Source organism: Heptranchias perlo, chromosome 2 (genome assembly GCF_035084215.1).
Source record: "Heptranchias perlo isolate sHepPer1 chromosome 2, sHepPer1.hap1, whole genome shotgun sequence".
NCBI classification, from domain to species: domain Eukaryota; kingdom Metazoa; phylum Chordata; class Chondrichthyes; order Hexanchiformes; family Hexanchidae; genus Heptranchias; species Heptranchias perlo.
Genome location: NC_090326.1, coordinates 52,824,041 through 53,112,398, shown reverse-complemented (window position 1 = coordinate 53,112,398; position 288,358 = coordinate 52,824,041). Strand labels below are relative to the sequence as shown.

Sequence of the window (288,358 nt, the reverse complement as noted above, 5' to 3'; positions counted from 1 at the left end):
CCATTGTAACTTTATTGGAAGTGGTGGGAAAATCTTTTTTATGCACGGGTTTCTGCTGTACTTCTGCTGAAGTTACAGCGGTGCAATGAAAGAAAGTCTGAGGAAATTTAAGGGCCTAGACAGTGAGTATGAGGAAGGGTGATGTACCACTTAACAGTGAAGAAGAGCAAATGGAGCCGGTTGTAGATAAATGGAAAAGAGCAAGCCAGGCAGTGAGCTCAAGGCATTTCTTTGCTGTATGGATGGATGGTTTGTAGCCTACAGGGCCTACCATCAGATGAGAGTTAATGGAAGAGCAAAATAGTTTCAGGACATCCTTTGAGGCTGCGAAAAGTAGCAGTGTGTTCCAACATCATTCCAGTAATACATGAGTGATTCACTCAAATGTAGAGCATTATGGAGCGAGTGGCATCTTTATGTCCGTTTACAGGGGGAACCCCAAAGCACATTGGAGGCACGTGCAGACCTAGTTTCACTCACTGATGCTGTGTCTGCTGTATCCTCATGGATACTCACTTACCGGAGTCTGTCAATGTGAAATTTGACAGGCTGCTGAATTTCCTGGGAATAGCATTGGTCTTTATCCACATTAGCGGTACCATACAGACTACTCTCATGCAATTCGCTGGTCATCCAATTGGGGAGCCCAGCATCTGGGTGTGGCAGAGGAAGGGGCAGTTGAGACGGCTTCTCAGGATTTTGACACATCCACCCACTCCACCCCAGCCCCCAAGGGATTGATGAAGTAACAGAAAGTGGGTAGGCACTGGCACTCACTATTGTTAGAAGTGGGTCCAGCTGTTGTAGGGCCATCTTATGACCTGGCACCCAGAAATTTAATGTCACTACTATCTCTGCAAGGCAGCAATACCCAACTGCAACCTGGGGAGCACAGTGAATCAGAACACTTCATTAATGTAAATAGCACAAAATAAATTTTGATCATTTTATTGCTCCTTAGTGTGGATGATAGGGGTGCTTTCATGGTCAGGTACTAACTCCCTTTACAAGGAGTCCTGGTTGGAAATTTGCAAGCCTGCAGTGCCCGATTTTCCATCCGTTAATTTGAGGTAGTTCTTCAAGTTTACAGAATATTTAGGATTTGTAGGATGATGCTGCAGCTTGAAGAGTGAGATTATTGAATGGTTGGTAAATGATGCAAAGTTAGGAGGTTAGCTGTGTAATGAATTTTTCTGATGTCTTGAGTTTTGTAGTTCTTGAAAAGATTGTACCTAGGTGTATGATTTTAGCAGTAAAATATATATTTTGGGGTTGTTGTAATGTGTATATCTGCAAGATTGTTCTCCTTTTTCTGATTTAACAGAAGCTGGCATTTTGGATCTGTCCTTTTTATGTTTATGAATTAATAACATTTTAATTAGTAATAATTCAAAAGAGATATATACGTGTATATCTATGTGCATACACAAATGCAATGTTTGCATAGTGTTTGATTTGGTTCACATGTTAAGTCAGTAATTAGAGAATTAGTAATGTGTGTTTTCAATCGGGTCAGTGTTTTCCCTCACATAATCAACAAGTTGAGATATTCATATTTGTCATGTACTAGCGTAGGTTATTTCAGAAAATGTGCCAGAGAATTTCTTTTACTGAGTGTCACTTATTTATTGTATCATGATATACTATGGATGTTTTGGTCCAATAATCTGTGCAATTTCCTTTGGTGGGATTTCACTGTCATTTAATTTTGTTTTTGCATGTCATTTATAGTATCATACTTTAGGTAATATATTGTTTCCCAGATACTCATGGGATGTTTAATTAAGTCAATTTTTTTCCTTTACAAAATAGCTCCATCTGCCTGATGTATATCATTATTTGTAAATTCAGCGCTGTTCTAACAACAACAAACTTCCCTTTATATAGTGCCTTTACTGTAATAAAACATCACAAGGCGCTTCACAGGAGCGTTATCAAACAGAATTTGACACAAAGCCACATAAGGAGATATTAGGACAGGTGACCAAAAACTTGGTCAAAGGGGTAGATTTTAAGGAGCATCGTAAAGGAGGAGAGATATAGAGGTGGAAAGATTTAGGGAGGGAATTCCAGAGCTTAGGGCCTTGACAGCTGAAGGCATGGCTGGCAATGGTGGAGCGATTAAAATCGGGGATGCACAAGAGGCCAGAATTTTAGGAGTACAGAGATCTCAGAGGGTTGTAAGGTTAGAGGAGGCCACAGAGCTAGGGAGGCCATGGAGGGATTTGAAAACAAGGGTGAGAATTTTAAAATCGAGGCATTGCCGGATGGGGAGCCAATGTAGGTCAGTGAGCACAGGGGCGATGGGTGAACAGAACATGGTACGAGTTATGATACGGGCAGCAGAGTTTTGAATGAGCTCAAGTTTATGGGGGATGGAAGAGGGGAAGCCGGCCAGGAGAGTATTTGAATAATCAAGTCTAGAGGTAACAAAGGCATGGATGAGGGTTTCAGCAGCAGATAAGCTGAGGCAGGGGCGGAGATGAGTGATGTCACAGAGGTTGAAGTAGGTGATCTTGGTGATGGAGCGGATATGTGGTCGGAAGCTCATCTCAGGATCAAATAGGACGCCAAGATTGCGAATGGTCTGGTTCAGCCTCAGACAGTGGCCAGTGAGAGGGATGGTATCGGTGGCTAGGGAATGGAGTTTGTGGCAGGGATTGAAGACAATGGCTTTGGTCTTCCCAATATTCAGTTGGAGGAAATTTCTGCTCAACCACTACTGGATGTCAGACAAGCAGTTTGACAAATCAGAGATAGTGGAGGGGTCGAGGGAGGTGCTGGTGAGGGAAAGATGGCTGTCGTCAGTGTACATGTGGAACCTGATGTGTTTTCAGATGATGTCGCCGAAGGGCAGCATGTAGATGAGAAATAAGAGAGGGCCAAGGAGGGGACTCTAGAGATAATGGTGCGGGAGCGGGAACAGAAGCCATTGCAGGTGATTTCCTGGCTACGACTGATAGATATGAATGGAACCAGGCAAGCGCAGTCCCATCCAGCTGGACGATGGAGGAGAAGCGTTGGAGAAGGATTGTGTGGTCAACCGTGTCAAAGGCTGCAGACAGGTCGAGAAGGATGAGGAAGGATAGTTTACCATGGTCACAGTCACATCGGATGTCAATTATGACTTTGATAAGGGCCATTTTCAGTACTGTGGCAGGTGCGGAAACCTAATTGGAGGGATTCAAACATGGCGTTGCGGGAAAGATGGGCACGGATTTGGGAGGTGACAACACGTTCAAGGACTTTGGAGAGGAAAGGGATGTTGGAGATGAGGCGGCAGTTTGCACGGACAGAGGGATCAGGGGTGGGTTTTTTGAGGAGGGGCTAATGACGGCAGATTGGAAGGGGAAGTTGACAGTACCTGAGGGGAGGGAACCATTAAAAATATCAGCTAACATGGGGGCCAGGAAGGGAAGTTAGGTTGTCAGCAGTTTGGTGGCAATCGGGTCGAGGGAGCAGAAGGTGGGTCTCACGAACAAGATGGGCTTGGAGAGGGCATGAGAGAAGATAGGAGAGAAACTAGAGAAGGTGCAAGTTCAGGGTTAAGGCAGGGGGGAACCTGAATAGAATGCAGCAACCTATGTGTGCTTCCTTATCACTTGTTCCATTACGTTGTGATTTAAGGTAAAGCTTGAATTTAAGGCACTGGTCAAATGTGGTTCCTGCTGCTAGGATCCATGAATTTGTTTGGCTTCCTGTGATACCTTTTGTTTTAAAAAGCAAAATATGCACAATGTAATTTTAACCACTTTAAAACCTGTTACTGCTACGTACCGGCAAATATGGAGACAACCTCAATCTCCAAAAATTTGGGCACAATTTTTAAATTTTTAAAAGGTGGCTGCTTTTATAAGGGAGCCACAGGAGTACCTATATGTGTCTTCCGGAGTGGGGGTAAACCCGATACCACTAGCTCAGCACTCCTCCACTGGGCTTTCAGGCTTCTTGCAAGATGTCCCAGATACACCTCTAGTGATGCAGGCGTCCGCCACGACATTCTAACTAGGGAACCGTCCCCTGACTCTGGAATGTCTTCTGGAGTCATCAGTGGTGGTTTCCAGCAGATTTGATTCTGGCATAAGTGACAGAATTGCTGGCCTATGGATTTTTTGGGGCCATTATCACTTCTGATCAAAATGGGCTTCTACATCTTGACCATTGCTAAAGCTGTTTCCAGCATCTTGGTTTTGTTTGTCATGACAAATATTTCTTTGCTGCAACTAAAAACTCTTAGATCGCTATAAAGCAGAAGTCAAACCAAGCCTCCAGTGGTACTGGCATGTCTAGAGAGGCTCCTTTAACACCTTTCAGACACTAAAATCACCCCCCTGGACAGAATACTAGAAAAGGTTTGTCATCTCTAAACTCTCACCTCTAAACTCTCTCTCTATCTTTTCTCTCTCTCTGTCCATCACAATTTTCTTGACACCTTGGAGCCGATTTTCATTTCGGGTTGACATTGGGCAGGTGACAGGCGGTGCGATTGCCCAAGTGTCCTAAACGAGAGACCGGAGACATTTTGATGGCCTGACCTCATCAGCATAATATCAGCGAGCACTGAATCAGCGGTCACAGGCAGCTTGCCGCTAAGGTGAGTGAGTGGGAGAGATGGGAAATCCTGCAGCTCCTCCATAGAGCTGACTTGAAGTTTGGACTTAATGGGGGAGAGGAGACAATTGCAGGAATAGTAGGGTGTGGATGGGCAGGCAGCGGGAGGGAACGAAGTGCACATTTTCCGAGTGGCCTAAAGCGATCATGCTCATTGACACCTGAAAATTGCAGCGAGGTCCAACAAATGGCGTAGGATCCTGATTTGCATATTACAAGTCAGCTTCTACCTAAGATAGGCGGGCTCTCTGGCCACCCTTTTACTCTATGAGTGGGAAATTACGCCGGGCAAGATCGGGAGCAACAACAGGGCAGTAAGTTCAGCACTACAATTTTCGGACCCTCCTACAAACTTCAGCTTTTTAAAACTTAAACTTGGGGTCAGCTAATCATTACTCCCCAACTGACTTCTTCTTTGCTTCCACTTTTCTCAACTTGAGTGGTGTCCTACACAATGGGCTAGAAATTGGGCCGTGTAGCGCCCGTTGTTTTGGCACTACGCAGCCTCCCGAAGTACCAAGATCGTGACTATGCACACGTTTCCAGTGTAATGTGCGCCCAGTCGCCACCTCAGTAAAGGTATTAGCGCATGTACAAATACCGAACACTGGCAGCATGTAAAGTAAGGAGAAAATGGATACATTCAGCATGCAATGCTGATTTAAGTGATAGACACCATTTTGGGACTTAACGCTCCACTCAACGCACAGTCTTAACCACAACCATCTGAACGTGTCTTAGAGTGCCAGGAGGACTCCTCACCAGTGCTATTTAAAGGGACCATGCAGGATTTACAGGTTAGTTGCTGGATTATTGTTTCTGGCTGTTAATGCATTTGTAACTGTTTCTGGAGGTCTCCTATACCTGAATACTAGGATGAGGGGACACAGCCTAATATTTAGAGCCAGGATGTGCAGGAGTGAAGTTAGGAAATGCTTCTACACGCAAAGGGTGGGAGAAGTTTGGAACGCTCTTCAGCAAACGGCAGCTGATGCTAGCTCAATTGTGAATTCTAAATCTGAGACTGACAGATTTCTGTGAACCAAGGGTATTAAGGGATACGGGGCTAAATCGGGTATATGGAGTTAGGTCACAGATCAACCATGATCTCATTGAATAGCAGAACAGGCTCGAAGGTCCAAATGCCACTTGCTGCCTCCTGTTATGCGCCACCTTCTCCTGCAAGAAAGCAGGACATGTGTCTGGGTGATGTACCTGTCATGGTTGAATAGCTGCCAGTTTGTGTAGCCTGTGAATTGTGGATGGGTAGCTTGCAACAGTGGTAATGTGTAAGGGTGAGAGGAAGCATCTGATTTTAAGAGTTGAGTACTGATGGAAAGGGTTTGTTGGTATGTGGGTGATGGGGTGTACTGCATGGAGCAGTGGATGCGGCTAGTGGTGCAGTTGGTAGGAGACGCCACTTGACAGTTGACCTCACTCACCTTGACCACTCGTGTCAAAGCATTGAACTCCTTCCTGCACTGCATCCATGTTCGTGGTGCTGTGTGCCTGGCATTAACTTTGTGCCCTACTACCTCCCACTGCTTTTTGGGCATATGTCTGGAGGGCCTCCTGCCTCCCTCCCTGCAGATATAGGATGTCCCTCCTTCTGACACCTCTTGCACCAAGGCCTCTAGTGCATCAGCAGAGAACCTTGGTGCACACACTCTCACAGGCCTGGTACCAACTCAGATCGGCAGATTGGTGAGGTCTAGCATGCAGATTGGAGGATGTGGGATTTAGTAGTGCACAACCTTTATTCAATGTTATAGCATAACTCATTCATTTGTAAACCTAAGGACGGGACTTGCGTCTGTGTGTTATGTCTGATCTCCATTCAGACTCTGTGCAAACAGCAGACTGTTATTTTTAGCAAATAACAGGTACTGGCTACCTTTGAGGTTTTAAGAGACATCCTCCCTTTAAGAGATTGGGGCTCCCCCTGCTGGTAGAAAGTGTGCATTTACTTGAATCAATGTGTCAGGCCTGGATTTCAATGCTGCTTGAAGGTGAAGTACTGAGGCTGGACGAAGTTCTCGTCCTGCCTGCGCAAGGGCCATTGGGCGCGGAGTAACAGTGGATCATGCCACCTACGCCTAATAATAGGCCTTATCCTATTTTTCCCCGATAGGCCTTGGCCCTTTACTTAGATTTTTAAAAATAAGATAGTCAATGAAAAGTGTCATATCACTCTATTTCCTTGTGGGTATTTTTGTTTGGGTGTCTTTAAGAAAGTTGCTGTAACCTCATTTATCACAACTTTGGATTTTATCCCTAAGCAATCAGGGATGACCGGCTGTTTAGTTGGTGTGATAGTGCGGGGTCCTTGTATTGTAATGCACTGACTTTTAGTAACTTGTGGTTCTTTCTAACATTTGTACGATGTTGGGGGTAATTTTGACTTTGGGCGGGGACAGAAAACTGGCAAATGGGCATGGCCTAGTGGAGGAGGTGAAGTCCATTAGGGGGGCAGGGAGGACGAAAATCCCTAAGGTGTAAATCAAGCATCCGATCGAAACCTGCCCCATTCCCGCTAGCAGCTTAGGTTAAAATTGGGGCCTTAGTGATAATTTAAACTGATGACCCCTTATCACTGACTCCCCAACCAGAGGAAATACTCACTAGTTGCTTCGTCACTCTATCAAAATCTTGTTCATTTAAAAAACATCTATTAAATCTCCTTTTAGCCTTCCCTGCTCCAGTGGAAATAGTCCCTGTATCTTATGTCTCTCCTCATAACAGTAGTTTCTCATCCCTGGTATCATCCTGTGCAATTTAAATGGTTTTAAATGGCTTCTTAATGCTGTCAACAGGCACCTGCTATGATTATTGCTCCTCATGCCCCACGTAGGCAAGTAACTTAGTGAAATCATGGTTTCACAAGTATGCTAAATGATGCTGAAACAGCATAAGCAACATTCAACTGGACCTGTAATACCACACATACAGTAATTTGTGGCCTATGTTATATAGCAAGCTGTACGAAAATTGTAAAGATAGGCACCTGGAACTTCTGAGGGGGCTCGTAGGAGTTTGGCAGAACCCTCAGAGAAACAGCGCAAACAGCTAAAAGCGGCTGTTTGCACCATTTCCCTAAGTTTTCCATCAATCTTCTGTCGAAGTTACAGTGAAAGAGTGGGAGAATCCCATCTAAATTCTCTGCCGAGGCTAGCTGCCAGAGTATATGTGATGGATCAGAACTATCCGAATGCCTTCTAAATTCTCCTTCCCAAACAAATCAACCTTAAATGGAGTGAGTTCCTTTAGGAATTTGGGGGCATCCTTCGCCACCCAAAAATGTGCTCAGGTCACCACATTATAGAAATCATTAGCGCTTGCAGAGCTCCATTGTTAATTCAGGATTTGCTCACTTGCGCTCAGCCATTTTCAACACAAACTGCAAACTGTTCAGTTGGATTCACGAACGTTTTGACATTTACACTGGTTAAGCAGCTCATTAGCTGTTTGAGTAGCATTAAAACATCATTATTGCAGGTGCATTATGATAGGCTGCTAGTTTCTCCTCACCACTAATGAAATCGCATTCTCACAAATTGTACGTTCCACAGCCATTTATTCCTGCAATTTTGTTCTGGGTTTGGTAGTTTTACTGTGAAACTCACGGTGGGTGTCTGGGGTGCAAGAAGAAGGGGGAAGGTGTAATCATGTCATTTTAAGTGTATGTTAATTCAGTTTCCTCATGTTATTGTAACTAATTATTCTTTTATGCATGATCTACTGACGGTATAATCAGTGGTCACTGTTTAAACAAAAATAGTCTAAAACAAAACTTGAAAAAAAGAGATTCTGATCATATTATTCTTATCAGCCTGGCTCAGTGATAGAACTCTTGCATCTGAGTCACAAGGTCAAGCTCTACTCCAGAGACTTGAGAACTGGAGGGAAGTATACAGTGGTGTTCCCCAGGGGTCAGTATTAGGACCACTGCTCTTTTTGATGTTTATTAATGACCTGGACTTGGGTATAGAGGGTATGATTTCAAAGTTTGCAGATAAAACAAAATTCGGAAATGTAATAAACAATGTGGAGGATAGTAACAGACTTCAGGAGGACATAGACAGACTGGTGAAATGGGCAGACACATGGCAGATGAAATTTAACGCAGAGAAGTGTGAAGTGATACATTTCGGTAGGAAGAATGAGGAGAGGCAATATAAACTAAATGGTACAATTTTAAATGGGGTGCAGGAACAGAGAGACCTGTGGGTTCACATACACAAATCCCTGAAGGTGGCAGGACAAGTTGAGAAGACTGTTAAAAAAGCATATGGGATCTTGGGCTTTATTAATAGAAGCATAGAGTACAAAGCAAGGAAGTTAGGCTAAATCTTTATAAAACACTGGTTATTGTGTTCATTTGGATTATTGTGTTCATTTCTGGACACCACACTTTAGGAAGGATGTCAAGGCCTTAGAGACGGGGCAGAAGAGATTTACTAGAATGGTGCCAGGGGTGAGGGACCTCAGTTATTTGGAGAGATTAGAGAACCTTTGGTTGTTCTCCTTAGAGATTTGATAGAGGTATTCAAATTATGAATGGTTTTGATAGAATAAATAAGGAGAAACTGTTTCCAGTGGCAGAAGGGTCAGTAACCAGAGGACACAGATTTAAGGTGATTGGCAAAAGAGCCAGAGGCGACATAAGGAAACATTTTTTTTACTAGCGAGTTGTAATGATCTGGAAAAAACTGCCTGAAAGGATGGTAGAAGCAGATTCAATAGTAACTTTCAAAAGGGAATTGGATAAATACTTGAAGGGAAAAAATTGACAAGGTTATGGGGAAAGAGCAAGGGAATGGGGCTAATTGGATAGCTCTTTCAAAGAGCCAGCACAGGCACAATGGGCCGAATGGCCTCCTCCTGTGCTGTACCTATTATGATACTATGATAATCTAGGCTGACATTTCAGTTGAGTACTGAGTCAGTGGGAAGGTGTAATCATATATTTTTAAGTGTATATTAATTCAACTTCCTCAAGTTACTGAACTCTGTTATTCCTCCATTCATGTTCCACTGTCGATATCATCAGTACTCATTGTTTGAACAAAATTATTGTTGGAGGTGCTGTCTTTTGGATGAGATGTTAAAACGAGGTAGACATAAACGATCCTACGGCATTATTCGATGAAGATCAGGGGAGACCCCCTCAGCTACTGGAACAATATTTATCCCTCAATCGGCATCTCCAAAAACAAACTAACTGGTCATTTACCTCATTGCTGTTTGGGAGGCCTTGATGTGTGCAAATTGGCTGCCACATTTGCCTACGAAACTACAGTGACTACACTTCAAAAGCTATTCATTGCCTGTGAAGTGCTTTAGAATATCCCGCGGTCATGAAGGATGATATAGTAGTTTGATTTTTGATAGGGTGCTGATAATGATACATCATCAAAGGAGTGTTTTTTAAATTTATATTTTGTTAACTGTTGTTAAATTAGTACCCTTATCACTATGTATTTACCATTGCTCTTATACATTTATAATCCAACTGATCATATCTCTCTTCAGATTAATTGGAGTGTCAGACAAAACAGGGAGCTTATAATTTGTCACTGTACCATAGGCTACCATAGAAATGGGCTCAAACTACAAATAAATAATTACAGCCTGCTCACTCCATTTGCATTTTAAATGATGACATTAGTGTGGTTGCAGGATTATTAATTTGTACGAAGTTATCATGCAAAAATAAGCAATATAATTTTAATCAGATGTTTCAGTAGTAGATTTATAAAACTTAATAATCCTACCACCAGTACCAGTAAAGAGCGTTACTCCTTTAAACGCACATACAATATAGAAGGTTATTTTTAAGCTCACTTCCTTGTTAAAACAGAGCAAATTAAAGCAATTAGTATTATCGTTACTGATTTTCAGTTCATTTTAATGCTCTTATCAATTTGGCACTTTATGATATCAGTTGATACTTTTTTCCCTAAGAAACACTCCAACCACCCGGAATTCTGCTTATAACAAATGATCCCTAATTGTAACAAATGTCCGTTTAATGCTCAGTAGACTATAATTGTTCATCTACTTTGCAGTCAAATCTTTCATCTCTTTCCACCATAAATGTTTGAAGATTTTAATAGCACCTAATGGGAACAGACATTTTCATAATTCTCTATCATGTGGAATTTGTGGCTCAGTGATATGACTCGGCCACATAATTAATCTACTGGAACTACCCGTGACACTGCCTGTCTCCAGAGATACATCAATGGCCACATTTACCCTGACTTTACCATCTTAGCTATCTGTCAGCCACTTTACTTAAACTCCTGCTGTCAGTGGCATCACTTGTGATTGTAAATGTGGAAAGAAGAGGTTGCCCTGCCTTTTACTTCAATTTTTCATCTCTCATTTGCTCTCTATTCTGCTTTTTTGTCCTCTGCTCTATTATTGCCCAACTTTATTCACCTTTCAGTCTTTTTCCCACACTCTCTGGTCCTCATTCCAATCTCTATATCTCATTAACACATAATTCTATAGATCTCTTTTCTGACACACTGAAAATGATTTGAGGCAGTTGAAGGTGTAATTAGGTACACTGAGTATGTCCACTTTTTACTTTTGGGGGCAAAAATATGCTCACTGTTTGGCAGCTTGTAGTGGACGGTCTATATGGGTATACTGCCCACTTTTCGTTTCTGAAGACTGAGGTACGAAAGAAAGAAATTCTTGCATTTCTACAGCACCTTTCATGACCTCAGGATGTCCCAAAATGTTTTACAGGCAATGAAGTACTTTTGAAGTGTAGTCACTGTTGTAATGTAGGAATGAACAATTAAACATAGTAGGGTAGATTTTCTGATTGATTATGCCCACTCAGCAGGGATATCCGTTACACTGCAATTCTGCCCATTTAGTGACCCATCCAATTTTCTGGTCAGATTTTGTAGTGGCAGGAGAAGCACTCACCGGTTTGCAGTTAATTATATTGAAATTAGGCTCCAATTATGGACCTGAAATTGCTACAATGCGGGTTTGATGGCACACGCCGTTAATTGGAGATTCTATAAAAAGTGAGCTGCCTGTTATTTACTTTGTCAATTAACCCTATCCAATAATTGTTATGTTTAAGTGCTGCTAACTATAATTCTAAGTTTAATAAGCAATTGTTAATTCATGAATTTGTTGTCTGACGTCTGCTTTGATAATTGCTAAGAAAGCCGTAATTCATTCACTCAGTAACTTGATGGGAGGTTGATAGTGTAAATAATAATATAATCCAAATTGGTTGATGAGCCAAATTTAGCCATCATTAACTCCTAGGCATGAACAGGGTGATAAACTCCAGCTGGTTCCTTGACAAGGAGTTAAAGTGAAGAGTTAAAGATTCATCTGGTGCTCTTGGTGAATATGCTTGTCAAGGTATTAAACCCAGTGTTCTTACAGGAGAGAGCAATGGCCAAGACAGCGATCAGTAGTGGACAGGACCAGACCAAGAAGGATCAAGAAGGTAATGAGGTACGGATTCTTTGTTTAATGGTAACATGGATTTTTAGAGTGTGGACGATTTGGATTTTGCACATATTGGAGCGCCTTGAACTTTTTACATATGAGGGACACAAAATTTTTGTGTATGGAAAGCTTTTACTCTTGTGTGTGGCAGAGATCACATCTTTTCATCATGGGGGCTACATTTTTTGTGAATAGAGCTTGTATTCTTGTGAATTAGGGGTTTGCACTTTTCTGTATGAGGGCTTGCATTTTGGTACAAGAGGGCTTGCATTTTGTGAATCTTCCTGTACTTATTCATTAAAATTACTGTACTCAGTTATGAAAAAAACAATTAGGGTGCCACTTTATTGATAACCTAGATGTAAAGGTCTTTTTCAAACTAAGCTACCCCAAATCTAGCTAGTCTGGTTTTCTGCTTCCAGCTTTTAAGGTTCATGTGCCCACCTAATCACCTGGATTTTCCTCCACCAACCCCCCCCCCACCACCACCCACCCAAATCAGGTGATCTTACGGCAGAAACATTGGGAAAATAGGGCAGGAAGGCCTACCACTGCCAACCTGCCCCGACCTTCATTTTCCTCCTCCCACCCCTGCTGGGACCTTTCCTGTCCGCCACATGTAAATGATGGTGCACAATTTGGCCCAGCAAGCTGCCCCATTTCCCTGCCTTCTGCCCATGTTTCCGCCGTCCCTTGGTGACTTGCATTAGTTCTTGGGGCAACAACAGAAGACCAATTTATGGGCCTTTTGGACGGAGAAGGCCTAGTCGTGGGCACCTCTCGCTGCACTCAGGCTGAAAACCTTACTTTTGTTAGGCCTCGCTCTAGTCTGACGCCCAACAATACAGTTACTGTCTGATCTTTGGGGCCCTTTTCCCCTCCACAACCTGACTTCCACTTCTACAAGAACTGCAACGGCACTGCTGGAATGTCTTTGCTTGGTGGACTCCTGCTTGCTGGCAAGGATTCCGGCGGGAGACCGTCCTGCATACATAAACAGCCAGACCCAGGAAAATAGGCCAGGGCCATTATGAGATCATGGCAATGAGCAGAAGTCCCACCCGACCCTTCTGTGGCAGGAAAAGGAAAATCCAGGTCCATGTTTCTGAGAGTGAGGGAGAAAGAAAGAGAGAGCGAACCAGCCCAACTATCAGTCACTGAGGGCTCCAAATTGGACCCACCTTTAGAACTATGGACAAACCATATATTTCTTATTATTCAATTAATACTGAATAAAAACAATCTTTGTTGTTTGCATGAGATGTTTGTTAATGGTGGGCCATTTCAACCGACTACCTGAAGTCTTTCTACTGTTTCAAAGCTTGCATAAACAAAACAGTTTCAACGTGGACAGATCTCAGCAATGACTTACTCTCAGGAACAATAATTAACACTTCAAATTACCATGGAAAACAGCTGCTTTTCATGTCTGCTGGCTTAGTGTTGTCAAAATACTGCATTTAACATTACAGAAATATAATGGTCCACAATTTGTTGTCAAAATAATGGAGACACGAATTGCGCTCATCGTTATTTATGCACAAATCGCAAAGCAACTTCGGGCAAGGGAAGATGCACGGTTAAACGCAGATATCCAAAAGTTGTTGTCCAAGTTGTGCTGCTCCGCCATTAGCTTTGTGAAAATGGCATCTCACCGTCTGCCTCGATATTGAATGGCGTGAAGTTCCTGTATTTATACGGTAGATACAAACTAAACTCACCACGAAAGTTAAGTCAAGTCATTTTACTCTAAGTACACTTTTAACGATGTGATAAGTGTTAATTACTACCAGTCAACCTCACTGGCACTGAAAATTAACTATTACAAGTGTGGAGTCTCATTCCTTCAAGTTTTAATTGGTGTTGGAGATTTTAAAAATATAAATATTTTTTACTTTTCCTTTTCTGTCTTTTTTTTCTCTCTTTCTTAATCCAACCTTTCTTTATTTCTTCTTTATTTCTCTTTCTTTACGTAATTTGACATTGAATTCACCCATTCTAATTTACACTTCCTTCTCAGTCCTTGTGTTATTAATTTCACAATCCCTCAATCTGATTGGTTAAGGAGATAGACAGTTGCTTGCCCTGTTCACTCAGGCCCCAGATGCCCTTGTAGATTGTGCTGCGTTATTTCCATCTCGCATTTCCAGCAACTTGCAGCACAAAATATTGTGGCGATTAAACGGGCAAGGGCAAGTCTAACTAATAGCGGGCACCATTCATTGACCAGCTACAGCAAATTCTGGGCCATCAAAAATCCAGTTCAGACAATGCAAAACTTTAGTTTGTTTTTGACTTACTTAAGTTTCTTTTCTTTAAGAAACTTATAAGAAAAACATCAAGTGGATCCTGGTGTAACACTATGGCCAAACAGTTTGTGCACTGTCCAGAGATACTCATAGATCGGTTGCTTGTATTATGTGGGTGTTGTTTAACCATGACGTTGGCCCAGATAATAACGCAAGGGCAGGTTCCGAGTGGGGTGGAGGGACGGGAGAATTGAGTGTGCGAAACCTGGAAGAAAATTTAGCGCGTCAAAATGTCCGATTTTAACTTGATTGCCTAATTACATTTTTCCTTCTGCGTTTCACAGCCTCTAAGCTGCGACAGCGGGTGTGATGTACACCCGCATGACGGAAACTCAAAGTAACTATTTAAAGGGCTGATATAAAAATGGAATTTGGAGGAGCTGGGAGGTTTTGGAAGGAGACGGTGAGCGTTAGTGAACATGGACACAGGACAAGCAAGGCCAGCACCCAGACTTAATGATGCTTCCCTTGACTTACTGCTGGGTGCAGTCAGGAGCAGGAGGATGATCATTTTCTCCAGCAATGGGAGGAAGTAACTGGATGCTCTCAACAAGAAGGCATGGTTGGAGGTGGCTAGGAAGGTGAGCAACAGGACCATTGTGCCCCGGTCTTGGATGCAGAGAAGGAAGTGGTTTAATGACTTCCAGGTCAGGAAAAGTGTGTATAGTTACTGATTCACATACATCCCACGGTGTACAACACCTCCAGTCCCTCTCACTCTGTCTTGACGAGCGTACTCCATCACATCACCCCTCACTCTCATTTAAGTTTCAAGAGCACCCATGGTTCACTTTCAATGCACTTTCCTCTCCTCCCCCATTTATCCATCTACCACTGCCACTCACCCCAATCCTTATGCAATGTGCTGCATCTGTCTGATAGTCACCCTCATCAAATACACTGCATCGATCCGGTAAATACGTGACTTTTAGTCACTTACAGATCTGTTCTTTTGCCCCTTGTAGGAGAAGAGAGCACAAAACGCAAGGGAGAGGGAGAGGACTGGAGGTGGCCCACCACAAATAGTGCAGCTCACAGATGCAGAGGAGGATGCCATGGAGATAAGTGGCACATCTGCGTCTCTCTCAATCAGAGATGGAGAGACTGGGAACTTGCAAATGCCTGGTGACAGAATTTAAAACATCTTTCACACACATGCTGAATTTATTTCATCAATGATTGAACTATGAGAAACCTGAGTATGATGACTGTTAAGATTGTTACTTTGCCAGGACTAATTCATATCTGTTTCCTTTGTCTTCCAGGGCCTTCATGTGTACAGCAACAGTCTGTGGAGATGACTGATGTCGATTCCTCAGAGGAGCTCATTCCTTCTGAGGGTGCACCGTCACAGGACGTACAGCCATGCACCAATGCAAATACTCTCACTTCTGTGGATCCAGTTAGACAGTTAGTTGGGTTTTCACTTGGTGATTCAAATTCACAAGTGAGCACAAGCAGACATTGATGGCAGGGGCAACTGTGGAGAGTCCGTGTCGGGGGGCGCACTCCTCTGCAAGCTCTGCTCAGCTCGACACATATGCTGAACCCCGGGGGCCATCATTGACAATGAGAATGATCAAGGTACAGCACCAACTTTGTGAGGTACTGGAAAATGTGCCACACACACTCTCCACAATAGCAGAGAGGATGGAGGAGTCCAACTCCAACAGTGGTGGACTGGTGTCATAGGTAATTGCGTGAATGTCTCCCATGGAGAGAGTGGCCGCCTCCATGGAGCTTCAAGCACAACTCTCAAATGAATTTATGCAGGCTACGACCACGGCCATGCAGGAGATGTCTGCTTCCTTAAACAGGATGACATATACCTTGTTTGTGGCCTTACAATGCATCACTAATCTGCACCAAGCTGCTCCTCAGCAGATTGGCAGGAGTGATGTGGCCCTGGCGGAGGAGAGGGATGATGGTGAAAGGAGACGTGAAAGTGGGAACTCCACTCAAAGTGCTCCCACTTCTCACCCATTGTGCCCCCCCACCCCCACCTCAGCCAGAAGATGACATGCTGCCTCCTCTCCCGATGGCCGAGTTTGCCCCTGCACAGGTACAGGTGGAGCAGTTTTTGGCGGGGCCCTCAGGGGTTCCAAAACCCAGAGGTCGTAGGTCAAGGGCACCTCAGCAGTCAGGGCAGAGATCTGAGCAGACTACCTCTGCTGAAGCCACAGTGGATGCACCACGTAGAAGTGGTAGGAAGTGTAAGAGAAAGCAATTGTAATTCACCAAGGGTATACACATGGGTGTTTGACAAAATGTTATGTTGTGAAGTTTCCTTTTTTTAACAACGGCGCATAAAATTTAACGATTTGCACCGCTTCCCTATTTTGCCCATTAGGGCATCCCTGGCATCCCTGGCATCAATGTACATAGCTGGTCTGGCAATGGGTGCCTCATCTTCATGTTGTTCATCCTTCTCCTTTTCTTCAATGTTCTCATCATCAGAAGATGATTGATGAGTGCCTTTGTCCTCCTCCATCTCTAATTCTCTCTGCTGCTCAATGTTGTGCAGGACGCAGCACACCACGATGATTCTGGAGACCCTCGCTGGCGAGTACTGAAGGGCGCCTCCAGACCTTTTCTAGGCACCTGAAGCACATCTTCAACACACTGATGGCTTGCTCAGTGATGCACCTGGTGGTCATGTGGCTCTCGTTGTAGCGCTTTTGTGCCTCATTGGTGGAGTTCCTCACAGGTATCATGAACCATGTTTGAAGGGGGTATCCCTGGTCTCCAACGTGCCAGCCCTTAAGCCTGTTTCCTTGCTAAGAAGAGGTTTAGAATGTTGGATTGCCGCAATATAAAAACATCATGGCAGCTCCCAAGGAATCTGGTGCACACCTGCATGAAACTCTTCTTGGATCACACACCGGCTGTGGAATGAAATCCTTTGCGGTTGATAAAAACTCTTGATTCATGTGGTGGGCCTCGGGTTGCCATGTGTGTATAATCGATGGCACCTTGTAGCTGTGGGAAGCCAGCCAGAGAGGCGAAACTGACTGTCCACTCATTCTGGTTATTGTCATCACAGGGGAAGTTCACGTAAGTGATGCCCTGGCAAACAACCCATCCATTACCTGCCTTATACATTTATGTGCTGCCAACTAAGAGACTCTTGAACTGTCTCTGGTGGCACACTGGAAGGAGCTAGAGGCAAAGAAATTGAATGGAGTGGTGACTTTGACAACAATGGGCAATGCGTGGCCACCAGGTCTAGCAGGGTGCAGCTCTTCTTGAAAGATGTGGAGATGCCGGTGATGGACTGGGGTGGACAAATGTAAGGAATCTTACAAGACCAGGTTATAGTCCAACGATTTTAAAATAAAATTGTTGGACTATAATCTGGTGTTGTAAGATTCCTTACTTCTTGAAAGAGGCTGCAGATGTCTGTGTCCACCTGCCGGGTCAATCTGAGCCTGCAGAAGCAATGCTCTTCAGACAGGTCATGGAAGCTGAGCCCCTGTCAGTACACCCTCTCATGTGGGTAGTGCCTCCTGCGACCTTGGCCCCTCTGTTGCGCTCCTTTCTGCTGTTCTCCACTCTGTTGCTCTCCACTTGGTTCTCCTTTCTGCTGCCCTCCACTGTGTTCTCCAGATCTATGTTATGGACCTCTCTCTTGTGGACTTCTCTCTTGTGGACCTCTCTCCTGTGCAGCTGCAGATCCTCCATGACATTGCTGCCGTGGATGGTGATTGTCTTCCTTGCCCCATGTCCTGTTGAAAACATCCATGGCATCCCACCCCCCCATCCTGATGTAGCCCATTTGAAAACCTCCAAACTTCTGAACCACATCTATGATCACAAGAATTCACTGCAAAACGTTTGCCAGAGGGAACTGAGAAAGCAGCTGTAAGCAATGAGCCTTTATTCATAATCGAGCAATCAGAACTTTAAACACCACCATGAAGTGCCGTTCAATCTCGCCTCTGTTTCTCTGGCGAGTTTCCCGAGCCTCAGGAAACCCACGCTGGAGACGTTAATTCAAATCCGTGTTGAAATCTCTTCAAATGCGCCTCATTAGTATATGATAATGATCGACCCGCCTCAGGCGAGCAGGTTACTCGCACAAAGCCAAACGCATCTCTGTTAAAACAGAAGTGAATGCGTTGGAGGAGGGTTGGTGTCAGGTTTGAGAATTTTACAATTTTAATCTTCCCACACGACCCCAACCCACCTGTCCCTGGGGTTTAAAATTCCCCCTATTATGCTCTGCTCTATTATTGATCCAAAATTAATTTAATGCAACCCTGTCCATCCATTATTCTGTGATTTTATATGTATAACTGTGCGAGGAGTTTGAAAGTAAAATAGGGAGAGAGAGAGAGAAAGCAAAACGAACTGTGAAAAAGCAATAAATAAGAAAGGAGAGTGGATGGTAACGTGTCAATTCTGGTTGTGGATTTTATGAATTTTGCTAGGTAGTTAAACAGGGCATTAGGAAGTTAACACACCACTGGTATCTTTGCTGACAGATGGCAACCTTTAAAAATACACAGTGTGTGCCTAACAAACTCCCATCTAGCTGTTTGTGTCTTTCATTTGCAATTACACAAGTTCCAACTAGTCCCTTTCTCACATTTCTCTTGCATCCAGTTTATATGCAATGCTGTCTTCCTACTAAAGAAATGAAAATTTATGCTTTCTCAGCAGCTCTGATGTAGCCAATTCATTTTGCAGCAAGCTCAAGTTAATACTCGGATGTCAGTTCTCTGATTTTTTAGTAGTAATTAATAAGAATAGACATTTTGTAATTTAAAATCATGTGGAATAATAAAGAAAATGCATATATTAGGATAATGTACTTTGACATATTGTTGACATCACAATTACAGAAGCCCAGGATCATATGATTTGATTGACAGAGGTCTTGGCCCCCTCTAGAGATTGGGCATTAGTTGATAAACAGTCATCTTATAAACTTGACTGAATGGCACAGAGCACCATGGAGGTCCAGAACGAGTTCCTAGATTCATTTATTTCCAGAGGCTGAGACAGATCAAGTTCCAGATGATTAGTTGCCCAGTCATCTTTTCACTGCTTTAGCTGCGCTCAACAAAAGCCAAGAAATGGATCATTATCAGGAAAACCTTGTAGAAAGTACTCAGAGAACCTACTCAAATCATTTATACAGTCTGTGCTAAACCTTGGTCACATCTTTCACGGTTAGGAATATATTTTCTGCTGTTTTCTACTTCTAGTAAAAAAAATGAGTATAAGATGGTGTCCGCACCTATATTCCTACATCTATTTTTTTCAATAAAAATAGCAAATGGAAAAATATTAAATTTTATAACTTGACCAGAAAATGTCTTTATTCTGTTCAAATTTCAGCAACAGACTCAGGCAAGAAATTGCACGGTGGGAGTGTAACATGGAGACACCCAACATATTCATCTAAAAAGTCCTCTCTCCAATATTTAAGCAGAAGCAATGACAGTAATTTTGACTTTGTGCGACAGTGTAAATCAGGTGATAGTGAATCAGCAGACTGTTTAACATCTCTCCCGATTTTTATTTCCACTGACTTCAGTGGAAATAAAAATTATGAGAGATTTAAAACGGACTGCCGATTCGCTATTACCCGTTTTACACTATCGCACAAAATCAAAATTACCCCTTTCGACCCAGTTATTTTAAACAGACGAATGCTTCTATTAAGATAGTGGAGAGAGGAATTTTAGAAAAACATCCTAAGAGTTCATGGCTAAATTTAACTTCCCAGCACAGTGTTCTGGGAGGGCAGGGTTCAGCCTACCCCTCTGACAACCTTAGGACCACAAACCAATTATCTTGGTTGTAATTCATCTGGTATGCATGGTGGGCTCCTGGTGCAATTCCTGCCACCCAAGACGAAACCTGCCATTGCCCAGTCATGAAATCCTGGCAATGCTTCAGTGTGCCTACTGCTGCATGACCAGAAGAGGCAACCGAACAGCTAAAGGGGCAGAAGCATCCCAAAGGTGGAAAGATTGGTAACCTTGTAAGCCTTGGCAGAGACTGAGACCTACACAAGAAGGTAAGTAAGTGCTGGAATGAAGGTGTTACAAAGCCCCCTTCCTCCATTGGGGTAACCCAGGGTCGTTATCATCACTTTTCAGAGCATACTGCCAGCTGCCCCATGGGAAGCAGCAGTAAGTAGGGTGGACGGGAAGGAAATCTGCTGGAGAACTAGGCCCTGCACCCTGCCACCATTTGCATGCAGTGGGCAGGGAAGGAGTGTCCATTAGTGGTGCCAGGAGGGGTAAGAAGAGGGAAATCCTAGTCGGGGTGGTGAGGTGACGCTATGCTCTACTACCCACATTTTCTGTCATTCTCCACCGCAATCCTACCCGATTTTGGGTGCGATTATGGAAGAGAATCCTGGCCCATAGGTTGTAATCCCATAACATAATTTTAGGGTCTTAGTGTGTTAGCACTCTGATTCTATTCAAATTCAATCCCAAACAGAAGGGGTCATTATCTCCCCATACTCTGATTACAGATGAATGTTTAGAGGGCCCAGGATTGTGCATTTCTTTCAGTGAATGTAAAGTAGATGAATGTCCTTTTCTTCAGCTCTGTCCTTTGCCTTGATCAATACGTATACATGCAAAAATTAAATTAATGCTTTAACTCCCTAAGGCCTTTCACCACCACAGTAGACCTTGCTTAAAATTAACTGTGATAAGACCTGATCCTGCTTAAGGTCAAAGCTGTTACACATAATGGCTTTCATTCACTGTAATTCAAAATATAATTTCTATGAAAATCTCTATCAAGGTTAAGATTTTAGATTAAATGATCAATTTATTCCATTGTCATTTAAGAAAAAAAAAATTGACCTTCCCTTGGTAACTGAAGAGCTTGTTTAATCAAATCATTGTCTAAACAGGGTGTCTGTGATTGCATACCAAGGGCCCTATTTTATTTAAGTGTTGATAATTTTAGCACTGATTCGGAACCATGTAAAGTGTGGTAGGCTTGAAATTCATATGTGTTTAGGTGGCTTTAACATCAAGTTGCACTTTCCAGTTTGGACAAAGAGAAAAGATGTACCCATTTTGAAGAAAGATCTGTACCTGAAATATTAATTCATCTATTCTCTCCACAGATAGTAACTGACCTGCTCTGTGTTTCCAACATTTTCTGTTCTTGTTTCAGATTTCATGCATCTGCAGCTTTTTGTTTTTTCATTGTCAAAAAATTACCGTCAATGGATCAAAGACAACAATGGAGCAAATTAGGAGGAGAATTCAGATAAATGAATCATGGCACCATTTGTGAACGTTATGATCACTGCCCATGCAGTGAAGGTGAAAATTAATCCTCCTATTTATTGATAGAAGATAAATGCGCCATTTGTTGCCTTGATGTGTGCATGGGTAAAATTTAACATTCATATCAATAATACACAATATTAACTAGTAGATACATATATGCGAAGACAGTGTACATTGTCCTGGACAATATTTATCCCTAAGTCAACGTCACTAAAACAGATTATTGGGTCATTATCACATTGCTGTTTGTGGGCACTTGCTGTGCGCAAATTGGCTGCCATGTTTTCTACATAACAACAGTGGCGACAATTCAAAAAGTACTTCATTGCCTATAAAGTGCTTTGTGAAATCCTGAGGTCGCATAAGGTGCCATATAAATACAAGTCTTTCTTTCTATTGAGCTGAAAGTTATCAGATCAGTGGTGGTGACTCCAGCATCAGACGGTGGTATACCACACTTAGAGTAATTGGACATAATTTTAGCCTACAGCAGGGAAGGGGGCGGGAGGGGTGGGGGTGGAATTGCCACCTGGAAGTGCAGGTTTCCCAGATGTCATTATGATTTTGACGTAAGGACATCTTTTTATTGACGGGCCGGCCTGATTGACAGGCTGACCTCAGTCGGACAGGAGAAGAGCAAGGAACTGGTAAGTGTTCAGGTATGTCTTAGATTGGGTGGATGTGGGTGGGGAGTGGGGGGTGATGGGGGGTGGGTGCATGGCGACATCGGGGGGGGGGGGGGGGCATGGGGGTCCCGGGGGGGGAGAGTTAGTCATCAGGAGCAGTTACTCGTCGGGAGGGAGGGGGGAGGAGTTAGTCATCGGTGAGGGGGGGGGGAAGAGTTAGTCATCGGGGGGGGGGGGTTAGTCATCGGAAGGGGGATCGGGGGTCAATCATCGGGGGGGATCAATCATCGGTGGGGTGGTCGGTCATCGGAAGGGGGATCGGGGGTCAGTCACTGGGGGGGGGGGGTCAGTCATCGAGGGGGGTGGGGATTGCAGGTCAGCATGGAGGTTGTGATCGTTGGGGAGGGGCGCGATCGTGGGAGGGGGACACGATCGTTGGGGGGGGGCATCGGCGATCATTGACGGGGGGGTGGGGGGTTGGCAATCATTGAGGGGGTCACTGCAGGTAGGCTTGATGTTCTTGGGGGAAGCAATCCTGCTCCTCCAGGCCCACAAGCTGTGCTTTAAAGGCACTTACCTGCAGTTTCAGGCCTTCTCGCCTCCTCTGACACGGCGTGAAGGAGAAGGCCCGGGAATCCCGGCCCCCAAGGGTTAAAATCACAAAACCTGAAAAAATGGAGACCCGCAGCCTCCTTGAAAGGTTTTAGTGACCAACCCACCTCATGTGAGTGGACTGTTTGCTCGCCCCTCATCCCGCCCCTATGAAAACCGGAAATGAACTGTTTGGGGGCGGGTTTGAAATTGTTACAATTTTTAATGCCCCCCCCGCCCGCAACCCATCCATTTTTCTAGGCTAAAATCATGCCCATAGAATCGTAAAATAATACAGCATAGAAAGAGGCCATTCAGCCATCCTGCCTGTGCTGGCTCTTTGAAAGAACTATCCAATTAGCCCCACTCCCCTGCTCCTTCCCCATGGCCCTGCAAATTTCTCCTTTTGAGGTATATTTAGTTTGTGTGCAATGTTTCTTTGCTGCTCTTCTTTGCAATATTAAAATGTTTTTTTAACCTCTTGCCTTGCTGAATCCGAATATAGTGATCAGACATTGAACAGCTTCCTCTCTGGTCTCCTTCTTGGTCCTGACACCATAATAAAATGTACAGTCTCTCTTGACTTCGGGTCCTACATCACCATCTGAAACCCCTGCTGACTAAACCTTGACTTTTCTGGGGAACTGGTGACAGAATGAATCAGACCAGTTCCTAGTTGGCATGGGCCTATCTTGATAGTAATTGGCAATCTCACTCAGGGAGATCAAGGTGGGCTAGTATGAGAAAAAATGTCACACTGGGGCAACGGAGAATGGGGCTGAGGGGTATGTTTGGATCAAGGTCTGGTATACCTGACCTGGGAGTGCTTGATGCTGATGTTGGAGTCCCAATTTTAACTCGGAGCTGGAATCAGGCAGTCAGGGCTGAGGTGAGTGGCAAACTCCCCCTGACCTTGGCTGCGGCAGGCCTGGCCGATTTTAACTCCCACATCTCATCTGCATGTCAATTATCCACCCGAAACCGGCAGGTAACGGCAGCCGGCCAGGACTGAAGGAATGATCCCCAGGTCTCAGGTACGTCGTGGGGTTGGGGTTTGAGAAAGTTTTGAAATCAGGCGGTGGGGTGGGGGGGGATGGGAAGCGGGGAGATGGTGGGCAGCCCGGAACCGGAGAGGCCTAAACTTTCTTTGTAGAGCCCAGAGGAGCATTCCTGCTTCTCCTGGCCGCACAAAGAAAATCAAAAGATGTTTTCAAAAATTTACCCCTTTGGTCTCTTATGGTCTTGACTCCTCTTCCTGCTAGCTTCACCAAGTGGGAAAGCCACTTCTGCTCTTTCTGGCCTCAAAAAAATAATTTAAAACGGGCGTGTCTACTGACCCCGTTTTGTGGTTATTAGCACTTCATTAACGCTGATTTAGCCAAGTTAAAATCGGCCTCAGTATCTGCGATAGCACCAGGATTCATTCTCCTTCTAAGCAACGTTATGCGATACTGAATAACAAGTTTAGGTTTTAAGCTAGTGAAAACGAGCCTCAGTAATAAATGTTTTAGATCAAAACACAGGCACGCATGACCCTTGAATACAAGGAGCAACACAGTGAAAAGGAAAATGCCTACTGAAAGATCTATTGTTGATTTAACTTCTTGTTTTCAATTTAATGCGCCAAGTCTGAAATGTTGCTTTAATTTTCTTACTTAGCAGTGCGTTGTCACAAGCTGATTCATTAGCTACTGCACATATGCTGTGACGCAACGGCCATTTTCTATCTCATGAAAAAGAAATATCAGCCCTGCATTTCCTCAGATTTTCTGCTGCTGCGCTGTCGTAACTTTGTCGGAAACCCTGTGTACGTGTGTAAATGAAATTTTCATCTCTCTTCCTATGAAGCCACAGCGGCAGAAAATCAGAGAAAATTCAGGACCATCCTCTTAATAAATGACAGCTACCTGTCTGATGCTAAGTATACAGATGAAGAGAGATCCAGGTTCTGTTCCTAGACTTTGCTGAGTTAGCTGATCTCAGCCAGGACAGCAACCAGGATGCTACAATTAGCTCAGTGTCCCTGGCCTACTGAAAGGAAAAAAGCCAAAGTTCCCATTCCTGATTGTTATCCAGTGATCCTTGATGGAAAGTACATATTTATAAATATTGGATGAAGATGGTTACGTTCACTGTGATGTTGTCTGTGATTGAATTGCCTGCTAGCAGTCAATGTTTGGGTTCACTAATATGAAGATTGAGCACTTAGGTGAAGCTGCTGGCACCTGTACAATTGTATCCTAGCAAGAAGAAATAAGAAAAAAGGATCCATAATGCTAAAACTGCATAGTGCTTTGGACAGGTTGCATCTTGGTGACTTATTTTGGTTCCAGTCACTGAGGCACAGGGAGAACATCCAAGCCTTGGAAGTGGTAGAAAAGTGCAAAGTTAGACGACAGAGTTACGATCCAAGATTTTAAAAAAGGCAAATGAGAGAGAACCTTAAGTAGAGTAGAAAAAGTCAATCTCAAGTAAAACCATGATACAGCACAAGCGAACATAGCTATAGATTGGCATAAGGCCAGTTTAGGACTGATGTCAACAAGTATGTCTTCACGCGAAGAGTTATTAATACCTGGAATGGTGTTCGAGTTAGGGTAATGGAAGCAAAAAATCTGGAATCATTCACAAAGTGGTTAGATGCTCTGATGAGAGGACCATGGATTCATATGGAAGGATAAGCAGATTGGGCCAAATGGCTTCCCTCATCCACTAAACACTTGGCTGGTGTGAAAGTCCTGGATTATCTATTAGTTGCTGTGCAGAACCAACCCTTCATTAAATCTTGGAAAAGGCTAATGGAGGTCAAGAAGCACTGGCTTGGCACCCTGGAAGAAGGCTAATATATCACTAAATATATCTTTGGGGCATGTCAGCCTTCTCTTCACTCCAGTATAATAGGGAACTACCAGAATTTTTTGTAACAGATTTACATCCTGGCATGAGAAGGACATCACCACATTAGACGAGCTCCCCCAAGAGAACCAGATAGCAATCTTTGAACAATTAACTTATCATGGGAGATTTTCCTCTTATTTAGCTTAGGCGTAAAGAATCACACAAAGGTAAATCAGGTGGGAAGGATTGAACGAATAAAACACAGATCACCCGACATTCTATGTATTTAAGTTATTAGATGGAAAATCGGGAGGTTTCTGTTACAGGCATGCAATCCTCTCTGCTCGATGTTCTCTATGTGCTTTGCCCAGGCGATCCTTAACGCCCAAGCGTAATAAAAAGAAAATCTACCCCATTATCTTTATTGAATGCCTGCATATGCAAAGTTGCCCAATGAAGATGTGCTGTGAAGGTAGATTGTGTGGAGTTACTGGATCTATCATATTAACAGCCATAGCTTACTCATGCACATAGACATCAATAGATAAGCAGCTAACAACCCACACGTTTTTTGTCATTTTTATTTTAATTTAAATCAGCAGACATATCAGAAAGAAAAAGTTAATAGAATAGCTTTTGATATCACATGTCTTTTCTGTTTATTGAAAGGGCAAATTCCATTTTTGTCATCTAATCAATAGATAAACAATATCAGTTTTCTTCTAGATTTAAGGCAGCGCATATTAAGGTTGTTATGCACCATAACATTATGCATTAGCCTGGGCTGTGCGCATTGCAAACTACACTGTCAAATTACCAGCAGTTCAGTGTTATTCAGTAGAAACAGTTGTCACTTTCATTTGTTGTACATGAACAAATATGATGTGTTCCAATGAGTTATTTATTTATATACCCAATTATTTTGAGGAATTGTTAAAAAAAAAATGAAGTATGTTGCCACATGAATTCGAGAGCCACTTTACATAAGTACACCATTCAGTATGTAGTAAATCAGCCCTACAAAACCCCAGGGATATTTTCACATGCATCTCTGGACTGCTGTCCCCCAGGAGTAATATAAAAGACTATTATTCATTCCAAAGTGAAATAAATCCCAGGCATTTTCTCATAATTTTCTTTGCACAGTGCGTGTGTGTGTGTGTGTGTGTGTGTGAGAGAGACATGGTCCGTTTTTATAATATTTAATCCCTTACTACAGCTATTAGATGAAGCTTCTTGTTTGTATAACTTAATAGCGCATCAACTAACCCGCTTGCATATCCTTCTTCCAAAAATTGCAAAGCTCACTACAATCAATCCTGAACCATGCTTTCCATTTCAAACTTTACTAGTTGGCTCGTATTACAAACTGTATCAGTAAACAATTCTTTGGAAATTTAACTGACTACAGAATCAGCATAATGTGAAAAAAACAGCAAGATAATTTTGCATGCTGCAAAATTTCAAGGGACTACACTGGCATAATTCTATTAGTCTGCATCATTCACAGGAAACTCATTTTTATTCACCCATTTGTACAATATTGATGTGACTTAGTTTAATCTGAATGGTGGCAGCTACCCCAACCTTCTGCAGTAGGTGCACAATTTTACCTTTTTTTTGAAAGTATGCATTATGAAGCAGTATGCTAATACACTACAGAACAAAACCCTTGAGAAACGTGGTGGGAATGGTGAATTCAGTGAGGGAATCCTATGGGGAATTCAAGGAAAGTCAAACTACTTGCGTGACATTATTGTATATCAATGTATTTTAAAGTTTCCATGTTATAGGATTATCTACCTACTCTTCTGTGTACATTTATCGAGCTTTTTAAAAGCAAAATATGCCCAATATTTGGGATTGTCACACATAACACATTTTCATTAAAAATGGATGTATAGTGCTCCTCTGAAGCCTTTGTGGGGGTTTATTTCCACACAGGTTCTCCTGATCATCCACTGTAACTCCGACAGAAGAGTCACGGAGAGCCCGGAAAAAAAGTGTAATCACCGTTTTCCGGGGTGTCTGTGGCTCTTCTGCCAAAGAGAGGAGGACCCCCCGCAGTCAGATGGGAAAAAAATCAATAAGTAAACTAAATTTTTTAAAAAATAACATTTCTTCCAATGCCTTTTTGGGTAATAAGTCATGGAACAGATATTCTGCCTTAATTACACTGTTTTAGCCTAGTTAATGGAATGGGCCGGAAAAGAAAATCGCACAGACAGCCATTGCACCAGAAGTCCGCCAAATCCTGTGGCCTCTGGGATTTTCTGCTGTAAGTGATGGCGGATGTCAAATATGCCCAACTGTCTGTGGGAGTATTCAAAGAAGGTGGTGATGACAGAGTAACATCTTGCCCCAGAATTTCCTGCCAAAATAATGGTGAGGCTAATGACGCTCAGCGTTATTTATGCGCAAATGGTGCAGCAACTTCAGGTGAGGGGCAGATGCGCAGTTAAACGTGGATATCCAAAAGTTGCTGTCCGAGTTGCGCAGCTCCACCATTAGCTTCGCAAAACAGCATTTCACTGTCTGCCTCACCATTGAAATGCATTGAACAGTGTGAAGTTGCTGTATTTGCGTGGTAGATACGAACTAAACACGCCACAGAAAGTTAAGTCAAGTAATTTCAAGTCTAACTACCCTTTCAACGACATGATCAGTGTTAATTACTGCCAATCAACCTCTCCAGCACTAAAAATTAACTATTACAAGTGTGGAGTCTCATTCCTTCAGATTTTAATTGTTGTTGGAGATTTTAAAATGTAAAATTTTTAATTTTTATTTACTTTTCCTTTCTCTCTCTTAATCCAATCTTTCTTTCCCTCTTTTTATTTCTCTTTCTGTACCTGATTTGACATTTAATTCACCCACTCTAATTTGCACTTCCTTCTCAGTCCTTGCACTGTTTATTTCACAATCCTTCAATCTGATTAGTTAAGGAGATAGACAGTTGCTTGCCCTGGTCACTCAGGTCCCAGATGCCCTGTTAACCTCGCTGCGACCTTATCACCTCGCACTTTCAGCAACTTTGTGGGCAAAAGTCTTTTGAGCTGAAGGAAGCAGGGGCAATTCTAATTAATAGCAGACGCCATTTGATTCCCTACTACAACAAAATCTGGCCCGATATAAATAAAAACAACTGGCTTAAGCATAATTAAATTACTGACAGGTAGCAGCTCCTCGTAACTTGGAGCTCCACTTGGAAGCAGCCCCGGTTGTCAAGATAAGTAGAAACCAGCAGAAAATGACTGTCTTTCCTTCATTCTTATTATCTTTTTTCATAACAATTGCTCAGTTGTAATTTGTTTCTATTTTATGAATATATTGGAAACTGATTAGGTCAACTATGGCATCCACTTTGCATGAGCATCACTTTCAAATGTGACAATATGACACTTTGAGGTGTAATGAATATGCTAGTTGCAAAACTTTTGATATGTTTAGTTAAATATACCAAAGTATTATTAAAACATGTCAATGTATTATTTAATCGTCTACCCTCTGCCTCAGAATTGTACCTCAATGTTCCTTTAACATATTTCAGTAATCTGTTTATATGCTTAGGGAAATTAAACATAAAACCAAAATTACATGATGTGAACAGGTTTTAGTACAATATACTTGAGTATTATGCTCTACAAAAATCAGCATCTTACAAAAATGTGACTATGAACTGAAAAAAAAACAAGAAAAGTCTCTTAATCCGAACTGACTATATTTCCAACCACAGTGGTGGTGTAGCCCTTATCACCAAGTCACACTTCAGCCCCTACACCTTTAGTGCCATCTCCTCCTTCAATCACCTCACCCTGTTCCACCCCTCTTCCTTTAAAATCCTCATTGTCTACTGTCCCCTAAGCCCCAACCCAAGTTTCTCCCCAAATTATCTTTCCTTATTTCCTCACTCCGCTTCTGCATCAAGCAACTCCTCAACCATGGTGATTTCAATCTCCAGCACAACTCCCCTGGCCTCCTCTTCTTCAATTAATTGTTATCTTGTCTTCTCTAAACCCCTCCCTACATATAAATGCTCTTACCCATGTTCATAGCTATCCCCTCAAGCCTCACCATCTCCCATGGTCCCTCTTCTCCTGTGTCCAACCACTTCCTTGTAACCCTCAGCACTCACAACCCCCTACTGTCTTTCAACCCAACCTCCTTCTGCATCCATCCCTGGGAAAAAAAAACTTACCTAAGATTCTGACAGTTGCATTCACTAACTCCTAACTGTCTAGCCCTTGGTTCTCCATTCACATCTGCAGCTCCTGATTTGCTCAACCGGTCCTTTACATCCACCTTTGTTGACCTTGTCTCCAGAAAAACATTCATTGTCTCCCATTCTGGTTGCTCTTCTAGTGCAGCACCCACCCACTTCACTCCCTTAAATCCAAGGTGAACAAACTTGAGCATATCTGGAGCACAACTCGCGTAGCCGCCATCACCAGATCTGCCTCAACCACATCAAGCACTACGGGTCCTCACTCTCCTCTGCCAAAACTGCCTACTATTATAGGATTATCCTGGAGGGCATCAATGATTCCAGGGTCCTTTCTCTGCTACCAATCGCTTCCTTAAGGCCCTCTCCCCTGTTCCTTCCACTCACACATCTAACAAGTGTGAGAAGCTCATCGATTTCTTTAAGACCAAAATAAAGACCATCCACTCAGCTGTCTCTGCTGCTTCCCCCTCCTAGATGCTCACCAATGTAAATAGTTCCCTTTTCTCGTGTACTGATCCTCTCCCTTTCAAAACCATCATCACCCCTCTCCTCAAAAACACACTCTCGACTCCTCTGGCTTCACTAAATATTGTCCTGTCTCCAACCTCCCTTTTTTCTCTGAGGTACTTGAATGCGAACGTGGCCAGCTCTCCCCCAACTCCCTGTTTAAATCCATTTAATCAGGTTTCCACCCTTCCTATAGCACCAAAATGGCCTTAAGCAAAGTTAGAAACAGCACCTTCTGTGACTGACTGTTGTGCATTATCTCTCCTCATCCTCTTTGAACTCTCTGCCGTCTTTAATGCAATCAAACCATCCTCCTCCAATGCCTCTCCTTTGTTGTGCAGCTTAATGTGACTGTCTTTGCTTGGTTCCACTCTTACCTATCCAATCTAGCAAAGGCATCTTTTCCCACTGCTGCACTGTCACCATGGGGGTCCCCCAAAGATCTATCCTGAGCCCCATCCTCTTCTGCATCAACATGCTGCCCCTTGGTAACATCATGCACAGACATGGGGTCAGCTTCCACATATATGCTGATCACACCCACCTCTACCTGTCCATCACCTCTCTCGAACTCACCACTGGATCTGTTCTTTCAGACTGTTTGTCTGACATTGAGGTTTGAGTGAGCTGTAATTTCATTCAATTAAACATTGGGAAGGCCAAAATCTATCATCTTTGGGCCCTGGCAAAAACTCTGCACTCTCACCATGGATTCCATCTCTCTTCCTGGCCACCGTCTCAGTCTGAACCACACTGTTTGCAACCTTAGCATCCTATTGACTACAAGATGAGCTTCTGACCTCATATTCTCTCTATCATATCTCTTATTTCCACCTCAGTAACATCAATTGCCTTCACCTCTACCTCGGCCCACTTACCAATGAAACCCTCTTCCATGCCTTGTCACCTCCTGGCCCAACTATTCCAATACTCTCCTCCCTGGCCTCCAATCCTTCAAAACTGTAATGTCTATATCCTATCTCGCACCAAGTAATGCTCACCCATTGCCCTATTCTCTTAGACCTATGCATATTCCTGGTCCCACGATGCCTTGAATTTAAAATTCTCATTCTTATGTTTAAATCTGTCCCTGGTCTCACCCTCCCTAACTCTGTAATCTCTTCCAGTACTACAAATACCACCCCCCCCCCCCCCATACCCCTCAAACTCTCTGATCCTCTGACTTTGGAGTCTTGCACAAATCCCTCTCCCTTTACCCCACCACTGGTGGCCATGCCTTCAGCTGCCTAGGCACATCGCTCTGAAATTGAAATTCACTCCCGAAACCCCTCCATTGCACCACCTCCCTCTCTTCCTCTAAAACCATCCTTAAAACCCACCTCTTTGACCAATCTTTTGCTCACCCCTCCCAATCTTTCCTTCTTTGGATCAGTGTCTGTTTTTCCTTACACATCTATGAAGTACCTTGTGATATTTTTCTACATTAAAGGCACTATATAAATACAAGCTGTTGTTGTTATTAATGCACCAATATGGTGTCATGTTGCCTTCATCGGGACAAAATTTTTTCCATTGAATTAAATGATTGAAAAATATCTTTTATGAGTTCAGTGAGTTAATCATCGCTGCAGCATTTTCTTTCTCTGTTGTTTTCTCTATTCTGAAGAACACCAATGTAGCCTGCACAAATTCAAGAGCCTTTTGTCTATATTGTAACAAAGATCAATTTGTACCATATTTCACAATAATCGACATGGGAAACTCACTTCAGATCTTATTACCAGCTATTTTTGAATTAGAGAAGATCATTACTCATCTTCCATCCAAGCAGTTTATAGCTACGAGTTTCTTAAAGATGGTAATTTAGTCTCAGTGCAGGAGTAGCAGCTAAATGGCCCAACTATTTCCGCTTTGGGGGAAATGAAGAAAGTAGATCCTAATTTTTGTTGGCAATGAAAAATGTGGGACTGCATATAATAGACAATGTAAGGCATTGAATATAAGGGAAGAGACTCATTAGATCTTCACACTTAAAGGTCATAAGTATTATTTCTTAGCCTTGATCCTACTTTCAAGCTAAACTTCAATTGGGTATTTCTAATTTGAGCATAGGAGAAGCTGCATGTTTCAAGCATTCAATTAGCTATGTTCAGAAATGATCAACAAAGTAAGAGTTTGAACATAAACCTGAAACCTGGTGGACAATTTACCATGTTCAAGATCCTGATATCGGGTAATTTTATATTCACAATATTTATCTGTATCAATCTATCTGTGTTTTCACATATTATATTACATATTACAGATATTCTATCACATATATTACAGATATTCTATCACATAAATAACCATTGACTGCTGTATTTTTGGTTTGTTTGTAAATGACATAGTGCTATTTCTCAGTACTTTATTCATATTCAATGTACATAAATGTTAACCACTTCACTTCTGAAGTTAATTGTGTTTGATACATACCTTACAGAGATACAATGGAAAAGATTGGGAGGGATATAAAAATACCCTATGGGGATGAGTGGAATCACAAGTTTATTCCCTGAGTAAAAAAGGCTGCATTATTCATGGTCATGAGTGAATTATGGGGGCCCTTCTCATAAGTGAAGAAATCGAGTTTACCATGAATTTATGACTACTTAAACATTTAAAATCTTAAGTATAATAACAGCTTAATATTTAAATAAATATATGTTTAAATTTGGATCTGTGACACATTTACATCTGATCCATGTGACAGTAATTAACCAATTCAAATTGCTCTGAGATTTAATATAAAAATAGCCTTGCCGATCATCACATTGCCAACCATCGGTGCTTTCACTTTGTCAAGGTGGAACTAAGGTGAGATCAATGACAAAGAAATGCTGTTAGTGGAGGCTGCAACTTGTGGATAACTGAATCTCCTTAGGATGTGGGAACTTGTGGAAAGAATGGAAACCTCGTCATATATATTAAAGCAAACATTTTAAATATTGCCATGATTGTTTATTTGCAATTACAAAGGGCAGCAAACATTATTAGATCACTTATCAAATCAAGCAGCTGATTCTTAGGCTTCACCATTGATGCAAAATGATTTTAGATATTAGTTGATGTTAAAGTGCTAGTTTAATTCTGAATTACAGTCCCAATCGGATGCCAGGACACACAAAAGCCACATGGTGTGAGACACCCTCTCAAGGATTATTTGGCAGTAATTTTGGCTTGAGAAAATAATTCAGTCTGGTGTGAAACCAGCTTTGAAAAGTTAGATTCCTTGTCACTTTATAAACATAATACTGAGTCTTTCAAATGTAATGAGAAAGTGGCCATTCTCACCCATTCTCCTAAAATTAAAAAATAAGTACACTAGACTTTTATTAGCTCAAGAAAAACTCAATACAAGGCTTGGATATAAACAGAGTGTGAGGAGTGCCTCGGATAAAATGCCGCTCCCCTGTGCAACAGTGTCTATTGTGTTACTCATGATGATCCAGGCGTTGCGTCCTTTGCTTTCTAAAATCCCTCCCAATTTCTATAACTGTGCCCCAATCTCTTTTACACATGGTTATCCACCCACTGTATTTCCTTTTAAAGTTTTTGTCAGTTCAAGAATTTAAGAAGAGATTTGTAAAGAAACAGAATGTAAGGAAAGCCATATATATATATATATATATATACTTGCCTATCTAATAAACCAGCAAATGATGATCAACAGCTTCAGCAAAAGGTGAAATAGCCTCAGAAAACTTGACTCAAAAACAGCCCTGGATGAAGGCCTATAGCATGTAGTTTATCTGAATGAACAATTGATAACTTAATCTGCGAGTTTGCCCAACAATCATTCCCAACACCCCATTCTTTCCAAATTCCACTGGCTCTCCTGGCCCCAGCATATTGATTTCAAAATTCTCATCCTTTTTTATTCAGATCTCTCGATGACTTTACAGACTGCTCCTTGCCCTTCTCCCTTTGAAACCTTCTACCCAGTTCCCTTTGCATACCCGGCTCCTTCCCTGCTTTCTAAATCTTCCTCAAAGTTATTTTCTTTAACCATGCCTTCAGTTTCCCATCCTAACCTCTCCATTCCCCTCTTCTTTTCCTACGCTCAGTATGCAAAGAATCCTTTCCTGCTTATTGTAAAATGCTCAGAGATGCCTTCATGGATAGCAGAAGATTGTGACATAAATTGTGGGATATTTCATTTATTTTTTGCAGAGAAACTTTGGGCTATTGCGGATCTATATTGATACAATCTGTTGGTAAAAAAGGAAATGGTGGACATGTTAAATAATTACTTTGCATCAGTATTTACAGTGGAGGGAGAGGATAGCATATTGGACATCACAAGGAAACTAATTTTGAATCAGGGTTGGGGTCTCACCATAATTAATATAAGCAAATTAACAGTATTGAAGAAAATAATGGCACTAAAAAGTGACAAATCCCCAGGACCAGATGGTTTCCATTCCGGGGTTCTAAAGGAAGTAGGTGAGCACATTGCAGATGTCCTAACTATAATCTTCCAAAGTTCTCTCGATTCAGGAACCGTTCCTTTAGATTGGAAAATTGCACATGTCACTCTGCTATTTAAGAAAGGTGAGAGAGGGAAACCAGGGAATTATAGACCAGTTAGCCTAACATCTGTTGTAGGGAAATTACTAGCTTCTATAATTAAGGATAGAGTGACTGAACACCTTGAAATTTTTCAGCTGATCAGAGAGAGCCAGCATGGATTTGTGAAGTGTAGATCATGCCTGACAAACTTGATTGAATTTTTTGACGAGGTGATTACAGTAGCGGACAGGGGAATGTCTATGGATATTGTTTATATGGACTTCCAGAAGGCATTCGATAAAGTCGCTCGCTTGAGACTGTTAGCTAAAGTTGAAGCTCATGGAATTGAGGGCAAATTATTGACCTGGTTAGGAAATTGGCTGAGTGGCAGGAGCCAGAGAGTAGGGATAATGGGTAGGTACTCAAATTGGCAGGATGTGACCAGTGGTGTCCCAGGGAGATCTGCATTGGGGTCTCAATTATTCACTGTATTTATTAATGACTTAGATGACAGGATAAAGAGCCACATATCCAAGTTTGCCAATGTCACAAAGATAGGCAGCACTGTAAGCAGTGTAGATGGAAGCATAAAATTACAGAGACACATTAATAGACTAAGTGAATGGGCAAAACTGTGGCAAATGGATTTCAATGCAGGCAAGTGTGAGGTCATCCACTTTGAACCTAAAAAGGATAGATCAGAGTATTTCTAAATGGTGAAAAGTTCAAAACAGTGGAGATCCAAAGAGAATTAGGAGTCCATGTACACAGATCATTAAAATGCCATGGACAGGTACAGAAAATAATCAAAAAGGCTAATAGAATGCAAGGCTTTATATCTAGAGGACTAGAATACAAGGAGGTAGAAGTTATGCTACAGCTAAACAAAGCCCTGGTTAGACCACACCTGGAGTACTATGTTCAGTTCTGGCAACTGCACCTTAGGAAGGATATATTGGCCTTTACTAGATGATACCTGGACTCCAAGAGTTAAATTACGAGGAGAGATTACACAAATTAGGGTTGTATTCCCTCGAATTTAGAAGATTAAGGGGTGATTTTATCAAAGGTTTCAAGATATTAAGGGGAACTGATAGGATAGATAGAAACTATTTTTGCTGGTTGGGGAGTCTAGGACTAGGGGACATAGTCTAAAAATTACAGCCAGGACTTCCAGGAGTGAAGTTAGGAAACATTTCTACAAGCAAAGGGTGGTAGAAGTTTGGAACTCTCTTCTGCAAACAGCAGTTGATGCTAGCTCAATTGTTGGTTTTAAATCCGAGATTGATAGACATTTGATAATCAAAGTATTAAGGGATACGGGGCTAAGGCTAAGCATATGGAGTTAGGTCACAGACCAACCATGATCTCATTGAATGGTGGAACAGGCTCGAGGGGCTAAATGACCTACTCCTGTTCCTATGTTCCTATACCTATGTGATTGCCAAATTATGCTGACATTCTTCAACCTCCCCAGTTCGCATTGGTACTTTTCACCCACCCCCACCCCCATTCAGATTGGTGCACTTCGCCTCCCCCCGTTCACTTTGATGTTCTTCAACCCCCAGTTCACATTGGCACTCTTCTCCCACTCTCCCTCAATTCACATTAGCACTTTTCTTCCCTCTTCAATTCAATCTGAGACCCTTGTACCCCCTCCCCTCAGATCACTCTGGTACTTTTCTCTCTCCCTCCACTTCATGCTGCCTGTCTCTTCCCCGAGTTCATGCTGGCACTCTCCTTCCCCCTTTCCTAGTTTACACTGCCATCCTCCTCCCCTCCCCCATCATTGCGTTCCTAGCTCCTACCTGATGTTACAAGTCCCAAAGATGGAGCTCTGCTACATCCTGTGTGCGGAATATCCTGAAGTTGCTCAATTATTGCAGGAATTCTCATGTATAGCATGCAGCAGAGCACCATCCTTCTCAGTAGCAATATTAAGTAGGAGCTGGGAATGGTGGTGAAGGGCAGAGCTGGAGGCAGTGATAAGGAGCGGAGCAGAGAGTGAACTGATTTTAATCTGCAAATGTAGACAAACACTGACGCTATATGCTGACTGTCTCTCTGAAACCCAGTCGGCGTGTAAGAGACTCCTCAACTTCCCTGAACAGTTGACTAACAAGCTCCTTGTTACAATGTAACTTTAATTATGTGGCAATTTTGATTATCCACCGAGTCTGTAACTTTATTATGGTGCTTAATTGAGGTTCCTCCGTAAGATTTGGTAGCCTGTATTGGACCAATTCATTGAACCAATACTGTAAGAACTTAGACTGTCTTCTTTAGATGTTCCCTTTTCATTTTTGAAATAGGTCAACTCTAAATGCTTGACAAACATTCTTGAAATATGTTAAAGTTCATACCGATCTACTTGTGCAGTATATAATGGTGCTTATGACATATGCATGCAGAAAAACAAATACAATGCAAATTTATCTTCTTTGATAACGTGCATTGGAAAGCAAAGTTTATGCTTGATTTACCAACCAAATCTACCACTATTCTCTTTTTCCTTAATTGCTTTCCAGACTCTGATTGGAAGTGCTGTCATATTGCAAACTGAATGGGGGTTGCAGGGGCAATTTAAATATCAAGGCAACTTGGCAAGCAATCTACACTTTGCTTCATCAGTAATCCTGTTCTTAGCTCAATTTCAGGTTCAGTTTGCAGAACTTAATAATTACAATCCACAGTGGTAAGGCTTCTGTACTTTACAAAAAATAGGTGCGAAAGCACATTTAGAATTCAGGACGAGTGATGATTTTTTTGTGTGTTCCAAGAATTTGAAAGAAAAATATGCATTGCCGAATAAAAACAAATTACTTGCTAATAAAATATTATTTAAATCGTGTTGCAGGTTCAGATGTTTCTCATCCAGTTATTATTTGTTTGCAATCTATGGTGGGTGACACTAGGTAATAAAAGGAAAGGCAATGGGCATGATATATATGTATACAAATGGGAGCATTTCATGGGTGATTTCTTTGTGATTGTTCCTGAAATTTCTTTTTCATCACCTTTGCACTGATTTCTGAAAGCTTTGTGAGGATATGCTTGACTATTATGCAAATGCATGTATGTTTAGGTGTTGCATAACATTTACACTATTCCCATTATCATCAAGACAATGTATGAATTGGAAATAACACAAGTATTTTTACCACAAGAGAAAAAAAGACATTTGACAGCAACAGCAAATGGGCACTAAACCATTGGGAAGTGAAAGTGAGAAATTTTAATGTCTTTTAATTAAAATTTTTTTCTTTCTCCTGCACTATTTCCTACATTCTGATGTCAGTAAAATGGTGCAAAGTAAACTTGTTCATAAAAATATAATTATTGCACTATATAGTATTTATGAACAGTTTGTAACTTTATTGGTGCACTGGGACAGACAATTTTGTGTCTCAGTCTCCCCTGTTGATTCAGCTGCTGAGTCACTGAGCTGTATAGACCAGGAAGGTCTCACGTTTGGTCACCAGTCTGAGCTGAAATACTTGCGGTGTAATTTTAACCTAACCCACCCGGGGGGAAATTGACAGCATCAGATTGCCACCCATTTTACACCCCGTCCAATTTTACTTTCCATTGAAGTCAATGCCGCGATGTAAAATGTACGACCAATCGGATCCTGTTGGAATCCCGCCTGGCTGTTAAAGTTAAAATTATCCCCTTGATCTCAGGTGAGACGACTACAACTGGACTCAGCACTCTTGGGTTAGTGACAGGAAAATCAGCCAGGGCTACCATCTTCTGATTACCATCTAGCAACTTCACTGGAGGTATGAATGTGTGTACGTTGCATGAGGACAGGATCAGGCTCAGTTGTAATGTCGCCACACGGTGGAATTGTCTGCTGAATTTATCTGTCTAGGCTCACCATGAAGAGTGACTACTTGGGTGAGATACCAGGAGGCAACTGGTCCTCCAGGATTCGAATCCAAGCAAAGAGTCAATGGGGCCGATTTTCATGTTGGTGGACATCGAGCGGACAGTGGAATCGCACCGCCCACCTAATGTCCTCGGCAAGAAGCTCAAACCATTTTGATGGCTGGACCTCAGCTGCATATTATTATGCGAGCTGTGAGTCACAGGCAAGTCGCCAATCAGGTGAGCATGGTGGGAAATATGTCAGGTCCTCCGCAGAGCTGAGCCAGAAGTTGTGACTTAAAGGGGGGAGAGGAGACAATTAGAGTGGGAGGGCATGAATGGACCAGGAGGAAAAGTCAGGCTTCTCCTGGCCCCACAAATAACAGGTGCTTTTCTGGGTTATCTGGAGCAGTCCCTTTATGGGTTGCTGTTTAGGCTGCTCAGTGTCTAGAAGGTGTGTAATGCATGCTCTACCTATTTATACCTGAAAATTACATCGAGGCTCAACAAATGGTGTAAGAACTTGAGTTTCATGTTATAAGTATGCTCCTGCATGAAGGAGGTGAGTGCTTTCTCTGCCCATTTCTATGGTGACAGGCAGATCAGGAGTGGGAATGTGGCGGTAAGATCACCACTGCAATTTTTGGGGCGCGACTGCTCTGTTCCCGCCCGGTGGAGGCCATGAAAATCGGCAGTAATGTCTTCATGAAAAAGAAGCAGGGAGGCAAAGAAATTGGCAGGAAAAGGAGAAAAATAATGAAGACGCTAGAGATAAACACACGGATGATTTTCAGACTTAATGTTCTTGAAGAAAGGCTGAGCGTCTTCTCCTGGGAGTAAAAAAAAGAGGGAGATATGATTCATAGCCCCAAAAATCCTGGGGACCCACTGCACCGCAGAAGGGCAGCGAGCGGAACCCCTGCCCATTCTAGCTGTTGGCAAGAGACCCCTTCCCAAATCCTAGGGATGGAGTCATTTGCACAGCCTGGATGGGTCATCAGTGCCCACCTCGGTCTATCCTGATTAACACTTGTATAGTGGAATATACCTGAAGTCCACCTGAGGCCCAATTGGGCTGAAAAAAAATGTTTTTCGCAAGTCCTCGGCTCCCGCTGGATCAACTCTGCTACTGGAAAAGGTAATTAATCCACTCTGAGATCAATTACTTTAACCTAGTAAAGGTTTGGGGGGCCCAGAAGGCCTCAGACAGACACATACCAGCTCTCAAGTGGCATGAGTTCCGCTGAGGCCTTCTAAGTTTGTAAAGGGAGACATTTCCCAGCTGAATTCCCTTCCCCAAATTTACCCCCTTGTTTCTCAGCATAATTTTATGTGAAATAGACCCCCAGTGAGAGCAAAAAATGTTGCTTATCTCCTGACCTTACAAAGAAGCTGGTGGTCAATAAATCCTTTCTCATTTGTTTGACTGCTTTCATTTAAACAAAAAAGTTTCTGACAAAAGTCTACAGATTCATTACTGCAGAAGATAACTTTTCTGTTTGTCAAAACCAATCCTGTGTGCCAGTGCAGCTATTAACATAAACTGACACTTTCCAAATACATTGTAGGAGACTGAATAGGTCAGAATTATCCTGGGGAAACTAATAGGTCAACTATTCTTTTACTTGTTCATATAATGTACATCATTATAAAGACACGCGTAGTATAACTGGCAAAAATAAGATGTAATTTGCCAAAAATGATGGTGATATATCTATTGAAAGATATTAAGAGAGAACATCTCATACATCTAATCATAAAACAATATTCTGCTGTCTGTACTGTTGTCGTTTGTGCTATTCTATTTGTCACGTGCACATGCATTGCTCTGTCCTTAGCAAGTCTTTTATTCAGTTCCTCTCACCGTCCTATAATTCCTTGTATTTGAGCTGCTTTATGTGCTGTACTGCAGAAGGACAGGTAAAATGAATGTCCTTACATAAGTTTAATAGTGTTCTGCAATAGCAACTAAATACACAAAGGAAATCAACTCCCAGGACTAAATTCGCTGGAGCTAGCTAGTAATGTATCCTTGAAACATGATCCAGCTTGATAAGCCTTATTAAGGTCAGTTGCTTGTTGCAGGGGATGAAAAAAAGAACCCAAAAGGAAATCTTTATTTAAGCAATATACACACTACTTATAATGTGTATAGCAAACAGAACCTCATTAAATATTGCTTGCATGTAAATTTCAGCTTACTATCAGAAATTTTATCAAGATTTAGAGTGGCTTGAACAAATTGATTATTTATATTTTGAGTGTAGGCATAAAAGATGTAAAAATATATCTATTTTTATGCTTGGGATGAGGGCTGTACAAGCAAGGAAGCATTAATAGCCCATCCCTTGCTGTCCTGAGGACATTAAGAGTTAACCACACAGTATGGGACTGGAGTCATATGCAGTCTTAACTGTGTAAGAGTAACAGGCTCATTTCCCTGAAGGACATTAATGAACCAGTTGGGTTTTTATGACAATCTGGCCTACTCGCACCCATTTTTCCCTAGTACTAGCCAACATTACATCAGATTTATTAAATCCAATTATATAACATGCATGGCAGGATTGTGGACTCATAACCTTTGGGTTACTATCATACCATACCACACCATAACTACTAGACTACCATATGCTTCTTTAATGGGCCAGATTTTGCTGTCAAAATAAAGGTGAGGCTAATGGCGCTTGCTGTTATTTGTGCGCAAATTCTACAGCAATTTCAGAAGAGGGGTAGATGCGCGGTTAAACTCAAATATCCAAAAGTTGCTGTCCAAGTTACGCGGCTCCGCCATTAACTGCGCGAAAACAGCATCTCACTCTCTGCCTCACCATTGACATGCATTGAATGGCATGAATAATAGAAAGTCTAATTTACAACTTCAAAAGGAGGCTATTCAGCCCATCGTGTCCATGCTGCTCGAAAAAGAGCTATCCAGCTTAATCCCACTTTCCAGCACTTGGTCCGTGAAGTCGCTGTCTTTGCACAGCAGATACAAACTAAACTTGCCACAGAAAATTAAGCCTTGTCATTTCTAGTCTAAGTATCCTTTCAACGAGTACCTGTTTCCCCTAGTGGAGAGTTCAAGAACTAGAGGACATAGATTTAAGCTGATTGGCAGAAGGATTAGAGGGGACATGAGGAAAAACTTTTTTACCCAGAGGGTGGTGGGTATATGGCATTCGCTGCCCGAATTGGTGGTAGAGGCAGGGACCCTCAACTCTTTTAAAAAGTACCTGGACCTGCACCTAAAGTGCTGTAAGCTGCAGGGCTACAGACTGGGTGCTGGAAGGTGGGATTAGAATGGGCACCTAGTTGTTCTTCGGGCCGGCGCGGACACGATGGGCCGAATGGCCCCCTTCTGTGCTGTATCTTTTCTATGGTTCTAACAACGTGATAAGTGTTAATTACTGCCAGTCAACCTCTCTGGCACTGAAAATTAACTATTCTAAGTGTGGAGTCTCATTCCTTCAGGCTTTAATTGTTCTTGGAGATTTAAAAAATTTAAAATTTAATTTTTTTTTTACTTTGCCTTTCTGTCTCTTTTTTTCTCTCTCTTAATCCAATCTTTCTGTACCTGATTTGACATTAAATTCACCCAGTCTAATTTACACTTCCTTCTCAGTCCTTATGCTGCTAATTTCACAATCCTTCAATCTGATTATTTAAGGAGATAGCCAGTTGCTTTTCCTGTTCACTCAGGTCCCAGATGCCCTGTTTCCCTCACTGCCCCATTATCACTTTGCACTTTCAGCAACTTGTCACACAAAAAATTAAAAAACCCAAACGTGCAAGGGCATGTCTAACTAAGGGCAGATGCCATTAGATGCCCTGCTACAGCAAATTATGGCCCATTATGTTATTCTTATGTTACCCTTGTTATTTATGTTATTCCACAATTACTTATATTTGCATAGTTTATTCAGTCTTTACAACTGCAATAATAATGGTCCTGAAAATCCATCAGGATTCCACCGGGCTCCTGCCATAACTCCACCAGGAGACCATATGGAATTACGGCACAAATCAGCCATGATCTCATTGAATGGCAGAACAGGCTTGAGAGGCTAAATGGCCTACTCCTGTTCCTATGACCAGAGAAACCAATGGACATCAGCAAGGACTGATTGCACCATGTGTCCACCATTTCCACCATATTTGGCTTGCCTAGTAAGGGGTGGAAGTTCTGCCTGCCCCTTACAAGGCAAATGTTGTCTGGAGGGTAAGGTCAGGCAGCAGGAGCTTCCTATGTTGGGGATTCCCTGGCTCTTTCAGAACCCGGCGAAGTACTGGAGGCCAGTACGCCCAGTGAGATGAGGCACACTGACTCCCATATAGGAGTGTAAGTAAACCTCACTGGGTGAGGGGAGGGGTGTCAGGCCAGGCAAGGCAAAGGGGACATGGTTGGAGTCTAGAAGGGGGCTCCAGTGGTGGACAGATGCCAGATTTTCCAGCTTCAGGGGGTAAATGAGCAGTGGAGATGCACCAGGTACACGAGGAAAATTAGGTACACTCCCCCTGACCCCACAAACTGTGGTGATTCAGCGCTGGAGGCCGCCGGTGGCCATGATCCAAGTGTAACTGCCATAATAGCATCCCAAACATTTCCAGGCTATTATCTTTAAGTTGCACCTATATGGGTGATTCCATGTTCCTGCACACCCAGTGGGCAGCCCTGCTCGTAAGGAATGTGGTCTAGAGAATCAGGGCTACAGTGTTATGGCTCTATCTGCCTGCAATCTCAGCTCCCCACTTGTAATGAAGGATTGCTAAATCACTCTATGTATAATGAAAAAAATAGTAGTTTAGTGCACATTTCCTGTCGGTTCCTTCTCTCTCATGCTCGCTTTGATACATTTCAAATAAAAGTATAAGCAAACAAATGAACTACAAAGGAACTCTTCATAAACACAACATTTCACAGCCAGTAAGTCTACAGTCTCTTAATTTGCAGCTGTATGCACTCACCCATTATCCACTCAACAGCAGCAACCTCTTAATGGACATTCGTATTAACCCAATGTCTACTTAACAGGAATTAGACTTTGTTGCCTTAAAAGGTACACACACTTATATTTTATATGGTAGAATATTTCTGACTTGTAAAAGAATGGTAATTTTCAAAAGGGAATTGGATCTCTACTTGAAAAGGAAAAAATTGCAGTTATGAGGAATGAGCAAGGAAATGGGACTAATTGGTACCTTTCAGAGAGCCGGCATTGGCACGTTGGGCTGAATGGCCTCCATCTGTGCTGTATGATTTTATGATTCGATGAATGCATCCCCTCAGCATCTGTGAACAGCACCATAGGATATTTGCTTTCAGATAGCATACTTCAAAATTTCAAAAGTATGAAAAATAGAAGGCGGCGGACAATCATTTCCTGTGTTTTTTTTTTACTTTGATGATCTGGCCTCTTCCTAAGGGCAGGAGCAGCTGCCAATGTACAGAAACTTGTCTCAACAATTAGCCTCTAATTGACCTCAGGATCTGCTTATTTATACCACCTCACATGGGAAGTACCTGGAGCAGTGGCCTTAAAGGCATAGGCCAGGATAAACACAGTTCAATCTTAGCAGCTAAACATCACAATTGTGCTCCAGTCCCTAGACTACCCAATAACAATGCCACAGAACATTAACTAGTATCTCAGAAGGAATGCAAGTATTATAAAATGTTGATCAACATTTATTTTCCTCTCTCTGCTTCTAAAATTCTCACGATGGCTGGACAAAGATAAAATTCATGTTGCAGGAAACAATGGGACTATGAAACACCTTGTGTATTCCTGAAGGCCCATATTGAAATTCAACACAAAAATAGATTCACCGAGAAATGTTATGCCTTTGTGGGGGGGGGCAGAAATCCAGTGCAATGGAAACAGAGGGGCAGGGGTTTGGGACAGAATTCATTTCTGCCTCTTTCTGGGTCTGAAAAAAACTTCCAAAGAAGGAGAGGCCTGAGCTCTTTCTGCCTGTGCCCTCCATCGTGATGTCACCAGGGGATGGGGCTGGTGGAATCCCAGTTCACCCTGGGAAATCCCGCTAGTTGTGCCTCCTGTGTGGCCAGTGGTGAATCCTACTATACGAACCAGACGTACTTACTGTACGAGACTGCACATGAGCTCCACAATGCCAGATTCAAAGAGCAATCGATCCAAGGAAGATTGATTGCCATTTGGATATGGTCAGACTAGCAAGAGACTGCCTTTGGAAGAGCTTACTGACTCAGGCAAGACCAGCCTATAGTATCCCCCATCCTCCAACAGAGTGGCAAGATGCAGCTCCGATACCCCACCACGTTCATGGTCTGGGTGTCCCAGTCGTGCTGGCACTGGTATGGGTGCCTGTCCCAAATTTTAAATTAACCCATCTCTGCGATTTGGGATAGAATCAAGGTGAGGGCAAATGTGTGGGTAGAAGCCCAGCACTGCAGCACTTCAGCTGGTACAGACCGTTCTGCAATTTCTAGTACTTAATATTTTTTTATATATACAATAATAGTGATATATAAGTCAATTCTTCCCATTGACAGGATGGAACTGATCTTATATGTGAGAGAAACCAACACCGTTCACTTGTACCTGTAGGACTTGTGACTTGCTGTTTACAGGTGAGGTGCATTTTGGATTCACTGAGCATAGTCTATATGAAGTCAAAATAGTTCAGTACTCTTGTGACTGACCTGTTATAATTTCTGCTTTGCACCAAGTCATTTCTTCACAATTGACAGGAATATTTTTTTCCTATCATGGCAATGTAACCTAAAGTCATTGCCCTTAGAGGTGCAATATTAGTCTCCTTTTGTAGGCCTTTAATAGGTTTAAGCTGAAACTGTTCAGAAAAGTGCAAGAACACTTTTGAATTATTTCCACAAAAAGCTTTTAAGTGCTGTCGTCAATATTGAAGTAATCTGTTTACAAACGGTCCCACTCTCAAGTTATTAAACTGACAAGTTCAATTTGGAAAAACAAAAACTTGCTTATTTTAGGAATCCAACTTCCAACATTGTTAACTAATTTCAGGCTTGATGTATTGGGACAAATTGTTTCTGAGCCACATGATTTTATGTGGAGAAACTAATAAAGCACAGCAGAGCAATTTTCAAAAAGTTACAGCAAAATGTATTACTCAAGAATTGCTTATAAGAGAATATCAGGAGGTAATCTCGTTGGGTGACGATTTCCTTCGTTTGCTATTAATATGAAAATCTTAAACACGAGTACAAAGAACATTTTTACAATTTTGTGACAAATGGGAAACAGAAGAAATCTACTTTATTGAGTGGAAGGAAAGAAAAAGCATACAGGTTCTTCTTTATTGGACTTATTGGACTTGCTTTTAAGGGAAGCAAACTCTAAATAGTCACATATGAAATTGAGGAATTGTTACTCAATGCTTCCACGGCAGTGGCGAATTAACTTACGTAAATAATTGTGCTTCTGTGCTCATTTATAACCTACATATTGCCAAATGTGGCTAGTCAGCAGACTAAGGGCTACTATTACATTTTCTCTAATTCTTATGCCGCCAGGCATCATTTTTCCAGGTGATAGAGTGATAAGTATTCAACTCCTGAGCCTTTGCCAATGCCAATCTTGATTCATTTGCTAAAAGGTACACAAGAGCAACTATCAGATGTACCTACTGATTTTTTTTCCCCCTTCTTATTTATAAATAGTACCTAACTCATGCCTGGAACCCTGGTGGCGTACTCAGTGATTTTTTTTTTGCCTCCTGTCTCATAAGGAATACCTGTCCTATGCTTGGCATGTCAACTAATGGCATGGACTAAAATCAGAAATACACCATGGGATACAAATTCACAAAAGACAAATGAGGAACTCATGAAGTAAGCACAGAATAAGAATTCCTCAGGTCACAAAGCTAGTGGATGGAAAATCCTGTGGGTCCCAGTGATCCCAGTGATGCTGGTTATGTAGATGTGGGAAAAACTAAGTTGTGACATGATCACAGCAGGTTTTTTCGCTAATGCGATGCATTAATTCTGTTCCCATATGGCTATGTTATAGTGTGACACTAAGGAAGAATAGTTGCTTTACAGTTTTAATAGGTTGAATTTGATAGTGTTACCATTCCTCCATTTCATTAAAAGATGTCCATTTGTGTAAAAAAACTATTATTGTCCAGTAATGTGTGAGACAGTCTGCTTTTCCAGTAAGGATATTCCCCTGTTCTCTGAACATCAGCATGTGGTCTCAACTTTATTAATTCACATATAAGTAATTTTCTCAAAGTTTAATGGTCAACTGCAGCATTAAAGTCAACCTCACAAAGGAAAATATAAAAGCATAGCTGAATAAAGAGATAAAGGTAAAATTGAAACTAAAGAAAAAGGCATACACTATGTAAATAGGCAATAAAGGAGAGGGTGACAAAAGGGAATATGAAGAGGTTACAAAAGAAGTCAAAAAAACAATTAGGAAAGCAAAGAGGAACTACAAAATTAAATTATCAAGGAATATAAAAAGAAATAGTAAAATATTCTACAGACACATAAATAACAAATAAAATCAGAAAAGGGACAGGGCCACTAATGGATGCAAAAAATAAATGTACATGTAATGAAAGCAAAATAGCAGAAATATTGAATAGTAACTTTGCCTCACTATTTACCAGGGAGACTAACAAGGTGGACAAGACATTAGAAGAAGAGATCAAAAAAGATATAAGGACATTTAATATAGAAAGTGGGGCGATAATTGATAAAATAATCAAACTCAGAGAGGATAAAACCCCTGGTCCAGGTGGATTGCATCTGCGCATACTAAAAGAAGTTAGGGATCAGCTAGCAGAGGCACTATTACATATATATAAACATTCATTAGTAAAGGGAATAGAGTCAGAGGACTGACGGACAGCTAATGTTATACCTAAATTTAAAAAGGGAACAATTTGACCAGTTAGCTTAACATCGGAGTTAGGAAAGATAATGGAATCCTTATTCAAAGATGTAATTAAAAAAATCTAGAAACTGAAAATATAATAAAGAATAGTCATTCGGATTTCAAAAAGGAAGGTCATGCTTGACCAACCTTAGTGAATTCTCTGAAGAAGTAACAGAAAGAGTAAACAAGGGTAATGTAGTAGATGTAATATATTTGGATTTTTAAAAGGCCTTCGATAAGGTACCGCATTGTAGACTCATGATTAAGGTCAGTGCATGTGGAGTCAGGGGACAGGTAGCAGAATGGAAAGCAAGCTGGTTACAAAACAGAAAACAGAGATTAGGGGTTAAGGGTGGCGACTCAGACTGGAAACAGGTGGGAAATGGTGTTCCACAGGGATCGGTGCTGGGACCACTGTTGTTCACAATTTACATAAATGATTTGGACTCGGGAATCGGAAGTACAATTTCAAAATTTGAGGACAATACCAAATTGAAGGGTGTAGTTAATACAAAAGAAGAATGCGACAAATTACAAGAAGACATTAATAAACTTGCAGAATGGTCGAGTAATTGGCAAATGAATTTCATTATAGATAAGCGTGAGGTGATGCATTTTGGTAGGAAGAATAAAGAGGCCAATACTGCTTGGATAATAAGGGGTAAATTTTAACCCGGAGCCATGAAGAGGGCTGGGGGTCGGGGGGGGGGGACACGAATTCTGGGGCATCCTTACAATTTTGACGTCTTTTATTTTTTTTGTCAGTTTCCCGCCCAACAGGCCAGCCTGATTGACATCGGGGGGATTTGGGAGCCATCGGGGGTCAGGAGTCATCAGGGGTCGGTCATCGGGGGGGGGGGGGGGTCGGGAGTCCTCGGGGGTCAGTCATTGGAGAGGATTGGAGTCCTCGGGGGTTGGTCTTGGAGGGTCGTGAGTCATCAAGGGTTGGTCATTGGGGGTTGGAATCATAAGGGGGGTCGGGGGTCATCCAGGGGGTTGGAGATCATGGCGGGGGAGGAGTTTGCTACAGGTAGGCTTGTTGAGCTTGGGTGAAGCACTCCCAGGGCTTCTGAGCCCACGAGCAATGCGATAAAGGCACTTACCTGTTGTTTTGGGCCCTCTCACCTTCTCTCAGTGGCCTGAAGCAGAAGGCCCGGGAATCACAGCCCCTAGGAGTTAAAAATAAAAAAAGCTGTAAAAATGGAGGTCCACAGCCTCCTTGAAAACTTTCACTGACCTTCTAAGAGTGGGTTGGTTGCCTGCTCCTCGACCCACCTCCATTAAAACCGGAAGTGGGTGGGTTGGAGGTGAGTTGGGGTCGGGTTTCAGTTTTGTACAATTTTTACCTTCCCACCTGCCCCAACCCACCCGTTCGTGGTATTAAAATTTAGGCCTAAGAGTCTAAATGGGATAGAGGAGCAAAAGGACCTCGGGGTACAAATACACAAATCATTAAAAGTAGCGACGCAGGTTAATAAGGCCATTAAAAAAGCAAACAAAGTACTGGGGTTCATTTCTTGAGGGATAGAATTGAAAAACAGAGAAGTTATGTTTAACGTGTACGGAACCTTGGTAAGACCACACTTGGAGCACTGTGCACGGTTCTGGCCTCCATATTATAAAAAGGTTACAGAGGCATTGGAGAAGGTGCAAAAAAGATTCACAAGGATTATACCAAAACTGAGATATACATTTATCAGGAAAGGTTGAACAGAGAAAAGAGAAGGCTGAGGGGTGACCTGATAAAAGTCATTAAGATAATGAAAGGTTTTGATAGGGTAGACGTAGACGTAGAGAAAATGTTTTCACTTGTGGGAGAGTCCAAAACTAGAGGTCATAAATATAAGATAGCCACTAATAAATCCAACAGGGAATTCAGGAGAAACTTCTTTATCCAAAGAGTGATAAGAATGTGGAACGCGCTACCGCAAGGAGTAGTTGAGGCAAATATCTTAGATGCATTTAAAGGGAAACTAGATAAGCTCATGAGGGAGAAAGGAATAGAAGGGTATGCTGATAGGGTTAGATGAAGTAGGGTTGGAGGAGGCTAATGTGGAGCATAAATGCTGGTATAGACCAGTTGGGACAAATAGCCTGTTTCTGTGCCGTAGACTCTATGTAATATATCAACTGAAATTTCACATTGATTGTATCGGGGTGGTCTTCTGAGGTTAAAGTATATTTGCAGGTCAGGCTAGAGGGAATGCTAAACTGTATCTAACCTGTATTGCATCTGACCTAAATATGAATGGTGCTGACAGTGGGAACATACTAAAAAATAAATTATTTTCACAGAATTATCATTTTTTGCTTTGGTAAGTAATAACTATCTAAACAATAATAATAATGCAATGCAACTAAATGGCTAAAATGTTTCAAAAATCCCTGGCTTCTAGATCATACGTTGAAGATATAAGCCAATTACAGCAATAAATATTTCCCCAATGTAAACGAATAACTGATTATAAAAAACATTACTTGGTTCCCCCAATGGAATAAGTTATACGAACCAAAAAAGGTCTATGCTGAGTTGACTGTGCTCAGCTGTGTGTGGCAGTATGACATCTGGTTTAGCAAGGGGAAAATCAGTCAAAGTTCTCAGTTCTGATGCTGGAAGTGCACAGGTGTGTCTTGGAGCAGAGAGGCTATAATGCCAATACAGGTCAAACAGCCTGCTGATACTCACGTTTAAGGCTCACACATAAAGACTGGCCACTTGGATGAGGTACTCTAGGACAATTGACACTCATGGCAAATCCCCCAGCAAAGAGCCAACGCCTTCAGGATAAGTGGGGGGGGGGGGGCAGGAGAAAATTGGTGGGGCAAAAAAGAGTAAGAAACAAAAAGAAAAACTGTTATGTATATAAAATGAAAACAACTTCATTAATGTGAAATCAAGTAAAGCCCAATGACTAAAGAAAGAAAGAATTTGCCTTTTTGTAGCTCCTTCCACATCTTTAGGTCACTCCAAAGTGTTTACAGTCAATGAACTACTTTTGAAATGTGGCCACTGTGTTCTTTTGTAGGCAATCATAGCACAAAAGGTCTCACAAACAACAAATGAGATAAATGATCTGATAATCTGTTTGTGTAATGTTGGTTGAAGCGTAATGTTGCCAGAACACCGGGAGACCTCTCTGCTCTTCTTTGAATAGTGTCATAGGATCTTTTGCATCCACCTGAACAGGCAGCTGGCACCTCAGTTCAATGTCTCATCCAAAAGATTAGGCAAATTCTTTGAAAGAGAAACGATAAATCAAGTAACCAGTTAAGAAATAAAGCACCGTGAATAGATGAAGACAAGCACAGAGATGCATGATAAAGGACCATTCAGCGTATTCATCTTGCTCCATCATTTAGGTCTTATTACAAGGCTCAGACTTAACATTTTTCATTTCTTTCTTGCTTTACACTGAGCCCATACAACTAATGCTGCAAATAATGTAGGGGGAAAGGGAGAGAGATGAGCTGCAATTGAATGTTGTGAAAGCGTTGGAAATGATTCTGCATTAATAGGCAGAGTGATCAATCACACTGGCCACATGAAATAGCAATTTAATTGATCCTAATTGGTTGAAAGTGACTGGGTGTGGTAGTATAATATTATGTTACTGGACTAGTAACCTAGAGTATGTGAGTTCAAATCCTACCATGGAAGTTTGAGAACTTAATTTGAAATCAGTTTTTTAAAATCTGGCAATAAAAAGCTGGCGTTCTTTAGAAGTGACCATGAAGCTGTCAGATTGCTGTAAAAGCTAACGTTCTTTAGGGAAGCAAACCTGCTGTTCTTACCAGGTCTGGCTTGTATGTGACTCCAGTCCCACACCAATGCAGTTGACTCTTAACTGCACTCTGAAATGGCCGAGGAAGCCACTCAGTTGTACAAAGGAACTGGGGGTGGGCAATAAATGCCGGCCTTGCCAGCGACGCCCACATCCTGGAAATGAATAAAAATATTGGAAATACATTAATATTGTGCCTAGTTGAACAACAAAAATTTATGTTTAATAAGCAGTCCTACTTCTATGTTACCTTTTAACTAAAATATGAAATGATTGGGTAAATTTTCATCTTCACTGCATGGGTGGTAAACTGGTTGAACACAAGAAAATTGGATTAGTTCTATAATGGGCGGGCAATCTGCTCCACCCGATTACTGCCCATGTGGTGAACATGAAAATTTGCCCTGCTATTTCTTCATTACTTAAAATGTGATTATCCTGGGTTTATTACAACACCCGAGGCAACATTTAAAATGCTAAGTTCAAGAGAAACTCATATACTGCCTGAATGTTGTGTATTAATCAATTGATTGACATATAATTCATTTTTGATCTCTGTAAATGACTACTTGACTGGATTTAGAGAATTCTTACTGGATCTTCCATCTTTGTTGCTTATCATAAATTTTCCCCCTTTATTAAGGAGTTATGTTTCCATTTTCACACCATTGTGCTTTAGTGCGAGACTATGTGTACTGGTATTGATTTGTGTTTCCATGCCTCTTTTGTTGCAGAACTTCATGGCAATGCACAGTTTACAAATAAATTCTTAGTATGTATCTACCTGTAGATGAAATATTGATTAACTACCAAAACTATCGACAAAGTGCCTGAGACATCAAAGTAGCTAAGTTCATGGCTCAGTCTAACATTGAGTTCAATTGCAGTTCAATTAATTATAAATAGTGATTCATATCAGTCTTTCCTTTTGAACTTTACAATAGTTGACAAAGTTATCGTATTCATGACAAGTGCACATTTGTTAATCAAGTGGTCACTTACCTAATCTGATTTTCACAATGCCAACACATTTAAGGTGTCAGCCTTAGATCAGTGGTAGCAGTCTCGCCTCTGAATCAGAAGGATTCAAGTCCCACTCCAAAGACTTGAGTGCATAATCCCAGCTGAAACTTCAGTGCAGTCCTGAGGAAGCGCTGCACTGTCAGAGGTGCTGTCCTACGGATGAGATGTAAAATGGAGGCCCAGACTGTCTTCTAACGTCTAATGGCATTATTCAAAGAAGAGCTGGGGAGTTTTCCCTGGTGTCCTAGCCAATATTTTCCCCTTAACCAACATCACTAAAAGAGATAATCTGCTCATTATCTCATTTCTGTTTGTGGGATCTTGTGCAAAGTGGCTGCCGCATTTCTTACATTACAACAGTGGCTACACTTCCAAAAGTACTTCATTGGCTGGAAAGTGCTTTGGGACATTCTGAGATAGTAAAAGGTACTAATATAAATGGAATTTTTTCCTTTCTTATCATCAACACATTTATCCCTCATCAGGGAGTGAAAACTCACATTATACTTAAAGAGGACAAGCAGTTAATTTCCCAGACAACCTCCAGTATCTGGCTTTGTTTTTTATTCGTTCATGGGATGTGGGCGTCGCTGGTGAGGCCTGCATTTATTGCCCATCCCTAATTGCCCTTGAGAAGGTGGTGGTGAGCTGCCTTCTTCAACCGCTGCAGTCCGTGTGGTGACGGTTCTCCCACAGTGCTGTTAGGAAGGGAGTTCCAGGATTTTGACCCAGCGACGATGAAGGAACGGCGATATATTTCCAAGTCGGGATGGTGTGTGACTTGGAGGGGAACATGCAGGTGGTGTTGTTCCCATGTGCCTGCTGCTCTTGTCCTTCTAGGTGGTAGAGGTCGCGGGTTTGGGAGGTGCTGTCGAAGAAGCCTTGGCGAGTTGCTGCAGTGCAGACTGTGGATGGTACACACTGCAGCCATGGTGCGCCAGTGGTGAAGGGCGTGAATGTTTAGGGTGGTGGATGGGGTGCCAATCAAGCGGGCTGCTTTATCTTGGATGGTGTCGAGCTTCTTGAGTGTTGTTGGAGCTGCACTCATCCAAGCAAGTGGAGAGTATTCCATCATACTCCTGACTTGTGCCTTGTGGATGGTGGAAAAGCTTTGGGGAGTTAGGAGGTGAGTCACTCGCCGCAGAACACCCAGCCTCTGACCTGCTCTCGTAGCCACAGTATTTATATGGCTGGTCCAATTAAGTTTCTGGTCAATGGTGACCCCCAGGATGTTGATGGTGGGGGATTCAGCTATGGTAATGCCATTGAATGTCAAGGGGAGGAGGTTAGATTCTCTCTTGTTGGAGATGGTCATTGCCTGGCACTTATCTGGCACGAATGTTACTTGCCACTTATGAGCCCAAGCCTGGATGTTGTCCAGGTCTGGCTGCATGCGGGCTCGGACTGCTTCATTATCTGAAGGGTTGTGAATGGAACTGAACACTGTGCAATCATCAGCGAACATCCCCATTTCTGACCTTATGATGGAGGGAAGGTCATTGATGAAGCAGCTGAAGATGGTTGGGCCTAGGACACTGCCCTGAGGAAATCCTGCAGCAATGTCCTGGGGCTGAGATGATTGGCCTCCAACAACCACTACCATCTTCCTTTGTGCTAGGTATGACTCCAGCCACTGAAGAGTTTTCCCCCTGATTCCCATTGACTTCAATTTTACTAGGGCTCCTTGGTGCCACACTCGGTCAAATGCTGCCTTGATGTCAAGGGCAGTCACTCTCACCTCACCTCTGGAATTCAGCTCTTTTGTCCATGTTTGGACCAAGGCTGTAATGAGGTCTGGAGCTGAGTGGTCCTGGCGGAACCCAAACTGTGCATCGGTGAGCAGGTTATTGGTGAGTAAGTGCCGCTTGATAGCACTGTCGATGACACCTTCCATCACTTTGCTGATGATTGAGAGTAGACTGATGGGGCGGTAATTGGCCAGATTGGATTTGTCCTCCTTTTTGTGGACAGGACATACCTGGGCAATTTTCCATATTGTCGGGTAGATGTCAGTGTTGTAGCTGTACTGGAACAGCTTCGCCAGAGGCACAGCTAGTTCTGGAGCACAAGTCTTCAGCACTACAGCTGGAATGTTGTCGGGGCCCATAGCCTTTGCTGTATCCAGTGCACTCAGCCATTTCTTGATATCACGTGGAGTGAATCGAATTGGCTGAAGACTTGCTTCTGTGATGGTGGGGATATCGGGAGGAGGCCGAGATGGATCATCCACTCGGCACTTCTGGCTGAAGATGGTTGCAAACGCTTCATCCTTGTCTTTTGCACTCACGTGCTGGACTCCGCCATCATTGAGGATGGGGATGTTTGCAGAGCCTCCTCCTCCCGTTAGTTGTTTAATTGTCCACCACCATTCATGGCTGGATGTGGCAGGACTGCAGAGCTTCGATCTGATCCGTTGGTTGTGGAATCGCTTAGCTCTGTCTATAGCATGTTGCTTCCGCTGTTTAGCATGCATGTAGTCCTGAGTTGTAGCTTCACCAGGTTGGCACCTCATTTTTAGATACGCCTGGTGCTGCTCCTGGCATGCTCTTCTACACTCCTCATTGAACCAGGGTTGATCCCCTGTTTTGTTGGTAATGGTGGAGTGAGGAATATGCCAGGCCATGAGGTTACAGATTGTGCTGGAATACAATTCTACTGCTGCTGATGGCCCACAGCGCCTCATGGATGCCCAGTTTTGAGCTGCTAGATCTGTTCTGAATCTATCCCATTTAGCACGGTGGTAATGCCACACAACACGTTGGATGCTGTCCTCAGTGCGATGACGGGACTTCGTCTCCACGAGGACTGTGCGGTGGTCACTCCTACCAATACTGTCATGGACAGATGCATTTGCAACAGGTAGATTGGTGAGGACGAGGTCAAGTAAATTTTTCCCTCGTGTTGGTTCGCTCACCACCTGCTGCAGGCCCAGTCTGGCAGCTATGTCCTTCAGGACTCGGCTTACCACACCCTCAGCTGCAGGAGGTAGTGTTGAGGTGAACAAAGTTTTGCAAAGAGACAAAATAATTGAGGAACAACATACAATATTAATTTTAAAAATTCTTCACTGGCCGCAAAATAGTTTTAGCAATAGTGCATTGAATATCTCATCAAAGGGCTCACTTTTTGTATCTAGCTCACACTACTCTCAATTTTAAGCTTGACAGAGGCTGCAAGTCCGGAGAGGAAAAACTGCCAGATTTGATTTCATTCAATAATGGCAAATTCCTTGTCAGTCAATCACATAACAATATTGAAAGGATGTGTGGATAAATCTGTTATGTTAACCATCATGGACTTCCAACTGAATGAACAAGATTGGCAGTGTGAAACACATTGGGGACCTAGAGGAGAAAATGGCAGAGGGCTAATTGTACGTTCATTAGTCACCAAACTATTTCTTAGTTGCAGAGGTTGCTTCCAAATCAGTAATCCATATTATCAATACAAAGACCTATGTATATGCTGTTGCTTCTTTTATTGAAGTAAATGTCATTTAACTCAAGTAAAGAACACCTTTTTGTTGTATAATAAAAACTGACACTCTTACTGGAGAGCATAAACATCTGCAGTGTTCAAAGTTCTTTGAGGCACTTCAGTGGAGATTACAGAAAAACCTGCAGCTTTTTCATTTTTTTTCTTATCAGTTACAATTGTATGGCCAATACATTTCAAAGAAACTGCTTGAGTCTGCCTCTCTCCAATTTAACAATGTCACAATAATCTTACAAGTCATATCTTTGTGGTACCTAATAAAACTATTTCACAGTAAAACAATAGTTGACATAGCAAGTAACGATGGCAGCCATAAAAGAAAGATGAAACTCATCTTGTCCTTAAATCTACCAAACCTCAAATTTACTGTTGCTTGGTAATATTTTGTTGGCTGTTAGTTTTCTCTGTTCCATAAAGGTCTGCCAATTTTTTGAACCGAGGTCCCCAGTTAGTGAGGTAATCGTAATCTTGATCCGTGTCTGCGGTAACTGATTCCAAGGAGCTGAGTGACTCAGCTATGGAGCCATTTCCTTCATAAGCATACGTCACCAGGGAATCATAAGGAGGTGCACTGGGATCTGCATCATTCTCCTGCAATCTCTGATCGATGAAGTCTTTGATATCAGTGTTGTTTTGTATTATTATGGTCTGTCGCTGTGGATGGCGGGTCTCTGGCTTTACATCTCTGCGTAACTGCATGTCTTCTATCAAATCAGGTTTCCTCAGTGTGCTAATGTCAAAAGCCTGGGTGTCCTCCTCTCCACCTCCTTCATCATCATAACTGATTACGTTGTCTCTGATATCTTCTTTAGAGGTCATACAGATTTCTTTCTTCCTTTGTCTTCTTAGTGCCACAAAAAGCACCACAATAACTAAGAAAATTGGAACACGTTTAAAAATACATTTCTTCTGAACTGTAAATGTAAAAAATCTGGCTTTATGGCAAAAAGTGCCAAATTTTGTAACTGCTCCATACATTTGTAACCCATCAATCCTTAACATTTAACAAAGTAGAATTACATTTTAAATCCATCTTAAAAAATTGAAAGAACCAGGGTTAAAAGTACATAGAATTTCACTAGGATTGAAACCCACAGAAAAAATTTTGATAAACAGGGTCTACTTAGCTGAGTATTGGGCAGATTTTTCTGTTAGTGTACTTGGCCGTAATAGATCGCCTGAGCGCAGAGCGCAGAGGAAAATCAGGTGGGGAGGATCGCACACCCGTCACAGAGCCCGAACAACCTTTTGCCCATTAATTGAATTGGACAGAAAATCGGTTGGGGACCGTTATAGGTGTTCAATCTTCCCCAACCAATTTTCCGCTTTGTGCTGTGCCCAACTGATCCATTACGCCCAGTACACTAACAGGAATATCTGCCCCATAAGTCTCATCGATTTGAAGAATTCCCACAAAGGAAGCTTTGATGCGTTCTTGTCAGAAATTTCAATCCTCACAATTCACCAATAAACATTGGCAGTTTGCTCCCGATGATTTAAGGTGGGACTCTCCCTGCAGAATCATTTTATGTCCTCTCCAGTTTCCCCATTGTTTATCACCATTTTGAGATGTTCTAATTGCGACATTTCACCATATTAAAGATTATATATAAAATATTGTACAAGTGTAAGTTATTGTTGTTATGAGGCCTGCAACTACACTTTATCTTCTTAAAAAATATTGGGGTGCATTTCTTTGGGGTTTCTCCCGTTCTACCGCCATGAGTTGGTCGGAAACCCCAGGAGTAACTTTCAACTTTGGCGGGTGCAGAAAGCTGGAGGTATCGGATCAACTGCCTGTTATACACCGCCCGATTTTCCTTTCCGCCGAAAATTACCCCCGGAGTTTCCACTAAACTTACAGAGGCAGAACAGGGGAAGCCCTAATGATTTTCCTGGTGATTGTTTTTCTTAAAGAGCAATCTTATCGGGGTTTTCTGGGTTGTAAGACTATAAAATCTGTACAAAACTGAATTCAACTCAGTGCATCAAAGACTGTCGCAAAATTCCCTGTTATTACTTTTACAATAAAAATATTCCTGGTTGGTTTCAAAGATGGACTTTCCATTAAAAATCACTGGTATGAAGATTGGCACCTTTTAAATTATCTAAAAGGTTTGAATGACAAAAATTACTGCAGCCTTCTAGTTCCACTGTAATCGTTAATATTTTGAACTGGCCATTGTTTTCCCCTTTTCCTATGACTAATTGTTTCTAAGCAACCTCTTCTTTCAGGCTAGAAGGTGAAGCAACAAGCTTGCAGAATTCTCTACGTTGAACACTCATGTTGTTCCTTGATTAGAGACAGAAGTTGGCATTGATGTTTTCTTTCCCTCCACCTCAGTTGACATACAGTGGTAAGTAGGTAGATTTTCCACCCATTCATAAGTCAATCGGCTACAAATATATGTGTAAACATTAAAGCATGCCTGTCTCATATTAAATTAAAGGGAAAAACTATTGTTGAATTTTAAATTTAGCTTACCTTAAATTTGAGATCTAAAAGCCAAGCAAAATTCTTAACTTGTTGTGGGCCTGCCTTGATCGCATGAATATCTGTTCTAACTGCACAATTAGAAATGTTGTTCCCATTCCCCCTTTGGTTCTGTGTGTACACATGACTAAACTGCATATAAAGAATCCTTATAAAGATATAACCAACTAAATCTAGGAAGAAATCAACAACCATAATGTCCAATGGCATGTTACTTTTAATTCACTAAATTTTATTGGTAATTGAGTGTCCCTTTAACTTTCCTACACAGGGTATTGATGAATTATTAGGCATTCAATATATTACCAAGGTCCAGGATTAGACTCACCAAGGAGTATAATGATGCAAAGCAAGATTGCTATCAGTGCCTCTGTGCTCAAGCCCACTGGAAGAAAGATTGCTTCCACATTGCAAGACAGGATCGTGCCATCCACATCACATCCGCAGACTTGAATAGTCAATGTATTTGTGCTGCTTTGTACAGGGTAACCACTATCTGAGATCACAACAGGAAGAAAATATAGCTCCGGATGCCTGCGACTGTAGCCATTCCTCTTGGTTAGGATTCCAGCTGTGCTGTCTGTGACACAAAAAAAATCGAGGTTAAAAACATGAAACAAATGAAAAAAAATCATTTATAAATGGAACTATTGAAACAAAGCAGCATGGCAAATGGCTTTCTCCTTAGCAACAAGTAACTGGAATAGTGCAATGCTGTGCTGAGGCTCTGTGGACATCTCCAGCAGAAGTAAGAAAATCCTATTCTATTACTGTATGCTTATAGTAATCACTGACCATTAGGAGCCTGCAATAAAGAAAATAGGCCTGTGCAAGGTACTTTTACACCAGCTCGAGATAACTGGAAAACAGGGAATTGAGAAATAGCATGTAGGTATAGATAAGGTATTACACGATTTTTGAGCCCACTACTACATGCTAGTCCTCTGTAAGGAATATCCCTTCATTATACATTTGTAAGTGTAATGGTTTCAAACAGTCACTCTGTAAAGAAGCAGAACGTTAGCAAAGCATGAATGTAATTAAATATGATTATTTATTTCTGGCGATTATAATAAGACAATCTCATCTAAGTTTTTTTTGATACATTAATCCTTTCACAAGCACAAACCAGGTCTGAGAGAGATGAGGTACAATTATATTTTATTGAAGAATGCTTTTATTCTATTGGAGTACACTGTTGCCCACAATAAGTTATGTCCCACAGGCATTATTTTGTTTACTTTATTGGAAAACAAGAAGTGTCATTTCTCATTGCTCAGTAGATATTAATTATTCTATTTAAGCATCATGTCTAGTTTTTAGAGAAACAATGAGAAGGAACTGGCAACTTATAACACAAGTAAGTCATTTCCTTCTAAGTTAAAATAAACACTTTAATCTTATCTGCTTTGAGTACTTGACCCCTGAAGCACTGGGCAACATAGGTGCAACACCTAAAATGTAATAAAATTATTGGTGATAGCTCCTCAGGCACTGCACAGATACAATTTGCCCTTCCTTCATGGTACACTGCAAATGAAATGTGCCTGAACAAATGGAGACTGAATAAGACACTATTCAATTGCAGCAAAATGTATTTACATAACAAATGCAAAGCAGACATGCTTTTAGTTCTGAATACTTTTTCCTTATAATATTTTAACTCTGAATATTTTTTCCCATATATATTTCCTTAATAAATTAATTTCTGTGAAGAGCTACAGCAGTGGAAAGGTCAGGAAAAATACAAGTAATTACTCCACTGTGATTTTTGAGAGGAAGTTGCCTGATTCCCAGTTGCACTGTATAAGCCCATATACTATATTACTTTGCACTTCTATCTTGCTGCTTTTATGTTACAATAAAATCTCTTTCAATTTAACTGAACTGTTTATGAAACAGATGACATTTGATAAAAATATTAATAATAATCACTCGTCACTGCTGATCTGTAATAGCCTTTCCAGTGAGTCTAGACTGAAGTCATTATCGGACATATTTTCCTCTCGCTGCTAATTCAATGAGTACACTTACTCATTCCCCTGCCACATCACCGCCCCCACCCCACATCTCCTTCGGCACTGCCAACACTACTCTGTCACATCACCCCTCACACCCACTCAAACCTCATCCTCATCTTACCTGCACTTACTCACCTCGCCAGTACTCATCCCGCCACTACCACTCAACCCAATCATCATACAATCTCATGGCTCTATCTCATACTCACCCTCTCATGCATCTCTTTCACAGTCAGCCTCACTCAACCTGCCACTACCTGTGCTGCAGCCACAGGGCATGCATCACATATGTGCAGTAGGCAGCGTAAGGCAAATGTGTCGTGAGCATGAAGGGGATGCACAAGGGTGTTTGAGGGTTTGTCATGGTTTTTACTTATATTTAATTTCTGACCAACTTACATTACATATTATATTGGCACCACTACTGCCACGTCTTTGCGAATCTTGTCTGGTTTATGCAATAATGCCCTTTCCTGAGGATCACAATGAAGACCCACAACTGATGCCACCCATTGTGTCAATGCAGAGTGGGTGTAGGTGTATTTGCAGGGCTCGTTTGTGCAGACGACTGAGAGACGTGGCGATGTCCCCAGTGGAACCGTGGAAGGATGCGGAGGAGAAGTTGTTGAGGGCAGTGGTGACTTTGACAGGTAAGAAGATGGTGCTCGGGCCAGCCGGGAGCAGCTCGGCATGAAGGAGGCTGCAGATGTCCACGACTACATTTCGAGTGACTCTGAGCCTCCGTGTGCACTGCTGCTCAGAGAGATCCAGGAAGCTGAGCCTCGGTCTGTGGACCCTGTGGCGAGGGTAGTGCCCTCTGCGACGCATCTCTCCCTGCAGTTGCCCTCCCTCCTGCTGTACAGGTGGATGTGTCACAGCACTGTGTTGTGGAGCTCCACGTGTCAGAGGTGGATGGCGTGGCCGGCGAGGCTGGTGATGCTGTTCGCCCTCCGAGGAGGTCATGACTGCAGCTATGGCGGCCCCCATCCGGCAGACGTACATCTGAGGGGGTCCGCAAGGTAGGTACATGTGTCTGGACACCGGGGTAAGTGTGCAAGTTGGTGAATTTTCTTGTCAGGAGGAGGGTGGTGGAGACCAAACTTTGTCCAAAGTGACAGAGTGGCCTCCTGCAATGAGTGAGGGTCTCCCCCCACCACCTGTCAAATGGACCTTTGCAGCTGCCACAGGCTGATGGCTGCAACACGTCCATTTCAACTGGGAGTGTTTCCCCCAGTACGGGAAACAGTCCCAGTTGTTTGTAAAATCCCAACCCTCCTGAAATATCTCATTAATCAGGTCTCTAAACGACCTGAAATACCTAAATAAATACTTTAAGTGGCACCCCGCTGGCTTTAATTGCCTGCGGGAGTCCCACATGCGGGGGCTGCGTGCGCATGTCGGCGCATCTGTGGGAAACCCGGAAGTGGGCAGGTTGGAGCCGGGCTCCCGACCCGCCCCGGGAATCCCCGATTTTCGGAGCCCCCCCCGCCAGGAACGCACCCGATCACGGGTGCTAAAATTGACCCCAAAGAGTTTGTTGGTATGTGGGGGATGGGGGGGTGTAGTGTTTGGTGCAGTTGGTAGGAGATGCCACTTGACAGTTGACCTCACTCACCTTGACCACTCATGTCAAAGCATTGAACTTCTTCCTGCACTGCATCCATGTTCATGATGCTGTGCACCTGGCATTGACTTTGTCCCCCGCTGCCTCCCACTGCCTTTTGGATATATGTCTGGAGGTCCTCTTGCCCCCTCCTGCACTGCAGATATAGGATGTCCCTCCTTCTGTCCACCTCTTGCACCAAGGTCTCTAGTGCATCAGCAGAGAGCCTTGGTGCATGTACTCTCGCAGGCCTGGTACCAACTCAGATCGGTAGATTGGTGAGATCTGGTGTGCAGATTGGAGGATGTGGAATTTAGTAGAGAACAACCTTTATTCAATGTTTTAACATAACTCATCAGTGTGTAAACATAGGGATGGGACCTGCATCTGTGTTTTACGTGTGCGATGTCTGATCTCTGTTCAGACTCCGTGAAGACAGTAGACTGTTATTTTCAACAGGGTACCAGCTACCATTAAGAGATTTCTAAGAAACATCCTCCCTTTAAGAGACTGAGCTCTCTCTGGTGGTGAAAAGTGCAAATTGCAGTGATTCCACGTGCAAGGCCTGGAATGGAACACTGATTGCAGGTAAGTGCTCCCTTTGGTCCAGTCTTGTGACCTACCTGCGCAGGGGCCATTGGGCGTGGGGTAATAGCACATCACATTACCTGCGCCCAAAAATGGCCCCTATCCAATTTTTCCCCCAGAATCTAGGCTGACATTTCACTGCAGTACTGAGGGAGTGCGACATTTCTGGTCCAGGATGGCTTTGCGGCATCAGTACGGGCACTAGACAAAGGAGTAGTGGAGGAACCGAGATGCTGTCATTCTGAAAGACGACATCATGTGCTTTTCCCATGGAGCCACTGCCACTCACATGACTCTGCACCTCAGAACGTCCACTGATCTGAGGAAGAGCAGACTGTAGGAGTTCTGTGACATCTTGGAAGCCCCTGTCCATGCTTTCCTTCAAGCTTAGTGTATTGAAGGAAGTGGTGGAGCCCAGAGCCTGCATAGCCTCAGTATGTGCATCCCCGAGAGATGCTACCGCTGGTGCCAGAGACTCTTGTATAGTGAGCCCAACTGCAGCCTGTATAGAGGTCATCATGTGCTCTGTGGTAGACTGCCGTGACCTGATGCCATGCATGAGTGCCACACACAAGTTGAAAGTAGAATCCTCCATTCTGCGACATGTTGCATAGCCCTCCAACAGGTGGCCCACTGCATTTGACAATTCCTACTATGCAGCTATTATTCGTCTTTTGAAAGCTGGGGCCTTGGAAGTCATCACCTCTGCCCTCCACAGCAGGGCTAGGTCATGAACTCGCCCTCAGGTGAGCTGCGTCTGATCCGTCCTCTCCTCCTGCTCTTGCATCATCCAGTGCTGACCCTTCTAAGTCATTATCTAAAGGGTGCGAGGTGAGCTTGTGCTTGAGCTTGTGCTTGCAAGAGTAACAGTGAGTGACGGTCCATCTTTAGTTGGAGTGTCCTCCTCCTGCTTTACTGTCAATGGGCCTGGGACTTCCTCAGGACGTGGTAAGGGGGTGGGGGGGAGGAGAAAATGATAAGTAGCTAAAGTCATTGACAAATCCTCGCAAAAGAGTGGCTGCTCAATGCAGCTCCAGGCTGTGATGTATATTGAGTGAGCGGGATAGCTAAGTGATAAGAGGAAAGGATGGTTAAATTGCCAAGCACTGTGTGGCACGCTTCCTCCTGCATCGCCATCTGCAACTGCTCTGGCTCTCTGTCTGCCCAGGCTATCCGTTGCTACTCCTTTTGATGTGAGGACTTGAAAGGATGGCGTCCCTCCTCCGGTTGGGTCCTCTCCCTGGAATTGTGTGCGAGATTGTCCTGCCAAAGGAAAGTGAATGTGTTAGTGAGTGGCATGCTGAAGAGTTCAGAACTTCTGTGTGTGAGGGTAGAATAATTTGGGTGGTGAGTTGAAGAAACACCAGATGTGTGCAAGAGAGGACATTAATAGTGAGAGCAGTAGCAGGTGCAGAGTGTAAAAGTAGGAGGAGGGGCACTGAAGAGTGTTGCTATGATTGGATGAGAGGAATATAAAGTAAGGGAAGCCAAACCTTTCAGTGCTGCCGTTACAGTAAAGTGGTGCAGGGCTGTTCTGACAATAACAAAAAACTGTGAATGGGTTTCTTACCTTAATAGCCCGGGTCTGGTCATTCAAATTCTTTCTGCACTCCTTCGAGGTCTGAAGGGCTAAATTTCTGGCATGTTCTCCCACCTCAGACCCTCCCTGTCTGGCAATATGGCAGGCTATCTTGGAAGAGAACATCATTCCTCCTGATGACCTCATGGACCAAAGCCTCCATGTGAAAATCGGGCTGTTCTCCCAGTGGACATTTTGTTGCAGCCAATGCAGAAGGATCACTTTTAGTTGAGCTCCATAATGAACTCTGCACCTCCCCTTTAAGAGGTGGAGGCCAGCTAGAATTGATGTCGGGTCTGCTCAAATTCCCTCCCCCTCAATGGGCCAGCTGTCCAATTACCAGTGTGTCTCGCGCTGACAGCTCGCCCATCATATTTAAATGAGGCATGAACATGAAAAGGGTTTGTACCTCCCATTGACCTCATCAGGTGAGCGACTCGGTTGCCCCGCCCACTTTGTGCCAATTTTGAACGCAACTTGAAAATCTCCCCACAGTGTTATTAATCCTTTCTTTAAAAAGAAAATATTTTCCATATCCTCTCTGTGTTCAAACAGTTTTTCCAACATACATGGCCCAACTAAGTCAAAATATAAATAATTGATTTCAATGGTTATTATATCAGCTCTGCCAAACTATCCAACTCCACCGTCCTCTTCAAAAATCCAGACTATCACATGGTGCCGCATAAATTAATGGTACACTCCATCACCGCTATTGCTATGAACAAAAACTTTGATATACAGCTGCTTTTAGTAATTTTCTGTGACTTTGTTCCCCAATTGTCTGAATCGTATTAACAATTGCAAAATGTTGGGGGAAATTCTAAGGCCTCTCGCCCAGTGCCAACAAGGCAGTAGCACCCCAAATATTTTGGAGGATGACTTACTGTCCTGTTTCCACTAACCCTGTGGCTGCCACAAACTTCCCTAGGCAGGTGGAATGCCTGCCTGAGACGAGCGGTAGTTCCTTTTAATATGCAAATGGGGGTCCTACGATGTACATAAGAGCCCGTTTGCCATTTTCTGACAGTACTGGGCGGAGTGGTTTCAGTGGGCGGTCCAGCCAAAGAGTTGCCCACAAGTAAGTTCCAGTCTCCACCTAACCTCCCACGATCGGACATTCCCCCCTCCCCCCCCCCGGACCAATAGTCTCTTCCAGCCCAATGGACAGCCAAGTCATAGCAATACTGGTTGGGCTGCTCTGAGGCGCTTGTTTTCAGCCAACGGCCTGCAGGTCGTTGGCCAAATACTAATGAGGTTTGGCCTTTAAAATAGACCTGGCCTCCTGCCGGGCATATCAGGCTGTCTGGCCGCCTGACATCTACACGGGGGGCAAAATCTACCCTGTTAAATTCTTACAACAGAAAAATAAATCAGTAATGTATTCTCAACTTTTAGAATGCAACTTTAAATCCTATTTCTTAGATAATGGACAAACTGAGTAATGTGTACTACATAACCTCAGGAAACTGTCCCAAATTACTTCAAATCTATGAATATAATGTAAACAATTTTACAACACCAAGTTATAGTCCAGCAATTTTATTTTAAATTCACAAGCTTTCGGAGGCTTCCCCCTTCGTCAGGTGAACGAATGGTCTAAAATTGCTGGACTATAACTTGGTGTTGTAAAATTGTTTACAATTGTCAACCCCAGTCCATCACCGGCATCTCCACATCATGAATATAATGATGAGAGTGAAATGAAAAAGACGGGAAAACAATATTTTCTATGGAAACGTTAGCTTAAAATGAAGGAAACAAAGTAGAAATTTTGCATGGATCTGAATCTTCAAAATACAACATGGGAATCAAATTGTAGTGAGGCTGATTATTCAAATAAAGGTTGTCACTGATTTGAAAGCATCGTCATTTGTGTTGCTTTCACCAGTCAAATACACGACACACAACGGATTTAAAAATATCTGCAACAAAGATTGCGCATGAAAAAAACTAGTTTGAAGAAAATTCTGTGGGAAATAGCCCGTCATTTTTGAGGAGAGAAAAAAAAGTGCAACAGCTCTTACTTCCATTGTCATGAATTGTGAAATTTGGGTTTGCGGCAGCCTCAGGTGACAGTCTGAAGTGAAATTGTGGCTCAGTGGGTGGCTTGTCTTTGTCCTCAGCGCTGATAGTCATAATTATCTGAAAAGATCACAGCAAGGAGAAATGAAGGGAAAATGACTATTAACACATTATGTTAATTCTGTATAAACTTCAAAAAAACATCTTTCACTCTCAAGCAACAAATAGAAGCTGCACCCTACTGTTTCCGTGCACATAAGAACAGGCACCTGATTGAATAGTCAAAACTTTCTGAACGCCTCTGCAATGTTGTCAAGGTTTTGAAGGTTTATCTGTCTGAAGACTCTAAACTGAAGGGTTTTGACACCAAGAAAGCTGAAATAAAGAGAAGCTTAAACATAAAAATGTCAGAACGCAATAAAATGTAAATATGATAGCATATTTATACAAACCATTAACAGCCTGCTTACAACATTTTGGTGCATTGCATTTTGTGCAGTTTGAACTAATCTTATCTCATCAGAGTGGAGCGTTAACCCTTAATCTGCTTTTACGTTGCTGCGTCACTGACTCCTGATGCACGGGTCTCCCCCAGCTGGTAACAACCACAAGCTAAACTTGCTGGATTTTTTTTTAAGACTGAGGACTCTTTTTTTTCTGGATCTTGGCAATTGCCACCAGTCTTCTTCAGTCCAGTAAATGCTCTGTTCTGATGGCAACAAATTTCTGAGAATATTTTAGCACTCTTTTTCACAGATAATTTTGCGTTGCTGGCAGAAGGAATCTAGTGCACTGCACTTGCCATCTTGAACAATGGTCTACCCTGCGTGATATGGTAGTGGATACCCCCAATTGTAATATTTTTTTCGTTCACGGGATGTGGGCGTCACTGGTGAGGCCGGCATTTATTGCCCATCCCTAATTGCCCTTGAGAAGGTAGTGGTGAGCCGCCTTCTTAAACCGCTGCAGTCCGTGTGGTGAAGGTTCTCCCACAGTGCTGTTAGGAAGGGAGTTCCAGGATTTTGACCCAGCGACGATGAAGGAACGGCGATATATTTCCAAGTCGGGATGGTGTGTGACTTGGAGGGGAACGTGCAGGTGGTGTTCCCATGTGCCTGCTGCTCTTGTTCTTCTAGGTGGTAGAGGTCGCGGGTTTGGGAGGTGCTGTCGAAGAAGCCTTTGCGAGTTGCTGCAGTGCATCCTGTGGATGGTACACACTGCAGCCACAGTGCGTCGGTGGTGAAGGGAATGAATGTTTAGGGTGGTGGATGGGGTGCCAATCAAGCGGGCTGCTTTGTCCTGGATGGTGTCGAGCTTCTTGAGTGTTGTTGGAGCTGCACTCATCCAGGCAAGTGGAGAGTATTCCAACACACTCCTGACTTGTGCCTTGTAGATGGTGGAAAGGCTTTGGGGAGTCAGGAGGTGAGTCACTCGCCGCAGAACACCCAGCCTCCGACCTGCTCTTGTAGCCACAGTACTTATGTGGCTGGTCCAGTTAAATTTCTGGTCAATGGTGACCCCCGGAATGTTGATGGTGGGGGATTCGGCGATGGTAATGCCGTTGAATGTCAAGGGGAGGTGGTTAGACTCTCTCTTGTTGGAGATGGTCATTGCCTGGCACTTGTCTGGCGCAAATGTTACTTGCCACTTATCAGCCCAAGCCTGGATGTTGTCCAGGTCTTGCTGCATGCGGGCTCGGACTGCTTCATTATCTGAGGAGTTGCGAATGGAACTGAACACTGTGCAATCATCAGCGAACATCCCCATTTCTGACCTTATGATGGAGGGAAGGTCATTGAAGAAGCAGCTGAAGATGGTTGGGCCTATGACATTGCCCTGAGGAACTCCTGCAGCAATGCCCTGGGGCTGAGATGATTGGCCTCCAACAACCACAACCATCTTCCTTTGTGCTAGGTATGACTCCAGCCACTGAAGAGTTTTCCCCCTGATTCCCATTGACTTCAATTTTACTCGGGCTCCTTGGTGCCACACTCGGTCAAATGCTGCCTTGATGTCAAGGGCAGTCACTCTCACCTCACCTCTGGAATTCAGCTCTTTTGTCCATGTTTGGACCAAGGCTGTAATGAGGTCTGGCGCCGAGTGGTCCTGGCGGAACCCAAACTGAGCATCAGTGAGCAGGTTAATGGTGAGTAAGTGCCGCTTGATAGCACTGTCGACGACACCTTCCATCACTTTGCTGATGATTGAGAGTAGACTGATGGGGCGATAATTGGTCGGATTGGATTTGTCCTGCTTTTTGTGGACAGGACATACCTGGGCAATTTTCCACATTGTCTGGTAGATGCCAGTGTTGTAGCTGTACTGGAACAGCTTGGCTAGAGGCGCAGCTAGCACTACAGCACTACAGCCGGGATGTTGTCGGGGCCCATAGCCTTTGCTGTATTATGGCCTTACACAACTTAAGAGGAGACCTTGAAGGTATTTTTTGGAAGCTATTCCGATTGTCGATTCATATTAGTACCTGAGGATACTGGGGGATTGCAAACTTCATTTGGACACAGTACTGTGAGATTGTACTTGGGGAGAGATGATGGCCATTTTGTTTTTCTCATCTTTCTTCAGAGACCACAAAATCCGATACAGGTTAAGCTCGTAGCTTATAAAACAGTTCTTTTTCATGGTTCAGAATGTCTGGCAAGTAGCAGCAGGGCTTCCTCCTGCTCATATGCAAGATTCACGACCAAGCTGTGAGGAGAATTGGTAGCAAAATAAAAAGGATTTGACTGTAGGGAGGGAGGGCTCTATCTTACCTGTCACTGAGTGCCCTGGAGGGATAGTCAGCCTCAAGGCAGGTACCCCTCACATAAAGACCTGGATTAAGCAGTTGGTGATGAGTAAGCTTGGTATTTGGCATCGGACTTGGACGCCGAGAAAACCAAGCTGGCATGGCACAAGCTGCCCTATTAAGCAACATCCATAATGCTGAAAGCAGGCACAACGGGCCAAATGACCTCTTTCTGTGCTGTATCACTCTATAATTCTATCTCATATTGCCAATGAGGAAACTCTGAGATCAGGATGACATCTGCCGACTGGCAGTACATGGATGCCAAGTATGAGAACGTCCAGTCATATATTCAGCGCTCAGTGTTTGTCATGATTTGGTTGCAGGGAGCAAACAACTGCTTCTGAGGCACTACACCTCCAACTGATGGAACCACTGCTCAAAGTGATATGTTGTCTATCAATATATTGGTGAAGGGGATAGCAACAAAGTACCAGTTCATCTTATAGTGAGTTGTGCTGTACGCTATGCTGCTCATGAAGAGCTCCAGGTACCTGCTGTGCAGCTAGTGTGGGCTCAAACTCGCACATGTCAGTTGCCTGACAACCAACTAGTGACTATCCTCCTGGCTCCACATTAACGCAAGTGAAAATAAATGGCCGTTTCTCTAGGATTTCTGCAAATCTCTCACTGAAGTTACAGCAGGAGATCAGGAGAAGCACCAGGAAAGTTCCAGATGCATACTTTTTAATTAAAGGCACTGCAATAGAAGCCTTTCTGGTGATGAAGATCTGTCTACTGTAGTTCTTCGTTAATATTCTGAATCTATTAACCTATTAATATACTTGATATAAACCTACATCACAATTTCTCAACCTTTTCACACTTGTCCATCATTCAAAATTAATACTTTTTGCAGAACATCCAACCTTTAAGTTTCAAAATGGCCAGATAACCTTCACAAGTGAGGATGACACCATCAATCAAGGCATTAACTAAGTTCTTGATATTTCTTTCAGTGTGAATGCCTAGTTTATTTTTTGTCCCAATTAGTTTTTTATCCTCATAGTTTTTATTCCTCATGAGTCAATCTCTCCCTCCCAAAAATACCCATTGTACTGTTCTATCATTCAGACGCTTTTCAAGCCTGAAAGAAAGACATTTGTAAATGTCAATGCCACTGAAATCACTGCAGATGCATTAGTGAATGACCTCTTAAAAGTAGTTACCATCTGTGGTTTGCAGGAGACTTAGAAAAAATACATTGAGTAACTAATTATAGGATCATAGAATCATAGAAATTTAAAGCACAAAAGGAGACCATTCGGCCCATCGTGTCTATGCCAGCCAAAAAAGAGCTATCCAGCCTAATCCCACTTTCCAGCACTTGGTCCATAGCTCTGTAGCTCGCAGCACTTCAAGTGCACATCCAAGTACTTTTTAAATGTGATGAGGGTTTCTGCCCCTTTCAGGCAGTGAGTTCCAGACCCCTACCACTCTCTGGGTGAAAAAAATTCTCCTCAGCTCCCCTCCAATCCTTCTACCAATCACTTTAAATCTATGCCCCCTGATTATTGACCTCCCTACTAAGGGACATAGGTCCTTCCTATCCACTGTATCTAGGCCCCTCATAATTTTATACACCTCAATTAAATCTCCCCTCAGCCTCCTCTGTTCCAAAGAAAACAACCCCAGCCTATCCAATCTTTCCTCATAGCTAAAATTCTCCAGTCCTGGGAACATCCTTGTAAATCTCCTCTGTACCCTCTCTAGTGCAATCACATCTTTCCTGTAATGTGATGACCAGAGGCTGTATGCAATACTCCAGCTGTGGCCTAACTAGTGTTTTATACAGTTCTAGCATAACCTCCCTTCTCTTATATTCTAAGCCTTTGCTAATAAAGGAAAGTATCCCATATGCCACCTTAACCACCTTATCTACATGTCATGCTACCTTCAGGGATCTGTGGACATGCACTCCAAGGTCCCTCTGTTCCTCTCCAACTTTCAGTATCTCCCATTTATTTTGTATTCCCTTGCCTTGTTTGCCCTCCCTAAATGAACTACCTCACACTTCTCCAGATTGAATTCCATTTACCACTTTCTGCTCACCTGACCAGTCCATTGATATCTTCCTGCAGTCTTTAGCTTTCCTCCTCACTATCAACCACACGGCCAGTTTTTGAATCATCTGCAAACTTCTTAATCGTGCCTCCTACATTTAAGTCTAAATCATTGATATATACCACAAAAACCAAGGGACCTAGTACTGAGCCCTGCAGAATCCCACTAGAAACAGCCTTCCAGTCACAAAAACACCCGTCGACCATTAATTACCCTTTGCTTCTGCTACTGAACTAATTTTGGATCCAACTTGCCACTTTCCCTTGGATTCCATGGGCTTTTACTTTTCTGACCAGTCTGCCATGTGGGACCTTGTCAAAAGCCTTGCTAAAATCCATGTAGATGACATCAAACACGCTACCGTTATTGACCCTCCTTGTTACCTCCTCAAAAAATTCAATCAAGGTGTCAGACATGACCTTCCCTTAACAAATCCATGCTGACTGTCCTTGATTAATCTGTGCCTTTCCAAATGACGACTAATACTGTCCCTCAGAATTGTTTCCAATAATTTGCCCACCACCGAGGTCAGGCTGACTGGCCTATAATTACTCGGTCTATCCCTTTGTCCCTAAGGGGGTAAAATTCCTCCTGTCGATAACTGCACATAGGCTCATACCAATTTACTTGGTGGAATTACTAACAGGAGGAATTTCACTGTTGACACGGCCAAATGATGTCCGGATATTCTAGTCAATTTTTGTTTCTATGGGGTTCCCTAGCCAAGAACGGGGCAATGTCATTCCCTAATGACTCAAGTGACCATGAACATTCAAGAGGTCAAATTCCTACTACTGATAATTTTTCAGAGTTTCCTGTAAGTATTCAATAGTGCACAGAGCTTACTCTTTATAACAGATTTTCTGAAACCAATTTTATCTGCTTGCTGCCAATTACTTTGGTGCATATCCAGGTGAACTAAAATATAAAGCTATGCATGGCATCAGTAACAAGGACTTTAGGGAAAATTGGGGCAAACTATCATGAGCACTGGCAAGGTTAGTTTCTCCTTAGTCATGGTCAAAAAATGGCAGCTAAGTATTGAAAGCTAAAAAAAATTAAACGAGCTATATCTATGGCACAGAATTTTGACGTACAGAAAATGCGCTGACACAAAACCATTGGTAAAGCTAGCAAGTCCCGAGGAAAAACATTTTGATAAAAAAAATTTAGAGTGACTGCACATCTTCCAGACTTTAGGCAGCCACAGGATTTGGTTTAGACAATGACTGTGATCATCACTAGCCTCGGCCATCGCAGTTGTCACACAATTTATAATCTCAAAAGAACAATACCCTTGTTTATGACCAAACACAACTCCAAAAATAGATCCTTATCAGCCCAGAGCACCATCTAGTGGCAGGATTCACAATATGTTTCGAAGTCCTCTTCGTACTTCTCACTTGATATGACAGTGGTAGTTGTCGGTCTAGTGTTTCAAAACTGGAAATATAATTTTGAGGTGCATTTCTGTTTATTTTCCACATCCATGAAAAATCAGACATACTGTGCTATAGACATACTGTACACTCCATGTTTGTTGTAACTCAATACTTGGAGACTACCCACTTTTGTCAATAATAGTGAGGTGCATATCACAATATGAAATATGACACAGTCTGGATTTTCAATATGGTAGTCTCACCACAACAAGTTATAGTGAGGGTCCATAATGGTTTTAGGATGTTAGCTGGACAGAAGTATCAGAGATGGAGTCTACTGTGATCAGTTGGGATTGCAACTATGTATCAGATCATAAGTTGTTGTTGTCTAACATTAATATTAAATATTTATATGAAGAAATATCAAAGTGACCGAAAACAGATTCCATTGAAGAGTTTTGAAGTGAAATTGAGCTGTGTGATAGTAGCATACCAATGTGATAATACACTTGTATGAATTACCACCTTTTAATGACGGTATTAACCCATTTTAAATTTTAAATTGTTTATATATTTATTCAAATATCAGGCAGAGGAACTTCATACATACACAATAGTTCATTTTCATGATACTTTCCACACAGTACAACTTCACCATGTTAGTGACATCAGGATTTTAACTGATACTTTGAGGAAAATCGCAATGTACTGTCATAGTCACTCTCACAAAATGGTAGATAATTCAAGAAAAAGTGAAAATTTCTTAAAACATATGTAATGTCACATATGGATAATGAAAAAGACCTTCGGAATTGTACCAAAGTTTAATGAATAAGCATTTAATTTGGCAGTTGATTTAATTTGGCAGTTTCCATGGTAAGTCGGACATGTGAGGAGGAATTCTCTTTGGGGCAGAGTTTGGGCAGGCGGGACTTCTGTCTACCCCTCCATATTCATCCCAGTCCTGACCCATACAAGGCCTTGACCCTCCATCAGGAATCTACTCCCACCCTCACATTGACATTTGTGTGCAGGGAAGGAGTGGTTAGTGGAACAGCAGAGAAAAGTACCTCCCGTGGTCTCTTTCTTACCTGTCTCTGCTGTGTTCATTTGCTCTTTTTCCTCCCCTGTTTCTGTTTCTCACTTTCTCTTCTCTTCTGCTCCTTTCCCATTAACTCTTCTATTAGATCCTCTCCCTCTCCTCTTCTGCTTCTCTTTCTGCCTTGTTCTTTTCTTTTGGGCAGGAGGTGCTGGGAGGTATGGCATGGTGCGGTTGGAAGAGGAGCTACCAGCAGCTGCAGGCTGCATTTGGGAGCAAGAGGTGCGAGGAATATGTGACCCTAAATGACACCCTTCCCTTTTCCTCCCTCAACTATTCATGTTTTCCCCCACTCTGTCACTGCCATTATGTCACCTACCCCTTCATCTTCCCACTACTCATTCCCCTTCTGACCAAACCCTCATTCCCATCATTACTCATACTTCTTCCCCTTTGAACTACCCACTTAATCTCTATTCTCCACTGCCCTTTGCTTTGCTGTCACTCCCCTCACCCTTAACCCTCCATCTCCCTCACCCTTAACCCTCCATCTATTTCCTCACTCCCACAAGTGGCAGGTGATGAGAGGTCAGAGGTCCCCACATCCTCAACTAGCTTCCATCTTCTGCTCCCCCTCGTACCATACCTTCCTACTTTCCCCCAAAGATGCTTTGTTTGTTTTCAAAATTCAACTTTAAAAATTAATCAGATTAGAATGAGGAAGAAAACTGCCTTTCTCTCTACCTGTGTCTCTCTGTCTCTCTCCCTCTGTCTCATATGTGTCAGAAATCAGAATATTTAGGGCTGATTTTAACTTTCTGTGGTGGTGGAAAACGGACAATAACACATCGACTATTGCCTTCACTGGAAAGGAAAATCAGGCAGGGTGAATAACGGGAGGTCAATCTGCCACCGCCCGCTTTCCACCACAGCCAAAAGTTAAAATCATCCAGAGTTCACCTTTTCTGTCAACAAAACACTGGTGAGGTAATTAGTCGGCTTCAAAATTCAGCTGCTGTTTTGTTTGTAAAGAGAAGTAACACTACATGAAGAAGGGTGTACCCCTTCTCCCTTCAAATCACCTCTTTCTGACACTAGGAGGGAATTTTAGCTCCCCCATGATGGGCGGGTTAAATCGGCAAATATACAAAACCTGACCCCAACCCACAGCGAATGCACCTATTTTCATTTTAACCGAGGCAGGTTTGGAGGCGTCCAATTAAGCTGTTCTGGAGAGGCGGGTCCGTCATTAGAATATGTTAATGAGGCCCCGTTCCTCAGATTTTTCAGCCATTTGAATTTAACGCTGGCTGGCCAGGTTTTAAAGCTGCTGCCTTCTACCACTGGCTTTCCCTCTCTATCTGGCCGGCTGCAGGGCGGGAAACGGAGTCAAAAAAATGAAAATAAGGTCCTGCCATTAAATTCGGCAGCACCTCTGCGTTCCCAGCATTTCCAGGTTTCCCCTGGAAACACGTGCCCCTGCTCCCTCCCCGCCTCCCCGTAAATGTCAGGGCTTAAGTCCTTCTCTCTCCCTGCTCCTAGTCTTTTGCTCCATTTCTCTCTCCCTGGCCCCAATCTCTCATTCTCTCTCTTGCTCCAGCTCTCTCTCTCCCTGACTCTTGCCTCTTGCTTTCAGTCTCTCACCTTTTCCTTCACTTTTTCAAGTTTATAGACACAAAACAAAGTTGTGTGTTCAGAACATTCTCATTTTCTTTCTCTTTCTCTCTCTCATACACATATAGCACCTCTCTGTCCAAAAGAAACTCAATATAAATTATCCCTTAATAAAGCTTTTCAAATTTGTCCTTTAGTTTTTCTTCAAATAATTTTGAAAAACATTTGAGCAAAAACTGCTAGAGGCTAATGAAAAAATATTCCTCAATAGACCTGACTGAACAGTATTGATGCACCCTGGAAAATTAAGTACATTGCAGCCGCTCAAATTGCATAATCCAAATTCAGTTCACAGAGTCACACGTGTGATGAAAAAGTATCAACCTCAAGCCCAGACTTCTGGGAGAGGCTTAAACCATCAAGTAAAATTTAAATGAAACCATTCAAAGACACAAAAGACAATTCAATGGACAAATTTAGTCATGTTATTGTGAAATATGTATTTTTAAAATTTTGATTAAACCCTTATTTTAGACATTAGAAATTATTTTGAATTGTAGGAACCCAGTGGCCGGATGGTGCAATCAAAAAGATTAATTAATTTCCCATTATAAATGTAGTGGACATACGAGTTTATAATGGAAAAGTTAACACAAAAAGTTTGACAAAAACGTGACATCAGGAAGCCAAATTATGCAGAGAAGAAATGTATGGAGGGCAGAAGTCAGATTTTTACTATATCATAGATGGACGCAGCCTTATGTGGTGCTACTTATTAACATCATGGCCTGGAACGTCCTTGAAGCTGCTGCCATTCCACCATCATAACTTCACCGGAAGTGTGGCGGAAATCCTGTTTACGCATGAAAGCAAGGTTTCCCCCACACTTCTGGTGAAGTTATGGCAGTGGAGAGGCAGCTGCTCCGAGGAAATTTCCAACCCATGTCTCATTTATAACCGGTACATCTAAGCAAAATAACAAAAACAGTATATGGTCTCTTAACAATTTTTTAATACAATTGATACTGTACCTGGCCAGTCTTGGCATTTTCACACATCATGGTCTCGTAAGGCACTGAGAATTCTGGTGCATATTCATTAACGTCTAAAACCTGAATGGTCACAGGGACTTTGTTAACTAGGTCAGGGTTGCCTGTAAAACAATGAAATATAATTTCATAGAAAGACAGTGGCATCAATAACAATAAATGAATGCACAGCTATAATGAGGAAAGAGAATATTCCGTGATTGCCTAATCAACTTTGAATGAATCAGTTGCCAGTTAGGATTCTATATAGGACTTTCTAACTTCCCTGCTTTACTTGACTTCACAATCAGGTACAGCATTAATAATGAAAAGATGTAGGGACCATATTTTCCTGTTATTGTACTTTAGTGCTTTGGATCGCCTGGATGCACTATATAGAGGAAAATTGGACAGTTTGCCTCTATACACTGCACTCAAGTTATCTAATACGCCCAGGTGCAGGGGCATGAAATTCTACGTCAAGTTCCTTTAATTTAACAAAGTTTTTGAAACGATAAGCCAATAAATTCCAAGTATTAGAATTGGCTTATCTGGTGATCAAAGAATGATTTTATTCATTTTCTTTTTAAATTTACATTTCTGGGGGAATGAAAATTTTTGTGTTGAGCAAGATGATGGATGCCAATGCTAGAAATCAGAATTCTTTTCCACATTTGGGATCCTTTGCAAATATTGAGCAGATTAGGTCTCATGTGAAGTAGATGCAAAGTAAAGCTTCCTCTTCAATGTCTTAACAAAGTGCCTTACAATCTAACTACAACTTCAGTGGAGCAACCCCATTGAACAATAAGATGACTAATTTCCCACCAAATGATGTCAAATAATAAACAGTGCATGTATTATATATCACGGCCCTGTAAATCTGCAGAGGCGGCGCACCTCAGTACATGTGGTAAGATGAGCCTGCCATGGACCTCTGCCACGGACCCCACCAAAGTTCATGAGATGAGGGGTGGTTCCACCTGTTTGTACGGCCAGTATGAAATCCTTTTTTTATTTTAAGCACCTCAATTAGATCACCCCTCAATCTTCTCTACTCATGAGAATACAAGCCAAGTTTATGCAACATGGCCTCATAATTTAACTCTTTAATCCCCGGTATCATTTTGATGAATCTGCGCTGCACCCCTTCAAAGGTCAATATATCCTTCCTGAGGTGCGGTGCCCAGAACTGAATGTAATACTCCAGATGGGGTCTGACCAAGGCACTAACCAGGAAATTGCCATTATAATTGCCGCTATAGTGTACAGATGTTCAGGGAATTTAATTCACACATCAATCATGAATGTTCTGCTTACATCACTTGAGGTATTGCCTCCGAGGAGTGGAGGAACCTCTTAAGAGTTTTTTTTTCCCTGCTCCTCCAGAGGTAGAACTGCCATTCCACAGTTTTCTGAAATTACACGACCACTGAGCCCACATCTCCACTCTTCTCATTGTGCAATGGCTCTTGTTCTTCAATGGGCAAAGAAACTCTTGTTCCTTTGATTTCTCCAAAGGACATAGTTTCTTCATGTCTTTTGAAAGTCAAACCAACAGTTACTACCAGATACTGTCAATAACTGGTAATTCAACAACAATAACAAAGTCAACTTGCATTTATATAGCACCTTTAACATAGGAAAACATGCAAAGGCACTTCACAGGAATGTGATCAGGTCAAAATTGACACCAAGCCAAAGAAGGTGCTATTAAGAGGGGCGACTAAATGCTTGGTCCAAGAGTTAAGTTTTAAGGAAGGTGTTAAGGGGGGAGAGAGAGCTGGAGGGAATTCCAGTGATTAAGGCCTAAACAGCTGAAGGCATGGCCACCAATGGTAGGACAAAGTAAGAGAGTAGGAGTTGCATAAGAGGCTAGAGTTAGAGAATGCAAAGTTCTTGAGGTTTGTAGTGCAGGAGGGTGTTACAGAGATAGGCATGGGCGAGGCCATGGAGGAGTTTCAACACGAAGATGAGAATTTTAAATTTGAGGCATTGGTGGTTCGGGAGACAATGTAGGTCAGCGAACACAGAGGTGATTAATGAGCGGGACTTGACATGGCTTAGGGTATGGGCAGCAGAGTTTTGAGTTCTTCATCTATTCACATTTTTGAACTCACTACCTGCTTTGACCTCAATTGGAACTCCCACATCTCCATTGTTAAAGTTGTCTCCAAGAATTTTGCATTCCTCTAATTATATCAAAACATGTATTTTCCGGTCAACAACTCGTAGCTCTTAAGTACAAGTGTTATGCAAGACTTGATTACTACTCCCATTTCTGGAGATGCTCTTTCATTCCTGATAATAAAAGGACTGTCTGATAGGCAATTGCTATTCCATCTTTAGTCGCCAACTTCTCTCTCTACCACAACTTTTCTTGTCGTTTTCAATTTTATTGATGATCATCTATGGTGAATCTTCCTTTAAAATTTTCTCTCTTGTTCTTCTAAACACCAGATCCTATATTCACAAAAGCAGTCCATAAAAAGCAGGACAAATCCAATCCGGACAATTCCAGCCCCATCAGTTTACTCTCAATCATCAGCAAAGTGATGGAAGGTGTCGTCGACAGTGCTATCAAGCGGCACTTACTCACCAATAACTGCTCACCGATGCTCAGTTTGGGTTCTGCCAGGACCACTCAGCTCCAGACCTCATTATAGCCTTGGTCCAAACATGGACAAAAAGCTGAATTCCAGAGGTGAGGTGAGAGTGACTGCCCTTGACATCAAGGCAGCATTTGACCGAGTGTGGCACCAAGGAGCCCGAGTAAAATTGAAGTCAATGGGAATCAGGGGGAAAACTCTCCAGTGGCTGGAATCATACCTAGCACAAAGGAAGATGGTAGTGGTTGTTGGAGGTCAATCATCTCAGCCCCAGGACATTGCTTCAGGAGTTCCTCAGGGCAGTGTCCTAGGCCAAACCATCTTCAGCTGCTTCATCAATGACCTTCCCTCCATCATAAAGTCAGAAATGGGGATGTTTGCTGATGTGCCCGCATGCAGCAAGACCTGGACAACATCCAGGCTTGAGCTGACAAGTGGCAAGTAACATTGGCGCCAGACAAATGCCAGGCAATGACCATCTCCAACAAGAGAGTCTAACCACCTCCCCTTGACATTCAATGGCATTACCATCACCAAATTCCCCTCCATCAACATCCTGGGTGTCACCATTGACCAGAAACTTAACTGGACCAACCCATAAATATTGTGGCTACAAGAGCAGGTCAGAGGCTGGGTATTCTGCGGTGAATGACTCACCTCCTGACTCCCCAAAGCCTTTCCACCATCTACAAGGCACAAGTCAGGAGTGTGATGGAATACTCTCCACTTGCCTGGATGAGTGCAGCTCCAACAACACTCAAGAAGCTCGACACTAACCAGGACAAAGCAGCCAGCTTGATTGGCAACCCATCCACCACCCTAAACATTCACTCCCTTCACCCCCGGCCCACAGTGGTTGCAGTGTGTACCATCCACAGGATGCACTGCAGTAACTCGCCAAGGCTTCTTCGACAGCACCTCCCAAACCCGCGACCTTTACCGCCTAGAAGGACAAGAGCAGCAGGTACATGGGAACAACACCACCTGCACGTTTCCCTCCAAGTCACACATCATCCTCACTTGGAAATGTATCGCTGTTCCTTCATCATCGCTGGGTCAAAATCCTGGAACTCCCTACCTATTAGCACTGTGGGAGAACCTTAACCACACGGACTGCAGCGGTTCAAGAAGGCGGCTCACCACCACCTTCTCAAGGGCAATTAGGGATGGGCAATAAATGGTGGCCTTGCCAGCGACGCACACATCCCAAGAACAAATATAAAAAAAATCCTCAGACCTACCTCCCCACTGATCCCGTATTGAAACCAAGGATCATCACTCAGTCTTATACTTTATAACACATTCTTTCCCAGGACCCTAAAACTCCTTACCTCCCTCAATCTTTATTTCTTCATACAATTTTCAGGCTTTTAAAAACCAAGCTTTACATCCCCTAATCAATATTTTCTGATTGACCACATCTTTTATTTGTCTCTTTTCAACTGTGGGATATGGCCCTTCACCTTGGTTTCAGAATTTGAAAACAAAAAACACTGGCACCAATCACCATTTTTTTTTGTTGTACAGGTATATGCAGTGCACTTTCACAATGCTGACCTGTTCAGACCTTGCCAGGTCATGTGGGAAGTTTCTAGCACAAAGTAATGAAAGTCCTGATTTGTGACTTTTGAACAGCCGTGCACACAAAATTGTTGGACTTTTGCCATTGGTGCTGTGGAAAGTGGCTCACAATATAAATGGGGCAGTCTCCACAGCAGCAATATATTAAAGAAGTGCTTCTACTTGAATCGGATCTTTAATGTAAAGGGGTTGTTAAATACATTCATGCACACTAAAGCAGAGGCAGCAGTAGGGATAATCTGTACTTCATTGATTAATTGAAAACAATGGCGAGGCTTTTTTCACCCATAGACAGATTTGTATGATTTTCTCCCTGCCAATGTGCACCAGCATTAACCTTATGGAATTTATTTTTAAAAATATGAAGCAATATCGGCCTTGTGGAATCTATCAAAAAAAAGTATAAGATGAAGCAGTACTGAAATAAGGAATCGCAGATGTTGATGATTGTGCCCTGTTGATCTGTCTTATTTCTTCAGTGCTTGGTTTTTGTCTCTATTGCCACCCTTGGAGAGATTCCCACTGTGAACAAGCTTTCAAGCATAACTAGAACAGCTTCAATAAATACAGCAGCACACAGTATGAGACCAACAAGGGAAAAAACAGGAAGTTGTAACTTTGAACCACTGAGGAATGTGTTTTCAATTCAGATTTAAGATTGTGTGGATTTTTTGTAAAATCAATGCCCTACCAGACCTTTTAAAGAAAGGTATCCTGTAAAGTTGATTAATTGAAAGAGCATACCAAAGGGCAATGATGGCCATTTTTGCCATCTAAAAGGTTATAATTGTACTTCTTCCTTGGCCTGAAGGACAAAATGAAATGGTTAGCTTGACTTCTGAAAGGAGAGTTTACCAAATAAAATTTGTTTCTAATTTATTTTACTCTGATAAAAAGGTTGCCTTGCTTGATGTGTGGGCACGTGTTAATGTGTATACTTTGTGGGGAGGGGAGAAACAAACACGGATCAATATTCAGACATAACTATGTATGAAGCTCCATAGTATGAAAGCCCTTCAAATGGGGAGAGCAATTTTGTGTTGTTTAAAACATATCTGTTAATAAATAAAAATTAAACACGTTACTTTGCTTGTTTGAAAATGTACTAAGTATCTCATATCCATTCTTCAATGGAAAAGTCGCAGGGCAGGTCGCAACAGTGGTTCACACATTATTACACATCCTTCCGTTGCTGGACCCGAGTGCTGTCAGTTATCACACCTACCACTAGATGGAGCACTGCACAATGGTGTCAAAAAAGTACGCTGAACTAAAACAGAAAATGCTGCAGTCAGCCGATCAGATAGCATCTACGGACAGATCAGATAAGTGACATTTCTGGGTATGTGGGACCTTCTTTACACTGGAACATTCATTGGAAGGAAAAAATACTTGAAGGGGATAAATTTGCAGCACTATGGGGAAAGAGCAGGGTGTGGGACTAACTGGATAGTGACCGTGGTAAACTATCCCACCTCGTCCTTCTTGTCCTGTTTGCAGCCTTTGACATGGTTGACCACACCATCCTCCTCCTACGCCTCTCCTCTGTCGTCCGGCTGGATGAGACTGCGCTCGCCTGGTTCCATTCCTATCTATCCAGTCGTAGCCAGAGAATAACTTGCAATGGCTTCTCTTCCCACTCCCGCACCATTACCTCTGGAGTCCCCTAAGATCTATCCTTGGTCCCTTCCTATTTCTCATCTACGTACTGCCTCTCGGCTACATCATCTGAAAACACAATGTCAGATTCCACATGTACGCTGACAACACCCAGCTCTCCCACACCACTACCTCTCTCGACCCCTCCACTGTCTCTCATTTGTCACACTGCTCATCCGACATCCAGTACTGGATGAGCAAAAATTTCCTCCAACTAAATATTGGGAAGGCTGAAGCCATTTTCCTCGGTCCCCGCTACAGACTCCATTCCTCTTCCTGGCCACTGATGCTGAAACAGACCGTTCACAACCTTGGCATCCTATATGACCCTGAGATGAGCTTCCGACCACATATCCGCTCCATCACCAAGACCGCCTACTTCCACCTCCATGACATCGCCCATCTCTGCCCCCGATTCAGCTCATCTGCTCATGAAACCCTAATCCATGCCTTTGTTACCTCTAGACTTGACTATTCCAATGCTCTCCTGGCCGGCATCCCATCTTCCACCCTCCATAAACTTGAGTTCATCTAAAACTCTGCTGCCTGCACCCTAACTCGCATCAAGTCCCGTTCTCCCATCACCCCTGTGCTCACTGACCTACATTGGCTCCCAGTCCAGGAACGCCTCGATTTTAAAATTCTCATCCTTGTTTTCAATTCCCTCCATGGCCTTGCCCTTCCCCATCTCTTTAACATCCTCCTGCCCAACAGCCCTCCGAGATCTCTGCGCTCCTCCAATTCTGGCCTCTTGCGCATCCCCGATTTTAATCGCTCCACCATTGGCGGCCATGCCTTCAGCTGCCTAGGCCCTAAGCTCTGGTATTCTTTCCCTAAACCTCTATGCCTTGCTACCTCTCCTCCTTTAAGATGCTCCTTAAAACCTACCTCTTTAACCAAGCTTTTGGTCACCTGTCCTAATATCTACTTGCGTGGCTCGGTGTCAAATGTTGTTTGATAACGCTCCTGTGAAGCGCCTCGGGACGTTTTATTACGTTAAAGATGCTATATAAATGTGAGTTGTTGTTGTTGATTGCTCTTCTAAATAGCTGGCACAGGTACGATCGGCCGAATGGCCTCCTTCTGTGCTGTATCATTCTATGATTCTAGGATCTTCCATCAAGCAATGCAATCACAAGACCAGCCTTACATTATCATCTTGTAAAGCCCTCTTCTCCTATGATACACAACTTGCACCATAATGGCTGAGCCACCGTTGCTGATATCACATGTTTGCTCACATCACGTAGGAATCTTCATTGCCATTCCCTCATATCAGGCCACTGTAGCGGTCATAAACCGCAGGCACTCAAAGACGGTTTGTGTTAAAGAGGCACTGTTTTTCTTGGAAAGTGTTTGACAAATCTCTGTTCTGCATTTGCTCAATGATGCAATTCATATCAAAATATATTACTGCACTGTAAAAATGTCATTACGCCATCCGTATGGATCTCCACAATGCCAACGATGACAAGCGAGTAGGTCAGCTGTTCCCTTTATGTTCTCACATACAAATCAAACCATACAGACATGGGGCTGAAATTCCTCAGCCCTCCTGGTGTGCTCCCATTGTAACTGCAGCAAGAGCTCAGTAGAAGGGTCAGGAAATATTCCATGACCTGGATACATCAGTTCTCAGCATGAGCTTGGAGCTCCCGCTGGGCCTTGTGAGGGTGATGCAGAAGGGGCAAGGCTATATGCCAGCATTCCTTATGTTGGAAGTCCCCGAACCTGGTCTTGCAGAGGTCTGGTGGATCCTCGGAGGCCAGAATGTCGAGACGAAAGATTCACACTTGCTTTGTCAATGGTACATGCGGAACCCACCAGGGGGTCCAGGCCAAAGTGGTAGCATGGACCCTCAAAGAGTCCAGATTTGTGAATTATTTTCCCATTTAATGTGAAAGTGGGTCATGGGGGACCAAATCTGGTTTTGTTGGTGGGGCAGGCAACAGTACTGCATTTTGCAGCATTCCAGGGAAGGTGGCATCTGTCACCCATATTTGACTGGGTACCTCAGCAGGGTAAGTGGCAGAGATCACTGGAAGACACAATCCCGGTGTACATGCCGGGATCATGCCCCCACCCCCAGGAATTTCTGGGCCATTATATAAGTAACAATAGCCGGCAAGGATAGTGAGTTACACAAAAATAACACAATTTCAGGGTTCAGCTGACTTGGTAAGTCAGTCAAGCCATTTAATTGTGTTACAACCTAATAACATTTATATTCGTTCTCTCTCAGTCTCTCACTCAATCTCTCTCCTAAACACATTATGCTCTTATTTCCCTTATAATTCCTTTTTGGAAATAGAATCAATTCCTTTAATAAACTCTCCTGTGATTCATTTGCTATTATGTTGTATTATTCTGTGGTTATGATTTTGCAACAGCCTCTCAATCTTCATTTTATGTAATTTCAGCACAACTTTAAATATTATTAACATTGTTTTACTGAGATCATATTATCACATTACAGATAGTAGAGAGGAAATTTAAAAGAAGGATTTATTCTTAAGGTGCATTTGAGCTGTGTTCTTGTAATTTGTGATGACACTTAAACCACTAGAATAAATAAGCACCCAATGACTTGCTCTCAACTTTGTATAATATATTACCTTTACAGAACATGTATTTCATTCCTGACTAACATAACAAGCAAGTAGTGCTATAATATCTTCTATAGTAATATGGTGCATGTTGATAGAGTCTATTGATAATTCAAAATCACTTTGCACTAAAAAATTGAATTATCCAATAATATGAAATAGGCATTGTAAATAACACAGCAAAGTGGGAATGTAGTATTACATTTTTTTGAATTATATAAATAACTTAATGAAGTAACTTTGAATGGAGAAGAATAAGCTGCATACTATATGTGAAATTCCAAGTTGACCTCATCTGTAGTTGACACATTCTGTGCCACAGGTAAGATAAGTTTTTTTTTATTGATTTTTAAATTTTGCACCAACTAAAAACAAGAGCCACAGTTTAGGAAAACAACTGGGATGTGTCTTGGGAATTACAAAGCTGCAGCTGATACCATCAGCAACTGCTTCTCGACCCCGAGGATACGTTCTACCTACACTGGATGGTGAATCCCTAACATTTCATTTCTACTGATACCTCAGAGTTTCATATTAGTGCACTACTCGTCCAGATTTATTTGGTATTCAGTTCAGCAGCACACAAAAGCTCCATCACTCCAAAGGTGCACGACACCATTGTGTTCTGAATTTTGTTGGATTATTAGGGAGAAGCAATATGTACAGACTGCCAATGCACTGTGTATCGTTGACCTGTGTAGGCGTTCAGACTTGGAGATTAATGATTGCAACATATTTACTGCAGATTTACTGAGAAATAGTTTGTAGTCCATCACTGGCACATTCTTGGCCATTAAACAACAGGATCATCTGTTTACTTTTCAAAGAAAAACATTCAACTTCAGCTATTAGAAACAAACCTAGAATCACAATTCTTCTCTTTTTGCAAAGCATATGCAGTAGATTTGGGTCAGGTTAGCAGCCTAAATAAGAGCATTAGCTTCTCTGGATTAGAATGTTTGAACTACTCTTTGACTCAGTGCCACTAAAAAGGTGTGTATCAAGTAACTGAACTTGTTCTTAATTAAAAACGGAAAATGCTGGGAATACGCAATAGCTCCATCACCATCTATAAAGAAAAAAACACGAGCCTACATTTTGGATGTTAGACTAAAACCACTAGGATAAATTTTCTGAGCGCACAGGCACCTTGCCTGTGATTTTCCAATACATGCTGTCAGCAGGAGAGATTGCTCACCATTGGTGCTTAGAAAATTTACCCCATTAACCCCATTTACTGATGAAGGGTCTACATCTGAAATTTGAACTTATCTTTTCTCATTCAGATACCAATGGACCTGCTGTGTATTTTCAGTATTTTTTTTTCTATTTCAGATTTCTAGCATCTGCAGTTTTTTTTTAATCTCTTGCTTCTCTCTATATTTTAGGAAAGTCCCATTCATTAATACTTAACCAGCTGACTCTTGGTAAATTGACCTTCACCATATATTAAAGTTATATATGAAAATAATCTACATATCACAACTGACTGTAGGAATTTTTTTATAAATAATACTTGTCATTCATGATATAAATAGTGGGGATAAACTTTGGAAAAACAACACATTTAAACCTTTCATGTTCAAATCTAAAGGACAAGAAGAAACTTCTTGAAATAATGCTGTATGAATATAAACATGCAAGTGCTTAAAGTGATTGTATTCATTTCCTTTGTCTGCTATTTCTAAATCACTACTGTCAAAAATAAATTCCTTATCTGCTTTAGTATACACACCAGTAAAAATATAAGCACTGCTTAAGTGTGAAATATCGTTTGTTACAATATATTCAGGAAAAATTGAAATCTTAGCCAAATAATAGGCGCAGAATATTTAGGAATTCATTCTAATGACGATGCAGGAATTTTTTTCAGAGATGTGCGAGACCTATATGTCACAAATGTCACAACCATGTGTAAGTTTATAATGGTCTTCACTTTCACATGAAATGAAAATTGGTTGGGTGCTATAAAGGGTGGACAATCTGCTCTGTCAGTTTGCCGCCTAGGCAGTGAAGACCTAAATTTATCCATGATATACACACTCACATATTAGAGGTAATTTATGACTTTGCATTCACAGTTGTAAAAGTGTGCCCTTCATTGTTGCTCTCAAGATCTTCCTGCATGTATGATTTTCCTCCCTCCATCTTTATCCCAGTGCAACTTTTCACTTGTTTTTCCATGCATGCCCTCACTCTCCAACACGCACTTTGACAGACAAGATGGCTACTTCACTTCATGACGGTCCAATTTATTAACTTCATCTACTCATCCAACCCAGTAACAGTCTTCACTAACAATTTTCCATCCTTTCATACAGCCATCCATATTAAAGTTTTCCCTCAATCTTCAGTGCCCATTAGCCACTCCAATGAAGATCATCCAGTGCACTTTAATTATTATTGTTTTTTAAGTTACATTTTTCTCTAATGTGTAGATAGCACATACTGGGAGCTGATCGCAAAAAAAAAATACTAACTCAAATTTGCTTGTGAATTATTAGACAGCATCAATCGATTGTGAACCTTCCACAAAACCACTGTCAAAACTGTTCTATGACTACCTCGCAGAAGTGGCAGTTCAATTTGGATTAGGTAAATAATATTAGTGTTTCCTCCTTCTCCATCCCCTCTGAGATTGAATGTTACAATTCTACAGCACCACCATTCTAGATTCCCAGTTCAGAAATGACCAGGCACTTTAGAACACATGGTCCCTTTAGAAAGTCTCACAGTACATCCAACCAAGGCATCTGCCCAGAAATTCGAATTCATAACATTCTGGTTGGGAGTTAAGCATTCAACTGGTTGCACAACAAGGCTTTTGAGCATTAACTCTGTTAAAAAGTCATGCATTTTTAAAATAACTGCTTTTTTTTAACCCATTCAATATTAAGGAGTATTGGTTTGCCATTTTGATAAAAGGAACAAGGTTGAGATTGGGCAGTATGCTGTTTGAAATTTTCTTTTTCTGCCAAAGTGGTACCAAAGAAACAGGTGGGAGCCATTTCCATCAGATGGTCAACTGATATGCCTGATCTCACCATAAGCCAAATCTTTAAGTAGGCCCAGGGCGAGGGACCTCTCGCACTCGGAATTCCTACACCGACATCATCGCTCTTATATTAGTGGCCATGTTTGGGAACGGACAATGGCTCCACTCTTAACCGGCCATTCATCCCGCCAGCCAACTGTCCACCCAAAACTGGTGTCCGGAGGTAGGTTGCCGGCTTTTGGCCCGCGAAAATCGGGTGGCCCGTAGGCTGCTAGACCAGCAGTCAGATAAGTCAAGAGGAGAGTTCAGGAGAGTGGGATGGTGTGGAGGGTGGGGGAATACTGTGGTGGCAGTGGCTCGAACTTTCTGTGTGGGACCAGGAGCACCAGAGGCCCCACAAAGAAAACTTTACTTTAATGGACCATTGCTTCTGACAGGCACCCCATTTAGAAGGCAGTTAAAATTACATTGGGGTCCGATTTAAGTGATAGGACCCTGATTTGCATGAATTTATGAGGCTTCCACCTGAATCAAGCAAGCGCCTCAGCTGCCCAAAAAGAAAATGGCGTTAAAATGGCTGTTGGGCAGAAGGAGTTAAAAATGCTCCCTTCAGGATTGAGTGATTTCAGGACAGGTGAAGCATGGCCAGGTATGGAGTAAACGGCAATTGATACTAGCTCAATTGCTAAATTTAAATCTGAGATAGATAGCTTTTTGGCAACCAAAGGTATTAAGGGATATGGGCCAAAGACAGGTATATGGAGTTAGATTACAGATCAGCCATGATCTTATCAAATGGCGGAGCAGGCACGAGGGGCTGAATGGCCTACTCCTGTTCCTATGTTCTTATGTTCCTAAAGTTTCTTCATGCTGCCTAAAAGTACCTCCAGCCTCAGAAAAGAATCCCTTATTGCACCAGTATGATTGCTGCTATTCCCCACATTAACTTTCTTTTTGGTCTCTCTCAGCAAGATTCCCAAGTTAGTGTCAAATTATGACTAATTTTGTCCTTTCTACCTCCTCTCCTCCTTTAAGACCCTTCTGTAAAACCCACCACTTTGAACAAGCTTTTGGTCACTGCTCCCAATATCTCCCTCTTTGGCTCGGGATCCATTCTTCTGGTTTACACCTTTGTCTTGGGACATTTTTCTACACTAAAGGCGCCATATAAATGCAAGTTATTGGTGTTGTTGTTATTGTTTAGGACTGTGTCCAGTAGGAACTGGTTTGAGATTGCTTAAACTCATTTCATATAAGAGCCTTATAACTAATAGCAAAGGAAATTGTCACCAATCAGTCTAGCCAAGATTCAACATTGGGTTCTAAAGGCAATAGACTAAATCAACATGCCATCCAGTCCCATTTATGTATCCTCATTAATATATTGACATTCAGCTACCAAATTCTTTTTCATATCCCTCTTATTCTCTCAAACTCCATCTTATTTGACAACAAATCCTTTTGTGTTTCCTCTTATTCCAAAACATCATCTTCCGATATATGCTCTTATTCAGTAACAAGGTCCATTTAAAAACCCTCTTAATATTCAGCTATATTGTTCAAATTGCTGATAGCTGAGGAACAGCTTTGTGTCTTCAAGGATGTCAAAGAAATGGTGTACTCAGAGATCTAGTCATCATTATCTCTGTAGGTGGAGGAACCAATGAGAGCTGGAAATGTTATCCTTTGAAACATAATTTATTTCAATTTTGCCAATTTTCCCCCCATTTTTATAGCATGCACTTAGAGAAAAAAGAAAGTTAAGCAGATGTTATTGACTTTAAGATATATACATTTTTTCATAGATAATAACATCAGAAGCTATATTAGATATTGGTATATTGAATTTTTTTTAAAGGACGGTGAGATTGAGCTGAAAAACATCAGGTGATTTCATTAGAAAGTGCGCAATTTGAATAAATAAGAACTTTCATACCAATTTCTTTTGTGTCATTGATATTAAAATGTTGCTGGAGCAGAAGAAACACATCTAAACAATTTCTGTTTTAAATGGTTCAATAAAACTCAGATTTTAAAGAACAGATAATTTCTTATTTTCCCTTTCTTTTTCACAAAAGCCAGATAACTTGCCATGGCTAATTATATTCTAGAAATTTGTCAAGACCTAATCCCCAGATCTCACACGTAACTTGTCAGCTCATTAAATGCAGCCAGTACATGAATATCACAGCTTCATTTCTGTTCCAAGTGTGTGCACAGTCTGCACTTAACATAGTCTCAGATGGTCTCTTGTGTCTGCTGGAGCTTTACATCTCCTACTGTGATAAGAGTAGAGAAACACAGAAAATGTCTGGAAGATTCAACTCTGGGACATAAAGAAATGCACTTTGAAACTTGAATAGTGTCTGCAGCCTCAATTTTAACTCAGAGTGTAAATTGAGATTGTGGGGAATGGAGAGAGTGGCAAGCTCCCAATGACCTCTTTGGCATGAGGTCCGGGCCATTTCAATTCCCGGAGCTCATTTTAATATGATTAATGGGCTGCCCTCCTGAATGTAGTGCGAATCGGGCAGCCCGCCCACATCAGGCGTGCAATTTCCAGCTCGACTCCAGAGGCCTCTAAAAGCAAGGATGCACCTCTTAAAGTGAGGTTGCATCCCCTCCTGCATTTATCATTGAAGAACTGTGGAAAACTTTTTGAAGACACAAATGGGCTTTTCTGGTGGCCTCCTTGGAGGCCCTTTTGGAAGAAGTGAGGACAAGGAGGGAGCAGTTGTTTCCCAAAATCCGCAAGTGCGTCCCCCAGGGCCAGGATGAAGTGGGCCTGGACACAGGTGTTGGCAAGGGCCAATGCCACCAGCATCAACCCACAAAATCTGGCTGCAAAGCAGGAAAAGTATCAATGACAAGGGCACACTGCACCACCTCTCGTTCTCATTCCAAATACACTCAGCTCTTCCTTGCCTCTCTTCACACCACACGTTACCACCATTCTCTTAAATTCTACCACTTGCACCACCAGCAAATACTCCCACCACTCCCTCCTCATCTCACATCTCACACACTTCCCTTTACATTCATCCCCTCCCCATCATCATTCCATCTTCCTTCTTCTTCACATTTCACCACATCCATTACATGCACAAGCCCTAAATATCTTCACTTACCTTTTCAACAGCAACTCACTAAGTCTCACCCTCTCTTTCTGCAGGACAAGGAAAATTAAAAATAAATCAAGGGGAGAAACTAACTAGATTCAATATAAGTCTAAAAATGGTGATGGAAAAACTAATGGGATTAAAGATAAACAAATCTCAGGGACCCGATGGTTTCCATCCCAGGGTATTAAAAGTAGTTGATGCTGTAGTCATGATCTTCCAAAACTCTCTCAATTCAGGACTTGTTCCCTTGGGTTGGAAAATTGCCAATGTTACTCCATTATTTAAGAAGAGTAGGAGAGATGAACTAGGACATTATAGGCCTATTAGTGTAAAGTCAGTTGTGGGGAAGTTACTAGAATCTATTAGGGACAGTGACTGACCATTTGGACAACTATGAGCTGATCAGAGAGAGCCAGCATGGATTTGTAAAGGGTAAGTCATGTCTAACAAACCTAGTTGAATTTTTTTGAGGAGGTAACAAATGTGATAGATAACGGAGTGTCTATGGATGTTATTTATATGGACTTCCAGAAGGCATTCGATAAGGTTCCACATAAGAGGCTGTAAACAAAAATGAGAGCGCATGGAATTGGAGGCAACCTATTGACATGGGTAGATAATTGGTTAGGAGGTAGGAGACAGAGAGTAGGAATAATGGGTATGTACTTTAATTGGCAGGATGTGACTAGTGGTGTCACCCATGGATCTGTACTGGAGCCTCAGCTTTTCATTACATTTATAAACGACTTAGATGAAGGAATAGAGAGCCATATATCTAAGTTCGCTAACGACACTAAGTTAGGTGGCACAGCAAATTGTGTAGACGGGAGCAGAAATTTGCAAAGGGACATTGATAGATTAGGTGAGTGGGCAAAAGTGTGGCAGATAGAGTTCAATGGGGAAAGTGTGAGGTCATCCACTTCGAACCCTAAGAAAGATAGATCAGAGTATTTTCTAAATGGTGAGAAGCTAGGAACTATGGATGAGCAGAGAGATTATCGGGTCCAAGTACAGAAATCACTAAAAGCTTGTGGAAATGGTATATAAAAAATAATTTAAAAGGCTAATGGAATGTTGGCCTTTATCTCAGGGGCTGGAATACAAAGGGGTGGAAGTTATGTTATAGCTGTACAGAGTTCTGATTAGACCCATTTAGAGTACTGTGTTCAGTTCTGGGCACCGCACCTCAGGAAGGATATATTGGCCTTGGAAGGGGTGCAACACAGATTCACCAAAATGAAACCGGGTCTAAAAGGGTTACGTTATGAGGACAGATTGCATAGACTAGGTTTAAATTCCCTTGAATGTAGAAGATTAAGGGGTGATCTAATTGAGGTGTTTAAGATGATCAAAGGATTTGATAGGGTAGGTAGAGAGAAACTATTTCCTCTGCTAGGGGAGTTCAGAACTAAGGGGGCATTGCCTTAAAATTAGAGCTAGGCCGTTCAGGGGTGATGTCAGGAAGCAGTTCTTCACACAAAGGGTAGTGAAAATCTGGAACTCTTCCCCCCGCCAAAAAAAAAAGCTTTTGAGGCTAGGTCAATTGAAAATTTTAAAACTTAGATTGATAGATTTTTTTAGGCAAGGGTATTAAGGGTTACAGAATCAAGGCCAATAGATTGAGTTAAGATACAGATCAGCCAGGATCTAAATGAATGGCGGAATAGACTTGAGGGGCTGAATGGACTATTCCTATTCCTATGTTCCTATAATATTGCGCATAATGCTAGGGAGAGGACCAAGAGCGGCGAACGAGTACAGGGCATCATGGCACTCACCCAAATGGAGCATGGAGCCCTGGAGATTACTGGCCCAGGCAGAGTCATGAGTATCGGGGAAGGAGAAGCTGGCAGCACACCTAGCAGGGTGTCTGCATATTATTGGTATTCATTCATTCAAATCAACAAAAATGCCGGAACCTTCACAACTTGAAATTGCATTCTTAAGACTGTCACCTGCAATTGTTCAGCTTCTAGCTGCCATCCCAACTCTTGTCCCTCTTCTCTTTCTTCTAGGTTCCTTCTCAGCAGCAGGAGGCTCCTGCACAAGACACACCGGAGGAGGACAATTCTCCTGAGAATGCACCGTTATATGCTCAATCCTTCCCAGGCACCAGCTGAGACATTGGCACTCCATGTGGGGTACATAGTGAGCTGGAGGGATTTGTAAGTGGGCAGTAGCAGGTACTGGTGACAGGGACAGCACAGGAGAGACCTCGCCAGAGGGCAAGGCCCTGTCCCAGCTCTACTGAGCGACAGAGATGAGGACTTCAGAGGCCCAGCCTCACTCAAGCAGTTATACGAGGTATTGGAAAGCCTGCCAAGGAGTTTCAGCACTCTGACTGAGAGTGTGGAGGAGTTCGCTTCCAGCCTGTGTCGTGTCATCTTACATGGCATCACCGCTCTGCAGTTGTCCCTGGAGAGTGTGGTCACCTCTAGGGACACTGCAGCTGGGCCCTTACAACAATGTTCGTACGCTTTGCAGCTTTGATGGAAGCTCAAATGGCTGCCATGACAGACTCTCGGCTCTACAACAGGGAGAATGATCCATCAAATAGACAGGGGCTTTGAAGGGGCTGGTTATCTGCAATCAGCTTTCCCGTAGATCAGTGGAAGTGCTGAGGCCCAGCCGCACAGAAGTGCAGTGGCACAAAGGTAGGAGTGCGTGCCGGCCTCTCTCAGGAGGTTAGCACGTCTCTTTCTTCATCAACCCTCAACCAATGCCTGCCATGGTGCCAGCAAGTCAGCTGGACAAGACAACTGGGCCTTCATATACTTGAGCAGACAGACGTCACCGGCCACGAGCGTCTCAAGGGCCCCAACATGAGGTATGGTAGCCTTGTACCAGCTTTGTGGTGGCCACTAGGGGAGCATCTCGTAGGGGTAGTCGATTTAATAGAACTTCCTTAAAGAAAAGAACAGTGGGCTAGAAATTGGGCCGTGTAGTGCCCGTTGTTTCGCTGCTACGCAGCCTCCCGAAGTGCCAAGATGGTGGCTTGGCTGCGCACCTACGTTTCCAGCGTGACGTGCGTCGGACGACATCTTGGTATAGGTATTAGCGCATACACAAATACTGAACCGGCAGCATGTAAAAGAGAAAATGGATACAATCATTGTGCAACGCTGATTTAAAGTGATAGACACCATTTTGGGACATAACGCTCAACTCAACGCACTGTCTTAACCCCGACCATCTGAATATGTCTTAGAGTGCCTGGGGAACCCACCACCGGCACTATTCAAAAGGACCAGGCAGGATTTACAAGTTAGTGGCTGGATTATTGCTTTTGGCTGCTGATGCATTTGCAACTGTTTTTGGAGGTCCCCTAGATTTGAATATTAGGATGAGGGGACATAGCCTAACATCTAGAGCCGGGAGGTGCAGAAGTGAAGTTAGGAAACGTTTCTACACGCAAAGGGTGGGAGACGTTTGGAATGCTCTTCTACAAACGGCAGTTGATGCTAGCTCAATTGTGAATTTTAAATCTGAGATTGATAGATTTGTGAATCATGAGTATTAAGGGATATTACGCTAAGGCGGGTATATGGAGTTAGGTCACAGATCAACCATGATCTCACTGAATGGCGGAACAGGCTCGAGGTGCTAAATGCCACTGCCACTTGATGCCTCCTGTTATGCGCCACCTTCTCCTGCGAGAAAATGGGACGTGTGCCTAGGTGATGTGCCTGTTATGGATGAATAGCTGCCAGTTTGTGTGGCTTGTGAGTTGTGGGGGGAGGCTTGCGACAGTGGTAATGTGTAAGGGTGAGAGTACTTGGCAGAGTCAAGTGCTGATGGAAAGAATTTGTTGGTATGTGGGTGATAGCGGGTGTAGTGCGTGGAGCAGTGGATGCAGCCAGTGGTGCAGTTGGTAGGAGACGCCACTTGACAGTTGACCTCACTCACCTTCACCTTTCAGGTCAAAGCATTGAACTTCTTCCTGCACTGCATCCATGTTCATGATGCTGTGCGCCTGGAATTGACTTTGTCCCCCGCTGCCTCCCACTGCCTTTTGGGCATATATCTGATAGACCTCTTGCCCCCCCCCCCTCCCCTGCGGATATAGGATGTCCCTCCTTCTGTCCACCTCTTGCACAAGGTCTCTAATGCATCAGCAGAGAACCTTGGTGCATGCTCTCATGCAGGCCTGGTACCAACTCAGATCGGCAGATTGGTGAGGTCTGGCATGCAGATTGGAGGATGTGGGACTTAGTAGTATGTGTCCTTTGTTCAATATGTTAACATAAGTCATCAGTTTGTGAACATAGGGATGGGACCTGCATCTGTGTTTTATATGTGCAATGTCTGATCTCCGTTCAGACAGTAGACTGTTATTTTCAGCAAATAACATGTACCAGCTACCTTTAAGAGATTTTAAGAGACAGCCTGCCTTTAAGAGATTGGGGCTCCCCCTGCTGGTGGGAAATGCGAATTGCATTGAATCCTCATGACAACATTGATTTCCAACGCTGCTTGAAGGGAAGTATTCAGGCTGGACAAAAGTCTCATCCTGCCTGCGCAGGGGTCACTGGGCACGGGTTAATAGCGGATCATGCTACCCGCACCCAATAATAGGCCTCATCCAATTTATTTTTTTTATCCCCCTATGTGTTGATCACTTGGGTGAGAAACGAATGAAAGGCAATTATTATGTTCGCAGTTAAATTCATTATATTTATCACATTTGGCACTTTGGTCTGCAGTTTAGTTCAACAGCAGCTTCTGAGTCTGCATTGTTAGCCTGTCGTTGATGTAGAAATCAGCTGAACGTTTGACTGTTCTTTAATGCAGGATGAAGGAAGTGGTGAAGGATACATCAAGGAATGTAGAGCAGAGTTCTCACGGCAGGGGTATGAGCAGCTCTGCAGAATTGACGAGTCATTAACTTAGCTCCCACATCTCTGACTGCAAAGCGCTGATGTGGCCCTTCTTCTGCTGCTTCCTCTCCTTCCCCCGATCTTTCTTGTCCAATGAGGACTGCTGCTGCTCTACCTCCTCTAAATGCAGGCCTCTCTGTAATGCGAGGTTATACTTTGTGCAGCACACCGCAACGATGCAGGAGACTCTCTCTGGAGCATAATATAGGGAGCTCTCTGACTGGTCGAGACACCTGAACCTCAGCTTCTGCATCCCTGTAATAGGTGTTCTATAATGATCCTGGTGGTCCCCTGGCTTTGGTTATATCTGTGCTGCTCAGGCGAGGTGGGGTTGTGGAGAGGTGTCATTGGAACATAAGAACATAACATAAGAAATAGGAGCAGGAGTAGGCCATACGACCCCTCGAGCCTGCTCCACGATTCAATCAGATCATGGCTGATCTTCGACCTCAACTCTACTTTCCTGCCCAATCCCCATATCCCTTCATTCCCTTAGAGCCCAAAAATCTATCCATCTCAGCCTTGAATATATTCAATGTCTCAGCATCCACAGTCCTCTGGGGTAGAGAATTCCAAAGATTCACAACCCTCTGCATGAAGAAATTCCTCCTCATCTCAGAATTGAATGGCCGACTCCTTATCCTGTAACTATGCCCCCGAGTTCTAGACTCTCCAGCCAGGGGAAACAATCTCTCAGCATCTACCCTGTCAAGCCCCCTAATAATCTTATGTTTCAGTGAGATCACCTCTCATTCTTCTAAACTACAGAGAGAATAGGCCCATTCTACTTAACCTTTCCTTATAGGACAAACCTCTCAACCCAGGAATTAATCTAGTGAACCTGTGTTGTACCACCTCCAAGGCAAGTATATCCTTCCTTAGATAAGGAGACCAAAACTGTATGCAGTACTCCAGGAGAGGTCTCACTAAAGCACTGTACAACTGTAGTAAGACTTCCTTACTTTTGTACTCCAACCTCCTTGTAATAAAGGCCAACATGCCATTTTCCTTCCTAATTGCCTGCTGTACCTGCATACTAACTTTTTGTGTTTCTTGTACCAAGACACCCAAATCTCTCTGGACACCAACATTTAATAGTTTCTATCCATTTAAAAAATATTCTGTTTTTCTATTCATCCTACCAAAGTGAATAACCTCACATTTCCCACATTATACTCCATCTGCCACTTTCTTGCCCATTCACTTAACCTGTCTATATCCCTTTGCAGACTCCTTGTGTCCTCCTCATAGCTTACTTTCCCACCTAGCATTGTATCGTCAGCAAACTTGGATACATTACACTCGGTCCCTTCATCCAAGTCATTAATATAGATTGTAAATAGCTGAGGCCCAAGCACTGATCCTTGCAGCACCCCACCAGTTACAGCCTGTCAACCTGAGAATGACCCGTTTATCACTATCTGTTTTCTGTCCTTTAACCAATCCTCTATCCTTGCTTATATGCTATCCCCAACCCCATGAGCCCTTATCTTGTGTAACAATCTTTTATGTGGCACCTTATCGTGTCTGTAGGGGTATTCCTCATCCCCCAGCAGCCATCCTGTCACGTTCCTCACAGGGTCAAATATTGGGGGGATAATAGACTGTCTCAGGGTAAATGCATTGCCCCAGCTCCCTGGGTACCTTGCACAGATCTGCACAATGATGTTTTTGTGATCGCCCAATACCCGTACATGGGTGAAGTGGTAATCTTTTCTCTTTACTTCTGTTGCTGGCTCATGTTCCAGTGCCCTCATGGCTATACATGTATAGTCAATAACCCCCTGCACGCGACGGAAGCCAGCCACTGCTGCAAAGCCCCGAGCTCTCTCCTGTTGACTGCTGAGGTCAATAGGAAAGGTGATGTACTGCTCCACCACAACAACAACTTGCATTTATATAGCACCTTTAATGTAGTAAAACATCCCAAGGAGCTTCACAGGAGTGCTGACAGGTGACCAACGCCTTGCCCACCTGCTTAATGGAGATATGAATTGCAGACTTGGAGGTGTGACTGAGATGATCCAATGGTGAAAAAAATTAAAGGCTGTGGTGACTTTGAGAGCCACTGGCATGTCCCCCCACCCCCAACCCACCCCTGGTCCAGAAGGCAGCAGATCCTGTTGCAGGAAGTTTCAGAAGTCTACAACAGCAAGCCTGGAGAAGTGCCAGCTTCTCAGATATGTTCAAAAAGGTGACTCTTGGCGTGTACGTCCTGTTTACTGGGTATGGGCCTCCTACGGGCAGCCCCCCTCACGGGCTGTCTTCTGAGGGGCCCAGCTGCTGGTAGTGGTTGCTAAATCTGCTGCTTGCTCCAAATCTTCCTCCATCCAGAATAGAGTCGCAATAACTGCACCCATAAGAACAGAAAGCTTACTAAGGGTGGGAAGGTCCAAAAAGTGTGAAAGTAGCGATCTGGAACCTGGAAACTTTCCTGGCAAACCAGACAGAAAAATTATTCTGAGATTCAGTGAGCTGCAGCCTCTTTTTATGCAGCTTCAATAGCTCTCCTACACCAATCCCACCAAGTTTTACAGGTAGGCCGGGACTAGGTGGGGCTTCCACAATTTGCAGTTAAATTTGCCTCGGGTGCGGATGAGGTTATCGGAGCGCGACATTTACATTTTAATTAGGCCCCAGCTTGCCAAAAAAATTGGCAGTTAAAATGTGGTGGGTGGGAACAGTGTCAGTCAGTATCGAAACATGATTTTAACACCCCACCTCCCTCCCCAACACCCAAGCATCGTTCCCACTGGGCGGGCAGGGTTAAAATCGGGACTTGCATTTGTCAGGTACATTTCAGAAATTTCAAACACATGGACGGATTGATCAGGGTTAGTACAACTGCAAATTTCTCAGCTCTTCAATTCTAGCACAGTAATTTGAATATTTAAATGACTATAATGTGGCTTGTACACTCAGACATTGAGGCCACCATTATCTACTGCCGTACTGAGGAGATATGGCTACATGCAGTGCTGGAAAATCAGCAAGTCACTGTTGATGACATTCTCCCCTTTTTGTTTGGTACTTTTAAATCTCCCTCTTTTAGTCTTCCTGTGCTATGCAACATTTCCTGACCTTGAGGGTGGAAGGATGACCTGTTCTCAAGCTGCTGGTCATGGGACATGTAGGAAAGGGGCAAAGAATACCAGGGGTAAGAGTTTTATGTCTGGGCTGGTCCATCCTCTTGATTTTTCTCTTCCTCCCCTTATGGAAATAACTGGTCTCAACTCACCATCTCCCCAGCTGAAATCAAACATTAACTGTTCTGTCCCACATTGAGAGAGAAGGAATTCCTCGATTAGTTATCCTGAACTGTTCTGGCATACTTCCCAACGAGAGACAGAACTAAATCCCCCTTGGTCATAGAAAGTGTGTATGCCATAGGGTAGGAAAGAACCTGAAATAGGAGGGCAAAATAAAATTTGAAAATATTCAAACATCTTGAATTTTCAGATGCCGCATATGCAAGAAAATACATAGGATGTTGTTTCTCTTCGAATTAGCTATGCGTGGGCTAACTGCGGGGAGGTAGCATCACGTTGCACTCTATTCTGTATAAAGGAGATAGATTAACTTTATATTTCTGTGGCTAAACGACTGCACAAGAAATTTCCATCCCACTGCTCCTGACAAACATGATGCATAATAGTAAATGCTGATCCACACTGGCAGTAACTGAACTGCTAAGGGACAATAAAGTTTATATGAGCAGATTATCTCTGGTGAAATTAGAAGCTTTATGATTCCCAGAACATTAACTCTGGCCAATGAGTTGAGAGCATGCTATATTGTTAGAAGCAGGGGATAAACCAATGCGCATTATACTCTCAGGGAAGTGATAAACAGTCTTGTTCATCTTCCACAAGTTATACGTCCTCATATTCATGAATATTTAAATAGATATTTTAAAATACAACAACAGCAAACATTTTGTTCGCATTCTATAGATATCATTATGTTAAGGGCTTGAAAAAAAGACTGAAAAAATATTATATATAATATAAAAATATTTTAAAATGTTGGAAAAATTACTTTTGCATGTGCTCAACGCTGCCCTCTATTGGTCATATCATGCAATCTCTTATTAACGTGCCTATATATAAATTTAGGTCCATAAATTGCTTAGAAAAGAACGGTGAGCTCAACCGTGTCACCGTTGTTAGTGGCAAAACCGAAGTACAAGTTCCAGCGTTCGCACTTGCGCCGTGAAACGCGGAAATTTGGAACTTGCTCCTTCTGGTTCGCTGTCGATACGACAGCTTTGAATTAAAGGGATATCACTGGCTGGAATCAATAGAAACAAGGAACCAGCGCCAACTTGCTCATTTGCCCAGCTGGAGAGTAACTAATATAACCACAAAACAGGTATGCTTAAAAATGCCAGGTCTAAACTAAGTTTTAACTGCGCGTTAAGTCTTAATGACTGCCAAACAACTAAAAATTAACTTTTAAAAATGTGGAGCCTCATTATTCCTTATTTTAATAGTTTTTGGTCATTACATTTTTTTAAATTAAAAAATGTAATTTTTTTTCCTTTTTCCTTTTTCCTTCTGTCTCTTATTTATTACCCTCTTTTCTCGCTGTTTGTAACTGTTATTACAAACGATTATAATGTTGTACCATTCACTTCCTGGATTTTACGTTCCAGGTTGCAGAAATTGTTCGCAGCTGGTCAAAAATGCTGCAGTCTAATTGGTCGAGGGGAGAGAATGATCCTCTCGCTTCTCCCATGGGTCCTAGCTTCCCTGGAGTTAACGCTGGGCTCTTTCCCGCTTCCTATTAGAGGAAGTGCACCCAGTAAAGGCCGCGGTAAGTTAGTGGGTTAGTATAAATCGATGGAGTGGCGAGCACTGTTGGTTTGCTGCTTCGAGCAATTTCTGGGCCAATATCTCATTAAAAATCTTGGCCTAGAAATTCAGTTGCGCCCAAAAACGGGAGTCCAAGAGGCAAGGCACACGTTGCACACACCTGTTCACCAAGTCCCAGGGACCACGTGAACTTGATGCTGGCACCTCATCAGGCCGCAGGGTCCTGTTTAATGTAAGCCTATGGTTCACCTGGATACTTTTCCCCAGAACAGCTGGAGGGAATTACCAACCACATCTGTGGATTGTGAGCATGTGCAGAATGCTTCAGTAAGTTTCTCTGAGTTGAAGAACATAGATGTGTCCACTCATCCTGAGGATCTGTGATTTTATTTGCTTTTTCCAAAAGACTATGAAACAAACTGGAGATTGAATTCTCAAACGTTTATTCCATGCAAATTTCACATTTAAAATATTAACAACTGCTCTTCTATTACAAAATTGCTCAATTTTTACCTCATGCATAGTTTAACAGTACCTGTGATTAACAGTACCTAGCATTTCTTCCGTTGACATTTAGAACGCAAGACAAGATTATTTATCGAGAATGGATGGGACCAATTTTCCTCCCTCCTGCGTGCTAGGCATAGAGCGTGCTCCCAAAGTTTGTTTCAACTTCCTGTATTTCGAGGTTCAGCTCATTATCATGCCCCCAATGTGCACTTGTCACAGGTTTTATCCCTAGCAGGGGCCTCTGACCAAAATTGAGGCAAAAAGGTCCAATTTTGTGGGGCTATGTCCTGCGCTCCAAGGGCGCCAGAAACACGTCTGACCCCATATTGGGTTGGGCGATATTCAGGCATCTTTGGTAGCCACCTGAAATAGGCATTAGGTCCTTGAATATGTTAATGTAGGTCCTAACCTTTGCTTAAAGATCTTTCCCGGAAATTCTTTAGGTGCTTCTGGCCTGCAGTTTTTGTTTTGCTCCTAATGCAACCTAACCAACGGTGCTTAAAGGGACCGCTGGAGGCTACCACCAAAATGGTCATTATATTTTTTATGCTTATTAAAGATTGTACCTTTTGGCAAATTCAATAAAACTTACCTAAGTGCTTTACGGTGGGAACTTAAGGGTAGGACCCAGCCTACAATTATGAAAGTGGCAGGGGATTCCCTGATGGCCCACAAGATGCTGTGGATCGCTCAGGGGAAGGCCCCACTAGGCCAAAACAATTATGGGGGGGTTATGATGGTCTGAAAGGGGCCTAGGGCAGTTTGACCTCATTCTACTGGGTAGCCCAGATTCGGAACAAAAACAAATCAATTCCAAACGCCAGCAACCTCCTAAATACTCCAGGCCTTGAATCACCCCACTGCTCTCAGATCACCCTCCCCACTCCTCCAGGATCATTATTTCAGGACTTCTCCTTGCTCGTAGATCTTGGAATCCCACTCTCCATGCATCTCCCTCCCTGGACAGCGCCCAATTGTTCCAGACCCTGTGGCCCTCCCCCCTCAATACTCCCAGACCCCAGAACCTCTCACCAAGTGAACCACAACTTAGGACCTGCCCCAATGCTTTTAAAATCCCTCTCTACTGTGTTCCTAGACACCGCCCCCCACCCTTGGTGTTTCAAAACTCTAGAACTTTCCTGTCCAACTAATGCCAGATCTTGAAATCCTATCCCAGTAATGCCAAATTCTGGGGCCCTTCTCTGTGAGCCGAGAGCAACCCCCAATGCTGAGAAATCAATTTCTCTGATTATACCAAACCCCATAACTTCCGTATTCTAATAAAACCTCTGAGTCACCATGTGCACCCTCATGGCACTTCAGCTAATGTTTTAAAAAATGCTTAAAGGGGCAAAAGATGAATATTTAGCAACAGGAAAGACCATTAGGCCCAAGTAATCTGTCCTGTTCCCAAAGATCAACCACATCAATCTACCTTAAATCCATCTATCTAATTACCTCTTGAACCTATTTGCACTGTTTGTTTCAGTGGCCTCCAGTGGTATTTTTTCCATAACTCAATTACTTTTAGGGTGAAAATGTTATGCTTGACTCGTGAGGCAGATGTTCCTCTCATTACATTTGGGTATAAAAAAATCTCATGCTTGCCGTACAAAGAGGAAAATTGAGATGGGAGAATTGAACTCCCGAAATAGAGTTCACATGATTTTCTAGCCATTAATTTAAATGGATGGAAAATCAGATGGGTTCCATTACACACATGGGACATAATTTTGACCCCATGCCGAGAAGGGGGCTGGGTGTCAAATTGCAGATGGCAAACCCGGAAGTACGTGTTTCCTGGACATCCTTACGAGTTTGACGTAAGGATGTCTTTCATTTTTTTTGTCGGTTTGCCATCCGACTAGCCAGCCTGATTGACAGCCTGGCCTCAGTCGGATGGGAGAGCAGCCAGGGAGAGGACATCTTCAGGTAAGTCTTTGGGTAAGTCTTTGATTGTATGGATGGGGGGCACGGGGGCCATGGGTGGACACGGGGGCATGGGTGGGCATGGGACACTGATGGGCACCGGTGGGCATGGGGGCCATGGGGGGGGGGGGGGTTCGGCAGTGATTGTTGGGAGGAGGTCAGAGATTGGGGGGTGGGCCGTGATCGTTGGAGGGTAGTTACAGGTAGGCTTGTTGGGCCTGAGGGAAGCACTCCTGCTCCTCCGTGCCCACAAGCTGTGCCAGAAAAGGCACTTACCTGACAGTTTCGGGCCTTCATGCCTCCTTTCACGTGGCATGAAGAAGGCCCGGGAATCCTGGCCCCAAGGGGTTGAAATTGCAAAATCTGCAAAAATGGAGGCTCGCAGCCTCCTTGAAAGGTTTTAATCATCAACTCACCTCCTGGGAGTGGGTTGGTTGCCCGCTCCTCGATCCGCCCTGGTGAAAACCGGAAATGGGCAGGTTGGAGGTGGTTTGGGGCAGGTTGGGGGGGGGGTCTGAAATGGTTGCGATTTTGAATGCCCCCACCCACCCGTTTTTCAATGTTAAAATTGTGCCCTGAGGTCCTCTTCACCTGATTTTCCTCTAAATTTATGCCCAAGCCAAATATAAGGACTATCTCCCGCCTTACTTTTAACTTACTCATTTTTAGCTCATTCTCCCATTTATGTTTTTTTTAAATAGTTGAAAGGAGCAATGACTAAAGTTGACATTCGACTTATGTTGAATTATAATTTTTCTAAACAAAAGGAGGGTGCTGATAATGTTATTCAAGGAAGTCCCTTGGAGGGGGGGCTGTGTCCAACAATGCAAGGGAGTTGAATTAAAGTACAATTAAAATGACAAGCTTGCTTAAGTACCCTGAATTAATGACTGTTTATGCAGCAACATTAATCGAGCTCCCTAGCATTGCCAGACCCAGTGTAACTCCTCCTAGTTAGTTCATCTGATAATGACTTCAGCACTTTCAGTTTAACCAAAAAAACTACAGTCAAAATAAACAGACAGAAAAGGATATTTTCATGAATCAAAATATGTTCTAACAGTATGATTTTAGAAAAGAAGTTCCAGTGCTAATGTCTTTCTTAATGAATAATGACTAAACAACATTGACCCAGAAATTGCTTTTAAATTAATGGTAAGCCTAACAGCGCTCGCCGTTATTAAGGGCGAAATCGAAGAGCAAGTTCTGGCGACCGCACATGCGCAATTAAACACGGAAATCCAGAACTTGCTCTTCATGATTCGCTGGTGATGCGGCAGCTTCACCTTAAAGGGATATCGCCAGCTGCAATCAATGGAATGAACGGACCAATGCCAACTTGCTATCTTGCCCAGCTGGAAATGAACTAATCTTGCCACAAAACAGGTACGCTCAGCTTTGTAAGTCCAAATTATGTTTTAACAGTGTGGTAAGTCATAATGACTGCCAAACAACCTCTCCGGCACTAAAAATTAATTAAAAAAATGTGGAGTCTCATTACTTCTGATTTGAATAGTTTTTGGACATTTAAAAAAAAAGTTTTAAATTAAAAAATTAAAAACATTTTTTTAAACCTTTTCTGTCTGTCTCTTTTAATCTTATCCTCTCTTTATTTCGCTTTCTCTATGCCATTTTATGATACCTTATCAGGCACTTTCTGGTTGTTAGTTTTCATGTTTTGTGAATGAACTGCACTTCCTGGATCTCACAGCGTGGTTTGCTTCAAGCTGATTGGTTGAGAGGCCTTAGCGATCCTTTCACCACTCACACGGCCCGGGAAGGAACGCTGATGTTATTTGAAATCGCAGCTCAAGGAAGTTGGCGGCAAAAAGAACGCGGTAACTTAGTGGGTGAATTTAAATCTAATGAGAGGCGAGCACTGTTGGTTCACAGCTCGGAGCAATTTCCGGCCCCATTAAGAAAAAAAATCACTTTTTAACAGATCGCACTTTAACCCTATTAGTTTAACCAGTGTGCTTACTTGTTACTCATGCTGGCTTGACTCATGATGAGGCATCAAAGTTTGACTTGGCTGCAACTTCCAAGCCTGTGCTCTGAATAGTGGAAAAATTGATTTGTGAAGGTAGTTTTCATTCAATCAAAACCCAATTTTTCACCCATTTCCAACGTGGTCAGTGGGAGCCCAAAAGAAAATAACTAAGAACAGCTAAACCTAGAATTCAGCATTGGCGAGCAAGGGGGAAGCAGTAAAGATGGCTAATGAGAGGTCAGCTATTACAAAATGGAGATCCAAAATGCTATTTGCCTCTGCTGAATTGTATGGGAATGTATACCTTAGTGGGTCTGCTTTCATACAAAGACTGTTCCCCGAGCTCTGTGTTGAGCAGTCACTTGCTTTGATACATGCAGTACTGGATAGCAGTATGTATTAGTGTGAACCAATGGTTGTCTGCAAGGTGGTCTGCCACTGATCCTGAGGCAATGCCAGTACCATCACTTATGCCGGCTCCAGGCAAAGTAGGAGCATCTCTCATGAATGCTCCCATCGCTGCTATAGAAACTTTAGAGCCTAAATAATGGCCAACGTGAACTCACTTGGAAAATGATTACAGGTAAATATAAGGGATGGATTCTGAAACCTCGTTCTTACCCATTGTTATATGCTAATGTAGCTCAATGGGCATGGTGTAGCAGTGGTATGCATGTTGTACCATAGGAGCATCTCACTGGGTCACATTTTGGCAGCAGTTCTGGCTTCATGTAGTCTAAACAAGTGACAATGGCTGTCTCTGAAAGCAGACCCACAGCAAGTACAAAAAGCAGATCCCTGGCACTGATGCAGGTGCATCAGGGTAAGATTAAAGCCTTCTGCATCCCATTTAGCTTAGCAATTAAATGTGCAGGCATTCATTCCCAGATAATGTATCACTTAGTAGTTGGGCATATCCAGAACCAGCAATGAAAATTTCACCACACACAAGAGGTAAACAACAAAAGGAACTATCAAGTGACCAAAATCCAGGGGGGGAGGAAGGAGGGGTGGGGTAGCTGTGCTAATTATAGACAACATAATGGCAATAAAAAAAGGGACATAAAGTAACATTAAGATAGAAACAGAACCCATCTGGATTGAGACAAAAGATAAGAAGGGACCGATCACGTTAATTGGTATATTCTACAGACCACCTAATAGTGGAAGGGAAGTGGAGAATGAAATATGTAAACAAATCTATGAAATGAGTTAAAAAAAATATTGAATAATAATCATGGGAGATTTCAACTAGCCCCAAATAAACTGGCAAGAAGAGGTAGGGAAAGGAGAAACAGGAATGTAGTGTTTACAGTGTGTACAGGACTCCTTTCTTACCCAGTATGTGAGAAGCCCAACAAGAGAGGAATCACTGCTGGATCTGGTAATGGGAAATGAACCAGAGCAGATAAGAAAAGTAGGCACTGGTGAACATCTAGGCAAAAGCAATTACAACATAAGGTTTAAAATAATGATTGATAAAGACATAAGTAAGACAAAGACCAAAATAATAGATTGGAAAAAAGCTAATTTTGAGGGGATGAGAATGGAACTCGGGCAGGTAAACTGGAAAAACATTTTGACAGACAAAGATATAGAACAGCAGTGGGACATATTTAAAAAGGTGATCAATACAGTTCAGGAGAAATCTATTCTTCTAAAAAGCAAGAACAAACTAGCCAATAATGAAACACCATAAATGAATAAAGAAATAAGGGTATTATTGAAACTAAAGAAAAAGGCTTACTCTAAGTACACACACAATAAAGGAGAGGATGACAAAAGGGAATACAAAGGGGTGAGAAAATCAATCAAAAAAACAATTAGGAAAGGAAAGGGAACTACGAGATTAAATTATCAAGGAATATAAAAATAGTATTCTACAGACACATAAATAACAAAAGAAAAATCAGGATAGGGACAGGGCCACTCAGGGATGCACAAGATAAACTCATAGGTAATGACAATGAAATGGCAGAAATATTGAATAGTTACTTTGCCTCCGTATTTACCAGGGAGACTAACAAGGAGGCAGGAAATTTGAAGAAGAGAGCGAGAAAGATATTAAAACATTTAAGATAGAAAGGGGGAGATAATTGATAAACTAAATCAAACTTAGGGAGGATAAGACCCCCTCGTCCAGGTGGATTGCATCCGCGAATGTTAAAAGTTAGGAAGGAGAAAGCGGAGGCACTATTACATACATATAAAAATTCATTAGAAAAGGGAATAGTGCCAGAGGACTGGCGGAGAGCTAATATTATTACCATATTTAAATAGGGAGACAGAACAAGTCCAGGGAACTATAGACCAGTTAGCTTAATGTCAGTGGTTGGAAAGATAATGGAATCTTTACTCAAAGATGTAATAGAAAGACATCTAGAGAATGAAAATATAACAAAGAATAGTCAGCACAGATTTCAAAAGGGAAGGTCATGCTTGACCAACCTTATTGAATTCTTTGAAGAAGTAACAGAAAGAATAGACAAGGGTAATGTAATAGATGTAGTATATTTGGATTTTCAAAAGGCCTTGTCGACTCATGACTAAGATCAGAGCATAAGGAGTCAGGGGACAGATAGCAGAATGGATAGCAAATTTGCTACAAAACAGAAAACAGAGAGTAGGGGTTAAGGGTAGCTACTCAGACTGGCAAAAGGTGGGAAGTGGTGTTCCACAGGGATCGGTGCTGGGACCACTGTTGTTCACAGTTTACATTAACGATTTGGATTCGGAAGTAAAATTTCAAAATTTACAGAGGACAACAAATTGGGGGGTGTAGTTAATACAAAGGAAGAATGCATCAAAATACAAGAGGACATTAATAAACTTGCAGAATGGGCGTGTAATTGACAAATGAATTTCAATATAGATAAGTGTGAGGTGGTGCATTTTGGTTGGAAGAATAAGGAGACCTCGTACTGCTTGGATAATAAGAGTCTAAATGGGATAGAGGAGCAAAGGGATTAAGGAGTACAGATACACAAATCACTAAAGTAGCGAAGCAGGTTAATAAGACCATAAAAAAGGCAAATCAAGCCTTAGGGTTCATTTCTAGAAGGATAGAATTGAAAAGTAAAGAAGTTATGTTAAACTTGTATAGAACCTTGATTAGACCACACTTGGAATATTGTGTGCAGTTCTGGTCTCCATATTATAGAAAGGATATAGACGCATTGGAGAGGGTGCAAAAAAGATTCACAAGGATGATACCAGAACTGAAAGTATATCCTTATCAGGAAAGGCTGAACAGGCTGGGCCTCTTTTCTCTAGAAAAGAGAAGGCTGAGGGGTGACCTCATAGAGGTCTTTAAGAAAATGTTTCCACTTGTGGGGGAATCCAAAACTAGAGGTCATAAATATAAAATACTAACTAATAAATCCAATAGGGAATTCAGGAGAAACTTCTTACCCAAAGAGTGATAAGAATGCAGAATGAGCTACCACAAGGAGTAGTTGAAGCAAATAGCATAGATGCATTTAAGGAGAAGCTTGACAAGCACATGAGGGAGAAAGGAACAGAAGGATATGCTGATAGGGTTAGATGAAGTAGGGAGTGAGGAGGCTCATGTGGAACATAAAAGCCGGCATAGACGAGTTGGGCCAAATGGCCCGTTTCTGTGCTGTAGTTTTGATGTAACTTGATGTAAAATATTTGACTTCTGTGATGTCCCTTGTAGATGCCTGAACATCCCTGCGGTATAAAGGTTGAAGACAGTGGCACTGTTAATTCACTGCCACTGCCAATACATTGCAGATGGTTTACTATTTCTGCAGGTGGCATACTGAATCACAGCCTCCATGGTGAGCTTGAACCTTATCCTGCACTGTTCTTGCACCAACCCCCGTAGTTGATTCTGTTTTGGCACATCCACTACCTGAAGTAGTGCCTGCTGTACTACCAGGCTACTCTCTCCTTCTCCTCCTGCTCCACTGGAATATGCACATGCCATGCCCAAGCTCTTAGGAATAAAACTCCATTGTACTATTCAGTTCTTACAATGTTATGACACTTTGATATTTTTCCATTCATTAAAATCGCTAATGTAAGATTTAGCCTAGAGTATGAGCTCACTTTTCAATTGCAGCTCAGAAAAGCTGCATGAGCCCCTCATTATGAACCATTAAAAGACATTTAGCAACATTTAGCTTTTTTTTCTTACTTTTCATTAATGTTTGTTAGTCCATTTTTGGATACTCATCCTGATGATTATGCATGTTCAAGGGTCCCAGAGAGGTGGTAGCAGGGAGTTAAAAGCAGAGCAGAGCTGCTTGTGCAATGGAATGTTCTCATTCTTGTGTTATTAAAATTCGCTTGTTGTTGTTCCACATGGCTGAACATGATTAGAAGAAGCCACATCACCACAAATGTGTTAACTCCTATCTTGGAAGAGCAGTCTGTTATTACACCAGTGCAACTTTTTTCCTTTTCTTATATCAGATATCCTTGTGGCCTCTCCCCATTAAGTTGCTACTTTAGTACAAAATTTATGGTAATACTGCAAAAAAAGCATTATAGAAGTTTTCTGTATAATATTGTAAACCTTGTTAGGGAAAAGCATTATGTCAGTTTTCCCTGTGAACAAAGGCTTTCTGTTTATCCAAAACAAGCTTTTTATGACCTTGTGCAAGAGAGGGTCTCTTTGAGTAATGAGCATCTGATGTCATGCTTATCTCCTGTTCATAACTTGGGTAAAGGGAGTTATCCATACTTTGGTAGTAGTGTGAGATGCTTTAGACAAGGATAAGAGTTATTGATAACTCAGAGGCAACTAATCATGAGGGAGGTGGTAAAGCTAGATGTTTGCATAAGGGAGTAGGACTGACGGCAGCCCCATGAAATAGAGAGGATGATTGATGGGAGGCCCATATACAGCTGATTGTGTCTAAAAGTATATAAAGTTGGGAGCTTCTTCGCATTGATTAGAATGTTCTCGGAGTGAGGTTGGACCATTCAACTAATCAAAGACCTTCGAGAGGTGCACCTCGAATGTTTGTACAGTGATAGACTTTGTCAGGTTGTATTCATCTTACTAGTATGTTTAATTGTACTCTTGTATTTTAACATCTTTGTTACTTATTGTAGCTTCTTAATAAAGCTATTATACTTTGGAACAAAACACCTAGCAGCCTTTTTGCTTAAAATCTAGAACCGTAAAATAGATTACTTACAAATACCTATGCTGTGAACTGATGATGCTGAGAACATTTAAATACTTAAGATGAGAGTCTGGTTGTGAGAGTTCTATGAATCAAAGCTCAATTCAAGGTTAAAGTTCAGCAGTAAAAAAAACTCTATGTACCACACAATCATTTAAAATATGAATCAGTCCAAGTTATAAAATGAGATTCTAAACAAATATCAGCAAACACAAATGTAGATCCTCTTGTTATTGAGTCCTCTTCGAGTTTATAATGTTCATGTTGACTGCAGAGCTCGTGGATTAACAGCAGAGGTCCCAACTGCTCTGCTTTCCAAACCAGCCCAGTTTTTTTCTCTGACTGAACCTCACTGTGAAACATAGAATAGCAACTAATGCATTAAAGCAAATGTTTGACACTCTCTGCGAGATACCAACCCATAGAAAATGTACCACCCGTGTGCACAAAACAGACCTTGAATGTGCATACACTTAGACAGTGAGTTATGTCTAGTTCTAGTGGAAAGATTGATGGCTGTGACAGTATGTTCCCAAAAGGGCTACGACCAGGGCCTACTGATTCATGGTGATTGAATAAGGGAAATTCTGTTTTTATTACATAGGATTCCAGAACTTTAAAAAAAAACATAAATCAGTGGCTCCGACTATGACACCTTTATAAGGACTGATCACTCCTCCACCTGCTCCCTACTGTTAACTATTACTAAATCATTAGATTGAAAATCTACTAAGTGGGCACTGAGGCTTTTAATCAGGCTGTATAACAACAAAACTCACTCCTGAAACATTCTATAATCCCTAAAATAAACCACACAACCATTATTTCAGTGATAAATAATAGCAGATAAAATAATTTTGTGTTGTCGTTGTGAAATTCACTGTCGCAGTGGGGCATAGGCTAGACTGTTTAAAATAACTATATGATTTGTGCTAGCACTGGTGCACCCTTTAGTTAGGCTCCTGTAACAATGCTGTCATTGAAAATTCAGGGGGAAAATCCAAAGGAAGAATTGTCTCTTATTGGTAAGTGAGAATATTCAACAAAAGCTCTCTGTGGCCGCAGGCAATAACTGCAATAATTTCTATTTTAAAGATCAGGTCCTTTGTTTCCTGGATCAACAAAATGTTATTCTTTCCACTCTGCCCGAGTTCATTTTCTCTGCCCATCCTGCTACTGTACTTCATTGCAGAAGATGCTATGGTCATATTTCATTTATGTGTCTGACTACACCCTAAAGGCAAATGATTACACATTATCAAGAGATGACTACAAAAAGATTAAAGTTTACACTTTATGATAAATAAATGCTACAGCCCTGCTCCTCTTTCCTCCTCATGAGGGAAAAAAGCTTGCTCTAGTGTTTCTTGCTTTAAAAACTCTGGTTCCATCGTATTGAAAATCTGATTGGCAGAGACGTTTTGGAATCCATGCTCTTTATCAACACAGAATATAGAAAGTATGAAACACCTCTTGTATAATCTCCACTTATATTATCAGTAAAGTGTTTTATCCCACATTTCAAAACTCACTCATATTTTATCACTTGTAATTGTTGTCATCTCCGCTGACTATCCGTGAACTTAAAAGTTCCTTACATAGGAAACATTCCTCGCTCTTTTTTGTTATTCCATCCTTATTGCTAAATTATGAAAACACTTGCATTTGTTTTGAATCATGTTTTTTTTTAAATTACTGTTTTCATTTTATAAGCAAGTCAGCATTTAGCCTGGTTTGAAAAATATACTATTTTACCCAGTTATACTGCTCGGGAATTTCTTGCAGCGGCGATATTGTCATAAATATTAGAGGGTTGTGCGCCCCGATCCTCCAGTGGCGAATTTACACTAAAATTTGCAGCAGAACGAATTAGATTACGCTGCAGCGAGCACAGCGGCGAAGCCAATGCTCAGTGCTCATCAGACTTTATTACTTGCAAGTTATATCGGTCTTCGATGCGCTTTACCGCGAAAGTAATTGTTTTATTTATTTACGTGTATTTTTTTTTATTTACTCATTTTCTCTTGTGGGGGGGGGGGGACCTCCCTAAAACATAGTTGCAGGGAATAAACTTTTTTATTTATCAATTGAGGTGGTGGTATCAGGCATCCTACATGTATAAAAGTAGAACCGCAGCATCAGTGCACAGAACTGAAGTGCTGGGACCCAGGGGTCCCTTTTAACCCTTAAAGAGGCGATTATATTTTTCCTTCGTGTGTTTTTTTTTAAGTGGCGTCAATCGTTAAAAGCATAACTACTTCTTAAGTAATGTTCACTGATCAATAATGCAACGTAATTTACGCGGTGTTTTCTATAAAACAGGTACAGGTGTACAAATAAGGAACGCGGTTCTAATAGACAAGCTTTCAACATGTTACAAGTAATAATTAACCTTTTGTTTTGGAAAACTGGAACTTAATTATACAGTGAAAATCTGATCATTTACTCTTTCACAATGTAGTTTAAGAAAAAGAAGTGATCATAATAGCTGATTATTTGTGGTGAATGGAATGAGGGAGAGTCGAGAAAATTTATACTGAGGAAAAGAAATATTGGAATTCAGCAATCTTAAACTCTTAAATCTTTCCCCTTTTCCTGGTGTATCTATTTAAGGATTACTATATAAAGAATTGCAAATCTTCCCCCCCCCCCCATTGCAAGTAGCTTGATTTGGAAATACCAGCCATGGGATCATTAATTCATTACAGATAATTTCTGATAACCACAATCCATATTTTTCTTTCTAGAGCTGGAAATAGCCGGCACCGTTATTTAAAAGCCTAAGTGGCTGTTGCGAGAAAACTGGCGTAAGTCCAGAAATTTGTGAACGCCACTAACTTGACTGGTGGGTGCAGCTGTGAAGATCAGCGTGCCAGCCTTTCAGTGAGGGGTATCGGTGGAGCGATCCAGAAATCCCAGGAAATTATGATGGGGCGTGAATAATGGGAAGCTCACATACGCCATAGTTTCCTGCAACTTCTCGTTTAGATTAGTGGTGTGTGCCATTATTACGATGCTGTTTTCCAGGAAATTCCAGGCCATTCTTTTATCTGTAGTATCTTAACTTTTATTTGCCAAATACCACCTTCTTAGACTATCCCAGATCTTGTAAATCAGTGATTAAAAAAAGACAATAACCATAAAAATAAAATTCATTTTCACCGGAGGAGAATTTTCGTAATGACGCGTGCTCTACAAACAACGTAGGCACTTAGAACAACTATAATTATTTGAAACTAATTACTCAGTAAAATAGTGACTGCTTTCGTTTTAAGGTTGTCTTTTCAAACACACATCTAACTACACTGCCTCATTGGATATGCCATTTTGACTAAGGTAGTTTGGGGTGGGTTCTTGCAAGAAGTCATTACACTGGCCACCCTATTAAGAATTGTCTCCAGTTATTCTTTGAATTGATTAGCTGCACAATAGAACACACGATTAAATGGAGGGAAGAAATGTTGATTAATATGCCATCTGCTCAATTCCGCAGTGCGTGGTTCTTTGATTGACAGAATACACAAATAAAATTGTTTGATTTCAGTAAAACAACTTTAGTGCCTCACCATCTGCTCCACAAATGAGAAGTAAGTGACACTGTAAAGCACAGATATCTAGCAAACACAGAAACTAAGCACAGGAATAGCAAATCGACCAGCAGTAATTGCAGAAGTTCCCAGTTGTAAAATCAGACTCAATCGCTCAAACCAGGCGAAGGTACAGAGGGACCATTTTAGTGGTGGTGTTAATCCACCAGGGTTGGAAATAGGCTGTCTGTCAGTAAGTCTCCAGATAAAAGGAGTTTCTAGACTCATAATCATAATATTGGGATGGTACATCTGAGATTGCAATGTTCTGCAGTCTGTCTCCAGTGGCCTCATCCAGTTGCTCCTATTTACATCCAATAATGGCACACAGCACATTTGGGAACAAGGTGGATGCTAAAGTCTTCCTCTGTATGCAAACAGCATTCCAGCAGCTTTATTTTTCTTCATTATGCCAATCGCATGAGAGTCAATGCTGTATTTTTGCCAATAGTTGAGGGCAGTTAATAACTAAACCTGGCAAACTTACGTTCCCGACATAATGTAGTGAATTGTTTGTCTCTGGCACTACTTATCAGCAACAAATACACAAGGTTCTACCTATTTAATTAATACTATCTGATGCCCTGTGATGTTGCACATGGTGAGTTGGAAGTTTTATTAAAAAAAGGCAGTTATTCCATGTATTATTATCAGGGACACTGTTTTATCATGCACTGGGGGTGACACTGGGATTTGGGAGCACTGGGATGGGATCTCAGGTTCAGAGTGTAGTAGTACTTTGGTGGGGGTGGGGGAGGTGGGCAAGGCACTGAAGACTGTGAAGAGGGGTTCTGGGAACAATGAAGCAAATCTTTGGATCTGGGATCACTGGGAGAGGAGTTGTGTGAACTGAGTGCAGACAAAAAGGAGGTCCCTGGGATTAGAAGCAATAAGGCCCCACTCTGGGATCAGGGAGGACTGGAACAGGACTGGGACTGGGAGTTCTGTGCTGGAGATGGACAAGTGAAATGGTTGTGGGAGAATTGGTGGAGGCCAGTGTCTGGCAATTTTTGGAGAGGGGGGATTGGCAGGATCTGACAGTATTGGGAGTCTGGCTCGAACAGCCATGTAAAATGTAGCCTTGAATTAAACTTTGATTAATGGGATGAAAGTTTTAGGGTCTTACAACCCTTATCAGGCACTACCTTCCCCCCGCCCCCCCCGCCCATGTTACTGCCTTTCAACCTCCTTCCAACCAATCAATAGGCCTTTTTGGGGTATCAAGCAACCCCACCACTTTCCTCATCATCAGTCAGTCCCTCGTTTTTATACAAAATACTTGAGGCTCCAAAAATAGTTTGCCATCTTTCTCAGAAGAGAAAGATTTTTAACAGAATTTGAAGCGAGAACGAAGAGAGTTTTGATGTGTTTAATATGGACAGCAGCAAATCAGAAAAATCTCAATAAAAAAACAAACTGAAATTCTCTTGAATTCACATCAGCCAGTTCCTGGCCTTTAAATGAATTCCTTAAAGCACTAAGTATATTATTAGTGAAGATGTCAACTTATAAGTTTTTAATAAACATAATTTTTTCTTAAAAACATCATCTCGTAAAATGCCTCAACTCACTGGGCTTACTGTCCTCCATTAAAACGTTGGTTCCCAACTGAGCGTGAGGAGCAGGACCAAATGAACAGACAAATTTACATTTACACAGTGCCTTACATGTTCTCAGGACGTCCCAAAGCGCTTCACAACCATTGAAGTCCAATGAAATACTCCCGCTGAAGGGAGTCCCTGCCCCTGGTTATGTCCTTGCCTGTCATTTGCCTAGTGAGGGATCAACAGAAATTCCATATTTTACAATGCAAAGAGAAAACTCCCGGAAACGGCGGAGAACTGGTCTCTGCCCTTTTCCTCGGGGTTCCTCCAATCTCCCGCTGGAGTTACGACAGGAAACTGGAGGAACCCCAGGAGGAATTTTTGCGTCCCTTGTTTTGTTTTATGACTGTCCAACAAATAATGTTACTGTTAATCACAGGGGCCATCTGTCTCTGAGCAGCTCATAATAGTAAAGGAGCAGTTGCTAATATTTTAAATGTGAACCTTGTTGAATAAGTCTTTGGGAAATCAATCTCCATTTGGCTTTGAAGTCGTTTGGAAAAAGTAACAAAACTCACGAATCCTCACAGGATGAGGGGATACACCTTTGTGCTTCAACTCAGATAAACTGCTGGGAAATTCTGCAACTGCATAGGCTCAGAATCCATAGATGTGGCTGATAACTTCTTTCATCTGTTCTGGAAAAAATGTCAGGTCAAAACGTAAGCTTTTGAGACAAGATGAAGCTTTCAAGTAAAAATTTTAATAAAGACAAGTCAATGGGTAAATTTAATAATGACACTTTGAAATATGTAATTGTTGATTTTTTAAATTTAGTTTAAAATCTTATTTTGGACATTAGGGGGGTTGAATTGGTTAACCCCCGAAAACGGGCGCTGGGATCGCAGTGCGCGATTAACTGCGCCCTTTCGTTGTGATGCAGGCAGCACGTAACATTCATGCTGCCTGATGATTTAAATGATTGCTGCGTGCAGCCAGAGCAACCTGCGCTGTTGATTGGCTGCATACACCAGCAGGGGGCCCCAATATTGGGAGTGGCTAGCACTACTTAAAGCCAGCCTGCACCTCTTAAAGGCGATGTGCAGTCTGGCTGCAGGAAGAGTTGGAATTTATTTGGCAACTAGCTCTGTGCTGCGGGATAGTGAGGAGTGACTGCGCCTGCGAGAGAACGTGCACCAAGGTTCTCAGACTGTGCATTAGAGGCCTTGGTGGAGGAGGTGGAGGCATGGAGGGGCATCCTATATCCACAGGGGGGCAGGAGGCTCTCCAGACATATGCTGAAGAGGGAGTAGGAAGAAGTCGCGCACAAGGTAAATGCCAGGAGTATTGCACCACTCACATGGATGCAGTGTAGGAAGAAGTTCAATGATTTGACACAAGTGGTCAAGGTGAGTGAGTTCAACTGTCGAGTGACATCTCCTACCAACTGCACCACTCATCCACTGCTCCACGGACTACACCCCCCATCACCCATCTAACAACAAACTCTTTCAATCGGTACTCAACTCTTCAAATCAGATGCTTCATCTCACCCTCACACATTACCACTCTTGCAAGTCACACACACACTGGCAGCTATTCAACTATGACAGCCACATCACCCAAACATCTTGCAGGACACTCATTGATACACTTCTCTCTTTTTTACAGGAAAAGATGGGGCACAAAAGTAGGCAGCAGGAAAGATCTGGGGGAGGACAGGCATGCCTACACATCCTCACCGCTATAGAGGAGACAGTGTTGTCTACCATTGAATGGGCTGTCGCTGCTGGAGGTATCGATGATGAGGGTCTCTGAATACCCAATCTTCCTTCTTGCTCCCCACCTCTCCCTCATCCCACAATCTTTTCTGACTCATGTGCTGCAGATGGTGTAAGCACGCACATCTTACTTTCTCTTCTCCCCTCACCTCAACTCAACACGTGTCCCTTTGTCATTTCAGATATCCAAGAACTGGACCTGCCCAGTCAGAGGAGGCAGAGGAAGACCATAGTAATGATGCAGACACACCGTCACGCGATCTTATACTCGCAGCTACCAGCTCAGATACTGACACTGTACGTACTTTAGAGGCTAGGATGGAGGAGGGATCTGCATGTGGTGAGACACCGGGCACAAGTGCGCAGGTGCCAGGTGAGGGGAACAGATACCGCAGGTGCCAGCTCGCTGGAGGGCGAGGTCACTCACTAGTTCAGCTGCAGAGGAGTCAGATGATGACTTTGATGGGCCAGGCTACAGAAGTAGGCTGATGGGAGTACACAACCAAATGCTTGGTGCACTGGAAAGCCTGCCAGAAAGCCTGCGCACAATGTCAAGGGGCATGGAGGAGTCCAGCTCCATGCCCCTTGGCACAGGGCTTTGTGCAGAGATTGGAGCCCATCCTTTCCCACATGGAACGGGTGGTCACCTTCATCAGCACACCTGTGGAACCCACCATGATGCGCCATCTGATGACTGATGTCTCAGCTTCCATTGCAGCACAAACATCTGCAATCCAAGGTCTGCATTTGGAGCTCAGAATGTTGCTCTGGAAGCTCAGACTGCTGTGTTACAGGCTCAGACTGCTGCTATCATGGCTCTGGGTACCACTGTGGAATGGGGCTTCCAGGGCATCACAGCAGTCCGGCAATCTGTTCTCCAGCAGATCACCAGGATTGCTGAAGCGCCGCCCCAGAGAGTGGCAGTGGTGCCATGGAAGACGAACCTGCTGTCCTCTCTCAGGATGACAGCATTCCTGCTCCCACCTCTGCCACTCCGCCAGTGCCCTTGACATTGCCTGTCAGCCAGACAGTCCAGACTGCTGCAGCCCATGCTGAGATGGTGCAGTCTGAAGCCAGGCCCTCCCAGCCCAGAGCTGCTCGAGGTCGTCCTCCAAGGCCTTCTGCATGCTCCTCCATTGAAGGTCAGCATCCACCCAGCCACTGGGGATGCACCTCGTAGAAGCACTAGGAAAGGTAAAGACACACAAACAACAGGCACTAAGGGAATGCACAAGGGTGAATAGTCTCAGTTTGTTTGAATCATTTGATGTGTAAATTTATAAATGTGGTTATGAATTTGTATTTGGTGTTGGTTTTCATTTCTGCGATGAGCTGAGGGAGGAAGCAATTTGTAATCATAAGGAGGGTGATTTGATGGTCACGTGGGAGAGGAAAGGTAAGGAGTGTGGGACTGTTGGTGAATGGGGAGGTGTCATTGAGATTACTGATATCGCTCATTAATCACCTGATCACGCAGAGCCCTGGCAGACAGGGCCTGTCCACCTTGTTTCCTCCCTTCCTCTTCCTCCAATTCCTCCTCTACTTCCTCCTCCATCTCTTCCTCTGGCTCAGGTTCTTGCCGGATAGGTGATGGCAAGGGCTGTTCCCTCATGATGGCGAGGTTGTGCAGCATGCAACGACAAATCTTGATACCAGCTCAGCTGAGTACTGCAGGGCTCCACCAGAACAGTCCAAGCAACAGAATCGTTGCTTGAGGAAGTCTATGGTGTACTCGATGATGTTCCATGTGGCAGCATGGCTCTCATTGTCGGCCTGCTGTGCACGTGTGCATGCATTCCGGACCGGAGTCATGAGCCATTTCATGAGGGGATAACCCTTGTCAACCAGTAACCAGCCTTTGAAATGTAGGTGACACGTTGGACTGCCACAGAATGAAGGAATCATAACTGCTGCCAGGATAGAGAGCACTGACCTGCATGATGCACTACATGCGGTCGCACACCAGCTGCATATTGAGGGAGTGGAATCCCTTTCTGTTCATCAATATGGCTGAGTTCAGATGAGGAGCACACAAGGCAATTAGCGTGCAGTCAATGGCACCCTGCACCACGGGGAAGCCTGCAATGCGAACAAACCCTCGTGCTCGCCCATGCTGCTTGTCAAGAGGGAACATGATCAATCTGTTTCTGAGTGTGTACAGATCCTCCACAACCTCCCTTATACAGCAGTGCACTGCAAACTGCGAGATGTTGCTTGCATTTGCAGCAGCAGCCTGAAAGGAGCCAGGGCCGCAAAAATTAAGCACCACGGTTCCCTTGACAGCCACAGGCAATGATATCCTTGCCCTGCTCTGAGGCTACAGTTGTGACTGCAGCAGTTGACAAATCTCAGTCATGACCTCTTTACTGAACTGCAGCTGTCGGATGCACTGGTGTTTGCTGAAGTTGAGGTAATAGAATTGATCTCTGAAGGCCCTCGTTTAATATGGCCTCCTGCTGAATAACCTGCGCCGCCTCCTCCTCCTCCCTCTTCTGGCAGCTTGTTCTGCTCTGTGTGGCCTCTCTGCATGCTCCCAGTCATGTTCAATGCCCAGAGAAAGCCCTAGAAAGCCACCCATGTCTTGAAGCAGTGTACTATTTTAAATGCCATTAACAGTACTGCAGGACGACCCAGACCACTCTCTATATAATATTGCAACTTTCTCTAATAGGAAACTTCCACAAACACCCACAATTGTACCAGCAGCCAGAATAACTAATCCAGCAACTAACCTATAACTCCTGCATGATCCCTTTATATAGTGCTGGTGGGGGTAGGGGGGGGGCCTTTAACTCCTGTTCAGTTGTGCGAGGCTAGGACAGTGCGTAGGCTGATGCGAGGAGATCGAAAATGCTGCCGGCTGCTTCAAATCAGCGTCGCACACTGATTAACGTCATAATCTCCCTACTCTACATGCTTCTGGCATTTCAACCTCCTTTACCAAGATGGTGCCCTGCGCACGTCATGCTGGAAGCGTGTGTGCGCATCTCAGACGCTATTTTCGGTGCATAGGAGTCCGCGTAGTCCCTACAAATCGGGCCCTACACAGCCCAATTTAGGCTCCTAGAAGTTTTGGTCACAGAAAAATGGTGGTGAACATTTTTTTTTTGATTGATCCATTTTCTTTTTCTTTTTTTCAAATATTGGTTTTTCTAACTGTTAATTCAGCATTGATTATTTACATCAGCCATTAGTAGTTTCTCACCAGCAGTTTCCCAGTGGCTTTCCTCACTTTTGATTTGTATGTTGTCTATTTCAGTTCTGATTTGCTGCTGTTTTATTTGGAACCAATCAATGAAGTGTGGCTTTACAGGAAGTGTTACACAACAGGCAGTTTGTGCTCAGTGGAAGACTGCAGTATCTTATAGAGGGAATGATATAGGGCCTATCGAAACATTATGAAATTTAAGCCAAACTCGGTAACACTATTAAAACTGTGAGCTCAAAACACTTTAAAAGAATGAATACAAATCCGATCTCTTAATAATCTAAAGAAAACCTTGCTTAATTAGATTACGTTACAGACATAACCAGGCGAGTTTTCAGGTGTCATGATTTGATTTCTTAACAAAATAATTGTTCTTGTAAATCACCTATTCAAAAACCCAGGGGATGTAGCAGTTTCCAGTTTGGAATTTGAACTACTGATTCAGAGTTGAGCCACAGTACTCACAGGTTAAATTAACAAATAAAGAAATGAGCCGAATGACCTAATAAGAAATAGATCACCCAATAATCCATAGGTACTGATTCGAAATTTGGGAGCTACGGCCCACAGAGACAGAGATAAAGTTTGTTTTAATTCACAAATATTGGGGTGCCCTTCATTATGCAAGAAGTCTAGCCCAGGATGGCGACAATTTTCATCTGAGGACATAATGCCCCAGTTTATTTGGCTATGCACTTGAAATGTCGTAACTTACAAGGTTACGGACCAAGAGCTGGAAAGTGGGATTAGGCTGGAAAGCTCTTTTTCGGCCGGAACAGACACGCTGGGCCGAATGGCCTCCTTCTGTGCTGTAAATTTCTATGATTCTATGATTTACACACTAGGAAGCAATCCCAGGCGCAGAAAAACAGGTAAATGCTATCCCCATCATTCCCTCTGAACAAAATGAAAGGCCCTGACAATTACAGGGTGGTGGGGATGGAGCGGGGACGCATGTCAGTGGCCAAGAAACCCAGAAATACCAGGAAGGCGGAGGTTCGGCAGGACCTCCATATTCCTGGTATTTCTGGTTTGCAGGCTGGCCAACTGCTGAGCGGGAAAGCCTGTGGTAGCAAGCCGCAGCCTGGGACCATTCCATAAAGCACTCCTGCTCCTTCTAGCCCACAAGCAGTGCTGGATAAGTTCTGGCAGCTCCTGCCTCCCAAGCCCTGGGAAACCTGGCATGTAGCCATTAAATTCAAATGGCTCACAAAATCTGAGGAGCGGAGCCTTATTTAAATATTATAATGACGGAACCGCCTCTCCAGAGCGGGTTACTTGAACCCCAAACCTGCCACGGTTAAACAAGAAGTAGGCACGTTCGCAGTGGGTTGGGGTCGGGTTTTGCACTTTTGTTAATTTAACGGCCACGCCCCCCCCCCCCCCCCACCACCAATGTGAGGGGGTTAAAATATGCCCCAAAGTCTCCAGCTGGACAAGCCAACTTCCATAAGTAATAACAGCTACCAGATGGGGACCAAAGGGTGAACTTTCACACGTACATAGTCTCAGGGAGAGATGGAGTACACAGTCTTCACAATGGAACATTATAATAAGCACATCTATATACATTTAAGGGACACAATAGTCCATTTTTTGCCTCAGTTTCCCTTCTCACAGGTACTTTTGAGCAGGTACAGAGGCAGCGGTTAGTCAGGAACGGGAATGTTTTTTGGCGTAACAATAGGAGAAAGACAAGCTGTCTTATGGAACATCAATTATTTTATCCTTCAATCACTACATAAAAGTATGTACAATGTTTCATGTGGCTGCAAGTTAGATCCGTATATGTGTCTCATACCAGCCAGACTGGTTTATGATCTTCTCATCCTGGCACAGTAGATTACTTTAACTGAAATGGGTAGCAGTCAAATTGTTCGAAAATGCTCTCTATTCGTCTGCTGGTGCAGATGGTTAGAATTTCTTTTTCATCCGTAGCCAAAGCATATGTATTCTTCAATAATACAATCATTCTACTTACTTTGCCTGGCTCATATTATAAAGCCCCCCCCCACCAGACAATAAGTGATCAAAGCAGCAAAATCACTGAGGACCTCGAACACTTGCTTTATGAATGGAATACACTGAATTGTTTGTTTGGTTGTCCCTATGCTCAGCTTCCATCTGCATGAGCCACATTATCAGGCTGGAGCCTAATCCTCCAACAACCAGCTTTACAGCTAATCATCACATTCAATCAAAGACTGGCTGAGGAGGAAAGAGTCACAAGTTGAACCTGAGTATTGTTTATTAACATATGAGATGCTTTGTGGTGGATTGTAGATCTAAAGATGGATGAATGGAAGGGTTTGGAGTTAACCTATGTTATTGGATTGACTGTAGGGAACATTATTTTCTCATGAGTGGAAGCAATCAGGGACTCAGGGCTTCAGGGAAGACAGTAACAGGCATTGAATTGTTGCTGTCTTTCTAGTTGATCCTCCTTTCTTCCATGGATATGCATGAGCCAATGATAGTCTGGAATAACACATTTGTTACATTTTGAATGCAGGCGGACATAATTCAGTGGAGATTCCAGAAATCTCCCCAGGTAATTCGAATGATCTAGTGGCAAAAATATATATCAAACTGCTATGATATTAGAGAGTCATGGTAGGTACAGCAATTCTACTCACAAAAGACATAAGGGCCGGTAAGCTATTCCGGCACACAGCACTGGGACTACTGCTCCAGCGGTGCTTCATGCACCTGCACCCAAATGAGCTGAATTCATCCCATAGTTCAAGGTCAGCTAATAATAACATTGAAATGTTGCACCCAGGGCATAACCCATGATGCGCTGAGAGTGTGCTAAGCTTGGAGGAAGGAGGGGGGGGGGGGTGGATTTTGGACACCATTAATACACAAATGGCTGCTACAGCTGCAGCACCAGAGGAAAAGCAGCCTTGTGAAGCCCAAAAGATGAGCAAGAGTTAGGCTGTGTGGTCCTAGTGCAAGGTCAGGGCCATTCAGGAAAAAAATAAATACAATTTTTCCTTTAGCGCCTGTTAACAATACTTCTTTAGGTGCTTCAGCCACATTATGGAGGGGTGAGGAGCCCGAATTTGAAAAGGTTTTGGTGCCAATGTCCATGCTAGCTGCTGGCTGACAGCATTGGGGTATGTTAGGAATATATTAGGGGTATCGAGTGCTGCATCCAATAATATGAAAAGTTGGCATCTGATATGTTTGAGCACAACGTGAAACATCCTTTGTACTTCCACCCTCATCAGTCATTTGCAACCATTTTACAAACTTCACCAATAATCTTTTTGGAGAAGCTGAACCTCTTTAAACACTGCTCTCTTGTTAGAATGAAGAAAGTTACATTTATATAGCATCCTTTGCAGACACAGGTGCCTGGATATTAACTCAGAGTCGGGAAGTGAGTGGCGGGGGGTGCATGGGGGAAAAATGTTCAGGTGGGAAGCCCGGAAGTAAGGGTTTCCCGCACCTCGTGACGATTCAGATGGTAGGACGTCTTTAAAATTTTTTCAACAGGTTTCGCGCTCAACAGCCAGATTGACAGGCTGATGCCTGTAGGGCGGGAAAACAGCCAGGGGGGAGATCGAGGACTTCGGGATTTGGATTGGGGGGGGGGCAATATCTTGGGGGGGGGTAGGGAAAGTCAGACATCGTGGGGGGTGTTGAAGCGCATTGGACATTGTGGTGGGAATCGACCGATTGCGGGGTGTTTAAAAGGTAAGCTTGGTGAGCTGCGGGGAAGCTCTCTTGCTCCTCCTGGCCCACAAGCAGTGCAATAAAGGCACTTACCTCATCGATCCAGCCCTGCTCGCCTCCTTTTACCTGCCGTGATTCCCATGGCCCGGGAAACCCGTGCTGGAGGCGTTAAATTCTAATGCCTGTTAAATTCAATATAAAATCACCTCATTAACATGTGATAATGAGGTAAACTGCTCTATAAGGACCCACCCACCTATACTAATTATCGACCCGCCTCCGGCGAGTAGGTTACTCGCTTTCAGCCAAGCGGGCCTCCGTTAAACTCGGATGTGGCGCATTGGAGCCGGGTTGTGGTTGCGCTGGAAAATTCTATTATTTTAACTTCCCACCCGCCCCCAACCCACCCATTCTTGGGGGTTAAAATTCCCCCCAGGATGCCCCAAAGCAATTCACAACAAAGGAGTTACTTTTTGAAGTGTAATTACTGTTGCAAACACTGCCAATTGTGCACAACAACAACAACTTACATTTATATAGCGCCTTTAACACAGTAAAATGTCCCAAGGCGTTTCACGGGAGAGTTATCTAACCAAAGGCACAGCCGCCAATGGTGGAGCAAAGAGAATCGGGGACACGCAAGAAGCCAGAATTGGAGGAGCTCAGAGATTTTGGAAGGTTGTAGGGTTGGAGGAGATTGCAGAGATAGGGAGGGGCGGGGCCTTGGAGGAATTTGAAAAGAAGGATGAGAATTTTAAAATCGAGGCGTTGCCGGACCGGGAGTCAATGTAGGTCATTGAGGACAGGGGTGCTGGGTGAATGGGACTTGGTGCGAGTTAGGATACGGGCAGCAGAGTTTTGGATGAGCTCAAGTTTATGGAGGGTGCAAGGCGGAAGGCCGGCCAAGAGAGCTTTGGAATAGTCGAGCCTAGAGGTAACAAAAGCTTGGATGCAGTTTTCTACAGCAGATGAGCTGAGGCAGGGGCAGAGACGGGTGATGTTACGGAGGTGGATGTAGGCGGTCTTGGTGATGGAGAGGATATGGGGTTGGAAGTTCATCTCAGGGTTAAATAGGATGCCAAGGTTGCGAACCGTCTGGTTCAGCCTCAGACAGTGGCCAGGGGAAGGGATGGAGTCCGCGACTGGGGAACAGAGATTGTGGCGGGACTGGAAACAACATCTTTGATCTTCCCAATATTTAATTGGAGGAAATTTCTGCTCATCCAATAATGGATGTCGAACAAGCAGCATGACAGTGGAGGGGTCAAGAGAGAAGGTGGTGAGGTAGAGCTGGGTGTTGTCAATGTACATGTGGAACCTGACGTGTTTTCGGATGATTTCGCCGAGGGGCAGCATGCAGATGAAATATAGGAGGGAGCTAAGGATAGATCCTTGGAGGACATCAGAGGTGATGGTGCGGGAGCGGGAAGAGAAGCCATTGCAGTTGATTCTCTGGCAATGACTGGATTGATAGGAATGGAACCAGACAAGAGCAGTCTCACCCAATTGGACAATGGAGGAGAGGCATTGGAGGAAGATGATGTGATGAACCCTATCAAAGGCTGCAGACAGTTCGAGAAAGATGAGGAGGGATAGTTTACCATGGTCACAGTCACACAGGATGTCACTTGTGACTTTGATAAGGGCTGTTTCAATTCTGTGGCACGGGCAGAAAACTGATTGGATGGGTTATAACATGGAGTTGCAGGAAAGATGCACAGTATGTTCTCACAAAGAACAAATGAGATAAATACCCAGACAATCTACCTTAGTGCTGTTGGTTAAGGAATAAATATTGGACAAGGGGCCAGGAGAACTCCTTCCTCTTCTTTGAATTTGTCATGGGATCTTTTACATGCATCTCAACTGGGGTCTTGGTTTAGCATCTTAAAGATGGAACCGTTGGCAATGCAGAACTCCCGCAGTGCTGCACTGAAGTGCCTAGAACCAACTCTCCATGATATCCGAAGTCAGTGTCGAACACTATTGTAAAGTAAAGGATAAGCAAACATTCTTTGGAATTTAGTCGTTCCTACTCTCTTGACTGAAACTGGTCAGAGTTTGATTTGCAAGTAAATTTTTTTTTATTCGTTCATGGGATGTTGGCGTCGCTGGCGAGGCCAGCATTTATTGCCCATCCTTAATTGCCCTTGAGAAGGTGGTGGTGAGCCGCCTTCTTGAACCGCTGCAGTCCGTGTGGTGAAGGTTCTCCCACAGTGTTGTTAGGAAGGGAGTTCCAGGATTTTGACCCAGAGACGATGAAGGAACGGTGATATATTTCAAAGTCGGGATGGTGTGTGACTTGGAGGGGAACGTGCAGGTGGTGTTGTTCCCATGTGCCTGCTGCCCTTGTCCTTCTAGTTGGTAAATCTCAATTAGTAGTCTGGAATTTAATTTGATTACTCTTGGGGGTGGTATTCAAATATTATATTCAAATAATGCCACGGGAGCTTTGATATATTCAAATAATGCCACGGGAGCTTTGATATCAACATTTTACGTGCTCCCAGCATGTGCATGACACTAACAAAGCTGCATTTATTGCCCATCCCTAACTGCCTAGTGGTGAGGGGCTTTCTCCTTGAATTGCTACAGTGGTGATCCTACAATGGTGTTAGGTGGAGAATTCCAAGGTTTGATCCAGCAGTGATGATGGAATGGCGATATGGGTCCAACATAGGATGGTGTGTGATTTGGAGGGGAACTTGGAGGTGATGGTGTTCACACAATTGCTGCTTTTGTCCTTCTCGGTGGTAGAGGTCGGGGAGCTGGGAAATGCTGTTGAAGTAAGCATTACTTAATGAATGGTTTTAAATTGGTGTCGGCAGAAATTCAGATTAATGTTAAACACCTGTCCGTTCTGAATCAGAGACCTTTAGAAGGCTTGTTAAGTCAAGGATTTAATGATATTCTCATTTAATTTTGTCATATTTTTAAGGGAGCTACAAATTCATTTGAACAATAAATAATTTTTGGAAGTTTCTTTTCATTTTACTGCTGCATCAGGAGTCCATTGCTCTGTAGCTGCTGGAAATGTTTTGCTTTTCAGGGCCCACTGGAAACATACAAAACATTTTCTACCCACTTGTCTTCTCAAATGCATGTCCTCCATTGAAAAGGTTAAGAATTGATTCCACACCATGATAGGGAAGAGATAGCTGGTTGTGATTAGATATCTCATTGCGCTGCGTGTCAAGTTATGAAATTAAAAACTACTGATATGATAGCATATCATATGTGTCACTGCTCAGAACTATGGAAAATGAACAAGTCATTACAGTGGTAATTTAAATTCCAAGTAAGGTAATATAAGGCATAGGGAAACTGTTAATGTGAGGATTAGGGCCAGAGACCTAAAACCAGATGAATTTTAGGACCAGGACCCAAAACAGGACCAGATCAGCAGCAAAGATTTTCTCATTATGTTCACTGACAGCAATGATGTATTATTTCCCACTTTGCCTCTTTCCTTCCCCATTTCAAAAGATATTTTGTTAATCATTCATTGACCGAAAGGGTAGGCAAATAAGTTGAACTTAGACTATATATTAGAAGGAGAATAAAAGGAGCACAGGCTGACTCACCCTCAGATTTTCTTTCACTTATCTTGCAGGGAAACACCTAAGGGGTGAAATTGGTCTTTGGCAGAAGGGCAAAATGGACAAAAAGGACAAAAAGGAATCGGTAGCCCATTTTACTCCAGTGGATTTTCTGTTCCATTGACTTCATTGGAAAAGATAATCGGGCGGGGTGTAAAGAAAGCTGCTGATTCGTTATCGCCTGATTTGCGCTGGAAATTTCACCGCCCCCAACTCTTAGAATTTATTTCATCAAATTGTGCTGGAATGGCACAGATCATGCAAACTTACTGGCAAATGACTTCTATGTGTCAGCTTGAACTCTCACTTCACGAGTCAGAAGGTTATGAGTTTGAGCCCACTCCAGGCACTTGTACACATAATCCAAGCCTGACACTTTACTGCAGTTCTGTGGGAGTGCTGTATTGTCAAAGGCACTGATATAATTCAAATGAAATATTAAGCCAAGGCCCTGCTTGCCTGTCCCACTGGTTCAGATGGATGTCAGAAATCTTATGGCACAATTCGAAGAAGCTCTGCTGATGTTCTGCTCAACTAACACCACCAAAAAACTGGTTACAGTATCCAGTGTGCTCTGTGCAAACTAGCTGCTATTTTTAACCTATGTAGCACCAGTGACCGTGCTTTAAAAAAGTAATGCATACTTTGTGAAGTGGCTTAGAGTGTCCTCAGAAATGCGCTAAGGCGCTAAATGAATGAGAGTTCTTTCTTTCTAAATTCCTTGATGAATTCCTTAATGAACGAATCATTAGAGCAGACTGCCATGAATCAGTTTGCTCCTTTTGTAAAAAAAAACACCCACATTTGTCTTGTTGCTTCCACCTCCACATCCTCCACATATACAAACATGGATTTTTTTTTTTGCAGTAATATAATTAGTTGATTAAAAAAAACATATAAATAAAGCAAAATCTACATAATTATTTTATTTTTTATAGAATTAGCAATTTAATTTAATTTAGCTGAGTTATATAATTATTTTTATTGTCTAGTATACTGATTAAATGGGAATGCTACTCAGTTAGCACAACAAATCAAAATTAAATGACCCAAATGTCAGCCAGACTCTCGCACTCCAAGATCCTCATTTAAATATCAAATCAGTAATGTAGCAATTCTTAAAACAACGTTCTGCAGATCTAATTACGAATGGAACATGCGGGATATGTGCAAAAATCAACTTCAAGCTAATTAACCCTACAGATAATATAGAGAACCCACATTCACCCAATTTGCAAAACATGAGAAAGGCTATGAGCTTCTTGGAGGCAAAATTGGACCCCGTAGAGTCCGTTTTTTAGGCATGCACTACTCAGTTTTTCAGTTTCTTCTGCAGCCTAATCAGTGGACCTTAAAGGGACTACTGGAGGTCACCAACAAAACAGTAAGCTTTTTGTTTTTAAACTTACCTCAATGTTCTGCCAGCCTGCCATCTCCCAGGACCTACTGGAGGACTACTGCCAGCGTTGCAACTGGCCCAAATTGGTCTGGAGTTCACTGGCAAGCCGTCTCTGGATGCCTAATTGGCATCCACAGCTCTCCAGAATTATGGCAATGAGGTTTAAGGCCCAATTTGGGATGAGCCTTGGGCCTCCAGCTTCCGGTGCGCGTATCAAATGCGTCGCGGATGTCGCACTAAAAAACGGGCCTAAACTAATGTCTTTCCCCTTGTTTCCCCATTGGGGATCTCACAACTTTTAGAATCTTGTGACTACCCTATATTGCTACTTTAAATTCTTTCAAATGATGCATGGAAACCAGAGGTATGACATGTACTGTATCATCACATCAGTCACTGACTTTTACCCGACAATTATATGTCACACAATTATATTTAGATTACTGGGATCTAAAGGAATAAATTGCCTTCCTTTCTCTAATTTATTCCCCTACTCCAGCATGGAGTTTGCACTTTACACATTTAGATTCTGCATTCACCCACGTAACCATAGTAATTGCACTTCATAAAGCAATTCATAATTGTAAAGCGTGTTGGGATGTCCTGTGAGATATAATAAGAGATAATATACATGTGATCCTTTCTTTCTTCCTCGATTTCTTGCTGAACTGTGCAATAGGTAGTGCTGCCTACACTTGTCTTTGTTTCGAAATCCCTCCATGGCTTCACTCTACCCTATTTGTGGAATATTCTCCAGCTATGTGTTTAAGTCCGCATCCTCTGTTTATCTGACTGTGGTTTACTGCTTGTTCTCTTCCCACTCCACTCTTATCAACTTTTCAGGCATATTCTCCTGTCCTCTGAATTATTTTTTATAAAAGCACCGCACCTTGCTATATTTGTCGATGCCTTCGTTAGCCTCCAAAAAATCTATCTTTTCAACTACATGTTCAGTATCTGCTGCATCCTCACTCACTTTCTACTAGGTGTTTACCTCACTCCTTTTATACTATTCTGCAATATTTGTATTGGAAGAATACTATATAGGCAAGTTGTTGGTGTTTGGCTCTATTAATACATATCTATATGAAGCCTGTGCTAGATAAGAGATGTGATCAAGTTACTCGATATGAGTCTCATTTAAAATAACTTTACAAAGTAAGAACACTGCACCAATCAAATAAGGTTGCATTTATTACTATTCAAATAAAAGTATCAATGGGCAATTGGTGACACTATTCTTCCAAACTTTGCCTACAGAATTTTCTTCTTAATCGTAAGCCTTAGTACTGTGTGTGTATATATATATATATATATATATATATGAAATCCTATTCAATGGAATCAATCATCCTAAGAAATGTTTCATTTTGAAGCTGGGTGTTCAATCTACTATATACACTATTTTTATAGGGCCCTTATTTCCCATGAAATCTGTTGTCAGTTTGCTTAACCACTTGTGTCTGACTGTATACAGTACTTACTGGTTTTCACTGCTAGAACAGAGATGTTGTACTGGGAAGTATCCTCTCTGTCCAGAATGTCATTGGTAGCAATTGTTCCGTCAACTTCATCGATGGTAAAGTATCTCTCCTGGTCAGTGCTCTCATCAATTGAGTACCTGTGATGTCAACAAAATAACAGTTGTTGCATGAATATTTTTGTATACACCTTACGGTTACATACAACCTAGGTACACTGTGATAATATGATCTTGTCTCAGGTGGGTCCAATGATTTTATTCAAATGAATGGAAGGGGGGAAATAGTTCAATTTGCTTTATGTGTTTGATAAAGAAAACCAAACATCACAGAACTCAACTTTATTTTTCACTCTATATAAATACTAATGCAAATCAAAACAGTAGAATTAGAGATGAAGAAAAAAAACTCACAAGTGTGCATCAGCCAAATGGTTTTAACCCTTGTCAAAAAATTATCAATGAAAAACAATCAGTCTTTGATTTGATGCACTGAATGATAGCAGTAGAATTGGCTGGTGTACTAATTTGCCAAATGCACACTTATAACATCATTTACATAAACGGCAACCTAGAAAACTAGCAAAAGCTGAGTAGCAGTTTAAAAAAAACATAACAGTACAAGAACGGCTCTAATTATAAGCCTGTGACATGTCAAAACAAGTTAAAAAAAGACATTGGTACTTGAAAGCCTGAAGGGGAAAATAGAAATTTTGAAAGGACAAAATTATTGGCTGATATCTGAAAGGTCAGGGGCATGGTCCCCAAATGATTTAAAATTCTTACATTACAAATTATACATTGCGATTATTTTTAAGAACTTTCATACTTTACAATTGAGAGAATTTTTAACCTGAAAAAAGGGTGACATTTGGACCTCTACAGATATTGACACACTGTTGGAGGTCCTGGTCCTAATTTCTATAAGACAGTAGGGGTAATTACATGTTCGAGCTTTGCCAAAGGAGAGCCACACTTTCAGGGAAAACAGCTCCGATACTCTAACCCATGCTCCAAGTGATTTGGTGCCCCCTGGAAGTGCGCGATTTCAGAATTACTACTCCAATCTTTTCGAAGTCAGGACTGGAGTGCACCAATACTTGCAGGTGATTGTCCACCAAAGTTTTAAAAAAAATCACATTTACCCACCCGCCAGCTTTTCCTATTTGTCAAATAAAAAACAATTTTTGAAACATGTGCATTCTAATTGCTACAGTCATATATCAAACTATATGTAGGGGCAGATTTCTCTGCTCCTGGGCCTGGGCACACTGAATTGCCTTGGCGCATGAATAGAGGAATATTGGGCAGAGAAGAGTGTAAGCCTGTAAGGGAGCCTGCCAATTTCTTGCTGGTTCATTTTAATGGCTGGTAAATCAACTGGCTCCTTTATGGCTGTCCACTCCTCCCAACCTGATTTTTCTCGAAGTGTTGAGCCCAGGCACAGGAAAAGAAAACCCTACCCAGCCAACGTAACAATAATGCAGTACGCCAAAAACTATAAGTGGCGCCCACCTGAGGAGAAAAGAAAATTCGGGCGGAGTGTAAAACAGGCTGCTCATTTGCTATCGCCCATTTTCACTGCTGCTCAAGACCAATTTAATTCTACGAATATCAACCAAAAGTCTTAATGCAGTGAATTGCTGATTGTATTAAAGGACTAGAGTATCAAGCAATACAATGTCAAAGTTGAAAATATGACTAAGTACATAACTATATAATATTAATCTGAGGTAAACAAATGATAGTTTATAGAATATTAGATTGCAATAATAATCCATTTTTTTTCAGTATTTATCTAAGTAGCTTCAGGAGAATAATTGTACGTTGTTACACATTGGAAGAAAAAAAAATGGGTGTAACATTTTAGGACTTTTACCGATATAGCCTGGAAGGGATTTTGTTTTCATTCATATTCTGATGTTGCTATAAAGGTTAGATTCAGCTTATAAAGGATTAACTCTCAGAGGTACAACAATTTTTAACTTTTTTTTGAACTATTTAGGATCTTAATTCAGAAACAACGGGAAGTCATTGCATGGATTCCATAGGAATTCATACCCTCATGATAGAGTGGTGCTGAGGATGGTATAGCAGATAAGCCAACCATCAGAGACTGTCTGCTGTCTCGACTTAGGTATTTCTTGCTATTATAATATAATGGTTTTCATTTAATATGCACAGCAAGGAACTTAGCTGAACAAAGCATACAGGTGCCAAAAGTCCCTACATCAAGGGGGCAGCATTTTATTAATGGTGGTGACTTTGATTGAGAGCTTGGCGGGCCAATCCCTGACACACAGAGTTTAAGGATGGGTTTATCTCTCTCCTATTTTCCTATTTTGAAAAAGAGAGACAGCACTAACCAGGTAATTACAAAAAGGTTGGTTTAATAACTAGGTAGGAAAAGTTTTGGAATCTTTCATATAAGATGAAATTACTAAATATTTGGAATAAGAGAAAATAATTAGAAGCTGCCAACATGGATTTCAGAAAGGAAGACTATTCTTGACAAACCTGATAGAGTTCTTTGAGGAGGTGACAGATATGGTGGATGGGGGAAATACAGTGGATGTGGTATGTATGGACTTTTAGAGAGCATTTTGGCAGGTACCACATAGGAGACTTAGAGAAGATTAAGGAATATGGAATAAGGATAACACATTGGATTAAAAACTAGTTAGAAGAGAGGAAACAGAGAGTAGGTGTTAAGAATAGTTTCTCAATGTGGTTGGAAATGGACAACATGTCTGGGGCTGCTTCTGTTCATTGTGTACATTAATGATTTGGATATAGGGCTAGGTGAAGTGGTGTGCAAATTTGCAGATCATTCTAAAATAGGAGGCATAGTAATTAATTCTGAGGATCAAAGGAAGCTGCAAGGGGGCATTGATAACGTGGTGGAATGGGTAAAAAAGTGGAAGATGGAATTCAATGTCTGTAAGGTGCTATATTTTGTTTTTAAAAAAAAATAATGATACTCTGAATGGAGGAAGGCTGGGTGATGTGGAAAAGTAAAAGGGATTGGGGCTTTAGCTTCACGAGACACTAAAAACAGCACCTCAAGTGGATAAGGCCATAAGGTTTTATTGCAAGAGGTAGAGAATATAAAGTCATGATGTTGTGGTGAATCTATATAAAACCTTAGAAAGTCCACAGTTGGAGTACTGTGCAGTTTTGAGTTCCACATCATGGAAAGAATGTTGAGGCAACAAAGGTCAAGCTCAAATTCACTAGGATTTTGCCTGGTATGAGGATATACAAATATGAAGAAAGACTTGAAAAATTGAGGCAGTTTTTGTTAGAATAAAGGAGATTAAGGAGTGGTTTGATTGAAGTCTTCTAAAAAATGAAAAGATGGACAAGAGTAGATCGAAACAGACCGTTTCCAGTGATTAAGTGAACGAGGGAACGTAGACACAAGATTAGGTGTCAGAGATTTAGGACAGAGAGCAGGAGAAATTTTGTTTTACACACAGGGTTGTAAGCCTATGGATGCATTACTGGAATTAGTGATTGAAACAGAATGATTTAAGGAAAGGGAAATGAAGGTATATCAGAACGGATGCACATTGGATTCGGCCTACTGCTCTTGTGAAGGACATACATCAACATGGACTGGTTCGGCTGAAGAACCAGTTTCTGTAATTATTGTATAATTCTATATAACTCTCCTTCTACAGAGACGGAGAAGTCAGTCAGGGAGACTGAGAGGCTCCAGCCTATATGCAAATGATTACAGCTTGTAACAGACAAAGGTGGGGCCAATTAGCTTAAGGACAGCTAACTTGTAAGTGGATTTTGTTTACAATAGTGACAAAGTCCTGGATTTTTAGTACTTTTATTGGAACGAATAGTAAGAAATGGATATAACACACTGGAAATTGTATTGTGTTCATCTATGTAGTCTTTGTAAAGTAAACCAGTTTTTTGGTTTATAATTGTACCTCTTCCCAACTGGAATGGTTTTCAGTCCACCTTCCATAAAGACAGGAGTTTGGTTAATGAGATGCCATGATAACATTTGGTTAATTCATTGCCACAAATGAGTTTGGTTAATGAGTGGCATGTGTGTGACTACATCCAGTACATGTAACAAGAGGTATAGATTGAATGACTTTCCTCATTCATACTTATCTTGTGATCCTGTGAAATCTTTAGTGGATTGACAAGTTGCCTGCAGGATTGAATTCATCCTAACCAGAATGCCAATGTATAATACCCTAATCTTACCCTAAAGGTGGCTTTCAGTGGGCAAGTTGATGTAAAGAGAGGATTGGAGGAGCACTGCATCGGTGAGGAAGATGGCAGTCTGTGATGACTGGGCCCTGTGGTATTGCAGAATAATATACTGTTTTACTGCTATATTGCAGAACAATATACTGTCGTTCTGCATGTAGTTGCCCCCACGTTGCATAATGTTCACAAGTGTATATAGCCTCTGCCTTACTGAGCTAAGTTCTCCATCCTGCACATCTTGGAGATGAAAGGAAAGCTTCTGTGCACCTTCTCTGATCCTTTTTATCTGAGTTGTCCCTGTAAAGGATTCCTCCACATAAAAGATTATGATCCTTTTATTTGACACTGAGCCTGACTTTTGATGATAACGGATGTCATCACGTAAGGCTTTGATTTTTTTTGAAATGGAGAACCAACAGAAGTGATTAATTGATATGCTGGTGACACTATTTGATGTGGGCATTTAAGCCCTGTGCCTGACTCGGATTGCTGGAAGTTAAGGTGTTGCATTGAGCATACTTAACCCCAAGACACCAGCAAACATCAGGTTTAAAGATCATTGACTACTGGATGTGCAATACAGAGGGAGCAAATATGATCCATATGTTATGGTGATTCCACCTATTCTGGCAGGAAGTGGTAAGAATCCTGGAATTAATATTGATCATTCAGACTGTTAACATCCCACAAATGGTTATTCAGAGACTGTTCCCTAAGGATGCTTTAATTGCTAAGGAGAAGATAGATAATTATGCTGATTTGCTTCTTGGAGAATAGGACAACACAGAAGAGCTTCAAAACCCAGTAGCCTTCTAAGCACCCAGCACTGGATTATCCCACTGTTGGATACAGCTAACCTGGAAAGACCAACACAGAGCAATAGAGGCCATAAAGAAAACAATATTTTTTTCTAAAATATAAGGAAACTGGGGTGGGTGAGAGTAGGAGCAGGAAAATTGTAACATGAGAAAGACACACAAAAGATTTTTTGTGGAAAATCAAAACGGATACTTGTGAGTACACTTAGAGATAAGTGAAGGAAAAAAATTAAAAAGGAGAATCTATATAATGGAAAGGGCTAATGTGTAGATGGTGGTATGCTAAAGGATATTTGCATGTCACTAAATGTTTTCTGAAAAAAAAACCTTAAACCAACTTGAAGTGACAAAATAAAGGTTGGTGTTAATATTTCAAAATTGAAATTAGGAAAGCACTATAGATAACTTAATTTATAAGAAGTACCAGATGAAATTCAAAACCAGTGCAATTGAATCAAAAACAATACACATTGGCTCAGTAGACACAAAGAAGCACTAAATGCCAAAACTGTTGACTAGAATAGCTCTGGTCGATTAAATTGAATGATTCACTTAATTATTCCATTTGTATGTATCACCTACCCAGCCTGACTGTTGTTAACTAATTCTTATAATCACAATCTGTCAACTTGTCTCAGAATGTGATCTGCTTCCAGAACAAACAACATTCAATGTATAAGTGAAGCCATAATCCGAATGTATAATTCAACCCCAAGCCAGGTGACTACTGTGTAGTTAACTTCTGATGCTACACTGTGCTGATTATACTAATTATATTAATCAGTTTGCAATAATGTCAGATTCAGATCTGAAATCTTGAATAGTAAATATTCATCACATTCAAAGTGGGAATTAGAAAGGAAAGTCTCACTTAAAACCTGACAATCAAAGCTCTTAAACTAAAAGGGAAATTTAGGAGCCATCGATCACACCTCCAATTCGAAGAGGGCCCTCTGTAGGCCTGGATTTTAAAGGACAATGAAAATTAGGTTATGGGGGTAATTTCATATGCTCACGCTGCTGGTGAGGAGCCTTGCCGGCAACAGCACAAATGATAAACTCTGATACACGCTGCCCACAGTTTTCCGACCATTAACATAAATGGTCCGAAAATTGTGGGGAGCGCACTCCTGGATTTCTGATTTGCAATGCCAGAAGGCAAGGCTCCCTGGTGACAATGCAAACTTGTAAAATTACCATTTCGTGACTCACAGGGTATAAAAATATTCACAAACAAGTCAACAAGACAGTTAACTGAACAAAAGAACTAATATCTAAAAGTGGTGAATTTCCGTGGAGGTTCCCTTGCTTGACCACTGTAACTTTGGCCGAAAAGCCACAGAATCCTTGAAAAAACCTAATTTTTTGACATTTTTCTGAGGTCGCTGCGACTCTTCTGCTGAGGTTACAGCGAACGATCAAGAGAACCCCCGTGGCAACTCTTCCTATAATAAACCTTGTTGGCCAGTATGTCGCCTCATTCTTTGATTATTTCTGTAAGGTATATTTTTAACCCACATTTTACTTTAAGAAACCAAACAGTACGATCAGATAAGGAAATTGGCAAAAGAACCAGAGGGGAGATGAGGAGAACTTTTTTTATGCAGCGAGCTGTTATGATCTGGAATGCATTGCCTGAAAGGGTGGTGGAAGCAGATTCGATAATAACTTTCAAATGGAATTGGATATACACCAGAGAGGAGTTATGAGGAGAGAGCAGGAGAGTGGAACTAATTGGATAGCTCTTTCAAAGAGCCAGCAAAAGCATAATGGGCTGAATGGCCTCATTCTATGCTGTAGGATTCTTTGATTCTAACAGTTTACAAGTTGAAACAGGAAAACTGCTGAACATTTAGCATTCATACTTTCAAACTGGGGAAATATCAAGGAGTACTCGTGATATTACAGAGGTGATTCTGTTTCTGGATGAAAAATCATGGGCTGCATGCCCGTGATTTCACAAGATGTGAGTGGTGCTCCCCAATGGAAGTGTTGAATCATGGAATCATCCATTTTATCTTATACCACCATCTCAGCATTTTATTTTTGTTATGTTTAGTTCTGAGTTATACCAAACTCAAGTCTTAGTCAAAATTACATGAAGATGCTGTGTATTAGCAAAATGGCAACAGAATAGGGCAACACAGTTAATTGCAAACAAAGGTAGGAGACAACTAACACCAGAAAATACAATTGTAGAGTTATATTGATAAGCTCCAGTGTGAAATTAATCAAAGTCCAATATGCATGCAAAGTTCAAACGTCCATGCAGCATCACAGAGGGATAAATCCATCTATCTGCCACAACGTTATATATCTTGCCCCAGTTTTTTACATAGGATTATTCAGATTTTTAAGTATAGACACTCTCATTACCTTGTATAATGTAAGAACTGAATATTATGAGGGGCAATTTTATGAAATTGTGCTCCAGCAATATCAGGAATTCAGATGCATGCCTGTTGGATGTAAAATTATGGGAAGTGCTTGCCAAAATTTCCAATGTGCACTCCTGATGGTTGAGGCTCTTTGTTGAAAGTGTAATTTTATAAAATTAACCTTATGTTGTATTAACCATGCGCTATACTAAGGTACTTTCCTACAGGCATTGGTAGCTGTTCAATTCTGAAACTCAGGTGAACTTTCTTCATGTATAATTTTGGTGAATGAAGTACAATCAAGCCGAATCTTCTTGTCCCTTGATGTTCACACATGTATACTTCCCATCAGTGGTTCCTGGTTAGCGATCAAGAGCAGGAACCCTGATTCACTTTTCCCCTCCTCAGCCCAGAGGTTAGCAAGAGGAAAAATGGCAGAGGGTTCTTGTTTCTAACCAATTAGTATGTTTCCACTGCCAACCTGACATAGATTAGCTAAATCTGCACAAGCCAGGGATTAAATTTAGGAATTTGCTGGTGTGTATGGTGCAGTGTCATGCTATGTGATGCGTTTATCCGATGAGCTATCGGAGAAGGATTATCAATGTGGTAATATGCCTGTGCATTTTGGATATATGCTGGCAGTGGACGAGGTATCTTGAAATTGACCTGAATTCATAAAATTGAACCCAATCATGGAATCATAGAATCATAGAATGGTTACAGCACAGAAGGAGGTCATTCAGCCCATCGAGCCCATGCCGGCTCTTAAGAGCAATCCAGTTAGTCCCATTCCCCCACTCTTTCCGCATAGCTGTGCCAATTTTTTCCCTTCAAGTATTTAGCCACTTCCTTTTTGAAAGCCACGATTGAATCTGCTTCCACCACCCTATCAGACAGCGCATTCCAGATCATAACTACTCCCTGAATAAAAATGTTTTTCCTCATGTCGCCCTTGGTTCCTTTGCCAATCATTTTAATCCTGTGTCCTCTGGTTCTCGACCTTCCATCAAAGGGAACAGTTTCTCTTTATTTACTTTATCCAAACCCATCATGACTTTGAACACTTCTTTCAAATCTCAACTTAACCTTCTCTGCTCTAAGGAGAACAACCCCAGCTTCTCCAGTCTATCCACGTAACTGAAGTTCCTCATCCCTGGAACTATTCTAGTAAATCTTTTCTGCACCCTCTCTAAGGCCTTCACATCCTTCCTAAAGTGGACACAGTACTCCAGTTGTGGCTGAATCAGTGTTTTATAAAGGTTCAAAATAACTTCCTTGCTTTTGTACTCTATGCCTCTATAAAGCCTAGGATCCCAGATACTTTTTTAACCGCTTTCTCAACCTGTCCTGCCACCTACAAAGATTTGTGCACATATACCCCAAGGTCTCTCTGTTCCTGCACTCCTTTTAGAATTGTACCATTTAGTTTATATTGCCTCTCCTCATTCTTCCTGCCAAAATGTATCACTTTGCACTTCTCTGCATTAAATTTCATCTGTCATGTGTCTGCCTATTCCACCAGCCTGATAATGTCCTCTTGAAGTCTATCACTATCCTCCTCACTGTTCACTACACTTCCAAGTTTTGTGTCATTTGCAAATTTTGAAATTGTGTTCTATACACCCAAGTCCAAGTCATAATATATATCAAAAAAAGCAGCGGTCCTAGTACCAACCCCTGGAGAACACCACTGTATACCTTCCTCCAGTCTGAAAAATAGCCGTTCACCACTACCCTTTGTTTCCTGTCACTTAGCCACTTTTGTATCCATGCTGCCACTGTCCCTTTTATTCCATGGGCTTCAATTTTGCTGACAAGCCTATTATGTGGCACTTTATCAAACACCTTTTGAAAGTCCACGTACACAATATCAACCTTTTCTGTTACCTCATCAAAAAACTCAATCAAGTTAGTTAAACACGATTTGCCTTTAACAAATTCATGCTGACTTTCCTTTATTAATCCATACTTGTCCAAGTGACTATTAATTTTGTCCCAGATTATCGTTTCTAAAAGCTTCCCCACCACCGAGGTTAAACTGACTGGCCTGTAGTTGCCGGGCTTATCCTTACACCTTTTTTTGAACAAGTTTGTAAAAGTTGCAATTCTCCAGTACTCTGGCACCACCGCCATATCGACGTTTGGAAGATTACGGCCAGCACATCTGCAATTTCCATCTTTACTTCCCTCATCAACCTAGGATGCATCCCATCTGGGCCTGGTGACTTATCTACTTTAAGTACAGCCAACCTTTCTAGTACCTCCTCTTTATCAGCAGCTCATCTTTTTTGATAATTTAGTAATTACATTATATGACACCAGAATAGCTTTATTTTTCAGTTTCTTTAGCAATTGTTTTGTGAATGATTAGGATTTTATGGTGGAATTTTTTAAGTGGCGAAGGAACAGAGTTTGTAGCAGGGACCATAGACAATATCTTCAGTCTTCCCAATGTGTATTTGGAGGAAATTGCAACTCATCCAGGACTATTTGTCGGGCGAGCAGTTCGACCACACAGCGGAATTGGATGGGTCGAGAGGGGTGATGGTGAGGTTGAGCTGGGTGTCATCAGTGTACATGTTGAACGTCATGTCTTCAGATGATGTCTCCGAGGGGCAGCATGCAGATGAGAAATAGGAGGAGGCCAAGGATATATCCTTAGGGGACTCTAGAAGTAACGATGTGGGGGCAGGAAGAGAAACCATTGCAGGAGATTTTCTGGCTATGACTGGATAAGTAAGAATGGAACCAGGAGAGCGCAGTCCCACTCAGATGGTCAAGGAAGGAGAAATGTTAGAGGAGGATGGTGTAGTCAATCGTGTCAAGGGCCATCATCTATAATCATAGGGCTAGCTTCCACATTCAAGTTAGTGTCATCCAGCTCTACCTCTCATATCTACTTTCACCTCTAGCTTACCTTCCACTGCTACCAAAACTCTGATCTACACCATGTCACCTCTGGATTTGACTTCTCCAATGCCCTCCTTTCTGTCCTCCCAAATGCCACCCTCGAAAAACTCTAAAACTTGTTACACATTAAAGCCCGCTCACCCACCACCCTCATCCTCATCAACCTACATTGGTTCCTGCACCCAACGGTTCAAATTTTACATCTTCATCCTCGTCTACAAATCCTTTTATGGTGTCATACCCACCTTACCTCTGCAACCTTCTCCAGCTCTACATCCTCTACCATCTATCTTCAGCAGAGCCTCCAGCCATCATCTGTACTTTCTGTAACCTTCTCCCGAAAATGCTCAACCTCTTTACTTCCATACCTGCATTTAAGACCATTCTCAAAAGATATTTCTTTGATTGAGCTTTCAGTCACCTCTCAATACTCCCACAAAGGCTCAATGTCACTTCTGTTTCGTCTGTGGATTCCTTAGGGTGTTTTCTACATGAAAAATATTATATGAATGTAACTAAAATTGAAACAGAAAATGCTGGAAACTCTCAGCACTCATTACCAACCCCACCCCCCTTTTGCCTTGCATCATCATCCCTTTTGTCATTTAATCACTCCTGCCCCTCCACCCTATCACAGGCTTTCCCTTTTGTTCTTCCCTTCCCTCCCTCTCTCCTTTTACCCTGGCTCTGTACTTGCTTATAAACTGTTAAATCTCTAACTTCTTCCAGTTCTGATGAAAGGTCATCGACCTGAAACATGGGCCTAAATTTTAGCCCGGAACCCGGAAGACAGCAGGGGTTTGGGGGGGGGGGGTGGGAATTCCTGATGGCAAACCTGAAAGTACGGGTTTCCCGGACGTCCTTACGATTTTGACGTAAGGATTCTGGCCCCTCAGTCGAGCTGTCAGTCGGACAGGAGAAGAGCCAGGAAGCTGATGCGAGAAGGTAAGTCTTAGATGGGGGGGGGGGCGAGGTCAGTGATCATCGGGGTGGGGGGGGGGGGGGGGGGGGAGTCGGGGTCGGAGATCATTGGGGGGGGGGGTCGGAGATCATGGAGGAGTGGTGGTCACTGCAGGTAGGCTTGTTGGGCCTGGGGGAAGCATTCCTGCTCCTCCGTGCCCACAAGCTGCACAATAAAGGTACTTGCCTGCAGTTTCGGGTCTTCTCGCCTCCTTTCATGTGGCGTGAAGTAGAAGGCCCTAGAATCCCAGCCCCCAGGAGTTAAAAACAAAAAAGCTGTAAAAATGGAGGCCCTAGGCCTCCTAAGAGCAGTTTGGTCATCCGCCTCTCGTCGCCTCCGTTAAAACCGGAAATGGGTGGGTTGGAGGTGGGTTTTAGATTTTTAAAATTTTTACTGTCACCCCGCCCCAACCCACCCATTTTTCAGAGATAAAATTTAGGCCATTAACTCTGTTTCTCGCCACACAGATGCTGCCTTACCTGATGAGTGTTTCCTGCAGTTTCTGTTTTTATTTCAGATTTACAGCATCTGCAGTGTTTTGCTTTTGTTTATATGAATGTAACTTGTCATTCGAAAACTTCGTGATAACACATGGGACTTTATAAACTATTTTCAGACCGTAGTCAATTTTTCATAAACAGACCATCAACATCCACTCCCTCCACCACCGGCGCACTGTGGCTGCAGTGTGTACTATCTACAGGATGCACTGCAGCAACTCGCCAAGGCTTCTTCAACATCACCTCCCACACCCATGACCTCTACCACCTAGAAGGACAAGGGTAGCAGGCAAATGGGAACACCACCGCCTGGAAGTCACACACCACGCTGACTTGGACATATATCGGCGTTCATCGTCCCTGGTTCAAAATTCTGGAACTCCCTACCTAAGTGTACTGTGGGAGTACCTTCACCGCATGGACTGCAGCGGTTGGAGAAGGCAGCTCACCACCACCTTCTCAAGGGCAACTAGGGATGGGCAATAAATGCTGGCCTTGCTAGCAACGCCCATATCCCAAGATTGAATAAGAAAAGCATACTTATATTAACTTTATAAACAATGATATATGAATACACTGATTCTTTTTAAATAGTTTGAGTATTTCAAATACTGTAACACATTCACTATAAGAGGACACTGGGTAAAGCCAATAATTCATTCAAATTTAATTCTACAGAGTATGACTTCTGAAAATGCATGCTCTAAATTGTAAATCTTCAAAGCAGAGACATCAATATTTAAGAACAGAACAAACTGTGCATTTGATGCAGGAGTTAGTATTCATTTACCTCGCATCTCAGGTAAGCACATGTTTTGTATAAGTATCACAAATCTCCTAGATAAACTCCTAATACACATAACATTTGTTTTGATCTTGTTATGTTATTATTCAATGAACCATTATCATATTCATGGCTTAAAAGACTGCAGTTTACTATAAAAAATTAGATCTCCTGAATTTGTTACCAAATTACTGCAATCTTCAAAGACCCTTTCATGATGTGATTTCAAAAATTCAATTTGACTTCTCGGTGTCATTTCTGTATCGACCAATAAAGATGCCAATGGCCAGTATGACATAACTGTGGCTGCCCACTCGTACTGCCTTCAGAAATGTTGGGTAGTGTATAAATGGAGCATTAACTATCTTTTGCCTTTATAGAACTCAAGATCAATAAAGAAAAATCTCACACATTAAACGGTGATCAGGGTTCCATTAAAATGCAATATAATTCACTAGATCAGTATGCTTAGTCTGTCACTATAAACCCAAAATGGTCATGTAGATTAATTCAGTAACATTTGAACAGATCGGGATGGGGGGCTGGGGAAGGAACTCTTAACTGCGGAGGGTAGTAGATCAGAGACTAACAGTGCTATAAAAGTTTACACAAACATTCTAAAGTTTTGCTTAGTTACCCTTGGGAATCAGGAAGAATTTATGCAGAAGCCTCTTTTAGGAGATGAAATTGGTGTGGCAGAATGCATGAGATTGTACATGGTCTGTTCAAGGAGCAGGCTTGATGGCTAAATGATCTTTTCTCTTTGAGGCTTTTTTATGCACTTATCCCAGATTATCCAATTTGATTCCTTCACTCATGGATTATAACCTTGCTCTAAATCCAAAATGAGATCACACTTTGAAATAACTATAGTATATTTTATGGATTTTAATAAATACCGTGCCATTCACGTGTATACTTTTATACAGGCTTATTCTATTTTGAGTCAGGTCTTTGCAGGCAGTAGATCTCATCTACTGTTTGTGGGTCCTTGCTGTGCATAATTTGACTGCCTATATAACATCAGTGACTGTAGTTCAAAAAGTAATTTATTAGATGAAGGAATAGAGAGCCGTATATCCAAGTTTGCTGACGACACGAAGTTAGGTAGCACATTAAGGAGTGTAGATGGGAGCAAAAAGTTGCAAAGGGACATTGATAGATAAGTGAGTGGGAAAAACGGTGGAGTTTAATGTGGGCAAGTGTGAAGTCATCCACTTTGGACCTAAGAAAGATAGATCAGAGTATGTTCTAAATGGTAAAAAGCTAGGATCTGTGGAAGAGCAGAGAGATTTAGGGGTCCATGTACAGTGATCACTATAAACTAGTGGACAGGTACAAAAAATAATTAAAAAGGTTACCGGAATTTAAGCCTTTATCTCAAAGGGGGTGAAATACAAAGCAGTGAAAGTTATGCTCCAGTTGTATAAAGCCCTGGTTAGACCGTATCTGGAGAACTCCGTTCAGTTCTGGGCACCACACATCAGGAAGGATATATTGGCCTTGGAAGGGGTGCAATGCAGATTCACCAGAATTATATCAGGGCTAAAAGGGTTAAATTATGAGAACAGGTTGCATAGACTAGGCTTGTATTCCCTTGAGTATAGAAGATTAAAGGGTGATCTAATTAAGGTGTTTAAGATGATTAAAGGATTTGATAGGGTAGATGCAGAGAAACTATTTCCTCTGGTGGAGGAGTCCTGAACAAAGGGGCATAACCTTAAAATTAGAGCCAGGCCATTCCGAATGATGTCAGGAGGCACTTCTTCACACAAAGGGTAGTGGAAATCTGGAACTCTCTCACACAAAAAGCTGTTGAGGCGTGGTCAAGTGAAAAATTCAAAACTAAGATCGATAGATTTTTGTTAGGTAATGGTATTAAGAGATATGGAGCAAAGGCAGGTAAATAAAGTTGAGGTACAGATCAGCCATGATCTAATTGAATGATGGAACAGGCTTGAGGGGTTGAACGGCTTATTTCTTTCCCTATGTTGCTAGATGTGAAGTGCTTTAGGATGTTCTGAGAATTTGATAAAGCAATATATAAATGCAAGTTCTTTCTTTTTAGAAGCAATCATGATGAACACTTTCAGCGAATGTGCCAAATATAATTGATACATAATAACTTTAAGGAGTAATTTTATGAGTTTTTGCTACGGACAAGGTTCCCCGCCAGCAGCAAGATCTCTCCTACTGTCAAGAATTAACAACTGAAACATAATCACCACATACTCATACAGTGATAATCAACAGCTCATTATTGACAAATAAAACAGTCAGTGTATATTACCAAAACAGATTGGTTTGATCTCAAACTTTTTTTGTGTAGTCAAATATTATTTTTCCCGAGTCTTCTCCTCTTACCCCTTCTCCTCTGAAGGCAGTGATTTGTTACTGGAGTACAGTTTCACTGACACAGGGAAACCTTTGGTACCTCACTCAAATGGCCATTATTCAATGGTGAGCCTTGGCAGTACAACAGTGTGCACATCTTTGATTGTTTCAAAAATATACTTATCCAATCAAATGGCCTGAAATTGCATGGACTGCTTCAAGATAATTTTCTTGGCATTCACATAGACAGACTGGTGGAATTGGCAGATACATGGCAGATGAAATTTAATGCAGAGAAGTGATGCATTTTGGAAGGTGGAATATACTTGAGAAATTCTGCAGTATTTTGATTATACGGAAAAGAAAAGGAACTTGTATTTATGTCGCCCTTATCAGTGCTTAGGACACTTTAAACTAATGAATTCATAGAATCATAGAGCACAGAAGGAGGACATTTGGCCCATCATGCCTGTGCCGGCTCTTTCAAAAGAGCGATCCAATTAGACCCATTATCCTGCTCTTTTCCCATAGCCCTGCAAAATTTTCCTTTTCAAGTATAGGTCTTATTCCTTTTTGAAAGTTACTATTGAATCTGCTTCACCACCCTTTCAGGCAGTGCATTCCAGATCCTAACAACACATTGCTGAAAAAAAATTCTCCTCATCTCCCCCTTGGTTCTTTTGCCAATTACCTTAAATCTGTGTCCTCTGGTTACCGACCCTCCTGCCAGTGGAAACAGTTTCTCCCTATCTACTCCATCAAAACTCCTCATAATTTTGAACACCTCTATTAAATCTCCCCTAAACCTTCTTTGTTCTAAAGAGAACAATACCAGCTTCTTTAGTCTCTCTACATACCTGAAGTCCCTCATCCCTAGTACCATCTCTACCCTTTCAAAGGCCTTGCCATCCTTCCTAAAGGTAGTTCCTAGAATTGGTCACAATACTCCAGCTGAGGCCTAACTAGTGATTTATAAAGGTTTACCATAACTTTCTTGCTTTTGCCACTCTATGCTTTTATTTATAAATCTAAGGAGCCTGTATGCTTTTTTAACAGCATTATCAACATGTCCTGCCTCCTTCAAAGATTTGTGTATGTGAACCCACAGGTCTCTCTGTTCCTGCACCACCTTTAAAATTGTACCATTTAGTTTATATTTCCTCTCCTCATTCTACCTTCCAAAATGCATCACTTCTCTGCATTAAATTTCATCTGTGATGTGTCTGCCCATTCCAACAGTCTGTCTATTTCCTCTTGAAGTCTGCTACTATCGTCCAAACTATTTACTACACTTCCAAGTTTTATGTCATCTGCAGAATTAGAAATTATGCCCCCTATACCCAAGTTCAGGTCACTAATAGATATAAAAAAAAGTGGTACTAATACCAACCCCTGGGAGGGATTGCCACTGTATACGTCCCTTCAGTCTGATAAACAACCATTCACCGCTACTCTCTGCTTTCTGTCCCTTAGCCAATTTTGTATCCATGCTGCCCCTGCCCTTTTAATCCCGTGAGCTTCAATTTTGCTAACAATTCTATTATATGACACTTGACCTTTTGAAAGTTTATATACACAACATCAACTGCACTATCTTCAACGACCCTCTCCGTTATTTATTCGAAGAACAAAATTACTTTTGAAGTGTAGTCACTTTTGTTATGTAAATAAATGTAGCAGCAAATTTGTTACAACAAAGTTCCACAAACAGCAAATGATATGATCAACCAGTTCTGTTATTTTTGGTGGTGTTAGTTGTGGAGGAATGTTGGCCATGACAATGGGAAATATCCCTGCCCTTAATCTAAGACTACCATGTGATCTTTTACATCCCTCTAAACCACCAGAACATGTAGATGGGGCCTTGGTTTAACATCTCATCTGAAAGGCAGATTTTTCTAAAATAATCCATGTAATGTATTATATATTATCATTTCTGTATTTGATGTGAAAAATGATTGTTACAAAATGCAATCCATCTTATTGTAATATTGCATGTTATTTATAATCTTAGTTCTGTCCACATTTAGATAATGCACCATTTCAGACTTCCACAAACCATAGTATATGCCATTCGTTGAACCTGTGGGATGTTGGTTTTACAGATAAGAAGGACTGCTGAATCAAACTAAGAATCTAAAGTTGGGCCAATTCAAATGAATTATTTATTTGTTCACTTTGGACCACTTCACCCCATCCATTTGAAAACAAGTGGCAAAGAGAAACAATGTCCATCTGCCCAACTGAGATCAAATTCACAACCAATCTAGGCTTATTTATATTCCTTGACATGATTTCCCTTTACATGCCTTAAACTGTTTCTACCTTTTGTCGAAACTGTCTACTATTTTAATAGGAATCACTAGATCTTTGGAAGTTACTTCAAGTGAAAGTGGACCAAGTCCCTGGTTTCACTGAGTGATAGGGTGTCTGAGAACTTTAACAATAAGACTGTAGAGACCAGCCTGTGACCAAAGTAGCGCGAGGGATGCATTTTACGACCATGTGGTTGAGCCTAAAAGCAATTCCAGAGGGTTTTTAATATAAGTAAGGCTGTTACCAAGCAGCTTAAGAACCTTGTCAAACACCCATCTCACATATGGTAGCACACTAAACCTTTAGAGGGTGGATAATCAGCCCCGAAGCCATCCCACTGTAGTCAATTAGTAATTAAGTATTCTGTCACTGCAACGCTAGTATATCATTAATGACTCAGTCGGTATTTCAACATGATTCCTAAAGTATTGTGTAGGCAGAGTTATCAATCTGTGCACAGTGGGAACTAGAATCAAGATTTTCAAAATTTAATGAAATATTTTTGCCCTACCTGACAGGACTGTTGCTAACATCAGAATCCTGTGCTGTCACTGCACCTATAATACTGCCCACATTGGTATCTTCATAGACATCCATTACATAAAAAGGCCTGCTGAATATAGGAGGTTCATCCACATCAAGAATGGTGATCTTCACAGTAGCTGTATCTTTAAAAGGACCCAGGGATTGGAAGCGATCATCTGGATGGGGATCAATGGCATCTACTTTGAAGATGTATGATTTTTTATTTTCATAGTCCAGTGGCTTTGAGAAAGAAGATATACATTGTCAAATAAACCATGGTGGACATGTATTAAATATATAAAAATAAATTGACTTACAAGGCAATCAATATTGCAAATAAGATCATACGAAAATGTCGCTGAGGTATGGAGTATCTTAAATAATTTAATACTCATTTAAAGTTTTCATTTTCAAACTTCTATCAAATGCTGAATAAAACAAAAAAAATCACAGTAGCATCATAGTACGGTACAGCACAGAAGGAGGCCATTCAGCCCATCTTGCCTGTGCTGGCTTTTTAAAAGAGCTAGCAAATTAGTCCCACTCCCCTGCTCTTTCTCCAGAGCCTTGTAAATTTTTCCCTTCAAGTATTTATCCAATTCCCTTTTGAAAGTTACTTTTGAATCTGCTTCCACCACCCTTTCAGGCAATGCATTCCAGATCAAAACAACTCGCTGCTTAAAAAAATGTTTCCTCATGTTGCCTCTGATTCTTTTGCCAATCACCTTAAATCTGTGTCTTCTGGTTACTGACCCTTCTGCCACTGGAAACAGTTTTTCTTTATTTACTCCATCAAAACCGTTCATGATTTTGAACACTTCTTTCAAATCTCCTCTTAATCTTCTCTGCTCCAACGAGGACAACCCCAGCTTCTCCAGTCTCTTCACAGAACTACAGTCCCTCATTCCCGGTACCATTCTAGTAAATCTCTTCTGCACCCTCTCTAAGGCCTTGACATCCTTCCTAAAGTGTGGTGCCCAGAATTAAACACAATACTCCAGCTGAGGCCTAAACATTTTTGACATAACTTCCTTGCTTTTGTATTCTATGCCTCTGTTAATAAAGCCCAGGATCCCGCATGCTTTTTTTAACAGCCTTCTCAACTTGTCCTGTCATCTTCAAAGATTTGTGTACATATACCCCAGCATCCCCTTTAAAATTGTACCATTTAGTTTATATTGCCTCTCCTCATTTTTCCTACCAAAATGTTTTACTTCACACTTCCCTGCATTGAATTTCAACTGCCATGTGTCTGCCCATTTCATCAGTCTGCCTATGTCCTCCTGAAGTCTGCCACTATCCTCCACATTGTTTATTACATTTCTGAGTTTCATGTCATCTGCAAACTTTGAAAATATGCCCTGTATACCCAAGTCAAGGTCATTAATATAAATTTTAAAAAGCAGTGGTTCTAATACTGACCTCTGGGGAACACTACTGTACGCTTCCCTCCAGTCTGAAAAACAACCGTTCACCGCTACTCTCTTTTCTGTCCCTTAGCCAGTTCTGTATCCACACTGCCACTATTACTTCAATCCCATGGGTTTCAATTTTGCTAACAAGTCTATTAAGTGGAGGAATTAAATACATTGTACTTCAAAGTGCCAAGAAATAAATTGACCATAATGCAGTGAAATACATTGTACATCAAAGGGACGAAAAATAAATTGACCACAATGCAATGAAATATAGTGTACATCAAAGGGAAGAAAAATAAATTGACCACATTAAATGGGGCTGAACTGTTAATGGTAAACCTATAGTCAAACAATGGGAAATATTCAAATAAGTATTTGGTACAATTGGTTACCCCTAAAAGGCAAAAGCTCCACTTATGTAATTAAGTAACCATGGTCAACAAATTAGGTAAGAGACAATTTCAAGCTAATAGAAAAAATGTACACAAAAGCAAGAGAAAGTAGAAATTCAGTGGACTGGGAGAGCAATAAAAAGTAATAAAAGGTGCAAAAATAGAATATGAAAAAAAACTTGCAAGGGACATTAAAGCCAACAGTAAAAGTTTTTATAAATATCTTAATAAAAATATAGTGGTTAAGGGGAATGTGGACCCAGTAAAGACAGATGCAGGTGTGACCATAATGAACAATGACGAAATGGCAGACTGTTAAATAAATACTTTGTATCTATCTTCACATAAGAACAAGAGGATAAAATACCAATGGTACAAGAGAATCTAAAATAAGTCAAGAGGAGGAACTTATTGGATTTATTATAGGTCAAAAGAATGGTAATGGATAAAATAATGGGACTTAAGAAAGGCAAAACTCCAGGATTTGATGGTTTCCAACTAAGGGTATTAAAAGAAATAAGTGAGTTAAAAAGGCATACAGGTTACTTTCTTTTTTTGGCGAGGCATAGAATATAAGAGCAAGAAGGTTATGCTAGAACTGTATAAAACAATAGTTGGACTACAGCTAGAGTACTGCATACAGTTCTGGTCACCACATTACAGGAAAGATGTGATTGCACTCGGGAGGGTACAGTGGAGATTTACAAAAATATTGCCAGGACTGGAGAATTTTAGCTATGAGAAAAGATTGGATAGGCTGGGATTATTTTCTTTGGAACAAAAGAGGGTGATAGGTTAGTCATCATTTTCCAAAGCTCTCTAGATTTGGGAATTGTGCCTTTGGATTGGAAGATTGTGAATGCCATTCCATTAGTTAAGAAGGGAGGGATGGAAAACCAGAAAACTGCAGACCTATCAATTTAACATCAGTTGTAGGGAAGTTACTGGAATCTATCATCAGAGACAGATTGACTGAGCATTTGGACAAGTATGAGCTGATTAAAGAGAGTCAGCAAGTATTTGTGAAGGGTAGGTCATGTCTGACTAACATAGTTGATTTTTTTGAGGAGGTCACTAATATGGTAGAAAAGGGTGTGGCTATAGATGTTGTCTATATCGACTTCCAGAAGGCATTTGATAAGGTTCCGCACAAGAGATTATCAAAAATAAAAGCATGTGGAATTTAAAGGTAACCCTGTGACATGGGTTGGTAATAGGTTGAGAGGTAGGGGACAGAAAGTAGGAACGAAAGGAGCATACTCTGATTGGCGGGATGTGACAAGTGGTGTTCCCCAGGATCTGTGCTGGGGCCTCAGCTTTTTACCATATATATCAATGATTTAGATGAAGGTATAGAGAGTTGTATATCCAATCTTCAGATGACACCAAGTTAGAAGGCACAGCAAGTTGTGCAGATGGGATCAGGAAGCTACAAAGGGATATAGATAAAGTTAGTGGACAAAGCTGGCAGATGGAGTTCAATGTGGGGAAGTGTGAGGTCATCCACATTGGATCCAAGAAAGACAAATCAGAATATTTTGTTAATGGTGAGAGATTTGGAACTGTAGAGGAGCAAAGGGATTTGGGTGTCCATGTATACAAATCATTAAAAACTAGTGCACAGGTACAAAATGTAGCCAAAAAAGCTAATTGAATCTCGAGGGGGCTGGAATACAAAAGGGAGGAAGTCATGCCTTGGTCAGACCCCATCTGGAGTACTGCCTTCAGTTCTGGGCACCAGACCTCAGGAAGGATAAATTGGCCTTAGAGAGGGTACAGTGCAGACTCACCGGAATTATGCGGGGGGCTTAAAGGGTTCAATTATGAGGACAAGTTGCATAATCTTACTTTGTATTCCCTTGAGTTTAGAAGGTTGAGGGGAAATCTGGTTGAGGTCTTTAAAATGATAATGGGGTTCGATTGGATAGATGCAGAGAAACAATTTCCTCTGGTGGGGGAATCCAGAACAAGGGGGCACAATTTTAATATTAGTGCTAGGCCATTTAGGAGTGAAACCAGGAAGCACTTTTTCACACAAACAGTAGTGGAAATCTGGAACTCGCTCCCCCAAGCGGCTGTGGACGCTGGGCCAATTTAAATTTGCAAGATTGAGATCGATAGATTTTTTTTTAAGGTAAAGGTTTCAAGGATAATGGAGCAATGGCTGGTAAAAGAAGTTGAGGTACAGATTAGCCGTGATCCAATAGAATGGCGAAACAGACTAAAGGGGCTGAATGGCTTACTCCTGTTCCTATATTCCTACTCCAGGTCAGAAATGACTTTATTGAATTGTTTATAAATTGTAGTTTACAATTGAGGTGCTTGGTGTTACATAATTTATAAGGCAGGTGGGTAGCAGGCTGATATCATGAACTGGTTTATGTTCCTCTAAATCATAGCTCACAAGCTGTTTATGTTTATAGCACACATTGAGATAACCGTTCTCACACATAAAACAGATGTATTTTTGTGTAAAAACTTTACCAATTTTAGACACAATTGTAATGGCAGAAGAAGTATTGAGCATTGGTAGAAATTAAGAAGTTGTTCATATTGTGCTTGATGTCAAGCTTTAGTTAGTTCTGAGCATTTGTGAAAGTTAAATTGGGAGGTTATGTAAATTAAGATACAGATTAGGAGAATTTTATCCTGAAAGAGAGAAAGAGAGCAGTGATAGTCAGAAGGACAAGCAGAGAGCACAACAGAAATGTGAAGATGGACAGATTTGGGGAAGGGAGGGTAGTGGGGAAGAGAAATATTGAATAGTGATTAGGAGAGAAAGAATAAAAAGAAAAAAAAATGATCGAAAACAAAGGAAGATCACAATCATGAGATTTTGCAGCTAAGATATTTTCTGCAGTTTCTGAAAGGAATTGTCAGAACCATGGTACAAGCAGGAGTCATTTATTGTGGCACAAGCGGCAACTTAAGCCACATGAGTGATAGCTACTTACATGACTTCTGTTTTATTTTATTTTAAACACTAAACAATCCTGACCTTTTTCAAATTTATAATTCCTTCTTGTGTAGTCTTGTCAGAGGTAATGTCAAATACATTCAGTCCATCTCCAGGAACGACGTTGTATTCTACATCAGCATTCTTCCCAATATCAGCATCATTGGCCTTTATTCTGCCAATGGCTGAACCGACTGGGGTTGATTCAGGAACCTTCAGATGAAAGATGTCTGAAAGAAGAGTTCAGAGTCATATAAAATAATGTCAAAATGTATTCTTAAGAGATAAAAGTGTTATTTTCTTTGCAAATTCTCAAACATACCAACAGCACTGAAGAAAATAGATACTAAGAAGCAGCTGACAGCTGCATGGAGGACCACATATAAAGTAAGGTCCTGAAGAAGCCTGTACCGGGTGATTATTGCAATATGTGTTTTTAATGTTGCTGGTAAAAGTTATGTTTTATTCTTAGAGACTAAATCAAATGAAATTTGTCATCATATGTTGTGGATTTTAATGGCTGAAACATTTATGTCTCATAGAACTATATCTCCATTTACTGCTATACAGTGGAGGCATTTGATAAGAAGTAAAGGCTTTTTCCAGCAATATTTGCATATTCTAAGCTGGTGGTTTCTAGTAATACCATTTTTTCCTCATTAGTATTACCATAAATATTTAATGGAGACATATAGGATTACAATCATAACACAAGAATAGGACATTTGTTTACATTGAATGCAATGAACAATTCACATGGCAATATTAATAAGATGTCAACACATGCAATAATTCTTATTAATTCCAAAGAACAAGTATATTGAACAAACTTATTTTGAACAAAACCATCCCTGTTCTTACTGTGGAAACGGAATATATCAAGAAGAATATGAGTTCATCACTGGTGAGCTATTAGTTTTTCCTTCATCATGAAGTAAACTGTAGATGCTATTTTTCTCTATTATGCAACATCTTTACCTTCTCTTGACTAATTTAGCCCTTCATCTTTCTCACTTATCCTGTTAATTTAAATGTATTCAGCATGAATGACCTGGAGTTTCAGTAAAGCATGTACCATTCTATCTGGCCCTAATAATAAAGGATGACATAAGGACAGTGGTGAGAAAGGATCTTGGTTCGGAAGATCAGGTCGTAGAATTTTAGATCTTGTACTGTGTTATGAGACAGGGTTAATTAGTAATCTCACAGTAAAGGATCCTCTGGGTAAGAGTGATCATAATATGATAGAATTTCCCATTGAATTTGAGAGTGACGTACTTAAATCCGAAACTAGAGTCCTAAATTTAAATAAAACCAATTACATAGGTATGAGGGTGAGCTGGCTGAGGTAGATTGGGAAATCAAATTAAAGGGTATGACAGTTGAAAAGCAAAAGCAAACATTTAAAGAAATATTTCAATATTCTCAACAAATATACATTCCATTGAGAAATAAAAACTCCACAGGAAAAGTGATACACCCCTGGCCAACTAAAGAAGGTAAGGATAGTGTTACATTTAAAGAGGCCTATAATGTTGCCAAGAAGAGTAGTAAGCTTGAGGATAGAGAAAGTTTTAGAAACCAGCAAAGGATGACCAAAAAATTGATAACAGGGGAGAAAATAGAATATAAAAGTAAACTAGCAAGAAATATAAAAACAGATTGTAAGAGCTTCTACAAGTATGCAAAAAGGAAGAGAGTAAGAAAATCAAAAAGTTAGTATGCAGGTGCAGCAGGTGATCAAGAAGGCCAACGGAATGTTGGCTTTTATTGCTAGGGGGATAGAATATAAAAACAGGGAGGTATTGCTGCAGTTATATAAGGGATTGGTGAGACCGCACCTGGAATACTGCATACAGTTTTGGTGTCCATACTTAAGAAAACACATACTTGCTCTCGAGGCAGTACAAAGAAGGTTCACTCGGTTAATCCCAGGGATGAGGGGGTGGACATATGAGGAGAGGTTGAGTAGATTGGGACTCGACTCATTGGAGTTCAGAAGAATGAGAGGCGATCTTATTGAAACATATAAGATTGTGAAGGGGCTTGATCGGGTGGATGCAGTAAGGATGTTCCCAAGGATGGGTGAAACTAGAACTAGGGGGCATACTCTTAGAATAAGGGGCTGCTCTTTCAAAACTGAGATGAGGAGAAACTTCTTCACTCAGAGGGTAGTAGGTCTGTGGAATTTGCTGCCCCAGGAAGCTGTGGAAGCTACATCATTAAATAAATTTAAAACAGAAATAGACAGTTTCCTAGAAGTAAAGGGAATTAGGGGTTACGGGGAGCGGGCAGGAAATTGGACATGAATTTAGATTTGAGGTTAGGATCAGATCAGCAATAATCTTATCGAGGGGCCGATTGGCCTACTCCTGCTCCTATTTCTTATGTTCTTATGTTCTTATGAGTAGCAAAAGTAAATATTGGTCCCCAGAGGCTGAGACAGGAGAAATTATAACGGGGAATCAGGAAATGGCAGATGCATTAAACAAATATTTTGAATCTGTCTTCACAATAGAAGACACAAAAAGCATACCAGAATTAATGGGGAAGCACAGGTCTAATGAGAGTGAGGAACTTAAAGTAATTATTATCAGTAGAGAAAAAGTACTTGGGAAACTAATGGGACTAAAAGCCAATAAATCCCCTGATGGCCAACAATCGAGGGCTCTAAAAGAGGTGGCTGCAGAGATAGTGGATGCATTGGTTGTGAGCTTCCAAAATTCCATAGATTCTAGAATGGTCTCAGCGGATTGGAAGACGGCAAATGTAGCCCTACTATTTAGGAAAGGAGGGAGAGAGAAAACAAGGAACTACAGGCCAGTTAACCTGATATCAGTTGTCGGGAAAATGCTGGAATCTATTATTAAGGAAGTGGTAAACAGGACATTTAGAACATCATAATATGATCGTGTTTGACAAATTTATTGGAGTTTTTTGAGGATGTAACTAGCAGAGTAGATAACGGGGATGTAATATATTTGGATTTTCAAAAGGCATTCGATTAGGCGCCACATAAAAGGTTATTACGCAAGTTAAGAGCTCATGAGGTTGGGGGTAGCATAATAGCATGGATAGAGGATTGGTTAACAGACAGAAAACAGAGAATAAGAATAAACGGGTCATTTTCAGGTTGGCAGGCTGTAACTAGTGGGGTACCGCAAGGATCAGTGCTTGGGCCTCAGCTAGTTATGATCTATATTAATGACTTGGATGAAGGCACCGAGTGTAATGTATCCAATTTTGCCGACAATACAAAGCTAGGTGGGAAAGTAAGCAGTGAGGAGGACACATATAGTCTGCAAAGGGATAGAGACAGGTTAAGTGAATAGGCAAGAAAGCAGATTGAGTATAATGTGGGGAAATGTGAGATTATTCACTTTGGTAGGAAGAATAGAAAAACAGAATATTTTTTAAATGGTGAGAAACTGTTAAATATTGGGACCAGAGAGACTTGGGTCTCCTGGTACAAGAAACACAAAAAGTTAGCATGCAGGTACGGCGAGCAATTAGGAAAGCAAATAACATGTTGGCCTTTATTGCAAGTGGGTTGGAGTACAAGAGTAAGGAAGTCTTACTACAATTGTACAAGGCTTTGGTGAGACCGCACCTGGAGTACTGCGTACAGTTTTGGTTTCCTTATCTAAGAAAGGATATACTTGCCTTAGAGGCGATGCAATGAAGGTTCATTAGATTAATACCTGGGATGAGAGGGTTGTCCTATGAGGAGAGTTTGAGTAGAATGGGCCTATACTTTCTGGAGTTTAGAAGAATAAGAGGTGATCTCATTGAAACATATAAGATTCTGAGGGGCTTGACAGGGTAGATGCTGAGAGGTTGTTTCCCTTGCCTGGAGAGTCTAGAACTAGAGGCATAGTCGCAGGATAAGGCATCGGCCATTTAAGACTGAGATGAGGAGGAATTTCTTCACTCAGAGGGTTGTGATTCTTTGGAATTCTCTACTCTAGAGGGCTGTGGATGCTGAGTCATTGAGTATATTCAAGGCTGAGATAGATAGATTTTTGGACTCTAGGGGAATCAAGGGATATGGGGATCAGGCAGGAAAGTGGAGTTGAGGTTGAACATTAGCCATGATATAAATGAATGGCGGAGCAGGCTCGAGGGGCTGTATGGCCTACTCCTGGTCCTATTTCTTATGTTCTTATGTTCTTACCATGCTCCTTAACATAGATGAAACTGCTCTGTAACCTTGCAGAGTTGTTTCACCAATGCTAAGGAGCTTAGCTAAGAGTGACTATCATTCTTAAGTGCATAGCACTGTTTAAAACTGTGTACTTCACACTGGGAAGATCTGAAACTTGTCCTGTTCAAAATGGAAATCAAAGCTAAAGTCTAATTTTGTCATCCATAATAAGCACTATAAAATGAGATAAACTGCTTAGGGGATTTTCAAGATAATATCAGTTTTATCTTCAAAATCCTCTAAGCAAGCTTGAATTATTAGGATGCTTTTACTTTACAAATCTGATTTCAGGAGAGCAGCTTTATACCAGCCTCCTGCTGCTGGCCTACCTCGTATACAATCTCACCTGGCACTATAATCCATCAGACACTGCACAGACGAGGAACTGGCAAATCTGGTGGCAGTCCAAAAGGCACCAAAAATGTATATCTTTGCTACAGCTGTCACAAGAGAAATCAGCATAAGTGCAGCTGGGAGCACACCCGCCGCTTTTTTATTGTCAACTGCACTTTTATAGTGTAAAATTAGCATAAAACATAGCTATGGGCATTGGTCCAAACACTACCAAATGGTAAGTCATAAAGCAAATGTGTCTATTTAGCTCCATGATTTCCAAAAAAATAAATCTGAAGCTAAAACTTCTGTGAGCTGCTGTACAGGAAGAGACGCTAGTCTTGATGTTTCAAATTCGTACCATAAGCTGCAAACCATCCTTCCATAGTAAAACCCCTCAATATGGCTTAATACAGCAGGAATCAACAGAACAGCATCAGATGCAACATTATCAAACTTCATGTTAAATGTCATTATAGCATGTGATGACATGGATTTATCTCAATACCAGTTGCATGAATAATCTTCATAACTAGTAGATGACAGAAGCTCTTTGGAATATGAATCAGGATCATTAGAGCCTTTTACTACTTAATGCATAGGGCCTTTCACTACCCACCAGTCAGATACAATCTTTGCATAAACAGAATTAACTATTGACAACTTTATCGTGAATTTTAAGAAAAACTGCATCGACCATGAGTTTATATTTGAGGAAAATTTCTTTTAGATGCAATGGTGAATCAACCATTTTAGGAATGATAAATGCCAAATTTGGGCATTGCCTGCACATGTATATGTAAGGATCACCTGAGAAAGATAGACAACAGCTTACACAATTAAATAGTGCCTTTAACAAAGTCAATTTACCAAGCCTCCTCACACAGAAGAGATGGGCCTCAAGAGGTAGAAGAAGAATTAGAGAGCATGCTGAAAGCATGGCTGAAGAACATAGGTTTGGAGAAAGATTTTGAAAGTGGGGAGAGATGTAGCAAGGTGGGGAAGTGAGAGTTCCAGATAACAGAGCTGAGACGCCTTGTGGTTCTGTCAAAGTTAAAGCAGAGAGAAGGTGGGATGGAAAGGAGGCCAGAATGGGAAGACCAGAGAGCACGAGCCCAATAAAAGCAATGTATCAATTTTAAAAAATACATAATATAAGGTAATATATAAAGAGGATGTGCCTCCAGCTGTTGGTGGGTAAGTGGGGGAGAAATGAGGTTTGTGAGAAATAAAGAAATAAGATCAAGATGAAAACTTTGCCAAAGACTAAGGTTAAAGAAACTTAAGTAACATTCATAAAAGTTTAAATGAAACAATGAACATTGATAGATTGTAAAATGTTGACAGAAACATTTTGAGTCATTGGCATATTAAATTAGATTTTGGGGAGCTATTTTTTGCATGAGCATTAAGTTTATCATTTCAGTAGAACCAATCAGTAAATAACTGCCAGCCAAGTGCCATTTTTTGCTGTGCACCCAGAGGGTTTAATGTTCCTGTGAGCATTCTATGTAAATCAGAGGTGAGTCAGTGATAATCACCACCTGCTTACAATTTAAATCAGAAGCGATGTTAAGATCAACTCTAAGCAGCACTTAATAATACTACTAACGTTTACAGATCTTTAAAAAAAAACGCATAAATGGCAACATTAGAGGAGGAGAAGGTAAATGGCTGGAGTTTTATCCTTGGTAGGCAGGAGTCCAATCATCTGCATTCGGAGAGGTTAGGCTTGATTTTCTAAGTTGTCATACATGGTGGCCTACTTTGCCCACCATGAATGCAGGTTGGAAGTTGATGCAGCAGATCAGCAATTTTCCCATGTGCACTTATGATGTGTGAGTTACCTCGCTGGGTGCAAACGCTCAGCACAGGTTAAAATGTAAAACAGCCACTTCTTTCCGGCAGTTAATTTAGAAGTTGAAATGTTTACCATTAGCTAACAGGAAATAACTTGGGCACAAAACCTAACTATTCCCACTGGTAATAATGCTTGGTGGGAATTAGGCCCCAGAGATTCCAGGATATTAATGTTTAGAATGTCTGGATGCGGTTTCCTGATCTAATTCTCTTGATAATCAAGGAGCTTTTATATACATGAACCCAGAACATGTCTGTCTGGAGAATGATGCGGCCCAGACGCAATAGTGTTAAATATGTGTGCTTCCCTAAAGACTTGATTTTGGGGAAATGGTCATCCTACCTAAGTACACCTTATGGCATTCTCATCATCCGCTCTGGAGTAGTTACGAGTGCAATATTACAATTGGTCTATTGCAGGAGATATCATTAGCGATGATTACTTAAGCAAGTTCAGCGACAGTGATGGAACAGAATAACTTTTCAGTTTGTGTAATTGCTGTTTGATTGGCACCATGGAGCCAATTGTCCATTGAAAGGATACACAGGCCTAGAGAGGGAAATATTGGCAGCTAACTACCATGACTGCTGTCCACTTCGGAATGACTGTTCCCAGTGGGGTTGGTGTCAAAGATTATTCATTGAATTGCAGTTAGTCTCAGGAGCCCAGTCATAAATTTGATAAGGAACATAAATAAATGGGGGTGGGAGGAAACTAGCCAAATAGGAAAAACAGTAAATGTGTACCCTCCACTCCACCATTAGTGATCGAACCTTTAGAAATTACAGCCCTGCACTCTTGCGCTTTCGTACTAAACTCTTCAGCCTTGTTACATCTCTCCCCATCTTCAAATGCTACCTCAAAATCTAACTTTTCAACTTTGCCTTCATTCATCTCCACTAACTCTTCTACTCATGCTTGGTGTCTGTTTCCCACTCCGTTTCAGTGAATTGCCTTGGGACATTTTGGTATGTTAAAGACCCTTTATGTTAATGTAAGCATCTGTTGTCTGTGTTTTGATTTGGAGAAAATACTGGCAGAGGACCAATTGCCTACCTTATTCTAAGCCCACTCAGCTGTTTTGTCTCACATGCTTAGCTCCTGAGAAAAAATAATTATGCTTTGATTCATATAGTTGTTAGGCTGAGTGTTAAGATCATGACTAAGATGATTTCTCATTTTGGAGACCCATGTCACAGATTCTCCGGGCTGTTGAATAATCTCTGCTAAATTCCCTACTATGGATGAAAGATTATGCACCACCTTTTTACATTTTTCTGAAGTAAATCTCAAAAGCAAAGTCACTTTTTCCAGGAAAAGACAATGAGCTAAATGGTGTACCAAAAGGTATTAACAGTTGTGGCCCTTGTAGCTGCACTTTTCTGTGGAGCTGAAGCAATATGCATTTCCATCGCCCTGTTTGTGAAATAATCTTTACAAGTTTGTTGCCTTGTTCAAGTTCTTACAGTTTCCCGTTCTCCGCTACTGAAACTACAGCCTTGGCTATTTTTTGACGAGTTAAGTGCCTGCATAGCCATTTCAGAAGTGAAAATGAGCTTATTGCAAGACAATCCTACCATTTCTGCCATTGAGAATGGTGAAACTCTGGTAAATACATTCATGCAGCAGAAAGTGGAGGACAACAGCATTTCAATTTGTTGCCATTAAAAAAAATGTTAAATCAAAAAATTATCACCCCCATTTCTAAAAATGGAGAATTTGTGAGTCCATATCGAGAATTCCATCGTAGAAGTCAACCATATCCTGTATATTTTTTGGTCCATTAATAAACCATAGAAGTTTACAGCACAGAAGGAGGCAATTTAGCACATTGAATCTGTGCCTACTCTTTGCTAGAGCAATCTAAAACCAATCCCACTACCCTGTCTTCTTCCTGTTGCCTGTTTTCCCTCTATTCCAAATATTTATCTGCGTTTCCCTTTAAAAAGTGGAATGATCACTGCCTCAACTATTCCCTGTGGCAAAGCAGTCCAAGCTCTAACAACTTTAAAGAAATTTCTCCTGATCTATCTCCTCACTCTTTTAGTCACAATTCTCAGGCCCCTCATGACTGACTCCCCAACTAGAGGAAATAATTTTTCCTTATTCATTCGATCATCATTTAAAAAACCTCTTTAGACAGTCTTCTCTGTCCCAATGGAAATAATCCCAGTATCTCAGGCTTCTCATAACTATAATTTATCATGCAAGGTATCATCCCTGGAATTAAAGTTTGTACTTTGTTGCTTGCCGAACAGTTCATTTATCTGTTGCTGCAGGACTGTATACCAAACCAATAACTTTATGTACCAGCAATAAGATTATTGCAAGTAACTGGCAGCCACATACTCTAGGTTTAATTTGCTAATTGGTACAGTAGTGTTTTTAAATCCATTACAATATTATAGAGTGCCACTGAAAGCACTTGAGATAGGAGAACATGAAACATTTTTTTTAACATGATAAATTATTAGAATGAAGACAAAGGAATTAATTCTCCCTTTCTTTCTTTTAAATAAAGGTAAATTGAACAATAAAGCTACCAAGGCTAAGTTTAAAATGTCAGTACTTTCATCACAATGCACCCAATCCTATTTTATGTTAATATGCTGGGAGGGGGATGGGACTCAGTTCTGTATGAAAAATGGACATTACATGTGTGGTAGCATCTTTGTTTCTGAGAGTGAAGGTCAGATCAGAAAATGCTATCTCTTATTGTACATGTTTGATGTTTCCCTGAGGACCTTTCTAATGCGTCCGAAATGCTAATGATGTCAAAATTAAAATACCAAGTACAAGGTCAAGTCAAATAAATAACTACAGACTGGCTGTAGGTAGGAATGCATAACAAGCCAGATTAGAACTGGCGGAGTTCTGATTTGAATTAAAAGATTCTAAAATGTGGGTTTTGCAAAGTTATATTTCAAATCTTAACTAATGCTGCTTCAATGCCAGGGTAATACTGGCCATGTGGAATTAGGTGTATTGGCTTTTTCAAAACTCAGAGCACCAAAGAATGCATGCGTGCTTCATATATATGGAAGAGGTCCCTTCTTGTTCTTTCTGTTCCTCTGCTTCTTCATGGTTTGCCCTCTCTCTGGTACCTGTTACTGGGTTTCTTTGCTCCTGCACTTTTTTTTTTCCATTTTGCCTTTTCACCCTCGTTTCACTTTCAGATCTGGACATCTCTGTGCTACTGTACTCCCTGTATTGTTTGTTAGTACATCACTCAGTATCAAGCGATGAAGTCCTCAGAACTGAAAACATGCTAGGGTAGATTTTTCTGTTCCTGCACCTGGGCATGTTGGATCGCCTGGATGCAGCGCATAAAAGAAAATCAAACAGGGAGAAGCACATATCATAAAGAAGCCCACCTTGCACAGAAAATAGAGCAGGCTCTCTCACGGATGTGTACACTTCCCCGTCCGATTTTCACCGACAACTTCACCCAAGTGATCCAATGCAACCAAGTACAGGAACAGGAAAATCTGCCATGTGTTCTTTTACTCTTCAGCCATTTTAACTCCACATGCTGATGTCGATCATACAAACAACTTCCAGGTCAGAGAGAACTTCCTATACTATACGACTGAGTTACAGTTATATATATGTCTTCTTAAAAATACATTTTTATGCAAGAATATTTAATCAACAACAAACTATAAGGTCTCAGCAGTCCAACAATTCCAGTATGAACATTTCAAACAAAGTCACTGATACAAAATAGTTATGTTGTTTTTGCACAACTCTGCCATTAGTGTAGTGAGTTGGATCTTTGCAGTATTGAGATGAGTTTTGCTCATCTGGGCTTCCTGTTGTTGTGCTAGTTTTACTTCCACCACATTGCTTTGCTGATTGCTGGCCATGATCGTTTCTTCAGCTGTGCTCTGTTGTGGCTGTGGTTTCTGACAGTGCATTGCCTTTGTATCTCCACTTGTACTTTTGAATTTGTAACTGGATTCTTAGATCACTCCAAAAATTATTATTCTATTTTCCAAAAATGTCTTTTCACTTCGGTTCTTAAACTAACAGGCCTCGTTCTACAATAATGGTGCCAGAGAACTTGATAACAGAGGAGAAGCTGTCAGAATTCAGCCAACAAGAGAAGGGAAATGAATATCAACGCTAAATGGATGTCAGATCCTAAGACGTAAGAACCAAAGATGGAAAGACCTTTAGGAGGAACTGGATACATCTATGGAAAACAGAGAGACTGAGAACTTAGTTATAAATTCTGAACTACAAGTGGAGTTACCCAGACAGTCCACAGTCAAGAAATCACAACCACAACAGGAGAGCGTAGAAGAAAACTCATGGCCAGGAATCATGGCGAGCTGATGACATGACTGAATTCATAATATTGTGCAAATTCTTGAAATTTCTTGAAATGGTGATCCAATGTCTGATATAATCTCATTTGAAATGTCATGGTGTGCACAATAAACTTCCATCTTAGCTATGACTTCTGTTCCTTTTTCATCAATCAGCCTGTCAATGTCAAATAAATCAAAGTAATAGCCTGAACATATGAGTTAGTTTCTTCCATCCACTTCTAACAGAACATACGTTATTTACTCCCAAGGCCTTTCTGATGATTGAAGGCTAATAATCAGTTCGTGTGTTAAAATACACAGCAATCCGAGATGGTGCTTCTCTTGTGTCAGGACACCATTTGCTTATTGTCAGTCTCAACAGCTTCAGATCAGTGTCTACTCCAGTAGCCTGCTGAATGTAAGAGGGGAAATTTTAACTTCCAGCTCAGAAGGAAGGTGGGAAGGGGGTTGGGGGGTAGATTTCCAGGTGCAAAACCCAAAAGGTCAGTGATTGGCAGGCTGGCTGGCTGTCGGGCAGGAAGGCAGGCCGCAGCCAGGGATTGGGGAAGGGACGGAGGGAGGGATCATAGGCCGGGGAGAAAATCGGGGTGGGGGGGGGGGGGCCGGGAGAAGATCCGGGGGGGGAGAAGATTGGGGGTGGGGGTGCCCTGGGTGAAGATTGGGAGGGGTCTGTGGAAGATATCGGGAGGCTGAGAAGAAGATCGGAGGTCGTTGGAGATTGGTTGAAGAGTCAGAATTAGGTGGGGGGCCACCTTAGTGGGGGGGTGGTGGGGACATCATTGGGGGGTGGGGGGTCGGCTGGTGGGGACATCATTGGTGGGTGGGGGGTCGGCTGATTGCGGGGGTCCAGTTAGCCAGGTGAGCTTATTGGGCCTGGATGAAGCACTGCTGCTCCTCTGGGCCCACAAGCAGTGCAATAAAGCAATAAAGGCATTCACCTCATGGATTATGGCTCTTTCCTCCTGCTTTCACCTGATGTGAATCGGAAGCAATGGGAAACCTGAACAGGGAAGGTTAAATTCATTTCAGTTTTCCAATACACAAAATATTAAGTACCTATCTCAATGAGGGACATTGCCCCTTTAAGTATCGACCCGCTGGCTTTAAGTGGGGGCTGGACTTCCTGGTGTTTGGTCTCCACACACAAGACAAACCTGCCTGGGTTAAACCCAGAAGCAGGTGTGTTTGAGCCAAGATGCAGTCCCGCTCTGAAAACAAAGGATTTTTGCTCCTCACCTGCCCCAACCCACCCGTTCTTGGGGGTTAAAATTTACCCCTAGGACTTTCCATCTGATGACATTTTTTATTTCTTATTCTGTTTCTGAGCATGCATCAATTGGCAAGACTTCCTCATTGTCATTCTTTCTGGTCATGTGAGCTAGGTTCATATGCTCAGCATGTCAGCCTCTTTTGTAGACAACATCAAATTTCTATTTTGAAGACATGACTTTAATCACTGGAGACGTTTTGTGCACACTAATCAGACTTTTATTCAAAATGGTTGCGACTTTCATGTGATCGCTTTTCATAGTAACTTTCTTCCCAAAGGTATACCATTACAATTTCTCAAAATCAGAAACAAAACCAAAAAGCATTTTTATTTAAATGTGGGCAGAATTTGTCTCCCCTTCAGTTATGGATTTTGAGGTGTAAACCACAGGCTGACTTTCTTGCATAAAATATGCAGCGTGAATTTCCTCAGGGGTTCTGCTGATTGGCCGTCGTAACTTCAATGGAAGATTGGCAGAAGCCCCGGCTATGCGGTTTATTCAGGGTCTCCACAGATCTTCAGTCAAACTTAAGACAGCTGATCAGCAGAACCCCCTGAGGAAATTTCCTGTAATACTCTCAATTGTCTTTCAGAAACGTCACACTTTCATAATGTACAACCAGATCATTATTGCTATTGAGGTATTTTAGTACTGTGCATGGGAGATGGCTTCTTCACCTCATGCAGGCACTTCACATGGTGACAATTCCATGTAAAGCCACATCTTTTCTTCAATAAATTACAAAGAAGAGTGGCTACTGTTGACAGCTTTGAAACAAATGGATGCAAATAATTAGCCACTCCAAAAATTCTCTGGATACTTTTGTCACTGGAGTATGCATCTTAAGCCCTGATCTGGTGTTAGTTTATCTTTAGAGAGTCAGTGACATTTCACTTCTTTTTTCTTGCACTTTATTTTATCTTGCTCAGTTTGAAATCAACTTGTTGACATCATTTCATCAGGGCTTCTATTTTACATTCCTGATCCTGCTCATCTGCACTACAGACTAAAATATCACCTGCAACAACAGCGACTCCCTCCAGATTTTCAAGTACCACATGAGGCCTTCTCTGAAATTTCCCAAGAACTGGAAGTAGTCCAAAAAGCACAACCATCTGTATTTTCCAAATGGTATTGAAAGGTAGTCAGCAGGTTTGATTCTTCATAGAATGCAAGATGCCAAAATCCACTGGTCACGTTTGCAACAAATAGTTTTCAATGTGTTAGTTCAGGTAGAACTTCACTTATCATGTGAAATGGATATGACAAAAATGAAGCATTTTTGTCTAGTTTTAATTAATGGTTTCTTTATTTCAGTCACAATATATAAAGAGTTAAAGATAACCTGCATTCAGAATTATGTCCCCAGCTTAACTCAATAAGGAATATCAGTCAGTTTGGACTTTGAGCAGATAGCTTGAGAGAGGAGCCAAACCATACAAACAACAATTCCATTTGTTCAGTTCTGTATATGACTGGCCGCTCCTTTTGAATTTAGTCAATAGTTATTCAAATCCACAAAGCCCAAGGTAACTGTGGACACTTAATTAACTGGTAAGATTAGTCAGTTGGGAAGAATATAAGTTAAAGAAAATTATTCTTTCTATAAAAAAAATTATAAAATATATAGGTGAATTTCCCCGGGGGTTCTCCCAATCGTCTGCTGTAGCTTCAGCAGAAGAGCCACAGAAATTCTGGAGAAACACCATTTAGAATCATAGTATGATGCAGCGCAGAAGACCATTCGGCCCATTGTGCCTGTGCCGGCTCTTTGAAAGAGCTGTCCAATTAGTTCCATTCCCTTGCCCTTTCCCCATAACCCTGCAAATTTTTCCCTTCATATATTTATCCAATTGCCTTTTGAAAGTTATAATTGAAACTGTTTCCACCACCCTTTCAGGCAGTGGATTCCAGATCATAACTCGTTGTGTAAAACATTTCTCCTCATCTCGCCTCTGGTTCTTTTGCCAATTACCTTAAATCTGTGTCCTCTGGTTACCGACTCTTCTGCCACTGGAAACAGTTTCTCCTTATTTACTCCATCTACTCCCTGCATGATTTTGAACACTTCTATTAAATCTACCCTTAACCTTCTCTGCTCTAAGGAGAACAACTCCAGCTTCTCCACTCTCTTCACTTAACTGAAGTCCCGCATCCCTGGCACCATTCTAGTAAATCTCCTCTGCACCCTTTCTAAGGCCTTGCCAACCTTCCTAAAGTGTGGTGCCCAGAATTGGGCACAATACTGCAGCTGGGGCCTAATCAGTGATTTATAAAGATTTAGCATAACTTCCTTGATTTTGTACTCAATGCCTCTGTTGTAAAGCCACGTATCCTGTGTGCTTTTTAACAACCTTCTCAACTTGATCTGCCACCTTCGAGAATTTGTGTACATACACCCCAAGGTCTCTCTGTTCCTGTACCCCCTTTAAAATTGTACCATTTAGTTTATATTGCCTCTCCTTATTCTCCCTACCAAAATGCATCACTTCACACTTCTCTGCATTAAATCACATCTGCCATGTGTCTGCCCATTTCACCAGTCTGTCTATGTCCTCCTGAAATCTGTTACTATCCTCCTCACCGTTTACTAAATTTCCACGTTTCGTGTCATCTGCAAACTTTGAAAAAAAGCCCTGTACCCGGTCATTAATATATATCAAAAAGGGCACTGGTCCTAATGCCGATCCCTGGGGGATACCATTGTATACTTCCCTCCAATCTGAAAAACAACCATCCGCCACTACTCTCTGTTATTTGTCTCTTAGCCAATTTCTTATCCACGCTGCCATGACTCCTTTATGCCATTTTTCCAGGGTTTTCCACTGAAGATACAGTGGACATGCGGGAGATGTCCTGTGGCAATTTACCTTCAAAGTTTAGCATAGAAATTGAAAATGACTTATTAAGTTCCATTTTTCACGGAGTTAAGATATGTAGACCCCAAATTTCTAATTGGCGAGTTGTGCCGCATTGGCACCAATGTGCGATGAGTTGCGCCTGTCAATGATCTGCAGAACTATTTGCACCAGACATTCATGGATCATCTCATTTGCATGTCCATTGGAAATCATTGGCATATACGATAGAGGCAACATGCTGCGATGCTTTAAAATTAGAGTGTTGCCTTTGAAAAACAAAATTAGGTGAAGGCTAGCAACCAAGGATTGTATGCCAGGTGGCATGGGAGTTAAAGTAAGAGATGTGGCCTGTTGAAATGGAGGAATGGGTTTTAGGATTGAGCATGGAAGTACTGCAGCAGCAGGCTGGGGGAGCAGCAGGCTAGTACCAAAGTGCTTGACTCACTCAGCTTGACCGGATGTCCTATGAATGCTTTTATGCCACTTTTCAAGAATGTCTACCATGGGAGCAGTTAGCAGAGACAGCCAAAGAAGGGACAAGGGCATGGCACAGAGGCGAAGAAGATATCACAAAGATGGACCTGCAAACCCTCCTCGGTGAAACAGACCAGAGGAGAGATAGACTGGATGAGTGTCAGTGGAAGGACACCTCCAAAAATTGTCATTCGTGCCATATTGCGGGAGCTGGCACTGGCACTTTTACCCTCAGGATTGCAAATCAGTGCCACAAGAAATTCAATGACATGACCAGGGCAGGCGAGGTAACACATCAAACACTCTCTCTTTTCTTTCTATCACTATGAAGTACCACATAGCCACAAGCTTTCACCACTTCTCTGTCTCCTTAATCTCAATTGGATAATGCTCACCCATTCTTAGCTTGGACCCTCCTTTCCTGCAGATCCACCTCAGCAATGGGGGACACAGGAGGAGGAAGGTGATAATGATGATGAGGAAGAGGAGGAAGGGAGAAGGAAATACTTGTTTGTGGATTATAAGGATGATAAAGTTGTGGAGGATGATAATGAAGTGAGAGAGGATATCAAACTTAATCACACTCATGAGTTCCAGGAACGACCTCCTGCCCCATGCTCTTCTGCCACAACGTTCTTGATCTCCTTCCCCGTGTCACTTGTCTTTCCCTACCATGTACCAGCTCAGATACTTTCACACGGGGGTAATTAAATCGAGTTAGTGAGGATGTGGCACTCGGTGATTCATAGGATACAAGGCAGCTTGAGGAGTGGAGAATGGTTGAGGATATGCCTCTTCCCCAGTGGAGGTCAAGAAGTCGGCTGTCCATGGCTTTGGAGTCATGGGACCCAGAATTCATTGGTATTCACCTGAAAAGAACGATGTTTATGAAACATCACACCTATGTGCAGACTCTGAGGTCAGTCTCAAAGGATATGGGTCACTGACAGGTGTGACTATTGAGTCCACAGTTCACATTTATTGAAACATCAAGGAAGTTTTTCTTCATTGCAGGCATCACTGGGGTGTGTGGCAACTGCATTGGAATGTCCACCTAAGAACCGGCCCATGACTAATTGGGGCCTCCATCTCCATAGGGGAATAGACTATTGCCCTGGTGGCAGTGCCCTGCATTGCAGCTTCTGGACCCCGGTAGCTTTGATGCATGCTGCTGTCTCTTAGGGCTTTCAGGAATGGATAGCTGCCATTAGACCAACTGGCCAACTGGGCCCAGTGGAATGGTGACTGCTGGAGGTGACCACCCTGAGTCTTTCAGGATAGAAGCACATGCACTTCCCTTCAGAGCACAATGGAAGTGGCATTAGGAGGTGACACCAGACTGCCCATGAACAAGTTCCAGAGATGTAGCCAGCAGTGGCTCCCTTCCAGGAGCAAGCTGCTGTGAGAGAGGGGCTACCCTCAGTCCCATGTCCTTTTTATAAAATATTAGCAGCCAACTAATATTTTGTGGTGATACTGACCTGCAGGTTATACCTTGAAGAACCACTGGAATAGGAGAAAGAAAGGGATGTTTAGCCACCCAGGGGAAGCATGGGCCAGGACTTTCCTTGGAGCTGCTCCCACTCTGCCGCTGTAACTGCCGGAACTGAAGTGGAAACCCCGTTTATGCGCATAAAGCAAGAGTCACTCCAAGAGAATTCCTAGCCATGGTGTTAGGAAATACAAGATTAGCTTGTGTTCATTTTGGAGTTTATTATTTTAAAATAGAATGTGCACTTATGACCCTTTGTTATTCATGGAGGTTAGAGTCATACAGAAAAGCATGCAGTTATTTGGTGCTGACTTATTCAATCAGGTGATGGTTATTAACATGATCATTTAGAGGCAAAGAGGGCTGTTTCACATTTTAGGATGGGTTCTGGATTGAAGGATTGGTCCTTTATTTGCAGGTAGAGTTAAAATAGTGGTGACTAAAATAACTGTGTTAAACCAAAGAAAAGATATCAGTGATCAGTTGTGATCTGATGCCTTGTAGCTGTCTCTGAGGAGTTCTCTGAGTGACGGTCACCGCGATGCTCCAGGTATTTATGCCTGCTTGGGTAACCTCTCAAGGAACATCCAAATCAAGTCGTCTTGAATGGCAAAGTTGTGTAGGGCACATAAGGCTGCAACTATTTGTGACACATGAATTGAGCATATTGCAGATTCCCTCCCTGACCTATTCTGAGCTGACAGTGAAAGTGCCCCTTTAAGACCACAATGGTCCACTCAATGACCTATATTGTAGAGGTATGTGCCTCATTGTAGCACTCCTCTGCTATTGATCAGGTCACTCTGAGTGGGGTCATTTGCCATGGGAGCAAGGGGTAGGCTTTGTCACCACATGCCATCTGGTGACATGAAAGAGGTCAGGAAGATTTGAATTCCAAGTAATGTACGCATCATGACGATTTCCAGTATATCTCGCATTGACATGGAGGATCCTATGCATGCTGTCTTGCACAATCTGTAGATTCAGTGACTGGAAGCCCTCCTGTTGAGGAAGTTGTGGAGGCAGGGGTGGTGGGGCGGAGAGCAGTCTGTAGAAGCTCGCAAAGCAACAAGGGTGCTGTCTATTCCACCCTAAACCCTGGGAAAACGAGCAACCCTGTAAAACTGAATGACCCTAGCTCGCTCCTGCCCTGCCGTGGTGTCAAATTGATTGAATTGTCCAGCTCTACTGTAAAGTGCGTCGGTCAGCTGATGAACGCATGCCCACACTGCAGCCTAACTGAAATTGCACAGATCCTCCATGGCTACCTGAAATTACCCAGTAACATAAAAGTTGAATGTGGCCATCATCTCCACAGCCACAGTCAGGACAGATGAGCGTGGCTTCAGGTCCTCGTGCAGTAGGCAGCAGAACTCCCCTATAGCAACTTTGGTGAAATAACCTCTTCTAATACATATCTCCACGTGTGTTGCCTGTATATTATTTTTTTGAGGGGGGGGTTAATATTTGGTGGGATGCATCCTCCTCGCTCTCCTTTTCACCTTCCTCTGTTGTTGATCTTCCCCCACCATAGAATGGTGTTCCCACAGGGAATGCGATACCTGCTCCTGAGAATCTCTCGCTCTGATTAGGGGTGGAGGGGTTCGAACCTCCAGGTGGTCTCAGACTGTCACAAGTGGTGAGAAGCAAGCCCAAGGCGGTGTAGGCAGAATACCAAAAATAAATTGCTCCAAACAGTCATTCCCAGCTGCAGCAATCATTAGTCAAACTCTCCACACTCTTCAGGTTCAAAAACTCCTCATTTCATGCCGTAGCTGATCCTAGCGACACATGGACCTTATATCTCTCATTCTAACTTACCCCTGGTGCATTGTGGATGTAAAACCAGGGAATATGGGGCTGCAGCACCACTGGCCCACATTTACACGTATTGTAATGAAATCACTCAGCAGCAGTTAATTTGCAGGAATGGCCAAAAAGCACAAGGGAATTCGGGGAATAGATTTTGGGGTGGAAAACTGGTGCACTCAGCTTCTTCCTGAAATTGCTGACAAAAAAAAAGCTAATGCCCCAATTCTACGATGAAAGTTGACCGAAAACGGCATAGAAATTCAAGGCCATTGCATATATTATTGTGATTTATTCACTTGTACATCTATTGTTCATTAAATTTGTTTGGCAGTTAAAGCCTAAAATGAGGTCGGGTGTTGCAATATTTTGCCACTTCTCAGAACATGTGGGAATTCAATGGAGGCTCACAGGAGATCCACTAGCTAAAAAAATCATAAATTTGTTATCAAAATCTACCTAGATATCAGGGCCAGTGAAAATACTCTCAAGGCCATAGGGAGCTAAAACCCATCTATGACAGTAATCTAAGATATAGAAGCTGAAATATGTAAATTAAGAAGGGCAGAAAAAAACCTAAAATCATAACAGTGGTTAATAATTATGCTTGGAGGCTTTCTTAAGTAGCTTTGGATCACTGCTTTGGATTCACAGTTGCACTCTGTTATTTCTTTTCATCATCATTATTGAAGAGACCCAGTCAGTTGAGACATTTTCATATCAAGAAGCTTGTTAATGTGCTTTGTGACAACTTGCTTCTTGGCTAGATGTAGTTTCCAGGTTGGCAACTGTGTAGTTGGGACTAGGGATCAACTTGAAACTGCAGAGTGCCTTCTAACATCCCTTGTCCTTTGAATACAGTCTGGTGATTGGCCATTACATCTTGTGTGAGCTTTGATGAACCATCTATCATCATACCGTTCTTGTAATTTTCCATCACAAGTTGCATATATTAAATGACTGTAGTATCTCGATCAGGTCTACATCCATTTGACACCATTTGAAACACTTCATGTTGTTTTGGGGATTTGAAGCATCGAGCTTTCCCCAGTGGTTTCATTTCTGTGAAGTATTAGAATTCTGAAGCTCTCTGCCACTTGGATCATCTTACAGCCTGTAATATTCATATATTCATTCTCAGATAAAAATTGATTGTAGCACCACAGTCTGGCTGAAATTTGATATACTTGTTGTTTATGAGATCACAGGCATTTCATTTGCTGGCACACAGGTCTTCAACAGATCCAGGATCTTTAAGTGAGAGAACATAATGTTTGTTTGAGTCACCAGCAGCTTCATCTACAGTACGTAACTTTGTTGTGATTTCTGGATTTTGGCCATTTGGTTGAGAAATGGTTCTGCTCTCTACATACATTACATTTCTCATCCCAAGCAGTACTGATTTCTTTCTTTCTGATGTGGAGATGCCAGTGATCGACTGGGGTGGATAAAATGTAAGGAATCTTACAACACCAGGTTATAGTCCAACAGTTTTATTTGAAAGCTTGTGATTTTCAATAAAACTGTTGGACTATAACCTGGTGTTGTAAGATTCCTTACATTCTTTCTTTCCACAATGCTTACAATCAATATCAGGAACTTTCAACCTCTTGGACTTCATTTTTAGTTACTGGGGCCGAAAGTCTGTGACCACTTCGGCAGATCCCATCTTTTTGCTGGGTGTACATTGGAAAGGTCGCAACCCAAATCCATTGACATTTCTGGGTTGGGCATCGGATGGGGGTGGGGGTGGGGGTGGGTGGGGTTGAACCACCACTTGCCCCTACAAGACCATTCACATCAAGAGCAGGACAGGAAAAGGGGTACAAGCTCTCTAAGTTGGGAATTCCTGCACCTTGGCCCTCAATCGGCATCCAGCGTAGTGCTGGCAGAGATATGCCTGTTAAGACCAAGCCTAAAACTACTTGACATCTGACAAAGTGGAACGCACCTTGGAGACTAAGCCAGGATCAGGATTGGACCCTAAAGATCAGGAGAGACTTAACAAAAAAATCACACAGAGAGCCCATGGGGATGGCTCTTTTCCTTTGTGGTGGGGTGAAACTTGGCAACCGTCCCCTTGGGCTGGCAAACTTCAATCAGCATGTCTGACATACTTAGTGTCGGTGCCTCAGGTGGCCCTCCCAACCCAGCAAATGCCCGCTCCTCATGGCCCCTCCCACTGACCTTGTGATTTTTGGAGGGGTTAGCAGAGAGGCCGCAGCAGGTATATCCAGCAGATAATGCCCTTGTGCATTCAATGGATTTTCAAGGCCATTTTTTTCCATGTTCCTGGCAAAATATTGCAGCCCTGAATCCACAGAGTTTCTGATGTTTCTGGGACCTAAAATTGGGGCTTTCTTTTTCTGGACAGCAAATTGGGGCAGAAGCCATTTTGATCTGTTTCTTGTCCTAAAATCGATGGCCTGAATTCTTGATCATGTCTTGGACTTTCTCACACTCCCCCTGCTGAATTTGTGCAGAGCTAATTTAAATATAACGAGGGTCAGTGGCACTCGTGCTTCAAATTTCTGGAAGTTATGTTTGCAATGCATTAGGAGTAACTCAGAATGAGATACACAGGTGCCCCTGTTGCCAGGCTGAGACTGATGGAAGCGAGGGACCTTTGGACCTCAAGACTGTTCAAAACTATGGTCCGGAATTTCCTGAAAACTAGTGCTGAAACAAAGTAGGCCATAATGCTGATTTTCAGCACAAAAGATTGAGGAAATTTGTGCAGAAGTGATATTCACCAATTTTTATGCCAAGCCCAAATTTTCTCGATCTTATACGCCAATTCAGCAAAACCTCCACCAAAATCCTCTGTGCTCATTAACATATCCCAATTCTGTACGGGCTGCAAATTTACACCGACATTTTTAGGTGCAACAGGACCCAAAGACCACATGGACTGCAGCGGTTCAAGAAGGCGGCTCACCATCACCTTCTCAAGGGCAATTAGGGATGGGCAATAAATGCCGGCCTTGCCAGCGACGCCCACATCCCATGAACAAATAAAAAAATGTCATACTTCTGAGGCGTACTTATGTCAGTCAAAAGCAAGTTGAGGGATTGTAATCCTTTTCAGTTAATGAAATTTAATGTGTTAATAATAGAAGCCTGCAAGGCAAAATAGGTCCCATCTTTTGTCTACTGAACTGTGGTAAAAAGAACACTAATGTCAGTCTTGTCTTCAGCCATCTCAAACTGACAACCATCAAGTATTTTCCTCTCTGCCAACATCTGCAAACAGTGTAGCACTTCTGCCATCTTCTAGCTGCTTAATCAAATATGACGCAATCTCATTGTTGTCCCATATTCTTCTAAAGCTTTTCCAATTGCTTGCTAGATTACCTGCCATTTGTAGTTTTGCTGGGAACAGCAGATTTTGAAATATAAAATTGCAAGCTTTTGGGGTGGCTGCTTTCTCATTGCTTAACATGTTAACTTTTTTTGACTTTACACAGAACAAGTCATTGTCAGGTTACAGTCAGATAAAAGCAATGCAGGATCAATACTAAGTCAATTGCATACAAAGCAAATACAGTATCAAATCAACTGAAAAGCACAAGGCATTAAAAAAAAACAAATTGCACTGCAGGGAGTTAAAAAAAGACTTAAATTTGTATAGTGCCTTTCAAGACCTCAGGACACCCCAAAGCGCTTTACAGCCAATGAAGTACTTTTAAAGTGTAAACACTTTTGTAATGTAGGGAAACGTAGCAGCCAATTTGCGCACAGCAAGGTCCCACATACAGTAACGAATTAATGACCAGATAATCTGTTTTAGTGATGTTGGTTGAGGGATAAATGTTGGCCAGGGCACTGGGGAGAACTCCCCTGTTCTTCTTCAAAATAGTGCCATGGTGTCTCCACCTGAGAGGGCAGACAGAGCCTCGGTTTAATGTCTCATCCAAAAGACGGCACCTCCGACAGTGCAGCACTCCCTCAGTACTGCACTGAAGTGTCAGTCTAAATTATGTGCTTAAGTGCTTAAGCCTACAACCTCTGACTCAGAAGGAAGTGTGTTACCAACTGAGCCAAAGCTGACCAGGTTGGACTGTCTGGCTTCAAATGTTCCTTGCTTTCATCTGTATTACCTTCTTAATATTTCTGGTAGATTCAGAGTGAGCTATTTCTAATACCATGTCAGTTGGTAACAAATGACAAAGACTTCAGAGCTGACAACATATGCTCTTTTGCTGTTCAGCCACATCAGCTTCACATGTTGACATCAAACACCTTCTAGGTCAGAGGAAATTTCACGTACTACACTACTGATACAAAATGATAATCAATATCAATATATTCCCTCACTACTTCATCTTTCTTTTCTTATAGGGGTGATTCTACGATCCAGAACTCCCAGAAGGGAGCAGCATCTGAGGAAATCCTGGGCACACAGCCATGATTTTCTGTCCATTAAAGTTAATGGGTGAAAAATGACAGGCTGTGTGCCCGTGATTTCCTGAGATATGCTGTAAAGGGTTAAAAACTGACTTTTACTATTATCAGCTCTAACCTGCTCAGCAAGTTGATGATGTTAAGTCAGCGTGCCACATGATCCTCAGCTAAAATGACGACTTACTGTCACGCCGCCAAGCGCGGGCAGGACTCTTGAGGGTGTATAAATATACAGCTCGAACAAGGGTTCAGAGTAGATGGGAACTCTGAGCAACAACCAAGTTAGGATCCCTACCCAGAGGACAACCAGGTAATATAATTCCTTATTCTTTGGAAAATTACTGCTTATATACTTTTATGTGTTAATCCTTGCTTGTGCTCAAAATAAAAGAACAGTCACTGTAACCAATTGGTGTTAGGCCTGAATTTGTCTTACAGTGTTTCCTGAGAGCACCAGTCCCTGCTGAAAGCAGCCGATCATTAAATCATATCTTATATACATTCATTCATCTCTATTCACTGCCATTTGCCAACTTTTATTTTCTTACCTCACTTTTTCCACTGATTCTGATCTTTTGGACATTTCTCATTCTATATTTTTTTTCTCTCATTTCCCTTGCCTCACATCTTCATCTATTCTTGATATTTTACTTTCAGTGTTGATTTCTTCAATTTTGGTCAATATTATTTATTTTTATTGGTCTCCTGTTACTTGCCTCGAGCTCCAAAAATCTTTATTCTTTCCCACTCTACGCTCGTGGCCATAGCAAAGGTTTTACCATTATCACTTAATGTCATCTCTTCTATCTTTTCCCTTTACAAATTTCCTGCTTCCCTTACCTAACATTATAGCCACTCTCAACATACTCTTCCCTAACTTGTTATTATTGATCCACTTTGCTGCCAGAAAGCAGCTAAATTTCTTCTTTATCATCTCCCAAGATCCGGTAATAGGTGAGACAGCATTTATTTTTTCTGCAGCAGGAACTCCAAAACTCATCCTAGAAGGGTAGCTGTTTGTCGTCCCCATCTTGCTGCAGCCATTTTTAGCCCTCAGCATCAGTACAGGTTTAAGGTGACCGGAAGCCGTTTAAGACTTGTTGGCACCAGATGATGTGCCCCTTGCTTCGCCTACTGTGCCCTGGGAGCGCAAATAATTATTTAAATGAGCTGACCTCACGTTATTGCATGAGGTTAGCTCAACGATCTACAGGCACACACATCACCCAGTGTTCATGCTCCCAGGACACTGGGCCCACATTATCGGCCATAGGACTCACTTAAAGACTGCGCTATCGGCAGGCAAAAAAAAGAATTGCACTTCATTATATTTCAGCACATTCTCAATTTTTGATAAGAAAATGTTTCTTACAGGCATTTATACTAGGAGTGTCCAAGCTAGAGGTTTTCTAGATCAGCCTGTATATAAGCAGACCATAATTATTTAAATGGATAAAGGTATACTACGCTTCAAATAATCCCAGTTATTTCTGAAGAAATCCAAAATTGTTCATCTCTCCACTCAGCTCTCACCGTTAAACATTTTGTAAGTGAACTGGAGAACAATACACTTAACTGAATCTAGCTTCCACAATATAGATTTAGCAAAAAAGGTTTCCATGATGTGCAAATTCTGGGGGTGAAATGGAATTGGTTTTGGGCGATAAACCAAAACAGGCGATAGCGAATCGGCAGCCCATTTTACACTTCCCCCCCCCCCGCCCCCCCGATTCTCTTTTTCACTGATGCCTGTTTTGCATTACCGCCCCAGACCAGTTTAACCTCTCTATTTTTTTTAGATTCCACAGGTATTTATTTTTCTTCTTTCTCTTTATGGTCTATATCCCATACCATATATTCCCAAAGAACAGGGGAGGGAGAGACAGGAACAGAGAGCGAGATGAAGAAACATAAGCAGGGATAAAATAGAAAAAAGTGAGGGAGAAATTTTAAAAAATAGAACAAGAAAAAATAGCTTCTCTCAAAGCTACTTTTTTGACTGGTGACTGGAAGTTGTGTGTGATTAATTTGGTGAGATTGGAATTGATTTTGACTTTTTGCGAATGACTGATCACTTGCACTCGAAGCTAAGAGATGGCTGCAATTTTGAGGCCCCGGCCTCATTTACATTGGGATGGAGAGCTGCAGGATGCCTAACGAGCATCCCAATGCAGCTTGCATAATTGTGGCCTACCAATATCGGGCTAACCTGGCCGCCAACAAGATAGATTTTGGGGGGGGGTGGGGTGCGGGGAGGATGCTACGATCATGGAGGAGGAGGAGGGGGTTCCCAGGGCAGCCCAGATTATTTTTTGTGGGGTCTAGAAGAGCATTACTACTTCTCCAGGCCCCACAAAAATAATTCCAAACTTACCATTGCTGAGCCTCTTTAGGCTTCATCACCCATGGAACTGATTGGAGCCTGCATGGTGCACTCCCCAACCAGTTCCAACCTTGAATAGCAGTCAGTGTCCTGTTTATGTCATAAGATCCTGATTTGAATATTAAATGGGGCCTACCATCTGAAACAGGCAGACACTTTGGATGCCCAGCAGTAGGCCCTTTTCAAAATGGAGCCAGCCGCATCGTCAGGGTTAACGGGGCGATAAGTCTGACGACTCCATTTTGAAGCTGTTAACATCCCTTAATGCCAGACAGAGCAATTGTAGATCAATCCCACTGTCCTTCTGATGTTTTTTTCTCTGTAGAGAAGTATTTGACCTCAGACTGTCCTTAGCTCTGAATCTCTTCATGACGCTGAGGTCAGGTCTGCTAGTGTACAGGAAATCACAGATGCCATCATGCTGCCAACATATTTGGATTTTAAAATTCAGGCATTTAACATATCTTTTGGAATTTATTATTAAAACACACACTTATTTTACACCAAAAATAATTAGAATTTAGGAAAAAAACAATGATTTTACAATATTTGGTGTTCAAAACTCATGGAGTTTTTGAATAAAAAACAATATTAATTCAAGTATCAAATTCAAACCTTCTGCTCATTAATTGTAGTAGTAATCACATCATATGCCAAGTCTCATTTTACTGTCATATCAAATTATTGATACTGACCTTGCAATGCCACACACGGAATAAAATATGTATTAGAAGGGATCATAGTTATAAATTTTTGTGCTAATTTAATGGTGTATGTACGACTCTAATATTCTAGCTACAGATATAAATCAGCTCATTTTCAGAAGACTAATGGTTTAAAGTACTGATTCGGTTGATTAGAAGGATTCCTAACATCTGAGCCCACAAATTTTATGCCTACCTGTCAACAAGAACTATTATCGGATGCCCAGAAGCTGTCACTATGAAATTTACATAGTAACCTCACTGCAAAAGGCCTAATAGATAATCTGAAAACGATCAAGTAATTTCATTTCCAGTGTGGGCTGTCATTTGTACTACTAACACAGCAATCTGTGATGCCATTGCTACTTTGCAGTATGTAAATCATACAATGCATTTGAATCCCTTCCCTCTGACTGATAGTGTGGATTTTGTTCTGAGTTGCTATGGACAGATCTGGGACATGGAAATACCCATGTGTACAGCATGAGAAGTACTGCTGACATAATTTGAAAGATTATGTAGTAGAGCACTTGTGTCGGCCCTTGCTTACTGAATCTGCCCTATAGCACTGTTTCAGAGGGGACATAGGATTGCAGCTAAAGCACTAATCATGGAACTAAAATGGCAGACCCAAGAACAGTGGTATCCCACGCTCTTCTAAGGCTTTTTTTTTGTCCATTAATTGAAGAAAGAAGGGGTGAAGATACAGGAATGGGCTCTAAAACATTCTGTGATACCTGAACTATTGCTCCTCACTGCTTCAGAACAATTCTAGCATCACCAATTATTAAAAGGGTAAATGAGACTTCCAAGTCTCAAAGCCCGGGTAATCTATACTCTAAAATACTGAGGGAGGTTTATAATGAAATTGAGGAGATAGTTTGGAAACAAGAATTGTACCAAAAAATTGGAAGGTGGCAAATGTTACATTGCAAAAAAGGGATAATGCAGGTAACTATAAACCCATTATCCCCACCTCAGTAGGAAAATTGCTGGAGATTATAATAAAGGATAATATTAGTGAACATTTAGAAAGTTGTGGGTTAATGAAAGACAGTCAACATGATTAACTCTAATTAAATTCTTCAGTGAAATGACTGAACTTTAGAGACCATGGAGTATAATTTCCATGGAGTTTTTCCCATCTGCTACCATAACTCTGGTGGAATCCTACAGAAATGGCATAATTGACTGCTTATGGAGTTTCTCCGGGGTTTCTGCCATTTCAGGAGAAGCCCCATGGAAATTTCAGGAGCATGACAATGCAGTGAAGACTGAAGTTCATTATCTTCAGCTACCGCCAACTAACATTGCTTCCTTGCCATCGACTCCATTCCCCTAGCCAGCCATTCCCTCAGGCTGAACCAGACCATACTCAATTTTGCTGCCTTATTTGGTCCCGAGCTTTAGCCCCATATTCTATCCATCACTCTGATAGAATCAATCAGACTCCATTCACGCTTCCACATTGGGTTTCCTTTCATTTCAATTTTGCCTGGCATTTCTTTTCACTCTTTTCTCCCTTTAGTCTCAATAAAGATTGCCAATAAGTTGATATGCTTTTCTAAAGCTTTGAACATTTTTATCCTCTTTTGCAGCCACTTATCATTAATTGGTTGCATCTCTTCAAATTTCACCGAAAGTATAATTTTCTAGTTCCCTTGCCACATTAAACTGGTTCTTTGTGCAAGGGTGAAGCTGAACAGGGACCTCTGAATAAGTACATAAATAAAGCGATGCCCAAAGAAATGTATGGAGTAAGGTCACTGCACTTTGGTTAGATTTACACCAACCTACCCATTTCCAACTAAACTTCATGATGACCAGAAAATCTATCCTGCAAACTTCTGATCTGGATTTGGAGGCTCTCAATTCAATCCATCTGAAGTTGAATCTATACTTGAAGTCCAAAGTTACCTCAGCACTTATCACTACATGTCAGAATTCTAATTAAAATGTTCAACTGTCTTCTCAACTAACTATTGCAAGTTAAGAGCATAACTTGGGAAATTAAGAGATACATAGATACAGAACACAAGAGCAGTAGTCACACAGTAAAATGACATACAAATTTACAATGGAGTACAGATGAGTGAGCAAACCAACCCTGCCGAGTGGGCGGCACAAAAATCCCTGGGAGAAATGCACCAAATTTAAACAGTCTGCTCAAGATATAAATGATCCATCACTCAACCTACCCAGTAGATGATAAAGACATGGGGGTAGATTAAATCAGCTGTTTGGTCTACAAGACCCTAAATGTTGCAACTAGGGGAAAGATCAAGATTAAATGGTCCAAAAGGAATCAATTAACAAATCAATGTGATCAATCATTTAAACTGAGAATTAACTAAAATGCAACTGTTCAATTTAGAATTGATAACAGCTCCAAGTTTAAAAACATCAAATTGAGTCAAATATATTTTGCATTTGTATTGCATTAGTTCCTGTCATTATATACCAGAAAGCATCTGTTATTGAATTTTCCTTTCTATGAACCATTCCACATAGAGAGCTGTAATATTCTTCCTTCAGTGAGGTATTGCCTTCAGATCTGCCAAGCCACAGAAATATCAGCTAAAAACAGTGACAGCTACGCTGCTGGAGATCCCTGGAAGACCACCCTTCTGAATCAAACTCCATGACAATAAAGTACAAATGAGAGATGCGCTGTCATGAAGTAATCAACATGACATTTTAAGGAATGCCATAGTCAAAGTAATTTTAGTGATTGGTTTTATTAAGGGAAGACAGCACCATATTTTAATAAGTAGTAGTACTAGTAGTATGTTATATGTATATAGTTTGCAAAGTTCATTTGATAAGGCACATATTTGTAAGGCCTAAACAATTCGTAATCTGCAATGTAGACTTTTCCATATAGAGAAATAAGTTGGGTGATCATTACATGAAGATTCTCTCCATGTATCTTTAACAGTTCATGTATTAAATAAAGGTTAAAAACATGCACCTGAATTAAAACAAGAGTTTATGTGGGGAAGCAAATACTGGATTTCCTCTCCCAGCAATGTTCATTATTTATAATGATATTTTAAACAGAATTAGAGATTTTTATTCACATTAGTGGACACTTGATATTCATGCCAGTGAGAGATTGAGTGCAAAGGCTTTGCTAAATAAGACATCCTCTTGTCTATAGAACACTTTTAAAAATTGTCCACTTAAAGCAGGACAAACCTAACCCTGCTAATTGCTGTCACACCAGTCTACTCCCAATCATCAGCAAAATGATGGAAGGAGTCATCAACACTGCTAACAAGTTTCACTTGCTCACTAATAACCTGCTCAATGATGCTTAGTTTGGGTTCCGCCAGAATCACTCAGCTCCAAACCTCATTACAGTCTTGTTCCAAACATGGACACAAGAGCTGAATTCCAGAGGTGAGGTGAGAGTCACTGACCTTGACATCAAAGCAGCATTCAGCCGAGTGTGGCACCTGGAAGTCCTAGTAAAACTGAAGTTAATGGGGATTAGGAAGAAAACTCTTCAGTGGTTGGAGTCATAATTAGCACAAAAGAAGATAGCTGTGGTTGTTGGAAGCCAATCATCTCAGCCCCAGGACATTACTACAGGAGTCCCTCAAGGCAGCATCCTAGACCCAACTATCTTCAGCTGCTTCATCAATGACCTTTCCTCCATCATATGGTCAGAAGTGGGGCTATTCGCTGATGATTGCACAGTGTTTAGCTCCATTCACATTTCCACAGATATTGAAGCAGTTCCAGCAAGACCGAGACAACATCCAGACTTGGGCTAATAAGTGGCAAGCAACATTCACACCACACAATTGCCAGGCAATGACCAACTCCAACAAAAGACAGCCTAACCATTTTCCCTTGACATTCAATGGCATTACCATCACTGGGTCCCCCACCATCCACATCCTGGGAGTCACCATTGACTGGAAACTCAACTGGAACAGCCACATAAATGCCATGGGTACTAGAGCAGGTCAGAAACTGGGTATTCTGCAGCAAGTGGCTCACCTCCTGACTCCCCAAAACCACCGACAAGGCATAAGTCAGGAGTGTGGTGGAATACTCTCCACTTGACTGGATGGGTGCAGATGCAACAACACTCAAGAAGCTCAACACCATCCAGGACAAAGCAGTCTTTTTGATTAGCACCCCATCCACTAGCTTAAATACCCATTCCCTCCACCACTGGCATACTGTGCCTGCAGTGTCTACTATCTACAGGATGCACTGGAACTCCCTACATAACAGCATTGTGGGAGTACTTTCACCATATGGACTTCACGTTTCAATCACCACCTTGTCAGGGGCAACTAAGGATGAACAATAATTGCTGACCTTGCCAGCGACACACACATCCCAAAGAATTATTTTTTAAAAAAATTCAGTTATTCGATATGTTTGTAAGAGACGTAATAAGTTACTATATAAATGCAGGTCCATCTTTCTTTTTTCTTCTTTTATGTCTCGTTTGAGCTAGATTGGACCAATTTTCATGGAGAGCGTTCAGTTCTCAAATGCAAAAGGAAAGGAAAATGTGGCCGATATTTGTGATGCTGGGTCTCTGCCCCCTTTAAATTTCCCAGGGATCTCTGATGTTTCCACCAAGGAATGACAGACTGCTTCCTCCCCAAGTAAGATAGTGGTTAGGGGATAGAGGCAGTGCAGCAGTTATGGTATTGGACAAGCAACCCAAAGGTCATGAGTTCCAATTCCAGCATGGCAAGTTTTTAAATTGAAGTCAATAAATCTCATAATTTTTGTGCGGCACCAGGAGAAAATGATTGTGAAAGTTGCTAGATTGTTATAAAACCCAACTGGTTCAGTGATGTTGCTCAGATAATGGAACCTGCCACCCTGCTTAGCTTGGCTTACACATAACTCCAGTCGAAACTATGGGGTTTACTCTTAATGCCCTCAGGACAACTTGAGGTGGTCAACAAATGCTGTCTTGCCAGTGCCATAGACTTCCTCAGGATGTATTTTTAAAAACACCAGAAGGGTGGCCATTTTGAGAGGTGCCCAGAAGTCATCCCCATGCACAGGCCCCCTCCAATTGGGGAGGGGCAGGCAGCATATACTACAGAGCCAAAAAACGTAAGCTCCTTTTCTTCCTTTCAGGATTAGCATGCCAGAGATCAGAGGTGGAAGCTGTTGTTTTTAGGCTGCAGCCAGAAGGTCCTGAAGCTGGTGTTCATTTCCATACCCATTATCTGGTGCATGGCCTTGACAAGGGGAAGGCCTTTGGGTGCACTCTGCCCAACTAGCATGCAGGTGTAATCTTAGGGAGGAATATCAGCCCTGGAGGTATATTTTTCAAAAGATGTTTCAAATGAGTAACAAGGTTCAGATTGTCACAAAATAGCCCTTTCCATAGGTTGTACATTTCTTCTTCTGTGATGGAAAGTAAAGACAACAAAAAGAGCTTATCCAACTTTCTTTCAAACATCTTGACCTTTCTGCATTACTGAAACAATAATTTCTTTGCATTGTCACTGAGGAAGTACTTCCTCTACTTATGTTGCAGCTGGTCATCCATCTGAACTTGCACCTTGGTGAGTGTTAGGACCCTGAGAAATCATTATTGCATTTTTTATAATTCCTTATAAAACCAAAGGCCGTTTTTTTTATCTTGTACTGTGCAACAGAGGCCAAATGTAATTAAATTGCAGTCCAAGCATGGAAAAATAAATCAGCGATCTAATAGTCAGATGGATGAAAGGTATCCATTAACTGCAGCTTGTGTATGATGTCCATGCCTGTTCATCTTTGCAACTATTTATTTACTTATCTGGTGTATTTATATATGAGGAATTAATCTTGAAATATTACTGAGAATATTCTATTGCATAATTTCTCGCATTCATTTAATTGTAGTGAAAGATTTACTGAAATGTGACCTTCTTACCGTTCTTACTTTTTGACTTGCTGTAATTTGGTAGATTTTTAAAATAATATCATACAGTACAGTTTCTCCTGGCTGCAGAATATCACATTTATTGCTAGGCTCAATGACAGTAAATTCACTTCCTCATACAATCTGAACTTTCCATGTAGCAGAAGAGTTTTTTACCCCCAATTTTCTGTCTATTTTTCTCTTTCCTCCTCTTAAAGCACTCACTCATGGCATTGTATGGTTCCACAGACGTTGGCAAATCTCTAACACCATGTCCAGGTGGCCATTCCCCTCATGTGTGAGCCTAGACTTTGATTATGAGTGGGTTATTGAACCTTAGTGCTTCATTACCAAACTTGATCCTGTCTGACAATCAAACATATGCATTTTGGGCAGGGCCCACTGGCTAGTGAAGCCATTGTTTTCAGTCCCCACCACAAATTCCGTACCCTTTCCACAGACTCCATTCCACTCACCATTGACTCTCTAGGGCATAGGAACATAGGAACAGGAGTAGGCCATTCAGCCCCTTGTGCCTGCTCCGCCATTTGATAAGATCATAGCTGATCAGGGCAGAAACAGGATGTTCAACAACTTTGACATCCTATTTTACCCCAAACTAAGCTTCCAACCCCATATCCTCTTCATCACAAAGACCACTTTTTTGTACCTCTGTAACGTCACTCACTTCCCACCTCTTTCTCATCTCATCTTCTACTGAAACCCTCGTCCGTGACTTTGTCACCTCCAGTCTCAACTATTCCAATACTATCCCGGCCAACGTCCCATCATCCACCCTCCATAACTTCAGCTCGTCCAAAATTCTGTTACACGTACCCTATCCCACACCAAATCACACTTACTTATTACCCTTGTCCTCACAGACCTACATTGGCTCTGGATCTCCCAACACCTCAAATTTGTAATTATCACTTTATCACTCTCGATGGCTTTGATCCCACCCTACCTCTGTAACCTCTTCACCTCTACAACCCCAGTCTCTTGTGTATCATTCCTCTCTTTGGCTCATTATTGTCAACGATGCTTTCAACCTCGCATGCTCTGAAATTCTCTTTCTAAAGCTCTACACTTCTTCACTTCACTGTCCTCTTTTATGACTGTCCTTAAAACCTACTTCTTTTGCTAAGTTTTAGCCACCCCCTCCCCCGATTCCTCTTTCTCTGGTTTGATAACCATTTTTTCCTTACGCTTCTGTGAAGCACCTTGTGATGTTTTTCTATGTTACAGACGCTATATAAATGCAAGTTGCTGTTGATCAGGAGCAGGTAGCTTGGCTGATTTTTTATCCCCCACAACAGTTGAGAGATGTTGGGCCAGTTGTAGTGCCTCCACTGCTTTCCCTGATGTACTCGGTTAACTCAGCACAAATAAAGGACCAAACTTGGAATCTTCCTGAACTGTAAAGATCAGTAATACACCAGAAACTACATGCACAAACTAAGCCATTTGGGAGCAATGATAATAGCCAGTGTGCAAATTTCCCATCATTTGTAGAATCCAAAGGCTCCTTGGATGGTAACTTGGGCCCCAATATTACCAGGGAGGCGGGATTGCAGCAGGGGGGGCAACTGAGCGCATGGGTAATAAGGTGGAGTAGTCTTTGGAGGGGCCCTCATGGGCACCGAAACCCAGAGGGCGTAGGCCCAAAGCATCTAATCGGTCAGGGCATGAACAAGAGCAACCTGCCACTACCTCTACAGCAGCCACAGGGGAAGCACCACGATGAAGTACTCGTAAGCGTAAGGCAAAGGTTTTGTGAGCATAAAGGGGATGCACAAGGGTGTTTGACGGTTTGTCGTGTTTTTTATTTATATTTGATTTTTGTTAATGGCACATTAAATATTATTATTGTCACCACTATTGCCACGTCTTGGCCATTTTTGACTGGCTTGTGTAATAAGTCCCTTTCATGAGGTTCACCATGAACACCCACACTTGATGCTACCCATTGGGTCACCCTACAGTGGGTGTATATGAATATTTGGTGTAGATGCCTGTGGTGCAGCACTGTGTTGTGGAGCTCCACATGGCGAAGGTGGATGGCGTGCCTGGTGAGGCTGGTGATGTTGCTCATCCTCGGATGAAGTGATGAATGCAGTTCTGGCGCCACCCCCATCCTGACGTTGTGAGTTTGAGGGTGTCCGCAAAGTAGGTAAATGTGTTTGCACAGCAGAGTTTAGGGTATAAATTAATAATTTTGAGTGGAAAACGAAAGGTGTTGCAGCCAAAACTTTGTCTGAAGTGACAGAGTGCCCTGCTGTAATAAATGAGGTATTCCCCCCAAATATTCCTTTGCATCTCCCACTGACTTCTGGTTGAAACACGTCTGCTCCAACAGGGAGTGTTTCCCGCAGCATGGGAAACATGCTGAGGATCCTTCAAAATTACACCCCTGCCAAAATCTCCAGTCAATGAGGTCTGTCAAGTGCCTCAACTACCTAAATAACAATGTAAATTGTCATCCCGCGGCTTTAATTGCCGGTGGGAGTCACGCATGCAGGAGCTGCACGCGCAGCCGAACGCGTCATTGGGGAACCCGGAAATACAGCGGGTTGGAGCCGGGCTCCAAACCTGCTCCGGGATTCCGCTATTTTAGGACCCCCCCCCACCGCTCCCAATGCACCCGTTCGGCCATCCAAAAATTGGCCCCTTTGTTTACTTTGATCCTTTAAAAGGTTTTCTTTAATGCCTGGCCTGCCCTTCCTATCTGAAAACAAGGGTCTAGACTTTGATAATGACACCAGTCACTCAGGCGGCAGAGGTTTCTTTGGATCACCTTCTATCAAACTTTACCTATGGCAGCAGTACGCCAAAAATAAATGAAGGTCAGATTGAGTGGTGGGCGGTCAGCCTCTGATCTAACATACTGCTAACTTCCTATTACCAGTGCACAGACAAAATAACATCACAGATTCCAGTAGTCTTGGCCTATTTTTGTTCAGCACTGAAAGATACAATGTACAATAGTACTCCTTATTACCAGTGCAGATAATCTGCAAGATCATTCCCCCCAAAATGATTCATTCAACAGGTATCAGTAACTAAAAATATTCAGGTAACAGGAGTGAACACTGCAATAAGTGTGACTTAAAATTGTTTGGGGTTTTTTATATCTAATCAAGTTATATGGACAGCTTTTCAGTCATGTTCATATACATGTAATATGCTACCGTTTGTGTCAAACCAATTGTACCACTGCAAAAAATAAATTGCAGTGACAATTCCATGACAAGTGTATTTAAAAATCTACAAACCACAGCCCAAACATTTCCAGAATATTCAGAGCAGATTCATCCAATAAAGGCTAACAATACCTCTTAAATAGAAATACTCGTTTAACTAAAATCGACTCAAGTGGTACTAATTTCACCTTAGACAACAGACCCCAACTAATGAACTTTTGGAAATGAAATGAAAAGATGATGCCACTGAAAATATATTTGATAACAAGCTTCACAGAAAACAAACTGTTTCCACATTATCCCCAAATTTACACAGATTTGGAAAGGCTTCCATTGTCAACTGTATAACTTTTATGTTTGATTATTTCTTTCTATGTTCTATAAATAACATGCGAAAAAGTGTACATCACATGTCAAACATTTTGGTGTGTCTTGTGAAGTAATGAAAGGAAGCATAAGGAGAGCTTACTCTTGGCAAACCTTGGCGGATTGTCATTAACGTCAGTGAGAGTGATATTTATCGTTGTCGTCCCTGCTAATCCTCCCATTTGTCCACCCATGTCTTTGGCCTGAATGATAACTTGGTATTCATCTTTAACTTCTCTGTCCATGTTTGATAAAGCTGTTCTGATGATACCTAAACATGAAATACAGAGGGAAAAAAAGTGTTTTATCATCATCAAGGAAATTCACTTTTACAACAAATGATGCAATCAGTACCCATACCCTCAGAACTTGCTTTTCAATGCAAAATATCACTGACACCGCACTATGGATATTCAATTCAAAACTATTCAGATAGTAGGGTTCGAGATGGTGAATCGGTGGTAGTGGAATAAACGATCAGTTTTCAATTGTAAATTACAAGGAGGTTATGATTTCAGTGCTGCAGTTGGAACATTGTTTTAGTTTTGTCTTACTGACGTTGAAAAGGCCAGAGTACTATAAGTATAATGGGCCAGAATTTGCTGTAGCCGGTCACAAACAGTGTTGGCCATTCTTTAGACTTGTCCTTGCCCGTTTAATTTCCATGAGATCTTGCACTGTAAGTTGCTGTAAGTGGGAGATGGGAATAATGCGGAATCTGTCTGAACAGGGCAAACAACTGTGTATCTCCTTAACCAATCAGATTGAAGGATTGTGAAATGAACAGTGCAGAGTCTGGGCCAGGAAGTGTAAGTTGAAAGAGTGAATTTGATGTCAAATTACGTACAGAAAGAGAAAAAAAGAGTGGGAAATAAAAGATTGGATTAAGAGAGAGAAAAAAAGAGACAGAAAGAAAAAGTAAAAAAAATGTAATTACATTTTTGAAAAAATCTCCAACAACAATTAAAAACTGAAGGAATGAGACTCCACACTTGTAATAGTTAATTTTCAGTGATGGAGAGGTTGTTTGACAGTAATCATCATGCCATTAAAAAGGGTATTTAGACTGAAATGGACAAGTCCTAACTTTCTGCGGCGAGTTTAGGTCGTATCTACCATGTAAGTAGAGGAACTTCATGCCATTCAATGCATTTCAACGATGAGTCAGACAGCGAGATGCCATTTTCACGAAGCTGATGGCAGAATGGTGCATCCTGGACAGCAACTTCAAGATTTTCACAATTAACCGTGCATCTGCCCTCGCTTGAAGTTACTGTGCAATTTGCACATAAATAACGGTGAGCGCTGTTAGGTTCACCGTTATTTTCACAGCAAATTCTGGGCCAATGTGATATAAATCATATCATGTGATCTAAGTCACAGTAAAAGGGGAGGTAGTTGAAATACTGGATGGGGTGAAAATTGATAATGATGAGGTGCTAGAAAGGCTGGCTATGCTTTTTTTTAATTCATTCATGGGGTGTGGGCTTCGCTGGCAAGGCCAGCATTTATTGCCCATCCCTAATTACACTTAAGAAGGTGGTAGTGAGCTGCTTTCTTGAACCGCTGCAGTCCATGTGATGAAGGTTCTCCCAAGGTGCTGTTAGGAAGGGAGTTCCAGGATCTTGACCCAGTGACGATGAAGGAACGGCAATATATTTCCAAGTCAGGATAGTGTGTGACATGGAGGTGAATGTGCAGGTGGTGTTGTCCCCATGTGCCTGCTGCCCTTGTCCTTCTAGGTGGTAGAGGTCACGGGTTTGGGAGGTGCTGTTGAAGAAATAAATAAGTCACCCGGTCTGGATGGGATGCATCCTATGTTGCTGCGGGAAGTAAGGGTGGAAATTGCAGAGGTGCTGGCCATAATCTTTCAATCCTCCTTAGATACAGGGGTGGTGCCAGAGTACTGGAGAATTGCAAATATTACACCCTTGTTCAAAAAAGGGTGTAAGGATAAACCCGGCAACTACAGGCCAGTCAGTTTAACCTTGGTGGTGGGGAAGCTTTTAGAAAAGATAATCTGGGACAAAATTAACAGTCACTTGGACAAGTGTGGATTAATAAAGGAAAGCCAGCATAGATTTGTTAAAGGCAAATCATGTTTAACTAACTTGATCAAGTTTTTGATGAGGTAATAGAGAGGGTATATGAGGGCAATGCAGTTGATGTGGTGTATATGGACTTTCAAAAGGTGTTTGATAAAGTCCCGCATGGTAGGCTTATCATCAAGATTGAAGCCCATGGAACAAATGGGGCAGTAGCAGCATGGATACGAAATTGGCTAAGTGACAGGAAACTGAGAGCGATGGTGAACAGTTTTTTTCTGACTGGAGGAAGGTATACAGTGGTGTTCCTTAGGGATCGGTACTCGGACCACTGCTTTCCTAAAACTGCTTACATCGGCGTGGCAAATTCTGCAGCAGCTCCGACAAATAAAATAAATGAATTAACATACTTCGGATCCGTGGCATAGAAATGCTTGAATTAAAATGCTGGAAAGAAATCGCAACATCAGCCCAGCCTTGAACAGCGTGGGTTGATGTGCAAGGGAAATGGCTGTGAGAATGGAAGCCCCGCCCACAAGTAGGCAAGTAAAACTCATTCATTTAAAGTGAACCTCTTAATGATAGTGTAAATAAAAATTTAACATATTATAAAAAGCCAATGAAACGATTTAATCTAATGAAACTGACAGAAATTTAAAGTAAGAAAAATGTTTTAAATTTTTGATTTTTAAATTTTCTTTAATGATCAAAAAATATTAAAATGAATAATTTGACATTTCACATTTTTAAAATTTAATTTTTTGTTGTTTCGCTGTCAATAATAGTCACCGCGCTTTTAAAAAGTCGTGCAGGGCTGGTATTTTCCAGCGTACCTTTTGGTGGCGTAAGTAGTTATGTTCCAGCTGGACAGATGGGTAAGTTTACGAATGTTTCCTGATTGTGTTTGATTGTAATGTAGGTGGCCCTTTAATTTGGAACTGTCAAACTGCCGGCGAACCGTTGGCAAGTTCGCGATTTTGGGGTTTTACTGCGCATGTGCGTGTTGGCGAACTTACTCCATTGATTTGCGATGGTTGGAGAGAACGCCATTGCAATACGGTCTCCTCGGGTGAGTAATTTTTGGCCCAATGACTTGGACTTGGGTGTACAGGGCACAATTTCAAAATTTGCAGATGACACAAAACTTGGGAGCATAGTAAACAGTGAGAAGGAAAATAATAGACGTCAAGAGGACATAGACAGGCTGGTGGAATGGGCAGACACATGGCAGATGAAATTTAATGCAGAGAAGTGTGAAGTGATACATTTTGGCAGGAAGAACGAGGAAAGGCAATATAAACTAAATGGTACAATTCTAAAAGGGGTGCAGGAACAGAGAGACCTGGGGGTATAAGTGCACAAATCTTTGAAGGTGGCAGGACAGGTTGAGAAAGCGGTTAAGAAAGCAATAGAGGCATAGAGTACAAGAGCAAGGAAGTTATGTTGAACCTTTATAAAACACTGGTTTGGCCACAACTGGAGTATTGTGTCCAATTCTGGGCACCACACTTTAGGAAGAATGTAAAGGCCTAAGAGAGGGCGCAGAAAAGATTTACTAGAATGGTTCCAGGGATGAGGGACTTCAGTTATGTGGATAGACGGGGGTTGTTGTCCTTAAAGCAGAGAAGGTTAAGAGGAGATTTGATAGAAGTGTTCAAAATCATGAAGGGTTTAGATAAAGTAAATAAAGAGAAACTGTTCCCATTGGCGGAAGGGTCGAGAATCAGAGGACACAGATTTAAGGTGACTGGCAAAAGAACCAAAGGCGACATGAGGAAAACATTTTTACTCAGCGAGTAGTTATGATCTGGAATGCATTGCCTGAAAGGATGGTGGAAGCAGATTCAATCGTGGCTTTCAAAAAGGAATTGGATAAATAGGGAAAAAATTTGCAGGGTTAGGGGGAATGGAACTAAATGGATTGCTCTTACAAAGAGCTGACACAGGCTCAATGGTTCGTACGGCCTCCTTCTGTGCTGTAACGATTCTATGATTCTAAATCTACTTACTGGAATAGGTATACTACTCATATTTTACTTAAGTTTCTCCATCCACTATCTATTTTTCATTTAACAACTTAATTTTACTAACAGACAAATGGTTTAGCATAGGCTGAGCCATAATCTTATGATGGCATATATCAATGGTCATTCACCCTAATGACTCAAAATACTTCCAGAGTTGTTAATTAGCATCAGAATCAAACCCATGAGGAGAAGGTGAGCAGGTATCCAAGTTCCCTTTGTCCAATATACTATCAGGTGGTTCAATAGAATTCTCAGTCGAAGCTTAAGATAGCTCAAATGCATCTGCTAATAGAGGATATGTCCCAGTCAGTTGTGAAATGTACTAAATATCACCCCTTGTGAATTGGGATCGCATATTTGCTTGACATATTTAGCTGCAGGCTTACTACTTTCCCATTTTCTCCGTGAGATACCTCAGGCATAACGCTGAAAACATGTTATTTTATCAATATGCCACAAACCTAGTTTCAATTTTTAGCTCAATGACTCATTGACATTGCAATTATTGCAAATACAATAGTTTATTTTTTTTTAACATCACCAACAGGAAGAGGGTAGTTACTACTGCTTTCCTCAGTTTAGTATTTTTTCAGGCTTGACCACCTTGCTGAATGAGGAACTGAAGAGGCCGCTGCAACCTATTTCTTGGCACAGGAAGTGGTGGAGGGGAACAGGTGTGATGTGAAAAATATTTTCATGAAGGACTTGGGCTAATAAGTCATAAAAGAAAAAGTTTTAAGTGAATACCAAGCAATGCCCCAAGGAATTATATTTTAATATTAATCCCAAAGATAGAATTCTGTTTCTACTGCAATTTTAACATTATTTTAAAACCAATGGGATTTTTTATTTTATATTTATCTTTAATTACAATGTGAGCTATTATGATGGTGGGGTGAATATTTAACACGTTCCATTAAATTGTGTGTGCTGCCTCTTCCCCTCCAGAGCTGATTTAAAACTTGGATTGAAAATTGGATGTTCTTTGACTCAGTGAGAGAGAGTGTGTGTGTGTGTGTGTGTGTGTGTGTGTACTTTTCATCAGCTTCAGTCAGCTGCTAAGATACAGACCTGGCAATTGTTACCAGGAAGAAGGCAATGCCAAGATATTCAAATTTTGGTTGCATAAGATTTTCTCTGGTCGCAGTGTGTTAGCAACATTGTAAACGTGGCACAGTTTCCTGTGATTGCTGTTTCCAGCAAGATGGTTAAAGCAGTCTTAAAGAACAAATTCAGGGGGTCAATTTTAAAACAGAAGTCCGGGTGCATTGGGGGAGGGGGGGGGCAAAGAAAATCGGAATCTTCTGCAGCGGGCAGGAATCCCGACTCTAACACGCCGAAGAACGCGCCGTTCCCGAACCCGGAAGTTCCACCGGCAATTAAAGCCGGTGGGATGATATTTAAACCAATAATTCAAGCACTTAAAGTACTTGAAATGTGCATGAATTTAATTAATTATGCTGGCAAGCGATTTCAACGCTGCCTCAACGTGTTTCCCGTGCTGTCTGAAACACGCCACGGTGAAGGAGTTGTGTTTTCGCCGGCAGCCATTTGGCCATTTAAATGCCTGTTTCACAGATGGGGATAAAAGGTGAGTTATTGCAGCAGGGCACTCAGTTCTCTCAGACAAACTTTTGGCTGGGAGATCTTTGTGTTTAGACTGAGAATTCTTGGTTTCCACTCAGAATTGTTACGTTTACACATATTTACCAACTTTTCGGACCCCCTCAAACTGACACCATCAGGATGGGCAGGGGGGGGCACGATGGCTGTATTCACCAGTACATCCGAGGACAAGGAACATCACCAGCCTCACCAGGCACGGCGTGCACTTCTGCCACTTGGAGCTCCACAACACAATGCTGCACCACAGGCACCTGCACAAGAGCACAGAGGGGAACAACAGAGGAACCGACATTGCAGGAGGCACTACCCTCGCCAAAGGGTCTATAGACCGAGGCTCAGCTTTCTGGACCTCTCTGAGGAGCAGTGCATATGGAGGCTGAGAGTGAGTTGCCAGGTGGTCGCAGACATCTGCAGCCTCCTTCATGCTGAGCTGCTCGCGGCTGGGCCTGGCGGCATCTCCTTACCCATCGCTGTTAAAGTCACCATTGGCCTCAACTTCTTCACCTCCGGATCATTCCAGGGTGCAACCGCCGGGGTCTCTCAGTCATCTGCAAACAAGTGCATGAGGCTTGTTTCGCAGAGCCAAGCAATACATCAACTTCCCCATGGACGACCTCAGCCAGACGGAGAGGGCAGTTGGATTCCACTCTGTGGCTGGCTTCCCAAGTGCACAGGATGCAATCAATTGCACCCATATGGCAATATGAGCACCTCCACTTGAGCCAGGACTGTTCATCAACAGGAAGGGGTATCACTCCATCAACGGTCAGCTCGTTTGTGACCACCGCAAAAGATTTCTTCACGTGTGCACCAGATTCCCTGGCAGCTGCCACGATGCCATCATTCTGAGAGAATTCAACATCGAGGGCCTCTTCCATGAACTGAACACCCATAAGGGCTGGCTCCTCGGGGACAAGGGATACCTCCTGTACAAGTGGCTAATGACAACTCTGAGGAACCACATCAGTGAGCTACAGCGTCGATACAATGACAGCCACATCGCCACCAGATCAATAATGGACCATGCGATAGGGCTGCTTAAGATGAGATTTTGGTGCCTTGATTGATCTGGGAGACGACTTCAATATGCACCAGACAGAGTGGGACGCATTGTAATAGAAGCATAGAAACATAGAAAATAAGAGCAAGAGTAGGCCATTCGGCCCTTTGGGCCTGCTCCACCATTCAAAATAATCATGGCTGACCGTCTAACTCAGTACCCTGTTCCTGCTTTTTCCCCATATCCCTTGATCCCTTTAGCATTAAGAAATATATCTAACTCCTTATTGAATACATTTAATAACTTGGCCTCCACTGCCTTCTGTGGTAGAGAATTCCACAGGTTCACCACCCTCTGAGTGAAGAAATTTCTCCTCGTCTCGGTTCTAAATGGCATACCCCGTATCCTGAGACTGTGACCCCTCGTTCTGGACTCCCCAGCCATCGGGAACATTCTTCCTGCATCTGGTCTGTCTAGTCCTGTTAGAATTTTATATGTTTCGATGAGATCACCTCTCATTCTTCTAAACTCTAGTGAATATAGGCCTAGTTAACCCATTAGTATGTTGTGTCCTGCAAAACATGGCGTAACAGAGAGGGGTACGGTTGAGGAAGGCCCATCTCCTCATCCACTATCCACATTGAAGAGGAGGAGGACAAACCCATGGGCAGATCAGCGGCTCACCTGGCTGCTTGTGAGGCCAGGGAGTCACTCATATGTGAACGGTTATCATAAGATCAGAAAGTGAGAATAGTCCAGTCCTCACACCACCTGGAAAGAGCAGCGCCAACACCAGCCCCCTCCCCCCACTCCCTGCACAAAACAGTCCTGCAACTACACATACACCCACTGTAAAGTGACCCTCTGGGTGGCATCAAATGTCGCTGTTCATGGTGAAGCACATGAAAGGGTGCTATCACAAAAGGCAGTCAAGAATGGGCAAGATGTGGCAGTAGTGGTGAGAATGATAACATTTAAAGTGACTTTAACAGAAACCAAATATAAATGAGAAACATGACAGTCTGTCAGACACCCTTGTGCATACCCTTCATGGTCACAAATCCTTGGACTATAACTCGGTGTTGTAAAATTGTTTACATTTGTCAACCCCAGTCCATCACCGGCATCTCCACATCACAAATCCTTAGCCTTTCTCTTTTTACCACTCCTAAGTGGTGCATCCCTTGTGACTGCAGCAGAGGCAGTGGCAGATTGCTCATGTCCATGGCCGGATTGCTTAGATGCTTTCAGCCTACGCCCTCTGTGTTTCGTGAGGGCTCCTCCGAAGACTGCTCCACCTGCACCTATGCAGGGGCAGACTCGACCACCTGAAGAGGAGGCAGCAATGCGGGTACTGGTTGAGAGGGTGGCAACGGGTGAGACGTGGGAGTGCTTCGAGTGGTGTCCCCACTTCCACGTCCCCTTTCGCCATCATCCCTCTCCTGCGCCAGGCCCACATCACTCCTACCACTCTGCTGGACAACAGTTTGGAGGACATATGTGATGCCTTGGAAGGCCACTTCTAAAGTACTGTAAGCCTGTGTAAGGTGTTCCCTGAGTTCGCACGGCCATTGTCAGGGCCTGAATGGACTCATTTGTGAGCCCGGCTTGAAGCTCAATGGAGGCTAGCCTTCTCTCCATCGCAGATATTTCTGCACTTATCTGCGACACTATGTTAGTCATTCCCACAGTTACCTGCGACACTATCTCAAACAGTTGCTCACGTCCCTGAGACACTATCCCAGAGATTCCCTCACTTACCTGTGCCGCCACTCCACTAAAGCAGGAGTTGGACTCCTCCATCCTCTGGGCTATTGTGGAGAGTGCGCGTGGCACCTGTTTCAGTACCTTGCAAATGTGCTGCTATCCCTCGATCATTCTCCTTTAAAGGACGGCCCTCGGGGTTCAGCATCTGTGTCTAGCTGAGTAGAGCCTAGAGAGGAGTGCGTCCACCGACGCGGACTCTCCACAGCTGCCCCTGCCACCAGCGTCTGCTCGTGCTCACTTGTGTGTGGTGACTCACCAGGTGCCAATCCAACTAACTTACTACTAGGACCCACCACTGCGCTGGTGGATGGCTCGCTAAGATGTGACGGTGCCCCCTCAGAGGCTGGGAGCTCCTCTGAGGAATTGCCCTCTGCCATCACTGCGGTCATTGAAGGGCCTATAAGAGAACAGAAGGCAATATTATGCTTCATCACAGATGTGTCATGTTATAATGAGCGTACTGAGGTGTTCAACATGCCAAGCATTGTTAACATCAATTCATGTTGTACGTGATGAATGTTAAAGTTGTGTCACCAGATGTTTGAGGGGTACCAGTCTCAGCGTCCCCGACAGACAACAATTGAGGGTGCGGCTGATCTCCAGGGCCTCCTCCTTCGTGTCTGTGAGGATCACTATTTGTTGCGGCCCCCATCCAGTCCTCGCCCTCTCCCGTGCATTTTGCGTTCTCTTCTCCTAGAAGGGGAGAAAGTACAGACGTGTGAGTGAGTGATGATGAAGTGACCAGCCGATGAATGCACTGCTTTGAGTGAGGCTGACCGTGAAAGAGATGCATCAGAGGGTGAGTATCAGACAGAGACATCACATTGGTTGAGGATTGGGGTGTGTGGTAGTGGTGGGGTGACTAATGGGGAGGTGCAGAAGTGCTCAGGAAGTGCAGGTAAGTTGAGGATGAGCCTTAAGTGAGTGTGAGGAGTGATGTGATGGAGTAGTCTTGGCAGTGCAGAATGAATTGCAGTTGGGGGGGTGGTGTGGGGGACGATGTGCACCACGGAATGTAGGAGAATCAGTAAGTGTACTCACTTTTGCTGACCTAGTCAGGTCATTGAAATGCTTCCTGCACTGGATCCAGGTACGGGAGACGTTGCTGCTGCTGGTGACCTCCTCTGCCACCTTGAACCAGGCCTTCTTGGTGGCAGAGGCAGGGCACTTCCTCATGTCAGCGGGGTAAAATAGTTCTCTCCTCCTCCTCACCCCGGCCAGAAGCAGCTGAAGTGAGACATCGTTGAATCTTGGAGCAGCCTTGTCCCTGTGCTGCTCCATTGGGTCTTCTTTGTCTTTGCTGCAGCAAAAATCATTGGAGTAATGGCCCTTTAAATCCAGACGCTCCAGTCTGGCAACTGCGCAGCTTTCGGACGGCAAACCTGGAAACAAGATTAATGGCCACCAATTGAGTCAGGATCGCGTGGGGAAGGGTAAGTTTTTATTAGTCGGTTTGGCGCACGTTCATTGACCCAACCCCCCGCTGCCATCCGCTCGCCCCTTTAAAATTGAGCCCATGATTTTGCTCGAGGTAGCGATCAGATGAAATCTTCCTGCTATATTTATGAAGTACACACAGAGACCAGAGAAATCTATCTCCATTATGCTTTAGGAAATAATGGGGCAGAAATTGGTATGCATTATGCCCGTTTTTCAGGTGCAAAATGGGCACAACCTGCACGTGCTTTCGGGCCACAGCTAAATTTGCTGGGGCTATTTTTTAGGCGTCCCTAGAGACCATCTATAACAGGCGTTAGGCCCCATATATATATATAAATAAGGAGCCTAATGCCTGTTTTAGATCCTCTTGCTGACATTGGTTGGCGATGAGCGAAGCTGGAGCCAGGCCTGCTCTGCTTAAGATTCTTCAGCAGCCCCCAATGAAAAGTAAGTTTATCTTTTATTAAAATAATTCAGAAATCATTTCCGTGGAGCCAGGAGGAACAAGAGTGGTTATCTGACTCCACAGCACTCTCAGTCGCTACCCCAGCCCCCGTCCCCCCGCCACTCCCCAGTAATCATAATGAGGCCTGAGGACCAATTTTGGGCCGGCCTCGGGCCTCCTGTTTGGGGCGTGCGCTGATGGTGTGCCGCTGATTATGGACCTGAACATAAGCCATCAATCATTTCTACCCCAGAGAATCATGGAGTTGGCAATTTTAAACAGCTCCATATCAAATAAGGAAAACTGGCACTGAGGGACTAATAAAGAAGTAATTGCAGTCCCTTCTGTGATCTCCACAGAAATATGGAAACTATTTGCATGAGTTATGCTCACAATCTGGCAGGATGTTAAAAAAAAAATCCATAACGTGCAGCTTAATTAAATCATTGTGCTCATTTTTACATAGCATTACGTAGAATTCACAGCACAGAAAAAGACCATTCGGCCCAACTGGTCCATTCTGGTGTTTATGCTCCATACGAGCCTCCTCCCACCCTTTTCCATCTAACCCCATCAACATATTCTTCTATTCCTTTCTCCCTCATGGGTTTATCTTGCTTCCCCTAAAATGCATCTGTGCTATTCACCTCAACTACTCCTTGTGGTAGCGAGTTCCACATTCTAACCACTCTCTGGGTAAAGAAGTGTCTCCTGAATTCCCTACTGGATTTATTAGTGACTATCTTATATTTATGGCCCCTGGTTTTGGTCTCCCCCGCAAGTGGAAACATCTTCTTTACGTCTACACTTTCAAACCCCTTCATAATTTTAAAGATTTCTATTGAGTCACCCCTCAGCCTTCTCTTTTCTAGAGAAAACAGCCTCAGCCTGTTCAGTCTTTCCTAATAAATCTAACCTCTCAGTTCTGGTATCATCCTTGTAAATCTTTTTTACACCTTCTCCAATGCCGCTATATCCTTTCTATAATATGGAGACCAGAACTGCGCACAGTACTCCATGTGTGGTCTAATCAAGATCCAATACAAGTTTAGCTTCTCTGCTTTTTAATTCTATTCCTCTAGAAGTGAACCCCAGTGCTTTGATATTTTTATGGCCTTATTATCCTGCTTCGCTACTTTTAATGATTTGTGTAACTGTGTCTCTAAATCCTTTTGCTCCTCTACCCCATTTAGACTCTTAGTTTCCAAGCAGTATGTAACCTCTTTATTTTTCCTACCAAAATGTAACACCTCACACTTATTTGTATTGAAATTAATTTGTCAATTACACGCCCATGCTACAAGTTTATTAATGTCCTCTTGTATTTTGTCGCAATCTTTCTTTGTATTAACTATACCCCCAATTTAGTGTCATCTGCAAATTTTGAATTTGTACTTCCAACTCCTGAGTCCAAATCATTTATGTAAATTGTGAACAACAGTGGTCCCAGCACCGATCCCTGTGGAACACCACTTCCCACCTTTTGCCCAGTCTGAGTAGCTGCCCTTAACCCCTACTCTCTGTTTTCTGTTCTGTTTTGAACTTAAAAATTGAATTTGAAAACTTATTCACTTTATCATTGAGAAATAAGTGCTCAAATAATTTTGTAAAATGATATGCATAAATTAGTAATAGCTTTACCTCAACATCCGTTAAATACTGATGGATCTCTTACTGAATTGGTTGAGGGAGGGGCAAGACTGGCAGCTCAATATTCCGGGGTACAGAATCTTCAGGCGAGACAGAGGGGGAGGTATAAGAGGAGGGGGGGTCGCAATATTAATTAAAGAATCAATTACTGCCATAAGGAGGGATGATATATTAGCAGGTTCCTCTAATGAGGCCATATGGGTGGAGCTTAAAAACAAAAAGGGGGCAAGCACTTTGATGGGAGTGTACTATAGACCCTCAAACAGTCAGGGGGAGATAGAGGAACAGATATGTAGGCAAATCTCAGAAAATTGTGCAAATAATAGGGTAATAATAGTGGGGGATTTCAACTTCCCCAATATTAACTGGGATACTCAGAGTGTAAAATGCTTAGAGGGTACAAAATTCTTAACGTGCATCCAGGAGAGCTTTTTGAGCCAGCATGTAGAAAGTCCTACAAGAGAGGGGGCGGTACTGGACCTAATTCTAGGGAATGTGGCCGGCCAAGTGGAAGAAGTGCTAGTAGGTGAGCACTTTGGTGACAGTGACCATAATTTGGTGAGATTTAAGGTGGTCATGGAAAAGGACAGGGAGGGGCCGGAAATAAAGGTTCTAAATTGGGGGAAGGCCGATTTTAATAGGATAAGGCAGGATCTGGCCAAAATGGACTGGGATCAGCTGCTTGTAGGAAAATCCGCATCGGAGCAATGGGAGTCTTTCAGAAGGGAGATTGAGACCATACAATGGCAACATGTTCCCGTAAAGGTCAAGGGTGGTTACAAGAACTCCAGGGAACCTTGGATGTCAGGGGATATACGAGAATGGATTAGGAAAAAAAGGAGGGCTTTTGGCAGATAGAAAAGGCTAAGGACGGAGGAAGCCCTAGAGGAGTACAAAAAGTGCAGGGGGATACTTAAAAAGGAAATTAGGAGATCAAGGAGGGGCCATGAAAAAACAATGGCGAGCAAAATAAAGGAAAATCCTAAGATGTTTTATAAGTATATTAAGGGTAAGAGGATAACTAGGGAAGAAATAGGGCCCATTAGGGACAAAAATGGCAATCTGTGTGTGGAGCCGGAAGATGTAGGAGGGGTTCTAAATGAATTTTTTGCATCTGTTTTCACTATGGAGAAGGACGACGTAGACATAGAAATACGACAGGGGGACTGTGATATACTCGAACATATTAACATCGAGCGGGAGGAGGTATTGGCGGTTTTAGCAGGCCTAAAAATGGATAAATCCCCAGGCCCGGACGAAATGTATCCCAGGCTACTGTGTGAGGCAAAGGAGGAGATTGCGGGGGCTCTAACACATATATTCAGAACTTCTCTGGCCACAGGGGATGTGCCAGAGGACTGGAGAACCGCTAATGTAGTACCATTATTCAAGAAGGGGAGTAGGGAAAAACCGGGGAACTACAGGCCAGTGAGCCTAACATCAGTGGTAGGAAAATTATTGGAAAAAATTCTGAAGGACAAAATTAGTCTCCACTTGGAGAAGCAAGGATTAATCAGGGATAGTCAACATGGCTTTGTCAAGGGAAGATCATGTCTGACTAATTTGATTGAATTTTTTGAGGGGGTGAATAGGCGTGTGGATGAGGGTAACGCAGTGGATGTGGCATACATGGATTTCAGTAAGGCCTTCGATAAAGTCCCGCACAGGAGACTGGTCAAGAAGGTACGAGCCCATGGAGTCCAGGGTGCCTTGGCACTTTGGATACAAAACTGGCTTAGTGGTAGAAGGCAGAGGGTGATGGTCGAAGGTTGTTTTTGTGACTGGAAGCCTGTGGCCAGTGGGGTACCACAGGGATCGGTGCTGGGGCCCTTGCTGTTTGTGGTCTACATTAACGACTTGGATATGAATGTAAAAGGTATGATCAGTAAGTTCGCTGATGATACAAAAATTGGTAGGGTGGTAAATAGCGAGGAGGATAGCCTCAGTCTGCAGGACGATATAGATGGGTTGGTCAGATGGGCGGAACAGTGGCAAATGGAATTTAACCCGGAAAAGTGCAAGGTGATGCACTTTGGAGGGACTAACAAGGCAAGGGAATACACAATGAATGGGAAGACCCTAGGCAAGACAGAGGGTCAGAGAGATCTTGGTGTGCAAGTTCACAGATCCCTGAAGGCGGCGGAACAGGTAGATAAGGTGGTAAAGAAGGCATATGGGATACATGCCTTTATTAGCCGAGGCATAGAATATAAGAGCAAGGAGGTTATGATGGAGCTGTATAAAACACTGGTTAGGCCACAGCTGGAGTACTGTGTGCAGTTCTGGTCGCCGCAATACAGGAAGGATGTGATCGCTTTGGAGAGGGTGCAGAGGAGATTCACCAGGATGTTACCAGGGCTGGAGCGCTTCAGCTATGAAGAGAGACTGGGAAGATTGGGTTTGTTTTCCTTGGAGCAGAGGAGGCTGAGGGGGGACATGATTGAGGTGTACAAAATTATGAGGGGCATAGATAGGATGGATACTAAGGAGCTTTTTCCCTTCGTTGAGGGTTCTATAACAAGGGGGCATAGATTCAAGGTAAAAGGCGGGAGGTTTAGAGGGGATTTGAGAAAGAACTTTTTCACCCAGAGGGTGGTTGGAGTCTGGAACTCACTGCCTGAGAGGGTTGTGGAGGCAGGAACCCTCACAACATTCAAGAAGCATTTGGATGAGCACTTGAAATGCCATAGCATACAAGGCTACGGACCAAATGCTGGAATATGGGATTAGATTAGACTGGGCTTGATGGCCGGCGCGGACACGATGGGCCGAAGGGCCTCTATCCGTGCTGTATAACTCTATGACTCTATGAATGACCTGCTTATATTGATAGTCAATAGTCCATAAACCTTTTTTCTTTCTATTCACTGTAAGGCAACAACTATTAAATGAAACAACCCAGGACAATGAAGTTTAGAATGTGGTTATAAATTTGCTTCAACAAACAAGGATCCTTTGAGCCATCATTGCAGACCATTGTGTAAGTAGAATACCACCTGCAGATTGCAAAGCTTCCCATATGGAAGAAACAAAACATCTGACCAGACCAATATTTAAAGCGTATCAAAAATCTAGACTACATTGGCCATGCAGTTAATTTGATAAATATGAAACTATTAAACTAATATTTCTGAAGGGAATGTAGTGAAGGCTTTGAATGCTCCAGATATGCTGTTCCACATGCTCTTCCTCCTTTTTGTACCCCACTGTACTGAAATCAAGGTGTAAAAATGGGTATGCATTGCACCCATTTTTAGAGGGTAAAACGGACACAACACGGACCAATTTAGCATCCAATCTGAGTGAATGTTCGGCCCACTACTAAATTCTTTGGGCCCTTTTTTTTAGGCATTCCAGGCGGCTGCATAATACAAGCGTTAGGCTCCTTGCATATGTCAGGAGTGTGATGGAATACTCTCCACTTGCCTGGATGAGTGCAGCTCCAACAATACTCAAGAAGCTTGACATCATCCAGGACAAAGCAGCCCGCTTGATTGACACCCCATCCACCACCCTAAACATTCACTCCCTTCACCACCGGCGCACTGTGGCTGCAGTGTGTACCATCTACAGGATGCACTGCAGCAACTCACCAAGGCTTCTTCGACAGCAACTCCCAAACCCGCGACCTCTACCACCTAGAAGGACAAGAGCAGCAGGCACATGGGAACAACACCACCTGCACGTTCCCCAAGTCACACACCATCCCGACTTGGAAATATATCACCATTCCTTCATCGTCGCTGGGTCAAAATCCTGGAACTCCCTTCCTAACAGCACTGTGGGAGAACCTTCACCACACAGACTGCAGCAGTTCAAGAAGACGGCTCACCACCACCCTCTCAAGGGCAATTAGGGATGGGCAATAAATGCTGGCCTTGCTGGCGATGCCCACATCCCATGAACGAATAAAAAAAATGTTAATTCGAGGCCTAATACCTGTGGAAGGGCTCCTCTGCCAAATTGGACTGCCCTGAATGGAGGAGGCATCGGGTCTGACGTTCCAAGCGTCCAGGCAGCCACCACCGAAAAGGTAAGTAATATTTTGTTTTCTTTTAAATGTGACGATCGTCCACTCCAGCTTCCCTGCTGGGACTTTCCTGAGGGCCGCTGCTGGCGAGGTAGGCAGCTCAATATTGATTTCTTCCCTCGGACAAGTTGCCTGTGGAGGCGCAGCAGATGCCAGCAGCTCGTCCCGAATATGTAGATGAGGCCCGTGGACCAATGTCTAGCGATCCAGATGAAAATCTACCCATTGTTTAGTCTCTTACTCAAACTAATTTTTCTCATAATCGTGGCATGCCTTATCTTCCTCAGTCATCCCTTTCTCCGACTATCTACAGGCTTTTAAAACCCAAGCTGGATGTCACCTAATCTCTTCCGTCTGAATTATCTCGTGTGTTCATTTTACTCTTTCAGCCTTAGCGGTGACCTGCATTAAGGGATTTGGCCTTTCATTTTACTCTCACCATAAGAAAAATGAACAATTAAAAAACAAACAGAATCTCTTACACCCTTGCAAGTGTGTGTTAGACGTCAAGAAAGCAGCACTGTTATTCACTTAAAAGGTATAATAGCAAAGTTAGAGCTAGAAACAAGGCCAAAACAATAGGCACAATAAATCATTCCACTACTAAACTCCAAATTTAAATCCTTTGTTATAAAACGCATTTAAAATCTAAAGGTAATGGTGTAAATAGAGCCAAATAAATCACTACACATGCAAACACTTCCACAGCCCGTGTCCAAGCACTGGTCTGACAGGATCTAACCTGTGGCCTCAGAAGGATAGACAGCAAAGTGATCTGAAACATACCAATTCCAAAATGTTGAGACCACAATAACAATCAGGAGATTGTCCTCGGCATATCTATCAGCTCTCTTCTTCACACTCTGACAATTGTGAAACATAATTGTCTCCTAGACAACATTACAGCTAAAAGAATCGAAGAATAAGCTGCCAGCATCAATGGGTTTAAAATCTCAATATACATGTCACATTGTGCATTCACTGAATATATATACATATTTTTCAATTCTCATGGATGACATTGTTTGTCAGAACATTACTTTTACTTATCAGGAATTCAGAAAGAAACAACAACAACAATTTTCTGTCTCAGTTTCTTGAACACTTTCAATTATACAGTAAACTGGATAATTCTTTTGCCAATTTTCTACTTCCCCATCCACCTTTCAGGTGAAGACTTGCTTGGGTAAGGTCCCTTAGGTGCTGGGGTGGGGTAGTATGTCCTCCATGCAGGCACTATTCATGTGTGAACCTTGAGATTCTACCCTTCAATAATGATCGGGAGCTTTGGCCAATTTTCTCCTCCCTAACCTAGAGAATAGTTAGAAGTTAATTGTAATGACTCTAATACTGCCCAACTAGGCAGTACTCTTATCCCGATTTTTTGACTTTTGACTCTGGTGGGGAGTCTCACCCACCTGAAGTGCATATCAGAAAATCTGATGCTTTCACGCTCATTGCCATTTTAGCCATGCAGTTTCGGCTTGCAGGGATGATGGTGATCACCACTTGCAGGTTAGGGCCTAGTTAATATTTAAAAGTCGGGGTCCAATGACATTAATCAGGCCCCAATGCGACGTTTACTCTGGATCGTGCAAGTAACGCATAGTGCTGGACCCACCAGTGAAACCTGGCGTCAAGCAGTAGGGTGAACAAAAGAGGCCCAGGTAAGTTTTAATGTTTTTATGATTTATTTTTTGGCCAGGAGGAGCAGAAGAGCTCCTCTAGGCCCCACAAGGAAAGCTTGGACTCCCTTACCTGATTCCCTCCCCCTCCCCCTCGATTGCTCCCAGAAACCACCCCCCCACCCAATCATTTAAGTTATGTCAGGACCGTTCCCTTGGGCCTTGGCGACGACCTGCTGCCTCCCAAAATCACGCTCCCACACGTTGGCCAGGTAACAATTCTCACCGGATTCACATGGGATTCTGATGCCCACAAAGAAATGACGTCCAGGAGTTAAAGTGGCGTGGGCCTCACTTCCTGCCCAGCCCGGCCCCGGCTCACTGCACTCATGCCCCGAGTTAAAATCAGGGCTTCTGCATTTCCTTTTTCTTCTGTTTTTCTTTGTCTCTTTCCCCCATTCTTTTCCCCTCTCTCTCTTCCCTTTTCTAGTTGCCCAGGCTGAACTAGCAGAACTGTTGTGTAAGTAATTATTCAAGGTAAGAATATATGTGAGAGCTTTGTTTTGTTGCTGCAGACAGAGTACGGTCATTGTTTGTTATCTATTGCTTTACTGTAACAAATCATTTCTTTAACTGTTATGGCTCACACTCCATACAAAACTGAGTAATGATCAAAGGGATCTGTCTATGTCTTGGGAGAGACAGCACTTTAAGATTTAAATTATCTTTCCTAGTTATACAAAAGGAGACGTACTTCTTTCGTTTTTTTTTATTTGTTCTTGGGATGTGAGCAAAGCAGGGAAGGCCACATTCATTGCGCATCTCTTGTTGCCCTCAGAAATGGTGGGCCTTCTCCTTGAACCTGCGGTAATAGTGCTCGCACAATGGTGTTGATCGAGAATTCTATGATTCTGACTCAGTGACAATGAAGGAGCAGCAATATATGTTCCAGTCAGGAATGTGAGACTTGGGAAGGGAACTTGGGAATGAAAGGGTTCCCACTACATTGTTGTTCCTGTTCTTCTCAGTGGTAGAGGTCACGGGGGAGGGAGATGCTGTCGAATTAATCTAGGTAAGTTGCTGCCGAGCGCCCTGTAAATCGTATATTATGCAGCCACAGTGCACCAGCGGTCGAGGGGATGGATATTGAGTCCAGTAGCAGACAGCAGAAACTGCTCTGTCCTCGATGATGTCGGGCTTCTTGAGAGTTGTTGTGGCTGCACCCCATCCAGGTGAGTGGTGAGTATCCATCACATTCCTAGCTTGAGCCTTGTAGATGATGGAGAGACTTTAAGGGATCAGGAGGTAAGTGACTCATCGCAAAGCACCCAGTCTCTGTCCTGTTCTGTAGCCATGATGCTGGTCCAATTAATGCTGATGCTGGTCCAATTAATTTTCTGGTCAATGGTGACCCCCAGCATGTTGGTTACTGGTCACTTATGTGGAGTGAATGTTACCTGAATGTCAGCTCAAATCTGAATGTTGTCCAGATCCTGCTGTAGGCTTGCACATGCTGCTTCATTGTCAGAGGAGTTGTGAATGTAGTGGCACACTGTGAAATTACCAGCGAACAATCCCACTCCTGATATTAGGCTGAGTAGAATCATCTATTTGGCACCTTAGGCTGAAGATACTGCAGCCTTGTCTCTTGCACTCATGTGCTGGGATTCATTGTGGTTTAGAAGGGGAATGTTCATGTTAGTTGCTAATCCGTTGGTCATGGGCTTGCTTCGTTTTGTCTACCGACTGTTGTTTTTGGTGTTTAGCATGCAGGTAGCCCTGTGTAGCAGCCTCACTAGGTCCGTGCCTCATTCTAAGGTCTGCCTGGTGCTGCTCCTGGCACACTTTTCTACGCTCCACATTGAACTAGCGGTGGTTTCCTGGCTTGATGGTGATCAAAGAGTGGGGGATGCACTGAGACATGAAATTCCTGATTCTGCTAATGATGACCAGTAGTGCCTCATGGATGCCCAGCTTTGGGCTGCTAAATCTGTCCTTATTCTGTCCCACTTAGTACGCTAGTATTGCCGTACTACATGATGGAAGATACCCTCATGATGGAGATGAGATTTTGTCACAAGGACTGTGCAGTGGTCCCATCTGCCAATGCCATTATTTTATTTTGCCATTTTCTTAGCATGAAGGAGATCCACTAAATAGTCAGAAGTAGTTTTAAAATGTTATTTTTATTTGATGCATAGGGTCTGAAGTGACTCTCCTTAGAATTCCTGAAAGGCTCATGGTGGATAGATCTGTATAATCTGGCAGTCGAACAATATGTATGCTTGGACTTCTTAGTGACCTAATAGTGAGTAATTATCTGCAGTCCCAGTTACACAGTGAAGGGATGGACCTGTGCTCCTTACTGCTCGACAAGGATTGCAACCTAGCCTTGATGTTCAGTTGCTAACCTCTGTTTTTAGGACTACCCACATTTTCATGCTTCCATAAAGAAGTCTAAATGTTAGACCTGAAATTCTTTTTATACCCGTTGCAGTTTGGAAACTTATACAGTTAAAGTTGTTTAGCATGTAAATTACACAGAAATCCAACTAATACAAAGTGAAATAGTATCTCTTATGAAAACTTTGCTCTTGTGGTCCAAACACCCTGGAGGTGACATCTAAAAGTGCGATTGGTGCCTTTTGGGCAATGCCAGTAAAATAGCCACCTTTTCATAAATTAACACTTACATTTTAAATACCTTCAGTGAAAGTGAAAATTGAGATGACATAATCGTGAACATTTATGGAAAAAATCAGTCATTGAATAAAAATAGCACTTTGAAAACTTGGGTTACGGATAAAAATTCTCCTATGTGTTCTCTTTAACTCAATTTTGCTCTTTCAGCACTTGTGCAATGAGTATCAGTAGACTCCCTTCTTCCTTCTTCTCATCAATGCATTCCCAGCAATATTCTGGGATTATGCCCACTGGTGCACTCCAACACCGACCCTGTCAGAATATATAGGGTCAGGGGGAGGACATCTAAGTTGCAAGGAACTGCAAACTTGTGAACACCCAGACAAAACAGATGTCTATGCTGTTGGGAAATCTGGTGTCTGTGCTGGATTGGGAGGTGTGGGGTTTGGAGTGGGGGTTGTCTGCCCCTCACCCCCAGAAACAAAATCTAGCTTCAAATCTAGGGGCTACGTTACAAAAAAAAAATGTACTTACAATCTTTAGGGGTATGAGGCCGAGGGAGTGGGACCTCCCAGTATAGAAAGTCCCTGTCTCCTCTGGGAGGACAGGACAGGGCTCCCCAGAAACCAACATTTTTAATCTTATATTTTATTTTCAAAATATCATAGAAATCACAGCACAAAAGGCAGCTACTCATTGTACCAATGCTAGTGCCAGTTCAACAACTGGAGCTATTGACTCTAATCCCATTTCCCTGCTTTATCGCCATACCTTTTTTATATTCTTCTTCATAGAACCATAGAAGTTAGAGCTGATAAAGAGGCCATTTGGTGTATTTGTTTACCTCTTTTCTAAAGGTTACGTTCACCTATCATCCATGGTATCCTTTTCGGTCCTAATAATGGGACAATCCAGCCCAGAAAAATATCAGCAAACATTGCCTTGATCAGGAAGTACATTTCAGCAGTTACAGGAAGAGAAACACATGACCCATTTTTGCTCTCCTGGAAAATGCAGCTGAAAATGATACAGTTTCCCCAAGAGACTATGAGCATCGTTGGCGAGTGGGATTCAAATGCGTTACATATTAACATAGGCACAGCAGTAGGTCATTCAGCCCCTCAAGTCTGTGCCTCAACTATATTTACATAACTTTTCTCCATATCCCTTGATACCCTTACCCAACAAAAATCTGTTGATCTCAGTCTTGAAAGTTTCAATTGACCCAGCATCCACTGACTCTTGGGGGAGAGAATTCCAAATTTCTACCGCCCTTTGTGTGAAGAAGTGCTTCCTGATTTCACTCCTGAATGGCCGAGCTCTAATTTTAAGATTATGTCCCCTTGTTCTGGGCTCCCCCAGCATAAGAAATAGTTTCTCTGTATCTATCAGATCGAATCCTTTTATCATTTAAAACATTCTGATTAGGTCACCCCTCAGTCTTCTATACTCCAGGGAATACAAGCCAGGTGTATGAAACCTGTCCTCGTGTCTTGTGCTTACTGGACCATCAACTATGTGCTACATCTCTTGCACCATTTATAGGTTCGTCCAATGTGATCAGGGAACTATCCTAACTTTTTTTTGTCTTCATTCTTCTTTAACTGACAATTTGTTCTCTTCCCCCTCTCCTAGAGATGTTGAGAACAAATTTGTACAGGGCGCATTCCCAGCAATTATTCTGGGATGACGCCCACTGATGCACTCCAGCACCAATCCTGTCAGAATATATAGCGTCAGGGGGAGGGCATCTAAGTTGCAAGGAACTGCGAACAGACAAAACAGATGCATCTTGGGCATCCGCCTAGCCCATGCTGTTGGGAAATCTGGTGTGTGAGCTCAATTGAGTGGGTGGGGGGGGGGGGGGGGTTGTCTGCCCCTCACCCCCAGAAACAAAACTTAGCTTCAAATCTAGAGGCCACATTACAAAAAAAAATTGTACTTATAATCTTTAGGGGTACGAGGCCGAGGGAGTGGGAACTCCCAGCATAGAAAGTCCCTGCCTCCACTGGTGTGGGAGAGTATGTTTGGGACCCAGGACAGGACTCCCCAGAAACCGTAAGCAAAGGCTGGGACCCAGCATATCGAATCCCAACCTATTTTCTGGGCTTTTTGCTGCACACTCACTCTCTTAACTAGATCAGCCAGCAAAGTGCCTTGGAATGTCTTATTTTCTGAAAAATTACAAGTTGTTGCTGCAATATAAAAATTAAGTGGTGTTAGCCTTTTACATAGAACTAATTACCTGTTTTGGGATCCACAGAAAAGTATGGCTGTCCCTGCAGGATACTGTACACCACCCTGGCACTGTTTCCATACGTAGGATCATCAGCGTCTGTAGCCGTTATCTGTCGCACAAAGGTACCTACACAAAACAAGAGAATATTCCCACAGATTAATTCCTTATGTTCTCCCAACATATTTGCAAGGCACGGACGAATATATGAACAATACCTCCACTACTTGAAAACAGAATAAATCTAAAAGATAGACTTTCTGAAATAGAAAAGATTTCACACCGCACCCCAATTTTCCTTTCTTTACCATGTTATATTATGAAGTATTGGCAAGGAGATAGCTCTTAGTAGCGAAATACTGGAGACCCAAACAGAGACTCACGAACACTAATCTCAAACTTAGAAGACTATCAAACTGATCTGCCTTCATTGGAGGACTGTTTCACGAGTTGTTATACAGCAAGATAGATACAAGAGCACAGAAACAGGCAGTTCCCTCAAGGGAGAGAAAAGGCAATCAGAAATAGAGAAATAGTCCTTCCCAGCAGAAGCTTATGTCCTGTTAGGCATTAATAGAGCTTCTACAGAGAAAACTACAGGCCCAAACTGTTTCCCCACTTAAGCTGAAGGAGAAGGCCTGGTGTTGCTTGTGGTGAGAAGCAACAGTTGGGCCCCTAAGGGCAAAACTAGATTGAGACAATAGCCCGGAAACTTCTGTGAAATTGGTACTGCCTGATGAATTCTTAACTCACTTGTGTCAAATTCCACTCTCCATTATTTAATGGAGGTCTTAACCCTCTGTTGAAGTAGTAGGAAAAGGAATTTGATATAAGTGGGTAAAGCTTGTATTTGATAGAGTGAAAAATATCTACAAATAGATAAAAATGCATACATATGAATACTGAATAATGGATGATCATCGGTATGCTACAATTGGATATATTCTTAAACTGGTTTACACAGGGCACTCAGGCACATACTGGACCAACACAAAGCTGCACACATATCTACACTGCATGACTTGTTTATTGTAGGAAAAGGTATTTTTACAACCCATTTCAATTCATAAAAAATAGGTAGTGTTTATTGTGACAAATGAACTATACCAAATGTCAAAGATTCAGATTTGACATTAAGGCAGCATTTGACTGAGTGTGGCACCAAGGAGCCCTAGTAAAATTGAAGTCAATGGGAATCAGGGGGAAAACTCTCCAGTGGCTGGAGTCATACATAGCAAAAAGGAAGATGGTAGCGGTTGTTGGAGGCCAATCATCTCAGCCCCAGGGCATTGCTGCAGGAGTTCCTCAGGGCAGTGTCCTAGGCCCAACCATCTTCAGCTGCTTCATCAATGACCTTCCCTTCATCATAAGGTCAGAAATGGGGATGTTCGCTGATGATTGCACAGTGTTCAGTTCCATTCGCAACCCCTCAAATAATGAAGCAGTCCGAGCCGGCATGCAGCAAGACCTGGACAACATCCAGGGTTGGGCTCATAAGTGGCAAGTAACATTCGCGCCAGATAAGTGCCAGGCAATGACCATCTCCAACAAGAGAGAGTTTAACCACCTCCCCTTCACATTCAACAGCATTGCCATCGCCAAATCCCCCACCATCAACATCCTGGGGGTCACCATTGACCAGAAACTTAACTGGACCAGCCATATAAATACTGTGGCTACGAGAGCAGGTCAGAGGCTGGGTATTCTGTGGTGAGTGACTCACCTCCTGACTCCCCAAAAGCCTTTCCACCATCTACAAGGCACAAGTCAGGAGTGTGATGGAATACTCTCCACTTGCTTGGATGAGTGCAGCTCCAGCAACACTCAAGAAGCTCAACACCATCCAGGACAAAGCAGCCCGCTTGATTGGCACCCCATTCACCACCCTAAACATTCACTCCCTTCACCACCGGCGCACTGTGGCTGCAGTGTGTTCCATCCACAGGATGCACTGCAGCAACTCACCAAGGCTTCTTCAACAGCAACTCCCAAACCCGTGACCTCTACCACCTAGAAGGACAAGAGCAGCAGGCACATGGGAACACCACCTGCACGTTCCCCTTCACGTCACACACCATCCCGACTTGGAAATATATCGCCGTTCCTTCATCGTCGCTGGGTCAAAATCCTGGAACTCCCTTCCTAACAGTGGGAGAACCGTCACCACACGGACTGCAGCGGTTCAAGAAGGCGGCTCACCACCACCTTTTCAAGGGCAATTAGGGATGGGCAATAAATGCCGGCCTCGCCAGCGATGCCCACATCCCATGAACGAATAAAAAAAAAATTAAAGAAATAAAGGCTTAGCCCCCCCCCACCACCACTCCCCTTGATTAGGGTGTATTTCCAGTGGAGTAGGACTTCCACCCACTCCAGAGATGCCCCTCTGACCCTGGCTGTATTTCTGTCCCACACTAGAAGCAAACAACAGAATAGGGGAGGATACTTGGAAGGAAGAAGTGGTCAATGAACTAGCTGTTACATTTTTTGCCGAAAAAGTTCTCATTTCGCTGATGGGGTCTGAGCACAGTTGCGCTCTGAGAGTGCCGGTACAGGCCCTGCTTCAAATTTTGCCCTGGGTGCCTACTCTGTGGGCCTCTATATACTGGATGCTGAAGCCTAGCAGGTGACTTATGAATCTAGCATTTGAAAAGTGCAGATGGTAGGAAACAGGCTGGAGGCCGTTTTCCTCGCTTGCATGGATTTACCACTCGTTCACCCACATATGGAGTGGTGTAGTTTGCCCTAATGGGCCTAGCCTCGGAAAACAGTGGGGAAGCAGAGCATCTTCTCAAACTGCCTCCTACCTATACTTTCCCAAGGTTAGCCAAAAAATCAACAGAGGGAAGAGAAAAAGTTGGACCAATATCTGTATGTGATAAACTAAAAAAGAAACTTTACAGCAATTTGATTGAGAAAATATAGAAAGTTAAAACACCTTGTAGATAATATAATGTTTCTGGTATTAGGTTTAAACCAATAGCCACCTCTGCCCCACCCAAATGGAAAAAAAATCTAAGTATTACATCGAATTATACAGAAATTATAACTCAGCAACAGAATGCTGGGCCCAACCAGTCCCTGTTGGTGTTTATCTTCCACATGAGCAGTAGTCTTAATCCCATGTACCCAACCGTGTTCCCTGATCCCTTTATTCCCTTTTCCTTCAAGCACCTATCTAACTAATTCTTAAATTCTTAAATATTGCCATGGTCTCTGTTTCAATCATTAACTCCTGCATAAAAAAGTTTCTCCTGCTTTCTGTCCTAAATCTTACATTTAATCTTATATCTTTGTCCCCTCATTCTAGACGTCCAATCATTAGAAACTCCTTGGGCCCGATATTTGGAGGGAGGCGGGTTGGCAGCGGTGGGTCGAAGGGCCGAAGGGCCTCTATCCGTGCTGTATAACTCTATAACTCTATGACTGGGCCCGTGGGTAACGTGCCCAGTGAAATCGGGGTGCTCTGCATGCGATCGCAGCCAAGTTGAAAGCACTTATGCATGCTTCCGGGTTTCCCGTTCCAGACCGGCACAGCGGGCGGACTGCGCACCCGCATCACAGGCTGTCAGCAGGAGGAGCCCTATTTAAAGGGGCAGTTCTCCAATGCTCCTCCTGCAGCAAAGAACCAATTTTGGATCATGGAACAGCCCAGAGGCAAGGCTGCTGCAAGGTTCTCTGACTCCTCACTTCAGGTGTTGCTCGATGGGGTGAGGAGGAGGAGGGAATTTTTTTTTCCATCTGATGGGAGGAGGTGGCCTCCCTCTGTCACCAAGAAGGCCTGGCTCGAGGTGGCCGAGGAGGTCACCAGCAGCAGCAATGTCGCCCGAACCTGGGTCCAGTGCAGGAAGTGCTTTAATGACCTAACCAGGTCAGTCAAAGTTAGTATACTTACGCATTCTCCCACACTCCATCTTCCACATCACCTCCACCACCACACAACTCCTTCTGCACTGCCACCACAACGCTCTTGCATCACTCCTCACATCCACTCAACCATCATCCTCACCTTGCCTGCACTTACTCACCGCCCCAGTTCCCATTCGAACACTACCACGCAACCCAATCCTCATACAATCTCATGGCTACGTCTCACACGCACCCTCCCATGCATCTCCCTCACGCTTACCCCCACCCACACCAATGCATGCAGCGGGTCACAATGCAACCATCACTCAATCACACCTCTCTGTGTTTTGCCTGGTTAGGAGAAGAGATGCCAGAATGCCCGGGAGAGGGCAAGGACCGGAGGGGGCCCACCACACCAGGTGGTCTTAACGGACGCGGAGCAGCAGGCATTGGAAGTAAGCCGGACGCTGGAGTGCCTGTCCGTGGTGGACGCCGGGACTGGGAGTGCACAAGCAGCTGGTGACTGAAACCTAACACTCAGCTTTGTGATGGCGAATGATCTGAGCATCACTTGGCATCTGCAGCACCTCAACATCTGTCCACATGCTTAATATTGCTTTCTGTTCTCTTGCAGGGCCACCTGCAACCGCCGTGACTGCGGAGGGCAATGCCTCAGAGGACCTGATGGCCTCTAAGGTGCATCATCGCATCTGAGCCAGCCGTCCACCAGCGCAGATGCACACTCCTCGGTGGGTCCCCGTCTTCACTTAGTTGGGCTTGCACATGGTGAGTCACCACGCACAAGTGAGCACGAGCAGGCCCTGGTGGCAGGGGCAGTCGTGGAGAGTCCGCGTCAGTGGGAGCACTCTTCTCCAGGATCTGCTCAGCTGGACCCAGATGCTGAACCCTGGGGGCCAGCCAAGAAAAGGAGAGTTATCGAGGCCCAGCAGCACATTGCTGAGGTACTGGAACAGTTACCACGCGCACTCTCCACAATCCGCTGAGGATGGAGGAGTCCAACTCCTGCATGAGTGGAATACTGTCACAGGGATGTGAAGGCATCTCTGAGATAGTGTCTAGGGTAGGTGCGGGAATGTTTGCGATGGAGGAAAGGCTAGCCTCCATCGAGCTTCAAGCACGGCTCAACAATGAGTCCATTCAGGCCCTGACAACGGCCGTTCAGATTCAGGGTGAGCAACATTCCGCCGCCTTAAACAGGCTGACAGATACTTTACAACTGGTCTTCCAAGGCTTCACACAAGTCCTCCAAACTGTCGTCCAGCAGGGTGGAAGGAGTGATGTGGTCCTGGGTCAGGAGAGGGATGATGGAAAAAGAGGACATGGAAGTGGGGACACCACTCAAAGCGCTCCCACGTCTCACCCGTTGCCCCCCCTCTCAACCAGTACCGCAAAGCTGCCTCCTCTCCAGGTGGCCGAGTCTGCCCCTGCACAGGTGCAGGGGGAGCAGTCTTTGGAGGGGCCCTCACGGGCACCAAAACCCAGAGGGTGTCCGAGCAAAGCATCTCATCGGTCAGGGCATGGACAAGAGCAACCTGCCATTGCCTCTGCTGAAGCCACAGGGGTAGCACCATGTAAGGGTTCCCATAAATGAAAGGCTAAGGTTTTGGGAGCACAAAGGGGATGCAGAAGGTTGTATGACAGAATGTCATGTATTTGTTTTACATTCATTTGTTTTGCAAAGCACATTAAAAATTTGTTATCACCACTACTGCCACATCTTTGCAAATCTTGTCTGGTTTGTGCAATAATTCCCTTTCCTGAGGATCACCATGAAGACCTACACCTGATGCCACCCATTGTGTCACTGCAGAGTGGGTGTAGGTGTATTTGCAGGGCTTTTTTGTGCAGACAAATGAGAGACGTCGGCGATGTCCCAGGTGGCACCCTGAAAGCATGCGGAGGAGAAGTTGTTGAGGGCAGTGGTGACTTTGACAGCGACAGGTAAGAAGATGGTGCTCGGGCCAGCCGGGAGCAGCTCGGCATGAAGGAGGCTGCAGATGACCACGACTACATGTCGAGTGACTCTGAGCCTCCATGTGCACTGCTCCTCAGAGAGGTCCAGGAAGCTGAGCCTCGGTCTGTAGACCCTGTGGCGAGGGTAGTACCTTCTGCGATGCATCTCTCTCTGCGGTTGCCCTCCCTCCTGCTGTGCAGGTGGAAGTGTCACAGCACTGTGTTGTGAATGGCGTGGCCAGCGAGGCTGGTGATGCTGTTCGTCCTCTGAGGAGGTCATGACTGTAGCTATGGCGGTCCCCATCCACAAGATGCACGTTTGAGGGGGCCCGCAAGGTAGGTAAATGTGTCTGCACACTGGGGTTGAGGTTGCAAGTTGGTGAATTTTTGTGTTAGGAGGAGGGTGGTGCAGGCCAAACTTTGTCCAAAGTGACAGAGTGGCCTCCTGCAATGCGTGAGGGTCTCTTTCCCCCTCCCCCCACCTGGCAAATGGACCTTTGCAGCTCCCACAGGCTGGTGGCTGCAACACGTCTGTTTCAACTGGGAATGTTTCCCCCAGTACGGGAAACACGCTCAGTTGACCTGAAAATCCCACCCCTCCTAAAATATCCTCCCAATCAGGTCTGCAAACGACCTGAACTATCAAAATAATTGCCTTAAGTGGGATCCCGCCGGCTTTAATTGCCGGTGAGAGTCCCGCATGCAGGGGCTGCGTGCGCATTTAAGCGCATCATTGGGGAACCCGGAAGTAGGCAGGTTATAGCCAGGCTCCGGACCCGCCCCGGAATCCCCAATTTCGGAATCCCCCCTGCCACGAACGCACCTGCTCGGCCATCCTAAAATCGACCCCCTTCGTATCCTCTGCTGTAATGAAAACACACCCAATTTTTCAAGCCTTTCTTCATATTTCCTCATACCAAGAACCATCCTAGGAAATGGAGGTGGGGTGGCATTGTTAGTAAAGGATGAAATCAGAGCAATAGTGAGAAAGGATATTAGCTCAGAAAATCAAGATGTGGAATCAGTCTGGGTGGAGTTAAGAAGCACCAAGGGGCAGAAAACACTGGTGGGAGTTGTCTATAGGCCTCCAAACAGTAGTAGTAATGTAGGGGACAGCATCAAATAGGAAATTAGAGATGCATATAACAAGGGTACAACAGTAATCATGGGTGACTTTAATCTACATATAGACTGGCCGAACCAAATTAGCAACAGTACTGTGGAGGATGAATTCCTGGAATGTGTACAAGATGTTTTTTTAGACCAGTATGTTGAAGAGCCAACCAGGGAACAGGCTGTCCTAGATTGGATATTGTGCAATGAGAAGGGGTTAATTAATAATCTTGTTGTGCGGGGTCCTTTCGGAAAGAGTGACCATAACATGATAGAATTCTTCATTAAGATGGAAAGTGAAGTAGTCCAATCCAAAACTAGGGTCCGAAATCTAAACAAAGGAAACTACGAAGGAGTGAGTTGGCTACGATAGATTGGGAAGCTTCATTAAAAGGCAGGAAGGTGGATAGGCAATGGCTAACATTTAAGGAACAAATGCAGGAATTGCAACAATTATACATTCCTTTCTGGTGCAAAAACACAAAAGAAAAAGTGGCCTAACCATGGATAACAAAAGAAATTAAGGATAGTATTAGATCCAAAGAGGAGTCATATAAAGTTGCCAGAAAAAGTAGCAAGCCTGAGGATTGGGAGCAGTTTAGAATTCAGCAAAAAAGGACCAAGAGATTGATTAAGAGGGGAAAAATAGAGTGTGAGAGTAAACTTGCAAGGAACATAAAAGTGGACTGTGATAGCTTCTACAAGTATGTAAAAAAAAAAGATTAGTGAAGACAAATGTAGGTCCCCTACAGTCAGAAATGGGAGAATTTATAATGGGGAACAAGGAAATGGCAGAGCAATTAAACAAATACTTTGGTTCTGTCTTTACGGAAGAGGACACAAATAACTTCCCTGAAATGCTAGGGGACCAAGGGACTAGTGAAAAGGAGGAATTAAAGTAAATTAGTATGAGTAAAAAAAATAGTGCTGGAGAAATTAATGGGACTCAAAGCCGATAAATCCCCAGGGCCTGATAATCTGCATCCCAGAGTACGAAAAGAGGTAGCCATGGAAATAATGGATGCATTAGTTATCATCTTCCAAAATTCTGTAGATTATGGAACAGTTCCTGCAGATTGGAGGGTGGCAAATGTAACCCCACTATTTAAAAAAGGAGGGAGAGAGAAAACAGGGAGCTACAGACCAGTTAGCCTAACATCAGTGGCAGGGAAAATGCTCGAGTCTATTATAAAGGATGTGATAACAGGCCACTTAGAAAATATCAACGGGATTAGACAAAGTCAACATGGATTTATGAAAGGGAAATCATGTTTGGCAAACCTTCTGGAGTTTTTTGAGGATGTAACTGATAGAATAGATAAGGGAGAACCAGTGGATGTGGTTTATTTGGATTTTCAGAAGGCCTTTGATAAAGTCCCACTTAAGAGGTTAGTGTGCAAAATTAAAGCACATGGGATTGGTGGTAATATAAAGGCATGGATTGAAAATTGGTTAACAGACAGGAAAATGAGAGCAGGAATAAATGGGTCTTTATCGGGGTGGCAGGCAGTGACTAGTGGGGTACCGCAGGGATCAGTGCTTGGGCCCCAGCTATTCACAATATATATCAATGATTTGGATGAGGGAACCAAATGTAATATTTCCAAGTTTGCTGACGACACAAAACTAGGGTGGGATCGTGAGTTGTGAGGAGGATGCAAAGAGGCTTCAAGGCAAGTTAGACAAGTTGAGTGAGTGGGCAAATACATGGCAGATGCAGTATAATGTGGATAAATGTGAAGTTATCCACTTTGGAAGGAAAAACAGAAAGGCAGAGTATTATTTAAATGGTGATAGATTGGGAAATGTTGATGTACAAAGGGACCTGGGTGTCCTTGTACACCAGTCATTGAAATTAAACATGCAGGTGAAGCAAGAAGTTAGGAAGGCAAATGGTATGTTGGCCTTCATTGCAAGAGGATTTGAGTATAGGAACAAGGATGTCTTACTGTAGTTATAAAGGGCATTGGTGAGCCCACACCTGGAGTATTGTGTGCAGTTTTAGTCTCCTTACCTAAGAAAGGATATACTTGCCATAGAGGGAGTGCAGTGAAGGTTCACCAGACTGATTCCTGGAATGGCAGGACTGTCATATGAGGAGAGATTGGGTTGACTCAGCCTATATTCACTCAAGTTTAGAAGAGTGAGAGACGATCTCATTGAAACATATAAAATTCTGACAGGGCTTGACAGTTTGAATGCAGAGAGCGTGTTTCCCCTGGCTGCAGGGTCCAGAATGAGGGGTCACAGTCTCAGGATACTGGGTAGGACATTTAGGACTGAGATGAGGAGAAATTTCTTCACTCAGAGGGTGGTAAACTGTGGAATTTTCTACCACAGAAGGCTGTGGAGGCCAAGTCACTGAATGTATTTAAGAAGGAGCTAGATAGATTTCTAGATACAAAAGGCATCAAGGGGTATGGGGAAAGAGCAGGAATATGGTATTGAGATAGAGGATCAGCCATGATCATATTGAATGGCGGAGCAGGCTCGAAGGGCCAAATGGCTTACACCTGCTCCTATTTTCTATGTTTCTCTGAATCTGGGCTGTACCCTCTCTATTACCTCAACATCCTTCCTAAAGTGTGGAACTCAAAACTGCAAGTAATATTCCAACTGTGGTCTTACTAAGGTTTTATATAAATTCACCATTATGTTGTGACTTTATATTCTATACCTCTTGCCATAAAACACAATATTCCATTCGTTGTTTTGTAATGGCCTTTTCCACTTGAGGTACTGCTTTTAATGTCTTGTGAACATAAATCCCCAAATCCATTTGTTCTTCCACCTCACCAAACTTACTTTCATTCAAAATATAATTATAGTTTTATTTTACCAAATTGTACTAACTCACATTTACTGACATTGAATTCCATCTGGCACTTTATTGACCATTCCACCATCTTATCAATGCCTCCTTGCAGCTGCCTTTGGTCCTCAGAATCATTTATTATGTATCCCATTTTAGTATCATCTGCAAACTTGGATATCACTCCCTCTAACCCTATATCCAAATTATTGATGTGCACAGTGAATAGAAGTAGCCCCAGAATAGAACCCTGTGGGACACCGCTACCCATTTCAAACCACTCTGAGAAACTCCCAATCTGTTTCATCCCTTTTCACCAGCTTTTAATCCAATTTGTTATCCTCCCCCTAATTCCAAACCCCTTATTCTTCTCCAATAGTCTTATGTGTGGTGCCTTGTCAAAAGCTTGCTGAAAGTCCATGTACATCACATCGGCTGCAATTCCCCTATCCACCATATCTGTCACCTTTTCGAAGAGCTCTATCAGATTTGTCAAGCACAATATTCCTCTTTGAAGTCTGTGTTGGCTGCTTCTAATTATATTTTCTTCATCTCGATATTTAGTAATTTCATCTTTTATTGAAGAGTCCAAAATTTTCCCTACCATCAGTGTTAATCTATCTGCAGGGACTGCAGCAGTTCAAGAAGAAGACCCACCACCACCTTCTCAAGGTCAACTAGGGACGGGCAATAAATGTCGGTCTTGCCAATGTTGCCCACATCCTGAGAATTAATTTTTAAAAACTGACCTGTAATTACTAGGGGTAGCTCTGCCTCCCTTTTTGAAAATAGGTATTACATTGGCCACTTTTCAATCTTTTGGCACACGTAGAAAGAAAGAAGAACAAACATGCATTTACATAGCACCTTTCATAACCTCAGAACATCCCAAAATGCTTCACAACCAATTAATTATTTTTGAAGGGTAGTCACTGTTGTAATTAATGTGTCAATTTGCATACAGCAAGGTCCCACAAACACTAATAAGATAAATAAACAAATGGGGTAGAAATTGGTCCTCGATGTATCCGCTTTCCAGGTGGAAAACGGGGACACAAGAGACCAATTTCGGAGTGCAACATCCCGCACTCGATCTGCTCCTATGTTACGAGTGCTTCTATATTGGTAAAGGTGGCTTTGCAGGCATTCTGGGTAGTTGCCTAAAACAGGCGCCTAATATATCCCAAAATACAGAGCCTCATGCTTGTTTTAGGCACTGTCGCCAAAATTCGTTGGTGATCAACGGCTGGTGCCGAGCAAGGTTGAGTCAAGAATGACACCTTGCAACCTGTAATATAATTTCTGGGTCCACCGCTATTTCTTCCTCCATTTCCTTGATGATGTATCCCATCAAATCCTGACACTTTGTCCTCATTTAGCTTAACTAACTTCTGGAATACTTTCCTTTTATTTATTATAATATCTCTCTTCCCACTTTGAACCAATTCAGGATGTATCTCCTCAATATCCTCCCCTTCTGTAAACACTGAAGTAAACTACTTTTTAAGTAACCCCACCAATTCCTGATTATCCTCTACAGACTGACTATCCTCTCTTCCCCTCTCAGGGGTCCTATCTCACGTTTAACAATTATATTTCTACTGATATATCTGTAGAATACTTTATTGTCCTTTTTTATATTCTCTCCTCATACTCCATCCTTATTTTCATTATAATTTCTTAACCTTGTTCCTTATTTTCTTGTATTCACTCTTATTTTGATCATAACTATAGAGTCCACAAGCCTTCTTCTTCAATTTTAGTTTGTTCCTAACCTCTTTATTTATCCACAACACTGCAAAATTTGATGTAGCTTCCTTTTGTAAATGGTACATATTTATTCTGTAACTTTGCAAACTCCTTTTTAAAAATATTGCATTTTTGATCTACAGCCCTGTGTGAAAATTTCTCTTTCCTCCTCACTTCAGCTAGTTCACTCATCTTTCTAAAACTTGCCCTATTCCAATCGGGTGCCCATGTTTTTGTACTGACTTTTTCCCTTTCTGTCTGGACCTTAAACCTGAACGTAATATCGTCGCATGATCCTGAGATGCTCAGTCAGATTTAACTCACCTACCTGACCTATTTCAATACTCATACTCAATAACATAAATACTACATAAGGAAAAAAGAGAAAAATCCCATCCGAATAATTGCCTGGTGTGCTTTATTTACAATAAGAGTGCTTTCTCTAAAATAAAAATGTTATTTTCCTCAACAGCAATACAGAGGGAACGTTTCCGGTATGTGGCATTAATGCTGCAATGCACGTTGGAGTTAAATGCTCAAAACAAATTATAGAACTGTTATAACACTTGCCATGTGTGCCATTAGTTTAAATTAATGGAGCAGAAGGTCATCTATATCACTAAGGTTTCCCGTATATTTATAACCATTTTTTTTCAGTTGCGTCCAATCGAGGTTTACTTACTGTTTCCTAATTTTTCTTTTATTAGAAAAGATAAAATTGAAGTCAAATCAGGCACATAAACAATGTAGAGCACTGCTGTTTCATCCCTGAATGGGCGATTTCAGGGGCGTTTATTTGGAACATTGGCGTTGCAGTGCACTGAAGCTGAAGTTATAGTGTAAAGGGGAATACTGGTTCCAGCCAGGCATTATTCCCTTTTAGGATGCCCAGCTGGAATTGTAATTCTTTGGTCTAGGAGAAAACTCTGAGTAGGCAGCTCTTTCCTCAATAGTTCAAATTTAAATATTTAATTGTAGTTGTACTCCACACAACTTTAAACCCATGTGACCTGACTCAGGATATACTGTAACATCAGCTTCAGTTCACTGCAACGCCAACCAATATAAATGCGCCTGAAATCGCCCAGTCAGGGATGAAACAGCACCGCTCCACATTATTTATGTATCTGATTTGACTCCAATTTTATCTTTTCTAATGAAAGGAAAATTGGGAAGCAGCAAGTAAATCTGGATTGGGTGCAACTGAAAAAAAATGGTTCCAAATATACGGGAAACATTAGTGATATAGATGACATTCAACTCCATTAATTTAAACTAATGACACGCATGGCAAGTGTTATAACAGTTCTATAATTTGTTTTGAGCATTTAGCTCCAACGTGCACTACAGAGTAGTTCATGCAAAATATGATGTAGCACCACTTACATCAGATGTAGTTCTAAACTACTAATATCTATAATTTAAGTGGCCGGATTGTTGGACTGAAGATGAACGAGAATAAAATTGAGATAATGAGATATGGTTCCTGCAAATGACAAATATGAGCAGCACTTGAACACCACTCATCCATTAGAGCAGAATCATATGTTCACATATCTGCAAAGCATAATTGCAGAGGATTGAATAGTTGACAGAAACATTAATATTCAAATTGCAAAAGTGGGAAAGAGATTCAACTGAATGATGGAGTCACAGGAGTCAAGGAGGTTTTTCATCGGGACGAATATGAAATTCTATGGTGCAGTTATGCTGCTAACACTTTAGTAAGGAGCTAAAACTTAGGTGGCAAAATGGCATCGGAACAATGGTATTTAGAGGCAGGTCACAGATCCAGAAAAAGAGAAACTGCGGACGATTCTTATTTTTGGCGATTATGCCTTCTGCCCGATGTCCTCAGCAAAAGGTTGGGGGCATTTCACAGTCATCTGCATACTATTGGTGAACTGCGAGCACTGAAGAAATACTCACTGGCAGCTCGGCGATTGAGAGATGTCAAGGGGGGCAGGAAATCCAGCAGCTCTTTCGTGGAGCCTAGGCAGATGTTTGGAATTGAAGATGGAAGGAGGCAATCGTGGAAGCAGCACAGAGGGTGGGAACCTTTTTGCAGGGCCAAGGCAAGCATTCATGAATGCTCCTCAAAAGAAGGCTCCATAAAAATCAGTGGCACAGAAGTTCTGCTGTATTTTCTGAGCAGCCGTAAGGACCACTGGTCAGGCTGCTTTTTGCCTAGTACCAATGTGTGGATTGTGCACAGTACCTAAACATTGCATCTGGGTCCTACAAATGGTATAGGATCCTGATTTGCTTATTATAAGCTGGTCCCCACCTGATACAAGTGGTGCTCTGGCCGTCCATTTCCTCAATGAGTCAGGAATGGCAGCGAGTGGATCAGCTGTTGGAGCCGTGCGGTAAGTTCAGTGCTGCAATTTTCGGAGCTCAAATACCCCTTCCAGCCCAATGGAGGTGATGAATATTGCCCCCATTATCAATACAAATTGGAATAGTTTAATCGCAATTGAAGAATTGCATGAAGGGTAGAGATGATGATAATAATGATAGAGGAGAAAGTGAGATGGCTCAAGTATGCTAATAGCATCGTAAATTAATGGAGTGGGGCAATGAACGTGGAATCAATTGGTGTAAGAAACAAAACACAGAAGACATAGCAGGGTAAATGTTCGACTTCACCGTTTGGGTGGTAAACTGGCAGAGAGGTCTTAAATGGAAATAAAAACCAGGCTGGCGATTCGCTCCACCATTGTACCGCAAAGCAGCGAAGGTGAAAATTTTCTCTGGGTGGCACAAGTTAGGGCAGAGAGAGTTTGACTGAATAAAACTATGGGCGGAATATATGAAAAGTGGAGTTTGACTACCAATGACCAAGGGTGATTTCTCTTTCTTTCTGCCTGACTGAATTTGCAATGAAAAAAATAGTACCAGATGGAACATATGATTTGAAGTATCTGATTGCAGCAGTATTTTTCAACCCATTACCCTTGACAACCTATTTCACCAGATATTATTTTTACTAGAAAACCTGTCTTTAATGAAGCCAAGATCCAAAAAGCAGGTTAAATATCAATTATATAAAACATAAATGTATCAATGTTATATGGGATTAATAACTTACTGTTATAAACAGCATTGGTTTATCAAGAGCAACTTTTCCTAACCTGCAGCGATTATTTAATTATTTTATGTTTCTTTAATATTTACCACCTCACAGCTTCTTCAAAGTGACACAATTAGTCCAATTGAAAAAGCAACTAAATATTGGATCACCAGCTTTTTATTCATGACTATATTTTCACTAGAATTTGGAATTATAAGTGTTATCATCATCAGATCATCTTTAATTTAACCATGTACAATTGAAGTCACTATTTTCATTTACCAGATTGGAATTTAATTAAATCTATTTATAGGTAGATATGAAACAAACAAATCTTTACCGCATTCAATTATTTCTGACCGAATCCATTCTGTCATTTGCACATCCTGACCCATTACTTTGTTCTTATACATAATACCATAATTAATCATAGATTGTACGTAGATTTTAACTATAACTCCTCCCCATGATCTGCGGCTGTCCTTGACTAGTTGCTCCAGCCACTAGGAAATGCACCAGAATATTTCAGGTAGATTTTGGTATTGCAGATCCCTTTAACCAGTAGCTAGGCTGGGGGTTGGGGTTGGGGTGGGGCGGAGGAGTTGCTATTGAGCCCCAGTCTGAGAAAGGAAAACCACACTGCACTTTCTATTCAATACTTAGTCAACTCGGAGCCTGCCTGGGCAGAGGCAGGTGATTTAGGGTCCGCTTTATCCTCTAAAGGCAAGTTAATAATATAGACATAGGAAACATAGAAAATAGGAGCAAGACTAGGACATTCGGCCCTTCGGGCCTGCTCCACCATTCAAAATGATCATGGCTGATTGTCTAACTCAGTACCCTGTTCCTGCTTTTTCCCCATATCCCTTGATCCCTTTAGCATTAAAAAATGTATCTATCTCCTTCTTGAATATATCTAATGACTTGGCCTCCACTGCCTTCTGTGGTAGAGAATTCCACAGGTTCACCACCCTCTGAGTGAAGAAATTTCTCCTCATCTCGGTTCTAAATGGCATAACCTGTATCTTGAGACTGTGACCCCTGGACCCAGCCATCGGGAACATCCTCCCTGCATCTAGTCTGTCTTGTCCTGTTAGAATTTTATATGTTTCAATGAGATCACCTCTCGTTCTTCTAAACTCCAGTGAATATAGGCCTAGTCGACCCAATCTCTCCTCATACATCAGTCCTACCATCCCAGGAATCAGTCTGGTAAACCTTCGTTGCACTCCTTCCATGGCAAGGACATCCTTCCTCAGATAAGGAGACCAAAACTGCACACAATCCTCCAGATGTGGTCTCACCAAGGCCCTGTACAACTGCAGTAAGACATCTCTGTTCCTGTACTCAAATCCTCTTGCAATGAAGGCCAATATACCTTTCGCCTACCTAACTGCTTGCTGCACCTGAATGCTCGCTTTCAGTGATTGGTGTACAAGGACACCCAGGTCTCGTTGCACCTCCCCTTTTCCCAATCTAGTTCACTAAATGAGCGAGGCTCTCGGTAAGGAGCAATCTCTTTGTGGCCAAAACCTGGCCGACATAGAAAAATGCAGCTTATTGTAAAATCCATTCCCCCCCTCCCCCCACTACATAGTTTTTGTTTGCCTAAGAACTCTAGTAGGGTGGGCAGAGGCTTGTGTGGAGCATAAATACTGGTATGGACCAGTTGGGCTGAATGGCCTGTTTCTGTGCTGTAAATTCTATATAATACTGTTACAGTGAATGGTCTACTTTACCTTGAGGAGAAACCTGCCCTGATTTTAACTGCCCCCATCCCCAGGTGGAAACTGGGCGAGGGGGGCAGTTAAAATAACAAGTGTCAGACATTCACCCACCCCCGATCACGGCCCAGAGCTTTCCCCTCCACTAACTGCGAGGGAACGCAATAACAGATCCCGGCTGCAGCATTTTATTTAAATGAAGCCATGCAATTGAGATCGGCAGGGCCTCCACGTCCCCGGCCAATTACGGCCTCCCCGAGCCCTCCCCATTAATATCGGGGCCTTTGTTTCTATTCCAATGCTGTCCTGGCCAGCTTCCCATCTTCCATCCAACGTAAACTTTAACTCATCCAATCTGTATCCTAACTTGCACCAAGTCCCATTCACCCATCACCCGTGCTTGCTGACCTACATTGGCTCCCGGTCCGGCAATGCTTCAAATTTAAAATTCTCATCCTTGTGTTCAAATCCCTCCCTATCTCTAATCTCCTCCAGCTCTACAACCCACCGCAATCTCTGTGCTCCTCCAATTCTGGCCTCTTGCGTATCCCCGACTTCCTTCACCCCACCATTGGCAGCCGGGCCCTCAGCTGCCTAGGCCCTAAGCTCTGGAATTCCCTCCTTAAACCTCTACTCCTCTCTACCTCTCTCTCCTCCTTTAAGTCACTCCTTAAAACCTACCTCTTTGACTAAGCTTTTAGTCACCTGTCCTGATATCTCTTCATGTGGCACGGTGTCAATTTTGTCTGATAACATTCCTGTGAAGCGCCTTGGGACCTTTTACTACGTTAAAGGCACTAAATAACTGCAAGTTGTTGTTGTAACCTCCTTCTATCTGTCATGTGATTAGGAACTAATAATTGCTTAAATAAACAATTGCAACTTGGTCATAATATTCTTTTATCCTAGCGAGTGCGCAACAACATGACTCCAAAAATGTGCTGGATGCGATACCAGCAGTTACACGATGCCCTCCAAAAATGACCCCACTTCAGATCAGTGGGTGGGCACCTGATTTGCATGGGGCCGCTGTCACCTGCGCCTCTACTATATTTCGGGTGCTCATGCTGCTATAGACTCCACGTCCGCCTTCTATCCGGGGAGAAGGAGGTGCCTGGGCCCATCCCCCAAGCTATAAAGAAACAGGGGGCCAGTACAAAAACGTTTTACTCCTCCTCCGGGTGTCCATTTCCCTGGCCTGGACCCATTCCGCCTCAAGCGGGGCCCACTTGCATTGTTCTGAAGGCCAGAACTGGGCGTACCGGGCCTCTAGACATACACCAGGTTCCATATAAACCAAGCGAGCGGGATCTCCAGGCATAGGGAGTCCTAGCCTCAGATCCCTCCCTCTCCGTGTCACTGGCCTTGTAAGCGGTAAGCCGAGGCTCTGCCTGATACAAGGCCCAGTGGTGAATTTCAGTGAGAGCCCAATGGAATGACTGCGTCAACTCAGCACTGAATACATTTTGGAATTAAAAATTAATTTACCTGCATAAATTATCTAAAAGAAGAAGTGTCAGGAGATTAGTTAATCTCAGGGTACAGAGTGTTATACTCCGATCTACACTCTCATGCAGGTTAGTTGTTTGGGCTGAATGTATAACTTGGAAGGTGAGGGGTGCTGGCATTTGAAATAAAACGTCTTTTCACTTTTCAGATCCAGGATTTAGCACTTCCATAAATTTTGGCATAAATTAAATCCAAAGAGAAGCTCCCTCTCTTCCAACGACATGCTTCAAATTTAACATCAGGAAAGCAGTTTCTGCTGTGCGTTATTTATTGTGTAACTGAAAAGCACATCCTGTTCTATGACAAGCCAATTTACAGCTGAAATAGTTTTATGCTGTGAATTTACAACCACTAGGATTGGATTGAGACTGCCCAAAACTAATCTTGCTGAGTACATTTATAGCCAGCAGAAAAAGAGGAGCCTTTTATCAATCCAGAATAAATTTGAACCCTGGCCTTGGAGATCAAAGGACAGTATCAACCTACTGTACCGCCCAATCATTCTGCAGCCATAATATATAATGGTTACTCTCAATTGCTCTGCAATTCAATCACCCATTATTGCTTTACTTTATTAAATATTAAAGATGCTCTTAGCAGGTGGCAGTCACGATGCTTACAAAGCATCTTGATGACTGTTGCTCAAATGTAGGTATTAACAGTTGATTTTCTCGTGACATCGCTGGCTGTCAAAATTGGTCGAAAATTTGGCAGTGAGCAATAAAACAGAAGCGATCATTGAAAAGGTGTAATCTGCTCCTGTTCTTTCCTTGACAAATTGTTTCACCTTTAACCTCAGTAGAAATAAAAATCATTGACGGCGAAATTGGGCTTCGGCCGTAGGGTCAAATGCGTTCATAGCGAATTGTCCGCCCGTTTTATATGGCACCCGATTGAAGTCAATGGGAAAGAAAATGGAGCATGGTGTAGAACAGGCTGCCGATTCACTACGAGCACGTATCACGCTACCGGCAAAGACGAATTTCACCCCCATTGTATTTTTACCAACTAATTTGCATTTTCTATGCAAACAAAAATTAACATTCAAGATTAAAAACATGAGATTAAAACTACAATTAGGGAATCCCCAGCTGTCTTATGGATTTGCAAAACAGCCCCTTATTTCGAGTATTAAAATAATTTGGTCAGTGGAGCACAACTTTTAGAACAAATGTTGAAAATTGAAACAGGTAAGTTCCTAAGCAGACAGAAACTAATGCCATTAGTTTACACCGGGGAGGGAGGTTCACCCAATCCTCTGCTGTAACGTTGGCAGAAGTGCCGCAAAAAGCCTAGAGAAAGGCTTTGACAGAGTCCACATTATTTCTCCGGGGGCTTCTGTGGATCTTCTGCCTACGTTATGGCAGACAATTGGGAGAACCCTCCCGGAAATTCAACCCTATATTTTTTTCCCAAACTAAAATGTGACTAACATCAGGAACTTCCGCCACTTCCCGGAGCTTGTGCTGCTGTCAGGGAGGCTCACTGCTGCTCGCACATTCTCGAAAATCATGGGTTACGTGCCCACAATCTTCTGATATGCACAACCAGCAAGCAAGCTCCCAGCGCACACTCAGAAAATTACCCCCTGAAACAAGAACTACAATTTTTCCAAACACTATGGGGGGAATTTTAATCCTCCCTCATGATGGGCAGGTGGGCATCGGGTGGAGGGAGTTAAATTTGTAAATATGTAAAACCCAACATCAATCCGCCACAACCGTGCCTACTTCTGATTTAACTGGCTTGGGTACGTCTAAGTAACCTGCTCTGGAGAGGCAAGTTTGTGATTATAATATTTAAAATGAGGTTACGTTCCTCAGATTTTGGGAAACATTTGAATTTAAGGGCCGTGGGCCAGGTTTCGCAAGGCTCGGGAAACCCGGCTCTAAAGAGAGGCGGGAGATGCCAGATCCAGCCGGTAAGTGTGTTTCCAACACTACTTGTGGGCCTGGGGTGCAAGAATGCTTCCTCCCGGCCCCTCAAACTAACCTTCTGCCACGATCTCTCCATCCCCGTGATCTCTTCCTCCCCACGATCCAACGAACCCCCTCTTTTCCCCCCACTCCCCTCCGGCGATCTCTCCCTCCCTCCCTCCTCGCTGCCACACTCCAAGCTCTCCCCCCGCAACCAACCCCCGATTTTCTCCGTCCCCAGTGGTCCTCGGCTGTTGCCTTCTGCCTCAGGCTTCCCCTGCAAAAAATGCTAATGAGGTCCTGCCGTTAAATTCGGCACGACCCCTGCCTTCTCAGGATTTCTGGGTTTCCCGGCTGCAGACATGCCCCCCGCCCCCCCCACCACAATCCATCCTCACCTCCCCGTAAATATTGGGAGTCTCTAAATGAAATGAAAGTCTAAAGCTGGAAATCCAGGGTTGAGACTAATATCAAAATTATTTTTAGAATTAAAATGATGCTGGTATTTTCCCGTTGATCATGGCTGGTACAGCATTGCTGGCCATTGCAATCATTATTATGACCCAGGGTTGAAATTTAACTTGGGCGGCAATGGATTGGTCAATGGAGAGGAAAATCAGACCAGGTGTATATTGGGCAGTCGATCTGTTACCACCTGTTTTGCGCCACCTCCCAAGTTGGATTTCAACCCCGCTATGTGCACACCACCCAATCTAACTACTCACTGTAAGAAACACATGAAACATGGTTAGAAACCAACTATCTATTTTATGTCTCTGTCTCCTGTTTGTTTAAAGTGTTTTTTTTTACTGTTTTCTGTTGCATTTTTTCCTCCTTGATTTGACAGGGTGTTGGGGTCTGGGCCAAGGTTGCTTCTGAGACTACTGCCAGCCCCATTATGACAGTCAGTCAGAGGTACAGTACTTGGGAGATCCTAGTCCTGGTGACTTTTACCTCTTCTTTTGCTTTGAAGGTCTTGCCGAGGGAAATAGCTGAGCAGGAACAACAGTGAAGAATGGGATTGCATAGTTCTCCCTTTATGAGTCAAGTAGTGTTGCTAGATTATACACTTCAGGCATTTCAAACCTTTTAGCTTTACTCACAACTACAAGATCATGATTGGAGGTAATTTAATGTGGAGAAGGGGGATAAAAACCAGTAGTAAATTGAGACAACATCTAAATATTGTGCCCATAACCAAGCTCTATTCTACTTACCAGCGGGAGACATTTCCGGGACATGAGCAACATAAGGTCCATCCAGAAACTTCGGCTCATTGTCGTTAATATCTTGAACCTTAATGATAAACTCAGATTCAGGCTCCACAGGTCTTCTGGTTTCTGTATCAACAGCTTGTGCACGTAGAACATAGTAAGACTTTTCTTCACGATCCAGGCTTTTTATCGCATGAATGTCCCCTGTTATCTCATCGATGGTGAAAATCGAGCCAGCTCCTTGGCCTAAGAGGGTGTACTTTACAGAACCATCGCCGTTGTCCAGGTCAGAATGCAGCTAGGCCAACAGATAGAAATCAAAGATCATTAAAAGGGAACTGGTAAAGGTCAAACATAGACTCTGTCTGATCAGCTGCATGTTTTTCAGGAAGGTGCACTTAACAGTTAGACATTCTCAAATTGAGACATAAAGTAGATTTTCTGCCCATTGGCTTATAAACGTGTGACGATCGGCAAATATCTTCTCTTCGTTTGATCTATCTGAAATGAACAAGTTCTAAGGAGAATTTCCATGATTCCCATGTTCTAAAACAAGCATTAGAGACTAATATCAATTTAAAAATATAATTAGCTCAAAGTTCAAATGAAAAAATGATTCATAATATTAAGAGTTCATTATGAGGTGAACTGGCCCACTTTCAAGTTTTGGTATTGCATTGGAGCAATATATTATTGAGAAACTTAGTCTGACAGCCAGCCCGACAATCTCCTGCATTTTAAAACAATTGGTTCTTGCAGGAGTGTGGCTGTCATACTGTTGCTTATTCCAATCAAAGTAATAAATAGCCACAGTGTTTGTTTAATCCAAGAAGCAGAAAAGTGGTACAACAGGACCAGCAAACAGAAAGTCCAAATACCAAAGCCATGAGTTGACTGGGAGGTGAGATTTAAGTGTGGAATAATTTTATGGCTTCCTGATTGCTTATAATATTCAATTAACACTTTAACCACATTGTTGAACAAAATGCTGGGCAAATTTACCTCTTATTGCCCTTGGGTGTGAAGAATTGCCTGGAGGAAAATCTGGCAGGGAGGATCGCATGCCTGTGATGGAGCCTACCCAATTTTCCATCCATTAATTTTAAATGGAAAGAAAATGGGCCAGTTTCCATTATGAGTGCCTGATTTTCTTCTACGCACTCTGCCCAGATGATCTTTTATGCCCAATTGCAATAAGGGGAAGATCAGCCCACTCAGTCACGCAGTTAACAAAACACAAAACTTTAAATTACACAGAAAGGATACTAATGTATAAATGCTTAATGCATTTGAATGAAATTCTTTCCTCGATTAATATAACAGAAAGTGATTTAATTTGCTATTAAAAGCTGAAGGAATGAGACCTCACACTTGTAAAATTTAATTTTCAGTGCTAGAGAGATTGTTTGGCAGTAATTAAGACTTACCACACTGTTAAACGATACTTAGGCTGGAATGGACATGTCCTAACTTTATGAGGTGAGTTTAGTCCATATCTACGATGTCGGTACAGGAACTTCACGGTGTTCAATACATTTAAATGGGGAGTCAGACGGCGAGATGCCGTTTTCATGCAGCTTATGAAGGGGCAGCGCATTGCAGACAGCAACCTCCAGATTTTCGTGTTTAACTGCGCATCTCCACTCAACGAAGTTGTTGTCCGATTTGTGCATAAATAACGATGGGCGTCATGAGCCTCAACATTATTTTCACAGCAAAATCCGGCCCTTTAAGACTAATAAAACACATGGAACTCTGAATAGCAAAGATGAGATATAAACCCTGGAATCATTTAAGAAACAATTGGATGCCACAATAGCAGTAGGGGGAGGAACTGAAGGTCTTTCTCGATAGATGAGCAAAAATGGGCCAAATCGTCTTCCTCATTCATAATTATTTTGTGATCTTATAACCAGCAAGGTTTATTGGAGAGGGTGTTGCATTTTTGAGTCTGTGTTGGAAATCAGAATACTTTTCTAGTTTTTAATACCACTGCTTGTATCTTGGTCAGATCAGTACAAGTTTAATCAGTATAGTGCTCCAACTACTCTACCACAGTATGTGCCTTGACTCTAAGCCCAGAACACCCTCTATCACACACTGGGTCAAATCTTGCTGGAATGAGGCATCATACAGCATGCCCCGTTAGTTAGACTTTTTCCTGCACCCGTCAGCTCAAGATTTTTTTGCGCCATAGCTTGCTGGAAGTGCGAGCTGATAACGGCATGGCGAGGGCAATGGGGCATCTGGGACCTTAGTGAACGATGGTGCAACTTTATGCACTGCCATCCCCAACCGCCAGTGTATCTCCTTAACCAATAAGACGTAAGGTTTGAGAAAGAAACAGAGGAATGATGAAGAAGGAGGATGAATTAAAATCAAATCAGGTACAGAAAGAGAAACCATTCTATGATTCTAAAACCTCTAAGAAAAATTTACTACATACAGGAATGAAATTGAACAATTTAAATTGTTCCTTTTTTGGGCCAGAGAGGGCCAGAGGCGTTGATAACAATTATCACATCGTTAAAAGGATACTTATGCTTTTAATAACCAGCCCTAGCTTTCTGAGGTGAGTTTAATGGGCAATTAATGTGCAAATTCAGCAAGTTCTTAAAAATAACGGGGAGGCTAAAGGTGAGATGCCCTTTGTGCGAAGCAAACGGAGGAGCGGCGTAAATCGACCAGCAAGTTCTGGGGATTCTCAACTCATGGCATATTTATTAATCCACTGAATTTGCTGACCGATTTGGGCATTAATATCGGCGTGCATCGTTAGCACAACATTATTTTTCCAACAAGATTCCGCCCAATATTTTTTTTAAATCGATAAATGAAGGTTCATAGTGCAGGACACCATCAACATTGAAAAGAGTGATAAGAAATGAAGTGAATCAGGAAATAGTGAATAGTTGATGTCCAGCTTGGGCTTTAAACTCTAAAGGTTGTAAGATGTGGAAAGATTGAGCGAAGTTAGGAGCTTCACTGTTTTGAGGTGCTGGGAAAAAGTGTGTTCGAACAGGAGGCAGGGTGCAATGAGTCTCAATTTCAATGTGACGTTTCTCTTCAATCACCAGCCAGTCTGTGATCTTACTGAACAAGATTGCTAATAATCAACTCTACCTTTTTATATCTACCATTAACCCCAAGGCTGTTACTATATAATATAACTGTTTGTCCAAGCTCTGGAGTTGTAACTACCTATAGCTCAATCTATTTACAAAACTGATGTCTTTGCAAGCACAGGTCCTCTGGCTTTAACTCCATCAACCCTCCTGTCTGTTTACACAGGCTGAGCCTGATGTGATGGCAACTCAACATTTCGTTTTTAGCTGAGCTTTCTCTCCCATATCCAGTCCATCGTCAAGACTCCCTTCTTCCACCTTGAAATATTGCCCAATTGGCTCACTCTCTACTTCGCACCTTATAAAAAGAAAGATGAGAAAAGATCCTCAGGGCCTCCAATGTCCACCCTGTTCAAAAGATGGTGCAACTTTATGCACTGCCCTCCCCAACCATTAGTTAAATAAACCACTGGGGGAAGCAAAAGAAAAAGAAACTAGCTAATTGCAAGAAAACTGTGCGGAATACCTCCCAAAACCCCAAGCAAGCTCCAGGTGTAATAAAAACAACTTGCATTTATATAGCGCCTTTAACGTGGTAAACCGTCCCAAGGCACTTCACAGTAGTGTTATCAAATAAAATTTGACAATGAGCCATATAAGATCATAAGAAATAGGAGCAGGAGTAGGCCATACGGCCCCTCGAGCCTGTTCCACCATTCAATCAGATCATGGCTGATCTTCAACCTCAACTCCACTTTCCCACCCTATCCCCATATCCCTTGATTCCCCTAGACCCCAAAAATCCATCTATCTCAGCCTTGAATATACTCAACGACTGAGCATCCACATCCCTCTGGAGTAGAGAATTCCAAAGATTCACAACCCTCTGAGTGAAGAAATTTTTCCTCATCTCAGTCCAAAATGACCAACCACTTTTCTTGAGACTATGACCCCTACTTCTAGACTGTCCAGTCCAGGGGAAACAGCCTCTCAGCATCTATCCTGTCAAGCCCTCTCAGAATCTTATATGTTTCAATGATATCACCTCTCATTCTTCCAAACTCCAGAGAGTTATTAGGACAGGTGATGAAAAGCTTGGTCAAAGAGGTAGGTTTTAAGGAGAATCTTAAAAGACAAGAGAGACGTAGAGTGGCAGAAATTTTGAAAGGGCAATTTTATAATTGTAGGAATAATTTAATTTCTTCCTTATCCCTTTAAAATCTACCTTCCTTGAAGCTAATATTCTTAATTGATCTCCTTTCTTTTTGTATTATAACTCTTACTTTAAACTCCACTACTTATGAGGGTTGTTAGTGAGTTGCTCTTTGACTTTGACTATATCCACTATTCCTTGACCATTACATAATAGCAACACTAGTTTTGCTCATTCCCTTGTACATTCCATGATGATTTGCATCCTACAACAAATGGTCCATAGTCATGTACAGAAATAACAATTCACTTTTTTTATTCCCATTATTAACTTCCTAATTAATTCCTGGCAAATTAAAATCTCCTATCACAATAGCATTACCTTCCTAACACTTCTCACTGATTTGAGCATAATGTGTCCCAATGATATCCTCTGCCCAGCTTGATAGCCTCCAACTGACATCATCAGGACTCCCAGTCATACAACAACAACTACTTGCATTCATATAGTGCCTTTAGCAGAGTTAAAATGTCCCAAGGTGCTTCACAAGAGTGTTATCAAACAAAATTTGACACCGAGCCACATAAGGAGATATTAGGACAGGTGTCCAAAAGTTTGGTCAAAGAGATAGGTGCTGAGGAGCATCTTAAAGGAGGAGAAAGAGGTAGAGAGGCAAAGAGGTTTAGGGAGGGAATTCCAGAGCTTAGGGTCTAGGCAGCTGAAGGCACGGCCACCAATGGTAGGAGCGATTAAATTTGGGGATGCGCAAGAGGCAAGAATTAGAGGAGTGCAGAAATCTCAGAGAGTTGTAGAGCTGGAGGAGGTTACAGAGATAGGAAGGGACAAGGTCATGGGGGGATTTGAAAACAAGGATGAGAATTTTAAAATCGAGGCATTCCCAGGCTGAGAGCCAATGTAGGTTAGCGAGCAGAGGGTTGAAGGGAGAACGGAACTTGGTGCAAGTTAGGATACAGGCAGCAGAGTTTTGGATGAGCTCAAGTTCATGGAGGGTGGAAGATGGGAGGCCAGCCAGGAGAGCATTGGAATAGTCAAGTCTAGAGGTAACAAAATCATGGGTGAGAGTTTCAGCTGCAGATGAACTGAGGCAGGAGTGGAAACAAGGCGATGTTATGGAGGTGGAAGTAGACGGTCTTGGTGATGGAGCGGATATGTGGGCGGAAGCTCATCTCAGGGTTAAATAGAATGCCAAGGTTGTGAATGGTCTGGTTTAGTCTCAGATAGTGACCAGGGAGAGGGATGGAGACGGTGGCTAGTGAACGGAGTTTGTGGCGGGGACCAAAGACAATGATTTCGGTCTTCCCAATATTTAGTTGGAGGAAATTTTTGCTTATCCAATGCTGGATGTTGGACAAGCAGTGTGACAAATGAGAGACAATGGAGGTGTCAAGAGAGGTGATGGTGAGGTAGAGCTGGATGTCATCAGCGTACGTGTGGAATCTGACATCGTGTTTTTGGATGATTTTGCTGAGTGGCAGTATATAGATGAGAAATAGGAGGAGGCCAAGGATAAATCCTTGGGGGACTCTAGAGGTAATGGTGTGGGAGTGGGAACAGAAGCCAATGCAGGTGATTCTCTGGCTACAATGGGATATATAAGAATGGAGCCAGGCGATCACAGTCCCATCCAGCTGGATCCTGGAGGAGAGGCGCTGGAGGAGGATGGTGTGTTCAATCATGTCAAAGGCTGCAGACAGGTCAAGAAGGAAGAGGGGGGATAGTTTACCACGGTCACAGTCACATAGGGTGTCACTTGTGACTTTGATAAGGGCTGTTTCAGTACTGTGGCAGGGGCGGAAACCTGATTGGAGGGATTCAAACATGGAGTTGTGGGCAAGATGGGCATGGATTTGGGAGGTGACAACACGTTCAAGGACTTGAGAGGAAAGGGAGGTTGAAGATGGGGCAGTAGTTTGCAAGGATAGAGGGGTCAAGGGTAGTTTTTTTTGAGGAGGGGGATGATGACGGCAGATTTGAAAGGGAGTGGGACAGTACCTGAGGAGAGGGAACCGTTAACAATATCAGCTAACATGGGGGTCAGGGAGGGAAGTTGGATGATCAGCAGTTCGGTGGGAATAGGGCCGAAGGTGCAGGAGGTGGGTCTCATGGTCAAGATGAGCTCGGAGAGGGCATGAGGGGAGATAGGAAAGAAACTAGAGAAAGAGGTCAGTTCAGAGCTAGGGCAGGGGGGAACCTTAGAGGAAGTTTGGAAGCTTGGTGGGCTAGGAGAAGGGGGAGAGCAGCAGAGGCAGCTGAATGGATGGTCTCAATCTTAGTGACAAGGAAGTCCATGAGCTCCTCGCACTTTCCTTTGGAGGTGAGGGTGGGAGGGGCAGGGGAGAGGGGTTTAAGAAGATGGTTTGTAGTGGAGAAGACAAGCTGGAGGTTATCTTCGCATTCCAGGATGATCCTGGAATATGAAGTTTTGGCAGAGGAGAGCAGGACCTGATAGTGCTTTATGTGATCCAGCCAGATCTGGCGATGAATGGTTAAGCCAGTAATCTGCCATAAATGTTCAAGTCTGCGTCCTTTGGACTTAGAGATGAGGGCCTTACCAGGGGAATGACCAGGGTGAGAGGGAGTAATAGTTTTAATGGGGACAAGGGCATCAAAGGTGGAGGTGAGGGTGTGATTGAGCAGATCAGCTCATAGCTGCATAAATGTTGTGGTGAATGGAGGGCCAAAGGCTAGACAGTTGGGAATTTGAAAGTACAATTGTAAGTGACATGGGGGAGAGTTTTTTCCAGGGGCGGACACAGAAGAAAGTGGGGTTGGGAGGGGAAAGGGGGATGTGGGTGGAGAGGGATAAAAGCAAGTGATCAGAGATGGCCTTATCCGTGATTGACACTATGGGAGTAGAGAGGCCATGTGAGATGGCAAGGTTGAGGGAGTGGCCACGAATATGGGTAGGGGAGTTTATATGGAGAGAGAGATTAAGGGAGGATAGGTAGGCAGTGAACTCAGAGGAGAGACAGCATGAGGAGTTGAGATGGAGGTTGATATCACCTCTAAAACAGACTACCTATTGATCAAATAACATAATCATAGAATCATAGCATCATAGAATGGTTACAGCACAGAAGAACGCCATTCGGCCCATCAAGCCCGCTCTAGGCAAGAGCAATCCAGATAGTCCCACTCCCCCACCTTTTCCCCATAGCCCTGCACATTTTTTCCCTTCAAGTACTTATCTAATTCCCTTTTGAATGCCACAATTGAATCTGCTTCCACCACCCTTTCAGGTAGTGCATTCCAGATCATAACTACATGCTGCGTAAAAAAATTTTTCCTCATGTCACCTTTGGTTCTTTTGCCAATCACCTTAAATCTGTGTCCTCTGGTTCTCGACCCTTCCGCCAATGGGAAGAGTTTCTCTTTATCTAGAACCCTCATGATTTTAAACACCTCTATCAAATCTCCTCTCAACATTCTCTGCTCTAACAAGAACAACCCCAGCTTCTCCAATCTACCTACGTAACTGAAGTCCCTGGAAACATTCTAGTAAATCTTTTCTGTACCCTCTCTAAGGCCTTCATATCCTTTCTAAAGTGCGGTGCCCTGAATTGAACACAGTACTCCAATTGTGGCCGAAGCAGTGTTTTATAAAAGTTCATCATAACCTCCTTGCTTTTGTACTCTATGCCTTCATTTATAAAGCCCAGGATCCCATATGCCTTTTTAACCGCTTTCTCAAGCGGCCCTGCCACCTTCAATGACCTGTGCACAAACCCCCTGAGGTCTCTCTGCTCCTGCACCCCGTTTAAAATTGTACCCTTTAGCTTATACTGCCTCTCCTTGTTCTTCCTACCAAAATATATGACTTTGCACTTCTCTGCATTAAATTTCATTGGCCACGTGTCCACCCATTCCACCAGCCTGTCTATGTCCTCCTGAAGTCTATCACTATCCTCCTCACTGTTTGCTACACTTCCAAGTTTTATGTCATCTGCAAATTTGGAAATTGTGCCCTGTACACCCAAGTCCAAGTCATTAATATATATCAAGAAAAGCAGTGGTCCCAGCACCGACCTCCGGGGAACACCACTGTACACCTCCCTCCAGTCGGAAAAACAACCATTCACCACTACTCTGTTTCCTGTCTCTTAGCCAATTTCACATCCATGCTGCCACCGTCCCTTTTATTCCATGGGCTTCAACTTTGCTGATAAACCTATTATGTGGCACTTTATCAAAACACCTTTTGGAAGTCCATATACACCACATCATTTGCCCCGTAACTACCACTTTTTTTTTAATCAATACTTATTTCCTCCCCTATCCTAAGTAACCACTTGCTCTGAGGCGCCATGATATTGGTGGTGATTTCTCTCAACTGTGTCAACATCTTTGTCTGCATCTTATTTATCTGATCTGTCAGCTTTAGACCCCCCAAAAGGTTTCCTCCACTGCCTATACCTGAGTTCTTTGTCCATCCCAGCAGAATATCACCCATTTCTCTTTCTCCACCTTATTAATATTATTCTCCTTAATTACAGGTTGGCCATCTCTCCAATGTGCACTGCAAAATCTTCCTCCTCCCATATAGTACAGAACGTCTTCAACTGTTTCTCAGGCTCAGTGACTTTGAGCTTGTGCTAGTTTATCCAGAGAACCTATAGTTGTCGTTGGACATTGATGCTTTCTAGAAAATACCACATCATACAGGTTCCACTCAATACTGGTTTCTGCTGTCCAGTCTTACCAAATGGACTGAGCAACTATGATAAATAACAAATAGCTTTAGTGGTGATCTCCAGTTCAGGCCAAACTCTCTTCATTCACTCTGCAGCTTTCCCATTCTGTTGGCTTCGTGCAGTTCAGAAATCTTCTTGTTTGCACATTCTTACTTAAACCCACTCGAGCAACATTCCCTCTGCGACCAACTTTTCACAAACATCAACTAATCCAGAACTCAATTCCTCAAGTTCACTTTGATGTAAAGTCCAGCATAACCCCTCACCATCCTCATGTTCCTCCATGGGTTTCTTGTGCCCAATTGAATCAATGTCAAGACTCTCATCCTTGTTTTCAAATACCTCCATAGCCTCACTCCATCCTATCTAGATAATCTTCTTTAGCCATAGATCATAGGCCCCTCCCCCAACCCCATTTCTCTGATTCTAGATCACAACTTCTTCACCAATATTGGAAGCCAATCTTTCATGTATTCCATCTCTGATCTCTGAAATTCTCTTCCAAAACCACTTTACATTGTTATCTCTCTACGTGCCTTCAAAAGCCTCCTAAAAACATAGCTTTTCAACCATGCCTTTGGTCTATTCCCTAACTTCTTATATTTTCTACCCCCTAATTTATTTTATTGTCTATCTCTTGCTCCTTTTCTCTGTACAGTGCTCCAAGACAGTCTCTTATGTGAGAAGAACTATCTAAATGTAAATTGTTTTTGTAGTGCTGCATTGTCAGCAGTGTGTGCTGTAGACTTCCATCTACCATGAATTGGATTGAACCTGCCCAAATTATTCTCATTTAGGACAGCCATCAGACAGAAAGACTTTCACGATACAGTAGAGAATCAAGCAGAATACAGAAAATGCAGAGGAGAACTGAAAAAGGAAATAAGAACGGCAAAGAGATTGTATGAGAATAGATTAGTGGGTAAAATAAAAGTAACATTAAAATCTTTTATAAACATATAAATAGTAAAAGGATAGTCAAAGGAAGGGTTGGGCCAATTAGGGACCAAAAAGGACATGATCTTGTGGATGCTGAGGTACTAAATGAGCACATTGGATCTATCAATACAAAACAAGAGGATGCTGCCACTGTCACAATAAAAGAGGAAGTAATAGAAAAATTGGATAGGATAAAAATAGATAAAGAGGAGGCACTCAAAGCAAAAAAGTCACCCGGTCCAGATGGGATGCATCCTAAATTACTGACGGAAGTAAGGGTGGAAATTGTGGAGGCTCTGGCCACAGTCTTCCAATCCTCCTTAGATATGGGATGGTGCAAATGTTACATCCCTGTTCAAAAAAGGGGAGAGGGATAAATCTGGTAACTGCAGGCCAGTCAGCCTAATGTCGGTGGGGAAACTTTAATCGACAATGGTCTGGGACAAAATTAATTGTCACTTGGAAAGACGTGAGTTGATAAATGACAGCCAGCATGGATTTGTTAAAGGAAAATTGTGTCTGACAAAATTGATTGAGTTCTTTGATGAGATAACGGAGAGGACTGATGAAGTAGTGCGGTTGATGTTGTGAATATGGACTTTCAAAAGACGTTTAATGAAGTACCACATAATAGACTTGTTCGCAAAATTGAAGCCAATGGGATTAAAGGGGCAGTGGCAGCATGGATACAAAATTAGCTAAGTGACAGAAAGCAGAGAGTAGTAGTGAACAGTTGTTTTTCAGACTGGAGTGTAGTATACAGCGGTGTCCCCCAGGAGTCACTATTAGGACCACTGCTCTTTTTGATATATATTAATGACCTGGACTTGGGTATAATTTCAAAGTTTGCAGATGGCAGGGAACTCGGAAATGTAATAAACAGTGAGGAGAATAGTGACAGACTTCAGGAGGACTTAAACAGGCTGGTTAAATGGGCAGACACATGGCAGAGGAAATTTAATGCAGAGAAGTTTGAAGTGACGCATTTTGGTAGGAAGAATGAGGAGAGGCAATATAAATGAAAGGTTAAATTTTAAAGGTGGTTCAGGAACAGAGACCTCGGGGTGTACGTACACACATTTCTGAAAGTGGCAGGACAAGTTGATAAGGCTGTTAAAAAAGTACATGGGATCCTTAGCTTTATAAATAGAGGCAAAAAGTACAAAAGCAAGGAAGTTATACTAAACCTTTCTAAATCACTAGTTAGGCCTCAGTTGAAGTATTGTACACAATTCTGGGAACAACACTTTAGAAAGGATGCCAAGGCCTTGGAGAGGGTGCAGAGGAGATTTACTACAATGGTACCAGGGATGAGGGACTTCAGTTATGTGGAGAGATTAGAGAAGCTGGGATTGTTCTCTTTAGAGCAAAGAATGTTAAAAGGAGATTTAATAGAGGTATTCAAAATTTTGAGTGGTTTTGGTAGAGTAGATAGGGAGAAACCATTTCCACTGGCAGGAGGGTCGGTAACCAGAGCACACAGATTGGCAAAAGGGGAGATGAGGAGAAATTTTTTTTACACAGCGAGTTGTTACGATCTGGAATGCACTGCCTGAAAGACAGATTCAATTGTAACTTTCAAAAGGAAATTGGATAAGTCCTTGAAAAGGAAACATTTGCAGGGCTATGGTGAAAGAGCAGGGGGGTGGCACTAATTGGATAGCTCTTTCAAAGAGCCGACATAGGCACGATGGACCGAATGGCCTCCTTCTGTGCTGTATGATTTCTATGATTCTATGACACCATTCTCAAAGAGACATAAACATAGGTCCCAATGGTGAAAACACAGTGTTCTAAACTACTGCAACATTCTACCCATGCTGATAAATGGTTATATTTTCTTATTTAAGCAAGAACATACCGTCCACAAATTGTCTGTCATTTCTTCTCAACTTGGAGCAGAAACACTTTTTTTTGCGAAGGCTAAAAGCTAGGTTCCTGGCTACTTTAAATCAAACCTTGGGAGTCCATGAAGCTGAATGCACTTACATACACCACAACACAAAAATGTAAGGCTCTATAACAATTGAATGCTCAATGTTCAGTCTATTTGATAACAAAAAGCGTGCTTATATATTATTAATCAGACCTGATAGAAGAAACAGTAAAAGAAATGAATGTTGGTATTTTAATAACGGTAACCAGATAATGTACTTGTCAGTTGCTGCAAACAACAGCAACATATATTCATGAATTGAAATATTGGCACAAATAAGTTAACAAGGCAGATCTGTATGTCCTGCCTAGAGATTTCCAAGTCTCACATTAAAAGTCTTCTAACGTTATGCCGGAGTACATAATAAACAGAATTCAAAATCTGGCATCAAATCTTGAGTTTTTGCATTGTTCATCTCTGTAGTTTAGACTGTGAAAAAGGCAGTAACGGCTCCTAAATTTCCTGGATCGCACCTACGTAGAAATTATGCACAAATTTATGCCGATTTCTGAGCCGATCTTCCTGACAGGAACTTATGCTGAAATTTCCTGCGGAGCTCATTTGCCCACTGCGGAACGTAAAAACCGGCATAAAACAAATACAGATGCTACGGTACCAATAGAGATAATAAATAGCAAGTGGACTGCTGTCTTCTGCCATAGTGTCTCACTCTCAGATCCTCTAGCCTCTGCTGCTCCTATTCCTCTTCAATTATTATGCAGAACCAGGGTGTGCCCATTGGGAAGGACATTTCAGCTGTTTAGTCCTTCTGAATGTGTGGGAGGGGGGTCTGTAAAATTCTGGTGCACTGCAACTCACTGCACTTTGGTTAAGTATAGTGCAGGTTTCAGTAAGGAATACATTTTAAAAATCACAAAGAAATCCACTATCAATCTCCAGAAATCGCACTTGAAATAATGTGACTTTGAGCCTAACTTTTTGGGTGCAAATCTATTCCAGTGCATTACCCAGGAAACTCACTTAATCCTTCAATCTGATTGGTTAAGGAGATACACAGTTGCTTGGCCTGTTCACTCAGGTCCCAGATGCCAGATTTTGGCATCCAACCAGCTGTGTATCTTCTTACCCAATGAGATTGAAGGATTGTGAAATTAACAGCACAAGGACTGAGAAGGAAGTGTAAATTAGAGTGGGTGAATTCAATGTCAAATCAGGGACAGAAAGAGAAATAAAGAGAGGGAAAGAAAGATTGGATTAAGAGAGAGAGAAAAAAGGAAAATTAAATAACAATTTAATTTGCTCATTTTAAAAATCTCCAACAATTAAAACCTGAAGGAATGAGACTCCACACTTGTAATAGCTCATTTTTAGTGCCAGAGAGGTTGACTGGCAGTAATTAACACTTATCACATCGTTAAAAGGGTACTTAGACTGAAATGGATAAGACATAAATTTCTGTGGCGAGTTTAGTTTATACATACTGCGCAAATACAGCAACTTCATGCCATCCAATGCATTTCAATGGTGAGGCAGAGAGCAAGATGCCTTTTTTGTGAAGCTAACGGCGGAGCGGTGCAACTTGGATGGCAACTTTTGGATATCCGCATTTAACTGCGCATCTGGCCCTCGTCTGAAGTTGCTGTAGAATTTGTGTATAAATAACGGCGAGCGCCATTAGCCTCATTGTTATTTTGTCATCAAATTATGGCTAAATTGCTCATTCAGAGCACAGGTATGATGCATACATATTATTATTCTCATTGTATTTTTAGGACATTTTTATCATTTATTTGATTTTCTCTTTGAATTTATGGAATCTTCCTGCATCATACACCACTTGCAGGGAATAAATTCTGCTCGAGATTTGAACCCAATGATCTGCTAATGCTGCTCTATTGACAAGTGCCAGGAGATGTATGACAAATTGAAGTTACTGGCCCTTTGATTTTCTCCCCCTTCCCTTCCAAAGGGAAGTGCCTTTGAATGCTGGTATAGGACTCACAGTGAGCAAATTCCTGAATACAATCTTGCATCACACAGCAAACCCATACTGCACCACTCAGTCTTTGATTAAGTGGGCAACTGTTACAGTAATGTGATTCATAACACAGATACTAAGGAAAACATTTTTCATTACAATCAGAACTGAATGCTGAATCCTCATTTTGTTTTGGATGTTAATACCTTCTGCTTTCCTGATTAGTATGATAAGATTATTACTGAAGATTCTTTTCTTCAATTATGGTTCAGTTATACATAATTAATTGCAATCTAATACCATCAGAATGCAAAATGAATTCCAATACCAACATCCTAAAATACAACAATAAAACGGACTGGGAACATTAACTTTCCAGAAATGCCTTCTGTTGCTGATGTACCATTTGATCTTGGCACCGCATTTGATAAATTTTGCACTTATCTTTAATGTGCACATTATCACGCTTTTCCAGAATATAGTTCTCCTGATGTAGATCAGCCATATCATGAGATTTGAATTATTTAGCTAGACTTTGCGGAGGGAGTGAGAACTGTTGATGTCACAATGGTTGCTAGAGTAATTGCTTTTGAATAGGTGCACATTATTATAATGCTAAAAAAGTCTCCAAAACTGATTGCAAGTTTATATGATTGTATGACCAGAAAGCAGATGTAAAATCCAAGAAATCTTAAAATTTATTTCCCAAGTTTTATGCCCTGGTTTGTGAATTACAATATGAATAAACGGTTGCATTTTTAATGGTTCAGCGGTGTTTCAGGTTTGGTAAAGTTATGTTGCAGATTACTATCAACTGCTGGTAAAAGAAAGTCAAAGCAGAAAGTTAAAACCTTGATTTTTTTTTATTATTCGTTAATGGGATGTAGGCGTCGCTGGCAAGGCCAGCATTTATTGCCCATCCCTAATTGCCCTTGAGAAGGTGGTGGTGAGCCGCCTTCTTGAACCGCTGCAGTCCAATGATTTGCAGTCACAGTAAGGATAATCTCAAATTATTTGTATTTCTTAAAAGAAGTTATGCTTTTGTAAAAAAAAGATTTTCGGCTAGATTTTAACTTTTGGGCAGCCTACCAGCAGAGGGTGCCAGCCGGCCACCCAGTCCAGCAGTGAAGAGGCCACTGCGTTTTAAAGTCCGGGCCTCAGTTGAATCCGACCGGAAAGCTGCAGATGTCAAACGAGCATTTTGAGGCAGCTCGGTGTTCATGGGCCACAGGAATGTTGGCCGGCTTGGACAGTAGTAGGCTAGCATTAGGTGCAGTTAGGTCCTGGGAGCGGTGGGGAGAGGGACGGGACGCTAGTCTTAGGGGGCCAAACCTGGGCCAGCAGGAGCCGGCAGTATTTTCGTGGGGCCCGGAGGAGCACCCCTGCTCCTCCTCACCCCACAAAAATAATGGCAAACTTACGATTCCAGGGAGTCTTCAGCTCCACTGCAAGTGAAACTGGTCGGAGAGTGCACGGCGCATGTTCCGACCAGTTCTATCCTAAAATGGCAATTGGTGTTCTATGCAACCGTCATAGGACCCCGATTTGCACATTAAATGGGGCCTACTGCCTGAAAGAGGTGGGTGCTTCAGGCGCCCAGTGGTAGGCCTCTGTGAAATTGGCAGTGGGCCGATTGCCAGGGTTAATGGGACAACAATGACAACAACAAAAGCTTGCATTTAAATAGTGCTTTTAACGCCTAAAACATCCCAAGGCAGTTCCCAGGAAAGTTATCAAACAAAAACACTAGTGGGCGTAGTATATAGGCCTCCTAATAGTTGCAACTCTGCTGGAAGAAGTATTAATCAGGAAATAGTCGGGGCATGTAATAAGGGAACAGCTATAATTATGGGGGATTTTAACTATCATATTAACTGGACAAATCAAATTGGGCAGGGCAGCCTTGAGGAAGAGTTTATTGAGTGTATTAGGGATGGATTTCTTGAGCAGTATGTAAATGATCCGACAAGGGGGCAAGCAACCATGGACCTGGTCCTGTGTAATGAGCCAGGATTAATTAATAATGTCCCAGTTAAGGATCCCATTGGAATGAGTGACCATAACATGGTTACATTCCATATCCAATTAGAGGGTGAGAAGGTTGGTTCTCAAACAAGCGTACTGAGCTTGAATAAAGGAGACTATGATGATATGAGGGCGGAATTGATTAAAGTGGACTGGGAAAATAGATTAAGGGATAAGACGGTACATGAACAGTGGTGTTCATTTAAGGAGTTATTTTACAACTTTCAAAACAAATATATTCCACTGAGGAAAAAAGGGTGTAAAAGAAATGACAGCCATCCGTAGCTAAGTAAAGAAATTAAGGAGAGTATCCGACTAAAAACAAAGACATATATGGTAGCCAAACTTAGTGGGAGGGTAGAAGATTGGGAAGTCTTCAAAAGACAGCAAAAAGTAACTAAAGGATTGATTAAGAAAGGGAAAATAGATTATGAAAATAAATTAGCAAAAAATATAAAAACAGATAGCAAGAGATTCTATAGTTATATAAAAAGAAAAAGGGTGGCTAAGGCAAACGTAGGTCCCTTAGAGGATGAGACCGGGAAATTAATGGTGGGAAATATGGAGATGGCAAAAATGCTGAACAAATATTTTGTTTCAGTCTTTACGGTAGAGGACACTAAGAATATCCCAACACTGGACAAACAGGGGGCTCTAGGAGGGGAGGAGCTAAATACGATTAAAATCACTAAGGAATTGGTACTTAGTAAATTAATGGGACTCAAGGCGGATAAATCCCCTGGACCTGATGGCTTACATCCTAGGGTCTTGAGAGAAGTGGCAGTAGGGATTGTGGATGCTTTGGTAATAATTTTCCAAAATTCTCTGGACTCGTCAAAGGTCCCGGCAGATTGGAAAACTGCTAATGTAACACCCTTATTTAAAAAGGGTAGTAGACAGAAGGCTGGAAATTATAGACCAGTTAGCCTAACATCTGTGGTGGGTAAAATTTTGGAGTCTATTATTAAGGAGACAGTAGCAGAACATTTGGACAAACATAATTTAATAGGACAAAGTCAGCATGGCTTTACGAAGGGGAAGTCATGTCTGACAAATTTGCTTGAGTTCTTTGAGGAAATAACGTACAGGGTGGATAAAGGGGAACCAATGGACGTAGTGTATTTAGACTTCCAGAAGGCATTCGACAAGGTGCCACATAAAAGATTATTGCTCAAGATAAAGGATCACTGAATTGGGGGTAATATTCTGGCATGGGTGGAGGATTAGTTATCTAACAGGAAGCAGAGAGTTGGGATAAATGGTTCATTCTTGGACTGGCAACCAGTGGCCAGTGGTGTTCCGCAGGGGTCGGTGCTGGGTCCCCAACTCTTTATGATCTATATTAACGATTTGGAGGAGGGGACCGAGTGCAACATATCGAAGTTTGCAGATGATACAAAGATGGGAGGGAAAGTAGAGAGTGAGGAGGACATAAAAAACCTGCAGGGGGATATAGACAGGCTGGGTGAGCGGGCGGAGATTTGGCAGATGAAATACAATATTGGAAAATGTGAGGTTATGCACTTTGGCAGGAAAAACCAGAGAGCAAGTTATTTTCTTGATGGCAAGAGACTGGAAAGTACTGCAGTACAAAGGGATCTGGGGGTCCTAGTGCAAGAAAATCAAAAAGTTAGTATGCAGGTGCAGCAGGTGATCCAGAAGGCCAACGGAATGTTGGCGTTTATCGCTAGGGGAATAGAATATAAAAACAGGGAGGTATTGCTGCAGTTATATAAGGTATTGGTGAGACCGCACCTGGAATACTGCATACAGTTTTGGTCTCCATACTTAAGAAAAGACATACTTGCTCTCGAGGCAGTACAAAGAAGGTTCACTCGGTTAATCCCGGGGATGAGGGGGCGGACATATGAGGAGAGGTTGAGTAGATTGGGACTCTACTCATTGGAGTTCAGAAGAATGAGAGGCGATCTTATTGAAACATATAAGATTGTGAAGGTGCTTGATCGGGTGGATGCGGTGAGGATGTTCCCAAGGTTGGGTGAAACTAGAACTAGGGGGCATAATCTTAGAATAAGGGGCTGCTCCTTCATAACTGAGATGAGGGGAAACTTCTTCACTCAGAGGGTGGTAGGTCTGTGGAATTTGCTGCCCCAGGAAGCTGTGGAAGCTACATCGCCATGATCTTATTCAATGGCGGAGCAGGCTCGAAGGGCTGATTGTCCTACTCCTGCTCCTATTTCTTATGTTCTTATGTTCTTATGTAAAATTTGACACTGAGCCACATAAGGAGATATTAGGACAGGTGATCAAAAGCTTGGTCAAAGAGATAGGTTTTAAAGGAGGAGAGAGAGAGGTGGAGTGGCAGAGAAGTTTAGGGAGGGAATTCCAGAGCTTCGGGCCTAGGCAGCTGACGGCACGGCTGCCAATGATGGAGCGATGAAAATCGTGGATGCGCACGAGCGCATTGTTCTTGGAGGGTTGTAGGGCTGGAGGAGGTCACAGAGATAGGGAGGGGCAAGGCCATGGAGGGATTTGAAAACAAGGATGAGAATTTTAAAATCGAGGCTTTCGTTGATCAATGTCGGTCAACAAACACAGGGATGATGGGTCAATAGGACTTAGTGCGCGTTAGGATATGGGCAGCAGAGTTTGGATGAGCTCATCATTATGGAGGGACGGTAAGTCTGCTGACCCCATTATGAGGCTATCACTGCGCTGTTAATGCCCTATTTGGCACGCTAAATCTGATTCCTTTCTCCCTTGTCTGTACCTAACAGCCTGTGCAGGGCAAGTCAGAGTATGTCTCTTGTTCTTCCTCTGAGATGTATTCTCTTATTAAGTGGCCTAGCTTAGTCAGCTAACTAAGCCAGGCCTGAATCGAATAACAGGTTGTATGGGACACAAACACACAACATACTGATCAGAAACTAAATGCTTCATTGCCGGAACCACTGGAATCTCTGGGTCTGTCAGTAAATTTGCAATAACTATCTTTAATTTTCCCACTGAAGGTTGTCATAAATCTTTAACAACACCAATGTTCTACAGGTGTGATTTCCTCTAGTTGCCATGTGTAGCCAAATCATAACAAATGCAGGCAGATTTCCTTTGGTCACTATTTCTAGCAAAATCATGAACGGATTCTTTTTGAATAGATTTCTGATCTCACTAGAAGTAATAGCCAGAGAAAGGCTTTCCACATTTAACAATGTCATAATATAGAGTTACTAAAAGCAATTATCACACCATTTTTTCTTCTTTTTGATTGCTGATGGTTACAAGAAAGGGTTATCATAGAATCATAGAATCTTACAGCACAGAAGGAGGCCATTCAGCCCATCGTGACTGTGCCAGCTGTTTGAAAGAACTGTCCAATTTAGCCCCACACTCCAGTTTTTTCCCCTTAACCTTGGAAATTAGTTCTCATTAAGTACGTGTCCAATTGCCATTTGAAAGTTCCTATGGAATCTGCATCCACCATCCTTTCAGATAGTGTGTTCCAGATCTTAACAATCCTCTGTGTGAAAAATGTTCACCTTATTTTCCCTCTAGTTCTTTGGCCAATCATTTTAAATCTATGATCTCTGGTTACCGACCCACTTGCCAGAAGAAACAGTTTCTTCCTACTTTCTCTATCAAAACCCCTCATAATTTTGAATATTTCTATTAAATCTCCCCTTAACCTGCTCTCCTCTAAGGAGAACAACCCCAGCTTCTCCAATCACTCCACATAACTGAAGTCCCTCATCCCTGTTATCATCCTGGTAAACCTCCTCTGTACACTCTCCATGGCCTTGGCATCCTTCCTAAAGTGTGGTGCCCAGAATTGTGCACAATACTCCAGCTGAGGCCTAACCAGTAATTTGTAAAGGATTAGCATAACTTCCTTGTTTTTGTATTCAATGTCCCTATTTACAAAGACAAGTATCCCATACGCTTTCTTAACCATCTTATCAACTTGCCCTGCCACCTTCAAAGATTCGTGAATAAGTACCGTCAGGTCCCTCTGCAATTGCACCCCCATTAAAATAGTACCATTTAGATTATACTGTCTCTCCATGTTGTGCATCACTTCACACTTATCTGCATTAAATTGCACCTGCCATCTGTCTTCCCATTTCACCAGCCTATCTAAGTCCTCCTGAAGTCTGCTACTATCCTCCTCTCTATTTACTACATTGCCAAGTTTTGTATCATCCGCAAACTCCCTATACCCAGTCCAGGTCATTTGTAAGCATGTCATGCTGTAAGACGAAAAGCAATGGTCCTAATACCGATCCCCAGGCATACTTCTCTCCAGTCAGAAAAAGATCCGTTCAGCACTACTCTGCCTCCTATCCCTTAGCCAATTACATACCCAAGTTACCACCATCTCTTTCATCCCATGTGCTTCTATTTTCCGAGTAAGTATGTTACGTGGTAGTTTATCAAATGCCTTTTGAAAGTCCATGTATACAACTTCGACTGTGCTACCTTCATCAATCCTCCCTGTTACTTCATCAAAGAATTCAATTAGGTTAGTCAGGCATGATTTGCCTTTAAAAAATCTGTGCTGGCTGTCCCTTATTAACCCATGCTTCTCCAAGTGATAATTAATTATGTCCTTGACAATGATCTTGAGCAGTTTTCCCACCACTGATGTTATACTGACTGGCCTATAGTTACCAGGTTTGTCCCTCCCCCCTTTTTGAACAGGGGTGTAACATCTGCAATCCTCCAGTCCTCTGGCACCACTCCCATAAGCAAGGAGGATTGAAAGATTGTGGTCAGAGCTTTTGGTATCTCCACCCTTACTTCCCTCAGCAACCCATCTGGACCAGGTGACTTGTGAACTTTCAGTTCCTTTCTATCTATTTTTATCCAATCCCATATCTCTACTCCCTCCTCCTCTATTGTGACATTAACTTCATCCTCTTCTTTTGTGAAGACAGATGCAAAGTACTCATATATGTTATGCGGCATATTTGCCAAGGCTTCCCATTTCTGAATTGTCAGTGGTAGATATAGCCACCAGAAAGCTGATATGACCCCTTACTCTATTTTAAAAAAATTAGCTTCCTGGATCACTACTATTATGATCACAGCCCCTAGTCTTCTCCTCAGCAGGGAATGACACGAGATCGCTTGATTACATGAATAACTCTTTATTATATTGCAATAAAATAAGACATGGACATACTTCTTTGCGTAACACAAATATTGCTGCTCCCTGCATTACTCTCCAGAGCTGGAAGATTTATATTTATTTATATTTGGGTTGTGAATGTCTCTGGCAAGGCCACCAAAGTGTGGGGGTAATTTTAACTTTAGGCAATAGTGCTAAATTAGCCACCCATTATATGGTCCGTCCAATTTTTTCTTCTGTTGATTCAATGGAAAGGAAAATTGAGTGTGGTGTATAATGGGTGGCTAATTCGATATCACCTATTTTAAACCAATGCCAAAATTTAAAATTACCCAAGTGAATGTTAAAGTGTCTTTCTTTACTAATGAGGGGAAAATAAAATAATCTTGGCAAGAAAGCATGTTTAATGCTAGCACAACATCATGTAAATCAGCTACCGGTTACCAAAGCAGAAAGAGTACTCAGTGTTGTCTGTAATGCTACTGGCAAATAGTATGCTTGAGAAGACTTATGAGGGTAAATTTTATGAATTTGTGCTCCCGGAACTCAGTTGTGCCTGCCGGGATCGCATATTGGGAATTCAGGCATGGAGGTCAGCAGGATTTTCCATCCATTTAACTTAATGGACAGAAACTCCTGAGCAGCCCGCTGACATCTGTGAACAAATCCATTTTTCACTTGTAAGAATACAGTGAACTGCTGATAGAGATGGTGGCGATTTGAATACAGTGAACTACTGTTAGAGATGGTGGTGAATTAAATACAGTGAACTACTGTTCTAGATGGTGGTGAATTGAATACAGAGAAATGCTATGGTGAAGGAAAACAAAAATGTTAAATGCTGGAAACAGTGGACAATTTACAATTGTAGAAATTAATTTACAAGGCATTTTCCAGCATTTAGGGAAGATTTTTAGTGGCTGATTTTCCATGTGTGTGCCAGGGAACCCCATCCTTTAGAACACCATATTGGAATATCATGGGCGCACTATCCGCTACTTTCCGATATGCTGGCGAGGTCATCTGCCATCCGCTCACAATCGGCAAAATATCCTCTGCATATTTGTAAATGTTTTATGATGTGTATCCTACTTCATATGAGAGAGTATATCCCACTAAGCTGGACAGAAGGAAACTATAATATTGAATCATATATGTTGTGACAATCTACTATTAACCACGTAACATACTTGCTTCTTGACTTTTGTCTCAAGTTGTTTCTTGCCAGCTCACTAAACCTTTTTGAGCCTATACATAAACGTGGGTGAAATTAGCAGCCAAATCCATATTGTGTTTTCAGAATATTTCTTTCAATGCTATTTTAACGCAGGTATTAATTCATTTATTTTAAACATTTAATACCTCCATTAAATTAGCCAATAAGGAAATGTCATACAAGCTGATTAAACTTTAATTTGCTAGTGTCACCAACAGTAACATTTAGGCTCTTGTATCAAAACAAATTACGGAGAATATTACAGCATAGCATTAAAAAAGTGTCATTAAGATAACCACAACAGAACCTTCCGATCTTCATCAGAAGATGGCCTCCTCCATCCCCTGACCTTGCGCCATTTTGTGGTTCTGGTGCCAGGGTGGTAAACCAGGGTGGTAAATCACCCACCTTTTATAGAAACTGCAAGATTTACATGGCAATCGAGTGGTGAAAGTGGAAATCACCTCTGAGGAGTGCTGCTGTGTTGTCAATCCTCTTTATCCTTCACCATGTCATTACTCGAGGCATTCATTAATATATGACTCTTCAAAAGGTGGATTGAACATAGTGGGGGTAATTTTCCCGAGTATGTAATGATGATGAGCGAGATTTCTCTACTGGCGATACATACTCAAAAAATGACCTCCAGCATGTATAAATATGTGGTAGCAATGTTGATGAGGACTTGTGGAAAACCATAAAGAAATGCCTGACTAAATTAACCTTCTAATACACCTAAACCTGTCTTGGAACACAGCTTCCCTTGAGCTCAAGCTTCTTTTAATAAATTCTTACTTGTCTGAAAATAAGTGTTTGGAGTTAATGCATTGTGTATAATAGGTAATCAAGTTTTCGACAGACTAAACAATCTTGATCCATTCTCATGAATAGCTAACCTCCATGAATGAAAGATGAGCATATTCTATACAACTTAGTGTAACCTGCATCACAAGCTGGCAAATGTGAGCTTAGCCTTGCCTCCAAAAATAAAATGTGGGTGTATGCGATACACCTTATTCTACCTTCCGTTACATCCCTGGCTGGAAATCTGAAACTAAAACAGGAAATACTGCTAAAGTCCAGCAGGTCAGTCCATAACTCAAGAGAGAAAGATAGGTTAATATGGTGGGTAGGACTCTTGGTCTGATGAAGCCCCCTGCCACATGAAGTTAAATTATCTTTCTCTTTCAGATACTGACTGACCTGCTCTCCATAACCAGCATTTTCTGCCTCTTATGTCGTTGCACCAGTCCAACTAAAGGAAAACAGCTGAATCTATTGTTATAGTAACAGGCAGGACATTCTTCAGCCCAGAATTGCATTTGACATCATGGTGACATCTTTTTGCAGCATCATGTTGGAATTTACAAATTTCTGCTTCGGGGTAGGAGTATGATTCTGATTCAGAATAGTTTGCTCTAATGTCAAGCTTCTTATTTTATGCTGTTGACGCAATAGCAGAAATGAAAGAAAAAAAATGAAAACAAAAGGCTGCATTAAAAATCTATGTTCTCAGGTTTGCCACTAATAATATATTCTGACACTTGCTGACAGTATGGAAATGTACAGTGAAGACATGGTTCAAACAATCAAATAACTGTAGATAAAACATTGAAGTAATGTGTGTACCAGAAATATTAAAACAATAAATAGCGTAAAAATACAATTTAATGTCTAAATAAAACATTCGAGAATAAAGTTTATCTGAAAATTATTTTCTCAAGTAATATTAGTAAGTATTATTTGATGCAATTAGCACGTTTCATATTTTAGGTGCAATAGCTGATAAAAGATCAAAATTAAAATTTGCATTTATCAAATATGAGAACTAAAATCTGCTGCATGGTGTAATATTTTATAAAATTTAACTACTCGGAACTGAAAGATCTTTGCCAAGTAAGTATAATTCTCTTAAATAAGGCAAAACAAATGGAGTTTGTTTAACAGCAGTAAAATATTTTACCTTTCCCACATACTGAGGTTCTGACCCCATATATTCTTCCAGTACAAAGAACTGGTTCCAGATCCAGCCACGTCTAACACGTTGGAGCATAGGAGCTCCATCTCCTGACAGCTCAATTATGTTGTCACTGCCTGTGCGTCCTGAAGTCCTTGGTGACAATGATTTCAGGGGTGTTAAAAGACCCTCATCAAACAGGATCCAAAGAAACAGCGACAAACAATTCACAGTCAGCATTTGTGTCCGGCAGAGTATAGCTCAGCATATAAAAAAAATAGAATCGTTGTCTAGAAGGATGCTTTTGGAGTCATGTAGACAACCAGGTCTCTCCAAGTCTATTATCTTCACACCTCAGACGCAAGTGATCTTCTGCAATGTGTAAGTGTGCTGACGTGAAGTGCCATCCAATACATTAAACTCCACTTCTGGTCCTGGTAAGAAGAATTTACACAGTTACGTATTGACACAGGATACATTTTTAAACTAAATAATAAGCACTGGATTTATAGCTCGCAGATATTCTGAGATCACTACATCAAGAATTAAAAATAGAACAATTATCATTGCAGAGGACTGGGTGGTACAATGCACAAAAAAACATTGAGACGCATTTGTTTCTACCACTTCTGGAGATGCAGCTCTTGAAAGACACAGATAATTAGTCTGTCTGTTAGTCTTTCTCTCTGTTCTGTCAGTTTCAATATAGCTCACAGTCGTTGAACTCACAGTACAATACTGCTCTAGATTGGATGTCTAATTCAGCAGTCTTGCTAGGGTTGAATGCCTCTAGATCAGATTTATCAGTTTGGTCAGGATGCTAATATTAAGGTAGTCAGCACTGCAGTTAGCCTGTGTTCTATCTGGGCTGCAGGTGTATATAACTATCACTGCAGTTAGCCTGTGCTCTATCTCGGCTGCAGGTGTATATTACTATCACTGCAGTTAGCCTGTGCCCTATCAGGGCTGCAGGTGTCTATAACTATCACTGCAGTTAGCCTGTGCCCTATGAGGGCTGCAGGTGTCTATAACTATCACTGCAGTTAGCCTGTGCCCTATCTGGGCTGCAGGTGTCTATAACTATCACTGCAGTTAGCCTGTGCCCTATCTGGGCTGCAGATGTATATTACTATCGCTGCAGTTAGCCTGTGCCCTATCTGGCTGCAGGTGTCTATAACTATCACTGCAGTTAGCCTGTGCCCTATCTGGGCTGCAGATGTATATTACTATCGCTGCAGTTAGCCTGTGCCCTATCTGGCTGCAGGTGTATATTACTATCACTGCAGTTAGCCTGTGCCCTATCTGGGCTGCAGGTGTCTATAACTATCACTGCAGTTAGCCTGTGCCCTATGTGGACTGCAGGTGTATATTACTATCACTGCAGTCGACTGTTTGGAGTGCAATTCAAATTTTACAACAAAAACCTTTTCCTTATCAGTAATTTGGATTAACTGTGATCCAAAGCATTGTGAAAGACAATAAATTACTCTCTTTGATCATTTACTTTCAGTGTAGGAGATAGTTAAACAGAAAACCAAACTTTAATAGACTTTGTTTCCTTGACACTGAGGACAAAAGAAATGCAGGATCACCTTAACGCATTGGTACACTGTGCCCAAAGACAAAGCGACAGGTTTGTAAAAGAAACAGTTTGCTCAGGTGGGAAAGAGTCCATTCGGGGAGTGAAATTGCTCCTAGCAGAATTTGCTTTTACCTTACTCCAGTGGAGCAACCTGTTCAGGCACCATTATTTTTTTATTATTCGTTCATGGGATGTGGGTGTCGCTGGCAAGGCCACCATTTTGTGTTCCTCAACTTTACGAACACAATAGCACACACAAAAAAAGCATTGAGAAAGTAGAACTGGTAGACAATACTTTTGTATCCTAGACCATTGATAATTACTATGGGTATGTTAGGGTAGATTTTGCAATGGGTTGTACCTGGTCATCACATCACCATGGGTAAAGTAGGCGTAACCGGTTGGAAAAATTGGTTGGAAATCTGTTAGGCCAGATTTATACTTATTTAGTGCTCCACTCAGTTTTTCAGTCAGGTTTTGTACTGTCACCAGAAATGGTCACCAATTACATTGGAATATACACAGGGCTGCAAAATACCACTGCAGTCTATCTGGCTGGTTCTACGGTTGGCCGGGTGCTTAATCAGCTGACTCTTGAATTTTCTGACGTACTTAGCACCCATTGCCTCCCTTGACAATCCATTCCAAGCATTCATCACTCTGCTTAAAGTCTTTGCTCCCTCCCTCTTCTAGGTTTGAAGCTATGCCCTATTATAGAATCTGTGACAACATTCAATGTATTGACATCTATCTTGTCTTTACACTGCAGGAAATTAGCCTCAATGACATTATTTAGATGGCCACAAAATTTCTCAAGTCCTAATTTTGTATCTTCTTTCAAACGAGTTGCAATGCTGCCCTATGAGGAGGGAGGGGAAAGTAGGACCAGCCTCCTCACCACCAATTCACTCTGCACAAGCTTCGCTTTGCCAGCCATCAAATATTATCAGTCGTTGTAATTATTCGCAACATTTATGTCCTTATATGCAGCCATTCACCTTTGAGTGGCCACACCCCTTTATATTTATCCACCACCCCTCTGTTAGCAGCTTACATACGATTTCCTGCCCCACTCTGGCATGCTCCCAATCCCAGGCCCAATTTAGGCCAGGAGCTCGCTACCTACACTATATAAATGGGGCTGACTCTGCAAAATCAGGCTGGTCAACACACTAACAGTCAGGCTGTTGCTAGCATGACACTGCCTGGCTAACACTTGATTGGAGGCCCAATTGGAAAATATACACCAATATTTGTATCTCTTCTACTTAATCTAACTTGATAAAAATCCATTGAAAACCCACATATAGCATGTATATATATATATATATATATAAAAATTTCTCTTGCACTATTGGAGAAACACTTAAAACAACTCTCTAATGGTGGGGTAATTTTCTGACAATGCTCTGGTGACAGACAACCTTACCTACCAGAAAAAAGAAAGGAAAATCATGGTTGTGCTGCCTATGTTTTTCAGAAATGTGCAGGTAAGGTTCTACACCCACAGTGTGTACTCACAAAGTTACCCTTTTCAGTTCATCCTATCATTGTCATGCCCTTGCCATGTTATGTGACTATATATTACGGAAAGCAATAAACCTTAGTTCAAAGACATAGTTTGATTTGGATCAAACCTTAGAGAGCCACTTAATTTCTGTAAGGTATCCTGACAAGAAGCATCCAGTATTCACTTGCATCTGGCTTTGCAACCTAACTTACACCTTCCTTATAAAAGTAGAAACTCATGTAATTCTTAATATATACACAATCAATAAGAATTGGATAGTGGGGCTCACAGGTATCTAAAATGTATGGTCCATGGCTACAGTACAATGTGATATAATACACATATAGAATTGGACATGCATGCAAGTAACGACATACATAAATAAATACTTACGTACAATGTATATACACAATCATTCTGAAAATAAAAAAAAACATTTGCATCTCAGATTCTAAGACCTTACCTTTACATCACAAACACTGCTTTTACAACCAAAGATCAGCTTGTTCTATATATCACTAATAAGCAAGCATCACTCGACAACCACAGCAATTCTGCCACTGACAGAGACTCCCCTCTGACGGACATTGCACATTATCAGCTTTAATCACACTGTGTGTAACTCCTGACTGAAGGAGGAGCGAGATAACAAACTGGTGAAGAGTAACATATGAGTTATTATCTCTCAGCTGTCTCTAAATATGACTAACAGATAATGGAATTAACTCATCTAAGTGGAAATTTCCCAGATGAGTCAAAAGCTCCAATTCATTAAATAATTCCTCAGAGAAAAGAACTGCCTTTGCATGTCATGCTGAGACGATGGAAGCTGACACAATCGGATGTTTAATTCACTAAGGAGAATACAGACATTTGCGTTAATCTTCATATCAGACCACAGACTAGAATTCATTAACCCAGTACAGACAGTGTTTTACAACACTTACATAAAGAATGCACATTATATAGGTTCAGTGACCTTGAGAACAGCTGTTCAGCAGCCAAACCAAGATCTAGACTCTGTCAAAATGATTTCTTGTCCCGTTTTACCAATGCAACAACCTACTTTATCACTCAACATTTCAGGCTATATATTTAGCAGTAAGGTCTATTTGAATCCCACAGTTGTCCAGTCATTATATGAATCTATGTACTTATGATCAATATTAAAAACAGCCAAATACTTGCTCTAATACACTGAAGTACTTTAAAGGTCATCTCCAACAGTAATATATTTGACTGCAGATGACATTCTCAGATGCTGTCACATATGTTTGTATATTTAATTCTGACATCTGTTGGATTTAGGAAAAAGGAAGACAATCTTATTAGAAATCCACCTCAATTAAGAGCTGATTACATCAATTGCTGTCTGGATAATATTATTGCTAATTTTCCTTTTTCCATCTCTTTTCAGGGCGTAGATGATTGAAGCTAATCAGGTATAGAATCATAGAAACGTTACAGCACGGAAGGAGGCGATTCGGCCCATCGAGTCCGCGCGAGCTCTATGCAAGAGCAATCCAGCTAGTCCCACTCCCCTGCCCTATCCCCGTAGCCCTGCAAATTTTTCCCTTTCAAGTACATATCCAGTTCCCTCTTGAAGGCCATGATTGAATCTGCCTCCAACACCCCCTCGGGCAGCACATTCCAGATCCTAACCACTCGCTGTGTAAAAAAGTTTTTCCTCATGTCACCTTTGGTTATTTTGCCAATCACTTTAAATCTATGCCCTCTGGTTCTTGACCCTAACACCAATGGGAAGAGTTTCTCTCTATCTACTCAACTCTGTCCAGACCCTTCATGATTTTGAATACCTCTATCAAATCTCCTCGCAACCTTCTCTGTTCCAAGGAGAACAACCCCAGCTTCTCCAGTCTATCCACATAATTAAAATCCCTTATCCCTGAAATCATTCTAGTAAATCTCTTCTGTACTCTCTCTAAGGCCTTCACACCTTTCCTAAAGTGCGGTGCCCAGATCTGGACACAATACTCCAGTTGTGGCTGAACCAGTGTTTTATAAAGGTTCATCATGACTTCCATACTTTTGTACTCCATGCCTCTATTTATAAAGCCCAGGATCCCGTATGCTTTGTTAACCACTTTCTCAACCTGCCCTGCCACCTTCAATGATTTGTGCACATATACCCTCAGATCTCTCTGTTCCTGCACCCCTTTTAGAGTTGTACCCTCTAGTTTATATTGCCTCTACTTGTTCTTCCTACTGAAATGTATCACTTCGCATTTTTCTGCATTAAATTTCATCTGCCATGTGTCCGCCCATGCCACCAGCCTGTCTAAATCCTCTTGTAGACTATCACTATCCTCCTCACTGTTCACTACCCTTCCAAGTTTTGTGTCATCTGCAAATTTTGAAATTGTGCCCTGTACACCCAAGTCCAAGTCATTAATAAATATCAAGAAAAGCAGTGGTCCCAGTACTGGCCCCTGGGGAACACCATTATGCACCTCCCTCCAGTCCGAAAAAACAACTATTCACCACTACTCTCTGTTTCTTGTCACTTAGCTAATTCTGTATCCATGTTGCTACTGCCCCCTTTATTCCATGAGCCGCAATCTTGATGATAAGCCTTCCATGCGGCACTCTATCAAACGCCTTTTGAAAGTCCATATACACCACATCAACTGCATTGCCCTCATCTACCCTCTCTGTTATCTCATCAAAAAACTCTATCAGGTTAGTTAAACATGATTTGCCTTTAACAAATCCATGCTGGCTTTCCCTAATCAATCCACACTTGTCCAAGTGTCCAGTTAATTCTGTGCCGGATTATCATTTCTAAAAGTTTCCCCACCACTGCAATTAAACTGACTGGCTTATAGTTGTTGGGTTTATCCTTACACACTTTTCTGAATAAGGGTGTAACATTTTCAATTCTCCAGTCCTCTGGTACCACCCCCGTATCTACGGATGTTTGGAAGATTATGGCCAATACCTCCACAATTTCCACCCTTACTTCCCTCAGCAACCTAGGATGCATCCCATCCAGACCGGGTGACTTATCTACTTTAAGTACAGCTGGGCCTTTCTAGTACCTCTTTTTTAAATCAATTTTTAGCCCATCCAGTATCTCAATTATATCTTCCTTTACTGAGACTCAGCATCTTCTTCCTTTTATAAAGGCAGATGCAAAGTATTCATTTAGTGCCTTGGCCATGCCCTCTGCCTCCATGAGTAGATCTCCTTTAAGTTCCCTAATTGGCCCCACTTATATAACTTTTGTCTCCAAAATAAAATAATAATAAATTCATCAATCATAATAGAAACAGGCACATTCACAAAGCCTTTCCATATGGGTGGCCCGCTGACTGGAGCTAGAGATGTTATTGATGTCTTGATATTAGAAGTATATGTAATTACTTATTTGCATGATCAGTCACAGTACTCCTGTCACTTCATGTTTGACTCACAATGAAGGAGAGAGGTGTTGGAGTGATCAACATACCGACTAATGAATGGGATTTGACTCTGAATGGAAGAGAGAACTCAGAGGTTGCATTTGTATTGGAATCAAAATTGGCCTTGGGTTTGGCAACTTCAGTATTCCTTGGTCCTTCATCTCAGTGTACCATTAAGTAGGCAAAGCTTTGAGCTTAGAAATTACTGCTGGAAATGTTACCATTCAAGATTTTTCCCAACCTTTTGAGCTTTCGTTCACAGTCAAAATGCATTTTCCATAAGCAGACCAAATCTCCTTGAAAGTATGAATGCAGATAGATAAGAATTTAGGAAGAGGAGTAGGATATTCAGCCCATTGAGCTTGTTTCATCATTCAATTAGATCATGGCTGATCTGTACCTCAACATATCCCTTGATACCATTAGCTAAAAAAAAGCCTATCAGTCTCAGCCTTGAAAATTTCAATTGGCTCAGCATCCACAACCTTTGTGTGTAAAATTGAAAGGAAAATCAGGCAGGGTGTGTAATAGGTGTTTCTGTCAAAGTGGGATTTCACCTTCACTGAGACTATTTCTACTGGAGTATAGAAGGCGGAGCATATTTAATAAAGGTTTATTAAATTATGAAGTGTTTTGATAGGGTGAATAGGGACAGACTATTTCCCTTTGTTGGGAAGTCAGTGACATGATTTTAAAATTTAAAATGATCACTAAGGAAGTGAGGAGAGAGGTTGGAGGAAATGTGTTTACATAGAGACTTGTTGGAGCACAGAATGCATTGCCACAGGGGATAGTTGAGACAGAGACAAGTCTATCTTTTAAGGGAAAGGTAGATAAACATTTGAAGCAGAGGAAGATATAAGATTATCAGGAGAAAGCAGGGCAGTGGGATTAATTCTAAACTGCTCTAGCAATGAACTGGCATAGACATGATGGGCCGAAAGGTCTCCTTCCACACTGAATGACTGGCTATGGGGGTGATTTTTAAACGGAGCCGGGAAGGAAGCGGGGGGGGGTCAATTTGAGGTCGGGAAACCCATTAGTACGGGTTTCCCGGACGTCCTTACGATTTTGACATAAGGACGTCTTTTATTTTTTTTTTGTCGGTTTCCCGTCCGACTGACCGGCCTGAGCGACAGGGTGGCCTCAGTCAGACGGGAGAGCAGCCAGGGAGAGGACGTCTTCAGGTAAGTCTGCAGGTAAGTCTTTGTTTGCATGGATGGAGGGGGGTCAGGGGTGGGCATAGGTGGGCATGGGGGTCGTGAGTCATGGGGGATGGGATAGGGGGTCAGTCACGGTGGGGGGGGGGGGGGGGATCGGGGGTCATCGCCAGGTCCGCGATCATTGAGGGGGAGGGTTGGGGGTCGGAGGAACGGGGTTGTGGGGGAGGATCGGGGTCGGGGAATCGGGGGTCGGTGGGGGAGGATCAGGGTCGGGAGCCCGCGATGGTGTGGGGGAGGTCGGTGCAGATAGGCTTATTGGGCCTGGGGGAAGCGCTCCTGCTCTTCCGGGCTCACAAACTGTACCTTTCTAGGCACCCACCTGTTAGTCTTGGGCCTTCTCGCCTCCTTTCACAATGCGCAAAACAGAAGGCCCAGGAATCCTGGCCCCCCAGGGTTGAAATTGGGACTCAGTGATAAATGGAGGCCTGAAGCCTTCTTGAAAGGTTTTAATGTCCGACCCACCTCCTGGGAGCGGGTTGGTCGCCCGTCCCTCGTCTCACCCCGGTGAAAACCGGAAATGGGTGGGTTGGAGGCAGATCTGGAATGGTGGCAATTTTCAATGCTCCCCCCGCCCCCAACCCACCTGTTTTTTACTTTTAAAATTGAGCCCTATGTGTCCCTTCATCCTCTTCTCTCTTTCTTCCCAGCAAGTGGAAGGGCAGCCCCTTTTACTTCTTCCCCATTCAGTGATTTACCTTCAGGCCTACCTCTCCTTGCCTTAATGGTGCAGATTTTTTAAAAAAATCTCCTGCTAGTCACAAAATGAAAAGGAGAAATCTTGGCTTGATGGGCCTGGGATGAAACACTTGACCCTCACTGTCTCCGTTTGAAGCCTGTGGTGATCCATGGAATTCCATAAACTGTCTTGTCTGACTTGAATACACAACTTCACTGCATGCCGACTGAAAACCTGTGCAAACTCATTTTGTTTTAAAATGCAATATTTAACATATTCCCAAATCCTTTATACAATGAAAAAAAATTCTGAAATTTTACAGTCAGAACATTATGCTCTGTCTAAAACTATCAGTCCTACTTATTTACAACTAAAGGCTGGACTTTTCTCCGGGGGGTGTTTGCAGACCAGAGAAGGGGCAGAGTGGGACTTCTGCATGTCATCCCAATTTGGGGAAAGAGACACAGTGACAAAGGAGCTCTTTTTTCTCAACTATATCGAGCTTAAGCCAATTTTTAATTCACTCTGTTTGCCTAAATTTATAAAAGAGGAACAGGAGGTTTTCCCTTTTGGCTTAAGCTATATCAATGGACGAGTGCTTATTTCTATGATGTTCCCCTGTCCACTATTTTAGTCGAGGAATTAACCCATTTTCTTAAAACAACAAATGGTAATTTCTAGGCATTAGCGACGTAGATCACTAGCATTCTATTCATCCAACAAAAAAAACAGTAAAGCAGAGTAAGTGGAACAGTCATTTTTACTAAAGTGGCTACCGTATAAATTAATCTAGTTTAACTGAGGACATTTAATATTCAACCTCTACTACTGCTGAAACCAAAGCTACAAATTTGTAGGCCTCATTTGAGCATTTCCACTGAAATATTAACAAACCTGAGGTTTAAAATTCTCATGATCCTGTGGTTTTTTAGTTAGTACTTTATAAAGCTGAGCAAAGCCATGTAAATCTTATTCCCCAGTAATGGCGCTTATTTGGCATTGGTGCAGCTTAATCTTTTCCAGTACACTAATCCCAAATTGACCTGCAGTTTTTTTTCTCTCTCTACTAATTTAGTCCCCTTGCTCTTTTCCCGTCCTGAAACACTAACACCACACTAGGGTACATAAGCTGTGTGCACCTTTCAGTACTTTACTTAGTGACCATTCTGCATCTGAGCCTTGATAGGGTAGGGGCGATGATGGCGATAGCACCAACAGGTAATAGCATATTGATAGTCCATTTTAAACCCTGCCCTATTTTCGAAAAGGAAATCAGACAGGAGGTAAAACGGGCTGCCGATTCGCTATCGACGAAGACCAATTTTGCCCCCCGCTGTGTGTTACAATGTTAACCAACATATGGGGAGGGTATTCAACTTCACCTAATGGCCACTAACAGACATTTAGCAGGTATTGCTGAATAGTGAACAGAAACTAATGTTCCCCTCCCTTTCCCCAGCATTGTTGAGACATACTGTACCCTCCCTACCACCAATCTGGCTGAGATCAGCTTACTTGGTACAGGCAGGGATCAAACCTGATACTCTCCTGGTCTGTACGGCTCAGTTGTTCACTGGATAAACTCTTTGAGCCATTGAGGAATCCAGTAACGTGCAGTTTAATGTTGCCCATTCCTCAAAGTTTGGCACCTTGGGATAAGTAATGAGGCTGGCAGAGATAGTCTTGCATCACCAGCAAGGAGCCCCACAACTTTCAGAAGGTTTTTTAATACTTTCAATTCAGGTGGGAAATTTAAACATACAGAAACATATTTTTAACTTTCTTGTGGGAATCAGAGACATTAAAAAACCTCTGAAAATCATGCAATTTGTAAGGGAATTGTGAGTGATGGAATTGTACTACTGCTGCAGATGAGCTATATTATTACTGTAGCTAACCAATTGAATTAAAAGCACAAAGTTCAAAAAGTACTCAAGGCTGCTTGTTCTTCCAACTCTGAATTTTTAATGTTGGAAAAAGCTAACTGTCCTGTCATCCCTGATCTAATTTTAGAAATGTCACCAGCAGAGGTTGGTGAGCAGAGCTTTGTGTAGATATTTAATTATACACACACAGAGAATCAACGCTGACACTTCAGTGCTGTGCTGAGGGAGTGCTGCACAGTCGGAGGTTCCAGTTTTTCAAATGAGATGTTAAGCCAAGGCCCCCTTTGCCCTCTTAGGTGGACGCAAAAGGTCCCATTGCACCATTTTGAAGAAGAGCAGGGGAGTTCTCTTCGGTGTCCTGGCCAATATTTATCCATCAACCAACAGTACTAAAACAGATTATGTAGTTATTATCTCATTGCTATTCGTGGGACCTTGCTGTGTACAAATTGGGTGCTGCACTTCCTACATTACAACAGTGACTACACTTCAAAAAGTATTCCATTGGATGTAAAGTGCATTGGGATGTCCTGAGGTCAAGAAAGGCGCTATACAAATGCAAATCTTTTTTGTTTCTTTTACTTTTCCCAACTCTAGGGTGCAGTGAGTATACAGTACAATCTCAAAAGCAAAATACAGTGGATGCTGGAAATCTGAAATAAAAAATAGAAAAAATGCTGTTGAAGCTCAGCAAGTGAGGCAGCATCTGTGGAGAAAGAAACAGAGTTAACGATTCAGGTCAAAGACCTTTCATCAGAACTGGTGAAAAGTCTTCGACTTGAAACGTTAACTTTGTTTCTTTCTCCACAGATGCTATCTCACTGGCTGAGCTTGTCCAGCATTTTCTGTGTTTAATACAGTACAGTCTGCCTGCTTCTTCACACCATTCTCAGAAACACTGCTGCCTGGAACAGGAGCCTGTTTACATTTTATTAACTAATTGCAGACACTGTTCTTAATACATATTTTAATGCTAGCTCTGTGCAGGGATCTTCAGTGGAAGAACCAGGCCAATATTGTTGGCTCATAAAACAGAATGACATGGTTACAGAACTGCCAGTTTAAATCTGCAGTAACTTGAGCCTCAGGACTGTCAGCAATTCACTCTGCTAGCCTGTACATATCTGAGTTGATCACACTAAGCTTTATATAGGGTGCAGGATTTCTATAGTATTTAGTTCCATGCGTGAAAACAGGAGTTAGACCACAATTATACATAAGGGCCTCGATAGTCCGCGGGCCTTCTTATGCAATGTCGCCGTAGATTAGGTGGGAGTGCGGCAGAAGGCCTGCAAATTCAGCCAGATATGCCATGTTCAGACATCAGCTGTCAGCATCCGTGCGACCTTGTTTAGAGTGGGACCTATGCCCATCCTAAACAAGGTCATCTAGGTCAGAGGGGGCATGGTCAGGGGCAGGAGCACCCACCTGGGAATCTGCCGGCAGGCATGGTATACCACGTGCAAGGAAGCATATGTCCTGACAGCCGGCAGAAATAATATCCCTCTGGAGATTCAGGCCTAGAACTTGGCCTGGGTCCCATAGACGTTGCCACAATTTTCTTTTCTTATAAAGGGGGCTAATGAGCCTAGTTGTCTACTCTTCTGTGCTGCTAGCACCGGCACACCCTCAGAGAAGCTTTCCAGTGCCGCTATTTGCAGCATCCACTCCAATGGTGGGGGAGGGGGGGGCTCAAGATATGCCTGAAGTGGGGCTCAAACACCTGCTAAGGTGAGAAAACCTCCCCCATAATCCCACATACTGTGGTAGAGTTAGAAGCGGAGGTCCCAGCAGGCGGATCCCATCACTTACACCGGAGCAAAGACCTGTGGAATTTAAGACTTGGAAGTCCCATTTAATCGGTCTCTGTTACAAATAATTATAATGAGCCAGATGGGATCCTTCAGTGGAATGTAAACCTTCTGGCTTCTGTGCAGCTTTAATCATTCTAAAATTATTTTCCTATCTATTGGACTTCGTCCTTAACTCACAGAGTAGTAAAATAGACATAAAAGTGTAAATTATACACTAGAATTTATGTGTATGCTATAAAATACAAAGTGAATCAATGTAAGAAAATTACATGGATTTAACAATGAATGTTAACAACGTAAATCCAAACCAGTGCACATGTAACCAGATGTAAATCAACAAAAGTAAAAAAAAAAATTAAAGCAGATATATTAGAAAGGACCTCTTTACCAGCAGTGATTAATGTTCAGGATAATCTACCGTGCAAGGGTAGCAGAGGTAAAAATCAGGGGGGTTGAGTTTCCGCTTGTTTGCGTTAGTTATATCAGTGCAATTCGGGTGGAATTGGCCGAACCAGCGCAAAAGAATGGGGAATTTTAAATATGACTTACGCTCATGTTTTCCGCGATCTGTTACACTGGTTGAAGATTCAATTTGCCAGATCAGGCCCAGCCCGCAAAATTGGCCAGGTCGGAATGGCGAGATTCCGCCAATTGTGCTGCATCAGGAAGGCTCTTCAAATTGCGTTCATTTTCTTCGGCGCACAGACACTAATAGGCTCGTTTTAAAAGCTTTTTCATATCAAAAAATATTTAATTTACTAAGAAATTGACTAGTGTACATCAATGAAATTACGTTCTATTACGTTGCCCGATTGTGCTGGTTCATGGAAGATTTTACGTTTATGATTATGAAAATTAATTTTAGTGGAAACTTAACCTAACCAGTGCAATTTCAAGCGCATTTTGGGCGCAATTTCCCGACTGCGCCCAAGACAGAAACTTTTCCCAAGGAGGCTTATTTAAAATATGATTGGAGCTGTCATTGGAGAGCTAGCGTTTTGGAGGATGAGCTTTGATATACTGAATGAGATTTAGCTCATCCCTTCATTATAATACCTTTTGGGCATGGTCTGAAAATCGTGCACAGTACAAGCCTAAATTTCTGATATGTGCTCCAGACAGAAGCACAAAGTCATAAATTAACTCTTTAATTCCAACATTTTTCTTTTTCATTACTTTTAGCACCAATGTCTGTATTTTGGGGCCTGTGGATCCTCCAAGCATTGCTCCCCAGCTGCAGACGTGAGCACCAAAAGCAGCACAGCATCTGGAACTGGGTTATTCATCAGAGGAGGGGAGAATATTTTCCAAAAAGATGAACTTCAGCCATCCTCCAAGGTAATCATGGCAGTGCCTGTTGCTGTAAAGGTCACTGCAGACCTCAACACTTTTGCCTTGGGCTCCTTCCTGGCTGTCAGAGGACACTGTAACATCAGCTAGTCTGCAGGTTTTGCAAGTATAAAGCAATTGTCTGATGCTTTGTTTACCACAGTAAAACACTTTATTACTTTCCCAATGGACTAGTGAAACCAAGAGAGGGCCCTAGGATTTGCCCAGAATGCAAGATTTTCCAAAGTCCTAGACATCATACTTTTAGCCCAACATGCTCCTGTCCACAACAGTGGATCTTTCATAAACTACAAGGGCATCCACTAAACCAAAGTGCAGCTAGCCAGTGTAGGGAAATCCTGCTTTGCCAGTGGTTAGTGGAAAATAGTCATAGAAAGTCACCCTTACCTAGTAGTTTTGTTAATCAAAGTGATTATTTAACGAATTAAAAAGTGCACACAAGCAAGAAGCAAAATCAAGCAATACATACAACTTTAAACCAAGGCTTTCAACATCAAAGTGGAAGAGTGATCATGAAGTTTCTTCTTCTTCTTCTTCTTGAAGTTGCTTCTTCCAGGCAAACTCGTCAAGCTTCTCCTCCTGCAGCACCTTCGACTATTGTGTCGAAGCGGCTATGACGTCACATCTTTATATGATTTTTGACACCACCGTTGCATTAATGATGGATGGTCGGCTGGATCATTCAAAAACCATGTGAACCTGCTGTAGCTTTTTGTCCGTGTGAATCCAGGTGCATTTCTCTCAAGGATTTCCCTGTCTTAGCACGATTTTTTTCCAGTTCAATTGTTTTGAGAACCAAAGTTGTTTTCGAGCATCAATGTTGTTGTGAGAACCAAAATTGTTTTGAGAATCAAAGTTGTTCAAACCTTCTAGAAGGCTCTTAAGGCTTCTGTTTTTCGTTCTTATTCGTTGTCATTGTAAACCGAAGCTTGTTGAATTTTTCTGCACATTTGTAGCTTTAAACTTACTGAACTTTGCTGTCTTTGCAGTTTTGAATTTATGTTGATGTCCAAAGGGGCAACGTTAACCCTTGAATGTCCAAGTAGATTTTAAATTCACAATGTTCAAGGGGTTTTAACTCCTGCCCTACACCAGTGACAATCTGCACAGAATCATGAAGGTTCATGTCCGCTTTCCTGCCAATAGTCATGGCTCCTTTATTTTATGGCAAGCCACTTTCCCCATTGTTTGACCCTGGGGGGAAAACAAATCAGGGTTGGAAACCAAGACTAACCAGTGCAGCCCTGGCATGTGATACCTGTGCAGCGTCTGCCGAACACAGGTATAATGAGGTATGTGTATCAACAAGAGCCAACATGAAACGTACTTTAGGAATCGTGAAGTAGAGATTCAAATGACTTTGCAGGCCCGGGGACTTCTTACACTGTAGACCAGCTAAAGTGTTTTGCATCATTGAGGTTTGCTGTATGCTACTCAAATTCACCATGCAATATAGAATCAACTGACAGAAAGAGGGTCCTCAGTGTTCTGATGGTGAAGACACATGAGATTGAGGATGCCATGGGTGATCCATTTGCAGACACCAGAGCCACTCATAAGGATCTTCAGAAGGACTTCACATAATTATACCATGGCATCCTTGCATAAACTATTCTCCCTACATCTTTACCATTTTCGCAACAAAAGTACTCTCACCTGCAGATGTGACAACTACTCCCCAACTGCCAAAGATATAGCCTTTCTCTCATCTGATGTTATAATGTGCAATAACGCTCCCTGGCACAGTAAAACATAGGAACAGGAGTAGGCCATTCAGCCCCTGGAACCTGTTCCGCCATTCAATGAGATCATGGCTGATCTGTATCTTAACTCCATCCACCCAATTTGGTTCCATATCCCTTAATACCCTTGGTCAGCCAAAATCTATCAATCTCAGATTTAAAATTATTAATTAAGCTAGCATCTATTTTTGTGTGGGCGACAGTTCCACACTTCAACAACCTTTGTATTAAGAAGTGTTTTCTAACTTCTCTCCTGAATGGCCAGGCTCTGATTTTAAAGTTATGTCCCTTTATCCTAGACTCCCCCACCAACGGAAAAAAAATTCTCTCTATCTACCCTATCAATTCCTTTCAAAATTCTAAAATCCTCAATCAAATTGCCCTTGATCTTCTATATTCCATGGAATACGAGTCTAGTTTATGTAATCTCTCCTCATAATCTAACCCTTGGAGCCCTGGTAACATTCTGGTGAATCTGCCCTGCACTCCTTCCAAGGCCAATATATCCTTTCTAAGGTGCGGTGCCCAGAACTGAACACAGTACTCCAGGTGTGGTCTAACCAGGACTTTTAATAGCTGTAGCAAAACTTCCTCCCATTTATATTCTAGCCCTCTAGCTATAAAGGCTAACATTCCATTAGCCTTTTTGATTACTTTTTGTATCTGACTACTACATATTAGTGATCTGTGTACATGGATCCTTAAATCTCTTTGGACCTCCACCGTTCTTAACTTTTCACCATTTAAATATTACTCTTATCTATCTATTTTTGGTCCAAAATGAATGACCTCACACTCACCTGCGTTGAAATCCATCTGCCACAGTTTTGCCCACTCACTGAATTCATCAATGTCTCTTTGTAATATTATGCTCCTGTCTACACTACTTACTATGCCACCAATCTTTGTGTCTTTGGCAAACTTGGATATATGACTTTCTATTGTATAATCCAAGTCATTCATAAATATATTGAATAGTCGAGGCCCCAGCACAGACCTTTGTGGGACAGTACTAGTCACTTCCTTCCAATTCGAGTATAAACTCAATATCCCTACTCTCTGTCTTCTACTGCCTAACCAATCTCTTAACTAGGTCAATCATTTTCCTTCAATTCCATGAACTTTAATTTTAGCTGACAATCTCTTTAGTGGAACCTTATGGAATGCCTCCTGGAAGTCCATATAAACTACATCCATAGACATTCCCCTGTCTACTACTTTAGTTACTTCTTCAAAAAATTCAACTAGCTTCATTAGACATGACCTACCCTTTACAAAGCCATGTTGGACTCTCTCTATTCAGCTCAAATTTCTTTAAGTGCTCAGTCACTCTTTCCTTCATTACAGATTCTAATAACTTCACCACAACAGATGTTAGATTAGCAGATCTATAATTTCCTGGTTTCTCTCTCTCACTTTTCTTAAATAATGGAGTTACATTTGCAATTTTCCAATCTAAAGGGACATCAAGATTGAAACCCATGGACTAAAGGGGGCAGTAGCAGCATGGAGACAAAATTGGCTATGTAACAGGAAACAAAGAGTAGTGGTGAACAGTTGTTTTTTGGACTGGAGTGAGGTGTACAGTGGTGTTCCCAGGGATCGGTACTAGGACCACTGCTTTTATATTAATGACTTGGACTTGGGTGTACAGGACACAATTTCCAAATTTGCAGATGATACAAAACTTGGAAGTGTAGTCAACAGTGAGGAGGATAGTGATAGACTTCAAGAGGATATAGACAGGCTGGTGAAATGGGTGGACACATGATACATTTCAGTAGGAAGAATGAGGAGAAGCAATATAAACTAGAGTGCACAATTCTAAAAGGGGTACAGGAACAGAGAGATCTGGGGGTATATGTGCACAAATCGTTGAAAGTGGCAGGGCAGATTGAGAAAGCGATTAAAAAAGCATAAGGGATCCTGGGCTTTATTAATAGAGGCAGAGAGTACAAAAGCAAGGAATTTATGATGAACCTTTATAAAACACCGGTTCAACCACAACTGAAGTATTGTGTCCAGTTCTGGGCACCGCACTTTAGGAAAGATGTGAAGGCCTTAGAGAGAGTGCAAAAAAGATTTACTAGAATTTTTTTTTATTATTCGTTCATGGGATGTGGGCATTGCTGGCAAGGCCGGCATTTATTGCCCATCCCTAATTGCCCTTGAGAAGGTGGTGATGAGCCACCTTCTTGAACCACTGCAGTTTCCAAGGATGAAGGACTTTAGTTATGTGGATAGACTGGAGAAGCTGGGGTTGTTCTTCTTGGAACAGAGAAAATTGAGAGGAGATTTGATAGAGGTATTTAAAATCATGAAGGGTCTAGACAGACTAGATAGAGAGAAACTGTTCCCATTGGCAGAAGGGTCAAAAACCAGAGGATATAGATTTAAGGCGATTGGCAAAAGAACCAAAGATAACATGAGGAAAATCTTTTTTACGCAACGAGTGGTTAGGATCTGGAATGCACTGCCAGGGGGTGGGGTGGAGGCAGATTCAATCGTGGTTTTCAAAAGGGAACTGGATAAGTACTTGAAACGAAAAAATTTGCAGGGCTACAGGAATAGGGTGGGGGAGTGGACTAGCTGGATTGCTCTTGCATAGAGCCGGCATGGACTCGATGGGCGGAATGGCCTCCTTCCATGCTGTAACCTTTCTATGATTCCTGAATCGGGAGCGCTTTGGACAATTATGGCTGAAGCATCTGCAATTTCCTCATCTACTTTGTTTAAAACCCTGGGATGGAAACCATCAGGTCCTGGGGATTTGTCAGTCTTTAGTGCCATTATTTTTTCTAATACTGTTTTCTTGCTTACGTTAACTGTAATGAGTTCCAGTCCTTGATTCATTAATAGTTTCCCTGGAATGTCAGATATATTATCCTCTTCCTCTACTGTGAAGACTGACACATTCAACAAATGAAGTGCTGCCAAAATTTATTTCACCACATTTGATCTGTGTGTCTTGATACTGCTCGTAATTTCCCCTTGGTACCTGACTATATTGCACTATTATCTAATTTAGTGCTTCTTCTACTGCCATGTTTCCATAAAAGACTCGTGATTGGCGAACGCCCTCAATTTCTGGAAGCTGCACTATTTCTGGGCTTGCACACATTCTCTCACATGTGTAGTCACTGAATGAGGGTGACAGAAGGGTGTAGATGTGTTGCATTCCAGAGGCAGCAACATTATTCCTGTTCATTGCACACCTGCCCCTACTATGGGGCACCATCTCAATACATGCACAAATCTACAGCCATTACCCATGAATGCATGCTATTTTAGATAAATTTACAGAGAAGTGGATAAAGTATGTATATATGCAAGTGTGGTTTCATGATCTGATGTTCTCTGCAGAAAGCACTGCTCGGAGAGAGCAGACCCTGGCAAATAGTGCCTTCAGCACATTATTTTCCGTTCATTAAAATTTTAAAAAATTTAAGAAGCGGACAGAAAATCACAGGCTGTGTGTCTGTGATTTTCTAAGATGCAATCCCTATCAGTGCTGCTCTCTACTGGGAATGCTTGATCGTGGAATTGTCCCTCACGGGCAATGCATGTGATATGTGAAAAATTATAAAGGGCTCTAATTTGCTGTAGCAGGGCATCTAATATCGTCTGCCGTTAGTTAGACTTGCCCTTGCACGTTTAGGTTTTTTAATTTTTTGCGTGGCAAGTTGCTGAAAGTGCGAGCTGATAACGTCACAGTGAGGGAAACCAGGCATCTGGGACCTGAGTGAACAGGGCAAGCAGCTGGGTATCTCCTTAACTAATCAGATTGAAGGATTGTGAAAGTAACAGCGGAAAGATTGAGAAGGAATTGTAAATTAGAATGGGTGAATTCAATGTCAAATCAGTTACACAAAGAGAAATAAAGAGAGGGACAGAAAGATTGGATTAAGCAGAAGAAAAAAAAGAGACAGAATGGAAAAGGAAAAAAAAAGTTAAAAATTTAAACAACAACAAATTTAAACCTGAAGGAAAGAGACTCTGCACTTAGAATAGTTAATTTTTTTTTTATTCGTTCACGGGATGTGGGCGTCGCTGGCAAGGCCGGCATTTATTGCCCATCCCTAATTGCCCTTGTGAAGGTGGTGATGAGCCGCCTTCTTGAACCGCTGCAGTCCGTGTGGTGACGGTTCTCCCACAGTGCTGTTAGGAAGGGAGTTCCAGGATTTTGACCCAGCGACAATGAAGGAACGGCGATATATTTCCAAGTCGGGATGGTGTGTGACTTGGAGGGGAACGTGCAGGTGGTGTTGTTCCCATGTGCCTGCTGCCCTTGTCCTTCTAGGTGGTAGAGGTCGCGGGTTTGGGAGGTGCTGTCGAAGAAGCCTTGGCGAGTTGCTGCAGTGCATCCTGTGGATGGTGCACACTGCAGCCACAGTGCGCCGGTGGTGAAGGGAGTGAATGTTTAGGGTGGTGGATGGGGTGCCAATCAAGCGGGCTGCTTTATCTTGGATGGTGTCGAGCTTCTTGAGTGTTGTTGGAGCTGCACTCATCCAGGCAAGTGGAGAGTATTCCATCACACTCCTGACTTGTGCCTTGTAGATGGTGGAAAGGCTTTGGGGAGTCAGGAGGTGAGTCACTCGCCGCAGAATACCCAGCCTCTGACCTGCTCTCGTAGCCACAGTATTTATATGGCTGGTCCAGTTAAGTTTCTGGTCAATGGTGACCCCCAGAATGTTGATGGTGGGGGATTCGGCGATGGTAATGCCGTTGAATGTCAAGGGGAGGTGGTTAGACTCTCTCTTGTTAGAGATGGTCATTGCCTGGCACTTATCTGGAGCGAATGTTACTTGCCACTTATCAGCCCAAGCCTGGATGTTGTCCAGGTCTTGCTGCATGCGGGCTCGGACTGCTTCATTATCTGAGGGGTTGCGAATGGAACTGAACACTGTGCAGTCATCAGCGAACATCCCCATTTCTGACCTTATGATGGAGGGAAGGTCATTGATGAAGCAGCTGAAGATGGTTGGGCCTAGGACACTGCCCTGAGGAACTCCTGCAGCAATGCCCTGGGGCTGAGATGCTTGGCCTCCAACAACCACTACCATCTTCCTTTGTGCTAGGTGTAACTCCAGCCACTGGAGAGTTTTCCCCCTGATTCCCATTGACTTCAATTTTACTTGGGCTCCTTGGTGCCACATTCGATCAATTTTCAGTACCAGAGAGGTAGTTTGGCAGCAATTAACACTAATCATGTCGTTAAAAGGATACTTAGACTGGAATGGACATGACTTAACTTTCGGTGGCGCGTTTAGTTCGTATCTCCCGCATAAATACAGCAACTTCACACTGTTCAATGCATTTCAATGGTGAGGCAGAGAGCGAGATGCTAACAGCAGAGCGGCGCAACTCGGACAGCAACTTTTAGATATTTGAGTTTAACCGCGCATCTGCACCTCGCCTGAAGTTGCTGAAGCATTTGAGAATAAATAATGACAAACGCCATTAGCCTCACTGTTATTTTGACAGCAAAATCTGGGCCATAATCCATGTATACGATAGATAAAACTTATCAGGCCATAGTTAGCATTGCCTATATTGATGCTATAGTTAGCATTATTTTGTATCTATGCATAACCCAACACTGCTTTCTATCTCTGGCACAACTAGAATTCTTATGAGTCTACACTATAGCATGGATTGTACTTATCTATGGCATCACTCGCATTGAATGCATCTGCATTCCAGCCAGCATTCCTGCTGCTTAGAGCTGTCAACAGATGAAAAGCAAAACCTTCCATTCTCCACCACATTCAACCTCATGAGTGAAAAATATTGATTTTACAATGAATACCATCAGGAATAAAGTGGTGCAGTGGATGGCTGCAGAAGTATATACAAGTCAAGTTTTTTCTCACAAAGCTTTTTTCCTAATACAGAATCCTTGACAGAAAACAGCTACATATGGATTTTATTTCAGAAGCATGGCAGAGTTCTTAACCCTACATCGTTGATGACTAAAAACAGGCTTGAATGAAACTAATATGACTGCACCTCTATAGAAAACATTTTATTTCCTGATGCCGGTTCTGGTACTGAAGCACGTATATTAGATTAAGTACGGGCAGACCCAAATGGTACTGATCCCTTGATATATATTCAAGTGCATGTAACGCCAAATGGCAGCAACACCAAAGCTGTATTCTCAACACCTCCTATCACCATTTTGGAGGATTCCCACCATAGGTCTGTTGGGAGTCCGCCAGAACAGCCATAAAATCAGCTGAGAGCCACCTATGACAGATCCTCACCCACTCTTCTTGCCATTTTAATTAATGGAAGGAAAATTGGGCTAGTTGTTTTACAGGTGTGCGTTCTGCACCACCCAATTTTGTAATATTTGCTGCGCTCAGGGAATTCTGAGTGCTGGGTGTAGACCCAGGAAAATATCTTCTATTAAGTGACAAATGAGTCAGAACTTCCTCTATCGAAACATTTGTAAACAATTTTACAACACCAAGTTATAGTCCAACAATTTTATTTTAAAATTCACAAGCTTTCGGAGGCTTCCTCCTTCCTCAGGTGAATGTCAAGAAATCCTCGAACCTCTCGCATTTATAAATCACAGAACAATACCTGGTGATTACAGACAGTCTCTTCAACTGCCCGTTGCCAAGGCAACCAAAGTGTTCAGACAGATAGGTGTTACCTACAGGGCCACCGAATATACAAATGGACAGAACAAAAAAAACAGAGAGAGAGAGAGAGAGAGGCAGAAACATAGAAACAACCGGAAGGAAAAGACAGCAATTGACCCGTTATATTAAAAACAGATAACTTTTGTTCGCTGGTGGGGTTACGTGTAGCGTGACATGAACCCAAGATCCCGGTTGAGGCCGTCCTCATGGGTGCGGAACTTGGCTATTGGAATTTTGCGTTGTCGTGTGTCTCGAAGGCCACCTTGGAGTACGCTTACCCGAAGGTCGGTGGCTGAATGTCCTTGACTGCTGAAGTGTTCCCCGACTGGGAGGGAACCCTCCTGTCTGGCGATTGTTGCGCGGTGTCCGTTCATCCGTTGTCGCAGCATCTGCATGGTCTCGCCAATGTACCATGCTCCGGGGCATCCTTTCCTGCAACGTATGAGGTAGACAACGTTGGCCGAGTCACAGGAGTATGAAGGTGAAGACATTGTGATCCAGGATGAAGCGGATGAGTTGTAGGATGGCGTCTGGGGATTGGCTGTTGTTGTTGTTGAGTATTGATGCTGTCGCAGCGATGCCGTCACCGCTTCATCCTGGATCACAATGTCTTCACCTTCGATAACCAGTTCTTTACCCAAACACACGGAACAGCCATGGGGGCCAAATTCGCACCCCAATACGCCAACATTTTCATGCACAAGTTTGAGCAGGACTTCTTCACTGCACAGGACCTCCAACCAACGCCAAACACCAGATACATCGACGACATTTTCTTTCTATGGACCCACGGCGAAGAATCACTAAAGAGACTACACGATAACATCAACAAGTTCCATCCCACCATCAAGCTCACCATGGACTACTCCTCAGAATCAGTTTCTTTCTTGGACACACGAATCTCCATCAAAGGCGGGCACCTCAGCACCTCACTCTACCGCAAGCCCACAGACAACCTTACGATGCTCCACTTTTCCAGCTTCCACCCTAACCACGTCAAAGAGGCCATCCCCTATGGACAGGCCCTGCGAATACACAGGGTCTGCTCAGACGAGGAGGAACACGATGGACACCTACAGACGCTGAAAGACACCCTAGTAAGAATGGGATATGACGCTCGACTCATCGATCGACAGTTCCGACGGGCCACAGCGAAAAATCGCGTAGACCTCCTCAGAAGACTAACACGGGACGCAACCAACAGAGTACCCTTCGTCGTCCAGTACTTCCCCGGAGCGGAGAAACTACGCCATGTTCTCCGCAGCCTTCAACATGTCATCAATGACGACGAACACCTCGCTATGGCCATCCCCACACCTCCACTACTCTCCTTTAAACAGCCACCCAACCTCAAACAGACCATCGTTCACAGCAAATTACCCAGCTTTCAGGAGAACAGCATCCACGACACCACACAACCCTGCCACGGTAACCTCTGCAAGACATGCCAGATCATCGACACAGATACCACCATCACACGAGAGGACACCACCCACCAGGTGCATGGTTCATACTCCTGTGACTCGGCCAACGTTGTCTACCTCATACGTTGCAGGAAAGGATGCCCCAAAGCATGGTACATTGGAGAGACCATGCAGATGCTGCGACAACGGATGAATGGACACCGCGCAACAATCGCCAGACAGGAGGGTTCCCTCCCAGTCGGGGAACACTTCAGCAGTCAAGGACATTCAGCCACCGACCTTCGGGTAAGCGTACTCCAAGGCGGCCTTCGAGACACACGACAACGCAAAATTCCAATAGCCAAGTTCCGCACCCATGAGGACGGCCTCAATCGGGATCTTGGGTTCATGTCACGCTACACGTAACCCCACCAGCGAACAAAAGTTATCTGTTTTTAATATAACGGGTCAATTGCTGTCTTTTCCTTCCGGATGTTTCTATGTTTCTGCCTCTCTCGCTCTGTTTTTTTTTTGTTCTGGCCATTTGTATATTCGGTGGCCCTGTAGGTAACACCTCTCTGTCTGAACACTTTGGTTGCCTTGGCAACGGGCAGTTGAAGAGACTATCTGTAATCACCAGGTATTGTTCTGTGATTTATCAATGCGAGAGGTTCGAGGATTTCTTGATATTTACCTGAGGAAGGAGGAAGCCTCTGAAAGTTTGTGAATTTTAAAATAAAATTGTTGGACTATAACTTGGTGTTGTAAAATTGTTCACAATTGTCAACCCCAGTCTATCACTGGCATCTCCACATCATATCTAAACATTGTAAAGACTGATGCTACCGTGTTTGGCTTGTTTCAGAAACTACGTAGTCCCCGCCCCTGATTCCATCCCCTACCCACCTGTTCTGTCAGGCTAAACACCACAGTGAGCAACCTCAGTGTTCTGTTCAACCATGAGCTAAGCTTCAAACGTCACATCCGGTGCATCATCAAAATTGCCTGATCCCACCTCCTCAGTACTATCACTTCTGTTCCCAGCTCATCCCCACTGTTACTGAAACCTTCATCCATGCCTTCATTACTTGCTGGCTCGTTTCCTCCAATGCCCTCCTCACTGGCCTTCCAAACATACAAGATTCTGAGGGGACTCGACAGGGTAGATGCTGAGAGGATGTTACCCCTCATGGGGGAATCTAAAACTAGGGAGCATAGTCTCAGAACGAGGGGTCGCCCGTTGAAGACGGAAATGAGGAAGAGTTTCTTCTCCCAGATTGTCGTGAATCTTTGGAATTCTTTGCCCCAAAAAGCTGTGGAGCTGTGAATACATTCAAGGCTGAGTTAGATAAATTTTTGATCAGCAAGGGAGTCAAAGGATATGGGGAAAAGGCGGGAAAGTGGAGTTAAGCTAAAAATCAGATCAGCCATGATCTCATTAAATGGTGGTGCAGACTCGAGGGGCCGAATGGCCTACTCCTGCTCCTATCTCTTATGGTCTTATGGTCACCCTGTACAAACTCCAACCCATACACAGTTCTGACACTTGCATCCTAGTCCTGCTCAATTATCACCCCCTGTCCTCCCCGATCCAGCCGCCAGCACATTGAATTCAAAATCCTTCTCCTCACTTACAAATCCCTCTGTCACCTTGTCCCACTGTAACCCTGCCTCCTCCTCCAGTCCCAGAAACCAGCTTGCACCCTCCAGTCTTCTGAGTCTTGACTCTCCTTCCCCCAACTCCATCCACTCCATCATTAATGGCAGGGCCTTCAGCCATCATGACTCTGTACTCTCCAAGTGTCTTTTTAGCATCCTCCATTTTGTTTCATCTCTCCCCACCTTTGAAAAACTTCTCAAAATCTACCCCTTCAACCTTCTCTTCAGTCAGCTCCCCTAACTCTTGTTCCAATTCTTGCTTGGTGTCTGATTTTTGCCCTTCGCGAAGCAGTTTGGGATGTTTCACTACATTAAAAATCACAATTTAAGTGTAAGTTGTTTCTGTTGTTTAAGTATGCACCGACCACTAACGGGAAATTAATGTCAGGACACAAAAAGTAACATTGTGCCATTGTGAAGGAACATTATTTCTATGCATGTGGCCCTTTATTTTAAAGATTTCAAACTGATGTTATTCAGAAATGATCTTAATAGCACTAAATTGGATTATATCCCAATTTAGGTCAAACTACGATCCCAAAATTCCAGGATTTCTGCTTCACCATCAGAAGTGTGGCAGTGCAGAACTTCCATTCACCCACGGAGACTGGCGCAGACGCTGCCACAGATTATGGGCATGGGGTGAGTTACATACTCCAGGGAAGCAATGCCTGTGCACCAGAGCTATCCATCGCAAAAGCCAGGAGGAAAAGTGAAATGGTGCCTTGCACTCTGAGGGCGAAACAGAAGCCGAAGAGTGGCCAAAGAGAAGCTGGTAATACATTAAAATGCTTCTAAATCTGCTAATGGCCATCACTGGAGAAACAGTCCAACCCATTTTGGGATTACCTATCTTCAATGTAAATTTGGGCCATTTACGAGGTCAACAGTGGAACTCACTTCAGCTCTCAGCTGGCGAGAGTTCCACTGGGCCCAATGAGGGAGTAATTGGCAGAACTCCTGGGTTAGCCCAGGAATTAGACCCCAGAATTGCCCCAAGATATGGAGATTGGGGGTGGGCAGAATTCATCCCCCCTCCCTCTGACTGGAACTTGAGCCGCAATCGACATGCGACAGAAACCCAGTCTCTGCCCCAAACTTTTAGTCCACAAGTGGAACATCGGCCATGCTCCCCAGCCCTCAGGACTTCACCCGCTAACTCTTAAGCAATTATTTAACATATGAAAATAACATTGTTTTGTCAAAATCATTGGTTACCTAACAAATTTTACTTTATTAAAATCATGATTTATGTAATGGCCCAGAAATTGCTCGCCGCTCCATAGATTTCTACTAACCCACTGACTTACTTCAGTCTTTACTGCAGGATCTTCCTCTAATAGGAAGCATAGAAGAGCCCAGCGTTAGCTCCAGGGAAGCTAGGACCCATGGGAGAAGCGAGAGGACCAGTCTCTCCCCTTGATCAAACAGATCGCAGCATTTTAGACAAGCTGCAAACAATTTCTGCAAGCTGGAACGTAAAATCCAGGAAGTGAAAGGTACAACATTATAATCATTTATAATAACAATTATAGACAGCAAAAAATAGAGAGGGTAAGAAATAATCAAATTAAATAACAGAGACAGAAGGAAAACATTTTAAAAATTGTTTTTAAATTTTTTAAACTTTTATTTATTTTAAATGACCAAAAACTATTAAAATAAGGAGTAATGAGACTCCACATTTTTAAAAGTTAATTTTTACTTGTTTGGCAGTCATTAAGACTGTTAAAACTGTTAAAACTTAGTTTAGACCTGGTATTTTTAAGCGTACCTGTTTTGTGGTGATATTAGTTACTTTCCAGCTGGGCAGGTGAGCAAGTTGGCGTTGGTCCATTTTTTCCACTGATTTCAGCTGGTGATATCCCTTTAATTCGAAGCTGTCATATCATCGACGAACCAGGAGAAGCAAGTTCCAGATTTCCACGGTTCACTACGCATGTGCAAACGCCGGAACTTGCTCCTCGATTTCGTCACTAACAACGGTGAGCGCTGTTGAACTCACCGTTCTTTTCTAAGCAATTTTTGTGCCAATATTTTCCATTCCCCACCCACTGTGAGTCTGAGGGTGGTATTGGGATGTGCAAATGTTTAGCCTGTGGCTTTTTGATAATGTTCCACATGCTGCTCCTCACACTGTTCAATAAATTGTACCAGGAAATGTAACACTTTACTTAATAAAGACATTTATACGCAATATTACAGTTAAATTTCAAAGCTTCACAATGGGCTCCTGCCTAAGGGTGGCTGATAGATACAACACAGTACAGTAGACAAAGTAAGCATATGGGAAAATTGTGCAGTGTTTTGCTTCAGTTTTGAAATGCCCAAACTTTGAATCTTCACAGTCTAAGCCAAAGGATGTATCACTGAACACCACTTGTGATTATTAGGATCTCATCTTTAGATCAAAGAATGCAGACACAATCCACCCCTCCCAGCGCTGGATCACTAAGAATTAGGTACAAATCCTTTCCATTAATGGAAATGTAGGTGTTCTAGATTTGATATGAATACCATCTGATGGTTCTAAAATACCAAAAATCAGATAAGCATCCATCACCAGACTGTCAAAAATCAGATGTACATTCACCACCTGGTGTGTTCTCAGCAAAATGATCTTCTCGATCCCCCAGATGACCTCATCATCTGCCACTGTCTCAAACTAAAATCCCTCAGGGCTTCCTTCTGTCCCACCCCAGGTATCCTCTGCTACACCCACTGTGGTATTGGTCACTGGCTCAACCACAACAGCTCTTCTTTGTCTCTCGTTGAACATTCCAACCATTTATTTCCAAGAGGTTAATTTTTCTAACCTCATCCCTTTTTCCACTTCCTCTGACTCCCTTTCCTACGCCCTCCACCCCCCCCCACCCCTGCCAAAACTGGGTTTCATCTACTGGCCTACTAGTATCACCCTCCAGAATGTGTGCTCTGTTGTCAACACTGCCCTCCCCAGTCATGATCTTATCTTAGACAAGTTTATTGACTTTGTGAACCAGAGAAACCTGGATAAAAAGGGATGATACTTTCCACATTATTCAAGCTGCCCTACCTGGCTATACCTTCCATAATATTTCCCCATTCAACAGTATTCACATCAGTGTGGCTCATATCACTTGGTCTCATCTCAGCCTTTCCCCTTACACCTCTGGTACCTTTTCCTCTTGTGAGCACCTCATCTTCTTACTTCTCTCCCACCTCTCCTTTAAGTCCTCCCAAATTCCACGATGATTTGTTCTCCATGATTTCCTCCCTTGTCTCTTCCTAAGCACTGAGCGACAACTCATCCTAAGTAATTTCTACCTTCACCTAAATTCCCCATGCTCCCTTTCTTCTGACTTCTCTGCATTCCTTTGCTTTACTCAACCTCATCCTATGGTCACCCCCTCAGCCCTGCCACTGTATGATGCTTTGTCACCTGCAAGGTTTTGATTACTGACAAGGTAATTTTTTAGACTGGCTTACCATCCACAACTCCCTGTCACCTCCAACCCCATTGTCCTCACTGTCCATTCTTGGGGAAAGTAACTCCCACACCTACATAACCTCTAACCCCAACTCCAAGTTCCAATTTCTCTGGCTCTTGTTGCGACTGCTGCTATTGACTTCCTCAGAGCTCCTTGATTCTACCTTTGTCCCCATCAAATCACTCATTGTCACCCAACCCTGTCATTCCACCCGGTATAGTTCCTACTTTCACACTCTCAAATGCACTTGGCCATGCAGATCAGGCTTGATGTTCTCTAGTAATACCATGCCGCTTTCTCCACGGCTAACTCCTTCCTACTACCTTAGGATCACCCTGAATGGTAAGGACAATACCTGGCTCCTTTCTTCCACGCCATCCCCTCCATTCTCAGCACCAACATTGAACTTATGGACTTTGTCATTTAAAAGATGGCGACCATTGCTTTGACGTCCAATCTCCCACTGTAGCTTTGACAGAAGATTTGCAGAAACCCTAGAAAAATGCCTTTTTTCTGGGGTTATTCCCTGATGTCCTGCTGAGGTTACGGCAGAAAATCAGGAAACCCTGTGGAGATTCTACCCCTATTTCAGCAGCTGTCTTAGTGGCCATTTCCTGCTCCTCTCCCACATCAATGTCCCAGCCCCTCACTCATCCAGTCCTAACCCTTCATCCCCAGCCATCACTCCCTTGCCTTCACCAGATTGGTCTCCTCCTCAAGACCGAATACTTTCAATATTTAACCCCTAGTCACGTGACTAATTTGCCTTACCCCATTGCTCACTGACATTATAATTGGGCCTTTAAACAGGCATCATTCCCCTCCCCTTCAAAACTGTCATCACCAGCTCTTTCTTCAAATTCCCATCTGTAATTCCTCCATCTTTCCCAACTACTGCTTTATCTCCCATCTATAGTCTTTCCATTCTCTCCAACTACCACCCCATCTCCCACCTCCAATCCCTCCAGATTCTCCAACTACCACTCCATCTCTAACCTCTCTCTCATCTCTAAGGTATTTGAACCTGTCACTGCCACCGAGCTCTGGGCTTCCTTTTTTCACAGTTCCTTATTTGTGTGCTTTAGTCCAGTTTTCAGCCTGCCCACAGCACTGAGGCCACTCTGGTCAAAGTCACCAATGACATCTTTTGTGACTGTGACTACAGCTCATTTTACCTCCTTGTCCTCCTGGTCATCTTTGCGTCATTTGACAGCTTCCACTACCTCTACTCTATATTCCACCAAAATGGGACCCATCCTGTCAAGTTTCTTTTCCTGCTCCTGCTCTGTAACCTCTAGAGTGCCCCAAAATTGCATCTTTGGCCCCTTACTTTTGCTCATTTATATGTTGCCTCTTAGCAACATTATACATAAGCATGAGTTCAGTTTCCATATGAATGCTGACCACATCCAGCTCTGCACCTTCACCTCTCCCTCTCTCTATGACCAACTTCAAGTTATCAGGTTGCTTGTCTGACACCACCTCATGTATGAGTCAGAACATTCCCCAGTTGAACATTAGGGAGACCAAAGCCATCTTACTCTTGCTCCAAATCTATTCCCCTCTCTGAACCAAATGAAATGCAACCTCAGTACCCTGTTCAATCCTGAGCTGTGCTTCAAGTCCCACATCCTATACATTATCAAGACTTCTCACTTTTAACTCAGCAACAACAGCTGCCTCTCCTCTGATCTTACCTCCACTGCCATGGAAACCTGTTTCCATTACTTTTGGTACCTCCAGGCTCAACTTCTCCACTGCCTCCCACGCTAGCCTCCTGATCTCCACCATACACAACTTCCAATTTGTCTAAACCTCCACTGACTACATCCTGCCCTGCACAAAATGTTGTTCCACCATTGCCCCTGTTCTAAGAGAATTCCATTGATTCCCAGTTGCCAATTCAAAATGCTCAAACATTTACAAAACATCGCCCCACGGGTGCAATGTTCCCTAGCCCTACATCCTACCCTGTGCTTTTTGGTCCTCCAGTATTGGCCTCCTTTGCATCGTCCTTCCCACCACTTCACCATTGGTAGCAGAGTCTTCAGATATCTTGATCCTACCTACTCTCTTGAATTCCTTCACTAAATCTCCATGCATTTAAAAGCATCCCCAAAATCTATTTTTTGGTTCATGTTGTCGATCATAGAATCATAGTAAGGTTACAGCACGGAAGGAGGCCATTCAGCCCATCGAGTCCATGCCAGCTCTATGCAAGAACAATCCAGCTAGTCCCACTCCCCCGCCCTATCCCCGTAGCCCTGCAAACTTTTTCCTTTTAAGTATTTATCCAGTTCCCTTTTGAAGGCCATGATTAAATCTGCCTCAACCACATCCTCTGGCAGTGCATTCCAGATCCTAACCACTCGCTGTGTAAAAAAGTTTTTCCTCATGTCACCTTTGGTTCTTTTGCCAATCACCTTAAATCTATGTCCTGTGGTTCTTGATCCTTCCGCCAGTGGGAACAGTTTCTCTCTATCTACTCTGTCTGGACCCTAGAAATTCTAGATAGAATACCCCTATCAAATCTCCTCACAACCTTCTCTGTTCCAAGGAGAACAATCCCAGCTTCTCCAGTCTACCCATGTAATGAAATCATTCTAGTAAATCTCTTCTGCTAAATCATCTCTTGCTAACACTTCCTCTACTGCTTGGTGTAGTTTTCTCCTCTGTAAAGCACATTCATATGGGTTCTACATTAAAGGTGGTATATAAATGGAAGTTTTTGTTGTTTCTCTTCTTGACTACCAGAAATCTGGTCAACAATGGCCCCTGCAAAGCACCAATGGTGCCTGCTCTGTTCAGTTCAGTTGCTCTGTCTGCCTATGTAGGAAAGAACTGACCTCACACAATCATGTAAAGTCAGCTTGTTTGTATATTCTTTCTGGCACTTTGGAGGCACCTTTCATAATAGAGTTTCAAGTGCTGGAGCATTCAATGAAGGGCTGCTGGCTGGCTGTGCAGCGCTGACAGGTTTTTTGTGTGTTAGGGAGAGGGGCACGGATATGCGGGGAGAACTGTCAAGGGGCATGGGTGGCAGGGGCCACCAGGCAGGAATGACAAATTTCTAAAATTGGGACATCCCCATCACCGCAAGTTCCAAAAGGGTGCTGTACGGCTGCAGTGCCTCTCAGGTGCTACAGTCACATTATGTGGAGGTTCACCAATTTACATTCTTCATATGGCTTAATAAGCATTGCATACAGTTTGTGCACAGGTCTTTCGAGTGGCCTGTTTACTTGTGGACCCTTTGCAAGCCTTTGGCCTCATGCCTATAATATGGGGAGGTGAAGCTCATCCCATGCCCATCAGATTATTCGTCTCTGGATAGATTCAGGTAGTCTAGAGACATATATATATATATATATATATCACTCGACTACCTGAAATTAGAATTACATGAACCAGTAAGCTATCGGGGACCAGAAGTACATTCACCACTAGAATGCCAGGAATCAGATACTGGTTTAATACAATAATACCACGGAATCTAAATGCATCATGTTCTCCACAGGGACAGGTTTCCAGGTGTCATTTATTAGCACTCTTAACAGAATAACTGTTTGTGCAAGCTGCCCAATTTACAAACATGTAAGAATGCGGCAGTTCTGTGTCAGCAACACTTTGATACCAAACATTCAGCAACTTCAGCTGTCCACTTGGCAGCTCAGCTGTAATAATCATATTTTAGCATCCTACTAAGTAGCACATCAACCTCTTGACCCCTGTAGGAAATATGCCATCTGGTAATCTAAATGTTCTCATTAGGACTTTGAGTCCAGGCATAGATACAACATTAAGATCAGGTAATGGCATTAATATTGTTTAGCAATAAAAATGGCAAGCTGACCAATGGCAGATAAAAGGGCAGATTTTCCTCTTTTACACTTGTACATCAGAATATAGAGCAAAAT

The 288,358-nt window shown here is 42.4% G+C and overlaps 1 protein-coding gene across 1 annotated transcript; it reads right to left on the bottom strand.

The window, feature by feature from the left end:
• Positions 1–56,031: 56,031 nt before the first annotated feature.
• Positions 56,032–270,183, bottom strand: LOC137339234 (cadherin-12-like). The gene is made up of 12 exons (XM_068001881.1): positions 269,984–270,183; positions 256,058–256,485; positions 232,027–232,321; positions 211,100–211,219; positions 188,660–188,827; positions 153,007–153,194; positions 148,185–148,438; positions 130,435–130,571; positions 76,304–76,425; positions 66,370–66,487; positions 58,880–59,131; positions 56,032–56,929 (listed from the first exon to the last, which is right to left on the bottom strand). The coding sequence occupies exons 2-12, from the start codon at positions 256,289–256,291 to the stop codon at positions 56,421–56,423; spliced, it is 2,397 nt and encodes a 798-aa protein (XP_067857982.1). The 5' UTR covers positions 256,292–256,485; positions 269,984–270,183; the 3' UTR covers positions 56,032–56,420.
• Positions 270,184–288,358: the final 18,175 nt, after the last annotated feature.

Excerpts from the sequence above, each read along its gene's own strand:
- LOC137339234 (XM_068001881.1), bottom strand. The coding sequence starts at position 256,291 with ATGCTGACTGTGAATTGTTTGTCGCTGTTTCTTTGGATCCTGTTTGAT. Across the intron at positions 232,322-256,057 it reads AACCTCAGTATGTGGGAAAG|CTGCATTCTGACCTGGACAA; the intron begins GTAAAATATTTT and ends CTGTTGGCCTAG. Across the intron at positions 211,220-232,026 it reads CCCGGAAATGTCTCCCGCTG|GTACCTTTGTGCGACAGATA; the intron begins GTAAGTAGAATA and ends TGTTTTGTGTAG.